The following is a 223317-nucleotide window of genomic DNA, read 5'->3' on the forward strand; positions in this document are numbered from 1 at the left end:
ATAGATCAGAACATCAGGGATGACAGCTGGGGTTCCTCATGTTAACCCAGGAAATAGATCAGAACATCAGGGATGACAGCTGGGGTTCCTCATGTTAACCCAGGAAATAGATCAGAACATCAGAGATGACAGCTGAGGTTCCTCATGTTAACCCAGGAAATAGATCAGAACATCAGAGATGACAGCTGAGGTTCCTCATGTTAACCCAGGAAATAGGTCAGCACATCAGGGATGACAGCTGGGGTTCCTCATGTTAACCCAGGAAATAGATCAGAACATCAGAGATGACCTCTGTGAGCAACATGTCTCTGCCGGGAGGAGATTTATCGACTTTCCTTCACATACACATGACTGCATCATTCAGTAGTCACTCTCTCTCTCTCTCTCTCTCTCTCTCTCTCTCTCTCACTCACTCACTCACTCACTCACTCACTCACTCACTCACTCACTCACTCACTCACTCACTCACTCACTCACTCACTCACTCACTCACTCACTCACTCACTCACTCACTCACTCACTCACTCACACTCACACACACACACACACACACACACACACACACACACACACACACACACACACACACACACACATCAATATCATTCCTTTCGGGGACAATGGGTGTTGTTTTAGGCCATTTGTAATGTGTTCCTACTGAATTGACGACATCTGATTATTTATACAGAGTTTTTGATTGAGTGAACATGCTGAGATTTCCCGCAGAGCAACTTGATGTTGGCAGTTGTGTAACTACCCAAAACACATCACTCAATAGCTAAAATAAACACTGGTTTAATTAAACATCTTGAGTCTACGGCTAATCTTGGATATCAGACAGCATAGTAGAACATTATGATAACAGGCAGCATAGTAGAACATTATGATAGCAGGCAGCATAGTAGAACATTATGATAGCAGGCAGCAAGGCAGGCAGCATAGTAGAACATTATGATAACAGGCAGCATAGTAAAACATTATGATAACAGGCAGCATAGTAAAACATTATGATAGCAGGCAGCATAGTAAAACATTATGATAGCAGGCAGCATAGTAAAACATTATGATAACAGGCAGCATAGTAGAACATTATGATAACAGGCAGCATAGTAAAACATTATGATAACAGGCAGCATAGTAAAACATTATGATAACAGCAGCATAGTAGAACATTATGATAACAGGCAGCATAGTAGAACATTATGATAACAGGCAGCATAGTAAAACATTATGATAGCAGGCAGCATAGTAAAACATTATGATAACAGGCAGCATAGCAGAACATTATGATAACAGGCAGTATAGTAGAACATTATGATAGCAGGCAGCATAGTAGAACATTATGATAGCAGGCAGCATAGTAAAACATTATGATAGCAGGCAGCATAGTAGAACATTATGATAGCAGGCAGCATAGTAGAACATTATGATAGCAGGCAGCATAGTAAAACATTATGATAGCAGGCAGCATAGTAGAACATTATGATAGCAGGCAGCATAGTAAAACATTATGATAGCAGGCAGCATAGTAAAACATTATGATAGCAGGCAGCATAGTAGAACATTATGATAACAGGCAGCATAGTAAAACATTATGATAGCAGGCAGCATAGTAGAACATTATGATAACAGGCAGCATAGTAAAACATTATGATAGCAGGCAGCATAGTAAAACATTATGATAGCAGGCAGCATAGTAGAACATTATGATAGCAGGCAGCATAGTAAAACATTATGATAACAGGCAGCATAGTAGAACATTATGATAACAGGCAGCATAGTAGAACATTATGATAACAGGCAGCATAGTAAAACATTATGATAGCAGGCAGCATAGTAGAACATTAAGATAACAGGCAGCATAGTAAAACATTATGATAGCAGGCAGCATAGTAGAACATTATGATAACAGGCAGCATAGCAGGCAGCATAGTAAAACATTATGATAACAGGCAGCATAGTAGAACATTATGATAACAGGCAGCATAGTAGAACATTATGATAACAGGCAGCATAGTAAAACATTATGATAGCAGGCAGCATAGTAAAACATTATGATAGCAGGCAGCATAGTAGAACATTATGATAACAGGCAGCATAGTAGAACATTATGATAACAGGCAGCATAGTAAAACATTATGATAACAGGCAGCATAGTAAAACATTATGATAACAGGTAGCATAGTAGAACATTATGATAGCAGGCATCATAGTAGAACATTATGATAACAGGCAGCATAGTAAAACATTATGATAACAGGCAGCATAGTAGAACATTATGATAGCAGGCAGCATAGTAAAACATTATGATAGCAGGCAGCATAGTAAAACATTATGATAGCAGGCAGCATAGTAAACATTATGATAGCAGGCAGCATAGTAAAACATTATGATAACAGGCAGCATAGTAAAACATTATGATAACAGGCAGCATAGTAGAACATTATGATAACAGGCAGCATAGGAAAACGTTATGATAGCAGGCAGCATAGTAGAACATTATGATAACAGGCAGCATAGTAGAACATTATGATAGCAGGCAGCATAGTAGAACATTATGATAACAGGCAGCATAGTAGAACATTATGATAGCAGGCAGCATAGTAGAACATTATGATAGCAGGCAGCATAGTAGAACATTATGATAACAGGCAGCATAGTAAAACATTATGATAGCAGGCAGCATAGTAGAACATTATGATAACAGGCAGCATAGTAAAACATTATGATAGCAGGCAGCATAGTAGAACATTATGATAACAGGCAGCATAGTAAAACATTATGATAGCAGGCAGCATAGTAAAACATTATGATAGCAGGCAGCATAGTAGAACATTATGATAGCAGGCAGCATAGTAAAACATTATGATAACAGGCAGCATAGTAGAACATTATGATAACAGGCAGCATAGTAGAACATTATGATAACAGGCAGCATAGTAAAACATTATGATAGCAGGCAGCATAGTAGAACATTAAGATAACAGGCAGCATAGTAAAACATTATGATAGCAGGCAGCATAGTAGAACATTATGATAACAGGCAGCATAGCAGGCAGCATAGTAAAACATTATGATAACAGGCAGCATAGTAGAACATTATGATAACAGGCAGCATAGTAAAACATTATGATAGCAGGCAGCATAGTAAAACATTATGATAACAGGCAGCATAGTAGAACATTATGATAACAGGCAGCATAGTAAAACATTATGATAACAGGCAGCATAGTAAAACATTATGATAACAGGTAGCATAGTAGAACATTATGATAGCAGGCATCATAGTAGAACATTATGATAACAGGCAGCATAGTAAACATTATGATAACAGGCAGCATAGTAGAACATTATGATAGCAGGCAGCATAGTAAAACATTATGATAGCAGGCAGCATAGTAAAACATTATGATAGCAGGCAGCATAGTAAAACATTATGATAGCAGGCAGCATAGTAAACATTATGATAGCAGGCAGCATAGTAAAACATTATGATAACAGGCAGCATAGTAAAACATTATGATAACAGGCAGCATAGTAGAACATTATGATAACAGGCAGCATAGGAAAACGTTATGATAGCAGGCAGCATAGTAGAACATTATGATAACAGGCAGCATAGTAGAACATTATGATAGCAGGCAGCATAGTAGAACATTATGATAACAGGCAGCATAGTAGAACATTATGATAGCAGGCAGCATAGTAGAACATTATGATAGCAGGCAGCATAGTAGAACATTATGATAACAGGCAGCATAGTAAAACATTATGATAACAGGCAGCATAGTAAAACATTATGATAACAGGCAGCATAGTAAAACATTATGATAACAGGCAGCATAGTAAAACATTATGATAACAGGCAGCATAGTAAAACATTATGATAACAGGCAGCATAGCAGAACATTATGATAGCAGGCAGCATAGTAAAACATTATGATAACAGGCAGCATAGTAAAACATTATGATAACAGGCAGCATAGTAAAACATTATGATAACAGGCAGCATAGTAAAACATTATGATAGCAGGCAGCATAGCAGGCAGCATAGTAAAACATTATGATAGCAGGCAGCATAGCAGGCAGCATAGTAAAACATTATGATAACAGGCAGCATAGCAGAACATTATGATAGCAGGCAGCATAGTAAAACATTATGATAACAGGCAGCATAGTAAAACATTATGATAACAGGCAGCATAGTAAAACATTATGATAGCAGGCAGCATTGTAGAACATTATGATAGCAGGCAGCATAGTAAAACATTATGATAGCAGGCAGCATAGTAAAACATTATGATAGCAGGCAGCATAGCAGGCAGCATAGTAGAACATTATGATAACAGGCAGCATAGTAGAACATTATGATAACAGGCAGCATAGTAGAACATTATGATAGCAGGCAGCATAGTAAAACATTATGATAGCAGGCAGCATAGTAGAACATTATGATAACAGGCAGCATAGTAGAACATTATGATAACAGGCAGCATAGTAAAACATTATGATAACAGGCAGCATAGTAAAACATTATGATAGCAGGCAGCATAGTAGAACATTATGATAACAGGCAGCATAGTAAAACATTATGATAGCAGGCAGCATAGTAGAACATTATGATAGCAGGCAGCATAGTAGAACATTATGATAGCAGGCAGCATAGTAGAACATTATGATAGCAGGCAGCATAGTAAAACATTATGATAGCAGGCAGCATAGTAAAACATTATGATAACAGGCAGCATAGTAAAACATTATGATAACAGGCAGCATAGTAGAACATTATGATAACAGGCAGCATAGTAAAACATTATGATAGCAGGCAGCATAGTAGAACATTATGATAACAGGCAGCATAGTAGAACATTATGATAGCAGGCAGCATAGTAAAACATTATGATAACAGGCAGCATAGCAGGCAGCATAGTAGAACATTATGATAACAGGCAGCATAGTAGAACATTATGATAACAGGCAGCATAGCAGGCAGCATACTAGGGCATTATGATAACAGGCAGCATAGTAAAACATTATGAGAACAGGGAGCATAGTAGAACATTATGATAGCAGGCAGCATAGTAGAACATTATGATAACAGGCAGCATAGTAGAACATTATGATAACAGGCAGCATAGTAGAACATTATGATAACAGGCAGCATAGTAAAACATTATGATAACAGGCAGCATAGTAAAACATTATGATAACAGGCAGCATAGTAAAACATTATGATAACAGGCAGCATAGTAAAACATTATGATAACAGGCAGCATAGTAGAACATTATGATAACAGGCAGCATAGTAGAACATTATGATAGCAGGCAGCATAGTAAAACATTATGATAACAGGCAGCATAGTAGAACATTATGATAACAGGCAGCATAGTAGAACATTATGATAACAGGCAGCATAGTAAAACATTATGATAACAGGCAGCATAGTAGAACATTATGATAACAGGCAGCATAGTAAAACATTATGATAACAGGCAGCATAGTAGAACATTATGATAACAGGCAGCATAGCAGGCAGCATAGCAGGCAGCATAGTTAAACATTATGATAGCAGGCAGCATAGCAGGCAGTATACTAGGGCATTCCCAGCAGGAAGAACTGGTGAAAATGACATCCTTGGACTACCAGAAAGAGTAGCTGGACCCACTCTCACTTCTGCCTCTATCCCTATGTCTAAGATAGTGACTGTCGTTGTGTGGACACTGCCAGGCTCCACACAGGCTGGTGTCTGTAGATGCTGGTGGATGTCTCCTAAATGGCTTCCTATTCCCTATGTTGTGCACTACGTTTGACCAGAGCCCTATGTTGCCCTGGTCAACAGTAGTGCACTATAAAGGGATTAGGGTGTCATTTGGGACCTCTATGGATGTTGCTAGGCTAGCTACAGGATGGTATCTGTGGATACTGCTAGGCTAGCTACAGGGTGGTCTCTTTGAATACTGCTAGGCTAGCTACAGGATGGTCTCTTTGAATACTGCTAGGCTAGCTACAGGATGGTCTCTGTGGATACTGCTAGGCTAGCTACAGGCTGTACACCTTCCTGATTCCTGACAACTCTCCTCCTCAGGGTTAGTTGGCGGAGGCTAACGCATTGCATTGAAGCCTTAGATACCTGACATTTGGCAAAATGTTGGTGCTCTTGAAAGGTTGCAGAGTGCAAGGTAGGCAGGGAGCTGTACTCCTCCTCCCTGTCAAATCAAATAACAGAATGGGAGGGACAAAGCAAACTGGGAGGGACAAAGCAAACTGGGAGGGACAAAGCAAACTGGGAGGGACAAAGCAAACTGGGAGGGACAAAGCAAACTGGGAGGGACAAAGCAAACTGGGAGGGACAAAGCAAACTGGGAGGGACAAATCAAACTGGGAGGGACAAAGCAAACTAGGAGGGACAAAGCAAACTGGGAGGGACAAAGCAAACTGGGAGGGACAAAGCAAACTGGGAGGGACAAAGCAAACTGGGAGGGACAAAGCAAACTGGGAGGGACAAAGCAAACTGGGAGGGACAAATCAAACTGGGAGGGACAAAGCAAACTGGGAGGGACAAATCAAACTGGGAGGGACAAAGCAAACTGGGAGGGACAAAGCAAACTGGGAGGGACAAATCAAACTGGGATTTCAACTTAACTAAATGACCAAAAATGTAAACTACATGGTTAAATCCTCTCCAACATAGACACCTCTTAAATAGACTGTCACGTTCTGACCTTAGTTCTTTTATTATGTCTTTGTTTTAAGTATGGTCAGGGCGTGAGTTGGGGTGGGTTGTCTATGTTCCATTTTCTGTTGTGTTTTGCGTTTGGCCTGGTATGGTTCTCAATCAGAGGCAGGTGTCGTTAGTTGTCTCTGATTGAGAATCATACTTGGGTAGCCTTTTTCCACTTGTGTTTCGTGGGTGTTTATTTTCTGTTCTGTGTTTGTATTTCACTGTTCAGTTCTGTTTTTGTTCTCGTGTTTTGTTGTTTTTGTTCGAGTATTCGTTTTCATTAAAAGAGATAATGAATACTTACCACGCTGCACCTTGGTCCTCCTCTCTTTCTCCCAACGACGAACGTTACATGGACTCAGAATGGTACTGATCCAATCAAGAGAGTTATAGCAGCAGACCTGCATGACAGTACAGTGACTCCCTGATCAATTTGTCGAGCGACTGATTGAGATGTATCTCTGTAAGCTTCTGTCAGCTGTGCATCTTTACTCCTAAAGGACTGGAAGCCAAAGCTTGTATATACAAACAGAATTACACGAGCATGACAAACCTTATACCCAAAAACCAGGAGAAATCATTACTACTAAAGCAGTGAAGAAAGTTAGACAAACAGTCATGTATACAAACAGCTTAACATCCAATGATGACAAACCGTATTATACCCAATAACCAGGAGAAATCATTACTACTAAAGTGGTGAAGAAAGGGGGAGAAGAGGGGAGAGGAAAGATGGGGGAGGGGAGACGACGAGGGAGAGGGGGGATGAGAGGAGGGGAGAGGAGGGGAGAGGAGGGGAGAAGAGGGGAGATGAGACGAGAGGAGGGGAGAAGAGGGGAGAGGAGAGATGGGGGAGATGACGAGGGAGAGGGGGGACGAGAGGAGGGGAGAAGAGGGGAGAAGAGGGAGAGGAGACGAGAGGAGGGGAGAAGAGGGGAGAGGAGATGAGAGGAGGGGAGACGGGAGTGAGGGGAGACAAGGGGGGAGAAGAGGGGAGAGGAGAGACGACGAGGGAGAGGGGGGACGAGAGGAGGGGAGAAGAGGGGATAAGAGGGAGAGGAGACGAGAGGAGGGGAGACGGGAGTGAGGAGAGACAAGGGGGGAGAAGAGGGGAGAGGAGAGATGGGGAGAAGAGGGAGAGGAGACGAGAGGAGGGGAGAAGAGGGGAGAGGAGATGAGAGGAGGGGAGACGGGAGTGAGGGGAGACAAGGGGGGAGAAGAGGGGAGAGGAGAGACGACGAGGGAGAGGGGGGACGAGAGGAGGGGAGAAGAGGGGATAAGAGGGAGAGGAGACGAGAGGAGGGGAGACGGGAGTGAGGAGAGACAAGGGGGGAGAAGAGGGGAGAGGAGAGATGGGGGAGGGGAGACGACGAGGGAGAGAGGGGACGAGAGGAGGGGAGACGGGAGTGAGGAGAGACAAGGGGGGAGAAGAGGGGAGAGGAGAGATGGGGGAGGGGAGACGACGAGGGAGAGAGGGGACGAGAGGAGGGGAGAAGACGAGGGAGAGAGGGGACGAGAGGAGGGGAGAAGAGGGAGAGGAGACGAGAGGAGGGGAGGGGAGAGGACCCTGATCAGCTTATTCTGGGTTAGCTGGAGCTTCCCCTTCATTCATTTAGATAAGACACACCCAAACCAGGAAGTACTAGCATAGTCAAAATGGCATTGAATGAGGGCAGTAGCTAGCGCTTTCATTGAGTCCGTATCAAGCAGCTTGGATTTTCTAGTCAAAAACTTGTCCTGGCATTAACCTTCCCTAGCACCTTATTGGTCATGCTCACACCTCCCAAGCTTCCATCAAGGATACATCCCAGGTAGCTAACAGAGGTTTTAGTAGTCAGCAACTCACACTGATTTCAGAGGACCTACTCAATATAGGTCTGGATCCCTAAGTGCAGAGATAGCTTATTATCTCCAAGCCATTTGCTAATGTTAGTAAGCTCTGTGATAAGTATTTCTCTCCAACTCAGTTTTACTTTTGTGAGACACCAGAAGTGTAGAGTCATCCGCATAAAGAAAAAGACAGCAAGAACAAGCATCTTTCATATCGTTAATATACAATAAAAAACAGCAGAGGCCCAAGCACGCTCCCCTGCGGAACGCCACAAATAATTGGTTTTGCCTGAGACAGGGAACCATTAACCTCTACTACTTGCTCCCTTCTTGATAAATAGGTACGATATGCGTAATACAAGGGCCAATTTGCTCAGCAGAATCTATTAGAAACCTTGCAGGAATAGTATCCAGGCCTGTGGCTTTGGGGCATTTAAACTCTGCCAGCGTACTGACTATTTTGGCTGTTGCTTCCTTTACAAAAGAGAAAGAGTTTGGCTGAACCCCTAACTCTACATAATACTTCTAGACTTGGTTGCTACCATACAAACCAGAACTGCTGGGCAGCTTGCTAACCAGATTGCTGGTTAGGCTAGCAGGCTGGTCAGGCTGGTCTAGCTGATACAATAGAAGGCTAGCAGGCTGGTCGGGCTGGTCTAGCTGATCCAATAGAAGGCTAGCAGGCTAGTTTGAATGAGGTGATACCATAGAAGGATAGCAGGCTGGTTTGAATGAGGTGATACCATAGAAGGCTAGCAGGCTGGTTTGAATGAGGTGATACCATAGAAGGCTAGCAGGCTGGTTTGAATGAGGTGATAACATAGAAGGCTAGCAGGCTGGTTTGAATGAGGTGATACCATAGAAGGCTAACAGGCTGGTCTGGCTGATACAATAGAAGTCTAGCAGGCTGGTTTGAATGAGGTGATAACATAGAAGGCTAGCAGGCTGGTTTGAATGAGGTGATACCATAGAAGGCTAACAGGCTGGTCTGGCTGATACAATAGAAGTCTAGCAGGCTGGTCTGGCTGAGGTGATACCATAGAAGGCTAGCAGGCTGGTTTGAATGTGATACCATAGAAGGCTAACAGGCTGGTCTGGCTGATCCAATAGAAGGCTAGCATGCTGGTCTGGCTGATCCAATAGAAGGCTAACAGGCTGGTCTGGCTGATACAATAGAAGTCTAGCAGGCTGGTCTGGCTGAGGTGATACCATAGAAGGCTAGCAGGCTGGTTTGAATGTGATACCATAGAAGGCTAACAGGCTGGTCTGGCTGATCCAATAGAAGGCTAGCATGCTGGTCTGATTGATACAATAGAAGGCCTGCAGGCTGGTCTGTCTAGCACTCACACACGGCACAGAGGGGAGTTGACCTGTCCACACACAATCTTCAGAGCCTCAACCCCATTACCCAGTGGGATATTGGTCTCTCTCACACAGAGCAGGCTCAACTAACCACTACCCTGACTGCTGCTCCAGGGAATACACAGGCTATTTGATTTTCTGAGGCCTCTCTCTTCCAGCCTGACACACACATTGAAACACGCAAACACATGAAGACACAGAGTCACACACACACATATGCAAACATGTACCGCACAATCATACGAACAGACAAAGGCTCAGTGGTGGAAAAAGTATTCAATTGTCCTACTTGAGTAAAAGTGAAGATACCTTAATAGAAAATGACTCAAGTAAAAGTGAAAGTCACCCAGTAAAATACTACTTGAGTAAATGTATAAAAGTACTTGGTTTTAAATATACTTAAGTATCAAAAGTAAAATATTAAATCATTTCAAGTTCCTTATATTAAGCAAACCAGACGGCACAAATTTTTATTTTATTGACAGATAGCCAGGGGAGCACTCCAACACTCAGACATCATTTACAAAAAAAGCATTTGTGTTTAGTGAGTCTGCCAGATCAGAGGCAGTGTAGGGATGGACCAGGGATGTTCTCTTGACAAGTGTGTAAATTGGACAATTTTCCTGTCAAATTGTAACAAGTACTTTTGGGTGTCAGAGGCACGGAGGTGAGTTGGTATTTATTTTATGGAGTAAAAAGTTATTTTCTTTAGGAGGTCAAGTAAAAGTAAAAGTTGCCAAAAATATAAATCGTAAAGTAAAGTACAGATACCCAAAAAAATGACTTAAGTAGTACTTTAAAGTATTTTTACTGAAGTACTTTACACAACTTCAAATGCTCATTGATGCACACACACACACACACACACACGCTCTCATACAGTGCATTCGGAAAGTATTCAGACCCCTTGACTTTCCCCACATTTTCTTACATTACAGCCTTATTCTAAAATGGATTGAATACTTTTTCCCCCCTTATCAATCTACACACAATACCTCATAATGACATCATAATACCCCATAATGACATCACAATACCTCATAATGACATCACAATACCCCATAATGACATCACAACACCCCATAATGACATCACAACACCCCATAATGACATCACAATACCCCATAACGACATCACAATACCCCATAATGACATCACAACACCCCATAATGACATCACAACACCCCATAACGACATCACAATACCCCATAATGACATCACAATACCCCATAATGACATCACAATACCCCATAATGACATCACAATACCCCATAATGACATCACAACACCCCATAATGACATCACAACACCCCATAATGACATCACAACACCCCATAATGACATCACAACACCCCATAATGACATCACAATACCCCATAATGACATCACAATACCCCATAATGACATCACAATACACCATAATGACATCACAATACCCCATAATGACATCACAATACCCCATAATGACATCACAATACCCCATAATGACATCACAACACCCCATAATGACATCACAATACCCCATAATGACATCACAATACCCCATAATGACATCACAATACCCCATAATGACATCACAATACCCCATAATGACATCACAATACCCCATAATGACATCACAATACACCATAATGACATCACAATACCCCATAATGACATCACAATACCCCATAATGACATCACAATACCCCATAATGACATCACAACACCCCATAATGACATCACAACACCCCATAATGACAACACAATACACCATAATGACATCACAATACCCCATAATGACATCACAATACCCCATAATGACATCATAATACCCCATAATGACATCACAATACCCCATAATGACATCACAACACCCCATAATGACATCACAACACCCCATAATGACATCACAACACCCCATAATGACATCACAATACCCCGTAATGACATCACAACACCCCATAATGACATCACAATACCCCATAATGACATCACAACACCCCATAATGACATCACAATACCCCATAATGACATCACAATACACCATAATGACAAAGCAAAAAACTGGTTGTAAAATACATATATATTTTTGCAAAAGTATTAAAAATAAAAAATACTTTAATACTACATGTTCATACAGTACCAGTCAAACGTTTGACACACCTACTCCTTCAAGGGTTTTTCTTAATTTTTTTACTATTTTCTACACTGTAGAATAATAGTGAAGTCATCAAAACTATGAAATAACACATATGGAATCATGCAGTAATCAAAAATGTGTTAAACAAATCCAAATATATTTTAGATTCTTCAAAGTAGCAACCCTTTGAGTTGTTGACAGCTTTGGACACTCTTGGCATTCTCTTTAACCAGCTTAATAAGGAATGTTGTTCCAACAGTCTTGAAGGAGTTCCCACATATGCTGAGCACTTGTTGGCTGCTTTTCCTTCACTCTGCGGTCCAACTCATCCCAAACCATCTGTCACGCCCTGGCCATAGAGAGGCTTTTATTCTCTAATTTGGTTAGGGTGTGGCTAGGGTGGGCATTCTAGTTTCTTTATTTCTATGTTTTCTATTTCTTTGTGTTTGGCTGGGTGTGGTTCTCAATCAGAGGCAGCTGTCTATCGTTGTCTCTGATTGAGAATCATACTTAGGCAGCTTTTTCTCCCACCTGTTTTTGTGGGTAGTTGTTTTCTGTTTTGTGTTTCTGCACCAGACAGAACTGTTTCGTTTTGTTCCACTGTGTTATTTTGTATCAGTGTTCAGTTTGAATAAATAATCATGAACACGTACCACCCTGCACTTTGGTCCTCTTCTTCAGACGAGCGTGACACCATCTCAGTTGGGTTGAGCTCGGTTGATTGCGGAGGCCAGGTCATCTAATGCAGCACTCCAACACACTCCTTCTTGGTCAAATAGCCCTTACACAACCTGGAGGTGTGTTGGGTCATTGTCCTCTTTGAAAAACAAATGATAGTCCCACAAAATGCAAACCAGATGGGATGGCGTATCACTTCAGAATGAGGTGGTAGCCATGCTGGTGAAGTGTGCTTTGAATACTAAATAAATCACAGACTGTGTCACCAGCAAAGCATTCCCACACCATCACACCTCCTCTTCCATGCTTCACGGTGGAAACCACACATGCAGAGATCATCCGTTCACCTCCTCTGCATCACACAAAGATACAGAGGCTGTAACCAAAAAATCTCAAATTTAAACTCATCAGAACGAAGGACAGATTTCCACCTGTCTAATGTACATTGCTCGTGTTTCTTGACCCCAAGCAAGTCTCTTCTTATTATTGGTGTCCTTTAGTAGTGGTTGAAGGTCGAGCCTCTTCGATGATGCTATGCCATGTTTTCAGAAAGGGTAGTAGACCGAGCTTCAATCAACATGGGAAGACTTGCAGCCAAAATGGTCATTTCTTTCTGTAGGGGTTCAGAAATGTCTCTGGTAAGCAGCATTAGGGACACTCTCCATTTAGTAGTGGTTGAAGGTCGAGCCTCTTCGATGATGCTATGCCATGTTTTCAGAAAGGGTAGTGGACCGAGCTTCAATCAACATGGGAAGACTTGCAGCCAAAATGGTAATTTATTTCTGTAGGGGTTCAGAAATGTCTCTGGTAAGCAGCATTAGGGACACTCTCTTTGTTTTTATGTAGGTCATTCAGCAGACACTCTTTTCCAGAGTGACTTACAGTCAGTGCATCTGAGGTAGATAAAAACACCACCTAGTAATTCACAGTAAAAGCTTACTCTTATTACCGTGTAGTGTTTTATCATGGTATATGATGTTGTGTTGCTGTAGGAACAGACCAGGGTCAGTGTTTTATTATGGTATATGATGTTGTGTTGCTGTGGTAACAGACCAGGGTCAGTGGCGTGTTGCTGTGGGAACAGACCAGGGTCAGTGTTTTATTATGGTATATGATGTTGTGTTGCTGTGGGAACAGACCAGGGTCAGTGTTTTATTATGGTGTATGATGTTGTGTTGCTGTGGGAACAGACCAGGGTCAGTGGCGTGTTGCTGTGGGAACAGACCAGGGTTAGTGTGGTGTTGCTGTGGGAACAGACCAGGGTTAGTGTGGTGTTGCTGTGGGAACAGACCAGGGTCAGAGTCGTGTTGCTGTGGGAACAGACCAGGGTTAGTGTCGTGTTGCTGTGGGAACAGACCAGGGTTAGTGTTGTGTTGCTGTGGGAACAGACCAGGGTTAGTGTGGTGTTGCTGTGGGAACAGACCAGGGTTAGTGCCGTGTTGCTGTGGGAACAGACCAGGGTTAGTGTGGTGTTGCTGTGGGAACAGACCAGGGTTAGTGTGGTGTTGCTGTGGGAACAGACCAGGGTTAGTGTGGTGTTGCTGTGGGAACAGACCAGGGTTAGTGTTGTGTTGCTGTGGGAACAGACCAGGATTAGTGTTGTGTTGCTGTGGGAACAGACCAGGGTTAGTGTGGTGTTGCTGTGGGAACAGACCAGGGTCAGTGGCGTGTTGCTGTGGGAACAGACCAGGGTTAGTGTGGTGTTGCTGTGGGAACAGACCAGGGTTAGTGTTGTGTTGCTGTGGGAACAAACCAGGGTCAGTGTTGTGTTGCTGTGGGAACAGACCAGGGTTAGTGTGGTGTTGCTGTGGGAACAGACCAGGGTTAGTGCCGTGTTGCTGTGGGAACAGACCAGGGTTAGTGTGGTGTTGCTGTGGGAACAGACCAGGGTTAGTGTGGTGTTGCTGTGGGAACAGACCAGGGTTAGTGTGGTGTTGCTGTGGGAACAGACCAGGGTTAGTGTGGTGTTGCTGTGGGAACAGACCAGGGTTAGTGTTGTGTTGCTGTGGGAACAGACCAGGGTTAGTGTTGTGTTGCTGTGGGAACAGACCAGGGTTAGTGTGGTGTTGCTGTGGGAACAGACCAGGGTCAGTGGCGTGTTGCTGTGGGAACAGACCAGGGTTAGTGTGGTGTTGCTGTGGGAACAGACCAGGGTTAGTGTTGTGTTGCTGTGGGAACAAACCAGGGTCAGTGTTGTGTTGCTGTGGGAACAGACCAGGGTTAGTGTGGTGTTGCTGTGGGAACAGACCAGGGTTAGTGTTGTGTTGCTGTGGGAACAAACCAGGGTCAGTGTTGTGTTGCTGTGGGAACAGACCAGGGTTAGTGTGGTGTTGCTGTGGGAACAGACCAGGGTTAGTGTTGTGTTGCTCTGGGAACAAACCAGGGTCAGTGTTGTGTTGCTGTGGGAACAGACCAGGGTCAGTGTGGTGTTGCTGTGGGAACAGACCAGGGTTAGTATTGTGTTGCTGTGGGAACAGACCAGGGTTAGTGTGGTGTTGCTGTGGGAACAGACCAGGGTTAGTGTTGTGTTGCTCTGGGAACAGACCAGGGTTAGTGTGGTGTTGCTGTGGGAACAGACCAGGGTCAGTGTTGTGTTGCTGTGGGAACAGACCAGGGGCAGTGTTGTGTTGCTGTGGGAACAGACCAGGGTTAGTGTTGTGTTGCTGTGGGAACAGACCAGGGTTAGTGTCGTGTTGCTGTGGGAACAGACGAGGGTCAGTGTTGTGTTGCTGTGGGAACAGACCAGGGTTAGTGTCGTGTTGCTGTGGGAACAGACCAGGGTTAGTGTTGTGTTGCTGTGGGAACAGACCAGGGTTAGTGTGGTGTTGCTGTGGGAACAGACCAGGGTTAGTGCCGTGTTGCTGTGGGAACAGACCAGGGTTAGTGTGGTGTTGCTGTGGGAACAGACCAGGGTTAGTGTGGTGTTGCTGTGGGAACAGACCAGGGTTAGTGTGGTGTTGCTGTGGGAACAGACCAGGGTTAGTGTTGTGTTGCTGTGGGAACAGACCAGGGTTAGTGTTGTGTTGCTGTGGGAACAGACCAGGGTTAGTGTGGTGTTGCTGTGGGAACAGACCAGGGTCAGTGGCGTGTTGCTGTGGGAACAGACCAGGGTTAGTGTGGTGTTGCTGTGGGAACAGACCAGGGTTAGTGTTGTGTTGCTGTGGGAACAAACCAGGGTCAGTGTTGTGTTGCTGTGGGAACAGACCAGGGTTAGTGTGGTGTTGCTGTGGGAACAGACCAGGGTTAGTGTTGTGTTGCTGTGGGAACAGACCAGGGTCAGTGTTGTGTTGCTGTGGGAACAGACCAGGGTTAGTGTGGTGTTGCTGTGGGAACAGACCAGGGTTAGTGTTGTGTTGCTCTGGGAACAAACCAGGGTCAGTGTTGTGTTGCTGTGGGAACAGACCAGGGTCAGTGTGGTGTTGCTGTGGGAACAGACCAGGGTTAGTATTGTGTTGCTGTGGGAACAGACCAGGGTTAGTGTGGTGTTGCTGTGGGAACAGACCAGGGTTAGTGTTGTGTTGCTCTGGGAACAGACCAGGGTTAGTGTGGTGTTGCTGTGGGAACAGACCAGGGTCAGTGTTGTGTTGCTGTGGGAACAGACCAGGGGCAGTGTTGTGTTGCTGTGGGAACAGACCAGGGTTAGTGTTGTGTTGCTGTGGGAACAGACCAGGGTTAGTGTCGTGTTGCTGTGGGAACAGACGAGGGTCAGTGTTGTGTTGCTGTGGGAACAGACCAGGGTTAGTGTCGTGTTGCTGTGGGAACAGACCAGGGTTAGTGTTGTGTTGCTGTGGGAACAGACCAGGGTTAGTGTGGTGTTGCTCTGGGAACAGACCAGGGTTAGTGTGGTGTTGCTGTGGGAACAGACCAGGGTTAGTGTTGTGTTGCTGTGGGAACAGACCAGGGTTAGTGTGGTGTTGCTGTGGGAACAGACCAGGGTCAGTGGCGTGTTGCTGTGGGAACAGACCAGGGTTAGTGTTGTGTTGCTGTGGGAACAGACCAGGGTTAGTGTTGTGTTGCTGTGGGAACAAACCAGGGTCAGTGTTGTGTTGCTGTGGGAACAGACCAGGGTTAGTGTGGTGTTGCTGTGGGAACAGACCAGGGTTAGTGTTGTGTTGCTGTGGGAACAGACCAGGGTTAGTGTGGTGTTGCTGTGGGAACAGACCAGGGTTAGTGTGGTGTTGCTGTGGGAACAGACCAGGGTTAGTGTGGTGTTGCTGTGGGAACAGACCAGGGTTAGTGTTGTGTTGCTGTGGGAACAGACCAGGGTTAGTGTTGTGTTGCTGTGGGAACAGACCAGGGTTAGTGTGGTGTTGCTGTGGGAACAGACCAGGGTCAGTGGCGTGTTGCTGTGGGAACAGACCAGGGTTAGTGTGGTGTTGCTGTGGGAACAGACCAGGGTTAGTGTTGTGTTGCTGTGGGAACAAACCAGGGTCAGTGTTGTGTTGCTGTGGGAACAGACCAGGGTTAGTGTGGTGTTGCTGTGGGAACAGACCAGGGTTAGTGTTGTGTTGCTGTGGGAACAGACCAGGGTCAGTGTTGTGTTGCTGTGGGAACAGACCAGGGTTAGTGTGGTGTTGCTGTGGGAACAGACCAGGGTTAGTGTTGTGTTGCTCTGGGAACAAACCAGGGTCAGTGTTGTGTTGCTGTGGAAACAGACCAGGGTCAGTGTGGTGTTGCTGTGGGAACAGACCAGGGTTAGTATTGTGTTGCTGTGGGAACAGACCAGGGTTAGTGTGGTGTTGCTGTGGGAACAGACCAGGGTTAGTGTTGTGTTGCTCTGGGAACAGACCAGGGTTAGTGTGGTGTTGCTGTGGGAACAGACCAGGGTCAGTGTTGTGTTGCTGTGGGAACAGACCAGGGGCAGTGTTGTGTTGCTGTGGGAACAGACCAGGGTTAGTGTTGTGTTGCTGTGGGAACAGACCAGGGTTAGTGTCTTGTTGCTGTGGGAACAGACGAGGGTCAGTGTTGTGTTGCTGTGGGAACAGACCAGGGTTAGTGTCGTGTTGCTGTGGGAACAGACCAGGGTTAGTGTTGTGTTGCTGTGGGAACAGACCAGGGTTAGTGTGGTGTTGCTCTGGGAACAGACCAGGGTTAGTGTGGTGTTGCTGTGGGAACAGACCAGGGTTAGTGTTGTGTTGCTGTGGGAACAGACCAGGGTTAGTGTGGTGTTGCTGTGGGAACAGACCAGGGTCAGTGGCGTGTTGCTGTGGGAACAGACCAGGGTTAGTGTGGTGTTGCTGTGGGAACAGACCAGGGTTAGTGTTGTGTTGCTGTGGGAACAAACCAGGGTCAGTGTTGTGTTGCTGTGGGAACAGACCAGGGTTAGTGTGGTGTTGCTGTGGGAACAGACCAGGGTTAGTGTTGTGTTGCTGTGGGAACAAACCAGGGTCAGTGTTGTGTTGCTGTGGGAACAGACCAGGGTTAGTGTGGTGTTGCTGTGGGAACAGACCAGGGTTAGTGTTGTGTTGCTCTGGGAACAAACCAGGGTCAGTGTTGTGTTGCTGTGGGAACAGACCAGGGTCAGTGTGGTGTTGCTGTGGGAACAGACCAGGGTTAGTATTGTGTTGCTGTGGGAACAGACCAGGGTTAGTGTGGTGTTGCTGTGGGAACAGACCAGGGTTAGTGTTGTGTTGCTCTGGGAACAGACCAGGGTTAGTGTGGTGTTGCTGTGGGAACAGACCAGGGTCAGTGTTGTGTTGCTGTGGGAACAGACCAGGGGCAGTGTTGTGTTGCTGTGGGAACAGACCAGGGTTAGTGTTGTGTTGCTGTGGGAACAGACCAGGGTTAGTGTCGTGTTGCTGTGGGAACAGACGAGGGTCAGTGTTGTGTTGCTGTGGGAACAGACCAGGGTTAGTGTCGTGTTGCTGTGGGAACAGACCAGGGTTAGTGTTGTGTTGCTGTGGGAACAGACCAGGGTTAGTGTGGTGTTGCTCTGGGAACAGACCAGGGTTAGTGTGGTGTTGCTGTGGGAACAGACCAGGGTTAGTGTTGTGTTGCTGTGGGAACAGACCAGGGTTAGTGTGGTGTTGCTGTGGGAACAGACCAGGGTCAGTGGCGTGTTGCTGTGGGAACAGACCAGGGTTAGTGTTGTGTTGCTGTGGGAACAGACCAGGGTTAGTGTTGTGTTGCTGTGGGAACAAACCAGGGTCAGTGTTGTGTTGCTGTGGGAACAGACCAGGGTTAGTGTGGTGTTGCTGTGGGAACAGACCAGGGTTAGTGTTGTGTTGCTGTGGGAACAGACCAGGGTTAGTGTGGTGTTGCTGTGGGAACAGACCAGGGTTAGTGTGGTGTTGCTGTGGGAACAGACCAGGGTTAGTGTGGTGTTGCTGTGGGAACAGACCAGGGTTAGTGTTGTGTTGCTGTGGGAACAGACCAGGGTTAGTGTTGTGTTGCTGTGGGAACAGACCAGGGTTAGTGTGGTGTTGCTGTGGGAACAGACCAGGGTCAGTGGCGTGTTGCTGTGGGAACAGACCAGGGTTAGTGTGGTGTTGCTGTGGGAACAGACCAGGGTTAGTGTTGTGTTGCTGTGGGAACAAACCAGGGTCAGTGTTGTGTTGCTGTGGGAACAGACCAGGGTTAGTGTGGTGTTGCTGTGGGAACAGACCAGGGTTAGTGTTGTGTTGCTGTGGGAACAGACCAGGGTCAGTGTTGTGTTGCTGTGGGAACAGACCAGGGTTAGTGTGGTGTTGCTGTGGGAACAGACCAGGGTTAGTGTTGTGTTGCTCTGGGAACAAACCAGGGTCAGTGTTGTGTTGCTGTGGGAACAGACCAGGGTCAGTGTGGTGTTGCTGTGGGAACAGACCAGGGTTAGTATTGTGTTGCTGTGGGAACAGACCAGGGTTAGTGTGGTGTTGCTGTGGGAACAGACCAGGGTTAGTGTTGTGTTGCTCTGGGAACAGACCAGGGTTAGTGTGGTGTTGCTGTGGGAACAGACCAGGGTCAGTGTTGTGTTGCTGTGGGAACAGACCAGGGGCAGTGTTGTGTTGCTGTGGGAACAGACCAGGGTTAGTGTTGTGTTGCTGTGGGAACAGACCAGGGTTAGTGTCTTGTTGCTGTGGGAACAGACGAGGGTCAGTGTTGTGTTGCTGTGGGAACAGACCAGGGTTAGTGTCGTGTTGCTGTGGGAACAGACCAGGGTTAGTGTTGTGTTGCTGTGGGAACAGACCAGGGTTAGTGTGGTGTTGCTCTGGGAACAGACCAGGGTTAGTGTGGTGTTGCTGTGGGAACAGACCAGGGTTAGTGTTGTGTTGCTGTGGGAACAGACCAGGGTTAGTGTGGTGTTGCTGTGGGAACAGACCAGGGTCAGTGGCGTGTTGCTGTGGGAACAGACCAGGGTTAGTGTGGTGTTGCTGTGGGAACAGACCAGGGTTAGTGTTGTGTTGCTGTGGGAACAAACCAGGGTCAGTGTTGTGTTGCTGTGGGAACAGACCAGGGTTAGTGTGGTGTTGCTGTGGGAACAGACCAGGGTTAGTGTTGTGTTGCTGTGGGAACAAACCAGGGTCAGTGTTGTGTTGCTGTGGGAACAGACCAGGGTTAGTGTGGTGTTGCTGTGGGAACAGACCAGGGTTAGTGTTGTGTTGCTCTGGGAACAAACCAGGGTCAGTGTTGTGTTGCTGTGGGAACAGACCAGGGTCAGTGTGGTGTTGCTGTGGGAACAGACCAGGGTTAGTATTGTGTTGCTGTGGGAACAGACCAGGGTTAGTGTGGTGTTGCTGTGGGAACAGACCAGGGTTAGTGTTGTGTTGCTCTGGGAACAGACCAGGGTTAGTGTGGTGTTGCTGTGGGAACAGACCAGGGTCAGTGTTGTGTTGCTGTGGGAACAGACCAGGGGCAGTGTTGTGTTGCTGTGGGAACAGACCAGGGTTAGTGTTGTGTTGCTGTGGGAACAGACCAGGGTTAGTGTCGTGTTGCTGTGGGAACAGACGAGGGTCAGTGTTGTGTTGCTGTGGGAACAGACCAGGGTTAGTGTCGTGTTGCTGTGGGAACAGACCAGGGTTAGTGTTGTGTTGCTGTGGGAACAGACCAGGGTTAGTGTGGTGTTGCTCTGGGAACAGACCAGGGTTAGTGTGGTGTTGCTGTGGGAACAGACCAGGGTTAGTGTTGTGTTGCTGTGGGAACAGACCAGGGTTTGTGTTGTGTTGCTGTGGGAACAGACCAGGGTTAGTGTGGTGTTGCTGTGGGAACAGACCAGGGTCAGTGTTGTGTTGCTGTGGGAACAGACCAGGGTTAGTGTGGTGTTGCTGTGGGAACAGACCAGGGTTAGTGTTGTGTTGCTGTGGGAACAAACCAGGGTCAGTGTTGTGTTGCTGTGGGAACAGACCAGGGTTAGTGTGGTGTTGCTGTGGGAACAGACCAGGGTTAGTGTTGTGTTGCTCTGGGAACAAACCAGGGTCAGTGTTGTGTTGCTGTGGGAACAGACCAGGGTCAGTGTGGTGTTGCTGTGGGAACAGACCAGGGTTAGTATTGTGTTGCTGTGGGAACAGACCAGGGTTAGTGTGGTGTTGCTGTGGGAACAGACCAGGGTTAGTGTTGTGTTGCTCTGGGAACAGACCAGGGTTAGTGTGGTGTTGCTGTGGGAACAGACCAGGGTCAGTGTTGTGTTGCTGTGGGAACAGACCAGGGGCAGTGTTGTGTTGCTGTGGGAACAGACCAGGGTTAGTGTTGTGTTGCTGTGGGAACAGACCAGGGTTAGTGTCGTGTTGCTGTGGGAACAGACGAGGGTCAGTGTTGTGTTGCTGTGGGAACAGACCAGGGTTAGTGTCGTGTTGCTGTGGGAACAGACCAGGGTTAGTGTTGTGTTGCTGTGGGAACAGACCAGGGTTAGTGTGGTGTTGCTCTGGGAACAGACCAGGGTTAGTGTGGTGTTGCTGTGGGAACAGACCAGGGTTAGTGTTGTGTTGCTGTGGGAACAGACCAGGGTTTGTGTTGTGTTGCTGTGGGAACAGACCAGGGTTAGTGTGGTGTTGCTGTGGGAACAGACCAGGGTCAGTGGCGTGTTGCTGTGGGAACAGACCAGGGTTAGTGTCGTGTTGCTGTGGGAACAGACCAGGGTTAGTGTTGTGTTGCTGTGGGAACAAACCAGGGTCAGTGTTGTGTTGCTGTGGGAACAGACCAAGGTTAGTGTGGTGTTGCTGTGGGAACAGACCAGGGTTAGTGTTGTGTTGCTCTGGGAACAAACCAGGGTCAGTGTTGTGTTGCTGTGGGAACAGACCAGGGTCAGTGTGGTGTTGCTGTGGGAACAGACCAGGGTTAGTATTGTGTTGCTGTGGGAACAGACCAGGGTTAGTGTGTGTTGCTGCGGGAACAGACCAGGGTTAGTGTTGTGTTGCTCTGGGAACAGACCAGGGTTAGTGTGGTGTTGCTGTGGGAACAGACCAGGGTCAGTGTTGTGTTGCTGTGGGAACAGACAAGGGGCAGTGTTGTGTTGCTGTGGGAACAGACCAGGGTTAGTGTTGTGTTGCTGTGGGAACAGACCAGGGTTAGTGTGGTGTTGCTGTGGGAACAGACCATGGTTAGTGCCGTGTTGCTGTGGGAACAGACCAGGGTTAGTGCCGTGTTGCTGTGGGAACAGACCAGGGTTAGTGTGGTGTTGCTGTGGGAACAGACCAGGGTTAGTGCCGTGTTGCTGTGGGAACAGACCAGGGTTAGTGTGGTGTTGCTGTGGGAACAGACCAGGGTTAGTGTCGTGTTGCTGTGGGAACAGACCAGGGTCAGTGTTGTGTTGCTGTGGGAACAGACCAGGGTTAGTGTTGTGTTGCTGTGGGAACAGACCAGGCTTAGTGTGGTGTTGCTGTGGGAACAGACCAGGGTTAGTGTCGTGTTGCTGTGGGAACAGACCAGGGTTAGTGTGGTGTTGCTGTGGGAACAGACTAGGGTTAGTGTTGTGTTGCTCTGGGAACAGACCAGGGTTAGTGTCGTGTTGCTGTGGGAACAGACGAGGGTCAGTGTTGTGTTGCTGTGGGAACAGACCAGGGTCAGTGTTGTGTTGCTGTGGGAACAGACCAGGGTTAGTGTGGTGTTGCTGTGGGAACAGACCAGGGTTAGTGTCGTGTTGCTGTGGGAACAGACCAGGGTTAGTGTGGTGTTGCTGTGGGAACAGACCAGGGTTAGTGTTGTGTTGCTCTGGGAACAGACCAGGGTTAGTGTCGTGTTGCTGTGGGAACAGACGAGGGTCAGTGTTGTGTTGCTGTGGGAACAGACCAGGTTTAGTGTGGTGTTGCTGTGGGAACAGACCAGGGTTAGTGTGGTGTTGCTGTGGGAACAGACCAGGGTTAGTGTTGTGTTGCTGTGGGAACAGACCAGGGGTAGTGTTGTGTTGCTGTGGGAACAGACCAGGGTCAGTGTTGTGTTGCTGTGGGAACAGACCAGGGTTAGTGTCGTGTTGCTGTGGGAACAGACCAGGGTTAGTGTGGTGTTGCTGTGGGAACAGACCAGGGTTAGTGTTGTGTTGCTGTGGGAACAGACCAGGGTCAGTGTTGTGTTGCTGTGGGAACAAACCAGGGTCAGTGTTGTGTTGCTCTGGGAACAGACCAGGTTTAGTGTGGTGTTGCTGTGGGAACAGACAAGGGTCAGTGTTTTGTTGCTGTGGGAACAGACCAGGGTCAGTGTTGTGTTGCTGTGGGAACAAACCAGGGTCAGTGTTGTGTTGCTGTGGGAACAGACCAGGGTTAGTGTGGTGTTGCTGTGGGAACAGACTAGGTTTAGTGTCGTGTTGCTGTGGGAACAGACCAGGGTTAGTGTGGTGTTGCTGTGGGAACAGACCAGGGTTAGTGTCGTGTTGCTGTGGGAACAGACCAGGGTCAGTGTTGTGTTGCTCTGGGAACAGACCAGGGTTAGTGTCGTGTTGCTGTGGGAACAGACCAGGGTTAGTGTTGTGTTGCTGTGGGAACAGACCAGGGTCAGTGTTGTGTTGCTGTGGGAACAGACCAGGGTTAGTGTCGTGTTGCTGTGGGAACAGACCAGGGTCAGTGTTGTGTTGCTCTGGGAACAGACCAGGGTTAGTGTTGTGTTGCTGTGGGAACAGACCAGGGTTAGTGTTGTGTTGCTGTGGGAACAGACCAGGGTCAGTGTTGTGTTGCTGTGGGAACAGACCAGGGTTAGTGTCGTGTTGCTGTGGGAACAGACCAGGGTCAGTGTTGTGTTGCTCTGGGAACAGACCAGGGTTAGTGTTGTGTTGCTGTGGGAACAGACCAGGGTTAGTGTGGTGTTGCTGTGGGAACAGACTAGGTTTAGTGTCGTGTTGCTTATAAAACTCCTGGCGCTCCACAGAGGCTGTGGGAACAGACCATGTTTAGTGTCGTGTTGCTATAGCAACACGGTCAGCGTTCCGCCTGTGGTCAGATGACACTTTAAATGAGACACTTTGCCTCAGTGGAAGTTAGGATCCACACATACGTAGTCAGAAAGATCTAGAATACTGTAAAGCCAAGATGAGAGCGCTGTTCAATAGCCAGACCGTGGCGACTGTACCTCCTTGTTGTCAGTTGACACATTTAAAAAAGACACCAGTTGGTTTGTTTGTTCCAGTGTTTCTCACAGTCGAACACCTCTAGAGAACAATATAATATGTATAGTCTTTAACGTCGATAAGACGTTATTAAATGTCTGGTTCAGAATTAGAGGCAGAAATGTAAGTTTTACTCTAAAAAGTTTGATTTCAGAGTTAGACTTGTAATTAGTCAGGTTAAGTCAAAATTAGCAAAAAAAAATGTTTGTTTACAATAAGGATGCGGTGAGACCTGAGGAGCATGAACCTTTCTCCACATGATGTCTCACACCCTATAGCACGTTGAAATGGACTGAATATAGTGGAATGTATACAGTACACTACCTGGAACAGTTTGCTTGTACTGCTTGTATTGATTGTGACATTATATAAGATGATTTAGTGTCTTCCATTCAAGTTCCCCCACCGGAATAAAAATTGTATTGATCTGTAGGAGGGACGGCGGTGCAGGGATTTAGAGAATGAGGGATACTTTATAACATCTTGGCTGACTCTCTGTGTCTTTGTAGAAGTGATAAAAACCAGTCAAAAACCTCATCTGAGGCCAAAATGGCCCCCTATTAGCTAGAGTATACAGTGTATTCCTTTTAGCTGTGACAGCGTGATGCTCAACTCCTCTGTTGTTTCGGTGTCCTGGCTACCAGGCTGTAACAGGGTGATGCTCAACTCCTCTGTTGTTTCGGTGTCCTGGCTACCAGGCTGTAACAGGGTGATGCTCAACTCCTCTGTTGTTTCGGTGCCCTGGCTACCAGGCTGTAACAGGGTGATGCTCAACTCCTCTGTTGTTTCGGTGTCCTGGCTACCAGGCTGGAACAGGGGGATGCTCAACTCCTCTGTTGTTTCGGTGCCCTGGCTACCAGGCTGTAACAGGGTGGTGCTCAACTCCTCTGTTGTTTCGGTGTCCTGGCTACCAGGCTGTAACAGCGTGATGCTCAACTCCTCTGTTGTTTCGGTGTCCTGGCTACCAGGCTGTAACAGGGTGATGCTCAACTCCTCTGTTGTTTCGGTGTCCTGGCTACCAGGCTGTAACAGGGTGATGCTCAACTCCTCTGTTGTTTCGGTGCCATGGCTACCAGGCTGTAACAGGGTGATGCTCAACTCCTCTGTTGTTTCGGTGCCCTGGCTACCAGGCTGTAACAGCGTGATGCTCAACTCCTCTGTTGTTTCGGTGTCCTGGTTACCAGGCTGTAACAGGGTGATGCTCAACTCCTCTGTTGTTTCTGTGTCCTGGCTACCAGGCTGTAACAGGGTGATGCTCAACTCCTCTGTAGTTTCGGTGTCCTGGCTACCAGGATGTAACAGGGTGATGCTCAACTCCTCTGTTGTTTCTGTGTCCTGGCTACCAGGCTGTAACAAGGTGATGCTCAACTCCTCTGTTGTTTCGGTGTCCTGGCTACCAGGCTATAACAGGGTGAAGCAAATCCGGTCACATACGCGATGACATCACCTGGTTTAAATGTTTCTAGAGACAATATCTCTCTCTTCATCACTCAATGCCTAGGTTAACCTCCAATGTACTCACATCCCACCATACCTCTGTCTGTACATTATGCCTTGAATCTATTCTTCCTCGCCCAGAAACCTGCTCCTTTTGCTCTCTGTTCCGAGTGTACTAGACGACCAGTTCTTATAGCCTTTAACTGTACCCTTATCCTACTCCTCCTCTTTTCCTCTGGAGATGTAGAGGTGAATCCAGGACCTGCAGTGCCTAGCTCCACTCCTATTCCCCAGGCGCTCTCATTTGTTGACTTCTGTAACCATAATAGCCTTGGTCTCATGTATGTTAACGTTAGAAGCCTCCTCATTAAGTTAGTTATATTCACTGCTTTAGCACACTCTGCCAACCCGGATGTTCTAGCTGTGTCTGAATCCTGGCTTAGGAAGACCACCAAAAACCCTGACATTTCCATCCCTAAATATAACATTTTCCGCCAAGGTAGAACTGCCAAAGAGGGCGGAGTTGCAATCTACTGCAGAGATAGCCTGCAGAGTTATGTCATACTATCCAGGTCTGTGCCCAAACAATTCGAGCTTCTTCTTCTAAAAATCCACCTTTCCAGAAACAAGTCTCTCACTGTTGCCGCTTGTTATAGACGCCCTTCAGCCCCCAGCTGTGCCCTGGACACCATATGTGAATTGATTGTCCCCCATCTATCTTCAGAGCTCGTACTGTTAGGTGACCTAAACTGGGGCATGCTTAACACCCTGGCCATCCTACAATCTAAGCTTGATGCCCTCAATCTCACACAAATTATCAATGAACCTACCAGGTACCTCCCCAAAGCCTTAAACACGGGCACCCTCATAGATATCATCCTAACCAACTTGCCCTCTAAATACACGTCTGCTGTCTTCAACCAAGACTTAAACGATATTAAACGATAAGAGACATTACTCTGCAGCCGTATTCATCAAACTGGCCAAGGCTTTCGACTCTGTCAATCACCACATTCTTATCGGCAGACTAAACATCCTTGATTTCTCAAATGACTGCCTCGCATGGTTCACCAACTACTTCTCTGACAGAGTTCAGTGTGTCAAATCGGAGGGCATGTTGTCCGGACCTCTGGCAGTCTCTATGGGGGTGCCACAGGGTTCAATTCTTGGACCGACTCTCTTCTCTGTATACATCAATGATGCCGCTCTTGCTGCTGGTGATTCTCTGATCCACCTCTACACAGACGACACCATTCTGTAGACTTCTGGCCCTTCTTTGGACACTGTGTTAAAACTTCTTGATTCTACTTGAGACGCATATGTCTCAAGTAGGCACCTGGAAATGCAAATGCGCTACGCTAAATGCTAAATGTACTCGTTAAAACTCAAACCTTGATCAAAATTCACAAGCAGGGTATTGAATTAAAGCTACACTCGTTGTGAACCTAGCCAACAAGTCAGATTTTTAAAATGCTTTTCGGCGAAAGCATGAGAAGCTATTATCTGATAGCATGCAACACCTTAAAATGCCTGAATGCGACGTAAACAAAGACTCTGCTTATCCGACGCAGCACAAAACGCAGAAATAAAATATAAAATATTCATTACCTTTGACGAGCTTCTTTCTTGGCACTCCTATATGCCCCATAAACATCACTATTGGGTCTTTTTTTCGTTTAAATCGGTCCATATATACCCAAAATAGCTTTCTATGGAAGCTGTGTCATTCAGAAAAATGACACAGGTCTTCATTTTTTTAAATTAAAAAAGTCGACGATAAACTTTCACAAAACACTTCGAAATCCTTTTGTAATCCAACTTTAGGTATTAGTAAACGTTTATAATCTATCAAAATGATTACAGGGCGATGTATATTCAATAGCTCCTCGTCTGCAAATCAATGGCTGCCAATGTCCACATTCTCAGCATCCTGGTGGAGACTGGAAGAAACGGAAGCCAGATAGTTGGATTTTCCAACAAAAAATTCAATTGAAAATGACGACAATGGCGACATCGTGTGGAATTTGTATGAATTGCATGCAGGTCGATATTAAATTTTGTCCCCTTTTAACAACCCATGGAAGTGACTTATGGAAATTATTTTTAGCTTTCAGAGAGCAGTTTTTCTTGCGTTTTTCAATGAAACACACGATCTGTTATAGTCACAGCCGTGATTTAACCAGTTTTAGAAACTTCAGAGTGTTTTCTATCCACACATACTAATCATATGCATATACTATATTCCTGGCATGAGTAGCAGGACGCTGAAAAGTTGCGCGATTTTTAACAGAATGTTCGAAAAAGGAGGGGGTAGAAGTAAGAGGTTTTAACTAACCTCCAGACCAGCTTCAATGCCATACAACTCTCCTTCCGTTGCCTCCAACTGCTCTTAAATGCAAGTAAAACTAAATGCATGCTCTTCAACCAATTGCTGCCCGCACCTGCCCGCCTGTCCAGCACCACTACTCTGGACGGTTCTGACTTAGAATATGTGGACAACTACAAATACCTAGGTGTCTGGTTAGACTGTAAACTCTCCTTCCAGACTCACATTAAACATCTCCAATCCAAAATTAAATCTAGAATTGGTTTCCTATTTCGCAAATAAAGCATCCTTCACTCATGCTGCCAAACATACCCTCGTAAAACTGACCATCATACCGATCCTCGACGATGTCATTTACAAAATAGCCTCCAACACTCTAATCAACAAATTGGATGCAGTCTATCACAGTGCCATCCGTTGTGTCACCAAAGCCCCATATACTTCCCACCATTGCTTCCTGTACGCTCTCGTTGGCTGGCCCTCACTACATACTCGTCGCCAAACCCACTGGCTCCAGGTCATCTACATGTTTCTACCAGGTAATGCCCCACCTTATCTCAGCTCACTGGTCACCATAGCAGCCCCCACCCGTAGCACGCGCTCCAGCAGGTATATCTCACTGGTCACCATAGCATCCCCCACCCGTAGCACTCGCTCCAGCAGGTATATCTCTCTAGTCACCATAGCAGCCCCCACCCATAGCATGCGCTCCAGCAGGTATATCTCACTGGTCACCATAGCAGCCCCCACCCGTAGCATGCGCTCCAGCAGGTCACTCACTAGTGACCCCCAAAGCCACTAGTCATCCCCAAAGCCACTAGTCACCCCCAAAGCCACTAGTCACCCCCAAACCACTAGTCACCCCCAAAGCCACTAGTCACCCCCAAAGCCAACTCCTCCTTTGGCCAGCTTTCCTTCCAGTCCTCTGCTGTTAATAACTGGAACAAACTGCAAAAATCACTGAAGCTGGAGACTCATATCTCCCTCACTAGCTTTAAGCACCAGCTGTCAGAGCAGCTCACAGATCGATGCACCTGTACATAGCCCATTGGTAAACAGCTCATCCAACTACCTCATCCCCATACTGTATTTATTTATTTTGCTCCTTTGCACCCCAGTATCTCTACTTGCACATTCATCTTCTGCACATCAATCACTCCAGTATTTCGTTGTATATTGTAATTACTTCGCCACCATGGCCTATTTATTGCCTTACCTCCCTTATCCTACCTCATTTGCACCCACTGTATATAGACTTTTTTCTACTGTATTATTGACTGTATGTTTGTTTATTCCATGTGTAACTGTGTTGTTGTATGTGTCGAACTGCTTTGCTTTATTCTTGGCCAGGTCGCAGGGTGGTGTGTATAGGTGACAGGGAAGTCAGGCGCAGGAGAATCAAACTGAATGTAATGGAGGTATTTAACAACGATAAACGAAACATAACTCCAACACTAAATGAAGAACACGTTTGAAAACCTAAATCATAAAGTTTACTGGCAGAGAGACAGGAACAGTCGTTCTTTCCACTGCTCGTTCTCTGTAACCCGTCCACAGTTCTCACAGGTCTTCATTTCTATACAGTGAATGTATTTACTACGTGTCGTCTCCAGCCTTCTGGGAGCTTCTGTGTGTTTATCTCGGAAAGGGGTTTTTGGGGTAAAAAGCAGGAGACACATTTCTGTCTCGTATCAATAAATCTCTCCAAAAGCAGAACTGAATCATGTGTGCACTAGCTATCTGGACTGTCAGAGTGGTGTGTTTAGGTGGCAGGGAGAATCAAACTGAGTGTAATGGAGTTATTTAATAACGATAAACAAAACATAACTCCAAACACTAAATGTAAACAAATAAACAAAGTGGGAACGAGGACACCGTCGCGCACCAATACAAACAACAACACAACACTGAAATAACAACCAATCTGACAAAGACATGAGGGGAAACAGAGGGTTAAATACACAACAGGTAATGAATGGGATTGAAAACAGGTGTGTAGGAAGACAAGACAAAACCAATGGAAAATGAAAAATGGATCAATGATGGCTAGAAGACCGGTGACGTCGACCGCCGAGCACCGCCCGAACAAGGAGAGGCTTCTACTTCGGCAGAAGTCGTGACAGCAGTTGACAATGAGAACTTGTTCTACCTGGTTAAATAAAGGTGAAATAACAAAATAAAAAATAGTACTGTGTGTGACTGTGTGAGAGTAAAGTCTGGCATCTTGCTCATCTCAATATCTACGGTGCTGCGTCATTTCGCTGAGTCTACCTTTGTGTTTCAGTGTGAGAATACAAGTCTCTTATGGTGAGATAAAGCTGTCAGAATGAGAACCAATGATCAAGACCACCTAGAAAATACCAAGAGGTCAAGGCACTGGTGTGGCGAATGTGAAGTTATCTTCATTATGCTGGCACGGTAACAACCTGATAATCCTCTGTGTGTGTGTGTGTGTGTGTGTGTGTGTGTGTGTGTGTGTGTGTGTGTGTGTGTGTGTGTGTGTGTGTGTGTGTGTGTACCTGCGTGCCTGCATATCAAGTGTGTTTGTGAACGGTCCATTGTCTTGCATCCCAGCCATAGCGATGTTGTTAACGTCTGCTGTCTGCTGTGAAGCCCTGACCTTCAGGAGCTCTCTGGTGAAGCAGAGGAAACAGCTTTCAGGCTACATTCATTAAGATGCACACAAATTAACACAGAGCTGGTACCGCAATGCTATGAGGCTGGATTTAGTATCGCCAAAGTATCGCCTTATAGCTCAATTGCTTAAAGGCAATCCCGTTCGTGGAGATTGTCATTCTCTGTAAACGCTGCTGCCATGTCGGCTCAATCTGAAATTACCTTTTCATTTTAATGGTTTGAATCCAGCCCTTAATGACTGACTGACTGCAGAGAGAGAGAGAGAGAAGGGGGGGACAGAGAGAGAGAGAGAGAGACAGAGAGAGAGCAGGAGGGGGACAGAGAGAGAGAGGAGGAGGGGGACAGAGAGAGAGAGAGAGAGAGAGAGAGAGAGACAGAGAGAGAGAAGGAGGGGGACAGAGAGAGAGAGAAGGAGGGGGACAGAGAGAGAGAGAGAGAGAGAGAGAGAGAGAGAGACAGAGAGAGAGAGAGAGAAGGAGGGGGACAGAGAGAGAGAGAGAGAGAGAGAGAGAGAGAGAGACAGAGAGAGAGAAGGGGGGGCAGAGAAACAGATTGAGACAGACAGACAGACAGACAGACAGACAGAGGAGGCAGTTACTATCGCCAAGTCCAGTCCTCTAGACCATTCGACTGAAGCACCTTGACCTCTCTGACCAATCGGAAGTCTCAGAAGGCCTTCAGAACCTGGCAAAGAGCCAAGGGCAGAATATCTCTGAACCCTATTCCCTATGTAGTGCCCTTCTTATGACCAGGGCCTATAGGGATTAGGCTGCCATTCGTGTCAGAGCTATTCAGTTCAGACTCAGAGATAAAAGAAGTCTAACCTCATAAATATCCCTAAAAAGGGATTCATTTAGATCAAGGACTATAGAAAAGAGATGGGAAATGAGTCTAACCTCATAAATATCCCCAAACAGGGATAAAGACTGTACTACACTAGTGTGTCTACCACAGGAGGTTGGTGGCACCTTCCTTTGGGGAGGACGAGGCTCGTGGTAAAACGACTGGAGCGGAATCAGTAGAATGGTTTATCAAATACATCAAACACGTGGTTTCCATGGTTTTCTAGGTTTCCATGGTTTCTAGGTTGTTTGATGCCATTCCATTTGCTCCGTTCCGGACATTATTAAGAGCCGTCCTCCCGACAGCAGCCTCCTGTGGTGTCTCTATTGCCTTTGTGGCACACCAGATGGCGCTGCAGTGGATAGTAGCCGTCTAACGGGCTCCTGACCAATTCTGCTATTTCTCTACTATTTAGTGTTTTTATTTATTCTGATCTTTCACTTGTTTTGGGGCAAATCTGACCATATCTCCATCCTCACGATTCCCGCTTATAAGTAAAAAAACCCAAACAGGAAGTACCAGTGACGTGCTCAAATACAGAAGCAGTCCGATGAAACGGAGGCGGAGCTACAGGACCGGTTCGCTAGACTGGAACATGTTCAGGGATTCATCCCGTAACATTGAGGAGTTTTACAACAGCAGTCACCGGCTTCATCTTCCCCACAGTGACCGTACGTGCATATCCCAACCAGAAGCCATGGATTACAGGCAACATACACACATCAAGGTACAGTGTTATACATGATCACATGGCAACTCCATTCCATCTCCAGTTACTCAAGCCAACAGCAAAATGACCTTTAAAAAAAAGAAGAAGATTAAACAACATCTCATGGAACGACGAGGACTGTGAGGGGACACACACCAACACTCTAACACAGGGTTTCCTGAACTTGGTCCTGGGACCTCCCATGGGGGGCACATTTTGTTTTTTTAGCATGAAACAGTTGATTCAAATAATCAACTCATCATCAAGCGTTGATATTTCAATCAGCTGTGTAGTGCTAGGGGGGTGGGAAACAAAATGTGTACCCGGGGGGGGGGGGCCAGGACCGAGCTTGTGAAACCCTGATCTAACACACATGATCTATTTAGTTGTATTGTTTGTATTATTATTTCAAAATGTTTTGTATTATTTTTTTAAATCGTTGTATGTTTACATTTGTGTGACGATCAGTGTATCAGTTGATACTTGTCATGTTTTGTGTTTTTTTGTGGACCCCAGGAAGAACAGCTGCTGCCTCAGAAAAAGCTCATGTGGATCCAAATAAACACATGAATAAACATATAAACTGAGCTACAGGCTGGAGCTACTAATCTGGACGCTTATGAGAAATTCCATCAAACAGGCAAAGCATCAATACATGGCTAAGATGGAATCCTACTGCACCGGCTCTGACGCGGCAGGGTGAAACAAAGGGAAGCCCAGCTGGGAGCTGCCCAGCCTACCAGACAAGCTAAACGCCTTCTATCCTCACTTCGAGGCAAGCAAACCTGAACCATGCATGAGAGCACCAGCTGTTCCTGACGACTGTGCGATCATGCTACAAGTAGACAATGTGAGTATGGCCTTTAAACAGGTTAAAATTCACAAGACAGACAGATTACCAGGATGCATACTCAGAGCATGCACTGACCTGCTGGCAAGTGTCTTCACTGACATGTTTAACCTCTCCCTGACCCAGTCTGTAATACCTACATGTTTCAAGCAGAGCACCGTAGTCCTCGTGCCCAAGAACGCCAAGGTAACCTGTCTAATTTACTATCACCCCATGCCACTCACATCTGTAGCCATGACAGACTTCGAAAGCATAGCTCACATCAAACACCATCCTCCCAGACACACTAGACCCACTCCGATTCGCATACCGCACCAACAGATCCACAGATGACGCAATCTCTATTGCACTCCGCACTGCCCTCTCGAGAATACCTGAATAAGAGGAACACCTACGCACGACAGCGAATCTTCCCGCGCATTAGACTGAGAGGATTTGTTCATTGGCCTTCAGATCCTCAAAACGTTGTACAGCTGCACCATCGAGAGCATCTTGACTGGCTGCATCAATGCTTGGTATGGCAACTGCTTGGCATCCGACCGCAAGGCGCTACACCACTGGACCTCTATACCAGGTGGTGTCAAAGGAAGACCCTAAAAATGGTCAAAGACTCCAGCCACCCAAGTCATAGACTGATCTCTCACGGCAAGCAGTGCGGATGCACCCAAGTCCCCGTGTATATAACCATGTTATTACCTCATACCTCATACCCCTGTACATGGACTCAGTACTGATACCCTGTGTATATAACCATGTTATTACCTCGTACCCCTGTACATGGACTCAGTATTGATACCCTGTGTATATAACCATGTTATTACCTCATACCCCTGTACATGGACTCAGTATTGATACCCTGTGTATATAGCCATGTTATTACCTCATACCCCTGTACATGGACTCAGTATTCATACCCTGTGTATATAGCCATGTTATTACCTCATACCCCTGTACATTGACCCAGTACTGGTACCCTGTGTGTATAGACAAGTTATTACCTCGTACTCCTGTTATCGTTGCTCATTGTGTTTAGTTTAGTTTATTAATTTGACCATTTAAAAAACAAGAACACATAAAACTTGAAAAAAGCCATTAGTAAAATCATGGAGGACAACACACAATAAAGTCTGGGACTGATTTCCATTGTGGTCCTCGAGACAAGATGGCTGGAAAAGATCCAACACAGTTAAAAAACAGTATGGCAGTGAATTAGAAATAGTATTTATTCCATGTGTTAATATCTTTCCATTTTTCTCTCTGCATTGTTGGGAAGGGCCCTTTTGGTAAGCGTTTCCCTGTTAGTCTACACACCTATTGTTTACGAAGCATGTGACCAAATACAATGCTATTAGATTATTTTGGCATCTCTAAAGTACACACGATGTAGACTCTATGAAAAGCCTCAGAAATACTCACCAACGACTCTCCAAGAGGAAGCATGAGGATTCAACAGGGATGAGGCTGCGTGAGGATTCAACAGGGATGAGGCTGCATTAGGATTCAACAGGGATGAGGCTGCATGAGGATTCAACAGGGATGAGGCTGCATGAGGATTCAACAGGGATGAGGCTGCATGAGGATTCAACAGGGATGAGGCTGCATGAGGATTCAACAGGGATGAGGCTGCATTAGGATTCAACAGGGATGAGGCTGCATGAGGATTCAACAGGGATGAGGCTGCATGAGGATTCAACAGGGATGAAGCTGCATGGTGATTCAACAGGGATGAGGCTGCATGGGGATTCAACAGGGATGAGGCTACGTGGGAATTAAACAGGGATGAGGCTGCATGGTGATTCAACAGGGATGAGGCTACATGAGGATTCAACAGGAATGAGGCTGCATGAGGATTCAACAGGGATGAGGCTGCATGAGGATTCAACAGGGATGAGGCTGCATTAGGATTCAACAGGGATGAGGCTGCATGAGGATTCAACAGGGATGAGGCTGCATGAGGATTCAACAGGGATGAGGCTGCATGAGGATTCAACAGGGATGAGGCTGCATGAGGATTCAACAGGGATGAGGCTGCATTAGGATTCAACAGGGATGAGGCTGCATGAGGATTCAACAGGGATGAGGCTGCATGAGGATTCAACCGGGATGAGGCTGCATGAGGATTCAACAGGGATGAGGCTGCATTAGGATTCAACAGGGATGAGGCTGCATTAGGATTCAACAGGGATGAGGCTGCATTAGGATTCAACAGGGATGAGGCTGCATGAGGATTCAACAGGGATGAAGCTGCATGGTGATTCAACAGGGATGAGGCTACATGAGGATTCAACAGGGATGAGGCTGCATTAGGATTCAACAGGGATTAGGCTGCATGAGGATTCAACAGGGATGAGGCTGCATGGGGATTCAACAGGGATGAGGCTACGTGGGGATTAAACAGGGATGAAGCTGCATGGTGATTCAACAGGGATGAGGCTACATGAGGATTCAACAGGGATGAGGCTGCATTAGGATTCAACAGGGATGAGGCTGCATGAGGATTCAACAGGGATGAGGCTGCATGAGGATTCAACAGGGATGAGGCTGCATGAGGATTCAACAGGGATGAGGCTGCATTAGGATTCAACAGGGATGAGGCTGCATTAGGATTCAACAGGGATGAGGCTGCATTAGGATTCAACAGGGATGAGGCTGCATGAGGATTCAACAGGGATGAAGCTGCATGGTGATTCAACAGGGATGAGGCTACATGAGGATTCAACAGGGATGAGGCTGCATGAGGATTCAACAGGGATGAGGCTGCATTAGGATTCAACAGGGATGAGGCTGCATGAGGATTCAACAGGGATGAGGCTGCATGAGGATTCAACAGGGATGAGGCTGCATTAGGATTCAACAGGGATGAGGCTGCATGAGGATTCAACAGGGATGAGGCTGCATTAGGATTCAACAGGGATGAGGCTGCATGAGGATTCAACAGGGATGAGGCTGCATTAGGATTCAACAGGGATGAGGCTGCATGAGGATTCAACAGGGATGAGGCTGCATTAGGATTCAACAGGGATGAGGCTGCATGAGGATTCAACAGGGATGAGGCTGCATGGGGATTCAACAGGGATGAGGCTACGTGGGGATTAAACAGGGATGAAGCTGCATGGTGATTCAACAGGGATGAGGCTACATGAGGATTCAACAGGAATGAGGCTGCATGAGGATTCAACAGGGATGAGGCTGCGTGAGGATTCAACAGGGATGAGGCTACGTGGGGATTCAACAGGGATGAGGCTATCAATGACTCCCAACAGGAATGAGGCTGCGTGAGGATTCAACAGGGATGAGGCTGCGTGAGGATTCAACAGGGATGAGGCTGCGTGAGGATTCAACAGGGATGAGGCTGCGTGAGGATTCAACAGGGATGAGGCTATCAATGACTCCCAACCAGATTCACGACAAAAACAATGGATACACAGTATGTTGCCCTACGTAATTGTACACAGCTGGTAGAATGTTTTTTTTCAAAACTGTAATGGCTGACCAGAGGCTCTTCCTCTAAGTATGAATTCAGGGGGATGAAGACAGATGAACTCAGGGGGATGAAGACAGATGAACTCAGGGGGATGAAGACAGACGAACTCAGGGGGATGAAGACAGATGAACTCAGGGGGATGAAGACAGATGAACTCAGGGGGATGAAGACAGACGAACTCAGGGGGATGAAGACAGACGAACTCAGGGGGATGAAGACAGACGAACTCAGGGGGATGAAGACAGATGAACTCAGGGGGATGAAGACAGACGAACTCAGGGGGATGAAGACAGATGAACTCAGGGGGATGAAGACAGACGAACTCAGGGGGATGAAGACAGACGAACTCAGGGGGATGAAGACAGACGAACTCAGGGGGATGAAGACAGACGAACTCAGGGGGATGAAGACAGACGAACTCAGGGGGATGAAGACAGACGAACTCAGGGGGATGAAGACAGACGAACTCAGGGGGATGAAGACAGATGAACTCAGGGGGATGAAGACAGACGAACTCAGGGGGATGAAGACAGATGAACTCAGGGGGATGAAGACAGACGAACTCAGGGGGATGAAGACAGATGAACTCAGGGGGATGAAGACAGACGAACTCAGGGGGATGAAGACAGACGAACTCAGGGGGATGAAGACAGATGAACTCAGGGGGATGAAGACAGACGAACTCAGGGGGATGAAGACAGATGAACTCAGGGGGATGAAGACAGACGAACTCAGGGGGATGAAGACAGATGAACTCAGGGGGATGAAGACAGACGCAACCAAGACATCTTTGTAAATGTGGAGCAGATTGTGTCGATCTGTAGAAAAACGTAATGATTTAATCCCTTTTTCTTTGTTGTTTTATTTACATTTTAAAAGGCAACAAAACAGTACAAAGGGGTGTGTAGACTTTCCCTTGGCTCTGTACACAGTGCACTTCCTTTTGACCTGAGCCCTGTGGGACCTGGTCGAAAATAGTGCACTATATAGGGAATATAGGGTGCCAATTGGGACACAACACCCTGGGAAGTAGATTGATGCATCAGCACACAGCAGCAGGACAGCCACTGACTGATGTTGATCAAGGCTCCGTCCCAAATTACACCCTATTCCCTACATAGTGCGCTACTGTCGACCGGGTCAATAGTAGCGCAGTATAGGAATAGGGACGCAGCCAATGTGGGGCACAGCCAAAATGAAGATCCTCACTGAGGCCTTAGCTGTGACTTGTGTCACCTCTCTCTGTCTCTCTCTCTCTCTCATTCCTTCCTCCTTCAATCAGTGTCTGGGACTGGGGGACCTTGGAGCCACTCATCCCACAACCCTCCCATTCATCTCATCATCCAGCCTTTCCATCAAAGGCTCAGAAATCTAGATGTAGTTTCTCTGACCGTGTTGGGTGGAGATTTGAGGAAACAACTTCCCTGACTAGAGACTCAGACTACCAGAGATTAAGAATATCTACTAAACGTATGTATCTAATCCATAATAGAAATAATTGATAAATATATTTAGATCCGTTTAAACAGGCAAGTCAGTTCCTCTTTGGGCTCGGTGTCCTGCTAACGTTCCACTACAACAACACCCGGTGAAATTTCAGAGCGCGAAATTCAAAATACGGAAAAATCGTAACGTGAAACATTCATGAAAATAGAAGTGTCATACATCATTCTTTAGCTTAGAGTCTTGGTAATCGAACCGCTTTGTCCGATTTACGATAGGATTTACGGCGAAAGCATAGCATTTGATTGTCTGAGGACAGCGCCCCCGAGTAAAATGATTTTCCAAACCAGCAGAGGCGGCACAGAAATCACAAACAGCAATAAAATAAATCACTTACCTTTGAAGATCTTCCTCTGTTTGCAATCACAAGGGTCCCAGCTACACAACAAATGGTTGTTTTGTTCGATAAAGTCCTCCTTTATATCCCAAAAAGTCAGTTTAGTTGGCGCGTTTGATTCAGTAATCCACCAGTTCAACTCGTTCAACATGCAGACAAAGGAATCCCAAAAGTTACCGGTAACCGTCGTCCAAACAAGTCAAACAACGTTTCTAATCAATCCTCAGGTACCCTGATATGTAAATAAACATTACAATTTAAGACGGAATGTAGTATGTTCAATACCGGAGATAGATAACAAAGTGCCCTCATTCACGCGCGACTAGAGTCCTAATGAGGGACACCTGGGATCAACTACAACTATTGTTCATTTTTCAAAAAACCTTGGATCAACACCAACTATTGTTCATTTTTCAAAAAACAGGCCTGAAACCTTTTATAAAGACTGTTGACATCCAGTGGAAGCCATAGGTACTGCAATATGGGTCCTTTGTGGTTGGAAATTCAATAGGCCAACAGAGGAATGGCCTGGGAGCTCAAAAAACACATTTTCCAGGATGGATTTTCCTCTGGGTTTTGCCTGCCATATCAGTTCTGTTATACTCACAGACATTATTTTAACAGTTCTAGAAACTTCAAAGTGATTTCTATCAATAGAACCAATTATATGTATATCCTAGCTTCTGGGCCTGAGTAACAGGCAGTTTACTTTGGGAATGTCAGACTATCCAAACTTCCGAACACTGCCCAAAGAGGTTTTTAAGAACAAATTCTTATTTACAATGACGGCCTACACCGGCCAAACCCGGAAAACGCTGGGCCAATTTGTGCACCACCCTATGGGACTTCCAATCACGTGATACAGCCTGGATTCAACCAGGGTGTCTAAAGTAACACCTCTAGCACTGAGATGCAGTGCCTTAGACCGATGCGCCAGTCGGCAGCCCTATATCTGAAGTGATTGATAAATATATAAAGATTGCCACAAAGTGTCAAAGGATATATGTATAATATAATAATAATATATAATAAATAATAATATCATAATAATATAAATACAGAAATACTTTAACTTCGGACACTTTTCCTTCTCCGTCAGAAAAAGCCTCTGAAAGCGTCACGTTTCATCATCTCATCAAAAAAGAGAAATCTGGTGATTTAGTTAAAAGTATTACTCTGTGATTATAAGACATTTTTACATTTGTAATTTCAGAAATGTCCATAATATTTCTGCAGTGATGGTGGAATGACAGTGTTTCACTGTGTTACTTACCCACCAGTGTTGTGATTGGCTGGGATATTTGCGGCTGTGTTATCTAGTGGTAAATCGGGTGAAGTATTTCTTACCCTCCAGTGTTGTGATTGGCTGGGATATTTGCGGCTGTGTTATCTAGTGGTAAATCGGGTCAAGTATTTCTTACCCACCAGTGTTGTGATTGGCTGTGATATTTGTGGCTGTGTTATCTAGTGGTAAATCGGGTCAAGTATTTCTTACCCTCCAGTGTTGTGATTGGCTGGGATATTTGCGGCTGTGTTATCTAGTGGTAAATCGGGTCAAGTATTTCTTACCCACCAGTGTTGTGATTGGCTGTGATATTTGTGGCTGTGTTATCTAGTGGTAAATCGGGTCAAGTATTTCTTACCCTCCAGTGTTGTGATTGGCTGGGATATGTGTGGCTGTGCTATCTAGTGGTAAATCGGGTCAAGCGTCCAAATGTAGAAATCGACCCTGTCATTTCCTGGATGCTAAAAATTCTACACTGTTGACTCAATTTCAGTTGATGTAAGTAAACAAACACTGAATAGTTTAGGGAATCCTTGTACCATCTAAATCGCTGTGAAATATATTTTCAATAATATAAATGATTGTTTTTCCAGTTGTATGAAGGTGGAAAACAGACTCTGCCACGTTATTGGAAAATGTGATGTGGGGAGGGGGAGATTTGTTTTGAATGTAGCCTAATGGTAATTGTGATTCAGCTAGCTTCCACATAGGGGGGGAAATCAGATAGAAGTTAAGTGTAGCCTCTCTCTCTCTCTCTCTCTCTCTCTCTCTCTCTGTCTCTCTCTCTCTCTCTCTCTCTCTGTCTGTCTGTCTGTCTCTCTCTCTCTCTCTCTCTGTCTCTCTGTCTCTCTGTCTCTCTGTCTCTGACTCTCTCATGCCCTCTCTCTCTCTGACTCTCTGTCTCTGTCTCTCTGTCTCTGACTCTCACGCTCTCACTCTCTGTCTCTCTCTGTCTCTGTCTCTCTCTCTGTCTCTCTCTGTCTCTCTCTGTGTCTCTCTCTCTCTGAGAATAAGCGGAAGGATTAGTGGGTAGCTCCTAAGGGATAAAATACACCCACCTGGGTAGACTGACACGGTGCAGCACGGTGACTTATCAAAGATTTGAACTTGGCTATGTTCCAAATATTTCATATATGGTGCACTACTTTTGACCAGGGCCCATTAGGGAATAGGGTATCATTTGGAGCCCAGTCCTTATCTTCAGGTATCTCCAGGTTATCTCTGATAACTGTAAAGTTAACTCTGTAATGCTGGATTCCCCAGAGCTTCTTTTTAATAGATTTTCATCAGGCATATTAATCTTCTCTCTCTCCCACTACTCTCTCCTCTTCTATCATCTCTAACCACTCAGCCCCTACCCAGATGGTCTCTCTCTCTCTCTCTCTCTCTCTCTCTCTCTCTCTCTCTCCTCTTCTATCCTCTCTCCGTTCTGCTAAATCCTTCTCCCTCCTGTCTCCTCACTCTACCTATTCGACCCAACTCTCCTCCCTTTCTGCACCCTATGACTGGCACCGTCCCCTCTCCTCCTGGTCTGCTCAGCCCTCCCCTTTCCTCCCGGTCTGCTCAGCCCTCCCCTCTCCTCCCGGTCTGCTCAGCCCTCCCCTTTCCTCCTGGTCTGCTCAGCCCTCCCCTCTCCTCCTGGTCTGCTCAGCCCTCCCCTTTCCTCCTGGTCTGCTCAGCCCTCCCCTCTCCTCCTGGTCTGCTCAGCCCTCCCCTCTCCTCCTGGTCTGCTCAGCCCTCCCCTCTCCTCCTGGTCTGCTCAGCCCTCCCCTTTCCTCCTGGTCTGCTCAGCATTCCCCTTTCCTCCTGGTCTGCTCAGCCCTCCCCTTTCCTCCTGGTCTGCTCAGCCCTCCCCTCTCCTCCTGGTCTGCTCAGCCCCCCCCCCCCCCCTTCCTCTCCTCCCGGTCCGCTCAGCCCTCCCCTCTCCTCCTGGTCTGCTCAGCTCTCCCCTCTCCTCCTGGTCTGCTCAGCCCCCCCCCCCTCTCCTCCCGGTCTGCTCAGCCCTCCCCTCTCCTCCTGGTCTGCTCAGCCCTCCCCTCTCCTCCTGGTATGCTCAGCTCTCCCCTCTCCTCCTGGTCTGCTCAGCCCCCCCCCCTCTCCTCCCGGTCTGCTCAGCCCTTCCCTTTCCTCCTGGTCTGCTCAGCCCTCCCCTCTCCTCCTGGTCTGCTCAGCCCCCCCCCCCCCCCCTCTCCTCCCTGGTCTGCTCAGCTCTCCCCTCTCCTCCTGGTCTGCTCAGCCCCCCCCCCTCTCCTCCCGGTCTGCTCAGCCCTCCCCTTTCCTCCCGGTCTGCTCAGCCCTCCCCTCTCCTCCTGGTCTGCTCAGCCCTCCCCTCTCCTCCTGGTCTGCTCAGCCCTCCCCTCTCCTCCTGGTCTGCTCAGCCCCCCCCCCCTCTCCTCCCGGTCTGCTCAGCCCTCCCCTTTCCTCCTGGTCTGCTCAGCCCTCCCCTTTCCTCCTGGTCTGCTCAACCCTCCCCTCCTGCTCCGTGGCTGAGTGGCTCATTGCCAGCTTACAGAACAGGTTGCTGCGGAAAGATGAGTGAAAATGGAGGACGGTCCGGAGGACCTATCATCTTTTCACTGCCTCCTATTCCTCTTTATCCGCTGCTTAAGCCACTTTCTGTCGCTCTCAATTTCAGGCTTCTGTCTCTAACTCTAGGAAACTATTTTCCACCTTCTCCTCCTTCCTTAATCCTCACTCTCTGCGGAGGACTTTTCTCCCCTCCTCAAGAAACCAACACTCGACCCCGCTGATGTAAAAAATATTAAAAAAAATAAACGACAGACCTGTATCCCTTCTTTCTTTTCTTTCCAAAACACTTGAGCCTTCTGTCTCTGATCAACTCTCTCACTATCTCTGTCAGAATGATCTTCGTGACCCTAACCTGTCAGGCTTCAAGACGGGTCACTCAATCTAGACAGTCGCTTCGATGTGTCATGGAGACTCTCTGCCAAAGCAGTTGACTCTCTCTCCTCTGTTCTCATCCTCCTAGATCTATTCGCTGCCATGGACACCGTGAACCATCAGATCCTCCTCTCTACCCTCTCAGGGCTGGGCGTCTCAGGCTCCGCCTCCTCTCTACCCTCTCAGGGCTGGGCGTCTCAGGCTCCGCCTCCTCTCCACCCTCTCACGGCTGGGCGTCTCAGGCTCCGCCTCCTCTCCACCCTCTCAGGGCTGGGCGTCTCAGGCTCCGCCTCCTCTCTACCCTCTCAGGGCTGGGAGTCTCAGGCTCCGCCTCCTCTCTACCCTCTCAGGGCTGGGCGTCTCAGGCTCCGCCTCCTCTCTACCCTCTCAGGGCTGGGAGTCTCAGGCTCCGCCTCCTCTCTACCCTCTCAGGGCTGGGAGTCTCAGGCTCCGCCTCCTCTCTACCCTCTCAGGGCTGGGCGTCTCAGGCTCCGCCTCCTCTCTACCCTCTCAGGGCTGGGCGTCTCAGGCTCCGCCTCCTCTCTACCCTCTCAGGGCTGGGAGTCTCAGGCTCCGCCTCCTCTCTACCCTCTCAGGGCTGGGAGTCTCAGGCTCCGCCTCCTCTCTACCCTCTCAGGGCTGGTCGTCTCAGGCTCTGCCTCCTCTCTACCCTCTCAGGGCTGGGAGTCTCAGGCTCCGCCTCCTCTCTACCCTCTCAGGGCTGGGCGTCTCAGGCTCCGCCTCCTCTCTACCCTCTCAGGGCTGGGCGTCTCAGGCTCCGCCTCCTCTATACCCTTTCAGGGCTGGGCGTCTCAGGCTCCGCCTCCTCTCTACCCTCTCAGGGCTGGGCGTCTCAGGCTCCGCCTCCTCTCTACCTTCTCAGGGCTGGGCGTCTCAGGCTCCGCCTCCTCTCTACCCTCTCAGGGCTGGGCGTCTCAGGCTCCGCCTCCTCTCTACCCTCTCAGGGCTGGGCGTCTCAGGCTCCGCCTCCTCTTTACCTTCTCAGGGCTGGGCGTCTCAGGCTCTGCACTCTCTTGGATCCTACCTGGCAGGCCGCTTCTACCAGGTGATGTGGAGAGGATCTGTGTCTGCACCACGTACCATCACTACTGGTGTCCCCCAGGGTTCAGTTCTAGGCCCTGTCCTCTTCTCTCTATAGACTCTATGGACCAAGTCACTCAGCTCTGTCATATCTTTACATGGTCTCTCCTATCATGTTGAGGAGGAGGAGGAGGACCTAGTCATGATGTTGTGGAGGAGGAGGACCTAGTCATGTTGTTGAGGAGGAGGAGGAGGACCTAGTCATGATGTTGAGGAGGAGAAGGAGGACAACCTAGTCATGATGTTGTGGAGGAGGAGGAGGAGGACCTAGTCATGATGTTGAGGAGGAGGAGGAGAAGGAGGACAACCTAGTCATGATGTTGAGGAGGAGGAGGAGGACCTAGTCATGATGTTGTTGTGGAGGAGGAGGACCTAGTCATGATGTTGAGGAGGAGGAGGAGAAGGAGGACAACCTAGTCATGATGTTGAGGAGGAGGAGGAGGACCTAGTCATGATGTTGTTGTGGAGGAGGAGGAGGAGGACCTAGTCATGATGTTGAGGAGGAGGAGAAGGAGGACAACCTAGCCATGATGTTGTTGTGGAGGAGGACCTAGTCATGATGTTGAGGAGAAGGAGGAGGACCTAGTCATGATGTTGTTGTGGAGGAGGAGGAGGAGGACCTAGTCATGATGTTGAGGAGGAGGAGGAGGAGGAGAAGGAGGACAACCTAGTCATGATGTTGTGGAGGAGGAGGAGGAGGACCTAGTCATGATGTTGAGGAGGAGGAGGAGGAGGAGGACAACCTAGTCATGTTGTTGTGGAGGAGGAGGAGGAGGAGGGGGACCTAGGCATGATGTTGAGGAGGAGGAGGAGGAGGACCTAGTCATGATGTTGAGGAGGAGGAGGAGAAGGAGGACAACCTAGTCATGATGTTGAGAAGGAGGAGGAGGACCTAGTCATGTTGTTGAGGAGGAGGAGGAGGACCTAGTCATGTTGAGGAGGAGGAGGAGGACAACCTAGTCATGATGTTGAGGAGGAGGAGGAGGAGGAGGACCTAGTCATGATGTTGAGGAGGAGGAGGAGGAGGAGGACCTAGTCATGTTGAGGAGGAGGAGGACAACCTAGTCATGATGTTGAGGAGGAGGAGGAGGACCTAGTCATGTTGAGGAGGAGGAGGAGGAGGACAACCTAGTCATGATGTTGAGGAGGAGGAGGAGGAGGAGGAGGAGGACCTAGTCATGTTGTTGAGGAAGAGGGAAGAGGACCTAGTCATGTTGAGGAGGAGGAGTAGGAGGAGGACAACCTAGTCATGTTGAGGAGGAGGAGGAGGAGGACAACCTAGTCATGTTGAGGAGGAGGAGGAGGACAACCTAGTCATGTTGAGGAGGAGGAGGAGGAGGAGGAGGACCTAGTCATGTTGTTGAGGAAGAGGGAAGAGGACCTAGTCATGTTGAGGAGGAGGAGTAGGAGGAGGACAACCTAGTCATGTTGAGGAGGAGGAGGAGGAGGACAACCTAGTCATGTTGAGGAGGAGGAGGAGGACAACCTAGTCATGTTGAGGAGGAGGAGGAGGAGGACAACCTAGTCATGTTGAGGAGGCGGAGGAGGACAACCTAGTCATGTTGAGGAGGCGGAGGAGGACAACCTAGTCATGTTGAGGAGGAAGAGGAGGAGGACAACCTAGTCATGTTGAGGAGGCGGAGGAGGACAACCTAGTCATGTTGAGGAGGAGGAGGAGGAGGAGGAGAAGGAGGACCTAGTCATTTTGAGGAGGAGGAGGAGGACAACCTAGTCATTATGTTGAGGAGGAGGAGGAGAAGGAGGACCTAGTCATGTTGAGGAGGAGGAGGAGGAGGAGAAGGAGGACCTAGTCATTTTGAGGAGGAGGAGGAGGAGGACAACCTAGTCATTATGTTGAGGAGGAGGAGGAGAAGGAGGACCTAGTCATGTTGAGGAGGAGGAGGAGGAGGAGGAGGAGGAGGAGAAGGAGGACCTAGTCATTTTGAGGAGGAGGAGGAGGAGGACAACCTAGTCATTATGTTGAGGAGGAGGAGGAGAAGGAGGACCTAGTCATGTTGTTGAGGAGGAGGAGGAGGAGGAGGACAACCTAGTCATGTTGTTGAGGAGGAGGAGGAGGACAATCTAGTCATGATGTTGAGGAGTAGGAGGAGGACAATCTAGTCATGTTGTTGTTGAGGAGGAGGACAATCTAGTCATGATGTTGAGGAGGACAATCTAGTCATGATGTTGAGGAGGAGGAGGACAATCTAGTCATGTTGTTGTTGAGGAGGATGAGGAGGAGGAGGAGGAGGAGGAGGAGGAGGAGGAGGAGGACAACCTAGTCATGATGTTGAGGAGGAGAACAACCCAGTCATGTTGTTGAGGAGGAGGAGGACAATCTAGTCATGATGTTGGGGAGGTGGAGTAGGACAATCTAGTCATGATGTTGAGGAGGAGGAGGACAACCTTCACCTGTCACTCTTCATTTCTAATCATTCAGATCAAATATTCCTAAGGTAAGGTAAACATGCATATAGTTAATGTAAATATTCATATAGTTAATGTAAATATTCATATAGTTAATGTAAATATTCATATAGTTAATGTAAATATTGTATCAGGAAGCGTAAACATTATGTCCTTCAGTTTGTGTCAGAGGTTTAAATCTCTCTGTCAGTGGCTGGGACATGACTCAATAACATACGGTGTCTTTCCGAACCAACAAACCAAGGAAAAGATGAGTTGGATGAATAACAATGGGAGAAACGTTGGCTGATTCATTAAATCAACATTTAACACCCATACTGTAAAGCACCTATAAATGTTCAGCCTGATTATTACAGTAGTTCATTACTAACGATTTGATAAATACCTGTGTGTGTAAATCACATGTAGATGATTCTACTGATACCTAGCTATCATCGCTGCCGTTAATTCATCTCAGATCACGCCATGCATTTTCAACTCCTCTCTTCACATTTCAAGACGCTGCAATTAGCCTGCCTCTGAGCAAGTACTGCTTTTCTAATGACAAAAAACTCCCACAATGCATCATTAGTACAGGCAGACCCATCAATTATACCTTTCTCGAGTCTAAAAAATAAAAATAATGACGTTATGAATTCCAATAAGGATTTCAGTCCAGAGGGCAACATAATGTTCCAAACTGTAGTGATGTTTAACCCTGAAGCTCTCAGCACTGATATCACAAATCAGAATAGAATTACACTAGCGGGTTTGTATCCCAAATGGCACCCTATTCCCTACGTAGTGCACAATGGGCCCTGGTCTAAAGTAGTGCACTATATAGGAAATAGGGCCCTGGTCTAAAGTAGTGCACTATGTAGGGAATAGGGCCCTGGTCTAAAGTAGTGCACTATATAGGGAATAGGGCCTGGTCTAAAGTAGTGCACTATATAGGGAATAGGGTTCCATTGGGTCCTGGTCTAAAGTAGTGCACTATATAGGGAATAGAGTGCCATTTGGGACTCAGGCGCTAATCTAAAGGGTCGTAGGGGAGTTTGACACGGTGCCTGTGGGAGAATGTTGATTGCAGGCTTATTGTTCGTTTTTCATTTCCACGTGCAGAGACAGTAATACAGTTTGAGAATGCAATTTGTCTGCTCTTCACTTATACCCCCCCCCCCCCCCAACCCTCTCTAGGCAATCGTAAATATTTTTGGAAGGAAGGAAGAGTAGGGAAAAAGAGAGAGAGAGAGCAGGGGGAGAGAGAGACGAAGAGAGGGGGTGGAGATGGGAGAGAGAGAGAGCAGGGGGAGAGAGAGACGAAGAGAGGGGGGTGGAGATGGGAGAGAGAGAGAGCAGGGGGAGAGAAAGACGAAGATAGGGGGGTGGAGATGGGAGAGAGAGAGAGAGAGAGCAGGGGGAGAGAGAGACGAAGAGAGGGGGGTGGAGATGGGAGAGAGAGAGAGCAGGGGGAGAGAAAGACGAAGATAGGGGGGTGGAGATGGGAGAGAGAGAGAGAGAGAGCAGGGGGAGAGAGAGATGAAGAGAGGGGGGTGGAGATGGGAGACAGAGAGAGAGAGAGAGGGGAGAGAGAGACGAAGAGAGGGGGGTGGAGATGGGAGAGAGAGAGAGAGAGAGAGCAGGGGGAGAGAGAGACGAAGAGGGGGGTGGAGATGGGAGAGAGGGGGGGTGGAAATGGGAGAGAGAGAGAGAGGGTGAAGAAGGGAGAGAGAGGGTGAAGAAGGGAGACAGAGCGAGATGGAGAGAGAGAGACAGAGAGAGGGAGGGAGGGAGAGATAGAAAACAGAGGGAGAGGACAGAGATGGAGAGAGAGAGAGAGAGAGAGAGCTGGAAGGAGGGAAGTTACCACTAATGAGAAGTGCTGTGTTAATATCCTTTTATTGAGGCATTACATCTTTTTATCAGTTATTACTCTGTTAAATCTCTCTCTCTACACCTTTATATCTCTCTCGCTCTCTACACCTCTATATCTCTCTCTCTACCTCTCAATTCAATTCAATTCAAGGGGCTTTATTGGCATGGGAACCATGTGTTAACATTGCCAAAGCAAGTGAGGAAGATAATATACAAAAGTGAAATAAACAATAAAAATGAACAGTAAACATTACACATACAGAAGTTTCAAAACAATAAAGACATTACAAATGTCATATTATATATATATATACAGCGTTGTAACAATGTACAAATAGTTAAAGTACACAAGGGAAAATAAATAAGCATAAATATGGGTTGTATTTACACTGGTGTGTGTTCTTCACTGGTTGCCCTTTTCTCGTGGCAACAGGTCACATATCTTGCTGCTGTGATGGCACACTGTGGAATTTCACCCAGTAGATATGGGAGTTTATCAAATTTGGATTTGTTTTCGAATTCTTTGTGGATCTGTGTAATCTGAGGGAAATATGTCTCTCTAATATGGTCATACATTGGGCAGGAGGTTAGGAAGTGCAGCTCAGTTTCCACCTCATTTTGTGGGCAGTGAGCACATAGCCTGTCTTCTCTTGAGAGCCATGTCTGCCTACGACGGCCTTTCTCAATAGCAAGGCTATGCTCACTGAGTCTGTACATAGTCAAAGCTTTCCTTAAGTTTGGGTCAGTCACAGTGGTCAGGTATTCTGCTGCTGTGTACTCTCTGTTTAGGGCCAAATAGCATTCTAGTTTGCTCTGTTTTTTTGTTAATTCTTTCCAATGTGTCAAGTAATTATCTTTTTGTTTTCTCATGATTTGGTTGGGTCTAATTGTGCTGTTGTCCTGGGGCTCTGTAGGGTGTGTTTGTGTTTGTGAACAGAGCCCCAGGACCAGCTTGCTTAGGGGACTCTTCTCCAGGTTCATCTCTCTGTAGGTGATGGCTTTGTTATGGAAGGTTTGGGAATCGCTTCCTTTTAGGTGGTTGTAGAATTTAAATCAAATCAAATCAAATTCATTTGTCACATACACATGGTTAGCAGATGTTAATGGGAGTGTAGCGAAATGCTTGTGCTTCTAGTTCCGACAATGCAGTAATAACCAACGAGTAATCTAACTAACAATTCCAAAACTACTACCTTATAGACACAAGTGTAAGGGGATAAAGAATATGTACATAAAGATATATGAATGAGTGATGGTACAGAACAGCATAGGCAAGATGCAGTAGATGGTATCGAGTACAATATATATGAGATGAGTAATGTAGGGTATGTAAACATTATATAAAGTGGCATTGTTTAAAGTGGCTAGTGATACATTTTTACATAAATTTTTAGATTAGAGTTGAGTCAGTGTCAGTGTCAGTGTGTTGGCAGCTGCCACTCAATGTTAGTGGTGGCTGTTTAACAGTCTGATGGCCTTGAGATAGAAGCTGTTTTTCAGTCTCTCGGTCCCAGCTTTGATGCACCTGTACTGACCTCGCCTTCTGGATGATAGCGGGGTGAACAGGCAGTGGCTCGGGTGGTTGTTGTCCTTGATGATCTTTTTGGCCTTCCTGTGACATCGGGTGGTGTAGGTGTCCTGGAGGGCAGGTAGTTTGCCCCCGGTGATGCGTTGTGCAGACCTCACTACCCTCTGGAGAGCCTTATGGTTGTGGGCAGAGCAGTTGCCGTACCAGGCGGTGATACAGCCCGACAGGATGCTCTCGATTGTGCATCTGTAAAAGTGTGTGAGTGTTTTTGGTGTAGAAGTTTGTGAGTGCTTTTGGTGACAAGCCTGAATTTCTTCAGCCTCCAGAGGTTGAAGAGGCGCTGCTGCGCCTTCTTCACGACGCTGTCTGTGTGGGTGGACCATTTCAGTTTGTCCGTGATGTGTACGCTGAGGAACTTAAAACTCTCCACCCTCTCCACTACTGTCCCGTCAATGCAAATAGGGGGGTGCTCCCTCTGCTGTTTCCTGAAGTCCACGATCATCTCCTTTGTTTTGTTGACGTTGAGTGTGAGGTTATTTTCCTGACACCACACCCTCTACCTCTCTCTCTACCTCTACCTCTCTCTCCCTACCTCTACCTCTCTCTCTACCTAGCTCTACCTCTCTCTCTACCTACCTCTCTACCTCTCTACCTCTACCTCTCTACCTTTACCTCTCTACCTTTACCTCTCTACCTTTACCTACATGTACCTCTACCTCTCTCTACCTCTACCTACCTTTACCTCTCTACTTCTATCTACCTCTCTCTCTACCTCTCTCTCTCTACCTCTCTACCTCTACCTCTCTACCTTTACCTCTACCTTTACCTCTACCTTTACCTCTACCTTTACCTCTCTACCTTTACCTACATGTACCTCTACCTCTCTCTACCTCTACCTACCTTTACCTCTCTACTTCTATCTACCTCTCTCTCTACTCCTCTACCTACCTTTACCTCTCTACATTTACCTCTCCCTCTCTCCCACCCTCTACCTCACCCTCTACCTCACTACCTCATTCTACCTCACTCTACCTCTCTACCTTTACCTCTCCCTCTCTACCTCTCTCCCTCCCTCTACCTCGCTCTCCCTCTCCCTCCCTCTCTACCTCGCTCTCCCTCTACCTCTCTCTACCTACCTCTCTACCTCCCTCTACCTCCCTCTACCTCGCTCTCCCTCTATCTCTCTACCCCTCTACCTCTCTCTACCTACCTCTCTACCTCTCTCCCTCCCTCTACCTCTCTACCTCGCTCTCCCTCTACCTCTCTCCCTCCCTCTACCTCTCTACCTCCCTCTCTACCTCTCCCTCCCTCTACCTCGCTCTCCCTCCCTCTACCTCTCTACCTCGCTCTCCCTCTACCTCTCTCCCTCTACCTCTCCCCCTCTCCCTCTCTACCTCTCTCCCTCCCTCTCCCTCTCTCCCTCCCTCTAACTCTCTCTACCTTTACCTCTCCCTCTCTATACCTCTCTCTCTCTCTCTGCTCTAACAAAGTCATTCAATGCAGGTTGGTAATTTGTATTTATTTCCTAATTGTTTTATTGTCATAGTTTCTCTGATCAGGAGAAGAAATCCCCATTCGCCAGGCTTCTCTTACATCCTGGTATATAGTACAGTTACTATAGGAGAGGTTAATCATGAAATGTCACTGCTCAGCCTCCCGTACTCAAACACTCCGTGTGTCTGGACATGTTCTGGACACAGGCGTAAGCTGATGGAGAAAGAAAGGTTGTTCATCTATATTCGCTCAACTCTCTTCTCTCTGAAGTAAATAGACCATTTTAATGCTCACAGCTTCCTGAAAGTAATTGACCAATTAAAATTGTTCTTTACTTAGTCATCAATATCGGAATCAGTGAAACTTTAAGAGGAAGCACAGCAGTTTTGTTCATGAATACTGGTGCATTAACGGTTTTTATAGATCAGTATTTCAGCTTGTTCCTTGCGCTGTGGTCTCTCTCAGGCCTGGGCTCTGGTCTCTCTCAGACCTGGGCTCTGGTCTCTCTCAGCCCTGGGCTCTGGTCTCTCTCAGCCCTGGGATCTGGTCTCTCTCAGCCCTGGGCTCTGGTCTCTCTCAGCCCTGGGCTCTGATCTCTCTCAGCCCTGGGCTCTGGTCTCTCTCAACCCTGGGCTCTGGTCTCTCTCAGCCCTGGCTCTCTCAGCCCTTGGCTCTGGTCTCTCTCAGCCCTGGGCTCTGGTCTCTCTCAGCTCTGGGCTCTGGTCTCTCTCAGCCCTGGGCTCTCTCAGCCCTGGGCTCTGGTCTCTCTCAGCCCTTGGCTCTGGTCTCTCTCAGCCCTTGGCTCTGGTCTCTCTCAGCCCTTGGCTCTGGTCTCTCTCAGCCCTTGGCTCTGGTCTCTCTCAGCCCTTGGCTAGCTAGCAGCAGCTGTCTTCTACGTCTCCACATCCTGCAGCACACCGTTATGACACCAAGCACTTCCGTAACAAAACTATTTATAAAGGCATTTACAAACCGTTTGCTCACCGTATGTTAATTATTACTCCCATGTCTGTAAGTGTTAATCTAGTTATTCACACATGTATATACACAGAGCATTTGGAAAGTATTCAGACCCCTTTCCACATCTTGTTACTTTACAGCATCATTCTAAAATGTGTTAAATACATGTATTTTCTCTTTCTCTCTATTTTCTCTTCTCTCATCTCTACACACAATATCTCATAATGGCAACAGTGAAAACAGGTTTTTAGACATTTTAGCAAATGTATAAAACATTAAACATCAGAAACACCTTATTTACATAAGTATTCAGACCCTTTTGTTATGAGACTCAAAATTTAGCTCAGGTGCATCCCGTTTCCATTGATCATCTTTGAGATGTTTCTACAACTTGATTGGAGTCCACTTGGTGGTAAATTCAATTGATTGGAGATGATTTGGAAAGGCACACACCTGTCTATATAAAGGTCCCACAGTTAACAGTGCATGTCAGAGGAAAAACCAAGACATGAGGTTGAAGGAATTGTCCGTAGATCTCTGAGACAGGATTGTGTCGATTCACAGATCTGGGGAAGGGTAACAAAAAATGGTCTGAGGAAACCATGATTGAACTGTTTGGCCTGAATGCCAAGGGTCACGTCTGGAGGAAACATGGCACCATCCCTACGATGAAGCATGGTGGTGTGGGGATGTTTTTCCGTGGCAGGGACTGGCTGAAGTCTCGAGGGTATTGCTCTGAGCGAGAGTACATTATACACACAGACTCCCTTTACTCCCTCGCCCTCCATTTGGCAAATCTGACCATAATTATATCCTCCTGATTCCTGCTTGCAAGCAAAAACTAAAGCAGGAAGCACCAGTGACTCGCTCAATATGGAAGTGGTCATATGGCCCGGCTGCTAAACTACAGGACTGTTTTGCGAGCATATACTGGAATATATTCCGGGATTCATCCAATGGCATTGAGTATACCACCTCAGTCATCGGCTTCATCAATAAGTGCATCGATGATGTCGTCCCCACAGTGACCGTACGTACATATCCCAACCAGAAGCCATGGATTACTGGCAACATCCGCATCGAGCTAAAGGCTAGAGCTACCGTTTTCAAGGAGCAAGACACTAATCCGGACACTTATAAGAAATCCCGCTATGCCCTCAGATGATCCATCAAACAGGCAAAGCGTCAATACAGGATTAAGATTAAATCCTACAACACCGGCTCTGACGCTCGTCGGATGTGGCAGGGCTTAAACTATTACGGACTACAAAGGTAAACCCAGCCGCGAGCTGTCCAGTGACGTGAGCCTACCAGACAAGTTAAATGCCTTTTATGCTCGCTTTGTGGCAAGCAACACTGAAGCATGCATGAGAGCACCAGCTGTTCCAGATGACTGTGTGATCACACTCTTTGTAGCTGATGTGAGCAAGGCCTTTAAACAGGTCAACATACACAAAGCCGCGGGGCCACACGGATTACCAGGACGTGCAATCAAAGCATGCGCGAACCAACTGGCAAGTGTCTTCACTGACATTTTCAACCTCTCCCTGACCAAGTCTGTAATACCTACATGTTTCAAGCAGACCACCATAGTCCCTGTGCCCAAGGAAGCGAAGGTAACCTGCCTAAATTATTACCGACCAGTAGCACTCACGTCAATTACCACGAAGGCTGGTCATGGCTCACATCAACACCATCATCCAGGACACCCTAGACCCAATTTGCATACCGCCCCAACAGATCCACAGACGATCCAATCTCAATCGCCTCCCCCCACTGCCCTTTCCCACCTGGACAAAAGGAACACCTATGTGAGAATGCTGTTCATTGACTACAGCTCAGCGTTCAATACCATAGTACCGTCAAAGCTCATCACTAAGCTAAGGACCGTGAGACTAAACACCTCCTACTATTTGCATTGACACCCCCCCCCCCCCCCCCCCCCACTGCTGCTACTCGCTGTTCATTATCTATGCATAGTCACTTTACCCCTTCCTACATGTAAAAATTACCTCGACCCCGCACAACCCCGCACATTGACTCGGTACAGGTAACCCCTGTATATAGTCTCCACATTAACTCGGTACAGGTAACCCCTGTATATAGCCTCCACATTGACTCGGTACCGGTAACCCCTGTATATAGTCTCCACATTGACTCGGTACAGGTACCCGCTGTATATAGCCTCCACATTGACTCGGTACAAGTACCCCCTGTATATAGCCTCCACATTAACTCGGTACAGGTACCCCCTGTATATAGCCTCCACATTGACTCTGTACTGGTACCTCCTGTATATAGCCTCCACATGGACTCTGTACTGGTACCTCCTGTATATAGCCTCCACATGGACTTTGTACTGGTACCTCCTGTATATAGCCTCCACATGGACTCTGTACAGGTACCCCCTGTATATAGCCTCCACATTAACTCGGTACAGGTAACCCCTGTATATAACCTCCACATTAACTCGGTACAGGTACCCCCTGTATATAGTCTCCACATTAACTCGGTACAGGTACCCCCTGTATATAGTCTCCACATTAACTCGGTACAGGTAACCCCTGTATATAACCTCCACATTAACTCGGTACAGGTAACCCCTGTATATAGCCTCCACATTAACTCGGTACAGGTACCCCCCCCCTGTATATAGCCTCCACATTGACTCGGTACAGGTACCCCCTGTATATAGCCTCCACATTAACTCGGTACAGGTAACCCCTGTATATAGCCTCCACATTAACTCGGTACAGGTAACCCTTGTATATAGCCTCCACATTGACTCGGTACAGGTAACCCTGTATATAACCTCCACATTAACTCGGTACAGGTAACCCCTGTATATAGCCTCCACATTAACTCGGTACAGGTACCCCCCCCCTGTATATAGCCTCCACATTGACTCGGTACAGGTACCCCCTGTATATAGCCTCCACATTAACTCGGTACAGGTAACCCCTGTATATAGCCTCCACATTAACTCGGTACAGGTAACCCTTGTATATAGCCTCCACATTGACTCGGTACAGGTAACCCTGTATATAGCCTCCACATTAACTCGGTACAGGTAACCCCTGTATATAGCCTCCACATTGACTCGGTACAGGTAACCCCTGTATATAGTCTCCACATTAACTCGGTACCGGTAACCCCTGTATATAGTCTCCACATTGACTCGGTACAGGTACCCGCTGTATATAGCCTCCACATTGACTCGGTACAAGTACCCCCTGTATATAGCCTCCACATTAACTCGGTACAGGTACCCCCTGTATATAGCCTCCACATTGACTCTGTACTGGTACCTCCTGTATATAGCCTCCACATGGACTCTGTACTGGTACCTCCTGTATATAGCCTCCACATGGACTTTGTACTGGTACCTCCTGTATATAGCCTCCACATTAACTCGGTACAGGTAACCCCTGTATATAACCTCCACATTAACTCGGTACAGGTACCCCCTGTATATAGTCTCCACATTAACTCGGTACAGGTACCCCCTGTATATAGTCTCCACATTAACTCGGTACAGGTAACCCCTGTATATAACCTCCACATTAACTCGGTACAGGTAACCCCTGTATATAGCCTCCACATTAACTCGGTACAGGTACCCCCCCCCTGTATATAGCCTCCACATTGACTCGGTACAGGTACCCCCTGTATATAGCCTCCACATTAACTCGGTACAGGTAACCCCTGTATATAGCCTCCACATTAACTCGGTACAGGTAACCCCTGTATATAGCCTCCACATTGACTCGGTACAGGTAACCCTGTATATAGCCTCCACATTAACTCGGTACAGGTAACCCCTGTATATAGCCTCCACATTGACTCGGTACAGGTAACCCCTGTATATAGCCTCTACATTAACTCGGTACAGGTACCCCCTGTATATAGCCTCCACATTGACTCGGTACAGGTAACCCCTGTATATAGCCTCTACATTAACTCTGTACAGGTACCCCCCCCCCTGTATAAAGCCTCGTCATTATTTTTTACTTTAGTTTATTTGGTCAATATTTTCTTAATTCTTCTTGAACTGCCCTGTTGGTTAAGGGCTTGTAAGTAAAGCATTTCACGATAAGGTCTACACTTGTTGTATTCGGCGCATTTGACGAATGAAGTTTGATTTGACATACACACAAAAGACTAGTCAGGATCAAGGCAAAGCTGAACGGAGCAAAGTACAGAGAGATCCTTGATGAAAACCTTCTCCAGAGCGCTCAGGACCTAAAACTGTGAGCGAAGGTTCACCTTCCAACAGGCCAATTACCTTAAGCACACAGCCAAGACAACGCAGGAGTGGCTTCGGGACAAGTCTCTGAATGTCGTTTGAGTGGCCCTGCCGGAGACCGGACTTGAATGGGGAAAAAAGGGGTCTGAATACTACACTGTATATCCTTAAACATCCAATGTTGTGTGCTTATTCTATTACCAGGTACTGCAGGAATGTCTACCAATGGCATGGTCACGCAATACATTTATAAGGTATTTATAAATTATAAATAGTTCTCACTATAGATTAGGGACTGCAAAAATACTTTACTATTGATTAGTAAATGGTTTATTAAGGAGAGAGTATTGATTAGTAAATGGTTCATTGAGGAGGGAGTATTGATTAGTAAATGGTTTATTAATGAGGGGGAATTGATTAGTAAATGGTTTATTGAGAGTATTGATTAGGAAATGGTTTATTGAGGAGGGAGTATTGATTAGTAAATGGTTTATTAATGAGAGAGTATTGATTAGTAAATGGTTTATTAAGGAGAGAGTATTGATTAGTAAATGGTTTATTAAGGAGAGAGTATTGACTAGTAAATGGTTTATTAATGAGGGAGTATTGATTAGTAAATGGTTTATTAAGGAGAGAGTATTGATTAGTAAATGGTTTATTAAGGAGAGAGTATTGATTAGTAAATGATTTATTAAGGAGAGAGTATTGATTAGTAAATGGTTTATTAAGGAGAGAGTATTGATTAGTAAATGGTTTATTAAGGAGAGAGTATTGATTAGTAAATGGTTTATTAAGGAGAGAGTATTGATTAGTAAATGGTTTCTTAAGGAGAGAGTATTGATTAGTAAATGGTTTATTAAGGAGAGAGTATTGATTAGTAAATGGTTTATTAATGAGCGAGTATTGATTAGTAAATGGTTTATTAATGAGCGAGTATTGATTAGTAAATGGTTTCTTAAGGAGAGAGTATTGATTAGTAAATGGTTCATTAATGAGCGAGTATTGATTAGTAAATGGTTTTCTAGTGTGGTGGTATTGATGTGGTAGCTGGTAGCCTAGTGGTTAGAGCATTGGGCCAGTAACCGAAAGGTTGCTGGATCGAATCCCCGAGCTGACAAGGTAAAAAATCTGTTGTTCTGCCCCTGAACAGGCAGTTAACCCACTGTTCCTAGGCCGTCATTGTAAAGAATAATTTGTTCTTAACTGACTTGCCTAGTTAAACAAAGGTTAAAAAAAATATTAGTAAATGGTTTGTTAATGAGGGAGTATTGATTAGTAAATGGTTTGAGGGAGTATTGATTAGTAAATTGTTTATTAAAGAGGGAGTATTGATTAGTAAATGGTTTGAGGGGGTATTGATTAGTAAATGGTTTATTAATGAGGGAGAATTGATTAGTAAATGGTTTATTAATGAGCAGGTATTGATTAGTAAATGGTTTGAGGGAGTATTGATTAGTAAATGGCTTATTAATGAGGGGGAATTGATTAGTAAATGGTTTGAGGGAGTATTGATTAGTAAATGGTTTATTGAGGGAGTATTGATTAGTAAATGGTTTGAGGGAGTATTGATTAGTAAATGGTTTATTGAGGGAGTATTGATTAGTAAATGGTTTGAATGAGTATTGATTAGTAAGTAAATGGTTTGAGGGAGTATTGATTAGTAAATGGTTTGAGGGAGTATTGATTAGTAAATGGTTTGAGGGAGTATTGATTAGTAAATGGTTTGAGGGAGTATTGATTAGTAAATGGTTTGAGGGAGTATTGATTAGTAAATGGTTTAATGAGGGAGTATTGATTAGTAAATGGTTTATTGATGGGGTATTGATTAGTAAATGGTTTGAGGGAGTATTGATTAGTAAATGGTTTGAGGGAGTATCGATTAGTAAATGGTTTGAGGGAGTATTGATTAGTAAATGGTTTGAGGGAGTATCGATTAGTAAATGGTTTGAGGGAGTATCAATTAGTAAATGGTTTGAGGGAGTATCGATTAGTAAATGGTTTGAGGGAGTATCGATTAGTAAATGGTTTGAGGGAGTATCGATTAGTAAATGGTTTGAGGGAGTATTGATTAGTAAATGGTTTGAGGGAGTATCGATTAGTAAATGGTTTGAGGGAGTATTGATTAGTAAATGGTTTGAGGGAGTATTGATTAGTAAATGGTTTGAGGGAGTATCGATTAGTAAATGGTTTGAGGGAGTATTGATTAGTAAATGGTTTGAGGGAGTATCGATTAGTAAATGGTTTGAGGGAGTATCGATTAGTAAATGGTTTGAGGGAGTATTGATTAGTAAATGGTTTGAGGGAGTATTGATTAGTAAATGGTTTGAGGGAGTATTGATTAGTAAATGGTTTGAGGGAGTATTGATTAGTAAATGGTTTAATGAGGGAGTATTGATTAGGAAATGGTTTATTGATGGGGTATTGATTAGTAAATGGTTTGAGGGAGTATTGATTAGTAAATGGTTTGAGGGAGTATTGATTAGTAAATGGTTTGAGGGAGTATTGATTAGTAAATGGTTTGAGGGAGTATCGATTAGTAAATGGTTTGAGGGAGTATTGATTAGTAAATGGTTTATTACAGTTAAATAAAGCGTAAACCTTTGTTACATTTCACCGTGGTTCTTTTCTTTACCTGTCATGGGGCTTCAAATATGTGAAACATTCCATGTAATTACTTCCCTCTAATTGGGGGTGAATGAAATGAATCATTCAAGCATGTTTATGTAACGTTGAACAAAACAAATATAAAACAATTTCCACGATTTTACAGAGTTACACTACAGTTCATAAGGATATAAGTTCATTTATAGAAATACATTTTTCCATAATTCATGGATGTCACATGACTGGATAGGGGAGGGCATAGGCCCACCCACTGGGGAGTCAGGCCCAGCCAATCAGAATTAGTTTTTTTTCCACACAAGAGCTTTATTACAGACAGAAACTCCTCCTCAGTTTCATCAGCTGACGATCGTGCAGGTGAAGAAGCCAGATGTGGAGGTCCTGGGCTGGCGTGTTTACACGTGGTCTGTAGTTGTGAGGTCGGTTGGACGTTCTGCCACATTCTATTACATGATGGGAGAAATCAACATTAAATTCTCTGGCAACAGCTCTGGTGGACCTCCCTGCAGTCAAGCATGCCAACTGCACGCTCCCTCAAAACTTGAGACACCTGTGGCAGTGTGTTGGGTGACAAAACTGCACATTTTAGAGTGTCCCCAGCACAAGGTGCACCTGTGTAACGATCATTCTGTTCAATCAGCATCCTGATATGCCACACCTGTCAAGTGGATGGATTATCTTGGCAAAGGAGAAATGCTCACTAACAGAGATGGGCACAACATTTGAGATAAATCATCTTTTTGTGCGTATGGAACATTTCTGAGATTCTTTTTTTTCAGCTAAATGAAACATGAGACCTTGACATGTTGTGTTTGTATTGTTATTCTGTCTCTTTTCCCAGTGAGGCGACACAATAATTAAATGTTCAAAATATCTGTCCCAAATGGCACCCTACTACCTACATAGTGCACACTACTTTTGACCAGGGCCTATAGGGAATAGGGAGCCGAAAAGTAGTGCACTTTAATACAGAATAGGGAGCCAAATGTAGTGTACTATATATGGAATAGAGAGCCAAAAGTAGTGCACTATATAGTGAATAGGGAGCCAAAAGTAGTGCACTATTATGGAATAGGGAGCCAAAAGTAGTGCACTATATAGGGAATAGTGTACCATTTGAGACACATTCATAGACTCCCACAATGAGTCTGGCTCTGTTTTTCATCAATGCTCTCTATGACACACACACAGACACACACACACACACACACACACACACACAGAGCTAATTCTTGGTACCTCCGACGCAAACTGTGTCCCAGTTAAATAGAGGCTCTGCATGCATCAGATAGCAGAGTAGCCAGAATAATGACCACGAGGAAGGCAGTAACCGATAGGGGCTAATAAGCATTCGGAAAGTCAACACAACCAATTAAACAAACCATGAAAGGCTGATACAAGGTGGAGTAGCAAATGGCACCCTATATAGTGCACTACATTTCACCGAGAGTAGTGCACTATAAGGGAATAGGGGACCTAAGTAGTGCACTAAGGGAATAGGAGACCTTTTGGAAAGCATAAAACCCTGAAAGTCAAACCAACTAACGAAACAAACCATGAAAGTGTAATTCAAGTCTGTTATAATTATGTTTGATAGAATTTAAAGAGCACATTTTTAAGAAGCAGTGATGAATTTGTTTATTGGGACTGATGAATTTTAATTCACGGAGAGTTTGATGCCTCAAGAAACTGAAATTATAACGACTTCTGTCTTTCCTGCTAAAGCCTGAACCACCACTAATCACCCACTGGCTCTATAGCCTGAACCACCACTAATCACCCACTGGCTCTATAGCCTGAACCACCACTAATCACCCACTGTCTCTATAGCCTGAACCACCACTAATCACCCACTGGCTCTATAGCCTGAACCACCACTAATCACCCACTGGCTCTATAGCCTGAACCACCACTAATCACCCCCTGTCTCTATAGCCTGAACCACCACTAATCACCCACTGGCTCTATAGACTGGACCACCACTAATCACCCACTGTCTCTATAGCCTGAACCACCACTAATCACCCACTGGCTCTATAGCCTGAACCACCACTAATCACCCACTGGCTCTATAGACTGAACTACCACTAATCACCCACTGTCTCTATAGCCTGAACCACCACTAATCACCCACTGGCTCTATAGCCTGAACCACCACTAATCACCCACTGGCTCTATAGACTGCCTGGCTGGCTGCCAGGGAGAGAATTAGACCAGCGCCTTGGCAAGAATTCACTCAGGATGCATCACATAAATGGCACCCTATTCCCTATATGATCTGGTCAAAAGTAGTGCGCGATGTAGGGAACAGGGTGCCATTTAGGATGCAGTCTCACTCACTCAGCCAGGCAGCTAAATGACACTAGGTGCCGGGGAAATAACTGGTACAGATCAGTATCCGTCATAGCAGTGGATAGAGAGTATAGATTTTCATCTGCACCGCCAGTCCACCACCTGGGACATCGAGATTCCTCCTCCGGTATAAAAATACGTCTTTCTAAGCTACCTGGATCCAGAAAGGATTTATTTGACTCTTCTTGGCAAGAATATAAATATCTTGTAAACTACGGTTGGAGAAGGAAGGTACTGTAGAGGTATATACTGTTACCAGCACCACCTAACCTTATATAGAGGTTCGGCAGAGAGAGAGGGAGAGAGAGGGAGAGGGAGACAGAGAGAGACAGAGAGAGAGGGAGAGAGAGGGAGAGAGACAGAGAGAGAGACAGAGACAGAGACAGGGAGAAAGAGACACAGAGACAAAGAGAAAGACAGAGACACAGAGACGGAGACAGGGAGACAGAGACACAGAGACGGAGACAGGGAGAAAGAGACACAGAGACAGGGAGCGATAGAGACAAAGAGAAAGACGGAGCGAGAGACAGACAGAGAAAGAGAGACACACAGAGACGGAGACAGAGAGAGCACCAATCACCATTCCTAAACTACTAACTGCCTTCTTCATCCTTGAAAATCTTATCTTTCATCTTCAAAGTATGGCAGTAGGTGAAGTTGGTAGCCTTGTACAGTGGGACATATCAGGCTCAATGTGTTGTGATGAGAGAGTGTACAGTAGGACATATCAGGCTCAATGTGTTGTGATGTTGAGAGAGTGCCCAGTAGGACATATCAGGCTCAATGTGTTGTGATGAGAGAGTGTACAGTGGGACATATCAGGCTCAATGTGTTGTGATGAGAGAGTGTACAGTAGGACATATCAGGCTCAATGTGTTGTGATGAGAGAGTGTACAGGGGGACATGTCAGGCTCAATGTGTTGTGATGTTGAGAGAGTGTACAGTGGGACATATCAGGCTCAATGTGTTGTGATGAGAGAGTGTACAGTGGGACATATCAGGCTCAATGTGTTGTGATGAGAGAGTGAACAGTGGGACATATCAGGCTCAATGTGTTGTGATGTTGAGAGAGTGCACAGTGGGACATATCAGGCTCAATGTGTTGTGTTGAGAGAGTGTACAGTGGGACATATCAGGCTCAATGTGTTGTGATGTTGAGAGTGAACAGTGGGACATATCAGGCTCAATGTGTTGTGATGTTAAAGACTGTTTGACATGGAACAAGCAAGGGGTTTATAAACTCACTTCATTTCCACTGAAACAATTGGACATAACAAATGAACGAATCACGTAAACCCTGCCACATAAGTGATCATATCGTCATGGTATATTTATCTTCAGAAGGCATGAACATCACCACCAAAGCATATATTCTCTATATGGAACTAGTCCGTGATATAAATGCTGGTAAGGAGTTTTTTTTTCTTTTTCCGGGGAAAATTCACTGATAAAGAAGTCCTGGATGGTTTGTTAACATTTGACAACAACAACAATAAGAAACAATCCCCAGGGGCTGATCATTTGGAGCCTGGTCTGCTCAAGTGTACAGCCATCTCCCCCATTATTACTGGCTCAGTAGCCCACGTTTTTTAATTAACATTGTTACCAGGAAGTATTTCAAAAGCATTGAAATGTACATATGTGTTGCCACTCCCTAAAAGGGGGATTCAAATGATCTTGACAACTATCGTCCCATTTCAAGGTGTCCCGGCTTCGGCCGAAGTTGGTCCCCCCCCCCTCACCTTATTCGGGCAGAGGTCGGAGGTCAACCTCACCGGTTTTCTAGTCACCACCGATCGATCCCATGTTTCATTTTTCGATTTGTTTCGTCTTCATTACACACACACCTGGTTTCCATTCCATAATCATTGTTCTCTATTTAACCCTCTGGTTTCCATTCCATAATCATTGTTGTCTATTTAACCCTCTGGTTTCCATTCCATAATCATTGTTCTCTATTTAACCCTCTGGTTTCCATCCCATAATCATTGTTCTCTATTTAACCCTCTGGTTTCCATTCCATAATCATTGTTCCCTATTTAACCCTCTGGTTTCCATTCCATAATCATTGTTCTCTATTTAACCCTCTGGTTTCCATTCCATAATCATTGTTCTCTATTTAACCCTCTGGTTTCCATTCCATAATCATTGTTCTCTATTTAACCCTCTGGTTTCCATTCCATAAACATTGTTCTCTATTTAACCCTCTGGTTTCCATTCCATAATCATTGTTCTCTGGTTTCCATTCCATAATCATTGTTCCCTATTTAACCCTCTGGTTTCCATTCCATAATCATTGTTCTCTGGTTTCCATTCCATAATCATTGTTCCCTATTTAACCCTCTGGTTACCATTCCATAATCATTGTTGCCTATTTAACCCTCTGGTTTCCATTCCATAATCATTGTTCTCTGGTTTCCATCCCATAATCATTGTTCTGTATTTAACCCTCTGGTTACCATTCCATAATCATTGTTCTCTATTTAACCCTCTGGTTTCCATTCCATAATCATTGTTCTCTATTTAACCCTCTGGTTTCCATCCCATAATCATTGTTGTCTATTTAACCCTCTGGTTTCCATTCCATAATCATTGTTGTCTATTTAACCGTCTGGTTTCCATTCCATAATCATTGTTCTCTGGTTTCCATTCCATAATCATTGTTCTCTGGTTTCCATTCCATAATCATTGTTGTCTATTTAACCATCTTCACTCCCTACTTCTGTCGTTGGTTCTTTAAAAAAAAAGTCTGTATTGTTCTCTATTTAACCCTCTGGTTTCCATTCCATAATCATTGTTGTCTATTTAACCGTCTGGTTTCCATTCCATAATCATTGTTCTCTGGTTTCCATTCCATAATCATTGTTCTCTGGTTTCCATTCCATAATCATTGTTCTCTATTTAACCCTCTGGTTTCCATTCCATAATCATTGTTCTCTATTTAACCCTCTGGTTTCCATCCCATAATCATTGTTCTCTATTTAACCCTCTGGTTACCATTCCATAATCATTGTTCTCTATTTAACCCTCTGGTTTCCATTCCATAATCATTGTTCTCTATTTAACCCTCTGGTTACCATTCCATAATCATTGTTCTCTATTTAACCCTCTGGTTTCCATTCCATAATCATTGTTCTCTATTTAACCCTCTGGTTTCCATCCCATAATCATTGTTGTCTATTTAACCCTCTGGTTTCCATTCCATAATCATTGTTGTCTATTTAACCGTCTGGTTTCCATTCCATAATCATTGTTCTCTGGTTTCCATTCCATAATCATTGTTCTCTGGTTTCCATTCCATAATCATTGTTGTCTATTTAACCGTCTGGTTTCCATTCCATAATCATTGTTCTCTATTTAACCCTCTGGTTTCCATTCCATAATCATTGTTCTCTATTTAACCCTCTGGTTTCCATTCCATAATCATTGTTGTCTATTTAACCGTCTGGTTTCCATTCCATAATCATTGTTCTCTGGTTTCCATTCCATAATCATTGTTCTCTGGTTTCCATTCCATAATCATTGTTCTCTATTTAACCCTCTGGTTTCCATTCCATAATCATTGTTCTCTATTTAACCCTCTGGTTTCCATCCCATAATCATTGTTCTCTATTTAACCCTCTGGTTTCCATTCCATAAACATTGTTCTCTATTTAACCCTCTGGTTTCCATTCCATAATCATTGTTCTCTATTTAACCCTCTGGTTTCCATTCCATAAACATTGTTCTCTATTTAACCCTCTGGTTTCCATTCCATAATCATTGTCCTCTATTTAACCGTCTGGTTACCATTCCATAATCATTGTTCTCTATTTAACCCTCTGGTTTCCATCCCATAATCATTGTTCTCTGGTTTCCATTCCATAATCATTGTTCTCTGGTTTCCATCCCATAATCATTGTTGTCTATTTAACCCTCTGGTTTCCATCCCATAATCATTGTTGTCTATTTAACCCTCTGGTTTCCATTCCATAATCATTGTTGTCTATTTAACCGTCTGGTTTCCATTCCATAATCATTGTTCTCTGGTTTCCATTCCATAATCATTGTTCTCTGGTTTCCATTCCATAATCATTGTTCTCTATTTAACCCTCTGGTTTCCATTCCATAATCATTGTTCTCTATTTAACCCTCTGGTTTCCATCCCATAATCATTGTTCTCTATTTAACCCTCTGGTTTCCATTCCATAAACATTGTTCTCTATTTAACCCTCTGGTTTCCATTCCATAATCATTGTTCTCTATTTAACCCTCTGGTTTCCATTCCATAAACATTGTTCTCTATTTAACCCTCTGGTTTCCATTCCATAATCATTGTCCTCTATTTAACCGTCTGGTTACCATTCCATAATCATTGTTCTCTATTTAACCCTCTGGTTTCCATCCCATAATCATTGTTCTCTGGTTTCCATTCCATAATCATTGTTCTCTGGTTTCCATCCCATAATCATTGTTGTCTATTTAACCCTCTGGTTTCCATCCCATAATCATTGTTGTCTATTTAACCCTCTGGTTTCCATAATAAAAGGTTAAATAAAAAAAAGACATGTTTATTTTTGTTTATTGTGTTGAATTATATTGTTTTATACACGTGTATGTTTTATTATTCTTTATTTATAGTAATGTGTACCAAGACTCTCTCGTAAAAGAGATGTTTTAATCTCAATATGACTCCCTGTTTAAATATAAAGGTTAAATAAAATGTACAAAAATAAGGACAGAAACACTGCAGGAGAAAATATCTCTATGGGGTCTTGACATTTACAAATCATCTCCAGACCAATTCCGTGGAACCAATCCTGGCAAAATTGGACGATGATGGATTTCAGAATGTTCCTCTCTGATTATGGATTTAGGTAATGTAGGTACCTGGACTGCCAGACAGCCCAAATACATAGGGACAAGCCTGTAAATGCTCTCTCACTCACATGTCCTTTACTATACGCACACACATCCATTACTATACGCAGACACACACACACACACACATCCATTACTACAAGCGCATGCACACACCCCCCCCACACACACACCCCCACACCTCCATTTCTATATGCACTACCAGAGGTCCTGAAGTGGAGGACATAGGGGACATGACTGATTTGAGCTCAAGAAAATTGTGTGAGAATTTATTCCTGCAAGTTTGAGCTAAGAGCTGTGAAAAGGCTGACACTATGAGAAAATGTCCAACTGAGCTGCTCTTGGACTGGACCGGTTCTGTCTGACTGGAGACTGAGGTGGCCTTGGACTGGACCGGTTCTGTCTGACTGGAGACTGAGGTGGCCTTGGACTGGATCGGTTCTGTCTGACTGGAGACTGAGCTGGCCTTGGACCGGACCGGTTCTGTCTGACTGGAGACTGGGGTGGACTGGACCGGTTCTGTCTGACAGGAGACTGAGCTGGCCTTGGACTAGACCGGTTCTGTCTGACTGGAGACTGAGCTGGCCTTGGACCGGTTCTGTCTGACTGGAGACTGAGGTGGACTGGACCGGTTCTGTCTGACTGGAGACTGAGGTGGACTGGACCGGTTCTGTCGATTGGAGACTGAGCTGGCCTTGGACCGGTTCTGTCTGACTGGAGACTGAGGTGGACTGGACCGGCTCTCTCTCTCAACAGGTAGATCAGTGGAACACTCTCCCAACAGGTAGATCAGTGGAACACTCTCCCAACAGGTAGATCAGTGGAACACTCTCCCAACAGGTAGATCGGTGGAACACTCTCCCAACAGGTAGATCGGTGGAACACTCTCCCAACAGGTAGATCGGTGGAACACTCTCCCAACAGGTAGATCGGTGGACACACTCTCTCAACAGGTAGATCGGTGGAACACTCTCCCAACAGGTAGATCGGTGGAACACTCTCCCAACAGGTAGATCGGTGGAACACTCTCCCAACAGGTAGATCGGTGGAACACTCTCCCAACAGGTAGATCGGTGGAACACTCTCCCAACAGGTAGATCGGTGGAACACTCTCCCAACAGGTAGATCGGTGGAACACTCGCAGATCCAGGCATTCTAGTTCATGTTTTTTACTCAGTAGAGGTTTGGTGAAGATTCAGTTTAAAAAAGGGCTTGTTTTGACAGGGAAATGTACTGCGGGGATACAGCAGGATACCACTTCCTGGTTGTATTGAAATGTACTGCGGGGATACAGCAGGATACCACTTCCTGGTTGTATTTAAAACAGTCATGGTGGTTGGTGGATGGTGGAGGTCTTGCTGTGGAGAGAGGATTAGGTATTTATATCAGTCCCAAATGACACCCTATTCCCTATGTAGTGCACTACTTTAGACCAGAGCCCAATGGAGAATACATATGGAAAAGGGAGCCATTTGGGATGCGCCCTATAAACCAGTCGTGTGGATACTGATTTCCTCAGCTACCGGCTGTGTGATACGGGTAAAGATGACAGGCCAGGGTTAGGGATGTAGCCTCGTGTGGATACTGATTTCCTCCTGCTACCGGCTGTGTGATACGGGTCAGATGACAGGCCAGGGTTAGGGATGCAGCCTCGTGTGGATACTGATTTCCTCCTGCTACCGGCTGTGTGATACGGGTCAGATGACAGGCCAGGGTTAGGGATGCAGCCTCGTGTGGATACTGATTTCCTCCTGCTACCGGCTGTGTGATACAGGTCAGATGAGAGGCCAGTTAATTGATTGGCTCGCATTCAATTAACGCATGGTAACGTTTTTGGGCTCCCGAGTGGCACAGCGGTCTAAGGCCCTGCATCTCAGTGTTAGAGGAGTCACTACAGACCCTGGTTCAGTGGTCTAAGGCCCTGCATCTCAGTGTTAGAGGAGTCCCTACAGACCCTGGTTCAGCGGTCTAAGGCACTGCATCTCAGTGTTAGAGGAGTCACTACAGACCCTGGTTCAGAGGTCTAAGGCACTGCATCTCAGTGTTAGAGGAGTCACTACAGACCCTGGTTCAGAGGTCTAAGGCCCTTTATCTCAGTGTTAGAGGAGTCACTACAGAAACTGGTTCAGCGGTCTAAGGCCCTTTATCTCAGTGGTAGAGGAGTCACTACAGACCCTGGTTCAGAGGTCTAAGGCCCTTTATCTCAGTGTTAGAGGAGTCACTACAGACCCTGGTTCAGCGGTCTAAGGCCCTTTATCTCAGTGGTAGAGGAGTCACTACAGACCCTGGTTCAGAGGTCTAAGGCCCTTTATCTCAGTGTTAGAGGAGTCACTACAGACCCTGGTTCAGCGGTCTAAGGCCCTTTATCTCAGTGTTAGAGGAGTCACTACAGACCTTGGTTCAGAGGTCTAAGACACTGCATCTCAGTGCTAGAGGCGTCACTACAGACCCTGGTTCAGTGATCTAAGGCACTGCATCTCAGTGGTAGAGGAGTCACTACAGACCCTGGTTCAGAGGTCTAAGGCACTGCATCTCAGTGGTAGAGGAGTCACTACAGACCCTGGTTCAGAGGTCTAAGGCACTGCATCTCAGTGGTAGAGGCGTCACTACAGACCCTGGTTCAGAGGTCTAAGGCACTGCATCTCAGTGTTAGAGGAGTCCCTACAGACCCTGGTTCAGAGGTCTAAGGCACTGCATCTCAGTGGTAGAGGAGTCACTACAGACCCTGGTTCAGCGGTCTAAGGCACTGCATCTCAGTGTTAGAGGAGTCACTACAGACCCTGGTTCAGAGGTCTAAGGCACTGCATCTCAGTGGTAGAGGAGTCACTACAGACCCTGGTTCAGCGGTCTAAGGCCCTTTATCTCAGTGTTAGAGGAGTCACTACAGACCTTGGTTCAGAGGTCTAAGACACTGCATCTCAGTGCTAGAGGCGTCACTACAGACCCTGGTTCAGTGATCTAAGGCACTGCATCTCAGTGGTAGAGGAGTCACTACAGACCCTGGTTCAGAGGTCTAAGGCACTGCATCTCAGTGGTAGAGGAGTCACTACAGACCCTGGTTCAGAGGTCTAAGGCACTGCATCTCAGTGGTAGAGGCGTCACTACAGACCCTGGTTCAGAGGTCTAAGGCACTGCATCTCAGTGTTAGAGGAGTCCCTACAGACCCTGGTTCAGAGGTCTAAGGCACTGCATCTCAGTGGTAGAGGAGTCACTACAGACCCTGGTTCAGCGGTCTAAGGCACTGCATCTCAGTGTTAGAGGAGTCACTACAGACCCTGGTTCAGCGGTCTAAGGCACTGCATCTCAGTGTTAGAGGGGTCACTACAGACCCTGGTTTGATTCCAGGCTGTATTACAACCGGCGGTGATTGGGAGTCCCATAGGGTGGCTCACAATTGGCCCAGCATCGTCTGGGTTAGGCCGTCAATTTAAATAAGAATTTGTTCTTAACTGACTTGCCTATTTAAATCAAGGTTACATAATTATATATTTTAAGTTAAAAAAAATATATATATATATATTTTTTAAGTCAATTGAACGGAGGACTCCCACGATAACAGCCAATTGAAACGGAGGACTCCCATGATAACAGCCAATTGAAACGGAGGACTCCCACGATAACAGCCAATTGAAACAGAGGACTCCCACGATAACAACCAATTGAAACAGAGGACTCCCACGATAACAGCCAATTGAAACGGAGGACTCCCACGATAACAGCCAATTGAAACGGAGGACTCCCACGATAACAGCCAATTGAAACGGAGGACTCCCACGATAACAGCCAATTGAAACGGAGGACTCCCACGATAACAGCCAATTGAAACAGAGGACTCCCACGATAACAGCCAATTGAAACGGAGGACTCCCACGATAACAGCCAATTGAAACGGAGGACTCCCACGATAACAGCCAATTGAAACGGAGGACTCCCACGATAACAGCCAATTGAAACAGAGGACTCCCACGATAACAGCCAATTGAAACGGAGGACTCCCACGATAACAGCCAATTGAAACGGAGGACTCCCACGATAACAGCCAATTGAAACGGAGGACTCCCACGATAACAGCCAATTGAAACAGAGGACTCCCACGATAACAGCCAATTGAAACGGAGGACTCCCACGATAACAGCCAATTGAAACGGAGGACTCCCACGATAACAGCCAATTGAAACGGAGGACTCCCACGATAACAGCCAATTGAAACGGAGGACTCCCACGATAACAGCCAATTGAAACAGAGGATTCCCATGATAACAGCCAATTGAAACGGAGGACTCCCATGATAACAGCCAATTGTGTATTTAGAGTGAGTGAGGTGAGTGAGGTGAGTGAGTGAGGTGAGTGAGGTGAGTGAGGTGAGTGAGGTGAGTGAGGTGAGTGAGGTGAGTGAGGTGAGTGAGAAAGTGAGTGAGTGAGTGAGTGAGTGAGTGAGTGAGTGAGTGAGGTGAGTGAGGTGAGTGAGGTGAGTGAGTGAGTGAGGTGAGTGAGAAAGTGAGTGAGTGAGTGAGTGAGTGAGTGAGTGAGGTGAGAGAGGAAGTGAGCGAGTGAGAAAGTGAGCGAGCGAGTGAGTGAGTGGGTGGAGTGGAGTGGAGTGAGTGAGGTGAGAGAGGAAGTGAGCGAGTGAGTGAGAAAGTGAGTGAGTGAGTGAGTAGTAGGTTACAGAAGTTAAAACAGTAGGATACATCAATCAACTAAGAAAGCAACAATAGCGGGTGCAATTCATCTCATTTAAGTGATGCTACATTCAATCAGTTTAAAATATATATATATATATTTGAAAAACATCCTACCAATTGTATATTGACAATCAGCCCCCGAACCTTCCAGATATTAAACTATATTTTATTTTCCAGTCCTGTTTTGAGGACTTGACAGATGAGTCTTTTCCCACCAGGTTGAGCTACTTGACATCTTGAACAGCCATCCAATGAGCCATCCAGTTGCCATGGTAATACCCAGGAAGAGGAGAGAAAGAGTAGAAAGTATCCTGGAATTGACAGCGAGGGAACCCTTCATTTGCATCCCAAATGGAACCCTAATCACTGTTATGAAGTGCACTACGTTTTGACCAGGGGCCAAAGGGCTTAATCAGAGACTGGGTGAAAGCGCTTGTTGGCCCTGGTCAAAACGTAGTGCACTTATAAAAGGGACCAGGGAGGCATTCAGGACGTAGGCTACCCCCTTGGTTTAATATGATTCAGCCGGCTGATTCTCTATTACCACAGACAGGATGGTCTGAGGAAAGAGCCAGCTGATTCTCTATTACCACAGACAGGATGGTCTGAGGAAAGAGCCAGCTGATTCTCTATTACCACAGACAGGATGGTCTGAGGAAAGAGCCAGCTGATTCTCTATTACCACGGACAGGATGGTCTGAGGAAAGAGCCAGCTGATTCTCTATTACCACAGACAGGATGGTCTGAGGGTGAACTGGGGAAAGTGCCAGCTGATTCTCTATTACCACAGACAGGATGGTCTGAGGGTGAACTGGGGAAAGAGCCAGCTGATTCTCTATTACCACGGACAGGATGGTCTGAGGAAAGAGCCAGCTGATTCTCTATTACCACGGACAGGATGGTCTGAGGAAAGAGCCAGCTGATTCTCTATTACCACGGACAGGATGGTCTGAGGAAAGAGCCAGCTGATTCTCTATTACCACGGACAGGATGGTCTGAGGAAAGAGCCAGCTGATTCTCTATTACCACAGACAGGATGGTCTGAGGGTGAACTGGGGAAAGAGCCAGCTGATTCTCTATTACCACAGACAGGATGGTCTGAGGAAAGAGCCAGCTGATTCTCTATTACCACGGACAGGATGGTCTGAGGGTGAACTGGGGAAAGAGCCAGCTGATTCTCTATTACCACAGACAGGATGGTCTGAGGGTGAACTGGGGAAAGAGACAGCTGATTCTCTATTACCACGGACAGGATGGTCTGAGGGTGAACTGGGGAAAGAGCCAGCTGATTCTCTATTACCACGGACAGGATGGTCTGAGGGTGAACTGGGGGAAAGAGCCAGCTTATTCTCTATTACCACGGACAGGATGGTCTGAGGAAAGAGCCAGCTGATTCTCTATTACCACGGACAGGATGGTCTGAGGGTGAACTGGGGAAAGAGCCAGCTGATTCTATATTACCACGGACAGGATGGTCTGAGGAAAGAGCCAGCTGATTCTCTATTACCACAGACAGGATGGTCTGAGGAAAGAGCCAGCTGATTCTCTATTACCAGAGACAGGATGGTCTGAGGGTGAACTGGGGGAAAAAGCCAGCTGATTCTCTATTACCACGGACAGGATGGTCTGAGGAAAGAGCCAGCTGATTCTCTATTACCACAGACAGGATGGTCTGAGGGTGAACTGGGGGAAAGAGCCAGCTGATTCTCTATTACCACAGACAGGATGGTCTGAGGGTGAACTGGGGAAAGAGCCAGCTGATTCTCTATTACCACGGACAGGATGGTCTGAGGGTGAACTGGGGAAAGAGCCAGCTGATTCTCTATTACCACAGACAGGATGGTCTGAGGAAAGAGCCAGCTGATTCTCTATTACCACAGACAGGATGGTCTGAGGGTGAACTGGGGAAAGAGCCAGCTGATTCTCTATTACCACGGACAGGATGGTCTGAGGGTGAACTGGGGAAAGAGCCAGCTGATTCTCTATTACCACAGACAGGATGGTCTGAGGAAAGAGCCAGCTGATTCTCTATTACCACAGACAGGATGGTCTGAGGAAAGAGCCAGGTGATTCTCTATTACCACGGACAGGATGGTCTGAGGGTGAACTGGGGGAAAGAGCCAGCTGATTCTCTATTACCACGGACAGGATGGTCTGAGGGTGAACTGGGGAAAGAGCCAGCTGATTCTCTATTACCACGGACAGGATGGTCTGAGGAAAGAGCCAGCTGATTCTCTATTACCACAGACAGGATGGTCTGAGGAAAGAGCCAGCTGATTCTCTATTACCACGGACAGGATGGTCTGAGGGTGAACTGGGGAAAGAGCCAGCTGATTCTATATTACCACGGACAGGATGGTCTGAGGAAAGAGCCAGCTGATTCTCTATTACCACAGACAGGATGGTCTGAGGAAAGAGCCAGCTGATTCTCTATTACCACAGACAGGATGGTCTGAGGGTGAACTGGGGAAAGAGCCAGCTGATTCTCTATTACCACAGACAGGATGGTCTGAGGGTGAACTGGGGAAAGAGCCAGCTGATTCTCTATTACCACGGACAGGATGGTCTGAGGAAAGAGCCAGCTGATTCTCTATTACCACAGACAGGATGGTCTGAGGGTGAACTGGGGAAAGAGCCAGCTGATTCTCTATTACCACGGACAGGATGGTCTGAGGGTGAACTGGGGAAAGAGCCAGCTGATTCTCTATTACCACAGACAGGATGGTCTGAGGAAAGAGCCAGCTGATTCTCTATTACCACAGACAGGATGGTCTGAGGGTGAACTGGGGAAAGAGCCAGCTGATTCTCTATTACCACGGACAGGATGGTCTGAGGGTGAACTGGGGAAAGAGCCAGCTGATTCTCTATTACCACAGACAGGATGGTCTGAGGAAAGAGCCAGCTGATTCTCTATTACCACAGACAGGATGGTCTGAGGAAAGAGCCAGGTGATTCTCTATTACCACGGACAGGATGGTCTGAGGGTGAACTGGGGGAAAGAGCCAGCTGATTCTCTATTACCACGGACAGGATGGTCTGAGGGTGAACTGGGGAAAGAGCCAGCTGATTCTCTATTACCACGGACAGGATGGTCTGAGGGTGAACTGGGGAAAGAGCCAGCTGATTCTCTATTACCACGGATAGGATGGTCTGAGGAAAGAGCCAGCTGATTCTCTATTACCACAGACAGGATGGTCTGAGGAAAGAGCCAGGTGATTCTCTATTACCACGGACAGGATGGTCTGAGGGTGAACTGGGGGAAAGAGCCAGCTGATTCTCTATTACCACGGACAGGATGGTCTGAGGGTGAACTGGGGAAAGAGCCAGCTGATTCTCTATTACCACGGACAGGATGGTCTGAGGAAAGAGCCAGCTGATTCTCTATTACCACAGACAGGATGGTCTGAGGAAAGAGCCAGCTGATTCTCTATTACCACGGACAGGATGGTCTGAGGGTGAACTGGGGAAAGAGCCAGCTGATTCTATATTACCACGGACAGGATGGTCTGAGGAAAGAGCCAGCTGATTCTCTATTACCACAGACAGGATGGTCTGAGGAAAGAGCCAGCTGATTCTCTATTACCACAGACAGGATGGTCTGAGGTTGAACTGGGGGAAAGAGCCAGCTGATTCTCTATTACCACAGACAGGATGGTCTGAGGGTGAACTGGGGAAAGAGCCAGCTGATTCTCTATTACCACGGACAGGATGGTCTGAGGAAAGAGCCAGCTGATTCTCTATTACCACAGACAGGATGGTCTGAGGGTGAACTGGGGAAAGAGCCAGCTGATTCTCTATTACCACGGACAGGATGGTCTGAGGGTGAACTGGGGAAAGAGCCAGCTGATTCTCTATTACCACAGACAGGATGGTCTGAGGAAAGAGCCAGCTGATTCTCTATTACCACAGACAGGATGGTCTGAGGGTGAACTGGGGAAAGAGCCAGCTGATTCTCTATTACCACGGACAGGATGGTCTGAGGGTGAACTGGGGAAAGAGCCAGCTGATTCTCTATTACCACAGACAGGATGGTCTGAGGAAAGAGCCAGCTGATTCTCTATTACCACGGATAGGATGGTCTGAGGAAAGAGCCAGCTGATTCTCTATTACCACGGACAGGATGGTCTGAGGAAAGAGCCAGCTGATTCTCTATTACCACAGACAGGATGGTCTGAGGAAAGAGCCAGCTGATTCTCTATTACCACAGACAGGATGGTCTGAGGGTGAACTGGGGAAAGAGCCAGCTGATTCTCTATTACCACAGACAGGGTGGTCTGAGGAAAGAGCCAGCTGATTCTCTATTACCACGGACAGGATGGTCTGAGGAAAGAGCCAGCTGATTCTCTATTACCACGGACAGGATGGTCTGAGGGTGAACTGGGGAAAGAGCCAGCTGATTCTCTTGTGTTTCAACACCGATGTCGTAGGTTACTACTACTACTACTACTAACTATACAGGCTTTACACTCTGATTAAATGACACCAAACTATACAGGCTTTACACTCTGATTAAATGACACCAAACTATACAGGCTTTACACTCTGATTAAATGACACCAAACTATACAGGCTTTACACTCTGATTAAATGACACCAAACTATACAGGCTTTACACTCTGATTGACACCAAACTATACAGGCTTTACACTCTGATTGACACCAAACTATACAGGCTTTACACTGATTGACACCAAACTATACAGGCTTTACACTCTGATTGACACCAAACTATACAGGCTTTACACTCTGATTAAATAACACCAAACTATACAGGCTTTACACTCTGATTAAATGACACTAAACTATACAGGCTTTACACTGATTGACACCAAACTATACAGGCTCTACTCTCTGATTGACACCAAACTATACAGGCTTTACACTCTGATTAAATAACACCAAACTATACAGGCTTTACACTCTGATTAAATGACACCAAACTAATATCCCTCTGACATATGGAGCTCCTGCTTCAGCGAGAGAGAAGGGGGAGAGAGAGCGAGGGGGACCGAGAAGGGGGGGGATAGAGAAATCCCGTAGTCTAATTAAATAGCCTATTGCCCCTACTGCTTGGGACAGCGATGCCCTGTTTGCTCAGCCAATCCTCATTCGACTTAGAAGAAAGACAAATATAGTAGGTGGCTCTTTGAAAAGGGTAGTCTACGCCAAAGGAATCACTCTGCTGAGCCTGGTCCCAGATTCTGTTTGTGTTGTCGTGACAACGACCACGGGAGTTGGCTTATTCAGCACAAACAGTCTGTATCAATCATCTTGGATCAGGTCACTCCTGTCTTTGTAATCTTATTGATTATGATCCAAGAGACTAAACTGACCCGAGAACAGCACTCCAACTGAGATGTCTGATACGGCTAGCCTATATGATGTTCATCTCAACTTTCAGGGGAAGGTTAAAATAATGTGCTTTCAGGGGAAAGCTTTTTAAAGGAATGTTCTTTCAGGGGAAGGTTAAAGTACTGTTTTCAGGGGAAGGTTAAAGGGGAAGGTTAAAGGAATGTTCTTTCAGGGGAAGGTTAAAGGGGAAGGTTAAAGGAATGTTCTTTCAGGGGAAGGTTAAAGGGGAAGGTTAAAGGGGAAGGTTGAAGGAATGTGCTTTCAGGGGAAGGTTAAAGGGGAAGGTTAAAGGAATGTTCTTTCAGGGGAAGGTTAAAGGGGAAGGTTAAAGGAATGTTCTTTCAGGGGAAGGTTAAAGGGGAAGGTTAAAGGAATGTTCTTTCAGGGGAAGGTTAAAGGGGAAGGTTAAAGGAATGTTCTTTCAGGGGAAAGTTAAAGGGGAAGGTTAAAATAATGTTCTTTCAGGGGAAGGTTAAAGGGATGTTCTTTCAGGGGAAAGTTAAAGGGGCAGTGGAGTCAAAAATGTGTTTCCCTTCTTTTGGGGGGGTGATATATTTCCACACAATGTGGTCCAAAAAAACACTGAAATTGTGACCATTATGATAATGCTCATTTTGTGTAAGAGCTGTTTTTAAAACAATGCCTGGAATTCCAGCTCGTTCAAGTGGGATGACGTTTTTTGGCCCACATCATGACATCACAATCTGATCAGATTATTCTGACCAATCTTTAATTTGCAAATGTATCCTCCTACTCTGACGGGGTAAACTTCTAGTCTAGACGATCCTCTCCGCCAATCAGGGCTGCGTATGCAAATATATTAACATATGTATCGATGCACCTACAACGATCAGACTGAGCATTTCAATGGCAAAAGGAGGCTCAGGGAAATAAATTATAAAAAATATACACCCTATTCCCTACACACACACACACACACACACACACACACACCAACAACCATACAGGACAACACACACACACCAACAACCATACAGGACAACATACACACACCAACAACTAAACAGGACAACACACACACACACACACACTCTCTCTAACCCTGTCACCATGCATACAGACTAAACAGTAAAAATAATGGATTCATATTTCAACATTTTGGAAAACAGTACACTGTGAAGTTGGTGATGAATTCAATAAGGCTTCAGACTGTATTGTTACTGTATAATGGCTGAATTCAATAAGGAATCAGACTGTATTGTTACTGTATAATGGCTGAATTCAATAAGGTTTCAGACTGTATTGTTACTGTATAATGGCTGAATTCAATGAGGCTTCAGACTGTATTGTTACTGTATAATGGCTGAATTCAATAAGGCTTCAGACTGTATTGTTACTGTATAATGGCTGAATTCAATGAGGCTTCAGACTGTATTGTTACTGTATAATGGCTGAATTCAATAAGGCTTCAGACAGTATTGTTACTGTATAATGGCTGAATTCAGACTGTATTGTTACTGTATAATGGCTGAATTCAATAAGGCTTCAGACAGTATTGTTACTGTATAATGGCTGAATTCAATAAGGCTTCAGACAGTATTGTTACTGTATAATGGCTGAATTCAATAAGGATTCAGACTGTATTGTTACTGTATAATGGCTGAATTCAATAAGGATTCAGACTGTATTGTTACTGTATAATGGCTGAATTCAGACTGTATTGTTATTGTCATGAGTGGATTCAATAAGGATTCAGACTGTATTGTTACTGTATAATGGCTGAATTCAATAAGGAATCAGACTGTATTGTTACTGTATAATGGCTGAATTCAGACTATTGTTACTGTCATGTGTGGATTCAATAAGGAATCAGACTGTATTGTTACTGTATAATGGCTGAATTCAGACTGTATTGTTATTGTCATGTGTGGATTCAATAAGGATTCAGACTGTATTGTTACTGTATAATGGCTGAATTCAATAAGGAATCAGACTGTATTGTTACTGTATAATGGCTGAATTCAGACTGTATTGTTACTGTCATGTGTGGATTCAATAAGGAATCAGACTGTATTGTTACTGTATAATGGCTGAATTCAGACTGTATTGTTACTGTCATGTGTGGATTCAATAAGGATTCAGACTGTATTGTTACTGTATAATGGCTGAATTCAATAAGGAATCAGACTGTATTGTTACTGTATAATGGCTGAATTCAGACTGTATTGTTACCGTCATGTGTGGATTCAATAAGGCTTCAGACTGTATTGTTAATATCAAATGTGGATTCAATAAGGATTCAGACTGTATTGTTACTACCATGTGTGGATTCAATAAGACTGTATTGTTACTGTATAATGGCTGAATTCAGACTGTATTGTTAATATCATGTGTGGATTCAATAAGGATTCAGACTGTATTGTTAATATCATGTGTGGATTCAATAAGGATTCAGACTGTATTGTTACTGTCATGTGTGGATTCAATAAGACTGTATTGTTAATATCAAGTGTGGATTCAATAAGACTGTATTGTTAATATCATGTGTGGATTCAATAAGGATTCAGACTGTATTGTTACTGTATAATGGCTGTATTGACTGTATTGTTAATATCATGTGTGGATTCAGTAAGACTGTATTCTTACTGTATAATAATGGCTGGTAGACTCCGATGTTTTACAACAGCAGAGTTTTTACCTGTTACGAAATGTATGAATAATGAATAAAATGATGTATACATTTAACGTAGAACTATAACCAACGGAATATTACCCTGTCACTGTATGTAAACTACATAACGTAGAACTATAACCAACAGAATACCTACCCTGTCACTGTATGAAACTACATTTAACGTAGAACTATAACCAACAGAATATTACCGTCACTATGAAACTACATTTAACGTAGAACTATAACCAACAGAATACTACCCTGTCACTATGAAACTACATTTAACGTAGAACTATAACCAACAGAATACCTACCCTGTCACTGTATGAAACTACATTTAACGTAGAACTATAACCAACAGAATACTACCCTGTCACTGTATGAAACCACAGTTAACGTAGAACTATAACCAACAGAATACTACCCTGTCACTGTATGAAACTACATTTAACGTAGAACTATAACCAACAGAATATTACCCTGTCACTATGAAACTACATTTAACGTAGAACTATAACCAACAGAATATTACCCTGTCACTATATGAAACTACATAACGTAGAACTATAACCAACAGAATATTACCCTGTCACTATATGAAACTACATAACGTAGAACTATAACCAACAGAATACTACCCTGTCACTGTATGAACCTTATTAGAATCATAACACTAAATCTAATGTGTGTAGTTTCGGTCCAGAATTAGAACAAGGACTGTCTGTTCCTTTTTAGTATGTAAGCAGGGTGCAAGTGTGAAATGCTGGACTACTGCGTTCCTTACAGGACATCCTGTCTCTACCGGGGGAGGGGAGAGACCTTGGGCTTGTGGTAGATTGTTTTAACAGGTGGCAGACAATGTGAGAAGGCTTGTGAACTAATGTTGCCGTTGTATCTGAGAGGAGGAGGGACATTTATGATGGAAATGTGAGGTCTATAGATAGACCAATGTACCGGACATGATAGGCAGAGCTCTCGAGAATAAACGTTGCTGACTAAGTAGACTGGAGTCTGTCTGTTTCGTTTTAATAAGAAACCTTACTAAGAATTAGTAATGGACAGAGTGTTTTAATTGAATTGGTTAATGAGAACAGAATTCTCGTGACATTACCTCGACATAAAACTACTGAAATGAAGAGCTGTCGTTGACGATCAGAACAGATTTGAAATCCCCGTGATGATTTGCTGGGCATTACACATGTATTGGATCCTCCTTTCGTGGGGGAGACAAATCAATTTTCTTAAAAAACACAGTGTTATTTGAACAAGACTAGATATCCAACGTGGCGTGATAAGAAAAACAACACAGCTACAAAGTGCAGGTACAGACAAAGTCTACCGTCTAACAATACTCGACAGGAAACTTAGTTAATGAATATTCTACAAACTGTGCCTGTCAGAATTCCTGTCAAGGTTTAAAGGAAAACCGTGAATTATGAGGAGAAGGTCTGTTTTCAATTACACATAGCTCAGCCAGCGGACTGGTAATTACTGTTAATCTCCTGCAGCTGCTCACACACACACACAGCGTTGTCACCACAACAGATAACATGTCCCACCTCCCCTGCTCTGCCTCAGCTGGTGGGTCGGTATATGCGTGTGTGTGTGTGTATATATATATATGTGTGTGTGTGTTGTATGTCGGCCTCTATCTGAGTTGTATTAACAACAGATAGTAATATTACAGTGGTTGGTGCTCTGGCAGTGCAGAGAGATAATTATTTAAAATGACCAACACGGCCTGACAGCCTCATTAAAACTGGAGTCAGTCCCCCCAAATGACCACCCTATTCCCTATATAGTGCACTGGTTTTAACCAGAACCCTATTGGGGGGGGGGGGGGGGTCCACTATATAGGGTGTTATGTGTTATGGGTCCACTATATAAGCTGTTATGTGATATGGGTCCACTATATAGGGTGCCGCCCCTGGGGTGGCAGGGTAGCCTAGTGGTTAGAGCTTTGGACTAGTAACCGGAAGGTTGCAAGTTCATATCCCCGAGCTGACAAGGTACAAATCTGTCGTTCTCACCAGTTAACCCACTGTTCCTAGACCAGTTAACCCACTGTTCCTAGACCAGTTAACCCACTATTCCTAGGCCGTCATTGAAAATAAGAATTTGTTCTTTACTGACATGCCTGGTTAAATAAAGGTAAAATAAAAATAAATTAAAATGTGGGCCACTCAGTTGCCTGGCAGTAAGGAGGTTATCATCTAAATTACACAAAATGATGCTTTACCTGTTCTCCCTGCCTGCTTCAGGGGTCCCGAGTCCTAAACAACACCCTGATTCATTATACATGGTGCACTACGTCAGATCACAGTCCTATGGCACGACACAGTCATGTCCTGTTGATTTGTAACCATCAGGACCCAGTGAGTGATGTGCTGGGTCATCAGTTAGCAACCCGTCACAGGAACAGGAAGTGGCTACAGCTTCATAAACACAAAGGACATCCCAGATCTATTATTTGACCCTGCTGGTCATTTATGAACATTTTAACATCTTGGCCATGTTGTAATCTCCACCTGGTACAGCACTTTGAGATATCAGCTGATGTAATAAGGGCTTTATAAATACATTTGATTTGGTTACAGGAAGGAAACGTCGGTGTTTATAGTGAGTCAGCGTTATTATATTGGACACGTACACTTCTGGTGGCCGTTTCCCCGGAAACAGACGATGCCTAGTATTGGACACGTACACTCCTGGTGGCCGTTTCCCCGGAAACAGACAATGCCTAGTATTGGACACGTACACTCCTGGTGGCCGTTTCCCCGGAAACAGACGATGCCTAGTATTGGACACGTACACTCCTGGTGGCCGTTTCCCCGGAAACAGACGATGCCTAGTATTGGACACGTACACTCCTAGTGGCCGTTTCCCCAGAAACAGACAATGCCTAGTATTGGACACGTACACTCCTGGTGGCCGTTTCCCCGGAAACAGACGATGCCTAGTATTGGACACTGGAGAATCTCCATTGAAAGTGTGTTTCGGTGCAGGACGAGGTTTAATCTATGTGAATAGACATAGAAAGTGTGTTTCGGTGCAGGACGAGGTTTAATCTTTGTGAATAGACATAGAAAGTGTGTTTCGGTGCAGGACGAGGTTTAATCTATGTGAATAGACATAGAAAGTGTGTTTCGGTGCAGGACGAGGTTTAATCTTTGTGAATAGACATAGAAAGTGTGTTTCGGTGCAGGAGGAGGTTTAATCTATGTGAATAGACATAGAAAGTGTGTTTCGGTGCAGGGCGAGGTTTAATCTATGTGAATAGACATAGAAAGTGTGTTTCGGTGCAGGAGGAGGTTTAATCTATGTGAATAGACATAGAAAGTGTGTTTCGGTGCAGGATGAGGTTTAATCTATGTGAATAGACATAGAAAGTGTGTTTCGGTGCAGGACGAGGTTTAATCTATGTGAATAGACATAGAAAGTGTGTTTCGGTGCAGGAGGAGGTTTAATCTATGTGAATAGACATAGAAAGTGTGTTTCGGTGCAGGAGGAGGTTTAATCTATGTGAATAGACATAGAAAGTGTGTTTCGGTGCAGGAGGAGGTTTAATCTTTGTGAATAGACATAGAAAGTGTGTTTCGGTGCAGGATGAGGTTTAATCTATGTGAATAGACATAGAAAGTGTGTTTCGGTGCAGGAGGAGGTTTAATCTATGTGAATAGACATAGAAAGTGTGTTTCGGTGCAGGACGAGGTTTAATCTATGTGAATAGACATAGAAAGTGTGTTTCGGTGCAGGAGGAGGTTTAATCTATGTGAATAGACATAGAAAGTGTGTTTCGGTGCAGGAGGAGGTTTAATCTATGTGAATAGACATAGAAAGTGTGTTTCGGTGCAGGAGGAGGTTTAATCTTTGTGAATAGACATAGAAAGTGTGTTTCGGTGCAGGATGAGGTTTAATCTATGTGAATAGACATAGAAAGTGTGTTTCGGTGCAGGACGAGGTTTAATCTATGTGAATAGACATAGAAAGTGTGTTTCGGTGCAGGAGGAGGTTTAATCTATGTGAATAGACATAGAAAGTGTGTTTCGGTGCAGGACGAGGTTTAATCTATGTGAATAGACATAGAAAGTGTGTTTCGGTGCAGGAGGAGGTTTAATCTATGTGAATAGACATAGAAAGTGTGTTTCGGTGCAGGACGAGGTTTAATCTATGTGAATAGACATAGAAAGTGTGTTTCGGTGCAGGAGGAGGTTTAATCTATGTGAATAGACATAGAAAGTGTGTTTCGGTGCAGGACGAGGTTTAATCTATGTGAATAGACATAGAAAGTGTGTTTCGGTGCAGGACGAGGTTTAATCTATGTGAATAGACATAGAAAGTGTGTTTCGGTGCAGGAGGAGGTTTAATCTATGTGAATAGACATAGAAAGTGTGTTTCGGTGCAGGATGAGGTTTAATCTATGTGAATAGACATAGAAAGTGCGTTTCGGTGCAGGACGAGGTTTAATCGTTGTGAATAGACATAGAAAGTGTGTTTCGGTGCAGGACGAGGTTTAATCTTTGTGAATAGACATAGAAAGTGTGTTTCGGTGCAGGAGGAGGTTTAATCTATGTGAATAGACATAGAAAGTGTGTTTCGGTGCAGGGCGAGGTTTAATCTATGTGAATAGACATAGAAAGTGTGTTTCGGTGCAGGAGGAGGTTTAATCTATGTGAATAGACATAGAAAGTGTGTTTCGGTGCAGGAGGAGGTTTAATCTATGTGAATAGACATAGAAAGTGTGTTTCGGTGCAGGACGAGGTTTAATCTATGTGAATAGACATAGAAAGTGTGTTTCGGTGCAGGACGAGGTTTAATCTATGTGAATAGACATAGAAAGTGTGTTTCGGTGCAGGAGGAGGTTTAATCTATGTGAATAGACATAGAAAGTGTGTTTCGGTGCAGGAGGAGGTTTAATCTATGTGAATAGACATAGAAAGTGTGTTTCGGTGCAGGACGAGGTTTAATCTATGTGAATAGACATAGAAAGAGCACAGAGGGGCAAAGCAATGTGAGGAGACGCAAAGATGTTTATTAAAAGTTACAATAATATTCAAATAACTCATCTTTTTGGAGAACGTGGAACATGTTCTCTTAATAATGAATAATAATGTTGGTCACATCGTTATTTTAATTTCTTAACAAATCTAACAGCATCACATCAATCCTCCAATCATAGGATGCATCCCAAAATTAGAACACAGGCCTGTATGGATCATTCTGATTGGGTGAAAGGGGGGTTCTCTCCTGTGTGTTTTAGTTCCTCCTCACGTCTTCTCCTTTAGCTGTTGTGTCCCTGAAGAGCCTCGGCCATGAAGAGTTTGCCGAGGTTCTGGGAGGTGAACTCCTTCACATTCTGGCAGTAATTATTAATCTGTCCTGTTTTGGCAGAAACACACAGACAAACACAGGAGTCTGAATAAACAGCAGGAAACACATTAGCAATGCTGGAGGTCAATCAGTTGCATGTTGTCAAGAAGGGAGACACCATCCGTGCCCAAAATGTCATGCTATCCCCTAATGTGGTGCACTAGTTCTAACCAGAGCCCTATGGGTGTGTCCCTATGGACCCTGGTCACAAGAAGTGCACTATATAGGGAATAGGGTGCTATTTTGGGATGAAGACAACCATCAAAGAGACAGCAGACAGGCAGGGATGTCAGAGGAAATCTACAATGCAGTAGATTGTGACATCATGGAGAGATGACAACAGAACAGATGGTTAGCTAGCTACCAGAGAGAGAACAGAACTGATGGGTAGCTACCAGAGAGAGAACAGAACTGATGGGTAGCTACCAGAGAGAGAACAGAACAGATGGGTGGGTAGATACCAGAGAGAGAACAGAACTGATGGGTAGCTAGCTACCAGGGAGAGAACAGAACAGATAGGTAGCTAGCTACCAGGGAGAGAACAGAACAGATAGGTAGCTAGCTACCAGGGAGAGAACAGAACAGATAGGTAGCTAGCTACCAGGGAGAGAACAGAACAGATAGGTAGCTAGCTACCAGGGAGAGAACAGAACAGATAGGTAGCTAGCTACCAGGGAGAGAACAGAACAGATAGGTAGCTAGCTACCAGGGAGAGAACAGAACAGATAGGTAGCTAGCTACCAGGGAGAGAACAGAACAGATAGGTAGCTAGCTACCAGGGAGAGAACAGAACAGATAGGTAGCTAGCTACCAGGGAGAGAACAGAACAGATAGGTAGCTAGCTACCAGGGAGAGAACAGAACAGATAGGTAGCTAGCTACCAGGGAGAGAACAGAACAGATAGGTAGCTAGCTACCAGGGAGAGAACAGAACAGATAGGTAGCTAGCTACCAGGGAGAGAACAGAACAGATAGGTAGCTAGCTACCAGGGAGAGAACAGAAAAGATAGGTAGCTAGCTACCAGGGAGAGAACAGAACAGATAGGTAGCTAGCTACCAGGGAGAGAACAGAACAGATAGGTAGCTAGCTACCAGGGAGAGAACAGAACAGATAGGTAGCTAGCTACCAGGGAGAGAACAGAACAGATAGGTAGCTAGCTACCAGAGAGAGAACAGAACAGATAGGTAGCTAGCTACCAGAGAGAGAACAGAACAGATAGGTAGCTAGCTACCAGGGAGAGAACAGAACAGATAGGTAGCTAGCTACCAGGGAGAGAACAGAACAGATAGGTAGCTAGCTACCAGGGAGAGAACAGAACAGATAGGTAGCTAGCTACCAGGGAGAGAACAGAACAGATAGGTAGCTAGCTACCAGGGAGAGAACAGAACAGATAGGTAGCTAGCTACCAGGGAGAGAACAGAACAGATAGGTAGCTAGCTACCAGGGAGAGAACAGAACAGATAGGTAGCTAGCTACCAGGGAGAGAACAGAACAGATAGGTAGCTAGCTACCAGGGAGAGAACAGAACAGATAGGTAGCTAGCTACCAGGGAGAGAACAGAACAGATAGGTAGCTAGCTACCAGGGAGAGAACAGAACAGATAGGTAGCTAGCTACCAGGGAGAGAACAGAACAGATAGGTAGCTAGCTACCAGGGAGAGAACAGAACAGATAGGTAGCTACCAGGGAGAGAACAGAACTGATAGCTGCTAGGAGGGAGGGTGCGGGGGTACCTGCGATGAGGAGAGTGTCCATGCGAGGAGGGGGCTGTGGTGGTTTGAACATCTTGGAGACATCTTCCTCTGGTAGAGGAGTCTCTCCTCTGGTCTGTCTCTGAGCATTCTCCTGCTGGCGTCGCTGAATATACTGCAGAGAGAGAGAGAGGGGAGGGGGAGAGGAGGAGAGAGGGGAGGGGAGAGGAGGAGAGAGGGGAGGGGAGAGGAGGAGAGAGGGGAGGGGAGAGGAGGAGAGAGGGAGAGGAGAGAGAGAGAGGAGGGGAGAGGAGGGGAGAGGAGGAGAGAGGGAGAGGAGCGAGGGGGAGAGGAGAGAGGGAGAGGGGAGAGGGGGAGAGGAGAGAGGGAGAGGGGAGAGGGGGAGAGGAGCGAGGGGGAGAGGAGCGAGGGGAGAGGGGAGAGGGGGAGAGGAGCGAGGGGAGAGGGGAGAGGAGGAGAGAGGGGAGGGGAGAGGGGAGAGGGGGAGAGGAGCGAGGGGGAGAGGAGAGGGGGAGAGGAGCGAGGGGGAGAGGAGAGGGGGAGAGGAGCGAGGTGGAGAGGAGCGAGGGGAGAGGGGAGAGGAGGAGAGAGGGGAGGGGAGAGGAGGAGAGAGGGGAGAGGGGAGGGGGGAGAGGGGAGGGGAGAGGAGGAGAGAGGGGGAGAGGGGAGGGGAGGAGAGGAGGAGAGAGGGGAGGGGAGAGGAGGAGAGAGGGAGAGGAGAGAGGAGGAGAGGAGAGAGGGGGAGAGAGGGGAGGGGAGAGGAGGAGAGAGGGGAGGGGAGAGGAGGAGAGAGGGAGAGGAGCGAGAGAGGAGAAAGGGAGAGAGCGAGCAAGGGAGAAGTGAGTGAGAACAGCTATAAAATCCGACAGACAGGGAGTGATGTGTGTTGGTAAATGACAGTGTAAATCAGCGTGTCAGAACCTAAAGGCCTTTTTAATTTGGGGAGGCAGAGCAGAGGACAGGTTGGTGGAGGGGCGTAGATGGTAGGAAACTACCGGCACCTGGATACACATACAAAGCCTGTCAAGCCTGCCAGAAACCAACATCACAATATTCTTGTATAACTAGGCTGACACGAGAAATGACTCCGAGGCCGACACGAGAAATGACTCCGAGGCCGACACGAGAAATGACTCCGAGGCCGACACGAGAAATGACTCCGAGGCCGACACGAGAAATGACTCCGAGGCCGACACGAGAAATGACTCCGAGGCCGACACGAGAAATGACTCCCAGGCCGACACGAGAAATGACTCCCAGGCCGACACGAGAAATGACTCCCAGGCAGACACGAGAAATGACTCCGAGGCCGACACGAGAAATGACTCCGAGGCCGACACGAGAAATGACTCCGAGGCCGACACGAGAAATGACTCCGAGGCCGACACGAGAAATGACTCCGAGGCCGACACGAGAAATGACTCCGAGGCCGACACGAGAAATGACTCCCAGGCCGACACGAGAAACGACTCCGGAGGCCGACACGAGAAACGACTCCGGAGGCCGACACGAGAAACGACTCCGGAGGCCGACACGAGAAACGACTCCGGAGGCCGACACGAGAAACGACTCCGGAGGCCGACACGAGAAACGACTCCGGAGGCCGACACGAGAAACGACTCCGGAGGCCGACACGAGAAACGACTCCGGAGGCCGACACGAGAAACGACTCCGAGGCCGACACGAGAAACGACTCCGAGGCCGACACGAGAAACGACTCCGAGGCCGACACGAGAAACGACTCCGGAGGCCGACACGAGAAACGACTCCGGAGGCCGACACGAGAAACGACTCCGGAGCCCGACACGAGAAACGACTCCGGAGCCCGACACGAGAAACGACTCCGGAGCCCGACACGAGAAACGACTCCGGAGCCCGACACGAGAAACGACTCCCGAGGCCGACACGAGAAACGACTCCCGAGGCCGACACGAGAAACGACTCCCGAGGCCGACACGAGAAACGACTCCGGAGGCCGACACGAGAAACGACTCCGGAGGCCGACACGAGAAACGACTCCGGAGGCCGACACGAGAAACGACTCCGGAGGCCGACACGAGAAACGACTCCGAGGCTGATATGAGAAAATGACTCCGAGGCTGATACGAGAAATGCAAACTGGTATTTAGCGTTCCATCTCAAAATATTATATAGTACCAAGCCTCTGTCTCCCTGGTATAGTGGATACATCAATATTATATAGTACCAAGCCTCTGTCTCCCTGGTATAGTGGATACATCAATATTATATAGTACCAAGCCTCTGTCTCCCTGGTATAGTGGATACATCAATATTATATAGTACCAGGCCTCTGTCTCCCTGGTATAGTGGATACATCAATATTATATAGTACCAAGCCTCTGTCTCCCTGGTATAGTGGATACATCAATATTATATAGTACCAGGCCTCTGTCTCCCTGGTATTGTGGATCTGGTTAGCAGCTTCCCTGCAGGACAAGTCCTAAATACTACCCAATCTCTTAAATAGTGCACTACTTTAGATGAAAACCCAATGGTCTCTCTCCCTCTCCCTCCCCTCCCTTCCTCTCTGGAGGAGAGGACTCCCTGTTGACAGGGTCTAACCCTAATTCTATTACGCCCCTCTAACACAATCACTGTCCAGGAAGTAGATTATCTCATTATCAACTACAGTGTGTTGATTACATTTTCCCATCATGATAATAGAATGTGTGTGTGTGTCTCTCTGTGGGTGTGTGTGTCTCTCTGTGTCTCTGTGTGTGTCTCTCTCTCTCTGTGGGTGTGTGTGTGTGTGTCTCTGTGGGTGTGTGTGTGTGTGTGTGTGTGTGTGTGTCTCTGTGGGTGTGTGTGTGTGTGTGTGTGTGTGTGTGTGTGTGTGTGTGTGTGTGTGTGTGTGTGTGTGTCTCTCTCTCTCTCTGTGGGTGGGTGTGTGTGTGGGTGTCTCTCTGTGTGTGTGTGTGTGTGTGTGTGTGTGTCTCTCTGTGTGTGTGTGTGTGTGTGTGTGTTACCTGGTGTTTCTGCTGCTGTTGCTTGCTGAGGTTACGGCTGTAGGTGTTATACTTGACAATGTCCTGACTCATATCATCCACTCTGTCCATCAGGAGCTGCAGAGACTTCTCCAGGTGGTTACTGAGGGGAGATGAATTACACATTAGATGACATTCTCCAGGTGGTTACTGAGGGGAGATGAATTACACATTAGATTACATTCTCCAGGTGGTTACTGAGGGGAGATGAACTACACATTAGATTACATTCTCCAGGTGGTTACTGAGGGGAGATGAACTACACATTAGATGACATTCTCCAGTTGGTTACTGAGGGGAGATGAACTACACATTAGATGACATTCTCCAGGTGGTTACTGAGGGGAGATGAACTACACACTACAGATGCTAGGAACAGACAGTGGCGTCTGTCGTCCGAGGGGGGACAGGTTCACTCAGCTGTCCATAGCTCTGGTGTTTCCTCTCTCTCTCTCTCTCTCTCTCTCTCTCGGTCTCACACAGCCAAGGCCGCGGGACCAGACGGATTACCAGGACGGGTACTCAAGGCATAACGCTGACCCGCCGGGAAGTGCCTTCACTGACATGTTCAACCTCTCCCTGACCCCGTCTGTAAATCCTGAAGCTGGGCGACAGAAGAGGAAATAACTTATCCCGGCCATGAAAGCTGCCAGAGACATTGCTTACATCCACTATGACAGGCTCATTGTCCCCCCCCCCCCCCCCCTCCTAAAAGTCTGGAAGGGATGGGAGAGCCTATGGGTTCGTAGATTCAACCCCCGCAGCACAACACACACCAACTAACTGACGGCTGAATGTATATTTCTATTCTTCTTGCTTTCTTTGTTCTTCTCCATATTAATGTCTGTCTATGAGAAGCTGCCCAGGAAAGGGCTGAAAACGGCCCATATTATGTCTGTCTATGAGAAGCTGCCCAGGAAAGGGCTGAAAACTGCCCATATTATGTCTGTCTATGAGAAGCTGCCCAGGAAAGGGCTGAAAACGGCCCATATTATGTCTGTCTACGAGAAGCTGCCCAGGAAAGGGCTGAACACGGCCCATATTAATATATATAATAGCCTTAGAAATAAGGGTCAGGAAATCAATAACTTGCTAACATCCGATAACATTTATAGAATTAGCCTTTTCTGAGAATCACTTTGATAATTCCTTTGATGATACAGCAGTAGCAATACAAGGATATAACATCTACAGAAGAGACAGGAATGCTTATGGGGGAGGTGTTGCTGTATATATTCAGAGCCATATTCCCCGTAATGCTTAGAGAAGATCTTATGTCAAGTGTTAATGAAGTGTTGTGGTTGCAGGTTCATTTGGCACATCTAAAGCCTTTTATTGTGGGGTGTTGCTATAGGACACCAAGTGCCAACAGTCAGTATCTAAATAATGTGTGAAATGCTTCATAGTGGATGTGATGTAAACAGAGAGGTCTACTTTCTCAGGGGACCTTGAATATGGACTGGTTTTCATCAAGCTGCCCGCTCAACAGGAAGCTTCTTACTCTAACCAGTGTCTGTAATCTGGTTCAGGTTATTAATCAACCTACCAGGGTGTTTACAAACACTACAGGAACAAGATCATCCACGTGTATCGATCACATTGCTACTAATACTGTAGAACTCTGTTCTAAAGCTGTATCTGAACCCATTGGATACAGTGATCACAGTATAGTGGCTATATACAGGAAGGACAAAGCTCCAACAGCTGGGCCTAAAATAGTACATAAGAGATCATACAAAACATTTAACTGTGACTCTTATGTGGATGATGTTAAACATATTTGTTGATGTGATTAATAAGGAGCATCCAGACGCTACTCTTATTGAAAATATTAAAATAGCTTTTTTTCAATTATTGATAAACATGCACCTGTTAAGAAACTGACTGTCGGCACTGTTAAAGGCTCCGTGGATCGATGAGGAAACTGACTGTTAGAACTGTTAAAGGCTCTGTGGATCGATGAGGAAATGAAGAAACTGACTGTCAGAACTGTTAAGGCTCTGTGGATTGATGAGGAAATGAAGAAACTGACTGTTAGAACTGTTAAGGCTCCGTGGATCGATGAGGAAACTGACTGTCAGAACTGTTAAGGCTCCGTGGATCGATGAGGAAATAAAAAAACTGACTCTCAGAACTGTTAAGGCTCCGTGGATCGATGAGGAAATGAGGAAACTGACTGTTAGAACTGTTAAGGCTCCGTGGATCGATGAGGAAACTGACTGTCAGAACTGTTAAGGCTCCGTGGATCGATGAGGAAATGAAGAAACTGACTGTCAGAACTGTTAAGGCTCCGTGGATCGATGAGGAAACTGACTGTTAGAACTGTTAAGGCTCCGTGGATCGATGAGGAAATGAAGAAACTGACTCTCAGAACTGTTAAGGCTCCGTGGATCGATGAGGATACTGACTGTCAGAACTGTTAAGGCTCCGTGGATCGATGAGGAAATGAAGAAACTGACTGTCAGAACTGTTAAAGGCTCTGTGGATCGATGAGGAAATGAAGAAACTGACTGTTAGAACTGTTAAGGCTCCGTGGATCGATGAGGAAACTGACTGTCAGAACTGTTAAGGCTCCGTGGATCGATGAGGAAATAAAGAAACTGACTCTCAGAACTGTTAAGGCACCGTGGATCGATGAGGAAATGAGGAAACTGACTGTTAGAACTGTTAAGGCTCCGTGGATCGATGAGGAAACTGACTGTCAGAACTGTTAAGGCTCCGTGGATCGATGAGGAAATGAAGAAACTGACTGTCAGAACTGTTAAGGCTCCGTGGATCGATGAGGAAACACTGTCAGAACTGTTAAGGCTCCGTGGATCGATGAGGAAATGAAGAAACTGACTGTTAGAACTGTTAAGGCTCCGTGGATCGATGAGGATACTGACTGTCAGAACTGTTAAGGCTCCATGGATCGATGAGGAAATGAAGAAACTGACTGTTAGAACTGTTAAAGGCTCCATGGATCGATGAGGAAATGAAGAAACTGACTGTCAGAACTGTTAAAGGCTCCGTGGATCGATGAGGAAATGAGGAAACTGACTGTTAGAACTGTTAAAGGCTCCGTGGATCGATGAGGAAACTGACTGTCAGAACTGTTAAAGGCTCCGTGGATCGATGAGGAAATGAAGAAACTGACTGTCAGAACTGTTAAGGCTCTGTGGATCGATGAGGAAATGAAGAAACTGACTGTCAGAACTGTTAAAGGCTCCGTGGATCGATGAGGAAATGAAGAAACTGACTGTCAGAACTGTTAAAGGCTCCGTGGATCGATGAGGAAATGAAGAAACTGACTGTCAGAACTGTTAAGGCTCCGTGGATCGATGAGGAAATGAAGAAACTGACTGTCAGAACTGTTAAGGCTCCGTGGATCGATGAGGAAATGAAGAAACTGACTGTCAGAACTGTTAAGGCTCCATGGATTGATGAGGAAATGAAGAAACTGTATTGGTTGAAAGAGATGGGACAACAGGAAGTGGCTAATAAGTCTGTCTGTACATCTGACTGGCCGACTTCCTGCGAAGTGAGAAATGATACGGCTCGACTCATCAACAACAGGAAGTGGCTAATAAGTCTGTCTGTACATCTGACTGGCCGACTTCCTGCGAAGTGAGAAATGATACGGCTCGACTCATCAACAACAGGAAGTGGCTAATAAGTCTGTCTGTACATCTGACTGGCCGACTTCCTGCGAAGTGAGAAATGATACGGCTCGACTCATCAACAAAAGGAAGTGGCTAATAAGTCTGGCTGTACATCTGACTGGCCGACTTCCTGCGAAGTGAGAAATGATACGACTCATCAACAACAGGAAGTGGCTAATAAGTCTGGCTGTACATCTGACTGGCCGACTTCCTGCGAAGTGAGAAATGATACGACTCATCAACAACAGGAAGTGGCTAATAAGTCTGGCTGTACATCTGACTGGACTTCCTGCGAAGTGAGAAATGATACGACTCGACGCATCAACAACAGAAGAAGAAACTGTATGATGAAGATCAACAATATAAAACGTACTTTAAATGGAATTATGGGTAGAAAAGACTGATTCTACTCCGTCTCTCAGCGAATCAGATGGCTTATTCATCACAGAACCATTTGATGTTGCCAATTAGGTTCGTGATTATTTCATTGCCAAAGTGGGAAAGTTTAGGAGGGGGAAAAATGCCAGTGAGCAATTGTGCTCATGCATAAAACAACTACTAATGAAAAGGAAAAGCATTGGAATTTTATAAAGTTAGCGAGGGAGATGTGGAACAATCAATCAATAATGAACAACCTTCCTGGCATTGACAACTTAGAAGGGAAGCTAGTGAAGATGGTAACTGACTCTATAGCCACTCCTAATCGGTCATTATCTTTAATCTGAATCTAGAGGGGAGTCTGTCTTCCGTCTAGGCCTGACGACAGTCATTCCGCTCCCCAAGAGCGGCAAAGGGGCCTTTAAAAATGGCTCTAACGGCAAAACCTTTCAGCTTGTTGCCAGCTCTTAGAAAACTGTTTGGGTGGAGAGAAGAGAAAAAAAAGTGTTTCGACCAAATACAATGCTATTTCTCTGTAAACAAATGAACAACAGTCTTTCAGCATGCTTATAAAAGAAGGGTACTCAACATGTACTGCACTGACAAGTGGACTGATGATTGGTTGAAAGAATAAGGAGATTGCTTGATGACAGCTTTGCACACTCTTGGCATTCTCTCAACCAGCTTCATGAGATGAGTCACCTGGAATGCATTTCAATTAACAGGTGTGCCTTGTTAAAAGTTAAATTTGTGCCATTTCCTTCCGTCTTAATGAGTTTGAGCCAATCAGTTGTGTGTGTGTGTGTGGGGGGGGGGGGGGGATATACAGAAGATAGCCCTGTTTGGTAACAGACCAAGTCCATATTATGGCAAGAAAAGCTCAAATAAGCAAAGAGATACGACAGTCCATTACTTTAAAAGACATGAAGGTCAGTCAATACGGAGAATTTAAAGAAAGTTTCTTCCAAGTTACAGTCGCATAAACTATCAAGCGCTATGATGAAACTGGCTCTCATGAGGACCGCCACAGAGACAGGAAGACCCAGAGTTCCCTCTGCTGCAGAGGATAAATTCATTAGAGTTTACTGCACTTCAGATTTCAGCCCAAATAAATGCTTCACAAAGTTCCAGTAACAGACACATCTCAACATCAACTGTTCAGAGGAGACTCGTGAATCGGTCTTTCATGGTCGAATTGCTGCAAAGAAACCACTACTAAAGGACACCAATAATAAGAAGAGACTCGCTTGGGCCAAGATACAGGAGCAATGGACATTAGACCGGTAGAAATCTGTCCTTTGGTCTGATGAGTCCAAATTTAAGATTTTTGGTTCCAACCGCTGTGTCTTTGAGAGACGAAGAGGAGGTGAACGGAGGATCTCCTCATGTATGGTACACACACACACACCCCCGTTCATAAGTTTGGGGTCACTTAGACGTGTCCTCGTTTTTGAAAGAAAAGCTAATATTTTGTCCATTAAAATACCATTAAATTGATCAGAAATACAGTGTAGATATTGTTAATGTTGTAAATGACTATTGTAGCTGGAAACGGCTGATTTTTATGGAATATCTAGATAGGCGTACAGAGGCCCTTTATCAGCAACCATCCCTCCTGTGTTCCAATGGCACGTTGCATTAGATAATCCAAGTTTATAATTTTAAAAGGCTAATTGGTCATTAGAAACCCCCTTTTCAGATGTGCTAAAATAATAGCAAACTGTTCTGATTAAAGAAGCAATAAAACTGGCCTTCTTTAGACTAGTTGAGTATCTGGAGCATCAGCATTTGTGGGTTCGATTACAGGCTCAAAATGGCTAGAATCAAAGACCTTTCTTCTGAAACTCGTCAGTCTATTATTTTTCTGAGAAATGAAGGCTATTCCATGCTTGAAATAGCTAAGAAACTGAAAATCTCGTACAACGCTGTGTACGACTACCTTCACAGAACAGCTCAAACTGGCTCTAACCAGAATAGAAAGAGGAGTGGGAGGCCCCGGCGCCCAACTGAGCAAGAAGACAAGTACATTAGAGCGTCTAGTTTGTGAAACAGATGCCTCACAAGTCCTCAACTGGCAGCTTCATTAAATAGTACCCGCAAAGCACCAGTCTCAACGTCAACAGTGAAGAGGCGACTCCGGGATGCTGGCCTTCTAGGCAGAGTTGCTCTGTCCAGTGTCTGTGTTCTTATGACCATCTTAATCTTTTCTTTTTATTGGCCAGTCTGAGATAAGGATTTTTCTTTGAAACTCTGCCTAGAAGGTCAGCACCCCCTGAGTCGCCTCTTCACTGTTGACGTTGAGACTGGACAGAGGAACTCTGCCTAGAAGGTCAGCACCCCCGGAGTCGCCTCTTCACTGTTGACGTTGAGACTGGACAGAGGAACTCTGCCTAGAAGGTCAGCGCCCCCTGAGTCGCCTCTTCACTGTTGACGTTGAGACTGGACAGAGGAACTCTGCCTAGAAGGTCAGCACCCCCTGAGTCGCCTCTTCACTGTTGACGTTGAGACTGGTGTTTTGCGGGTACTATTTAATGAAGCTGCCAGTTGAGGACTTGTGAGGCATCTGTTTCACAAACTAGACGCTCTAATGTACTTGTCTTCTTGCTCAGTTGTGCACCGAGTCAGTCCACCTTGTGAATGAATGGAAGAATCTCTCTACAGATCTCTCTCTCTACACTGATCTCCTTCACCTCAGAACAGAGTGTTTTGTATTAAAAAAAATATTATATTCACATCTCTTATAACCTGCACTCAATTAACCTTCCCTCTCACGCCCCTGCTCCATGTTCACAACCCTTTCAGAGAGGGCTGGGGCACAGGAGAGGACCTGCTGAAACCCCTTTCAGAGAGGGCTGGGGTACAGGAGAGGGCCTGCTGAAACCCTTTCAGAGAGGGCTGGGGCACAGGAGAGGGCCTGTTGAAACCCTTTCAGAGAGGGCTGGGGCACAGGAGAGGACCTGCTGAAAACCCTTTCAGAGAGGGCCTGGAGAAAAACATGATGTTTTAGTGCTTCTGAATGGAAGGGACCAACACTATGGACTAATACCACAACACTATGGACTAATACCACAACACTATGGACTAATACCACAACACTATGGACTATTACAACACTATGGACTAATACCACAACACTATGGACTAATACCACAACACTATGGACTAACACCACAACACTATGGACTAACACCACAACACTATGGACTAACACCACAACACTATGGACTAATACCACAACACTATAGACTATTACAACACTATGGACTAATACCACAACACTATGGACTAATACCACAACACTATGGACTAATACCACAACACTATGGACTAACACCACAACACTACGGACTAACACCACAACACTATGGACTAACACCACAACACTATGGACTAACACCACAACACTATGGACTAACACCACAACACTATGGACTAACACCACAACACTATGGACTAACACCACAACACTATGGACTAACACCACAACACTATGGACTAATTAAACACTATGGACTAATACCACAACACTATGGACTAATACCACAACACTATGGACTAATACCACAACACTATGGACTAATACCACAACACTATGGACTAACACCACAACACTATGGACTAACACCACAACACTATGGACTAACACCACAACACTATGGACTAATACCACAACACTATGGACTAATACCACAACACTATGGACTAATACCACAACACTATGGACTAATACCACAACACTATGGACTAATACCACAACACTATGGACTAATACCACAACACTATGGACTAATACCACAACACTATAGACTAATACCACAACACTATGGACTAACACCACAACACTATAGACTATTACAACACTATGGACTAATACCACAACACTATAGACTATTACAACACTATGGACTAATACCACAACACTATAGACTATTACAACACTATGGACTAACACCACAACACTATGGACTAACACCACAACACTATGGACTAATACCACAACACTATGGACTAATACCACAACACTATGGACTAATACCACAACACTATAGACTAATACCACAACACTATAGACTAATACCACAACACTATGGACTAACACCACAACACTATGGACTAATACCACAACACTATGGACTAATACCACAACACTATGGACTAATACCACAACACTATAGACTATTACAACACTATGGACTAACACCACAACACTATGGACTAACACCACAACACTATGGACTAATACCACAACACTATGGACTAATACCACAACACTATAGACTAATACCACAACACTATAGACTAATACCACAACACTATAGACTAATACCACAACACTATGGACTAATACCACAACACTATAGACTATTACAACACTATGGACTAATACCACAACACTATAGACTATTACAACACTATGGACTAACACCACAACACTATGGACTAATACCACAACACTATGGACTAATACCACAACACTATGGACTAATACCACAACACTATGGACTAATACCACAACACTATGGACTAATACCACAACACTATAGACTAATACCACAACACTATGGACTAATACCACAACACTATAGACTAATACCACAACACTATGGACTAATACCACAACACTATGGACTAATACCACAACACTATTGACTAATACCACAACACTACTAAGGGACTAATACCACAACACTATGGACTAATACCACAACACTATGGACTAATACCACAACACTATAGACTAACACCACAACACTATGGACTAATACCACAACAACACTATGGACTAATACCACAACAACACTATGGACTAATACCACAACACTATGGACTAATACCACAACACTATGGACTATTACAACACTATAGACTAATACCACAACACTATAGACTAATACCACAACACTATGGACTAATACCACAACACTATGGACTAATACCACAACACTATGGACTAATACCACAACACTATGGACTAATACCACAACACTATGGACTAATACCACAACACTATGGACTAATACCACAACACTATAGACTAACACCACAACACTATGGACTAACACCACAACACTATGGACTAATACCACAACACTATGGACTAATACCACAACACTACTAAGGGACTAATACCACAACACTATGGACTAATACCACAACACTATGGACTAATACCACAACACTATAGACTAACACCACAACACTATGGACTAATACCACAACAACACTATGGACTAATACCACAACACTATGGACTAATACCACAACACTATGGACTATTACAACACTATAGACTAATACCACAACACTATAGACTAATACCACAACACTATAGACTAATACCACAACACTATAGACTAATACCACAACACTATAGACTAATACCACAACACTATGGACTAATACCACACTATGGACTAATACCACACTATGGACTAATACAACAACACTGGACTAATGCCACACTATGGACTAATACAACAACACTGGACTAATGCCACACTATGGACTAATACAACAACACTGGACTAATACCACACTATGGACTAATACCACACTAGGGGACTAATACCACAACACTATGGACTAATGCCACACTATGGACTAATACCACACTATGGACTAATACCACAACACTACTAAGGGACTAATACCACAACACTATGGACTAATACAACACAAGAGATCCTCTCTTCTAATAGGCCGACCTGCCAACAGGAATGAGATATAATATGGTATAAATAATGGCAAGGACATGTCACGATGACTGTTAGTGACACCTGGTTTTTAGAAGGAACAAAACACTGTTCTCAGAATATGACGATGACAAATGTGGCCGATGTGAAAACGACACAGTGGAAACGACATCAAATCTATTACCTGTTAAGATGTGAAGCATCTCTGTCCACACGGACAGAAGGACCAAGCAACGCACGAGGCAATCTGACAACTTCAGAAAACCCATTTGGCCAGACATTTCATGGCTAGAATCCGCAGCAGGGCCCCACGGGGGGAGGACAGAGAGAGTGAGTTCAGAACTATTCATACTCCTTCACATATTCTACATGCTGTTGTGCTACAGCCTGAATTCAAAATGGATTCCGTTTATTTAAAACAGAATGTCGCCCAACTTCACACAATACCCCCATAATGACAAAGTGAAAACATGTTTTTAGAATTTTTTTTGAAAATGAAATATTTAATTTCTATAAGTATTCTCTCACACACACACACACACACACACACACACACACACACACACACACTTTGTAAAAAGCACTCTAGGCAGTGATTACAGCTGAGGGTTTTTCTGTGGATGTCTCTAAGAGCTTCCCACACCTGGAGTGTGCAAAACAACATTATCTTTTTTTTATTTTAATGATTCAAGCTCTGTCAAATTGGTTGTTGATCATTGCCATAGTTGTTCAAGTAGATTTAAATCTAAACTGTAACTCGGCATCTCAGGAATAGTCACTGTCTTGTTGGTAAGCAACTCCAGTGTAGCTTTGGCCTCGTGTCTTAGGTTATTGTCCTGTTGAAATGTGAATTCATCTCAATCGCACTGACAACTTAGAAGGGAAAGCTAGTGAAGATGGTAACTGACTCTATAGCCACTCCTAATCGGTCGTTATCTTTAATCTGAATCTAGAGGGGAGTCTGTCTTCCGTCTAGGCCTGACGGAAAAACATCTCTCAAATTTGTTTAGATCCCTGGTAGTGAGCATTTCTCCTGTGCCAAGATAATCAATTCACCTGACAGGTGTGGCATATCAAGAAAGTGATTAAACAGCATGATCATTACACAGGTGCACCTTGTGCTGGGGCCACTCTAAAATGTTAAAAATGCGCAGTTTTGTCACACAACGACACACGGATGTCTCAAGTTGAGGGAACACGTGCAGTTGGTTTGCTGACTGCAAGGAATGTCCACCAGAGCTGTTGCCAGAGAATTGTATGTGTCAGGAAGACCAGCCGTTCATAACTCACTCAGTCTTCTGCATGTTTAATGAGGGACCACTGTTAATCCGTTGGTAATCAATAATGAAGTGAATACCTAGGATTCATTCAAAATGGCTCCCTATTCCCTATATAGGTCTCTCTGCTCAAAAGTAGTGTGCTATATAGGGTATAGGGTGCCATCTATATAGGGCTCTCTGGTCAAAAGTAGTGCTCTATATAGGGAAAAGGGTGCCATTTGGGATACAAACTGCTCTAAATGGATCAAAGCGCCTCAGAGGAATCTCCATTATCACAGTCACAGAGGGAGTAGTGAGGGGAAATGGCTTTTTATAACACAGAGAGAGGGAGTAGTGAGGGGAAATGGCTTTTTATAACACAGAGAGAGAGGGAGTAGTGAGGGGAAATGGCTTTTATAACACAGAGAGGGAGGGAGTAGTGAGGGGAAATGGCTTTTATAACACAGAGAGGGAGTAATGAGGGGAAATGGCTTTTATAACACAGAGAGGGAGGGAGTAGTGAGGGGAAATGGCTTTTTATAACACAGAGAGGGAGGGAGTAGTGAGGGGAAATGGCTTTTATAACACAGAGAGGGAGGGAGTAGTGAGGGGAAATGGCTTTTATAACACAGAGAGAGAGGGAGTAGTGAGGGGAAATGGCTTTTTATAACACAGAGAGGGAGGGAGTAGTGAGGGGAAATGGCTTTTATAACACAGAGAGAGGGAGTAGTGAGGGGAAATGGCTTTTATAACACAGAGAGAGAGGGAGTAGTGAGGGGAAATGGCTTTTATAACACAGAGAGGGAGGGAGTAGTGAGGGGAAATTGCTTTTTATAACACAGAGAGGGAGTAGTGAGGGGAAATGGCTTTTATAACACAGAGAGGGAGGGAGTAGTGAGGGGAAATGGCTTTTTATAACACAGAGAGGGAGGGAGTAGTGAGGGGAAATGGCTTTTATAACACAGAGAGGGAGGGAGTAGTGAGGGGAAATGGCTTTTATAACACAGAGAGAGAGGGAGTAGTGAGGGGAAATGGCTTTTATAACACAGAGAGGGAGTAATGAGGGGAAATGGCTTTTATAACACAGAGAGGGAGTAGTGAGGGGAAATGGCTTTTTATAACACAGAGAGGGAGGGAGTAGTGAGGGGAAATGGCTTTTATAACACAGAGAGAGAGGGAGTAGTGAGGGGAAATGGCTTTTATAACACAGAGAGAGAGGGAGTAGTGAGGGGAAATGGCTTTTATAACACAGAGAGGGAGTAATGAGGGGAAATGGCTTTTATAACACAGAGAGGGAGTAGTGAGGGGAAATGGCTTTTTATAACACAGGGAGGGAGTAGTGAGGGGAAATGGCTTTTATAACACAGAGAGAGAGGGAGTAGTGAGGGGAAATGGCTTTTATAACACAGAGAGGGAGGGAGTAGTGAGGGGAAATGGCTTTTTATAACACAGAGAGGGAGTAATGAGGGGAAATGGCTTTTTATAACACAGAGAGGGAGTAATGAGGGGAAATGGCTTTTATAACACAGAGAGGGAGTAGTGAGGGGAAATGCTTTTATAACACAGTGCCTAGGAGGAGGAGGTAGGAAAGCAGTCCATTTGGTGTTCAGTAAGTGGACTAAGACAGACATGGTTGGTAGTTTATCTACAAAGTGCGTAGGGGGTAGCGCGTAGGGGGTAGCGCGTAGGGGGTAGCGCGTAGGGGGTAGTACCAGTGTTATCCATTAGTGCCAGGTGTCGGCTAAAAATACATTTTCAGCCGGCTACATTTTCCACTTAAATCAACCAGGCTACTTTCCAATTGGCTCGTCAGAATAAAGGTCTGCCTCGTTAGTATGAACGATGTGCATCTTCTAGCCATCTAGCGACAGGACAGGCAGCTGTCAGTCACAAAATGAGCCACAACAGGGAAACACATCTGGTTTGTCAGCCTGCTGTCTGTCCTGCCTCTCAGAACCTGGGCGTGTTCCTGCTGTCTGTCCTGCCTCTCAGAACCTGGGTGTGTCTGCTGTCTGTCCTGCCTCTCAGAACCTGGGCGTGTTCCTGCTGTCTGTCCTGCCTCTCAGAACCTGGGCGTGTTCCTGCTGTCTGTCCTGCCTCTCAGAACCTGGGCGTGTTCCTGCTGTCTGTCCTGCCTCTCAGAACCTGGGTGTGTGGGCTCTGTGGTTGAAGTCAGATTTCTTCACACGTAGGGAGAGAGCATGATGCTTCATCGTCTCTGAGTGGATTACACCCCCCCCCCCCACATAACGAGGTAAGGATTAGCCCCCCCCCCACATAACGAGGTAAGGATTAGCCCCCCCCCCCCCCCCCCCCACATAACGAGGTAAGGATTAGCCCCCCCCCCCACATAACGAGGTAAGGATTAGCCCCCCCCCCCACATAACGAGGTAAGGATTAGCCCCCCCCCCACATAACGAGGTAAGGATTAGCCCCCCCCCCCCCCCCCCACATAACGAGGTAAGCATTAGCCCCCCCCCCCCCCCCCACATAACGAGGTAAGGATTAGCCCCCCCACATAACGAGGTAAGGATTAGTCCGTCCCCCCCACATAACGAGGTAAGGATTAGCCCCCCCCAACGAGGTAAGGATTAGTCCGTCCTCCACACATAACGAGGTAAGGATTAGCCCCCCCCCCCCCCCATAATGAGGTAAGGATTACCCCCCCCCCCCCACATAACGAGGTAAGGATTAGCCCCCCCCCACATAACGAGGTAAGGATTAGCCCCCCCCCGCCCCCCCCACATGAGGTAAGGATTAGCACCCCCCCACACACACACACACATAAAGAGGTAACGATTAGTCCGTCCTCCCCACATAACGAGGTAAGGATTAGCCCCCCCCCAACATAAGGAGGTAAGGATTAGCCCCCCCCCCCAACACCCCACATAAGGAGGTAAGGATTAGCCCCCCCCCCAACCCCCCACATAAGGAGGTAAGGATAAGCCCCCCCCCCCCCCCCAACGAGGTAAGGATTAGTCCGTCCTCCACACATAACGAGGTAAGGATTAGGCCCCCCCCATAATGAGGTAAGGATTAGCCCCCCCCACATAACGAGGTAAGGATTAGCCCCCCCCTCACATAACGAGGTAAGGATTAGCCCCCCCCCCCCCCCACAACGAGGTAAGGATTAGTCCGTCCTCCCCACATAACGAGGTAAGGATTAGCGCCCCCCCCCCAACCCCCCACATAAGGAGGTAAGGATTAGCCCCCCCCCCCACATAAGGAGGTAAGGATTAGCCCCCCCCAACCCCCCACATAACAAGGTAAGGATTAGCCCCCCCTCAACCCCCCACATAAGGAGGTAAGGATTAGCCCCCCCTCAACCCCCCACATAAAAAGGTAAGGATTAGCCCCCCAACCCCCCACATAAGGAGGTAAGGATAAGCCCCCCCCCCCCCCCAACGAGGTAAGGATTAGTCCGTCCTCCACACATAACGAGGTAAGGATTAGGCCCCCCCCCATAATGAGGTAAGGATTAGCCCCCCCCACATAACGAGGTAAGGATTAGCCCCCCCCTCACATAACGAGGTAAGGATTAGCCCCCCCTCAACCCCCCACATAAGGAGGTAAGGATTAGCCCCCCCTCAACCCCCCACATAAAAAGGTAAGGATTAGCCCCCCAACCCCCCACATAAGGAGGTAAGGATTAGCCCCCCCCAACATAACGAGGTAAGGATTAGCCCCCCCCCCCCCCACATAAGGAGGTAAGGATTAGTCCCCCCCAACCCCCCACATAATGAGGTAAGGATTAGCCCCCCCAACCCCCCACATGAGGTAAGGATTAGCCCCCCCAACCCCCCACATGAGGTAAGGATTAGCCCCCCCCACATAACGAGGTAATGATTAGTCCCCCCAAACCCCCCACATGAGGTAAGGATTAGCCCCCCCCCAACCCCCCACATAAGGAGGTAAGGATTAGCCCCCCCCCACATAACGAGGTAAGGACTATCCCCCCCACATAACGAGGTAAGGATTAGCCCCCCCACATAACGAGGTAAGGATTAGGCCCCCCCACTTAAGGAGGTAAGGATTAGCCCCCCCACATAACGAGGTAAGGATTAGCCCCCCCCCCCCCCCACATAACGAGGTAAGGATTAGCCCCTCCCCCCACATAACGAGGTAAGGATTAGCCCCCCACCCCAAATAACGAGGTAAGGATTAGTCCAGATCCATTTAGGATATTGTTTTCCTTTCCGTGTTTCACATGCAGCCATGACGTGTTGGTTCGATGGCTATTTACTGTGCTTTAATAGACAAACAGCTTGGGGGGGGGCTAATCGTTACCTCGTTATGTGGGGGGTTGGGGGGGGGATAATCCTTACCTCGTTATGTGGGGGGTTGGGGGGGGCTAATCCTTACCTCGTTATGTGGGGGGTTGGGGCTAATCCTTACCTCGTTATGTCCCCCACATAACGAGGTAAGGATTAGCCCCTCCCCCCACATAACGAGGTAAGGATTAGCCCCTCCCCCCACATAACGAGGTAAGGATTAGCCCCCCCCCCCACATAACGAGGTAAGGATCAGTCCAGATCCATTTACACATGCAGCCATGACGTGTTGGTTCGATGGCGATTTACTGTGCTTTAATAGACGAACAGCAAGCTTGCCTCGTTCATTAAAAGGTGTCAAACTGACCGAATAAAGCCGATGTCATGTCCTTGTCGATCATAAATCAGACAACGTATTTACAGTATATGTCCGTGGTATCACAGCGGGACAAGTAACTAAAGATCTTGTTTTGTATTTTTTTCCATATGAAGTCCACCAGGACTTGCCAGACAGTGACGTTAAAAGGTGAGTGACTGGTCGGTAGCCTACCGATTGGCATCGGTGAGAGACACTTTAATTTGGCTCCCTTGTTTTTCATACCGGGGAGGCTTTTTGGTGAATCTCTGCAGATAAATGAATGAAAACATTCTATATAGTTGGTGTATCCTCCTCGGTGCAGGAACAATGGGTTCGTGGAGAGAGAGAGAGAGAGCTCTTTCATTAAATCGAGTGTAGAGGAGGGGTCCATTTGGGATTCAGATGTGGAGTAAGACGGACCTGGTTGGTTAGATAATAGACACAATGAGACAGCCGGAGCACAGCACCACCCCGTGACCAGCCCCCCCATAACGAGGTAAGGATCAGCCCCCCCCCCCCCACGAGGTACGGATCAGTCCGCCCCCCACATAACGAGGTAAGGATTAGCCCCCCCCCGACCTACCTAGGGTAGACAGCTCCCACATCAACCCCTAGCCCCTACCTTCTAGGGCACTAGGGTAGACAGCTCCCACATCAACCCCTAGCCCCTACCTTGTAGGGCACTAGGGTAGACAGCTCCCACATCAACCCCTAGCCCCTACCTTCTAGGGCACTAGGGTAGACAGCACCCACATCAACCCCTAGCCCCTACCTTCTAGGGCACTAGGGTAGACAGATCCCACATCAACCCCGAGCCCCTACCTTCTAGGGCACTAGGGCAGACAGATCCCACATCAACCCCTAGCCCCTACCTTCTATGGCACTAGGGTAGACAGCTCCCACATCAACCCCTACCTTCTAGGGCACTAGGGTAGACAGCACCCACATCAACCCCTACCTTCTAGGGCACTAGGGTAGACAGCACCCACATCAACCCCTAGCCCCTACCTTCTAAGGCACTAGGGTAGACAGATCCCACATCAACCCCTAGCCCCTACCTTCTAGAGCACTAGGGTAGACAGATCCCACATCAACCCCTAGCCCCTACCTTCTAGGGCACTAGGGTAGACAGCTCCCACATCAACCCCTAGCCCCTAACTTCTAGGGCACTAGGATAGACAGCTCCCACATCAACCCCTAGCCCCTACCTTCTAGGGCACTAGGGTAGACAGCTCCCACATCAACCCATAGCCCGTACCTTCTAGGGCACTAGGGTAGACAGCCCCCACATCAACCCATAGCCCCTACCTTCTAGGGCACTAGGGTAGACAGCCCCCACATCAACCCATAGCCCCTAGGGCACTAGGGTAGACAGCCCCCACATCAACCCCTAGCCCCTACCTTCTAAGGGTAGACAGCACCAAGTCACATACCTGCTGGAGAGGTTGAGCAGTTCGTGTTTGTCGGCCACAGTACACTTCTCCTCCAGTTCCCACATCAGAACGTTGATCAGGTGGGAGTTCTTGATCACGATGGGAACCTCCTCAAACATGTGCTCAAAACCAATCAGGGCCTTCTTCAATCTGAGGAGGAGGGAGAGAAAATAATCAGTTCAATTCAATTCATAGTCATTGATTCAACCCAGTTCAACTCAGTCAATGATTCAACCCAGTTCAACTCAGTCAATGATTCAACCCAGTTCAACTCAAAGTCAATGATTCAACCCAGTTCAACTCAAAGTCAATGATTCAACCCAGTTCAATTCAAAGTCAATGATTCAACCCAGTTCAATTCAAAGTCAATGATTCAACCCAGTTCAATTCAAAGTCAATGATTCAACCCAGTTCAATTCAAAGTCAATGATTCAACCCAGTTCAATTCAAAGTCAATGATTCAACCCAGTTCAATTCAAAGTCAATGATTCAACCCAGTTCAATTCAAAGTCAATGATTCAACCCAGTTCAATTCAAAGTCAATGATTCAACCCAGTTCAATTCAAAGTCAATGATATTCAACCCAGTTCAATTCAAAGTCAATGATTCAACCCAGTTCAATTCAATTTGATTGCCAGCTCTACAAAATGTAGTTGAACTAATTTGCCATGTGTGTTTATAAAACTGGATCATATTGACAACAGTCGTGGTAAACTGAGGGTAGAGACAACATAACAGACAGAGTCTAGTCTAAAACTGGATCATATTGACAACAGCCGTGGTAAACTGAGGGTAGAGACAACATAACAGACAGAGTCTAGTCTAAAACTGGATCATATTGACAACATAGCAGACAGTAGAGTCTAGTCTAAAACTGGATCATATTGACAACATAGCAGACAGTAGAGTCTAAAACTGGATCATATTGACAACATAGCAGACAGTAGAGTCTAGTCTAAAACTGGATCATATTGACAACATAGCAGACAGTAGAGTCTAGTCTAAAACTGGATCATATTGACAACATAGCAGACAGTAGAGTCTAAAACTGGATCATATTGACAACATAGCAGACAGTAGAGTCTAGTCTAAAACTGGATCATATTGACAACATAGCAGACAGTAGAGTCTAGTCTAAAACTGGATCATATTGACAACATAGCAGACAGTAGAGTCTAGTCTAAAACTGGATCATATTGACAACAGTCGTTGTAAACTGACAGAGACAACAGACAGTAGTGTCTAATTCAGTGCAGTCTCTCTTCCTGTAGAGTCTAGTCTAATTCAGTGCAGTCTCTCTCTTCCTGTAGAGTCTAGTCTAATTCGGTGCAGTCTCTCTCTTCCTGTAGAGTCTAGTCTAATTCAGTGCAGTCTCTCACTTCCTGTAGAGTCTGGGTCTAAGTCAGTGCAGTCTCTCTCTTCCTGTAGAGTCTAGTCTAATTCAGTGCAGTCTCTCTCTTCCTGTAGAGTCTAATTCAGTGCCGTCTCTCTCTTCCTGTAGAGTCTAATTCAGGGCCGTCTCTCTCTTCCTGTAGAGTCTAGTCTAATTCAGTGCAGTCTCTCTCTTCCTGTAGAGTCTAGTCTAATTCAGTGCCGTCTCTCTCTTCCTGTAGAGTCTAGTCTAATTCAGTGCAGTCTCTCACTTCCTGTAGAGTCTAGTCTAATTCAGTGCAGTCTCTCACTTCCTGTAGAGTCTGGGTCTAAGTCAGTGCAGTCTCTCTCTTCCTGTAGAGTCTAGTCTACTTCAGTGCAGTCTCTCTCTTCCTGTAGAGTCTAGTCTACTTCAGTGCAGTCTCTCTCTTCCTGTAGAGTCTAGTCTAATTCAGTGCAGTCTCTCTCTTCCTGTAGAGTCTAGTCGTCTAATTCAGTGCAGTCTCTCTCTTCCTGTAGAGTCTAGTCGTCTAATTCAGTGCAGTCTCTCACTTCCTGTAGAGTCTAGTCTAATTCAGTGCAGTCTCTCTCTTCCTGTAGAGTCTAGTCTACTTCAGTGCAGTCTCTCTCTTCCTGTAGAGTCTAGTCTAATTCAGTGCCGTCTCTCTCTTCCTGTAGAGTCTAGTCTAATTCAGTGCCGTCTCTCTCTTCCTGTAGAGTCTGGGTCTAATTCAGTGCCGTCTCTCTCTTCCTGTAGAGTCTAGTCTAATTCAGTGCAGTCTCTCTCTTCCTGTAAAGTCTAGTCTACTTCAGTGCAGTCTCTCTCTTCCTGTAGAGTCTAGTCTAATTCAGTGCAGTCTCTCTCTTCCTGTAGAGTCTAGTCTACTTCAGTGCAGTCTCTCTCTTCCTGTAGAGTCTAGTCTAATTCAGTGCAGTCTCTCACTTCCTGTAGAGTCTGGGTCTAAGTCAGTGCAGTCTCTCTCTTCCTGTAGAGTCTAGTCTAATTCAGTGCAGTCTCTCTCTTCCTGTAGAGTCTAATTCAGTGCCGTCTCTCTCTTCCTGTAGAGTCTAATTCAGGGCCGTCTCTCTCTTCCTGTAGAGTCTAGTCCAATTCAGTGCAGTCTCTCTCTTCCTGTAGAGTCTAGTCTACTTCAGTGCAGTCTCTCTCTTCCTGTAGAGTCGAGTCTAATTCAGTGCAGTCTCTCTCTTCCTGTAGAGTCTAGTCTAATTCAGTGCAGTCTCTCACTTCCTGTAGAGTCTGGGTCTAAGTCAGTGCAGTCTCTCTCTTCCTGTAGAGTCTAGTCTACTTCAGTGCAGTCTCTCTCTTCCTGTAGAGTCTAGTCTACTTCAGTGCAGTCTCTCTCTTCCTGTAGAGTCTAGTCTACTTCAGTGCAGTCTCTCTCTTCCTGTAGAGTCTAGTCTAATTCAGTGCAGTCTCTCTCTTCCTGTAGAGTCTAGTCTACTTCAGTGCAGTCTCTCTCTTCCTGTAGAGTCTAGTCTACTTCAGTGCAGTCTCTCTCTTCCTGTAGAGTCTAGTCTACTTCAGTGCAATCTCTCTCTTCCTGTAGAGTCTGGGTCTAAGTCAGTGCAGTCTCTCTCTTCCTGTAGAGTCTAGTCTAATTCAGTGCCGTCTCTCTCTTCCTGTAGAGTCTACTTCAGTGCAGTCTCTCTCTTCCTGCCTTTCATTTAAAAGATAACAAAAACAGCAGCTTATAAAACATCAAATACAGCCACATGGAAAGAACCCATCATAGAAAACTGAAGCCCTCCTTCGAAATTATATATTATTCAGATTGTCCTCATAATAACGGTGGTGAAATGAGGCTTCGCCAGCCAAGCAATAGAGCTGCTATTGTCCTCCTGGTCTTTCAATCAGCAGCGTATTGAGACACACTGATGAGGACCCGGTGCATTAGAAACTAACAGGGTTCCCTAGTCATTATCACAACATAGCCAAACATTATCACAAAACAGACACCACCAAAAAAAAGAGCATTTCTCATTGGACAAATTCAGGTGGTGTCTCGTTGCCTATAATGAACACGACCCAGCGAAACGAATAAAAAGCTTGACAACGAACTGGACAGAGAGTCAGGTGGAGTCAGTGGCTAAGCAATGAACTGGACAGAGAGTCAGGTGGAGTCAGTGGCTCGGCAACGAACTGGACAGAGAGTCAGGTGGAGTCAGTGGCTCGGCAACGAACTGGACAGAGAGTCAGGTGGAGTCAGTGGCTCGGCAACGAACTGGACAGAGAGTCAGGTGGAGTCAGTGGCTCGGCAACGAACTGGACAGAGAGTCAGGTGGAGTCAGTGGCTAAGCAATGAACTGGACAGAGAGTCAGATGGAGTCAGTGGCTCGGCAACGAACTGGACAGAGAGTCAGGTGGAGTCAGTGGCTCTGCAACGAACTGGACAGAGAGTCAGGTGGAGTCAGTAGCTCGGCAACGAACTGGACAGAGTCAGGTGGAGTCAGTGGCTAAGCAACGAACTGGACAGAGTCAGGTGGAGTCAGTGGCTCGGCAACGAACTGGACAGAGAGTCAGGTGGAGTCAGTAGCTCGGCAACGAACTGGACAGAGTCAGGTGGAGTCAGTGGCTAAGCAACGAACTGGACAGAGAGTCAGGTGGAGTCAGTGGCTCGGCAACGAACTGGACAGAGAGTCAGGTGGAGTCAGGTGGAGTCAGATCGAGTCAGTGGCGAAGCAAACAGCCAATAAATGAGCAACTGACCTCAGAGGAAATAACTACTAGGTAGATGGGTAGGTAGGTAGAGGGTGGGTGGGTGGGTAGGTAGGGTTGGTGGTTAAGTGGGTAGGTAGGGTTGGTGGTTAGGTAGGTAGAGTTGGTGGGTAGGTAGGTGTGTAGGGGTGGGTAAGTAGAGGTCGGCATGACCGATTCAACAAATTGGTAATTGGCCTTTTTGGACGCTGATTATGGCCGATTATGTTGCTCCACGAGGAGACTGTGTGGCAGGCTGACCACACCTGTCACACCTGACCACACCTGTCCACACCTGTTACACATGACCACACCTGTTACACCTGACCACACCTGTTACACCTGACCACACCTGTTACACCTGACCACACCTGTTACACCTGACCACACCTGTTACACCTGACCACACCTGTTACACCTGACCACACCTGTTACACCTGACCACACCTGTTACACCTGACCACACCTGTCCACACCTGTTACACATGACCACACCTGTTACACCTGACCACACCTGTTACACCTGACCACACCTGTTACACCTGACCACACCTGTTACACCTGACCACACCTGTTACACCTGTTACGCCAGTGAAGCAAGGAGCCATGGTAAGGTGCTAGCTAGTTAACTACACATGGTTGATGATATTACTAGGTTAACTAACTTGTCCTGCCTACCTACCCTCTACCTACCCTTACCTACATACCTACCCCCTACCTACCCTTACCTACCTACCTAACCTCTACCTACCTACCCTTACCTACCTACCTACCCCCTACCTATCCTTACCTACCTACCTAACCTCTACCTACCCTTACCTACCCTTACCTACCTACCTACCTACCCCCTACCTACCCTTACCTACCTACCTACCTACCTACCCTTACCTACCTACCTACCTACCTACCCTTGCCTACCTCCCTACCTACCTACCCTGACCTACCTTTATCTACCTACCTACCCTTATCTACCTACCTACCCTTACCTAAAAGCTGTGCCTGTTAATTTATCATCGGATCACAGCCTACTTCAACTTCGCCAAACGGGGGACGATTTAACAAAAGAGCATTCGCGAAAAAAGCACAATCGTTGCACCAATGTACCGAACCATAAACATCAATGACTTTCTTAAAATCAATACACAAGTAGATAAAAAAAAAAAAGCCTATTTAGTTAAAAGAAACGCATGTTAGCAGGCAATATTAACTAGGGGAATTGTGTCACTTCTCTTGCGCTCAGTGCAAGCAGAGTCAGGGTATATGCAGCAGTTTGGGCCGTCTGGCTCGTTGGGAACTGTGTGAAGGACCATTTCTTCCTAACAAAGACCGTAATTAATTTGCCAGAATTGGACGTAATTATGACATAACATTGAAGGTTGAGCAATGTAACAGCAATATTTCGACTGATGGATGCCACCCGTTAGATAAAATACAGAACGGTTCCGTACCTCAATGAAAGAATAAACGCTTTGTTTTTGGAAATGATCGTTTCAGGATTTAACCATATTAAATGACCTAAGGCTCGTAATTTCTGTGTTTATTACATTATAATGAAGTCTATGATTTGATAGGTAGGTAGGTAAGGGTAGGTAGGTAGGGTAGGGTAGGGAAGGGTAGGTAGGTAGGTAGGTAAGGGTAGGTAGGTAGGTAGGTAGGTAGGTAGGTAGGTAAGGGTAGGTAGGTGGATAGGTAAGGGTAGGTAGGTAGGTAAGTAAGGGTAGGTAGGGGGTAGGTAGGTAGGTAGGGGGTAGGTAGGTAGGGTAGGGAGGGGGTAGGTAGGTAGGTAAGGGTAGGTAGGTGGATAGGTAAGGGTAGGTAGGTGGATAGGTAAGGGTAGGTAGGGGGTAGGTAGGTAGAGGGTAGGTAAGGGTAGGGAGGGGGTAGGTAGGTAGGTAAGGGTAGGTAGGGGGTAGGTAGGGGATAGGTAAGGGTAGGGAGTGGGTATGTAAGGGTAGGTAGGGGGTAGGTAGGGGGTAGGTAGGTAGGTAAGTAAGGGTAGGTAGGGGGTAGGTAGGTAGCGGGTAGGTAAGGGTAGGGAGGGGGTAGGTAGGTAGGTAAGGGTAGGTAGGTAGGTAGGTAGGGGGTAGGTAAGGGTAGGTAGGGGGTAGGTAAGGGTAGGTAGGGGGTAGGTAGGGTAGGTAGGTAGGTAATGGTAGGTAGGTAGGTAGTTAGGTAAGGGTAGGTAGGTAGGTAGGTAAGGGTAGGTAAGGGTAGGTAGGGGGTAGGTAGGGGGTAGGTAAGGGTAGGTAGGTAAGGGTAGGTAGGGGGTAGGTAAGGGTAGGTGGGTAGGGGGTAGATAGGTGGTAGGTAGGTAGGGGGTAGGTAGGGGGTAGGTAGGTAGGGGGTAGGTAAGGGTAGGTAGGTAGGTAGGTAAGGGTAGGTAGGGAGTAGGTAGGTAGGTAAGGGTAGGTAAGGGTAGGTAGGTAGGTAGATAGGTAGATAAGGGTAGGTAGGTAGGTAGGTAAGGGTAGGTAGGGGGTAGGTAGGTAGGTAGGTAAGGGTAGGTAGGGAGTAGGTAGGTAGGTAAGGGTAGGTAAGGGTAGGTAGGTAGGTAGATGGGTAGATAAGGGTAGGTAGGTAGGTAGGTAGGGGGTAGGTAGGTAAGGGTAGGTAGGTGGATAGGTAAGGGTAGGTAGGTAGGTAAGTAAGGGTAGGTAGGGGGTAGGTAGGTAGGTAAGGGTAGGTAGGTGGATAGGTAAGGGTAGGTAGGTGGATAGGTAAGGGTAGGTAGGTGGATAGGTAAGGGTAGGTAGGGGGTAGGTAGGTAGAGGGTAGGTAAGGGTAGGGAGGGGGTAGGTAGGTAGGTAAGGGTAGGTAGGGGGTAGGTAGGGGATAGGTAAGGGTAGGGAGTGGGTAGGTAAGGGTAGGGAGTGGGTAGGTAAGGGTAGGTAGGGGGTAGGTAGGGGGTAGGTAGGTAGGTAGGTAAGTAAGGGTAGGTAAGTAAGGGTAGGTAGGGGGTAGGTAGGTAGAGGGTAGGTAAGGGTAGGGAGGGGGTAGGTAGGTAGGTAAGGGTAGGTAGGTAGGTAGGTAGGGGGTAGGTAAGGGTAGGTAGGGGGTAGGTAAGGGTAGGTAGGTAGGTAATGGTAGGTAGGTAGGTAGGTAGTTAGGTAAGGGTAGGTAGGTAGATAGGTAGGTAGGTAAGGGTAGGTAAGGGTAGGTAGGGGGTAGGTAAGGGTAGGTAGGTAAGGGTAGGTAGGGGGTAGGTAAGGGTAGGTAGGTAGGCAGGGGGTAGGTAGGTGGTAGGTAGGTAGGGGGTAGGTAGGGGGTAGGTAGGTAGGTAGGAGGTAGGTAAGGGTAGGTAGGGGGTAGGTAGGTAGGTAAGGGTAGGTAGGTAGGTAGATAGGTAGATAAGGGTAGGTAGGTAGGTAGGTAAGGGTAGGTAGGGAGTAGGTAGGTAGGTAAGGGTAGGTAGATAGGTAGATAAGGGTAGGTAGGTAGGTAGGTAAGGGTAGGTAGGTAGGTAAGGGTAGGTAGGTAGGTAGGGGGTAGGTAGGTAGGTAGGTAGGGGGTAGGTAGGTAGGTAGGTAAGGGTAGGGTTAGGTAGGTAGGTAGGGGGTAGGTAGGTAGGTAGGTAGGTAGGTAGGTAGGGGGTAGGTAGGTAGGTAGGTAGGTAGGTAAGGGTAGGTAGGTAGGTAGGGGGTAGGTAGGTAGGTAGGGGGTAGGTAGGTAGGTAGGTAAGGGTAGGGTTAGGTAGGTAGGTAGGGGGTAGGTAGGTAGGTAGGTAGGTAGGTAGGTAGGTAAGGGTAGGTGTGGGTGTGAACATGAAGAAACTAACTAAAGAATAAGGAGAAATCCAACCCAAAGCCAACAGTTCCTAATATTGACCCATGTGCTCCTATTTTAAAATCCAAACGCAGTTTATTTTCTGGTCAATTTAATACCAGTCTGTTGGGATTCCTTCTTTTCATAAACTCAGCTTGTGGGAACTCAAGATCTATTTGAAAACGTCTCTCTCATTACGCTTCATTCAGATGCAATTTAAAATCAATGGCCAGCAGCCTGAGGGTCAAAACCAGCCAGGCGGAGGATCAACACGGCAGTATAGCTGTTTGACAGCCCCAACACACACACACTAGTTATAAACCCCTATCATCGCATCACTAAGAGCCTCTGATGAGGCGCTCCCTGCTCATGGGGAAAATAACATCAGGCATTGGAATCTTTTGAAGGGAGTTTCACAAAGCACAGCATTAATGCTGAATTCTTATCAGGAAAGGTGCAGTTGGTATTTGTGTCTCTGTGGTGTGTGTGTGTGTGTGTGTGTGTGTGTGGTATTGATGGCCTTTGGCAATTCTCATCCAGCTTCTGAAGTGGAGCCTGGTGCCTGTGCATGAGTGTGTCTCTGCGTGTGTGTGTTTATGTGTCTCCGCGTGTGTGTGTGTGTGTGGTGTGTGTGTGGTGTGTGTGTGTGGTGTGTGTGTGTGTCTCCGCGTGTGTGTGTGTGTGGTGTGTGGTTGGTGTGTGTGTGTGTGTGTGGTGTGTGTGTGTGTGTGTGGTGTGTGTGTGTGGGGTTGGTGTGTGTGTGTGTGTGTGTGTGTCTCACCCCTCGGCTGAGAAGTCCTTCTCCTTGCAGATCTCCATCAGTTTGGGTGTTAACCTGTAAGCCTTCAGGGACAGGGAGCCCTGGGCGGTCTTAATGGGATCTAGTGGGAGAGGGGAGAGTGGGGGAGGGGGAGAGTGGGAGAGGGGAGGGTGGGGGAGGGGGAGAGTGGCAGGGGGAGAGAGGGAGGGGGAGCAAACGAAGGAGAGGGGGGCACGGGGAGGGGGGAGAGAGAGCAAACGAAGGAGAGGGGGGCAGGGGGAGAGCGGGGCAGGGGGGTGAGAGCAAACGAAGGAGTGAGGGGCAGGGGGGAGAGAGAGCAAACGAAGGAGAGAGGGGCAGGGGGGGAGAGAGAGCAAACGAAGGAGAGAGGGGGGCAGGGGGGAGAAGGGGAGAGCAAACGAAGGAGAGGGGCAGGGGGAGAGGGGCAGGGGAGAGCAAACGAAGGAGAGAGGGACAGGGGGGAGAGGGGCAGGGGAGAGAGCAAACGAAGGAGAGAGGGGCAGGGGGGAGAGGGGCAGGGGGGAGAGCAAACGAAGGAGAGAGGGGCAGGGGGGGAGAGGGGGAGAGAGCAAGCAAGAAAGCAGGGGAGAGAAAGCGAGGGAGAGAAAGCGAGGGAGAGAAAGCGGGGGAGAGAAAGCGGGGGAGAGAAAGCGGGGGAGAGAAAGCGAGGGAGAGAAACATATGTTAAGATTAAAACAAAAGGTCAAACATTCTATTAAGTGGTTCACTTATAATATGGGACAACACACCATAAGACCTAACACATACACCATGTATAGAACCTAGAGAGAAACAACGTGTATAGAATCTAGAGAGAAACACCGTGTATAGAATCTAGAGAGAGGAGAGAAACACCATGTATAGAATCTAGAGAGAAACACCATGTATAGAATCTAGAGAGAAACACCATGTATAGAATCTAGAGAGAAACACCATGTATAGAATCTAGAGAGAAACACCATGTATAGAATCTAGAGAGAAACACCATGTATAGAATCTAGAGAGAAACACCATGTATAGAATCTAGAGAGAAACACCATGTATAGAATCTAGAGAGAAACACCGTGTATAGAATCTAGAGAGACACACCGTGTATAGAATCTAGAGAGAGGAGAGAAACACCATGTATAGAATCTAGAGAGAAACACCATGTATAGAATCTAGAGAGAAACACCATGTATAGAATCTAGAGAGAGGAGAGAAACACCATGTATAGAATCTAGAGAGAAACACCATGTATAGAATCTAGAGAGAAACACCATGTATAGAATCTAGAGAGAAACACCTTGTATAGAATCTAGAGAGAAACACCGTGTATAGAATCTAGAGAAAAACACCATGTATAGAATCTAGAGAGAAACACCATGTATAGAATCTAGAGAGAAACACCGTGTATAGAATCTAGAGAGAGGAGAGAAACACCATGTATAGAATCTAGAGAGAAACACCATGTATAGAATCTAGAGAGAAACACCATGTATAGAATCTAGAGAGAAACACCATGTATAGAATCTAGAGAGAGGAGAGAAACACCATGTATAGAATCTAGAGAGAAACACCGTGTATAGAATCTAGAGAGAGGAGAGAAACACCATGTATAGAATCTAGAGAGAAACACTGTGTATAGAATCTAGAGAGAAACACTGTGTATAGAATCTGGAGAGAAACACCGTGTATAGAATCTGGAGAGAAACACCGTGTATAGAATCTGGAGAGAAACACCGTGTATAGAATCTGGAGAGAAACACTGTGTATAGAATCTAGAGAGAAACACCGTGTATAGAATCTAGAGAGAAACACCATGTATAGAATCTAGAGAGAAACACCATGTATAGAATCTAGAGAGAAACACCATGTACAGAATCTAGAGAGAAACACCATGTACAGAATCTAGAGAGAAACACCATGTATAGAATCTAGAGAGAAACACCATGTATAGAATCTAGAGAGAAACACCATGTATAGAATCTAGAGAGAAACACCATGTATAGAATCTAGAGAGAAACACCGTGTATAGAATCTAGAGAGGAGAGAGAAACACTGTGTATAGAATCTAGAGAGAAACACCGTGTATAGCATCTAGAGAGAAACACCATGTATAGCATCTAGAGAGAAACACCATGTATAGAATCTAGAGAGAAACACCGTGTATAGAATCTAGAGAGGAGAGAGAAACACCGTGTATAGAATCTAGAGAGAAACACCGTGTATAGCATCTAGAGAGAAACACCATGTATAGCATCTAGAGAGAAACACCATGTATAGAATCTAGAGAGAAACACCATGTATAGAATCTAGAGAGAAACACCATGTATAGAATCTAGAGAGAAACACCATGTATAGAATCTAGAGAGAGGAGAGAGACGCCATGTATAGAATCGAGAGAGAGGAGAGAAACACCATGTATAGAATCTAGAGAGAAACACCGTGTATAGAATCTAGAGAGAAACACTGTGTATAGAATCTAGAGAGAAACACTGTGTATAGAATCTAGAGAGAAACACCGTGTATAGAATCTAGAGAGAAACACCGTGTATAGAATCTAGAGAGAAACACCATGTATAGAATCTAGAGAAAAACACCATGTATAGAATCTAGAGAGAAACACCGTGTATAGAATCTAGAGAGAAACACAGTGTATAGAATCAAGAGAGAAACACCGTGTATAGAATCTAGAGAGAAACACCATGTATAGAATCTAGAGAGAAACACCATGTATAGAATCTAGAGAGAAACACCGTGTATAGAATCTAGAGAGAAACACCGTGTATAGAATCTAGAGAGAAACACCGTGTATAGAATCTAGAGAGAGGAGAGAAACACCATGTATAGAATCTAGAGAGAAACACCATGTATAGAATCTAGAGAGAAACACCATGTATAGAATCTAGAGAGAAACACCATGTATAGAATCTAGAGAGAAACACCATGTATAGAATCTAGAGAGAAACACCGTGTATAGAATCTAGAGAGAGGAGAGAAACACCATGTATAGAATCTAGAGAGAAACACCATGTATAGAATCTAGAGAGAAACACCATGTATAGAATCTAGAGAGAAACACCATGTATAGAATCTAGAGAGAAACACCATGTATAGAATCTAGAGAGAAACACCGTGTATAGAATCTAGAGAGAAACACCGTGTATAGAATCTAGAGAGAAACACCATGTATAGAATCTAGAGAGAAACACCATGTATAGAATCTAGAGAGAAACACCATGTATAGAATCTAGAGAGAAACACCATGTATAGAATCTAGAGAGAAACACCATGTATAGAATCTAGAGAGAAACACCATGTATAGAATCTGGAGAGAAACACCATGTATAGAATCTAGAGAGAAACACCATGTATAGAATCTAGAGAGGAGAGAAACACCATGTATAGAATCTGGAGAGAAACACCATGTATAGAATCTAGAGAGAAACACCATGTATAGAATCTAGAGAGAAACACCATGTATAGAATCTAGAGAGAAACACCATGTATAGAATCTAGAGAGAAACACCATGTATAGAATCTAGAGAGAAACACCATGTATAGAATCTAGAGAGAAACACCATGTATAGAATCTAGAGAGAAACACCATGTATAGAACCTAGAGAGAAACACCGTGTATAGAATCTAGAGAGGAGAGAAACACCATGTATAGAATCTAGAGAGAGACACCATGTATATAATCTAGAGAGAGGAGAGAGACACCATGTATAGAATCTAGAGAGAAACACCATGTATAGAATCTAGAGAGAAACACCATGTATAGAATCTAGAGAGAGGAGAGAAACACCATGTATAGAATCTAGAGAGAAACACCATGTATAGAATCTAGAGAGAAACACCATGTATAGAATCTAGAGAGAAACACCATGTATAGAATCTAGAGAGAAACACCATGTATAGAATCTAGAGAGAAACACCATGTATAGAATCTAGAGAGAAACACCATGTATAGAATCTAGAGAGAAACACCGTGTATAGAATCTAGAGAGGAGAGAAACACCATGTATAGAATCTAGAGAGAGACACCATGTATATAATCTAGAGAGAGGAGAGAGACACCATGTATAGAATCTAGAGAGAAACACCATGTATAGAATCTAGAGAGAAACACCATGTATAGAATCTAGAGAGAGGAGAGAAACACCATGTATAGAATCTAGAGAGAAACACCATGTATAGAATCTAGAGAGAAACACCATGTATAGAATCTAGAGAGAAACACCATGTATAGAATCTAGAGAGAAACACCATGTATAGAATCTAGAGAGAAACACCATGTATAGAATCTAGAGAGAAACACCATGTATAGAATCTAGAGAGAAACACCGTGTATAGAATCTAGAGAGAAACACCGTGTATAGAATCTAGAGAGAAACACCATGTACATCTCATTCCAAATTCATGGGCATTAATATGGAGTTGGTCCTCTCTTTGCTGCTATAACAGCCTCCACTCTTCTGGGAAGGTTTCCCACTAGATGTTGGAACATTGCTGCTATAACAGCCTCCACTCTTCTGGGAAGGCTTTCCACTAGATGTAGGAACATTGCTGCTATATCAGCCTCCACTCTTCTGGAAAGGCTTTCCACTAGATGGTGGACTTGCTTCCATTCAGCCACAACAGCATTAGTGAGGTTGAGCACTGATGTTGGGCGATTAGGCCTGGCTCATAGTCTGCGTTCCAATTCATCCCAAAGGTGTTCGATGGGGTTGAGGTCAGGGCTCTGTGCAGGCCAGTGAAGTTCTTCTACACTGATCTTGACAATCCATTTCTGTATAGATCTCGCTTTGTGCACTGGGGGCATTGTCATGCTGAAACAGGAAAGGGCTTTCCCCAAACTGTTGCCACAAAGTTGGAAGCACAGAATCAACTTGAATGCCATTTTATGCTGTAGCGTTAAGATTTCCGTTCACTGGAACTAAGGGACCCAAACCATGAAAAACAGCCCCAGACCATTATTCCTCCTCCACCAAAGTTTACAGTTGGAATCCGCCAAACCTAGATTCGCCAGACTACCAGATGGAGAAGCTTGATTCATCACTCCAGAGAATGTGTTTTATATGGCGGCAAACTTAACATCACTCTAGCCAACGCTTGGCATTGGGCATGGTGATCTTAGGCTTGTGTGCGGCTGCTCTGCCATGGAAACCCGTTTCACGAAGCTCCCGACGAACAATTCGTGCCGACTTTGCTTCCAGTTTGGAACTCAGAAGTGAGTGTTGCAGCCGAGGACAGACAAGTTTTTACACGGTATGTGTATCAGCGGTCCCGTTCTGTGAGCTTGTGTGGCCTACCACTTCGCAGCTGAGACGTTGTTGCTCCTAGACGATTCCACTTCACAATAACAGCACTTACAGTTGACCGGGGGCTGCTCTAGCAGGGCAGAAATATGACTGACTTGTTGGAAAGGCGGTATCCTATGATGCTGCCACGTTGAAAGTCACTGAGCTCTTCAGTAAGGCCATTCTACTGCCAATGTTTGTCTATGGAGATCGCATGGATGTGTGCTGGGATTTTACACACCTGTCAGCAACAGGCGAGGCTGAAATAGCTGAATCCACTCATTTAAAAAGTGGTATCCACATACTTTTATATATTTATAGTGTATGTAAAAATAGCCTACATAAAGCCAACAAATAAAAACATTGCAGCCTGCAGGTAGAACATATCTTGATAAATTACATTGGCTACGCATGCCGTGTCTGCAAGGAAGGTGAAACATTGTATCGACTATCAACTTGGTCCAGACTGAAGCTGGTGCTAACTTGCAACATTGTATCGACTATCAACTTGGTCCAGACTGAAGCTGGTGCTAACTTGCAACATTGTATCGACTATCAACTTGGTCCAGACTGAAGCTGGTGCTAACTTGCAACATTGTATCGACTATCAACTTGGTCCAGACTGAAGCTGGCGCTAACTTGCAACATTGTATCGACTATCAACTTGGTCCAGACTGAAGCTGGTGCTAACTTGCAACATTGTATCAGCTATCAACTTGGTCCAGACTGAAGCTGGTGCTAACTTGCAACATTGTATAAAATATTCTGGAACCTCAGAGTTTCCTGCGCCAGTGGAGCTCCTGACAGACAACCGACAGACAACCAAAGGCTATTTGCGCAAGGAGATCAGAAGTAAATCAGCTATTTTATGACGTTTCCACCATTTCCCTCCCCCTTTCAATCCGATTGGTTAAGGGAGAGAGCTGGAAATATTTTTCCAAATTGACAATAGTTCCTTTCTCCTTGGATGTAAAAACAGACTTTGGTTCACGTCCTGTTTGAAGTGAAGAAAACATTTATTTGAGAAGCTTCACAGCTCATTAGTGGTGGCGAGTTAAGACTATCAGAAATAGTATCAGATCCCCAAAAATATAGGTCTGTAACAGTTTGGGTCTAGAGTTTCTCTCACTTTGAAGAGGGGGATGACCGCGGCAGCTTTCCAACCTTTGGGGATCTCAGACGATACGAAAGAGAGGTTGAACAGGCTAGTAATAGGGGTTGCAACAATTTCGGCAGATAACTTTAGAGGGTCCAGATTGTCTAGCCCGGCTGATTTGTAGGGGTCCAGATTGTCTAGCCCGGCTGATTTGTAGGGGTCCTGATTTTGCAACTCTTTCAGAACATCAGCTATCTGGAATTGGGTGAAGGAGAAATGGGGAGTTTGGGGCAAGTTGCTGTGGGGGGTGCAGGGCTGTTGACCAGGGTAGGGGTAGCCAGGTGGAAAGCATGGCCATTGAAATGATCCAATTTTTGTGGATTTATCAGTGCTGACAGTGTTTAACAGTCTCAGTGCAGTGGCAGCAGGGAGGAGGTGCTCTTATTCTCCATGGACTTTACAGTGTCCCAGAACTTTTTGGAGTTTGTGGTTCAGGACGCAAATTTCTGTTTGAAAAAGCTAGCCTTCGCTTTCCTAACTGCCTGTGGATATTGGTTTCTAATTTCCCTGAAAAGTTGCATATCGCGGGAGCTATTCGATGCTAACGCAGAACGCCACAGGATGTTTTTGTACTGGTCAAGGGCAGTCAGGTCTGGAGTGAACCAATGGCTATATCTGTTCCTGGTTCACATTGTTTTTGAATGGGGCGTGCTGATTTAAGATGGTGAGAAAAGCACTTAAAGAATAACCAGGCATCCACTACTGACGGGATGAGGTCAATATCCTTCCAGGATACCCCGGCCAGGTCGATTAGAAAGGCCTGCACGCTGAAGTGTTTTAGGGAGCGTTTGACAGTGATGAGGGGTGGTCGTTTGACCGCAGACCCATTATGGATGCAGGCAATGAGGCAGTGATCGCTGAGATCTTGGTTGAAGACAGCAGAGGTGTATTTAGAGGGCACGTTGGTTAGGATGATATCTATGAAGGTGCCCGTGTTTACAGATTTGGGTTTGTACCTGGTAGAGTCATTGATATTTTGTGTGAGATTGAGGGCATCAAGCTTAGATTGTAGGACGGCCGAAGGCGTTAAGCATGCCCCAGTTTGGGTCACCTAACAGTACGAGCTCTGAAGATAGATGGGGGCAATCAATTCACATATGGTGTCCAGGGCACAGCTGGGGGCTGAGGGGGTCTATAACAAGCGGCAATGGAGAGAGACTTGTTTCTGGAAAGGTGGATTTTTAGAAGAAGCTCGAATTGTTTGGGCCTGGAGAATATGACAGAACTCTGCAGGCTCTCTCTGCAGTAGATTACAACGCCGCCCCCCTATCTTGTCGGAAAATGTTATAGTTGGGGATGGAATTCTCAGGATTTTTGTTGGCCTTCCTAAACCAGGATTCAGACACGGCTAGGACATCCGGGTTGGCAGAGTGAGCTAAAGCAGTGAATAAAACAAACTTAGGGAGGAGGTTTCTAATGTTAACATGCATGAAACCAATGCTTTTACGGTTACAGAAGTCAATAAATGAGAGCGCCTGGGGAATGAGAGTGGAGCTAGGCGCTGCAGGGCCTGGATTAACCTCCACATCACCAGAGGAACAGAGGAGGAGTAGGATAAGGGTACGGGCTAAAGGCTATAAAAACTTGTCTAGTGCTTTCGGAACAGAGAGTGAAAGGAGCAGGTTTCTGGGCACGGAAGAATAGATTCAAGGCGTAGTGTACAGACAAAGGGATGGTAGGATGTGAATACAGTAGAGGTAAACCTAGGCATTGAGAGAGGTGATGAGGTGACGATGAGAGAGGTTTTGTCTCTAGAGACATCATTTAAACCAGGTGAGGTCACCGCATGTGTGGGAGGTGAAACAAAAGCGCCAGCTAAGGCATATTGAGCAGGGCTGGAGGCTCTACAGTGAAACAAAAGGGCTAGCTAAGGCATATTGAGCAGGGCTGGAGGCTCTACAGTGAAACAAAAGGGCCAGCTAAGGCATATTGAGCAGGGCTGGAGGCTCTACAGTGAAACTAAAGGGCCAGCTAAGGCATATTGAGCAGGGCTGGAGGCTCTACAGTGAAACAAAAGGGCCAGCTAAGGCATATTGAGCAGGGCTGGAGGCTCTACAGTGAAACTAAAGGGCCAGCTAAGGCATATTGAGCAGGGCTGGAGGCTCTACAGTGAAACTAAAGGGCCAGCTAAGGCATATTGAGCAGGGCTGGAGGCTCTACAGTGAAACTAAAGGGCCAGCTAAGGCATATTGAGCAGGGCTGGAGGCTCTACAGTGAAACTAAAGGGCCAGCTAAGGCATATTGAGCAGGGCTGGAGGCTCTACAGTGAAACTAAAGGGCCAGCTAAGGCATATTGAGCAGGGATGGAGGCTCTACAGTGAAATAAGACAAATCACTAACCAAAACAGCAATGGACAAGGCATATTGAGCAGGGCTGGAGGCTCTACGGTGAAATAAGGCAATAATCACTAACAAAGACAGCAGTGGACAAGGCATATTGACATTTGGGAGAGGCATGCGTAGCCGAGTGATCATTGGGACCAGTGGGTAGCTAGGCGGGCTGGAGACATGGCTATTCAGACAGCTAGCGGGCCGGGGCTTGCAGACTAGCAGAAGGGCCTAAGGGGGACGTTGCAACGGGAGAGTCTGTTGTAGCCCCCCTTGGACGGTTACGTCGGCAGACCAGTCGTGATGGATTGGCAGGGCTCCGTGTCGGCAGTAAAAAGGTCCAGGCCAATTGGCAAAATAGTTATTGTAGCCCAAGAAATTGGCTGATGGACCTCTTCAGTTAACAGTCCGATATGCTCTAGATAGCTAGCGGGCTGCGGCTAGCAGATGGGCCTTTAGGGGAAGTCGCGACGGAGGACATGTAGTCTACACGCCATAGAAATACAATGGAATTTACACAGAATACAACAATTCCCAGAGTACATTTCACTTCCCAGGGTGTAATGCTCTGCCCAGGGCTGCCGGCTGGCTATTTGGCTACTGCTAGCAAGCACAGACAAACATGAAGCAGTCTACATACAGTATGTTTCTGTTAAGTTATGAGTGTATTTCACATTACTTTTGGGTTGTGTAATCATATTATAAACGCTAACATGTGACGCACGCCTATCAGACGAGCTAAATGCCTTTTATGCTAGCTTCGAGGCAAGCAACATTGAAGCATGCATGAGAGCACCAGCTGTTCCGGATGACTGTGTGATCACGCTCTCCGTAGCAAGACCTTATTAAACAGGTCAACATTCACAAAGCCATAGGGGCCAGACGGATTACCAGGACGTGGTCTCAAAGCATGTGCGAACCAACTGGCAAGTGTCTTCACTGACATTTTCAACCTCTCCCTGACTGAGTCTGCAATACCAACATGTTTCAAAACAGACCACCATAGTCCCTGTGCACAAGAAAGCGAAGGTCGCCTGCCTAAATGATAATGGAATTTATATGTTTAAAGTAATGACTAAAGTATTCCACCCTGAAACCATATATATTGTGTATGAAATGTGTTGGAGTCATAATTCAATAGGCCATTGTGTTACTATTTCTCAATATGAGCTGGGTATAGTTGAGGCATTCAAGGCCAACTGAACTGGCTAGGCTTGCAGAAGATAATGAGAAACTATGTCTTAGTATTGTGGAAAAATACAGCCCACCTAAAGAGAGGTGGAGTTTCTACTGATGTGAGTTTGTGTGTGTGTGTGTGTGTGTGTGTGTGTGTGTGATAAAAACTCTCTGATATAAAGTATTGATCTAATGCAGACTGGGACTTTGTCTAGTTCCTCTATTAACCAGGGCCTTTGGTCAATTGGTCAAAGCTATAGTGATTATTATCATCAATGGGATTGACAATTCTCGTGACACTAAATGACAAGCACAACGTAGCAGTCGCGTCGGTAGCCGTGAAGGGCTTTGAAAAGGTCGTGGCTCACAAACTCCAGCATGCTGGAAACTCCAGACTCCAATTCGCATACAACAAATCTACAAGGTGACGCAAGTCTCAATCGCCTCTCCACACTGGCCCCTTTCCCCCACCTGAACAAACAGGAACACTTATGTGAGAACGCTGTTCATTGACTACAGCTCAGCGTTCAACACCAAATCAAATGTATTTATATAGCCCTTCGTACATCAGCTGATATCTCAAAGTGCTGTACAGAAACTCAGCCTAAAACCCCAAACAGCAAGCAATGCAGGTGTAGAAGCACAGTGGTGCCCACAAAGCTCATCACTAAGCTAAGGACCCTGGGACTAAACACCTGTTATGTAATTGTTATGTGTTACTTTTTGATTTTATTTCATTATTTTCACTTCCGTTTATTTAGTATATATTTTCTTAACTCTATTGCATTATTATTATTACTACTGCATTATTGGTTAAGGGCTTGTAAGTAAGCATTTAACAGTAAGGTACCTGTTGTATTCAGCATTTAACAGTAAGGTCTACTACACCTGTTGTATTCAGCATTTAACAGTAAGGTCTACTACACCTGTTGTATTCAGCATTTAACAGTAAGGTCTACTACACCTGTTGTATTCAGCATTTAACAGTAAGGTCTACTACACCTGTTGTATTCAGCATTTAACAGTAAGGTCTACTACACCTGTTGTATTCAGCATTTCTACTGTGAGGTCTACTACACCTGTTGTATTCAGCATTTCTACTGTGAGGTCTACTACACCTGTTGTATTCAGCATTTAACAGTAAGGTCTACTACACCTGTTGTATTCAGCATTTCACTGTAAGGTCTACTACACCTATTGTATTCAGTATTTCACTGTAAGGTCTACTACACCTGTTGTATTCAGCATTTCACTGTAAGGTCTACTACACCTGCTGTATTCAGCATTTCACGGTAAGGTACCTGTTGTAGTCAGCATTTCACGGTAAGGTACCTGTTGTAGTCAGCATTTCACGGTAAGGTACCTGTTGCATTCAGCATTTCACGGTAAGGTACCTGTTGTATTCAGCATTTCACAGTAAGGTTTGACTTGATGAATGTCGTACTGTATATCTGTTCATTGTCATTGTCACTCAAAAACAATTCTAATTTAGTAGAATAAACGACAACATTACAATGCAAATGTCGCGTGTGTGTGTGAAAATAGCTAAACCTTCGTTGTTTCGGTGGGCCGGACCCTCGTCTGCTCTGTAAGCAAAGTATTCCCCTGGGTTGGAGTCCGGAACCAGTTCTGTCAACTGGAGTTATGATGTTTTAGTTTGAAGAAGCTGTGGGAACTCTCTCTTCTAGCTTGCACAAGTAACCTGGCTATAGCTCACTACTGCCCCCTAGAGAACATTCAGACAAATTACTAGGCTCCGTCCTCTCATTCCTTATATGATATGAGATGCATTTGACAGAAGTACCGAAAGATGGCACCCTATACAGATGGCACCCTATACCTTATATAGATGGCACCCTATACAGATGGCACCCTATACAGATGGCACCCTATACAGATGGCACCCTATTCCCTATATAGATGGCACCCTATTCCCTATATAGATGGCACCCTATTCCCTATATAGATGGCACCCTATATAGATGGCACCCTATACCCATGGCACCCTATACCCTATATAGCACACTACTTTTGACCAGAGAGCCCTATATAGGGAATAGGGTGCCATTTTGAATGAATCCTAGGTATTCACTTCATTATTGATTGCCAACGGATTAACAGTGGTCCCTCATTAAACATGCAGAAGACTGAGTGAGTTATAAACGGCTGGTCTTCCTGACACATAGTCAGGGAACATCAGACTCTCCTGTCACGTTCACGTGTTCAACTGAGGAGCATGTCCCCACAGAGCGCTTGGTAACAAAAAGAGTAGTGCACTACTATATAGGGAATAAGGTAACCATTTGGGACAGAGGTCACCCTGAAGATGTCTTGAGGACAGGGGACTAATGGAGGAAGACCTGTCAGAGCAATATCATGAGGATGTCACCAACCAAATCAATCAAATGTATTTATAAAGCCCTTCTTATATCAGCTGTTATCTCAAAGTGCTGTACAGAAACCCAGCCTAAAACCCCCAAACAGCAAGCAATGCAGGTGTAGAAGCACGGTGGCTAGGAAAAACTCCCTAGAAAGGCCAAAACCTAGGAAGAAACCTAGAGAGGAACCAGGCTATGAGGGGTGGCCAGTCCTCTTCTGGCTGTGCCAGGTGGAGATTATAAACCCAGAGAGGAACCAGGCTATGAGGGGTGGCCAGTCCTCTTCTGGCTGTGCCAGGTGGAGATTATAAACCTAGAGAGGAACCAGGCTATGAGGGGTGGAGATTATAAACCTATAGAGGAACCAGGCTATGAGGGGTGGCCAGTCCTCTTCTGGCTGTGCCAGGTGGAGATTATAAACCTAGAGAGGAACCAGGCTATGAGGGGTGGAGATTATAAACCTAGAGAGGAACCAGGCTATGAGGGGTGGACCAGTCCTCTTCTGGCTGTGCCGGGTGGAGATTATAACAGAACCAAGATGCTCAAGTCGTTCTCATATTCACACCACCATGAAGACTTCCTGAAACACAGCTACTGACAGAGGCAGCAGAGGACATGGCCTGGGTCATGTGATCAATCATCAAACCTCATTTATGTCCCTCAGGAAGTATTATATAGTATAGTATATATATATCACATCCGTTTCTGACTTTTTACACATTTTGTTAAGGTACCCTCTTGATTTTAAAATAGATAAAAATGTCGATTTTTGTTGTTGTTGTCGTCATTGGCCTTCCAACAATAACCCTTAATGTCAAAGATGAATGATGTTTTCTACACATTTTGCTGCAAAACTATATTTTTTATATTTGAGATTCTTCAAAGTAGCAACCCTTTGGCAGCTTTGCACACTCTTGGCATTCTCTCAACCAGCTTCATGAGGTAGTCACCTGGAATGCATTTCAATTAACAGGTGTGCCTTGTTAAAAGTTCATTTGTGCACTTTCTTTCCTTCTTAAAGTGTTTGAGCCAATCAGTTGTGTTGTGACAAGGTAGGAGTGATATACAGAAGATAGCCCTATTTGGTAACAGACCAAGTCCATATTAGGGCAAGAACAGCTCAAATACGCAAAGAGAAATGACAGTCCATCATTACTTTCAGACATGAAGTTCAGTCAATCTGGAAAATGTCAACAACTTTGAAAGTTTCTTCAAGTGCAGTCGCATAAACCTTCAAACTCTATGATGAAACTGGCTCTCATGAGGACCGCCCAGAGTTACCTCTGCTGCAGAGGATGAGTTCATTAGAGTTACCTGCACCTCAGATTGCAGCCCAAATAAATGCTTCACAGAGTTCCAGTAACAGCCACATCTCAACATCAACTGTTCAGAGGAGACTGTGTGAAATCAGGCCTTCATGGTCTAAATGCTGCAACAACAACAAAACAACTATTTTGTGGGTTCCCGAGTGGCACGGTGGTCTAAACCACTGCATCGCCGAAGCGCCGGTGATGCCGCGCAGACATTAAACCCCCACCTACGCCGGGGCGCAGAGAATTTTGGGAAGTCCCGGTTCACCGGACACCCCCAGTCCCCTTCGGTAGCGGCCTATTTTGTGGGTTCCCGAGTGGCACGGTGGTCTAAATGCTGCAACAACAACAAAACAACTATTTTGTGGGTTCCCGAGTGGCACGGTGGTCTAAACCACTGCATCTCGGTGGTTTGATCTTGGGCTTTGTCACAACAGGCCGTTGGTCGGGAATCCCATGGGGCTGCGCACAATTGGCCCAGCGCTGTCCGGGTTAGGCCGGCATTGTAAAATTAGAATTTGTTCTTAACTGACTAGTTAAACATTTTTTTTTTAAAGGACACCAATAATAAGAAGAGACTTGCTTGGGGCAAGAAACACGAGAAATGGACATTAGACCGGTGGAAATCTGTCCTTCGGTCTGATGAGTTCAAATTTGAGATATCTTGGTTCCAACCTCCGTATCTTTGTGTGATGCAGAGTAGGTGAATGGATGATCTCTGCATGTGTGATTTCCACCGTGAAGCATGGAGGAGGAGGTGTGATGGTGTGGGGGTGCTTCGCTGGTGACACAGTCTGTGTCACTTCACCAGCATGGCTACCACCTCATTCTGAAGTGATACGCCATCCCATCTGGTTTGCATTTTGTGGGACTATCATTTGTTTTTCAAAGAGGACAATGACCCAACACACCTCCATGCTGTGTAAGGGCTATTTGACCAAGAAGGAGAGTGATGGAGTGCTGCATCAGATGACCTGGCCTCCACAATCACCCGACCTCAACCCAACTGAGAAGGTTTGGGATGAGTTGGACCACATAGTGAAGGAAAAGCAGCCAACAAGTGCTCAGCATATGTAGGAACTCCTTCAAGACTGTTGGAAAATAATTCCAGGTGAAGCTGGTTGAGAGAATGTCAAGCGTGTGCAAAGCTACTTTGAAGAATCTCAAATCTAAAATATACTTTTGATTTGTTGAACACTTTTTCTCTCGTTACATGATTCCATAAGTGCTATTTCATAGTTTTGATGTCTTCACTATTATTCTAAAATGTAGAAAATAGTAAAAAATAAAGAAAAACCTTTGAATGAGTAGGTGTGTCCAAACTTTCGACTGCTACTGTATCTTTTTTTAAACTTTCTTCGGGCCTTGCGGTCCGTATTGACCTGGCTCCGGTCCGCCAGTAGAGTATGTCGGGACTGGGGGGGGTTTAGGGTAAAAGGAGCCGTAAATGAACCTAAAGCACCGGCAACATCCTAGAGGAGAACCTGGCTCAGTCTGCTTTCTAACAGACAACTGGTGAGATGAATTCACCTTCCAATAACCTAAAACACAGACAACACCCTAGAGGAGAACCTGTCTCAGTCAACACCCTAGAGGAGAACCTGTCTCAGTCAACACCCTAGAGGAGAACCTGTCTCAGTCAACACCCTAGAGGAGAACCTGTCTCAGTCAACACCCTAGAGGAGAACCTGTCTCAGTCAACACCCTAGAGGAGAACCTGGCTCAGTCAACACCCTAGAGGAGAACCTGGCTCAGTCTGCTTTCTAACAGACACTGGTGAGACGAATTCACCTTCCTAAAACACAGGCAACGTCCTAGAGGAGAACCTGGCTCAGTCTGCTTTCTAACAGACACTGCTGAGATGAATTCACCTTCAACATCCTAGAGGAGAACCTGTCTCAGTCTGCTTTCCAACAGACACTGGTGAGATGAATTCCCCTTCCAATAACCTAAAACACAGGCAACATCCTAGAGGAGAACCTGGCTCAGTCTGCTTTCCAACAGACACTGGTGAGATGAATTCACCTTCCTAAAACACAGACAACACCCTAGAGGAGAACTTGGCTCAGTCTGCTTTCCAACAGACACTGGTGAGATGAATTCACCTTCCTAAAACACAGGCAACACCCTAGAGGAGAACCTGTCTCAGTCTGCTTTCTAACAGACAACTGGTGAGATGAATTCACCTTCCAATAACCTAAAACACAAAGCCAAATATACACAGGAGTTGGGAGATGAATAGATAGAATCACATCTGTAAAACACACCGTGGCCAAACTGCATGTGACCTTCACTGGGTAAAAAAAGAGAGAGAGAGAGATAAGGGGAATCTGCTCCTGTGTGTTCTGAAAATCAGACTAGATCTTGGCTATAGAGAGAGACAGTGGAAATCATGTAATGTATTGTTGTACATTACACTGGAGTGATCCATCTTCCAAATCTGACAGAAATATTTTATGAGGATCATTGACACAAAAAAAACACACAAACACAATTAAATACATTTTAAATCTGACTTTGTAACAACAAAATGTGGAAAGGGGTAAAAAGGGGGTGTGAATACTTTCAGAAGGCACTTTTAGGTGACATTACACTTTTATTTAACCTTCAGTTAAGATAAATTCTTATTTTCAATGACGGCCTAGGAACAGTGGGTTAACTGGTCTAGGAACAGTGGGTTAACTGGTCTAGGAACAGTGGGTTAACTGGTCTAGGAACAGTGGGTTAACTGGTCTAGGAACAGTGGGTTAACTGGTCTAGGAACAGTGGGTTAACTGGTCTAGGAACAGTGGGTTAACTGCCTGTTCAGGGGGCAGAACGACAGATTTGTACCTTGTCAGCTCGAGGGTTTGAACTTGCAACCTTCCGGTTACTAGTCCAACGCTATAACCACTAGGCTACCCTGCCGCCTCTACACTCTAACCACTAGGATACCCTGCCGCCTCTACACTCTAAACACTAGGCTACCCTGCCACCCCTACACTCTAAACACTAGGCTACCCTGCCACCCCTACACTCTAACCACTAGGCTACCCTGCCACCTCTACACTCTAACCTGCCTCCTCTACACTCTAACCACTAGGCTACCCTGCCTCCTCTACACTCTAACCACTAGGCTACCCTGCCGTCTCTACACTCTAACCACTAGGCTACCCTGCCTCCTCTACACTCTAACCACTAGGCTACCCTGCCGCCTCTACACTCTAACCACTAGGCTACCCTGCCGCCTCTACACTCTAACCACTAGGCTACCCTGCCGCCTCTACACTCTAACCACTAGGCTACCCTGCCGCCTCTACACTCTAACCACTAGGCTACCCTGCCTCCTCTACACTCTAACCACTAGGCTACCCTGCCTCCTCTACACTCTAACCACTAGGCTACCCTGCCGCCTCTACACTCTAACCACTAGGCTACCCTGCCTCCTCTACACTAACCACTAGACTACCTGCCACCTCTACACTCTAACCACTAGGCTACCCTGCCGCCTCTACACTCTAACCACTAGGCTACCCTACCTCCTCTACACTCTAACCACTAGGCTACCCTGCCTCCTCTACACTCTAACCACTAGGCTACCCTGCCTCCTCTACACTCTAACCACTAGGCTACCCTGCCACCTCTACACTCTAACCACTAGACTACCTGCCACCTCTACACTCTAACCACTAGGCTACCCTACCTCCTCTACACTCTAACCACTAGGCTACCCTGCCTCCTCTATACTCTAACCACTAGGCTACCCTGCCACCTCTACACTCTAACCACTAGGCTACCCTGCCACCTCTACACTCTAACCACTAGGCTACCCTGCCGCCTCTACACTCTAACCACTAGGCTACCTGCCGCCTCTACACTCTAACCACTAAGCTACCCTGCCTCCTCTATACTCTAACCACTAGGCTACCCTGCCGCCTCTACACTCTAACCACTAGGCTACCCTGCCTCCTCTATACTCTAACCACTAGGCTACCTGCCGCCCCAGGGCTGAGAAACCCTGTCAAAAAACAGTTCAGTCTAAAAGTTGTTTTTTTTGTACCAATGAAAGCTTGAGCATATTACTAAACCCTGATCCCATTTAGAGAGGACATCATCTGGACACGTCACTCTCTGTTCTCATCATTAAAACACCCACACACATTTATTACAAACAAACAACATGAATGTTTCTGTTCTCCGTCTACAGCGGTTGTGTCCAGCTCCTGTCAGCGCCGGGTTAGATCTGTCGTCCCTGTTGTCACCCAACATAGAAAATCAACTACCATCATGTGCAAAAGGTGTTTTATCTTCTCACTACTAGCCTCGAAGACTATCACCTAGCAGCACCTTAACAGCAGAGACAGGAGTATCACTACCACCTAGCAGCACCTTAACAGCAGAGACAGGAGTATCACTACCACCTAGCAGCACCTTAACAGCAGAGACAGGAGTATCACTACCACCTAGCAGCACCTTAACAACAGAGACAGGAGTATCACTACCACCTAGCAGCACCTTAACAGCAGAGACAGTAGCATCACTACCACCTAGCAGCACCTTAACAGCAGAGACAGGAGTATCACTACCACCTAGCAGCACCTTAACAGCAGAGACAGTAGCATCACTACCACCTAGCAGCACTACCACCTAGCAGCACCTTAACAGCAGAGACAGGAGTATCACTACCACCTAGCAGCACCTTAACAGCAGAGACAGGAGTATCACTACCACCTAGCAGCACTACCACCTAGCAGCACCTTAACAGCAGAGACAGGAGTATCACTACCACCTAGCAGCACCTTAACAACAGAGACAGGAGTATCACTACCACCTAGCAGCACCTTAACAACAGAGACAGGAGTATCACTACCACCTAGCAGCACCTTAACAGCAGAGACAGGAGTATCACTATCACCTAGCAGCACCTTAACAGCAGAGACAGGAGTATCACTACCACCTAGCAGCACCTTAACAGCAGAGACAGGAGTATCACTACCACCTAGCAGCACCTTAACAGCAGAGACAGTAGCATCACTACCACCTAGCAGCACCTTAACAGCAGAGACAGTAGCATCACTACCACCTAGCAGCACCTTAACAACAGAGACAGGAGTATCACTACCACCTAGCAGCACCTTAACAGCAGAGACAGGAGTATCACTACCACCTAGCAGCACCTTAACAGCAGAGACAGTAGTATCATTACCACCTAGCAGCACTACCACCTAGCAGCACCTTAACAGCAAAGACAGTAGTATCGTGTCAGGGTGGATATGTGAGGTGTGTGTCAGCTATATAACTTTAGTTTCCATCCAATCTCCACTTACTGTAGGTGAGCATGGCTCACACCTTAGCAGCCTTGTCAGGTGTGTGTGTGTGTGTGTCAGACGGATGACTTACCGTAGATGAGCACGACAGACTCCTCGATGGCGTGCTGGTAACTGAACTGAGAGTCCAGCAGGGCCCGGCTGACAAATGATCCATAATAGGTTGACTGGTACCAGCCCACATGAAGATGGTCAATGTTGACATGACGAAGAGACCGCATCATCTCCATCTGATACTGGACTAGAGGGGGAGAGGGGGAGGAGAGAGAGAGGGGGGGGGGGAGAGGGGGAGGAGAGAGAGAGGGGAGAGAGAGGGTGGGGGGGAGGAGAGAGGGTGGGGGGGGAGAGAGGGTGGGGGGAGAAGGAGAGGTGGGGAGAGGGGGAGGAGAGAGGGTGGGGGAGGGGGAGGAGAGAGGGTGGGGGGGAGAAGGAGAGAGGGAGGAGAGAGGGTGGGGGAGGAGAGAGGGTGGGGGAGGAGAGAAGGAGAGGTAGAGAGAGAGAGGGAAGGAAGGAAGGAGGAGAGAGGACAGGCAGAGGGAGGAGGAGACTTTTACTTTTTCCATTCATCAGGTAGGTTATAAATACATGACAGCAGACTGAATCAACCATCTCCCTCTCTGCTGGGGAATCAACCATCTCCCTCTCTGCTGGGGAATCAGCCATATTCCTCCCCTGGCCTCCCACTGACAGACAGAATAGAGTAGAGGAAGACCGGAGACAGACAGCACCGGGAGGTTAACGAGGACAGACAGCACATTTACACATCACTCCGAGTGTGACTGTTTGTGTGTGTGTGTACCATCCCAGTCAATCACAGGACGCAGTCAGAGTCAGACACACACCAGTCTGGCTATTAAGTAACAGAGAGAGAGAGAGAGAGAGATGGAGAGAAATTGATTCATCCGTGCACCCTAACATCAGGCTGTGTACACTAACATCAGGCTGTGTACCCTAACATCAGGCTGTACACCCTAACATCAGGCTGTGCACCCTAACATCAGGCTGTGTACACGAACATCAGGTTGTGTACCCTAAGTGTACCCTAACATCAGGCTGTGTACCCTAACATCAGGCTGTGTACCCTAACATCAGGCTGTGTACCCTAAAATCAGGCTGTGTACACTAACATCAAGCTGTGTACCCTAACATCAGGCTGTGTACCCTAACATCAGGCTGTGTACCCTAACATCAGGCTGTGTACCCTAACATCAGGCTGTGTACCCTAACATCAGGCTGTGCACCCTAACATCAGGATGTGTACACTAACATCAGGTTGTGTACCCTAAGTGTACTCTAACATCAGGCTGTGTACCCTAACATCAGGCTGTGTACCCTAACATCAGGCTGTGTACCCTAACATCAGGCTGTGTACCCTAACATCAGGCTGTGTACCCTAACATCAGGCTGTGTACCCTAACATCAGGCTGTGTACCCTAACATCAGGCTGTGTACCCTAACATCAGGATGTGTACGCTAACATCAGGATGTGTACGCTAACATCAGGATGTGTACGCTAACATCAGGCTGTGTACGCTAACATCAGGCTGTGCACGCTAACATCAGGCTGTGCACGCTAACATCAGGCTGTGCACGCTAACATCAGGCTGTGCACGCTAACATCAGGTTGTGCACGCTAACATCAGGTTGTGTACGCTAACATCAGGCTGTGTACGCTAACATCAGGCTGTGTACACTAACATCAGGCTGTGTACACTAACATCAGGCTGTGTACACTAGTGAAACACAGTCTACAGTCTTTTATAAACATTGTTCAGGCAGACTCGTACTTCTGGACTCAAACACTCTTTCAGAACAAATAAACATGTTTCTAAACTAACTGTCGCTATCCTCTCCAATGCATCTTAATGTAGATTTCTCTCACGTTTGGTAAGTAGGTCACAATTTCTGCTGAACACACGAGAACGAAACAAGTGGAAGAGAATCGGTGAGAGAAAAATCCAAGTATGAAGTGAGTCACATATCAACGAGACACACGTCCCAAATCGTCCCCTATTCCGTCCACAGGGCTAGTGTTAACAGTAGTGTACGAGACTCGTCCCCTATTCCGTCCACAGGGCTAGTGTTAACAGTAGTGTACGAGAGACGTTCCAAATCGTCCCCTATTCCGTCCACGGGGCTAGTGTTAACAGTAGTGTACGAGAGACATTCCAAATCGTCCCCTATTCCGTCCACAGGGCTAGTGTTAACAGTAGTGTACGAGACACGTTCCAAATCGTCCCCTATTCCGTCCACAGGGCTAGTGTTAACAGTAGTGTACGAGACACGTTCCAAATCGTCCCCTATTCCGTCCACAGGGCTAGTGTTAACAGTAGTGTACGAGACACGTTCCAAATCGTCCCCTATTCCGTCCACAGGGCTAGTGTTAACAGTAGTGTACGAGACACGTTCCAAATCGTCCCCTATTCCGTCCACAGGGCTAGTGTTAACAGTAGTGTACGAGACACGTTCCAAGTCGTCCCCTATTCCGTCCACAGGGCTAGTGTTAACAGTAGTGTACGAGACACGTTCCAAATCGTCCCCTATTCCGTCCACAGGGCTAGTGTTAACAGTAGTGTACGAGACACGTTCCAAGTCGTCCCCTATTCAGCCCACAGGGCTAGTGTTAACAGTAGTGTACGAGACTCGTCCCCTATTCCGTCCACAGGGCTAGTGTTAACAGTAGTGTACGAGACACGTTCCAAATCGTCCCCTATTCCGTCCACGGGGCTAGTGTTAACAGTAGTGTACTATATAGGGAATAGGGTGCAGGTCAAGGACCGTCACTCTAGCTGAAGCTCAGAGTCCGGTCGGTTTCCAGGTGCTGTCTGTTTCCCGGCTTGAAATGATCCTCGTACTGCACATCTCTGAACCACAACACACACACACACTCCAATCCAACCAGAGATATAATACTGTGGTCTAGAAGCTTCCTTATCCCAGAGAAAAGCCAATTCTATTATATAAATCACGGAGACAATGTGACCCAGCCACATTCACCTCTCCTCTCCTAGCACACGTCCCCAAAACAACACCCTATTCCCTATATAGTGCACTACTTTAGACCAGGGCCCTATTCCCTATATAGTATACTACTTTAGACCAGAGCCCTATTCCCTATATAGTGCACTACTTTAGACCAGGGCCCTATTCCCTATATAGTGCACTACTTTAGACCAGGGCCCTATTCCCTATATAGTGCACTACTTTAGACCAGGGCCCTATTCCCTACATAGTGCACGACTTTAGACCAGGGCCCTATTCCCTACATAGTGCACTACTTTAGACCAGGGCCCTATTCCCTATATAGAGCACTACTTTAGACCAGGGCCCTATTCCCTACGTAGTGCACTACTTTAGACCAGGGCCCTATTCCCTATATAGTGCACTACTTTAGACCAGGGCCCTATTCCCTATATAGTGCACTACTTTAGACCAGAGCACTATTCCCTATATAGTGCACAACTATAGACCAGGGCCCTATTCCCTATATAGTGCACTACTTTAGACCAGGGCTATATAGTGCACTATTCGCTATATAGTGCACTACTTCCCTATATAGAGCACTACTATAGACCAGGGCCCTATTCCCTATATAGAGCACTACTTTAGACCAGGGCCCTATTCCCTACGTAGTGCACTACTTAGACCAGGGCCCTATTCCCTATATAGTGCACTACTATAGACCAGGGCCCTATTCCCTATATAGTGCACTACTATAGACCAGGGCCCTATGGAACCCTATATAGTACACTACTATAGACCAGGGCCCTATTCCCTATATAGTGCACTACTATAGACCAGGGCCCTATGGAACCCTATATAGTACACTACTATAGACCAGGGCCCTATTCCCTATATAGTGCACTACTATAGACCAGGGCCCTATGGAACCCTATATAGTACACTACTATAGACCAGGGCCCTATTCCCTATATAGTGCACTACTATAGACCAGGGCCCTATGGAACCCTATATAGCGCACTACTATAGACCAGGGCCCTATGGAACCCTATATAGTACACTACTATAGACCAGGGCCCTATTCCCTATATAGTGCACTACTATAGACCAGGGCCCTATGGAACCCTATATAGCGCACTACTATAGACCAGGGCCCTATGGAACCCTATATAGTGCACTACTATAGACCAGGGCCCTATGGAACCCTATATAGTACACTACTATAGACCAGGGCCCTATGGAACCCTATATAGCGCACTACTATAGACCAGGGCCCTATGGAACCCTATATAGTACACTACTATAGACCAGGGCCCTATGGAACCCTATATAGCGCACTACTATAGACCAGGGCCCTATGGAACCCTATATAGTACACTACTATAGACCAGGGCCCTATGGAACCCTATATAGCTTACTACTATAGACAAGGGCCCTATGGAACCCTATATAGTGCACTACTATAGACCAGGGCCCTATGGAACCCTATATAGCGCACTACTATAGACCAGGGCCCTATGGAACCCTATATAGCGCACTACTATAGACCAGGGCCCTATGGAACCCTATATAGCGCACTACTATAGACCAGGGCCCTATGGAACCATATATAGGGCACTACTATAGACCAGGGCCCTATGGAACCCTATATAGTGCACTACTATAGACCAGGGCCCTATGGAACCCTATATAGCGCACTACTATAGACCAGGGCCCTATGGAACCCTATATAGTGCACTACTATAGACCAGGGCCCTATGGAACCCTATATAGTGCACTACTATAGACCAGGGCCCTATGGAACCCTATATAGTGCACTACTATAGACCAGGGCCCTATTCCCTATATAGTGCACTACTATAGACCAGGGCCCTATGGAACCCTATATAGTGCACTACTATAGACCAGGGCCCTATGGAACCCTATATAGGGCACTACTATAGACCAGGGCCCTATGGAACCCTATATAGCGCACTACTATAGACCAGGGCCCTATGGAACCCTATATAGTGCACTACTATAGACCAGGGCCCTATGGAACCCTATATAGCGCACTACTATAGACCAGGGCCCTATGGAACCCTATATAGCGCACTACTATAGACCAGGGCCCTATGGAACCCTATATAGCGCACTACTATAGACCAGGGCCCTATGGAACCCTATATAGCGCACTACTATAGACCAGGGCCCTATGGAACCCTATATAGTGCACTACTATAGACCAGGGCCCTATGGAACCCTATATAGTGCACTACTTTAGACCAGGGCCCTATTCCCTATATAGTGCACTACTATAGACCAGGGCCCTATTCCCTATATAGTGCACTACTATAGACCAGGGCCCTATGGAACCCTATATAGCGCACTACTATAGACCAGGGCCCTATGGAACCCTATATAGCGCACTACTATAGACCAGGGCCCTATGGAACCCTATATAGCGCACTACTATAGACCAGGGCCCTATGGAACCCTATATAGCGCACTACTATAGACCAGGGCCCTATGGAACCCTATATAGTGCACTACTATAGACCAGGGCCCTATTCCCTATATAGTGCACTACTATAGACCAGGGCCCTATGGAACCCTATATAGTGCACTACTATAGACCAGGGCCCTATTCCCTATATAGTGCACTACTATAGACCAGGGCCCTATTCCCTATATAGTGCACTACTATAGACCAGGGCCCTATTCCCTATATAGTGCACTACTATAGACCAGGGCCCTATTCCCTATATAGTGCACTACTATAGACCAGGGCCCTATTCCCTATATAGTGCACTACTATAGACCAGGGCCCTATTCCCTATATAGTGCACTACTATAGACCAGGGCCCTATTCCCTATATAGTGCACTACTATAGACCAGGGCCCTATTCCCTATATAGTGCACTACTATAGACCAGGGCCCTATGGAACCCTATATAGTGCACTACTATAGACCAGGGCCCTATTCCCTATATAGTGCACTACTATAGACCAGGGCCCTATTCCCTATATAGTGCACTACTATAGACCAGGGCCCTATGGAAGCCTATATAGTGCACTACTATAGACCAGGGCCCTATGGAACCCTATATAGTGCACTACTATAGACCAGGGCCCTATGGAACCCTATATAGTGCACTACTATAGACCAGGGCCCTATGGAACCATATATAGTGCACTACTATAGACCAGAGTCCTATGGAACCCTATATAGTGCACTACTATAGACCAGGGCCCTATGGAACCCTATATAGTGCACTACTATAGACCAGGGCCCTATGGAACCCTATATAGTGCACTACTATAGACCAGGGCCCTATGGAACCCTATATAGTGCACTACTATAGACCAGGGCCCTATGGAACCCTATATAGTGCACTACTATAGACCAGGGCCCTATGGAACCCTATATAGTGCACTACTATAGACCAGGGCCCTATGGAACCCTATATAGTGCACTACTATAGACCAGGGCCCTATGGAACCCTATATAGTGCACTACTATAGACCAGGGTCCTATGGAACCCTATATAGTGCACTACTATAGACCAGGGCCCTATGGAACCCTATATAGTGCACTACTATAGACCAGGGCCCTATGGAACCCTATATAGTGCACTACTATAGACCAGGGTCCTATGGAACCCTATATAGTGCACTACTATAGACCAGGGCCCTATGGAACCCTATATAGTGCACTACTATAGACCAGGGCCCTATGGAACCCTATATAGTGCACTACTATAGACCAGGGCCCTATTCCCTATATAGTGCACTACTATAGACCAGGGCCCTATGGAACCCTATATAGTACACTACTATAGACCAGGGCCCTATGGAACCCTATATAGTGCACTACTATAGACCAGGGCCCTATGGAACCCTATATAGTGCACTACTATAGACCAGGGCCCTATGGAACCCTATATAGTGCACTACTATAGACCAGGGCCCTATGGAACCCTATATAGTGCACTACTATAGACCAGGGCCCTATGGAACCCTATATAGTGCACTACTATAGACCAGGGCCCTATGGAACCCTATATAGTGCACTACTATAGACCAGGGCCCTATGGAACCCTATATAGTGCACTAGTTTTAAACAAAAGTAGTACCCCTATAAAAAAGAGAGGGAGGGAATAGTCTGCCATTTGGGGCGCATCTGAACAATTCTTCAGTCATTTCTTTAGACCAGTTGGTTCTGCTATCAATCAGTCAGTCGGGGGAGATGGGGGGAGATGGGGAATGAGTTCACTGTTGATATCCCATTTGCTTTGGTGATTGTGTTGTGTGTCTGTCTGCAAGGGCCCAAAAGCAAGGGCCTCCTACACCCCCCCACCCTTCTATGTCCCTACGGTTCCTACCATGCATACGAATGAGACACCTTGATCATGTGATCTAAGGGGGATATTTCAAAAAACACAACTAATTGTTAAGACTGTCTGTCTGTTCAGATCCTCATCGTACATATGGAGCAGGTGAATGGTCTGTTCAGATCCTCATCGTACGTATGGAGCAGGTGAATGGTCTGTTCAGATCCTCATCGTACGTATGGAGCAGGTGAATGGTCTGTTCAGATCCTCATCGTACCGTACATATGGAGCAGGTGAATGGTCTGTTCAGATCCTCATCGTACCGTACATATGGAGCAGGTGAATGGTCTGTTCAGATCCTCATCGTACCGTACGTATGGAGCAGGTGAATGGTCTGTTCAGATCCTCATCGTACCGTACATATGGAGCAGGTGAATGGTCTGTTCAGATCCTCATCGTACCGTACGTATGGAGCAGGTGAATGGTCTGTTCAGATCCTCATCGTACCGTACATATGGAGCAGGTGAATGGTCTGTTCAGATCCTCATCGTACATATGGAGCAGGTGAATGGTCTGTTCAGATCCTCATCGTACCCGTACATATGGAGCAGGTGAATGGTCTGTTCAGATCCTCATCGTACCGTACATACGGAGCAGGTGAATGGTCTGTTCAGATCCTCATCGTACATATGGAGCAGGTGAATGGTCTGTTCAGATCCTCATCGTACCGTACATATGGAGCAGGTGAATGGTCTGTTCAGATCCTCATCATTATTTTCCAACAATGCAGTTCAAGAAATAGAGTTAAATATTTACTAAATAAACGTTTTTTTTTGTATCTACTCTAAAACAAAAACTAACACTATATGTACATAACAATAACGAGGCTATATACAGGGGGTATCGGTACCGAGTCAATGTGCAGGGGTACAGGGGGTACCGGTACAGAGTCAGTGTGCGGGGGTACAGGGGGTACAGGGGGGTACAGGGGGGTACAGGGGGTACAGGGGGGTACAAGGGGGTACAGGGGGTACAGGGGGGTACAGGGGGGTACAGGGGACTATGTAATAAACAACGAGTAGCAGCAGTGTATAAACAAAGATATATTCATCATCATCATCATCATCATCATCATCATCACTACAGACCATGACAACAGGAAGTCTGATTCTCAAACCACCTCTTTCTAACCAGGAACCTGCTGCTGAGACCAGGGGGCTGAGACCAGGGGGCTGAGACCAGGGGGCTGAGACCAGGGGAATGAGACCAAGGGATGAGACCGGGGGATGAGACCAGGGGGATGAGACCAGGGGGCTGAGACCAGGGGGCTGAGACCAGGGGGCTGAGACCAGGGGGCTGAGACCAGGGGAATGAGACCAGGGGAATGAGACCAGGGGAATGAGACCAGGGGAATGAGACCAGGGGAATGAGACCAGGGGAATGAGACCAGGGGAATGAGACCAAGGGATGAGACCAGGGGGATGAGACCAGGGGGATGAGACCAGGGGAATGAGACCAGGGGATGAGACCAGGGGGATGAGACCAGGGGGCTGAGACCAGGGGGCTGAGACCAGGGGAATGAGACCAGGGGAATGAGACCAGGGGAATGAGACCAGGGGAATGAGACCAGGGGAATGAGACCAGGGGAATGAGACCAGGGGAATGAGACCAAGGGATGAGACCAGGGGGCTGAGACCAGGGGGCTGAGACCAGGGGGATGAGACCAGGGGGCTGAGACCAGGGGGCTGAGACCAGGGGGATGAGACTAGGGGGATGAGACCAGGGGGATGAGACTAGGGGGATGAGACCAGGGGCTGAGACCAGGGGGCTGAGACCAGGGGGCTGAGACCAGGGGGCTGAGACCAGGGGGCTGAGACCAGGGGGCTGAGACCAGGGGGCTGAGACCAGGGGGATGAGACCAGGGGGATGAGACCAGGGGGATGAGACCAGGGGGATGAGACCAGGGGATGAGACCAGGGGCTGAGACCTGGGGCTGAGACCAGGGGATGAGACCAGGGATGAGACCCGGGCTGTGACCAGGGCGTCTGCTTTAGGTATTATTCATACTAAATGTTGTCAGTCCCTCTATGGTAATATACCAAATGACACAGTATTCCCTAGACCAGGCACTCGCTTTGAGTTAGACCCCTGTGGGTTTTCCTATAGGTCCTGGTCAACAGTAGTGTTGAGTCAGACCCCTGTGGGGTTTCCAATAGGTCCTGGTCAACAGTAGCGGTCCTGGTCAACAGTAATTGAGTCAGACCCCTGTGGGTTTTCCTATAGGTCCTGGTCAACAGTAGTGGTCCTGGTCAACAGTAGTGTTGAGTCAGACCCTTGTGGGTTTTCCTATAGGTCCTGGTCAACAGTAGTGTTGAGTCAGACCCTTGTGGGTTTTCCTATAGGTCCTGGTCAACAGTAATTGAGTCAGACCCCTGTGGGTTTTCCTATAGGTCCTGGTCAACAGTAGTGGTCCTGGTCAACAGTAGTGTTGAGTCAGACCCCTGTGGGTTTTCCTATAGGTCAAGGTCAACAGTAGTGTTGAGTCAGACCCCTGTGGGTTTTCCTATAGGTCCTGGTCAACAGTAGTGTTGAGTCAGACCCCTGTGGGTTTTCCTATAGGTCCTGGTCAACAGTAATTGAGTCAGACCCCTGTGGGTTTTCCTGTAGGTCCTGGTCAACAGTGTGTGCGTTTCCGTATCTGTGTGTGTGTGTGTGTGTTTGTGTGTGTTTCCGTATCTGTGTGTGTGTGTGTTTCGGTATCTGTGTGCGTGTTTCCGTATCTGTGTGTGTGTGTGTTTCGGTATCTGTGTGCGTGCATGTGTGTGTGTGTGTCTCAGCACCCCTGCAGCAGACAGGGTGGCAGCTCTCCACAGAGCCTTGCTTAACTAAGATTAATTACAGCCAATCAGAGGAACCAGGTGGAACAGAGGAGAACAGGTGAGAGGAGCCACTGAGTCCATTAGAAACGGAGTGGGGGGAAATTAACCCTCGCCTCACCAACAACTCCCTGTTCCTTTACTTCCAGCAGGACACACATTTATCACCGTGCTACAGACATGTGGATGCTGCAGAACAGCAGCTCCCCCTGGCTCTCTAGCTCTCTCTCTCTGCCAATCTCTCCAGCTCTCTCTCCGCCAGTCTCTCCAGCTCTCTCTCCCCCAGTCTCTCCAGCTCTCTCTCTCCCCCGTCTCTCCAGCTCTCTCTCTCCCCCGTCTCTCTAGCTCTCTCTCTCCCCCCGTCTCTCTAGCTCTCTCTCTCCAGCTCTCTCGCTCTCTCCCCGTCTCTCCAGCTCTCTCGCTCTCTCTCTCCCCGTCTCTCCAGCTCTCTCTCTCCCCCCGTCTCTAGCTCTCCCTCCCCCCGTCTCTAGCTCTCCCTCCCCCCGTCTCTAGCTCTCTCTCACCCCCCCAGTCTCTAGCTCTCTCTCCCCCCCAGTCTCTAGCTCTCTCTCCCCCCCAGTCTCTCCAGCTCTCTCTCTCCCCCCCGTCTCTAGCTCTCTCTCCCCCCCGTCTCTAGCTCTCTCTCCCCCCCGTCTCTAGCTCTCTCTCCCCCCCGTCTCTAGCTCTCTCTCCCCCCCGTCTCTAGCTCTCTCTCCCCCCCGTCTCTAGCTCTCTCTCTCCCCCGTCTCTAGCTCTCTCCCCCCCCGTCTCTAGCTCTCTCTCTCCCCCCGTCTCTAGCTCTCTCTCCCCCCCGTCTCTAGCTCTCTCTCCCCCCCGTCTCTAGCTCGCCCTCTCCCCCCGTCTCTAGCTCTCTCTCCCCCCCGTCTCTAGCTCGCCCTCTCCCCCCCGTCTCTAGCTCGCTCTCTCCCCCCCGTCTCTAGCTCGCTCTCTCCCCCCCGTCTCTAGCTCGCTCTCTCCCCCCCGTCTCTAGCTCGCTCTCTCCCCCCCCGTCTCTAGCTCGCTCTCTCCCCCCCCGTCTCTAGCTCGCTCTCTCCCCCCCCGTCTCTAGCTCGCTCTCTCCCCCCCGTCTCTAGCTCGCTCTCTCCCCCCCGTCTCTAGCTCGCTCTCTCCCCCCCGTCTCTAGCTCGCTCTCTCCCCCCCGTCTCTAGCTCGCTCTCTCCCCCCCCGTCTCTAGCTCGCTCTCTCCCCCCCCGTCTCTAGCTCGCTCTCTCCCCCCCCGTCTCTAGCTCGCTCTCTCCCCCCCGTCTCTAGCTCTCTCCCCCCGTCTCTAGCTCTCTCCCCCCGTCTCTAGCTCTCTCCCCCCCGTCTCTAGCTCTCTCCCCCCGTCTCTAGCTCTCTCCCCCCCGTCCCTAGCTCTCCCCCCCGTCCCTAGCTAGCTCCCCCCCGTCCCTAGCTAGCTCTCTAGCTCTCCCCCGTCCCTAGCTAGCTCTCTCCCCCCCGTCCCTAGCTAGCTCTCTCCCCCCCGTCCCTAGCTAGCTCTCTAGCTCTCCCCCGTCCCTAGCTATCTCTCTCCCCCCCGTCCCTAGCTATCTCTCTCCCCCCGTCCCTAGCTAGCTCTCTCCCCCCCGTCCCTAGCTAGCTCTCTCCCCCCCGTCCCTAGCTAGCTCTCTCCCCCCCTCTCTCTCTCCCCCCGTCCCTAGCTATCTCTCTCCCCCCCGTCCCTAGCTATCTCTCTCCCCCCCGTCCCTAGCTATCTCTCTCCCCCCCGTCCCTAGCTATCTCTCTCCCCCCGTCCCTAGCTATCTCTCTCCCCCCGTCCCTAGCTATCTCTCTCCCCCCCGTCCCTAGCTATCTCTCTCCCCCCCGTCCCTAGCTATCTCTCTCCCCCCCGTCCCTAGCTATCTCTCCCCCCCGTCCCTAGCTATCTCTCTCCCCCCGTCCCTAGCTATCTCTCTCCCCCCCGTCCCTAGCTATCTCTCTCCCCCCCGTCCCTAGCTATCTCTCTCCCCCCCGTCCCTAGCTATCTCTCTCCCCCCCGTCCCTAGCTATCTCTCTCCCCCCCGTCCCTAGCTATCTCTCTCCCCCCGTCCCTAGCTATCTCTCTCCCCCCCGTCCCTAGCTATCTCTCTCCCCCCCGTCCCTAGCTATCTCTCTCCCCCCCGTCCCTAGCTATCTCTCTCCCCCCCGTCCCTAGCCATCTCTCTCCCCCCCGTCCCTAGCCATCTCTCTCCCCCCCGTCCCTAGCTAGCTCTCTCCCCCCCGTCCCTAGCTAGCTCTCTCCCCCCCGTCCCTAGCTAGCTCTCTCCCCCCCGTCCCTAGCTAGCTCTCTCCCCCCGTCCCTAGCTAGCTCTCTCCCCCCGTCCCTAGCTAGCTCTCTCCCCCCCGTCCCTAGCTAGCTCTCTCCCCCCCGTCCCTAGCTAGCTCTCTCCCCCCCGTCCCTAGCTAGCTCTCTCTAGCTCCCCCCGTCCCTAGCTAGCTCTCTCCCCCCCGTCCCTAGCTAGCTCTCTCCCCCCCGTCCCTAGCTAGCTCTCTCCCCCCCGTCCCTAGCTAGCTCTCTCCCCCCCGTCCCTAGCTATCTCTCTCCCCCCCGTCCCTAGCTATCTCTCTCCCCCCCGTCCCTAGCTAGCTCTCTCCCCCCCGTCCCTAGCTAGCTCTCTCCCCCCCGTCCCTAGCTAGCTCTCTCCCCCCCGTCTCTAGCTCGCTCTCTCCCCCCCGTCTCTAGCTCGCTCTCTCCCCCCCGTCTCTAGCTCGCTCTCTCCCCCCCCGTCTCTAGCTCGCTCTCTCCCCCCCCGTCTCTAGCTCGCTCTCTCCCCCCCGTCTCTAGCTCTCTCCCCCCGTCTCTAGCTCTCTCTCCCCGTCTCTAGCTCTCTCTCCCCCCCAGTCTCTAGCTCTCTCTCCCCCCTGTCTCTAGCTCTCTCTCCCCCCTGTCTCTAGCTCTCTCTCCCCCCCCCCGTCTCTAGCTCTCACTCCCCCCCGTCTCTAGCTATCTCTCCCCCCCGTCTCTAGCTATCTCTCCCCCCCGTCTCTAGCTCTCTCCCCCTCGTCTCTAGCTCTCTCTCCCCGTCCCTAGCTCTCTCTCCCTGTCCCTAGCTCTCTGACCGACGGTGTCCTTGTGATGGTGTTAGTCCTTTCTCTTTCTGTCTATTGAAGAACAGAATTCCTTTATTGAATAAAGACTCCACAATATGAGTATGACTAACATGTAGTGGGTTGGTCATATTACACAAGCTGCACCGGCAAGCAGCCACCCTAAGGCCCGGCAGACACCCTGGGGCCCGGCAGACACCCTGGGGCCCGGCAGACACCCTGGGGCCCGGCAGACACCCTGGGGCCCGGCAGACACACTAGGGCCCGGCAGACACACTAGGGCCCGGCAGACACACTAGGGCCCGGCAGACACCCTGGGGCCCGGCAGACACACTAGGGCCCGGCAGACACACTAGGGCCCGGCAGACACACTAGGGCCCGGCAGACACCCTGGGGCCCGGCAGACACACTAGGGCCCGGCAGACACACTAGGGCCCGGCAGACACACTAGGGCCCGGCAGACACACTAGGGCCCGGCAGACACACTAGGGCCCGGCAGACACACTAGGGCCCGGCAGACACCTACTTTACGGATTACATTTCAAACAGGAAACAGCAAGCCACCTGTGTGTTCAAATACGTTTTGTTTTTGCTTGAGCCTGGAGAGGCAGAAAGACCTGGTTCCCAGTTCAGAAACTATTCTATTTGGTCCATGACGCCAGGACAATCAAGCACAGCTAAAATATTTGAAATGATTTCAAATAATACTTGAACCCAGGTCTGGTAACCAGCCTCAGAAGTGGGTCGGGTTGGCCGGCTTGGGACCGTTCAGGACACTCTGGTGCCATGCGGCTGGGCCGGTGGGCCAATACAAAATAGCAGTTTCTTCCTCAAGTTGACTTCTTTTGAAGGACACTGACAAATGATTTGAATTAGCGAAGCTCAGAGAGAGAAAACAAGACTGAATCAATGATCTAATGGATGTGTAACTCGGAAGGAAGGAAGGAAGGAAGGAAGATACATTACGAAAGGAGAATTAAGTTAATGCATATTGGATACTGAATGTTGGGAGAGAAAGGAGAGAGAGAGAAAGGAGAGATAATGGGTAGAACAGTTGAAGAGATCATGTCTGAGCAAACTAATCCCTTGACCTAAAATAAACACCCTGAAAAGAGAGAGAGGTGTGTGCTTGTTCTTCTGTGCATCCGGGGGCGTGTGTGTGAGGGTGTGTGTGTGTGTGTGTGTGTCTCCAGTCCCCACAATTACTGCAGCAGAGAGAGATGGAGGGAGAAAGGAGAGAGAGAGATGGAGGGAGAGATGGAGGGAGAGGGCAAACCTCTGAACCAGCAGTCAGCAGTGATCTAATCAAGGCGGTTACATTCAGTTATTATTCATGTTTCCCTGCCAGACTCATCTGTCCTGGATTATAGCTGTCAACTACACTGAACCCTCACACTATACTGTAGAGGCTAGATAGAACCCCCACATTATACTGTAGAGGCTAGATAGAGCCCTCACACTATACTGTAGAGGCTAGATAGAACCCCCACATTATACTGTAGATGCCAGATAGAACCCTCACACTATACTGTAGAGGCTAGATAGAACCCTCACACTATACTGTAGAGGCTAGATAGAACCCTCACACTATACTGTAGAGGCTAGATAGAACCCTCACACTATACTGTAGAGGCTAGATAGAACCCCCACATTATACTGTAGATGCTAGATAGAATCCTCACACTATACTGTAGAGGCTAGATAGAACCCTCACACTATACTGTAGAGGCTAGATAGAACCCTCACACTATACTGTAGAGGCTAGATAGAACCCTCACACTATACTGTAGAGGCTAGATAGAACCCCCACATTATACTGTAGATGCTAGATAGAATCCTCACACTATACTGTAGAGCACATATGTCAGAGTCAAGGCCCGCGGGCCACATCCGGCCCGCAAGAAGGTTTTTTACGGCCCCTGGGATGATCTTGATTTATTATTAGAACCGGCCCGCAGCAAGCCGGCAGCCCGCAGATCTTTTACACGCACCAATACTACATTTCCCACAATGCAAAGGTGACGCACCGAGCAGTAGGCTGCTTCATTTCAATATTTATTGGCACAGCAGTCGTCAGCATCACAGTAAAATTAACTTTCAGATACCCATCAAAAATGGCAAAACGGAAGGTGGATACTGAGAACCGGGGGTTTCAAACAAGGTGGGAGTCGGAGTATATGTTCACGAAGGTAGCTGGAAAACCTGTGTGTCTTCTGTGTGGAGAAAGTGTGGCGGTACTGAAAGAGTATAATCTGAGACGACATTATGAAACGAAACACGCGGACACACACGCGGACGCAACTGTCAAGGCCAGTTTTATTTTGGCAGAAGAGATCGCTAAATCAGCCCGGCCATTTACGGAGGGGGATTTCATCAAAAACTGCATGATTAAAGTTTGTGACGAAGTTTGCCCAGAAAAAAGGCAACTCTTTTTAAATGTGAGTCTGAGCAGAAACACCATTGCCGAGAGAGTAGACCAGTTGTCCATCAATCTAAAAGAGCAGCTTGTGAAAAAGGGAAAAGATTTTATTGCATATTCCTTGGCTGTGGATGAGAGCACCGACATTTCTGACATTGCCCAGTTGTCAATTTTCATCCGCGGAGTGGACTCCAACCTAAGCGTGACAGAGGAGTTTTTGGCTTTACGTCCTATGCATGGCACAACTACGGGGCATGATTTGTATGAAGAGGTGTCAAGATGTGTAAATGAGATGGAGCTGCCTTGGGAAAAACTCGTGGGTTTGACAACCGACGGAGCACCTGCGATGTGTGGACACAGGAGCGGACTGGTGGCGAAGATACGGGAAAAGATGCAAGAGGAAAACGCGACAGGTGAGCTGACAGCTTATCATTGTATCATACACCAGGAAGCGTTGTGCGGTAAAGCCTTGAAAATGGAGCATGTAATGAGCATCATCACGCGCACAGTTAACTTTATCAGAGCCAAAGGTTTGAATCACCGCCAGTTCAAGGCATTTCTGACGGAGTTAGAAACGGAGCATGGTGATTTGCCTTATCACACAGAGGTGCGATGGCTAAGCCAGGGAAAGGTGCTTCAAAGATGTTTCGAGCTTCGTGAGGAGATTTGTCTGTTCTTGGACAGCAAAGGGAAAGACACAACACAACTCCGAGACGAAATGTTTCTGTGTGAAATGGCTTTTCTGTGTGACATTACGAGTCATCTGAATGCAATAAACTTGCAGCTGCAGGGTCGGGATCGTGTCATCTCTGATATGTACAGTACAGTGAAGGCATTTAAAACCAAACTGACTCTGTGGGAGACGCAGATGCGGAAAGAAAATTTGAGCCACTTTCCCAGCTGCCAGACCATGAAAGAGAAGCTCTCTACCAGTGCGTTCCCGAGCACACAGTTGGCTGATAAAATAGGTATGCTTGCCGCTGACTTTCGACGCCGATTTGCTGACTTTGAAGCACAAAAAAGCAGGTTGGAACTGCTCGGTAACCCATTTGCTGTTGACGTGGAAAGCTCACCACCAAACCTCCAAATGGAGTTGATTGACCTCCAATGCAATGATGCACTGAGGGCAAAATATGCGGCAGTGGGTGCTGCGGAGTTCGCCCGTTTCCTCCCCGGCACAATGCCCCAGCTGCGCATCCAGGCTGCTCAAACGTTGTCTATGTTTGGCAGCACATACCTGTGTGAACAACTGTTTTCTTTGATGAACCTGAACAAAACATCACACAGAAGTCGACTTACTGCTGAACACCTCCACTCAATTCTGAGGATTTCTTCAGCTCAGAGCCTTACCCCGAACATTGATGAACTTGTGGAAAAGATGGGACACCACCAAGTATCACCCTCAACCTCAAACAAAGTGAACATTACTGTGCAATCACATATTTAGAGTTTTTACTCAGTTCAAGTTTAAAAGTTAAAATTTAATATTTGTTTTCACTGCATGTTACTTCTCCTTAAACAAAGTGTTGTTTTTGATTAATAGATTTTTGCACTTTATTTTTTTGTATTTCAATCCAATTATATTTTAAAAATATTTCAGTTGAGTGGATGATAGAAAATTGCTATTATTGTTTTTTCTTTGAAGTAAATTTAGCCCACTTTTGCTAAAATAGAAAATATAGTCTACTGATGGTGCCTTGAATACCGGTTTCTTTCATTTAATGTTCATGTTATGGGGATATTTATATAAAGGAAATTTGTCTTTTGTGTCTGTTGAAAATTAAAGATTACTGACAGAGCCATAAGAAAATATTGCTTTATTTATCTGATCATATTGTAATATATTTGTTAGGTTTTCAGTAGGTTCAATTAGGTTCACTAGACTATATGCGTCATTTAAAAAATTTTCAATGAACATTCGAACAGTCCGGCCCTCGTCTTGTAGCTGATTTTTTTATTTGGCCCTCCGTCCATTTGACTTTGACACCCCTGCTGTAGAGGCTAGATAGAACCCTCACACTATACTGTAGAGGCTAGATAGAACCCTCACACTATACTGTAGAGGCTAGATAGAACCCTCACGCTATACTGTAGAGGCTAGATAGAACCCTCACGCTATACTGTAGAGGCTAGATAGAACCCTCACACTATACTGTAGAGGCTAGATAGAACCCTCACGCTATGCTGTAGAGGCTAGATAGAACCCTCACGCTATACTGTAGAGGCTAGATAGAACCTTCACGCTATACTGTAGAGGCTAGATAGAACCCTCACATTATACTGTAGAGGCTAGATAGAGACGGCCCGTTGGAGCCGGGGACAGAGAGGAGACGGCCCGTTGGAGCCGGGGACAGAGAGGAGACGGCCCGTTGGAGCCGGGGACAGAGAGGAGACGGCCCCTTGGAGCCGGGGACAGAGAGGAGACGGCCCCTTGGAGCCGGGGACAGAGAGGAGACGGCCCCTTGGAGCCGGGGACAGAGAGGAGACGGCCCCTTGGAGCCGGGGACAGAGAGGAGACGGCCCGTTGGAGCCGGGGACAGAGAGGAGACGGCCCGTTGGAGCCGGGGACAGAGAGGAGACGGCCCGTTGGAGCCGGGGACAGAGCAGTGTTTCTCCTCATATTAAAAACAACTTGATCCAGAACACCGATCCTGTTCCATGGAACAGTAGACGGGGCCCCTCCGTGTTAAGGGCTACAGAGGAGACGGGCCTCCTCTCCTCCACTCTGGGTTCCTCCGTGTTAAGGACTACAGAGGAGACGGGGCCCCTCCATAAGAGCAGGGTTCCTCCGTTAAGTATTCCTCTCCATAATTACAGCTCCCCCAAATAAATACTGCCCTTGTTTTGGGGTGGCTTCACTGCAGTGCCATAAACTACATTTGGGCATTTAAGTGCATTCATTTGGCCAATTAAAACAAATGCCAAAATGATAATTCACTCTGCCTGTTCCCTCCATCTCACCATTTTCCTCTCTCTCCCAGTCTCTATCTTTCTCTCACACTTTCCGTCTCCCCCTCTCTTAGTCCCCCCGTCGCTCTCTTTACTCAAATCTGGTTAAAATATTTCCGTTCCTTAATTAAACCTCTGTAGAGATTACAGAGAGGGTAGGTTGGGTGGAACACTGTGGAACTGGGTTCCCTGGCTGGGTTCCCAGTCTCTCTCTCTGCCCCACCTCCCTCCCCATAACCCAGTCTCTCTCTCGCTCTGCCCCATCTCCCTCCCCATAACCCAGTCTCTCTCTCGCTCTGCCCCATCTCCCTCCCCATAACCCAGTCTCTCTCTCGCTCTGCCCCATCTCCCTCCCCATAACCCAGTCTCTCTCTCGCTCTGCCCCATCTCCCTCCCCATAACCCAGTCTCTCTCTCTCTCTCTCTCTCTCTCTCTCTCTCTCTCTCTCTCTCTCTCTCTCTCTCTCTCTCTCTCTCTCTCTCTCTCTCTCTCTCTCTCTCTCTCTCTCTCTCTCTCTCTCTCTCTCTCTCTCTCTCTCTCTCTCTCTCTCTCTCTCTCTCTCTCTCTCTCTCTCTCTCTCTCTCTCTCTCTCTCTCTCTCTCTCTCTCTCTCTCTCTCTCTCTCTCTCTCTCTCTCTCTCTCTCTCTCTCTTTAAAAAAAAAAGTACTCTCATTGTCCTTCAAGAGCTGCTGAATGTCCTCTACTTTACATTTGGGTAAAGTTGTCAGGAATGTGCAACCCTGATTCTCCTTGCTGGTGGTCTCTGAGGACCCGTCTCCATCTACCCATCTGAGCCCAGTCTTATTCCAGTCACTCTTCACGTCTGAAACGTTTATACAATACCAAATCTGGAGATTATACAGAGGGTGGGTATTTTTTTTTTTTTTTTTTTATTTTACCTTTATTTAGCCAGGCAAGTCAGTTAAGAACAAATTCTTATTTTCAATGACGGCCTGGGAACAGTGGGTTAACTGCCTGTTCAGGGGCAGAACGACAGATTTGTACCTTGTCAGCTCGGGGGTTTGAACTCGCAACCTTCCGGTTACTAGTCCAACGCTCTAACCACTAGGCTACCCTGCCGCCCCAACAGGTATACCCTGTCTGAGTACACAGAGTGTCCCAAATGGCACCCTATTCCCCATGTAGTGCACTACTTTAGACCAGAGCCTTATTCCCTATATAGTGCACTACTTTAGACCAGGGCCATATTCCCTATATAGTGCACTACTTTAGACCAGAGCCCTATTCCCTATATAGTGCACTACTTTAGACCAGCACCCTATTCCCCATGTAGTGCACTACTTTAGACCAGGGCCCTATTCCCTATGTAGTGCACTACTTTAGACCAACGCCCATAGAGAAACTCAGAGGGCCACTGGTCAAAAGTAGTGCACTACAGGCAGTCTGTGTGTTTACTGTGTGACACTAACTAGGCAGAGAGACGTGTCCCTGCTAAACCAACAAGAGGGAATCCACGTCAAAAACAGATTCGATATTAGCTACACAATTCCTAAACACACACACACACACACAGTCCCCTTTAAATAGAACTGGTGTCAGTTGCCTTTAGTACTGGGTGATACGGGCAAAATGCGATATCACAGAATAAACTAGACAAATTGACGGTATTTTACAGTATGTTATGTTTTTAAGATTTTAAAGTCTAAATTTGCTTTATAAGAAGTGTACGACCTTAGAATGTATGTGTTGCCACTAAGTGATGTCATTAGAATGTATGTGTTGCCACTAAGTGATGTCATTAGAATGTATGTGTTGCCACTAAGTGATGTCAATTAGAATGTATGTGTTGCCACTAAGTGATGTCATTAGAATGTATGTGTTGCCACTAAGTGATGTCATTAGAATGTATGTGTTGCCACTAAGTGATGTCATTAGAATGTATGTGTTGCCACTAAGTGATGTCATTAGAATGTATGTGTTGCCACTAAGTGATGTCATTAGAATGTATGTGTTGCCACTAAGTGATGTCATTAGAATGTATGTGTTGCCACTAAGTGATGTCATTAGAATGTATGTGTTGCCACTAAGTGATGTCATTAGAATGTATGTGTTGCCACTAAGTGATGTCATTAGAATGTATGTGTTGCCACTAAGTGATGTCATTAGAATGTATGTGTTGCCACTAAGTGATGTCAATTAGTCTCTCTCCATTCTGATTGGTTTATACAGTCCAATTCATCTTTCACCCGCCAAAAATATATATTTTTGTTGCATTTTTCATCCCTCTCTGCATTTCCTGCTCTCTTTTGAGATCATTTCCACACTGCCACGTAGGGCTGCACGATATGGGCAAACTATCAAAACCGAACTTTGAACCAAATGTTGCAATAACGATTCGACTTGTGATTTTGATCAAAACACTTTGGGTATACTGTTGGAAGTCATGGAAATATAAATGATTATTCTAATTCTATAGTCAGAATATAAATAACAGTGGGCACTTTGAATACAGTGTAGTTTGACATGACAACGAATGAAAATGCCAGGGAAGAGTTATTGTGACAGGGTAGGAACCAAAGTGTTGATAAGTGTTTCCTAGGGGACCCTATAATCAGTGTTCTCTCTTAGCTACTTCATGTATAGTCAGAATATAAATACCAGTGGGCACTTTGAATACAGTGTTTGATGTGATTTTGATTGTATTCTCTTTTAGTCCCTGTTGGGACTAACCTTCCAAGAGTCCTTAAACATTAAAATACAAATTTATAACAAACACATTTCCACATATAAAACACACTATTACAGACATACATAATATACTAACATAATAACCCAATAAATACTCAATCTAAAAAAAAATATTGATTCTTCATCTACTATAGTCCTCCAGTATTATATATAAATAGTTTTAAAATAAATGTTTAAATGTATATATTGAAAGGTTTCTAGTTTGCTCAGTTCATTTATTGCATTTCTTTATTGCTCTAAATCTAAATGTTATTTTGCCCATTTCTTTTTTCTGTCTGGACAACGCAGAGATGGTGGACAATCTATTCCTAGTATTTACTGAATGTCTGTCTCTTAACCAATCTATTCCTAGTATTTACTGAATGTCTGTCTCTTAACCAATCTATTCCTAGTATTTACGGAATGTCTGTCTCTTAACCAATCTATTCCTAGTATTTACTGAATGTCTGTCTCTTAACCAATCTATTCCTAGTATTTACTGAATGTCTGTCTCTTAACCAATCTATTCCTAGTATTTACTGAATGTCTGTCTCTTAACCAATCTATTCCTAGTATTTACTGAATGTCTGTCTCTTAACCAATCTATTCCTAGTATTTACTGAATGTCTGTCTCTTAACCAATCTATTCCTAGTATTTACTGAATGTCTGTCTCTTAACCAATCTATTCCTAGTATTTACTGAATGTCTGTCTCTTAACCAATCTATTCCTAGTATTTACTGAATGTCTGTCTCTTAACCAATCTATTCCTAGTATTTACTGAATGTCTGTCTCTTAACCAATCTATTCCTAGTATTTACTGAATGTCTGTCTCTTAACCAATCTATTCCTAGTATTTACTGAATGTCTGTCTCTTAACCAATCTATTCCTAGTATTTACTGAATGTCTGTCTCTTAACCAATCTATTCCTAGTATTTACTGAATGTCTGTCTCTTAACCAATCTATTCCTAGTATTTACTGAATGTCTGTCTCTTAACCAATCTATTCCTAGTATTTACTGAATGTCTGTCTCTTAACCAATCTATTCCTAGTATTTACTGAATGTCTGTCTCTTAACCAACCTATTCCTAGTATTTACTGAATGTCTGTCTCTTAACCAATCTATTCCTAGTATTTACTGAATGTCTGTCTCTTAACCAATCTATTCCTAGTATTTACTGAATGTCTGTCTCTGAACCAATCTATTCCTAGTATTTACTGAATGTCTGTCTCTTAACCAATCTATTCCTAGTATTTACTGAATGTCTGTCTCTGAACCAATCTATTCCTAGTATTTACTGAATGTCTGTCTCTTAACCAATCTATTCCTAGTATTTACTGAATGTCTGTCTCTGAACCAATCTATTCCTAGTATTTACTGAATGTCTGTCTCTTAACCAATCTATTCCTAGTATTTACTGAATGTCTGTCTCTGAACCAATCTATTCCTAGTATTTACTGAATGTCTGTCTCTTAACCAATCTATTCCTAGTATTTACTGAATGTCTGTCTCTTAACCAATCTATTCCTAGTATTTACTGAATGTCTGTCTCTTAACCAATCTATTCCTAGTATTTACTGAATGTCTGTCTCTTAACCAATCTATTCCTAGTATTTACTGAATGTCTGTCTCTTAACCAATCTATTCCTAGTATTTACTGAATGTCTGTCTCTTAACCAATCTATTCCTAGTATTTACTGAATGTCTGTCTCTTAACCAATCTATTCCTAGTATTTACTGAATGTCTGTCTCTTAACCAATCTATTCCTAGTATTTACTGAATGTCTGTCTCTTAACCAATCTATTCCTAGTATTTACTGAATGTCTGTCTCTAACCAATCTATTCCTAGTATTTACTGAATGTCTGTCTCTTAACCAATCTATTCCTAGTATTTACTGAATGTCTGTCTCTTAACCAATCTATTCCTAGTATTTACTGAATGTCTGTCTCTTAACCAATCTATTCCTAGTATTTACTGAATGTCTGTCTCTTAACCAATCTATTCCTAGTATTTACTGAATGTCTGTCTCTTAACCAATCTATTCCTAGTATTTACTGAATGTCTGTCTCTTAACCAATCTATTCCTAGTATTTACTGAATGTCTGTCTCTTAACCAATCTATTCCTAGTATTTACGGAATGTCTGTCTCTTAACCAATCTATTCCTAGTATTTACTGAATGTCTGTCTCTAACCAATCTATTCCTAGTATTTACTGAATGTCTGTCTCTTAACCAATCTATTCCTAGTATTTACTGAATGTCTGTCTCTTAACCAATCTATTCCTAGTATTTACTGAATGTCTGTCTCTTAACCAATCTATTCCTAGTATTTACTGAATGTCTGTCTCTTAACCAATCTATTCCTAGTATTTACTGAATGTCTGTCTCTTAACCAATCTATTCCTAGTATTTACTGAATGTCTGTCTCTTAACCAATCTATTCCTAGTATTTACTGAATGTCTGTCTCTTAACCAATCTATTCCTAGTATTTACTGAATGTCTGTCTCTTACCCAATCTATTCCTAGTATTTACTGAATGTCTGTCTCTTAACCAATCTATTCCTAGTATTTACTGAATGTCTGTCTCTTACCAATCTATTCCTAGTATTTACTGAATGTCTGTCTCTTAACCAATCTATTCCTAGTATTTACTGAATGTCTGTCTCTTAACCAATCTATTCCTAGTATTTACTGAATGTCTGTCTCTTAACCAATCTATTCCTAGTATTTACTGAATGTCTGTCTCTTAACCAATCTATTCCTAGTATTTACTGAATGTCTGTCTCTTAACCAATCTATTCCTAGTATTTACTGAATGTCTGTCTCTTAACCAATCTATTCCTAGTATTTACTGAATGTCTGTCTCTTAACCAATCTATTCCTAGTATTTACTGAATGTCTGTCTCTTAACCAATCTATTCCTAGTATTTACTGAATGTCTGTCTCTTAACCAATCTATTCCTAGTATTTACTGAATGTCTGTCTCTTAACCAATCTATTCCTAGTATTTACTGAATGTCTGTCTCTTAACCAATCTATTCCTAGTATTTACTGAATGTCTGTCTCTTAACCAATCTATTCCTAGTATTTACTGAATGTCTGTCTCTTAACCAATCTATTCCTAGTATTTACTGAATGTCTGTCTCTTAACCAATCTATTCCTAGTATTTACTGAATGTCTGTCTCTTAACCAATCTATTCCTAGTATTTACTGAATGTCTGTCTCTTAACCAATCTATTCCTAGTATTTACTGAATGTCTGTCTCTTAACCAATCTATTCCTAGTATTTACTGAATGTCTGTCTCTTAACCAATCTATTCCTAGTATTTACTGAATGTCTGTCTCTTAACCAATCTATTCCTAGTATTTACTGAATGTCTGTCTCTTAACCAATCTATTCCTAGTATTTACTGAATGTCTGTCTCTTAACCAATCTATTCCTAGTATTTACTGAATGTCTGTCTCTTAACCAATCTATTCCTAGTATTTACTGAATGTCTGTCTCTTAACCAATCTATTCCTAGTATTTACTGAATGTCTGTCTCTTAACCAATCTATTCCTAGTATTTACTGAATGTCTGTCTCTTAACCAATCTATTCCTAGTATTTACTGAATGTCTGTCTCTTAACCAATCTATTCCTAGTATTTACTGAATGTCTGTCTCTTAACCAATCTATTCCTAGTATTTACTGAATGTCTGTCTCTTAACCAATCTATTCCTAGTATTTACTGAATGTCTGTCTCTTAACCAATCTATTCCTAGTATTTACTGAATGTCTGTCTCTTAACCAATCTATTCCTAGTATTTACTGAATGTCTGTCTCTTAACCAATCTATTCCTAGTATTTACTGAATGTCTGTCTCTTAACCAATCTATTCCTAGTATTTACTGAATGTCTGTCTCTTAACCAATCTATTCCTAGTATTTACTGAATGTCTGTCTCTTAACCAATCTATTCCTAGTATTTACTGAATGTCTGTCTCTTAACCAATCTATTCCTAGTATTTACTGAATGTCTGTCTCTTACCCAATCTATTCCTAGTATTTACTGAATGTCTGTCTCTTAACCAATCTATTCCTAGTATTTACTGAAACCAATCTATTCCTAGTATTTACTGAATGTCTGTCTCTTAACCAATCTATTCCTAGTATTTACTGAATGTCTGTCTCTTAACCAATCTATTCCTAGTATTTACTGAATGTCTGTCTCTTAACCAATCTATTCCTAGTATTTACTGAATGTCTGTCTCTTAACCAATCTATTCCTAGTATTTACTGAATGTCTGTCTCTTAACCAATCTATTCCTAGTATTTACTGAATGTCTGTCTCTTAACCAATCTATTCCTAGTATTTACTGAATGTCTGTCTCTTAACCAATCTATTCCTAGTATTTACTGAATGTCTGTCTCTTAACCAATCTATTCCTAGTATTTACTGAATGTCTGTCTCTTAACCAATCTATTCCTAGTATTTACTGAATGTCTGTCTCTTAACCAATCTATTCCTAGTATTTACTGAATGTCTGTCTCTTATCTATTCCTAGTATTTACTGAATCTATTCCTAGTATTTACTGAATGTCTGTCTCTTAACCAATCTATTCCTAGTATTTACTGAATGTCTGTCTCTTAACCAATCTATTCCTAGTATTTACTGAATGTCTGTCTCTTAACCAATCTATTCCTAGTATTTACTGAATGTCTGTCTCTTAACCAATCTATTCCTAGTATTTACTGAATGTCTGTCTCTTAACCAATCTATTCCTAGTATTTACTGAATGTCTGTCTCTTAACCAATCTATTCCTAGTATTTACTGAATGTCTGTCTCTTAACCAATCTATTCCTAGTATTTACTGAATGTCTGTCTCTTAACCAATCTATTCCTAGTATTTACTGAATGTCTGTCTCTTAACCAATCTATTCCTAGTATTTACTGAATGTCTGTCTCTTAACCAATCTATTCCTAGTATTTACTGAATGTCTGTCTCTTAACCAATCTATTCCTAGTATTTACTGAATGTCTGTCTCTTAACCAATCTATTCCTAGTATTTACTGAATGTCTGTCTCTTACCAACTGAATACTGTTGTGAATAGAACTTGGCCGTTTTAAACAATGTATATTATGAAATAAAATAAGCATGTTTTTTTCAATTATCTTGTCGATTGATGACCAACCAAGAACACTACGCATGACTGCAACAGAAGAACCATATCTCCACCTTAAAACAACCCATGACTGCAACAGGAGAACCACATCTCCACCTTAAAACAATCCATGACTGCAACAGGAGAACCACATCTCCACCTTAAAACAATCCATGACTGCAACAGGAGAACCACATCTCCACCTTAAAACAATCCATGACTGCAACAGGAGAACCACATCTCCACCTTAAAACAATCCATGACTGCAACAGGAGAACCACATCTCCACCTTAAAACAATCCATGACTGCAACAGGAGAACCACATCTCCACCTTAAAACAATCCTTACTGCTTTGTTCTGTGCATTCTGCAGCCTCCTAACTTCACTTGATGATGCATTTCCCCCAGACCACCGAACAGTAGTTCACCTGACCCTCAGTTAATGCCTGTGTTATTTGCTGAATAGTTTTTCCTGGTAAATATTTAGCTATCCTTCTGATTATGCGTGCTGTTTTAATTTTTTGTTTAGTTATTTGAGACAACCATGATACGCAGTTGTCTCGCTGAACTCCCAATAGTTTGGTTTCTGACATTTCTTCAATTTGTACTCCTCCCATACTTAATTGTATCCCATGCTGTTTTGGCCTTTTCCTAGTAGAACAGACCAACATAACTTTGGTTTTCTTGGTGTTTAAAACAAGTTTGTTTTGGCAAACCCACCCCCTAATATTCTCCAAATCTCCTTGTAAAGCTTGCTGTACCTGTTGAACCGATTGTCTTGCTGCAAATATAGTAGCATCATCTGCAAATATAGTAGCTTGAGTTTCAGCTAAGGCATAGGGAAGGTCGTTGGTATATATTAGATAGAGAAGGGGTCCAAGGCAGCTGCCCTGCGGTATTCCACAGTTTAACAAGGGGAAGAAAATGAACCATTGATATAGGTGGACTGTTTCCGGTCAGTTAGATATGACTGTACCCAATTCAATGCTGCCTCCTTAAAAACATAATGCATTAAATTTTGTCAAAATTATTTCATGATCCACTAAATCAAAATGCTGCACTGAAATCTAAAAATAGTACACCCACAAACTTGCCATTATCCATAGCATTGAGCCACTGGTCAGTCATGTCAACCAATGCAGTGGTAGTGGAATGGTTTTTGCGATAAGCATGCTGATTGGCTGTAATCAGATCATTCTTTTCCATGTACTCCCACATTTGTCTACTCACAATACCCTCCAATATCTTACCGAGTGTAGGGAGTAGACTAATTGGTCGAATATTGGAAGGAGTAATGGGTTCTTTGCAGTCTTTCAGAATAGGATGCTTCCATACATTTTGCAAACATCCCCTTTTCCAGTGACCAATGAAATATGCATCTCAGTGGAACTGCAATCTGGGGAGCAGCACAGCGAAGTAAAACATTATCCGTAAGACCATAACCTGTAGATTTACCATCAGGTAATGACTTCAATAGGTTTAACACCTCCTCCACTGACACCGTTTGCAGACTAAAAATAACAGATCTTGTTGCTCATAATATGATCATCAATCCATTGGACAATAGCTTGTTTGGAAGAATTTAACATTGTTGCTCAGTAAATTAATTTTCTTTGTAATAAAATAAATCAGCAAAATGATTGGTTTTATTATTCTCCTGTCAACCTCCACACTAGATGGGCATGATGAGACAGATGTACCAAGTAAGCCCTTAACTGTGTTCCATACCTTTTACCAATAATTTTTTACAATCAATAAAAGCATTGTTGTAAAATATTTTTTTTCCTCCTTTCGATTCAATTGAACTGCATAATTACGTAATGTTCTATAATTATGTTCGTCAATTTCTAATTTCGACTTGGCTGCTAAGACTTTTGCCATATTTCTTTGAGAGAAAAAAAGCCTCGCCCAGTTCATCATCAATCCATGGAGATGGACGAGCACCAACTGTACTCTTTCTTACTGGTGCATGATGGTCCATTACCTCAGTGAGCAAATTAATAAAACATTCTGTAGCGTGATTTAAATCATCCTCTAGATAAATCAGCTCCCAGGGTACAGCAGCCAAATCATTTAGAAATAACTCATGATTAAATGTTTTAACATGTCTCTTAACCACAATCCTAGGTTTTTTTTTGTTGGGGGGGGGGGGGGGGGTAACCTTGGTTGTTCATGGTTATGGTCACAATATTATGGTCTGTCCAGCCCACTGGCATTGATCTGGCTTTTAAGCATTGCAATGGTAAATTACAGAAAATCAGATGAATGCACGTGTCTGAACGATGACCCAACTTAATTGATGATCTAGTAGTATCATTAACCATTTGTTTCAAACAGTTCTTGGCATATCTTCTTGGCATATCTTCTTGGCATATCTTCTTGGCATATCTTCTTGGCATATCTTCTTGGCATATCTCATCAATGTTGTTCTATTTTAATTATCACAGATCCTTACAATTTATATTAAAATCACCCAAGATAAATACATCTCTGTTGCCATCCATGGCTTGGACAAACCCAGTACATCCAGATAGCAAACAAATCAAAACCTTATTTTTAACCAAATGTTGCAATAACGATTTGACTTGTGATTTTGATCAAAACACTTTGGGTGAAATGTTGGAATCATGGAAATATAAATGATTATTCTAATTCTATAGTCAGGATATAAATAACAGTGGGGACTTTGAATACAGTGTTGTTTGACATGACAACGAATGAAAATGCCAGGGAGGAGTTATTGTGACAGGGTAGGAACCAAAGTGTTGATAAGTGTTTCCTAGGGGACCCTATAATCTTTGGCTACATTAAATGTTCTCTCTTAGCTACTTCAAGTCGCTAACATATTCATGCTTCTTGTATTCCTCTTTGATTTAGAAGATACTGTTGAGCAAACAACATGGTGATTTAGGTTTACACCATCACTGGTATTATCAGGCTGTATAGCTAACTACGTTTGCTCTGACTCGGTACATTTATTCGCTAGCTACCTAGCGATTAGCATTAGCGGCTAACAAGATTTAGGTCCCAACTTGCTAAGAAAAAAGACAAACTAGCTGTTTGCAGATGTAAGAAACACAAACTAATAGTGTCACTATAGAACACTAGTGGATTTATATTAAGAAGCAAAGTGAAAACAGCATCGTTGTCATCAACATTGTTACATGCGCTGCATTGACCCGACTGAACTTAAGTGTCTCGTGGTCGAAGGGACAACAAATGATTGATTCGGGTTGGGCCGGCTCGGGTTCATGATGTGTGCAACGTTGTAGCCTGTAGACCAACTCGTAGCCATTGCTGTGGTGAGAGAGAGAGAGAGAAGTACGCCTCAATCTCTCACAGAACCAGATGATATTTCAATGATCTCTCTCCTCCCTCGCTCCGCTCTGATAGATACGAGCCTGCACCTCTCATCTCTCTAGAGTTGAACTTCATTTATTTCCTGATAGAGTGATAGCCATGGGAAGGAAGGGACCCTCAGCATTTACTTCCTGATAGAGTCATAGCCATGGGAAGGAAGGGTCCTTCGTCATTTACTTCCTGATAGAGTCATAGCCATGGGAAGGAAGGGTCCTTCGTCATTTACTTCCTGATAGAGTCATAGCCATGGGAAGGAAGGGACCCTCAGCATTTATTTCCTGATAGAGTCATAGCAATGGGAAGGAAGGGACCCTCAGCATTTACTTCCTGATAGAGTCATAGCCATGGAAGGAAGGGTCCTTCAGCATTAACTTCCTGATAGAATAATAGCCAGAGGAAGGAAGGGTCCTTCATAATTTACTTCCTGATAGAGTCATAGTCATGGGAAGGAAGGGTCCTTCATCATTTACTTCCTGATAGAGTTATAGCAATGGGAAGGAAGGGTCCTTCATCATTTACTTCCTGATAGAGTCATAGCCATGGGAAGGAAGGGTCCTTCGTCATTTACTTCCTGATAGAGTCACAGCCATGGGAAGGGTCCCGGTGGAGCGAACACAACCCTGATAAACTGAAATACATTTGGCCAAAGTCACAGAAATCCCTGCTGTCTGTTCAGAAATAAATGAAAGAATTCAGAATACTACACTAGGAGTGGGTCTATAATTTAGCCACGGAGGATCGATAGCTTATTTATTTTTTTAATAGCCTAGCTGTGGATTGTGTATAGTCCAATCACAAGGCATCGCCTACAGTCTGTAACGCTTAACAAATCTGTCAGTGAACAGCATTGCAGCAACAACAACAAAACAACAGGCCTTTAGCAATATTTAAAATAGAAATGGCGGGACAGCACAGTTTGGAGAGCTGCTGAGACAAAGCCTGTATGTAGTCTACAAAAAATATATTTTATTAAACTTCCAAATAGACCTATTGACTCGAACAGTGTTGTTTACCAAACTAAAACAAGAGAGAGCCGGGCTTCAGGCACGAGCCCATTGGCCATCACCTGTGAGCGAGCTGCACATCATTGGGTGAGTGGGTGAAACTGGAAAGCTTATTCAGGACTATAACATCCTCATATTGTACCATGTGTCTCTCTTCCACACACCTCGACTATTGATGGATTCAAGACCAGGTCGTTTTTTAATGATCTCACATTCTCCATTTGTCAGTGTCAAAGCAGCCAATCATTTGAGTATACATTTTAAAAATCTGTTAATTCTCCAGTCATGTATAATTACATAGAATTACATTAAATGAGTTTATAATTTATTTATTTTTAAAGTCTAATTGTTCCCAGACCCAAAAACAAATCTTCAAGCGCCTCTACTGCCCTATACCACTTTAGCCTGTTTCCCTGCTGTCTGTTAATTTACATTTGTTTTGTACACTACAGGGCACCACTATTCTGTTGGGGTCATGGGTCACTGTCGTGCAGAGACTGGGCTTATTAGAACACATGACTGACCAATCAGCTGTGAGGAGCTGAGAGCTCTTATCACCCCAACAGTTGATATTCAGCAGATACATAAAACACAGCATTCATCAACAGCTTCTAGAATTTATCTGGTTTTAAACTTTTATATATGGATAGGCCTAGACTACAGAACAGCATTATTACAATATTAATTTAGGACTTTACCAACAAACGGTTTAAATAATGTACAGGTGTTGACAAGTGGCTCCATACCGTAGGCCTGACTAAACCTTTCTTTGCTAATAATGACATCACCGTGTCTGATATGAAAAAGACTGAAAAGCAGGTGGAATTGATGGGCTGGTCTGGTGGAGGCGTGACCTACTGAGACGGGTCTGGTGGAGGCGTGGCCTACTGAGACGGGTCTGTTGGAGGCGTGACCTACTGAGACGGGTCTGGTGGAGGCGTGACCTACTGAGACAGGTCTGGTGGAGGCGTGGCCTACCGAGACGGGTCTGGTGGAGGCGTGGCCTACCGAGACGGGTCTGGTGGAGGCGTGGCCTACCGAGACGGGTCTGGTGGAGGCGTGGCCTACTGAGACGGGTCTGGTGGAGGCGTGGCCTACTGAGACAGGTCTGGTGGAGGCGTGGCCTACTGAGACGTAGTCGACAGTGAGGGTTTATGGCAGGGGAAACGGACCTAAAAAAAAAAAAGGGAACCGGGCCACGGAAATCCCAGGATCTCCTGCAGGGGAACCCCATAGGGGGACTTATTAACGAAGGGGAGAGGCAGAGGACAAATCCTACCATCTGGGTGACAGCTATACACTCACTAGTAGTCACTACCATACAGCCATTCCTCCCTAGACAGCTACAGACAGCCCTACCAGATCTCAGAGTCCCTGTTCTCCATTCACTACTACAGACCTACTAGATATCTCAGTTACTGTTCTCCATTCACTACTACAGACAGACTTACTAGATCTCAGAGTCAGTTCTCCATTCACTACTACAGACAGACCTACTAGATATCTCAGTTACTGTTCTCCATTCACTACTACAGACCTACTAGATATCTCAGTTACTGTTCTCCATTCACTACTACAGACAGACCTACTAGATCTCAGAGTCAGTTCTCCATTCACTACTACAGACAGACCTACTAGATATCTCAGTTACTGTTCTCCATTCACTACTACAGACCTATTAGATATCTCAGTCACTGTTCTCCATTCACTACTACAGACAGACCTATTAGATATCTCAGTCACTGTTCTCCATTCACTACTACAGACCTACTAGATATCTCAGTTACTGTTCTCCATTCACTACTACAGACCTACTAGATCTCAGTTACTGTTCTCCATTCACTACTACAGACCTACTAGATATCCCAGTTACTGTTCTCCATTCACTACTACAGACCTACTAGATCTCAGTCACTGTTCTCCATTCACTACTACAGACAGACCTACTAGATATCTCAGTTACTGTTCTCCATTCACTACTACAGACAGACCTATTAGATATCTCAGTTACTGTTCTCCATTCACTACTACAGACAGACCTACTAGATATCTCAGAGTCACTGTTCTCCATTCACTACTACAAACAGACCTCTGATTGGCTCACTAACATACATCCAGACCTCTGATACTAACGACCTTTAGCAACCTCTCATGCTCGAGGTTATTACCCAGAATTCAGTACCGTAGCTTGTTAGTGAGAGAAATGAGGGACATGATTGGAGAGACCTTTCCCTTCCTCGGGTCAGACTCTGCCTGTCAGTCAGTTTGACTGTGTGCCACACAAGATGCCCGGAGAAACAGGGTTTGATACAGAAAGCAGCAGGGGCTGCGGTCAGAAGAATGATCTCTGATGAGGTACTGACTGACACACAGGAGACATAATGAGAAACACTGAACATTCAGAGTACACACACACACACACACACACTGAAGGACACACACACACACACACACACACACACACACACACTGAAGGACACACACACACACACAGAATAGCAGTAGGTTTTCCAATTCGAAGCACAAACCCGGTGTTCTCACGTACCTTCGTCAAAGTCGGCGTCGTCCTCGGTGTGTTGGGGGAAGGGGAAACAGTTGGTGATCTCTAACCTGTCCTCCACTACCAGGCCCAGTAGTACACCCTGAACCACCTCACTACCCTGACCCTCCTCCTGGTAATGCTTGATCATCTTCAGGACCACCTGTAGAGAGAGAGAGGTGGGGAGATGGAGAGAGAGAGAGAGATGGGGAGAGAGATAATTTCAGAAAAAGGGCAAGACAAAGTATTTGTCAGAAACTGGACCAAGCCAGACACTATAGAGGATTATTGGTCTCTACTGGACTCAGGGAATAATCCTGACTGTAAGGACACGTTATCCCCAGTCTTGGTCTCCACTAGACTCAGGGAATAATCCTGACTGTAAGGACACGTTATCCCCAGTCTTGGTCTCAGGGAATAATCCTGACTGTAAGGACACGTTATCCCCAGTCTTGGACTCAGGGAATAATCCTGACTGTAAGGACACGTTATCCCCAGTCTTGGTCTCAGGGAATAATCCTGACTGTAAGGACACGTTATCCCCAGTCTTGGACTCAGGGAATAATCCTGACTGTAAGGACACGTTATCCCCAGTCTTGGTCTCCACTAGACTCAGGGAATAATCCTGACTGTAAGGACACGTTATCCCCAGTCTTGGTCTCCACTAGACTCAGGGAATAATCCTGACTGTAAGGAAACGTTATCCCCAGTCTTGGTCTCCACTAGACTCAGGGAATAATCCTGACTGTAAGGAAACGTTATCCCCAGTCTTGGTCTCCACTAGACTCAGGGAATAATCCTGACTGTAAGGACATGTTATCCCCAGTCTTGGTCTCCACTAGACTCAGGGAATAATCCTGACTGTAAATAGCCCACCTGTAAATAGCCCGCCCGTAAATAGCCCACCTGTAAATAGCCCACCCGTAAATAGCCCACCCGTAAATAGCCCACCCGTAAATAGCCCACCCGTAAATAGCCCACCCGTAAATAGCCCACCCGTAAATAGCCCACCCGTAAATAGCCCACCCGTAAATAGCCCACCTGTAAATAGCCCACCTGTAAATAGCCCACCTGTAAATAGCCCACCCGTAAATAGCCCACCTGTAAATAGCCCACCCGTAAATAGCCCACCTGTAAATAGCCCACCCGTAAATAGCCCACCCGTAAATAGCCCACCTGTAAATAGCCCACCTGTAAATAGCCCACCCGTAAATAGCCCATCTGTAAATAGCCCATCTGACTACCTCATCCCCATAGTGTTACTTGTATTTTTTTGCTTTGCTCCTATGCACCCCAGTATCTCTACTTGCACATTCATCACTCCAGTGTTTAATTGCTAAATTATAAATTACTTCACCACTACGGCCTATTTATTGCCTCACCTCCCTAATCTCACCTCATTTCCACTCACTGTATATAGATTTTATGTCTACTGTATTATTGACTGTGTGTTTGTTTATTCCATGTGTAACTCTGTTGTTGTTGTTGGTTGTGTGTCGCTGCTTTGCTTTATTCTTGGCCAGGTCGCAGTCGTAAATGAGAACTTGTTCTCAACTAGCCTTGCTTGGTTATATAAAAGTGAAATAAACATAAATCTAAAAATAGACACCATGGAGGGATGACGGGTCAGAGGCCTTTAGCGCTCGTGTTGTTCTAGAGAGAACACACCGGAGATGAGGAGGATACGTGGAAGATAAAGAAGGACAACAGGGTGAATAAAACAAGAGTAACAAGCTGAAAAACAACAAGTCACAAGAGTTCTTCATAAATCACATTGATAGGAGCAGAAGCAGGTCAAGACCAACAGACAATCTCACACTGCTGGAACAGAGGAGAGGTTGAGGAACCCTATTGGTTATTAATACCAGGGAGCCAATGTGGAGCCATGGGGAATAACAGACCAGGGAACCATGTGGAACCATGGGAAATAACAGACCAGGGAACCATGGGAAATAACAGACCAGGGAGCCATGTGGAACCATGGGGAATAACAGACCAGGGAGCCATGGGGAACAATGGGAAATAACAGACCAGGGAGCCATGTGGAATAACAGACCAGGGAGCCATGTGGAATAACAGACCAGGGAGCCATGTGGAATAACAGACCAGGGAGCCATGTGGAATAACAGACCAGGGAGCCATGTGGAATAACAGACCAGGGAGCCATGTGGAATAACAGACCAGGGAGCCATGTGGAATAACAGACCAGGGAGCCATGTGGAATAACAGACCAGGGAACCATGTGAAATAACAGACCAGGGAGCCATGTGGAATAACAGACCAGGGAGCCATGTGGAATAACAGACCAGGGAGCCATGGGAAATAACAGACCAGGGAGCCATGTGGAATAACAGACCAGGGAACCATGGGAAATAACAGACTAGGGAGCCATGTGGAATAACAGACCAGGGAACCATGGGAAATAACAGACCAGGGAGCCATGTGGAATAACAGACCAGGGGCCCATGTGGAATAACAGACCAGGGAGCCATGTGGAACCATGGGGAATAACAGACCAGGGAACCATGGGGAACAGACCAGGGAGCCAAGTGGAACCATGGGAAATAACAGACCAGGGAGCCATGGGAAATAACAGACCAGGGAACCATGGGAAATAACAGACCAGGGAACCATGTGGAACCATGGGGAATAACAGACCAGGGAACCATGGGGAATAACAGACCAGGGAGCCATGGGAAATAACAGACCAGGGAACCATGGGGAATAACAGACCAGGGAGCCAATGTGGAACCATGGGAAATAACAGACCAGGGAGCCATGTGGAACCATGGGAAATAACAGACCATAGATCAACAGATCCTAACAGATCCTTAGAACAACGTTAGTCTGAATAACAGACCGGGGGGGGGGGGTCCTTAGTACAACGTTAGTCTGAATAACAGACCGGGGGAGGGGGGTCCTTAGAACAACGTTAGTCTGAATAACAGACCGGGAGGGGGGGGTCCTTAGAACAACGTTAGTCTGAATAACAGACCGGGAGGGGGGGGTCCTTAGAACAGCGTTAGTCTGAATAACAGACCAGGAGGGGGGGGGGGTCCTTAGAACAACGTTAGTCTGAATAACAGACCAGGAGGGGGGGGGGGTCCTTAGAACAACGTTAGTCTGAATAACAGACCTGTCAGAAAGGTCCAGGTCAACGAGCCCATGGCAGCCAACGTGTTTTATAGCTTGGTTCTCTAAAACGTCTGATGTAGTTGTAATGTTGGGAGTCTCTGAAATATCACATGAACACACACACACACACAGCGAAATATGTAGAATCGCAGGAAAGGGGCTTTAAAAATTGCAACAAAAATAACATCTACACTCGATGGTAAAAAAAATACACTTTGCCGGAAATCAAAGTTATAAAAGTGTATAATGTGCTCTCCACCAACAAGAGGTGTCTGAATAGAAAACCCTCTGCATATATTAAAATATTCATGAGGTCATTCTGCCAGGAGACAGAAAACCCTCTGCATATATTAAAATATTCATGAGGTCATTCTGCCAGGTGACAGAAAACCCTCTGCATATATTAAAATATTCATGAGGTCATTCTGCCAGGTGACAGAAAACCCACTGCATATATTAAAATATTCACGAGGTCATTCTGCCAGGTGACAGAAAACCCTCTGCATATATTAAAATATTCACGAGGTCATTCTGCCAGGTGACAGAAAACCCTCTGCATATATTAAAATATTCACGAGGTCATTCTGCCAGGTGACAGAAAACCCTCTGCATATATTAAAATATTCACGAGGTCATTCTGCCAGGTGACAGAAAACCCTCTGCATATATTAAAATATTCACGAGGTCATTCTGCCAGGTGACAGAAAACCCTCTGCATATATTAAAATATTCACGAGGTCATTCTGCCAGGTGACAGAAAACCCTCTGCCTATATTAAAATATTCACGAGGTCATTCTGCCAGGTGACAGAAAACCCACTGCATATATTAAAATATTCATGAGGTCATTCTGCCAGGTGACAGAAAACCCTCTGCATATATTAAAATATTCATGAGGTCATTCTGCCAGGTGACAGAAAACCCTCTGCATATATTAAAATATTCACGAGGTCATTCTGCCAGGTGACAGAAAACCCTCTGCCTATATTAAAATATTCACGAGGTCATTCTGCCAGGTGACAGAAAACCCTCTGCATATATTAATATATTCACGAGGTCATTCTGCCAGGTGACAGAAAACCCACTGCATATATTAAAATATTCACGAGGTTATTCTGCCAGGTGACAGAAAACCCACTGCATATATTAAAATATTCACGAGGTCATTCTGCCAGGTGACAGAAAACCCACTGCATATATTAAAATATTCATGAGGTCATTCTGCCAGGTGACAGAAAACCCTCTGCATATATTAAAATATTCATGAGGTCATTCTGCCAGGTGACAGAAAACCCTCTGCATATATTAAAATATTCATGAGGTCATTCTGCCAGGTGAACATTGGCTACTTCGTACTTAACATTTAATTGAGAAGGTTTTTTTGGGGGGAACTTTTAATCTACCAGAAGGCTTTTCATTAGCATCATCGCTAACGGCTACGTTAAGTGGTAAGACTCGGGACGCGGCATTTATTTTCAATACATTTACTTGATTCCCAAGTTCAATACATTTGTTTTATATTGTTGAAAAAAAGTCTGGATTCCGTCCACGTTTTATAGGGACAGAACGGACACCTTTTAAAGGCCTATTCCCCCTCTATCACTGCTGCAAACGTCCTTCTTTCCTCTCTCAAAGCCACCGGGTCAGATTAAAGTCTGTCAATACTCACGTATTCTAAACCTTCACCCAGCCTTCCATCACGTCTCGTATTCTAAACCTTCACCCAGCCTTCCATCACGTCACGTATTCTAAACCTTCACCCAGCCACACCAATCCTTCCATCACGTCTCGTATTCTAAACCTTCACCCAGCCACACCAATCCTTCCATCACGTCTCGTATTCTAAACCTTCACCCAGCCTTCCATCACGTCTCGTATTCTAAACCTTCACCCAGCCTTCCATCACGTCACGTATTCTAAACCTTCACCCAGCCACACCAATCCTTCCATCACGTCTCGTATTCTAAACCTTCACCCAGCCACACCAATCCTTCCATCACGTCACGTATTCTAAACCTTCACCCAGCCACACCAATCCTTCCATCACGTCACGTATTCTAAACCTTCACCCAGCCACACCAATCCTTCCATCACATCACGTATTCTAAACCTTCACCCAGCCACACCAATCCTTTCATCACGTCTCGTATTCTAAACCTTCACCCAGCCACACCAATCCTTCCATCACGTCTCGTATTCTAAACCTTCACCCAGCCACACCAATCCTTCCATCACGTCTCGTATTCTAAACCTTCACCCAGCCACACCAATCCTTCCATCACGTCTCGTATTCTAAACCTTCACCCAGCCTTCCATCACGTCTCGTATTCTAAACCTTCACCCAGCCACACCAATCCTTCCATCACGTCTCGTATTCTAAACCTTCACCCAGCCACACCAATCCTTCCATCACGTCTCGTATTCTAAACCTTCACCCAGCCTTCCATCACGTCTCGTATTCTAAACCTTCACCCAGCCTTCCATCACGTCACGTATTCTAAACCTTCACCCAGCCACACCAATCCTTTCATCACGTCTCGTATTCTAAACCTTCACCCAGCCACACCAATCCTTCCATCACGTCTCGTATTCTAAACCTTCACCCAGCCACACCAATCCTTCCATCACGTCTCGTATTCTAAACCTTCACCCAGCCACACCAATCCTTCCATCACGTCACGTATTCTAAACCTTCACCCAGCCACACCAATCCTTCCATCACGTCTCGTATTCTAAACCTTCACCCAGCCACACCAATCCTTCCATCACGTCTCGTATTCTAAACCTTCACCCAGCCACACCAATCCTTCCATCACGTCTCGTATTCTAAACCTTCACCCAGCCACACCAATCCTTCCATCACGTCTCGTATTCTAAACCTTCACCCAGCCACACCAATCCTTCCACCACGTCTCGTATTCTAAACCTTCACCCAGCCACACCAATCCTTCCATCACGTCTCGTATTCTAAACCTTCACCCAGCCTTCCATCACGTCTCGTATTCTAAACCTTCACCCAGCCACACCAATCCTTCCATCACGTCTCGTATTCTAAACCTTCACCCAGCCACACCAATCCTTCCATCACGTCTCGTATTCTAAACCTTCACCCAGCCACACCAATCCTTCCATCACGTCTCGTATTCTAAACCTTCACCCAGCCTTCCATCACGTCACGTATTCTAAACCTTCACCCAGCCACACCAATCCTTCCATCACGTCTCGTATTCTAAACCTTCACCCAGCCACACCAATCCTTCCATCACGTCTCGTATTCTAAACCTTCACCCAGCCTTCCATCACGTCTCGTATTCTAAACCTTCACCAATCCTTCCATCACGTCACGTATTCTAAACCTTCACCCAGCCACACCAATCCTTCCATCACGTCTCGTATTCTAAACCTTCACCCAGCCACACCAATCCTTCCATCACGTCTCGTATTCTAAACCTTCACCCAGCCACACCAATCCTTCCATCACGTCTCGTATTCTAAACCTTCACCCAGCCACACCAATCCTTCCATCACGTCTCGTATTCTAAACCTTCACCCAGCCACACCAATCCTTCCATCACGTCTCGTATTCTAAACCTTCACCCAGCCACACCAATCCTTCCATCACGTCTCGTATTCTAAACCTTCACCCAGCCACACCAATCCTTCCATCACGTCTCGTATTCTAAACCTTCACCCAGCCACACCAATCCTTCCATCACGTCTCGTATTCTAAACCTTCACCCAGCCACACCAATCCTTCCATCACGTCTCGTATTCTAAACCTTCACCCAGCCACACCAATCCTTCCATCACGTCTCGTATTCTAAACCTTCACCCAGCCAAACCAATCCTTCCATCACGTCGCGTATTCTAAACCTTCACCCAGCCACACCAATCCTTCCATCACGTCTCGTATTCTAAACCTTCACCCAGCCACACCAATCCTTCCATCACGTCACGTATTCTAAACCTTCACCCAGCCACACCAATCCTTCCATCACGTCGCGTATTCTAAACCTTCACCCAGCCACACCAATCCTTCCATCACGTCACGTATTCTAAACCTTCACCCAGCCACACCAATCCTTCCACCACGTCACGTATTCTAAACCTTCACCCAGCCACACCAATCCTTCCATCACGTCTCGTATTCTAAACCTTCACCCAGCCACACCAATCCTTCCATCACGTCACGTATTCTAAACCTTCACCCAGCCACACCAATCCTTCCATCACGTCTCGTATTCTAAACCTTCACCCAGCCTTCCATCACGTCTCAAAAACTAAAATAATGGAGCGTCACAACAGAGCTGGAACCGCGACAGATCGATCGTCCCACATCTCCTGAAGGACTGCGGGTTAAAAATCAGCTAGTAGTGGCTTTGTGACGATATCCAGGCTTCATATAAATACCATCAGCTAGTAGTGGCTTTGTGACGATATCCAGGCTTCATATAAATACCATCAGCTAGTAGTGGCTTTGTGACGATATCCAGGCTTCATATAAATACCATCAGCTAGTAGTGGCTTTGTGACGATATCCAGGCTTCATATAAATACCATCAGCTAGTAGTGGCTTTGTGACGATATCCAGGCTTCATATAAATACCATCAGGTAGTAGTGGCTTTGTGACGATATCCAGGCTTCATATAAATACCATCAGGTAGTAGTGGCTTTGTGACGATATCCAGGCTTCATATAAATACCATCAGCTAGTAGTGGCTTTGTGACGATATCCAGGCTTCATATAAATACCATCAGGTAGTAGTGGCTTTGTGACGATATCCAGGCTTCATATAAATACCATCAGCTAGTAGTGGCTTTGTGACGATATCCAGGCTTCATATAAATACCATCAGCTAGTAGTGGCTTTGTGACGATATCCAGGCTTCATATAAATACCATCAGCTAGTAGTGGCTTTGTGACGATATCCAGGCTTCATATAAATACCATCAGGTAGTAGTGGCTTTGTGACGATATCCAGGCTTCATATAAATACCATCAGCTAGTAGTGGCTTTGTGACGATATCCAGGCTTCATATAAATACCATCAGGTAGTAGTGGCTTTGTGACGATATCCAGGCTTCATATAAATACCATCAGGTAGTAGTGGCTTTGTGACGATATCCAGGCTTCATATAAATACCATCAGCGAGTAGTGGCTTTGTGACGATATCCAGGCTTCATATAAATACCATCAGCTAGTAGTGGCTTTGTGACGATATCCAGGCTTCATATAAATACCATCAGGTAGTAGTGGCTTTGTGACGATATCCAGGCTTCATATAAATACCATCAGGTAGTAGTGGCTTTGTGACGATATCCAGGCTTCATATAAATACCATCAGCTAGTAGTGGCTTTGTGACGATATCCAGGCTTCATATAAATACCATCAGCTAGTAGTGGCTTTGTGACGATATCCAGGCTTCATATAAATACCATCAGCTAGTAGTGGCTTTGTGACGATATCCAGGCTTCATATAAATACCATCAGCTAGTAGTGGCTTTGTGACGATATCCAGGCTTCATATAAATACCATCAGCTAGTAGTGGCTTTGTGACGATATCCAGGCTTCATATAAATACCATCAGCTAGTAGTGGCTTTGTGACGATATCCAGGCTTCATATAAATACCATCAGCTAGTAGTGGCTTTGTGACGATATCCAGGCTTCATATAAATACCATCAGCTAGTAGTGGCTTTGTGACGATATCCAGGCTTCATATAAATACCATCAGCTAGTAGTGGCTTTGTGACGATATTCAGGCTTCATATAAATACCATCAGCTAGTAGTGGCTTTGTGACGATATCCAGGCTTCATATAAATACCATCAGCTAGTAGTGGCTTTGTGACGATATCCAGGCTTCATATAAATACCATCAGGTAGTAGTGGCTTTGTGACGATATCCAGGCTTCATATAAATACCATCAGCTAGTAGTGGCTTTGTGACGATATCCAGGCTTCATATAAATACCATCAGGTAGTAGTGGCTTTGTGACGATATCCAGGCTTCATATAAATACCATCAGCTAGTAGTGGCTTTGTGACGATATCCAGGCTTCATATAAATACCATCAGGTAGTAGTGGCTTTGTGACGATATCCAGGCTTCATATAAATACCATCAGCTAGTAGTGGCTTTGTGACGATATCCAGGCTTCATATAAATACCATCAGCTAGTAGTGGCTTTGTGACGATATCCAGGCTTCATATAAATACCATCAGCTAGTAGTGGCTTTGTGACGATATCCAGGCTTCATATAAATACCATCAGCTAGTAGTGGCTTTGTGACGATATCCAGGCTTCATATAAATACCATCAGCTAGTAGTGGCTTTGTGACGATATCCAGGCTTCATATAAATACCATCAGCTAGTAGTGGCTTTGTGACGATATCCAGGCTTCATATAAATACCATCAGCTAGTAGTGGCTTTGTGACGATATCCAGGCTTCATATAAATACCATCAGCTAGTAGTGGCTTTGTGACGATATCCAGGCTTCATATAAATACCATCAGCTAGTAGTGGCTTTGTGACGATATCCAGGCTTCATATAAATACCATCAGGTAGTAGTGGCTTTGTGACGATATCCAGGCTTCATATAAATACCATCAGCTAGTAGTGGCTTTGTGACGATATCCAGGCTTCATATAAATACCATCAGCTAGTAGTGGCTTTGTGACAATATCCAGGCTTCATATAAATACCATCAGCTAGTAGTGGCTTTGTGACGATATCCAGGCTTCATATAAATACCATCAGGTAGTAGTGGCTTTGTGACGATATCCAGGCTTCATATAAATACCATCAGCTAGTAGTGGCTTTGTGACGATATCCAGGCTTCATATAAATACCATCAGGTAGTAGTGGCTTTGTGACGATATCCAGGCTTCATATAAATACCATCAGCTAGTAGTGGCTTTGTGACGATATCCAGGCTTCATATAAATACCATCAGCTAGTAGTGGCTTTGTGACGATATCCAGGCTTCATATAAATACCATCAGCTAGTAGTGGCTTTGTGACGATATCCAGGCTTCATATAAATACCATCAGGTAGTAGTGGCTTTGTGACGATATCCAGGCTTCATATAAATACCATCAGCTAGTAGTGGCTTTGTGACGATATCCAGGCTTCATATAAATACCATCAGGTAGTAGTGGCTTTGTGACGATATCCAGGCTTCATATAAATACCATCAGCTAGTAGTGGCTTTGTGACGATATCCAGGCTTCATATAAATACCATCAGGTAGTAGTGGCTTTGTGACGATATCCAGGCTTCATATAAATACCATCAGCTAGTAGTGGCTTTGTGACGATATCCAGGCTTCATATAAATACCATCAGCTAGTAGTGGCTTTGTGACGATATCCAGGCTTCATATAAATACCATCAGGTATTGCAAGTAAAGCCTGTTGGACTTTATTAGGTAGGTTTCTCTTCTACCTCAGATCGATCTTGCTCAACAGCTGGTGGCAGCAAACTTCATGTGGAGAAGATTGATATGTGTGTGGGCACTAAAATTGTAAAAATCAAAACAGGTTTAAAATTGAATCACGCAACAAACAAAACAAAAATAATGAAATCGTAGGTGAAAACCCTGCTGACTTCCATCCTCAATTCCTCAATTTCATTAAATCATGAGCCCCACAGACACAATAACACATCCTGAAGGTGAAGTCAACACGATGTCAGAAATAAAACGTGAGCTTTGAGTCGCCTGGATGTGAGTGACTCAGGATCTACGATGTGGAATGTTTGAACCTGCCAAGCATCGGAAGTAGCTGACTGAGGCCTCCACCCCGATGACCTGTTAACCTGGTGTAACGCTCAATAGAACTGTTGGTAGGGCTGGCAAGGGCCGGGCCTCGGTGGGCCCCCGTGGAGGGCCGGGCCTCCGTGCGACCCCCCGTGGAGGGCCGGGCCTCCGTGCGACCCCCCGTGGAGGGCCGGGCCTCCGTGCGACCCCCCGTGGAGGGTCGGGCCTCCGTGCGACCCCCCGTGGAGGGCCGGGCCTCGGTGGGCCTCCGTGGAGGGCCGGGCCTCGGTGGGACCCCGTGTAGGGCCGGGCCACATGACCGCCGTGTAGGGCGGTCATGACCTAAAAATCATAACTAAATTTTTTCAGACTGATGGGTGATTCACAATATACACTACCAGTGAATGAGAATGCCAAGAGTGCGCAAAGCTGTCATCATGGCAAAGGGTGGCTACTTTGAAGAATCTAAAATATATTTTGTCATAGTTTTCATGTCTTCACTATTATTCTACAAAGTATAAAATGGTTTTAACAAATAAAGAAAAGCCCTTGAGTCGGTGTCCAAACTTGACTGGCACCATTTATCTGTACTGAACAAAGGTCTGTATATATTGAAGAGATGCACACCTCCGCCCCTAACAATGGGAGTCGTTGACCCAAAGGAGGGAAGACAGGCGACAAGCTTAGGTCCAGAAATAAGCCCATAGAAACACATTGGCCTTATTGTGGACAGATTTTAGCCAGAGTAAAACCTCTCGCATCGCCTCTTCCTCTAAGGTTTAAGCACACATCAAGCCCCTCCCCCCCGGCCTCTCACGCCAAGCCCCTCCCCCCCGGCCTCTCACGCCAAGCCCCTCCCCCCCTGGCCTCTCACGCCAAGCCCCTCCCCCCCTGGCCTCTCACGCCAAGCCCCTCCCCCCCTGGCCTCTCACGCCAAGCCCCTCCCCCCCTGGCCTCTCACGCCAAGCCCCTGGCCCCCCCCCCCCCCCCTGGCCTCTCACGCCAAGCCCCCCCCCCCTGGCCCCTCACGCCAAGCCCCTCCCCCTGGCCCCTCACGCCAAGCCCCTCCCCCTGGCCTCACACGCCAAGCCCCTCCCCCTGGCCTCATCTTCCTGTCTGACAAGCGGTTTCAACTCGCTATCTACATTGAGGTTTGGTCCAACAGAAATGGGACATATTGACACCGAAACACATTTAGACATTATTTTACTGTGATAGACAAGTTAACCTTTCTACTGATAACCTTTATGTCTCAATTCCTCAAACCTGCAGTTCAGAGCAGACACTACGAAAACAAGAGTATCAATGAACATTGATTTATGCTGTTTGTCACAACTACAAAAAAAATGACATTTTCATAGACTTGAAAGCCAGATCAGTGACTATTGCAACAACAATAAAAAATGCTGGTTAAACTCATCGTATGACTCCAAGCTGATCAATAGAGAATGACCAATATATGGGGCTGACATCTGCCCTTCTCCGTTGGCTTTGCCGATAGTCCCTCTACATAGAAAAACCTCAGCCACGCCAGCCGCCAATCACCGTCTAATGTTATGTCTTTATAACAACAGCACTTTCTCCCGTGTCATTACGGTCGCTGTCCGCGGTTCTGAAACATCATTTTCAGTGCACTGTGGAATTGGCACCTTTCCCTATGTTGCTATGTGCATAATAACTGAATGAAACCAGCATATTGAGATGGAGAACAATGAGACGGAGGCAGTGGAGACGAGGAAACAGCCCTCGTCTTCGCCTAATTGTCTGAGAAAATTGAGGAGAGAGAGGAAACTCCAATGTAATTAGGTCTATAAATCAATGGCCTAACTGTTAATTTTTTGCCTAAGTGTTCATCTTTACACTGCTGCTACTCTCTGTTATCATCTAGTCACTTTAATAACTCATGTACATATTACCTCGACTAACCGGTGCCCCCACATATTGACTCTATACTGGTACCCCCCCCTGTATATAGTCTCTATACTGGTACCCCCCCCCCCTGTATATAGTCTCTATACTGGTACCCCCCCCCCCCCCCCCTGTATATAATCTCTATACTGGTACCCCCCCCCTGTATATAGTCTCTATACTGGTACCCCCCCCCTGTATATAATCTCTATACTGGTACCCCCCCTTGTATATAGTCTCTATACTGGTACCCCCCCCCCCCCTGTATATAGTCTCTATACTGGTACCCCCCCCCCCCCCTGTATATAGTCTCTATACTGGTACCCCCCCCCCCCCTGTATATAGTCTCTATACTGGTACCCCCCTGTATATAGTCTCTATACAACAGGTGTAGTAGACCTTACAGTGAAATGCTGAATACAACAGGTGTAGTAGACCTCACAGTGAAATGCTGAATACAACAGGTGTAGTAGACCTTACAGTGAAATGCTGAATACAACAGGTGTAGTAGACCTTACAGTGAAATGCTGAATACAACTGGTGTAGGTAGTTCACCTTACAGTGAAATGCTGAATACAACAGGTAAAGTAGACCTTACAGTGAAATGCTGAATTACAACAGGTGTAGTAGACCTTACAGTGAAATGCTGAATACAACAGGTGTAGTAGACCTCACAGTGAAATGCTGAATACAACAGGTGTAGTAGACCTCACAGTGAAATGCTGAATACAACAGGTGTAGTAGACCTCACAGTGAAATGCTGACTTACGAGCCCCTTAACCAACAAATCAGTTTTTAAAAATAAAATACCGATAAGAATAAGAAATAAAAGTAACAAGTAATTAAAGAGCAGCAGTAAAATAACAATAGCGGGACTATATACAGGGGGTACCAGTATAGAGACTATATAGTCTCTATACTGGTACCCCCCCCTGTATATAGTCTATATACTGGTACTGGTATACTGGTAAACATTTCACTGTGAGGTCTACTACACCTGTTGTTTTCAGCATTTCACTGTAAGGTCTACTACACCTGTTGTATTCAGCATTTCACTGTGAGGTCTACTACACCTGTTGTATTCAGCATTTCACTGTAAGGTCTACTACACCTGTTGTATTCAGCATTTCACTGTGAGGTCTACTACACCTGTTGTATTCAGCATTTCCCTGTAAGGTCTACTACACCTGTTGTATTCAGCATTTCACTGTAAGGTCTACTACACCTGTTGTATTCTGCATTTCACTGTAAGGTCTACTACACCTGTTGTATTCAGCATTTCACTGTAAGGTCTACTACACCTGTTGTATTCAGCATTTCACTGTGAGGTCTACTACACCTGTTGTATTCAGCATTTCACTGTAAGGTCTACTACACCTGTTGTATTCAGCATTTCACTGTGAGGTCTACTACACCTGTTGTATTCAGCATTTCCCTGTAAGGTCTACTACACCTGTTGTATTCAGCATTTCACTGTAAGGTCTACTACACCTGTTGTATTCTGCATAAGGTCTACTACACCTGTTGTATTCAGCATTTCACTGTAAGGTCTACTACACCTGTTGTAGTCAGCATTTCACTGTAAGGTCTACTACACCTGTTGTATTCTGCATAAGGTCTACTACACCTGTTGTATTCAGCATTCCACTGTAAGGTCTACTACACCTGTTGTATTCAGCATTTCACTGTAAGGTCTACTACACCTGTTGTAGTCAGCATTTCACTGTAAGGTCTACTACACCTGTTGTATTCAGCATTTCACCGTAAGGTCTACTACACCTGTTGTATTCAGCATTTCACTGTAAGGTCTACTACATCAGTTGTATTCGGTGCATGTGACTAATAACATTAGATGTGTGGCTTTATAAATGATCCATATGCATCTACAGAAATAAAACAGATCCTGCTTCTGTTTGAACAGGACATCCTGGCCATCCTAACTCTAGATCTCTTGACTTAGCATGATGCAATGGAATAGCAACTAGCTGGCTGGCTCCAAGTACCCCCGAATAGGTGAATAGTTTAGCTACACTGGGAATAACTGTCCTTCACAATGATCCAATCTAGCACCAGGCAGGCAGCAACCACAGGTGGGTCAGATGTTTTACTCAACCAGGCAAGTCGGTTAATTCTTATTTACGAATGACAGCCTACCACTGGCCAAAACCTCCATTAACCCGGGACGACGTTGGGCCAAATTGTGCGTTGCCTTATGGGACTTCCGATCACAGCCGGCTGTGATACAGCCCGGGATCGAACCAGGGCCTGTAGTGACGCCTCTAACACCGAGTTGCAGTGCCTTAGACCACTGAGCCACTCGGAAGCCCCAAAATGAATGAATGCGGTGTATTTCACAGACAAACACAGGCTGAATCCTGAATGACACCCTATTCCCTATATAGTGCACTACTTTAGACCAGGGCCCTATTCCCTATATAGTGCACTACTTTAGACCAGGGCCCTATTCCCTATATAGTGCACTACTTTAGACCAGGGCCCTATTCCCTATATAGTGCACTACTTTAGACCAGGGCCCTATTCCCTATATAGTGCACTACTTTAGACCAGGGCCCTATTCCCTATATAGTGCACTACTTTAGACCAGGGCCCTATTCCCTATATAGTGCACTACTATAGACCAGGGCCCTATTCCCTATATAGTGCACTACTTTAGAACAGAGCCCTATTCCCTATATAGAGCACTACTTTAGACCAGAGCCCTATTCCCTATATAGAGCACTACTTTAGACCAGGGCCCTATGACACCCTATTCCCTATATAGTGCACTACTTTAGACCAGGGCCCTATTCCCTATATAGAGCACTACTTTAGACCAGGGCCCTATTCCCTATATAGTGCACTACTTTAGACCAGCGGTGAACTATATAAGAGAATAGGGTGCTATTTGAGATGCGAGCAGACAATTATTTCCCCAAAATGAGTCCATATTTCTTCATAACAAATCTCCTTGTATCTAACCAGCCAAGCACTTATTAAACCATACACAGTAGACTCTTATTTGAACCTTTTAGTCCTCTAGTCTGGCTGTTGATTTATAACGAGGAGATCAAATCGTGTTCTAGCAGCAGCTGCCCGGTCAAGTTCCTCTACTCTCCTCTGATTAAAACGTGAAGCATAAAAAAACTACTTCTTTATTTTTTCTACTGCAGATTGATTATATTTCACTAGCAGTAAAACAATGTCGCCCTCTGTTGGCAAAACGGAGGTAGTGCAGGAGAAAAGGTCAATGTAGCCTAGATGCAAATCTGTTATTTCTGTTTTTCCAGTTCATTTGTGAGCTTTTTTTGTTTGTTTCAGTCCTGTGTTTTGTACTGTGGACACAGTAGGGGCCACTTCTGGCACTGACTGTCAGTCCTGTGTTTTGTTTGACGCCTGAACATGAATGTGCCTCAAATTGACAAGACATGGCAACATCTCTCTTTTAACTGTGTCTACGCTCCCAGTTAGTGAACTGTGTCTACGCTCCCAGTTAGTGAACTGTGTCTACGCTCCCAGTTAGTGAACTGTGTCTACGCTCCCAGTTAGTGAACTGTGTCTACGCTCCCAGTTAGTGAACTGTGTCTACGCTCCCAGTTAGTGAACTGTGTCTACGCTCCCAGTTAGTGAACTGTGTCTACGCTCCCAGTTAGTGAACTGTGTCTACGCTCCCAGTTAGTGAACTGTGTCTACGCTCCCAGTTATTGAACTGTGTCTACGCTCCCAGTTATTGCTACAGACTAACTACTAGTGGTGTAAAGTACTTATTAAGTTTTTGGGGGGTATCTGTAATTAACTATTTATATTTTTGACAACTTTAGGTTTTACTCCACTACATTCTTAAATAAAATAATGTACTTTTTACATTTTCCCTGAAACCCAAAATTATTCGTTACATTTTGAATGTTTAGCAGGACAGGAAATGGTCTAATTTACGCACTTATCAAAAGAGCATCCCTGGACATCCCTACTGCCTCTGATCTGGAGGACTCACTAAACAGAGAACATCCCTGGTCATCCCTACTGTCTCTGATCTGGAGGACTCACTAAACACAGAACATCCCTGGTCATCCCTACTGCCTCTGATCTGGAGGACTCACTAAACAGAGAACATCCCTGGTCATCCCTACTGCCTCTGATCTGGAGGACTCACTAAACAGAGAACATCCCTGGTCATCCCTACTGCCTCTGATCTGGAGGACTCACTAAACACAGAACATCCCTGGTCATCCCTACTGCCTCTGATCTGGAGGACTCACTAAACACAGAACATCCCTGGTCATCCCTACTGCCTCTGATCTGGAGGACTCACTAAACAGAGAACATCCCTGGTCATCCCTACTGCCTCTGATCTGGAGGACTCACTAAACAGAGAACATCCCTGGTCATCCCTACTGCCTCTGATCTGGAGGACTCACTAAACAGAGAACATCCCTGGTCATCCCTACTGTCTCTGATCTGGAGGACTCACTAAACACAGAACATCCCTGGTCATCCCTACTGCCTCTGATCTGGAGGACTCACTAAACAGAGAACATCCCTGGTCATCCCTACTGCCTCTGATCTGGAGGACTCACTAAACAGAGAACATCCCTGGTCATCCCTACTGCCTCTGATCTGGAGGACTCACTAAACAGAGAACATCCCTGGTCATCCCTACTGTCTCTGATCTGGCGGACTCACTAAACAGAGAACATCCCTGGTCATCCCTACTGCCTCTGATCTGGAGGACTCACTAAACAGAGAACATCCCTGGTCATCCCTACTGCCTCTGATCTGGAGGACTCACTAAACAGAGAACATCCCTGGTCATCCCTACTGCCTCTGATCTGGAGGACTCACTAAACAGAGAACATCCCTGGTCATCTCTACTGCCTCTGATCTGGAGGACTCACTAAACAGAGAACATCCCTGGTCATCCCTACTGTCTCTGATCCGGAGGACTCACTAAACAGAGAACATCCCTGGTCATCCCTACTGCCTCTGATCTGGAGGACTCACTAAACAGAGAACATCCCTGGTCATCCCTACTGCCTCTGATCTGGAGGACTCACTAAACAGAGAACATCCCTGGTCATCCCTACTGCCTCTGATCTGGAGGACTCACTAAACAGAGAACATCCCTGGTCATCCCTACTGCCTCTGATCTGGAGGACTCACTAAACAGAGAACATCCCTGGTCCATCCCTACTGCCTCTGATCTGGAGGACTCACTAAACAGAGAACATCCCTGGTCATCCCTACTGCCTCTGATCTGGAGGACTCACTAAACAGAGAACATCCCTGGTCATCCCTACTGCCTCTGATCTGGAGGACTCACTAAACACAAACGCTTCGTTTGTAAACTATGTCTGAGAGTTGAACTGTGACCCTGGCTATCTGTAAATGTAAAAAAACAAGAACATTGCGTCGTCTGGTTCTCTTAATATAAGACATTTTAAATGTATACTTTAACTGTTGATACTTGGGTACATTTTAAACCAAATACTTTAAGACTTTTACTCTTGTAGTATTTTACTAGGTGACTTTTACTTGAGTCATTTTCTTTTAAGAGGTCTACATTTACTCAAGTATGAAAACGGGGTACTTTTGTCCACCCCTGTTAAACTACATAGTCTGAGATGGATTTTCAGCCGTATGGCAGGAGTGACGTCACTACCCTTTTCTACATGAAAAAAAAAAGTATTTTAGTTTAGTTTATTAATTCGACCATTAAAAAAAAAAAAAAAAACAAGCACACGTAAAACTTAAAAGCCTTATACATGCACAAAATCGAGGTTAACGGGATTATTTCCATTGTGGTCCTCTTGAGACTGACAAGGTACAAATCTGTCGTTCTGCCCCTGAACAGGCAGTTAACCCACTGTTCCCAGGCCGTCATTGAAAATAAGAATTTGTTCTTAACTGACTTGCCTAGTTAAATAAAGGTAAAATAAAAAAATAAAAAAAATATTAAAAAAAAGACAATATGGCTAGAGAAGATCCAACACTGTATGGCAGTACTAACCACATTTAACGTTAGCAACAAGACCCTGGTGTTAATGTCTTGTAAATCGGGCTTTTTATTGTCACAACAACAACAAATGGTACAGACAGCGATACTATCCAACCACATTTAACAGTTAGGACACATTTCATGCATCCCGCTTGTGCCCGCCATGATGCTAAAGCTAACTAGCATAGCCACACTTTCCAGCCAGTCTATCCGGGTCCCACAGCCTCCAAAAACGGACAGAAATAACCTCGTATTTAACTCACCAGCCCCTCGATCTGAATCTGTTTCACGGGTGAATCTAAAGTTGCTCCCGGAGACGTGGAAGCCATCGGGGCGGTTGGTGTCGACGGTGTTTCCTTGCGAGTAGCCATTCTGAAACACGCCGAAAAAAAGAGGGAGGAAAGAGAGGGTGGGACATAGTGCACCGGCTTTCTACGCTTGGGGTAAATGGTTACATAATAAATAGTTCCGAGTGTAGAGCCATTATTCAGAGACTGGATACAGTCATATCTACATACAGTAAGTAAGTAGTTCAAACACGATGTTATTGCTTTATTGCTGCCATCACATAATTCATTTCACGAGGAAAAGATCTTCAACCTCTGTCCTTTCTATACTTTTTAACAGTAAATTGTCTTGTGCCTTTCACGAGCCTTTTGGGGCCCAAAGCAACATTTAGTTTCCCCCACCCCCAGCGATCAAAACATTTTAGCAGCCTCCCCCTTTGACAGCGGTTAGGAAAAAAATACGTTTTAGAGTTAATTTCCTGCAATTGTACACATTTTGCCATGGGGCATAGAGAAGATGTTGCCGTTTTACATGTAAGCTTTTTATTTAACGAGGCCAGTCAGTTAAGAACAAATTCTTATTTACAATGACGGCCTACTCCGAACGACGCTGGGCCAATTGTACTCCGCCTTTGGGACTCCCAATCACGGCCGGATGGGATTCAGCCTGGATTCGAACCAGGGACTGTAATGACGCCTCTTGCACTGAGATGCAGTGCCTTAGACACTGCATAATAATGACGTCGAAGGAGATGGTTGCCGTTTCACGATCCCGTAACCAATATGTATGTTTTTATTTGTCGCTTATTTTGTACATAATGTTTCTGACGCGGTGTCTTATGACCGAAAGGAGCTTCTTGATATCAGGGCAGCGATTACTCACCTCGTACTGGAGGAATTCTTCAATGTGCCAGAATGACACAACTAGATGGAGGGGTTGCTATAAGAGACAGATTGGATGAGTGGAATAATGTGTCAACGTGTGGTCCCACTGTGGTCTCCACCTCTTTAGAGGGCTTTGCCTCTACTGTTATGAAGAGAGAGAGAGACACACAGAGAGAGAGAGAGAGAGAGGGAGGGAAGGAAGGAATTAAGGAAAGATGAAAGGAAGGAGGAGAGGAAGAGAGGAAAAGGGGCTGAATGGATTTAAAATGTATTTATTTTTTGCGTTATTTGTAACTTATTTTGTACATAATGTTTCTGACGCGGTGTCTTATGACCGAAAAGAGCTTCTTGATATCAGGGCAGCGATTACTCACCCCGTACCGGAGGAATTCTTCAACGAGTCGGACGGAAACGATGACGTCATCCCCAACAGGGCACTCATCCCCGTATTTCGCAGGAGGAAAAGACGGAGATATCGTGGACGACGGTCCGGGTGCCTTGTAAGGATCCGTCTCAAAGAGGGTGATCTACATTTACCATCGGTCCTATTAGCCAACGTAGAATCAAATTAGAATCAAATAGACGAGCATGTATAACCTACCAACAGGACATTAAAAACTTGTCTCAGGATGGTAAGTTGGTGGTTGAAGATATCCCTCTAGTGGTGTGGGGGCTGTGCTTTGGCAAAGTGGGTGGGGTTATATCCTGCCTGTTTGGCCCTGTCCGGGGGTATCATCGGATGGGGCCACAGTGTCTCCTGACCTCTCCTGTCTCAACCTCCAGTATTTATGCTGCAGTAGTTTATGTGTCGGGGGGCTAGGGTCAGTCTGTTATATCTGGAGTACTTCTCCTGTCTTATCCGGTGTCCTGTGTGAATTTAAGTATGCTCTAATTCTCTCTCTCCTTTTCTCTCTTTCTCTCTCGGAGGACCTGAGCCCTAGGACCATGCCTCAGGACTACCTGGCATGATGACTCCTTGCTGTCTCCAGTCCACCTGGTCGTGCTGCTGCTCCAGTTTCAACTGTTCTGCCTGCGGCTATGGACGTGTTCACCGGACGTGCTACCTGTCCCAGACCTGCTGTTTTCAACTCTCTAGAGACAGCAGGAGCGGTAAAGATACTCTAATGATCAGCTATGAAAAGCCAACTGACATTTACTCCTGAAGTGCTGACCTGTTGCACCCTCGACAACTACTGTGATTATTATTATCTGACCATGCTGGTCATCTATGAACATTTGAACATCTTGGCCATGTTCTGTTATAATCTCCACCCGGCACAGCCAGAAGAGGACTGGCCACCCCTCATAGCCTGGTTCCTCTCTAGGTTTATAATCTCCACCCGGCACAGCCAGAAGAGGACTGGCCACCCATCATAGCCTGGTTCCTCTCTAGGTTTATAATCTCCACCCGGCACAGCCAGAAGAGGACTGGCCACCCCTCATAGCCTGGTTCCTCTCTAGGTTTATAATCTCCACCCGGCACAGCCAGAAGAGGACTGGCCACCCCTCAGAGCCTGGTTCCTCTCTAGGTTTCTTCCTAGGTTTTGACCTTTCTAGGGAGTTTTTCCTAGCCACCGTGCTTCTACACCTGCATTGCTTGCTGTTTGGGGGGTTTTAGGCTGGGTTTCTGTACAGCACTTTGAGATATCAGCTGATGTAATAAGGGCTATATAAATACATTTGATTGATTGATTCTACAGTTTATCATGAGATACTCTACCTCAGGCGAGCAAAAACTTAGACACTTCCTTAGATAGCGTGCACCAGCTGTTGTTTACATATATGCATAGTCCACCACTTTGAGATATCAGCTGATGTGAGAAGGGCTATATAAATAAATTTGACTGATATCTTATGTTTCACAGAGTCGCGGCTGAACAACATGATTAACATACAGCTGGCGGGTTTTAAACTTTTTCGTCGGGAGTCACGAGTGTCAACTGGTGTTGTATTCTAAACAGCAGGATTATTAAAGGTATACCTCGAGATTTTGGCAATGAAGTCCTTTATCTTCTTCCCCACAGTCAGATTAACTCGTGGATACCATTTTTTATGTCTCAGACTGTGTCCAGAATGAAGGAAGCATGCTAGCTGTTCCCATAGACTTCCATTCAATGCGCTAACGCTAGTTAGCAACTTTCCTTTTTTTTCTTTAAATTGAGCACGGGACAAATCCATTTTGATTTGATTTCAAACTGCAGACATAAAAATGATATCCACGAATTCATTGGACTCTGAGGAAGTATGTAAAAAGGTTTCATTGCCAAAATATTTAAGCATCCCTTTAAGTTAGCCTCAACTTGTCAAGTCAGTTATTTTAAGTCCACATTTCTCTAAAATATTAAATCATTTCAAGTCATTTTGAACAGTCCGCTGGGCCAAGTCATTTTGAACAGTCAGCTGGGCCAAGTCATTTTGAACAGTCCGCTGGGCCAAGTCATTTTGAACAGTCAGCTGGGCCAAGTCATTTTGAACAGTCAGCTGGACCAAGTCATTTTGAACAGTCAGCTGGGCCAAGTCATTTTGAACAGTCAGCTGGACCAAGCCATTTTGAACAGCTGGACCAAGTCATTTTGAACAGTCCGCTGGGCCAAGTCATTTTGAACAGTCAGCTGGACCAAGTCATTTTGAACAGTCAGCTGGGCCAAGTCATTGATCTTGCTTTCGGGAACAGATGCTTGATGTCATTTCACCAGACTGAACGGTTCAGAGTGTGTAAACCAAGTAATTAAAACACTTTTATTTCAAATTCTTTACAGAAGTATCACAACAGCTAGTTAACCATAAGACTTAAAAACATGGGATCGTCAACTTTCATTGAAACATGTACAAGCGTCTAGTTTCTTTATGCAACAACAACAACAAAATAGCCGTGGAGGTACAAAACGCAACGGGAATAAATGGGCATTATTATACACCTAAACAATACAATTCAATGCTAGTCGTAATATAGCCAATTTATCAACAGAAATAACCTGTAAAAACAAAAAAAAATGATTTTTTTTTTTTTTTAATATGAAAACCAGGATTTTATGTCAAGTGCAATTAGGAAGAACTCGAGGTGAAGAGCACTTATTCCATTTCTCTCATGATATAACAGTGCCTGTAAACAGCATGTATGTAAGCATACAAGACAAATGTTCTTACACAATTTTTTTTGGGGGGAATTCTTGATTGGAGACTAAAATTTGATGAATCTTTTTATGAATTTGACAGTTACAGAGCAGTGGGACATGTATTGTTCCAACACCCCCCCCCCCCCCCCACCCCCCACCCCCCCAAAACAAACAACTAGTGTGGTCGGAAAGCTTTACAAAATGAAAAAAAAAAGGAACTTGACAGGAAATATAAATATACTGTTTTAATGCATTTCTCACTTAAAAAAAACAACAATACTGCATGATTCAGTTGGTGGTAGATACAGTACAATCCTTTTCAAAGTTAGCATTTAGGACCCCCCCCCCCCCCAACAAAAAAATGGCAAAAAAAAACCTAAAACATACATAAAAATAGTGAAAAAGACATTTCCAAATGGCACCATATTCCCTATATAGTGCACTACTTTTGCCCAGAACCCTAGGAGGCTCTGGTCAAAAGTAGGGCGCTGTATAGGAACCAGTGCCATTTGGACCTCAGGCAGTGTCTAAACCAGGTGGAATCTTGGTCCGGCTGTAGCGACGATGTCACTGTAAGGCTCGGTCTGGTTGAGCTCGATGGCCTGCTGTTTCTTCAGGACCAGGAAACTGTAGAACTTGGCGGCCGCCTGCTTCTTGTTGTTGTCTCGGCACAGCTCCAACAAGCTGACCTGCTCGGCTCCCGTCTTGGCCATGACTCGCTGTAGAGAGGAGAGAACAGAGAGACCGTCACCTTACTGATCAATGGTCTGTTCAACCAGATAACAGACCGACCCAGGAGGTCGTCCAACCAGCTAGACAACAGACCGACCAGATATCATCAGATGTAGACATCAGATATCATCAGATATCATCAGATGTAGACATCAGCTATCATCAGATGTAGACATCAGCTATCATCAGATGTAGACATCAGCTATCATCAGATGTAGACATCCGATATTCTCCAACGACCTGTTTTCCAGTACAGCAATTTTCCACATGGAAATGTAATATTCTGTACCTCTAATTTCCAACAGAACATTAGCATAGTTTGTTTGTTTGTTTACTTGAAGAAGTGAACAACAAGAGGTTTGTTTACCTGAAGGCCATGCAGCATCTGCTGGGTCCTCTTGTTCCACCTCTTCTCCTCCTGGTCCTGAGTTGGATCACCCTCCTCCTCCTGAAAACACACACACACTCTCTCTGAAAACGTGCAGGACCTCAAGGTGGCTGGACACAGTCCATTCATCTCCAAAGGTATCATAGATGTGTATAACGCACAAATGGAACTTTTCCATCAGGCCAGTTGAGGTCACATTGTTGACGTGTTTATCAAGCTACGGTTCAAGTTGACCCCAAGTGTGACGACATAAAAAAATATAAACATTCTTTACACATCTTCTGATCTTAACTTCTAATCAGTTATGTCACTCCATCTCCCCCCAGTCTCTATCCCCCCAGGTCTCTACCCCCCTCCCCAACCCCCCAGGTCTCTACCCCCCCAGTCTCTACCATCCAGGTGTCTACCCCCCCAGTCTCTACCCTCCTCCCCAACCCCCCCAGGTCTCTACCCACCCCCCCAGTCTCTACCCTCCTCCCCAACCTCCCAGGTCTCTACCCACCCCCCCAGTCTCTACCCTCCTCCCCAACCCCCCAGGTCTCTACCCACCCCCCCAGTCTCTACCCTCCTCCCCAACCCCCCAGGTCTCCACCCTCCTCCCCAGTCTCCACCCTCCTCCCCAACCCACCCAGGTCTCTACCCTCCTCCTCAACCCCCCCAGGTCTCTACCCTCCTCCCCAGTCTCCACCCTAACCCCCCAGGTCTCCACCCTCCTCCCCAACCCCCTAGGGGTCTACCCTCCTCCCCAGGTCTCCACCCTCCTCCCCAACCCCCCAGGTCTCCACCCTCCTCCCCAACCCCCCAGGTCTCTACCCTCCTCCCCAACCCCCCAGGTCTCTACCCTCCTCCCCAGGTCTCTACCCTCCTCCCCAGGTCTCTACCCTCCTCCCCAGGTCTCTACCCTCCTCCCCAGGTCTCTACCCTCCTCACCAGGTCTCTACCCTCCTCACCAGGTCTCTACCCACCCCACCAACCCCCCAGGTCTCTACCCACCCCACCAACCCCCCAGGTCTCTACCCACCCCCAGGTCTCTACCCTCCTCCCCAACACCCCAGGTCTCTACCCCCAACCCCACAGGTCTCTACACTCCTCCCCAACCCCCCAGGTCTCTACCCTCCTCCCCAACCCCCCAGGTCTCTACCCTCCACCCCAGGTCTCTACCCTCCTCCCCAACACCCCAGGTCTCTACCCCCAACCCCACAGGTCTCTACCCTCCTCCCCAACCCCACAGGTCTCTACCCCCCCCCCCCCCCAGGTCTCTACCCTCCTCCCCCCAGGTCTCTACCCTCCTCCCCAACCCCTCAGGTCTCTACCCCCCACCCCCCAGGTCTCTACCCTCCTCCCCAACCCCCCAGGTCTCTACCCTCCTCCCCAACCCCCCAGGTCTCTACCCACCCCAACAACCCCCAAGGTCTCTACCCACCCCCAGGTCTCTACCCTCCTCCCCAACCCCTCAGGTCTCTACCCTCCTCCCCAACCCCCCAGGTCGCTACCCTCCTCCCCAACCCCCCAGGTCTCTACCCTCCTCCCCAACCCCCCAGGTCTCTACCCTCCTCCCCAACCCCCCAGGTCTCTACCCTCCTCCCCAACCCCCCAGGTCTCTACCCACCCCAACAACCCCCAAGGTCTCTACCCACCCCCAGGTCTCTACCCTCCTCCCCAACCCCTCAGGTCTCTACCCCCCACCCCCCAGGTCTCTACTCTCCTCCCCAACCCCCCAGGTCTCTACCCTTCTCTACCCTCCTCCCCAGGTCTCTACCCTCCTCCCCAGGTCTCTACCCGCCTCCCCAGGTCTCTACCCTCCGCCCCAGGTCTCTACCCGCCTCCCCAACCCCCCAGGTCTCTACCCACCCCACCAACCCCCCAGGTCTCTACCCACCCCCAGGTCTCTACCCTCCTCCCCAACACCCTAGGTCTCCACCCTCCTCCCCAACCCCCCAGGTCTCTACCCTTCTCTACCCTCCTCCCCAGGTCTCTACCCTCCTCCCCAGGTCTCTACCCTCCGCCCCAGGTCTCTACCCTCCGCCCCAGGTCTCTACCCGCCTCCCCAGGTCTCTACCCGCCTCCCCAGGTCTCTACCCTCCTCCCCAACCCCCCAGGTCTCTACCCACCCCACCAACCCCCCAGGTCTCTACCCTCCTCCCCAACCCCCCAGGTCTCTACCCTGCTCCCCAACCCCCCAGGTCTCTACCCTGCTCCCCAACCCCCCAGGTCTCTACCCACCCCCAGGTCTCTACACTCCTCCCCAACCCCCCAGGTCTCTACCCACCCCACCAACCCCCCAGGTCTCTACCCTCCTCCCCAACCCCTCAGGTCTCTACCCCCCACCCCCCAGGTCTCTACCCCCCACCCCCCAGGTCTCTACCCTCCACCCCCCAGGTCTCTACCCTCCACCCCCCAGGTCTCTACCCTCCACCCCCCCAGGTCTCTACCCTCCTCCCCAACCCCCCCAGGTCTCTACCCTCCTCCCCAACCCCCCCAGGTCTCTACCCTCCTCCCCAACCCCCCCAGGTCTCTACCCTCCTCCCCAACCCCCCAGGTCTCTACCCACCCCAACAACCCCCAAGGTCTCTACCCTCCTCCCCAACCCCCCAGGTCTCCACCCTCCTCCCCACCCCCCCAAGTCTCCTCCCCACCCCCCCGTATAAACCCTCCCTGATGGTAAGTTGCCACCACTCACCTCCTCATCACTGTCATCCTTGTCCTTCTTCTCCTTGTCCAGCAGGTCCAGCTCAGGCACCAGCTGTGTGAGGTTGAGGCTCTCCTCTGGGGGCAGGTCTACCTGGGCCATGGAGAGGACCGACTGATCAGCCTGAGCTAACGAGAGGACTGAGAGATCAGCCTGAGGCTCCTGGGCTCCCATCTAAAAGGACGAGACGAGAGAGGGTTGTTGGATACACACACCAGAACAAGTCAGAGGGAAGACAAAACATCAACCATTTCATTACTGGTTGTTGAATACCTTTATTTACACCTTGCTGTCATTACTGGTTGTTGACACCCTGCTGTCATTACTGGTTGTTGTATACCTTTATTTACACCTTTCTGTCATTACTGGTTGTTGACACCCTGCTGTCATTACTGGTTGTTGAATACCTTTATTTACACCTTTCTGTCATTACTGGTTGTTGACACCTTGCCGTCATTACTGGTTGTTGACACCTTGCCGTCATTACTGGTTGTTGACACCCTGCTGTCATTACTGGTTGTTGAATACCTTTATTTACACCTTGCTGTCATTACTGGTTGTTGTATACCTTTATTTACACCTTTCTGTCATTACTGGTTGTTGACACCTTGCTGTCATTACTGGTTGTTGACACCTTGCTGTCATTACTGGTTGTTGACACCTTGCTGTCATTACTGGTTGTTGACACCTTGCCGTCATTACTGGTTGTTGACACCTTGCTGTCATTACTGGTTGTTGACACCTTGCCGTCATTACTGGTTGTTGACACCTTGCCGTCATTACTGGTTGTTGACACCTTGCCGTCATTACTGGTTGTTGACACCCTGCTGTCATTACTGGTTGTTGTATACCTTTATTTACACCTTGCTGTCATTACTGGTTGTTGACACCTTGCTGTCATTACTGGGGGGGGGTTTACGCACATCGTTTAACATTATGTCAATTTAGCAGATGCTCTGATTCAGAGACTTTACTAGGTGCATCTGACTACAGTAGGTAAGACAACTAGTCACAGGAAATGGACAAAACATGAATGATTCCATTGGTGGCTGGTTGGGGGGGGGGGGGGGGCTGATACCCCAGTCTCCTGAATGAAAGCAGCAGTACTCACAGGCAGGCCAGCCTCCTTGTGTTTGAGTCCGTGTGGGGTGGACGGTGGTGGCATGACAGTCTCATCCAGGGTGGTCCTACTTCCCTCCATGGCTGAGGCCTGCAGCATACTGGGTTCCTCCATGATGGTCTGGTCTGAGGAGAGAGAGACACAGGGTTGGTTTGATAATGACAGGTCTGGTCTGAGGAGAGAGAGACACAGGGTTGGTTTGATAATGACAGGTCTGGTCTGAGAGAGAGAGCGAGAGAGAGAGAGACACAGGGTTGGTTTGATAATGACAGGTCTGGTCTGAGGAGAGAGAGAGAGACAGGGTTGGTTTGATAATGACAGGTCTGGTCTGAGAGAGAGAGAGAGAGAGAGACAGGGTTGGTTTGATAATGACAGGTCTGGTCTGAGGAGAGAGAGAGAGAGAGAGAGAGAGAGACACACAGGGTTGGTTTGATAATGACAGGTCTGGTCTGAGGAGAGAGAGAGAGAGACACAGGGTTGGTTTGATAATGACAGGTCTGGTCTGAGGAGAGAGAGAGACAGGGTTGGTTTGATAATGACAAGCCTGGTATGAGGAGAGAGAGAGAAAGACACGGTTGGTTTGATAATGACAGGTCTGGTCTGAGGAGAGAGAGAGACAGGGTTGGTTTGATAATGACAAGCCTGGTATGAGGAGAGAGAGCGAAAGACAGGGTTGGTTTGATAATGACAGGTCTGGTCTGAGGAGAGAGAGAGAGAGACAGGGTTGGTTTGATAATGACAGGTCTGGTCTGAGGAGAGAGAGAGACACACAGGGTTGGTTTGATAATGACAGGTCTGGTCTGAGGAGAGAGAGAGAGAGAGACACAGGGTTGGTTTGATAATGACAGGTCTGGTCTGGTCTGAGAGAGAGAGACAGGGTTGGTTTGATAATGACAGGTCTGGTCTGAGGAGAGAGAGAGACACAGGGTTGGTTTGATAATGACAGGTCTGGTCTGGTCTGAGAGAGAGAGACAGGGTTGGTTTGATAATGACAGGTCTGGTCTGAGAGAGAGAGACAGGGTTGGTTTGATAATGACAGGTCTGGTCTGAGGAGAGAGACACAGGGTTGGTTTGATAATGACAGGTCTGGTCTGAGAGAGAGAGACAGGGTTGGTTTGATAATGACAGGTCTGGTCTGAGGAGAGAGACGGAGAAAACCTTCTCTAGGGTTAGTATATGAGGGGTGAGACAGGGAGAAAACCTCCTCTGGGGTTAGTATATGAGGGGTGAGACAGCCTCCTCTCTGGGGTTAGTATATGAGGGATGGGACAGCCTCCTCTCTGGGGTTAGTATATGAGGGATGGGACAGCCTCCTCTCTGGGGTTAGTATATGAGGGGTGAGACAGGGAGACAGCCTCCTCTCTGGGGTTGGTATATGAGGGGTGAGACAGGGAGAAAGCCTCCTCTCTGGGGTTAGTATATGAGGGGTGGGACAACCTCCTCTCTGGGGTTAGTATATGAGGGGTGAGACAGCCTCCTCTCTGGGGTTAGTATATGAGGGGTGGGACAGCCTCCTCTCTGGGGTTAGTATATGAGGGGTGAGACAGCCTCCTCTCTGGGGTTAGTATATGAGGGGTGGGACAGCCTCCTCTCTGGGGTTAGTATATGAGGGGTGAGACAGCCTCCTCTCTGGGGTTAGTATATGAGGGGTGAGACAGCCTCCTCTCTGGGGTTAGTATATGAGGGGTGAGACAGCCTCCTCTCTGGGGTTAGTATATGAGGGGTGAGACAGCCTCCTCTCTGGGGTTAGTATATGAGGGGTGAGACAGCCTCCTCTCTGGGGTTAGTATATGAGGGGTGAGACAGGGAGAAAGCCTGCTCTGGGGTTAGTATATGAGGGGTGGGACAGCCTCCTCTCTGGGGTTAGTATATGAGGGGTGAGACAGCCTCCTCTCTGGGGTTAGTATATGAGGGGTGGGACAGCCTCCTCTCTGGGGTTAGTATATGAGGGATGGGACAGCCTCCTCTCTGGGGTTAGTATATGAGGGGTGGGACAGCCTCCTCTCTGGGGTTAGTATATGAGGGGTGAGACAGCCTCCTCTCTGGGGTTAGTATATGAGGGGTGAGACAGCCTCCTCTCTGGGGTTAGTATATGAGGGGTGAGACAGCCTCCTCTCTGGGGTTAGTATATCAGGGGTGGGAGGCTGAAGGAAACTTACCAATAACGTCCCTGCCAGACAGAGCCTCCTCTCTGGGCACCTCGGGGTTCTCCAGGTCCTTCAGGAACTCATCCAGACTATCAGCCTCTCCTCCCTTCCTCCTCTTCCTCATCTCATCGGGCACCAGAGGAGTCAGGCAGCGCGTGAACATCTGACAACACAGGACATATTTCAGTTAAAACCCATTCAACTTCAGGTGTCCCAGAGGGACAGTTAATGAGATCTCCGACACGTTCACCCCCTCCAGACTAAAGCTGCGTGCCCACCCCCTCCAGACTAAAGCTGCGTGCTCACCCCCTCCAGACTAAAGCTGCGTGCTCCCCCCCTCCAGACTAAAGCTGCGTGCTCACCCCCTGAGGACTAAAGCTGCGTGCTCACCCCCTCCAGACTAAAGCTGCGTGCCCACCCCCTCCAGACTAAAGCTGCGTGCCCACCCCCTCCAGACTAAAGCTGCGTGCCCACCCCCTCCAGACTAAAGCTGCGTGTCCACCCCCTCCAGACTAAAGCTGCGTGTCCACCCCCTCCAGACTAAAGCTGCGTGTCCACCCCCTCCAGACTAAAGCTGCGTGTCCACCCCCTCCAGACTAAAGCTGCGTGTCCACCCCCTCCAGACTAAAGCTGCGTGTCCACCCCCTCCAGACTATAGCTGCGTGTCCACCCCCTCCAGACAAGCTGATTCAGAAGTCTAGACTCGTCTATATCTAGTGAGATACAAGCTGAAAGGTAAATGGTTTCATGCATCTTAGTCGGTAACTGCAACTTCAAAAGGCCATTGTTCACGTCTGTGTGTGTGTGTGTGTGTTCACGTCTGTGTGTGTGTTCACGTCTGTGTGTGTGTGTGTGCACGTCTGTGTGTGTGTGTGTGCACGTCTGTGTCTTGATCTCCTCCTGTCTCTTACCTTCAGCAGTTTGCTGTTCCAGAGCGGCTGTGCGGGGAGAGAGAAGAGTTTCTCCACTCCTCCGGTCTCTTTCCACATCATCAGCTTCTTGGTGGGAGGGGCCAGGTCCAACGTGGTCACGATGTCCGAGTAGTCGCTGAGCTGGGCGCGGATCGACTTACTGTCCAGCTCCTTCAGGTTGTCGACAATCAGCTTCCTCTTCCTCTTCGCCTTGGTCTCTTTCACTGGACAGAGAAGTGTGGATGTCATTCTCTGACACTAGACAGAAGTGTGGATGTCATTCTCGTTCACTAGACAGAAGTGTGGATGTCATTTTCCCACAAAAACCCCTATTTCTTTAACATTAGTTTTGTTTCGCCACAGAGCGAGACGTTTGATAGGTTAGCTGAAACGTTGGCAGAATAAAGAAGGTGATTCTTCGCCAGCAGGGGGCAGGTGTTTATTTCCGGGTTTCGTACGCAGACTGGAGTCATTCTAAGAAAAAGAGATTCTTCAAAAGCTCAAGTCCCCGTGGTGTCAATGTTCAACAATATCAATCAACTCTGTGGCGGCATTTCATTCCAGAGGCAACTCAAGTTATTCTCTTAGTTCCAGACAAGCGGAGACAACTCAAGTTATTCTCTTAGTTCCCGACAAGCGGAGACAACTCAAGTTATTCTCTTAGTTCCAGACAAGCGGAGACAACTCAAGTTATTCTCTTAGTTCCCGACAAGCTGAGACAACTGAAGTGTTTTTCATTGTGTTTTTACAGAACTAGAGATTAAAAGTTCCCAACACCGCTTTGCTGGGAAGAAGGATTTGTTTGCATATTTTTGATACTGAAATGTAAATCGGATATTCAACCAAAACCTAATATTAAATAAAGGGAACCAGAGTTTAGAAATAAATAAAATATATATATATTTTTTTACACTAACAAAGTTATTCAACACCCAATTCCCCAGTGAAAAAGTAATTGCCTCCTTTACAACTCAATAAAACTTCAAATTTGAACCCTTTTCAACCAAACACTGCATTCCACAGTAAGAAACGTATACCAACAGTCAAGCGTGGTGGTGGTAGTGTGATGATTTTGGGGAGGCTTTGCTGCCTCAGGACCTGGACGACTTGCCTTAATAGAAAGAACCATGAATTAATTATCCTCCGTACCAGAGAGTTCTAGAATGTCTCTGTACCAGAGAGTTCTAGAATGTCACTGTACCAGAGAGTTCTAAAATGTCACTGTACCAGAGAGTTCTAGAATGTCACTGTACCAGAGAGTTCTAGAATGTCACTGTACCAGAGAGTTCTAGAATGTCACTGTACCAGAGAGTTCTAGAATGTCACTGTACCAGAGAGTTCTAGAATGTCACTGTACCAGAGAGTTCTAGAATGTCACTGTACCAGAGAGTTCTAGAATGTCACTGTACCAGAGAGTTCTAGAATGTCACTGTACCAGAGAGTTCTAGAATGTCACTGTACCAGAGAGTTCTAGAATGTCAGGCCATCCGTCTGTGAGTTGATTTGACGTTTTGGAATGGCCTCGTCACAGTCCAGACCTAATCCCAATTTGAGAAGTTGTGGCAGGACTTGAAACGAGCAGTTCCATGATTGAAAATCCACAAATGTGGCTTAGTTAAAGGGGTTCTGCATGGAAGAACGGGCCAGAATTACTCCACAGAGATGTGAGAGACTGATCAACAACCACAGGAAGTCATTGCTGCTAAAAAGGTGGCACAACCAGTTAGAGTGTAAGAGGGGGGGAATGACCTTTATTGCATAAATGTGTTATTAATAAAATAAGTATACCCTTTCCTTGTTATTTGTGAACTCAGGTTCCCCTTCATCTAATATTTCGTTTTGGTTGAAGATCTGATAATTCAGTATCAGAAATATGCACACAAAAATAATTTTTAATTTTTAAAAATCAGAAAAGGGGGCAAATACTTTTTCACAGCGTTGTATTTATAGCAGATTTACATTTTAACAGTCAATGAAAGTGTTTCTGGTTGTGTCTCTACACTATTCTGACAGAGTCGAGCTGCTCACCAGTGATGTCGATAGGCTCCAAGGCAAAAGCCTCCTCCTCATTGTGGACCAGAGTGGTCTGTTCCGTCTGGTCCTGCATGGCCGGCAGGGGCTCGACTGGGCCGGAGTCGGGACTGTCTGGACCCGCTGTGGGACAACAACACATCTTAATGCACACAGGAGGAGTGATGACAGCAGTAATTCTCTTCTAGGTCGTTTTAACGGTGTCATGGTTAAATCAATAATAACAAGCTTCTAGGTCATTTTAATGGTGTCATGGTTAAGTCGATAATAAGAAGTTTCTAGGTCGTTTTAATGGTGTCAAGGTTAAGTCGACAATAACAAGCTTCTAGGTCGTTTTAATGGTGAATTGTTATCGATTAACCAAACACACAAGCTTGTGATCCGGGTAGTGTTCAGTAGGGAGAAAACGTTTGAGAAACAGGGAGGTTACAACCTGAACTTGTCAAATGAGAACACAGGTGTTTTGTTTTTCTGCTGGGAAACGTATTTGCTACGGTACGCCCTAATGAACAACACACTGACACGTTATCCCAGAAAGAGAGACAGATCAACAGATTTTAAAATGACCACATCGGTCTGGGTAATGAACAACACACTGACACGTTATCCCAGAAAGAGAGAAAGATCAACAGGTTTTAAAATGACCACATCGGTCTGGGTAATGAACGCACGTGACTGTAGGTTGTCGAAGTCGTCCTCATCGTCTCCATGGTCTGGGGGAATCACGCTCTCTGTGATGGCTGGAGGGTCGTCAAATATACCACCCCCATCCTCCTGGGACAGTAGTTTATCCACTGGACAAACGAGACAACACACGGTTCAGGCTCCGGGACAAACCATTTGGGGGGGGGGTGTGTGTGACTGCCGTCATCACATCACTCTGAATTTAGAATAGTACTATATTAATCCTTCACACAAACACACAGCTTAGAGCAGAGACAGTCAACACTATGGGGCGGTATCCCAGCATTCCCCTCCCTCCCTAAGAACACAGAGACAGTCAACACTATGGGGCGGTATCCCAGCATTCCCCTCCCTCCCTAAGAGCACAGAGACAGTCAACACTATGGGGCGGTATCCCAGCATTCCCCTCCCTCCCTAAGAACACAGAGACAGTCAACACTATGGGGTGGTATCCCAGCATTCCCCTCCCTCCCTACCCAACATTCCCCTCCCTAAGAGCACAGATACAGTCAACACTATGGGGCGGTATCCCAGCATTCCCCTCCCTCCCTAAGAGCACAGAGACAGTCAACACTAAGAGCGGTTTCCCAGCATCCCCCCCCCCACCTCCTAACACCCCCCAGCATTCCCCCCCTCCTCCTACCCAGCATCACCCCCCCAGCATTCCCCTCCCTACCCAGCATCCCCCTCCCTCCCTACCCTACCCCGCCAGCACCCCCCCCCTACCCTACCCCGCCAGCACCCCCTCCCTACCCAGCATTCCCCTCCCTCCCAGCATCCCCCCCCCCCCTCCCTACCCAGCATTCCTCCTTCGTTGTTCTCCATGGTGTCTCCAAAGTCATCGTACTCCAGGTGGTTGGACTTGTCCGGCAGGTGAGCAGGCCCAGGCTCTGCCTCCAGCAGCAGATTGGAGGCTGTCGCTCCATGGATGATGTCCTCTTCAAAGCCTCCCTCTACCCTCATCATCTCACGGTCATCCATGCCAAAGTCAGCTGGGAGCGCGGGAGGGACACAGAGGGTTGTTACAATTACATGGAAAGCCAATGGCAAAGAGATGGGATGTAAGGTAATATTCATGAGAAGGTCTGATTCTAACTCACCTAAGTAATCTAGTTAGCATTATGAGAATGTCAACAGCTAAGTAACCTAGTTAGCATAATAAGAATATGTCTCCAGCTAGGTAATCTAGTTAGCATTGAGAATGTGTCTCCAGCTAAGTAATCTAGTTAGCATAATGAGAATATGTCTCCAGCTAGGTAACCTAGTTAGCATTATGAGAATGTGTCTCCAGCTAGGTAATCTAGTTAGCATTATGAGAATGTGTCTCCAGCTAGGTAATCTAGTTAGCATTATGAGAATGTGTCTCCAGCTAGGTAATCTAGTTAGCATTATGAGAATGTGTCTCCAGCTAAGTAATCTAGTTAGCATTATGAGAATGTGTCTCCAGCTAAGTAATCTAGTTAGCATTATGAGAATGTGTCTCCAGCTAAGTAATCTAGTTAGCATTATGAGAATATGTCTCCAGCTAAGTAATCTAGTTAGCATTATGAGAATGTGTCTCCAGCTAGGTAATCTAGTTATTCTCATTATGCTATGTCTCCAGCTAGGTAATCTAGTTAGCATTATGAGAATGTGTCTCCAGCTAGGTAATCTAGTTAGCATTATGAGAATATGTCTCCCGCTAGGTAATCTAGTTAGCATTATGAGAATGTCTCCCGCTAGGTAATCTAGTTAGCATTATGAGAATGTCTCCCGCTAGGTAATCTAGTTAGCATTATGAGAATGTCTCCCGCTAGGTAATCTAGTTAGCATTGAGAATGTGTCTCCAGCTAGGTAATCTAGTTAGCATTGAGAATGTATCTCCAGCTAGGTAATCTAGTTAGCATTATGAGAATGTGTCTCCAGCTAGGTAATCTAGTTAGCATTATGAGAATGTCTCCCGCTAGGTAACCTAGTTAGCATTATGAGAATGTCTCCCGCTAGGTAATCTAGTTAGCATTGAGAATGTATGACTTAGTTTTAGATTTGCATATTCATGAACCAGTTTGGTTTTTACAGGGGAAATGCAACGTTGTGTATTATGAACATGACTTGCTGTTGCATATTCAGTAGCGATCCAAAACCCGGGTAAAGAGATTCTCAGGTACTTTGTATACTTTTCAGCCAGTAGTTCTGAAAGTAGCACACGAGCCAAAAGCGGCCCACAAAAATTTGCATAATACATCACAAACGTGCTGATATGTGCACAACGTCGTTGCTCTCTCTCTCTCTCTCCCTCTGCTGTGTCCACTGGGCCGTTGAGCCCGCCCTGGATAACGCTGGGCAGGCCTCTGGCTAGCTGTCACTCAAATGGGAGGAGCTGAAGCTCATTGGCTAGAACTAAAATTGTTAGGGGGCTGGCCCACATGGGGGAGATGTAAGGTAAATTTGGCATGGCACAGTTTAAAAAAAAATAAAAACATTTAAAAGTTGCTTTGAAACTTGGGATTTCACAGCTAATTGAGGTATGAGTAATTCTGCTCATAGATTATGCAAAATGGGAGGAGCTGAAGCTCATTGGCTAGAACTGAAATTGCTAGGTGGCTGACTGGCCCACGTGGGGGAGATGTAAACTCCACATTGACATCAAGCCAAAGACGGGAGGTTAAATAAATATACACACTTTCTTGGTCGCCAAAAATACCGGAGCACGTCGAACAAAAGCCAGGAATATTGACAGACAGCTCCTTACCAAAGTCATTGTCCTGCATGAGGCTGAGGTTCCCCACCTCCTCCCTCATGGTGATCTCCTCCACTCTGCTCTGGTTCAGGGTGAACTGCTGGGCGACGTCTATGTCGCTGTGGAAACAACCGGAAGTGTCAACGTTTCAACTCAGTTCGTTATAGCGCTGCATAATCACCCGTTCCTTATGTCAGATAGCAGAGTACAATCTGTATTTGGTTAGGAAGGGACAGGGGTCTCCTAAAATTAGGAGAATACTTGTTAGGTGATTTGCATCCTCATTAGTTGCCTGTTACAAAAGCAACAGTCCTCTTCCTGGGAGGGCTGTGTAGGGTTGTATTGGGAGGGAACTTCCTCCATAGACACACATATACACACACATACATACACACACACACACACATACATACATACATACATATATACACACACACACACATATATATGTATGACTTACTCAAGGTCAGGTAAGGGTTGGTCAAAGTCGTGGAAATCCTCCGGCAGGGTGATAGCGTTGTAGGCAGCCTCTCTGTTCTCCTCTGGCAGATCCACCACACCTGGGGGGCAGCCAGACAGAGTGGTGAGCAAATAAACAAACACAAAAATCAGTAAGACTAGGATCACCAGCCGCTCAAACTTCTGATCTCTTCAAGTTTAGTCCTAGTCAAGTACCTGGTCTGAAAGCCACGTTGATTAACCTTATTCCTAGTCCCATAAGACCCTAGCTACATACCTGGTTTGAAAGCCATCTTGATTAAGTTTATTTCCTAGTCCCATAATAAGAGCCAAGCTACGCACCTGGTCTGAAAGCCATCTTGATCTTGATGAAGGCTTCATTACAGTCAGCCAGGAGGTACTTGGCCTTCCTGTTGTAGATCCTCACCACACCGAGCAGGAGGTGACCCGAGGTCCTCAGCGCCATCTTCACCTAGGGGGAGGAGACAGAACCATGGGTGTATTCAGTGTGGTGAAATGTTCTGAACGCTGTTGAAACAGAATGAAGAGAGACGATATGATTCCCTATTCTATCTGACAATCATTTCTGGTCTACAAGAATAGACTTCTAGTTTGAACGTTGCGTAATGTGCCCTCCTGAACAGGTCCCATGAATCACATCAGGGAGGGGACGTCATAGGTAACATTACATCATCATCGTCGGCTGAAGAACAGTCGACCGCAAGCATTACCCAGTAGCTGTGGTCACTACCAAGGTATGTTACTTGATGTGGGTAACATGCATGCATGCAACATGCTGCCTCAGTCAATCGGCCTGGTTCTAATCTGGTCACTACCTAGTTCCATCATTAGACCCATACCTACTTCTTCCACACGTAGATCTGAAACCATAGGATTGGTCAATGCGGAAATAAGGTTAGCCAATGAGACGTCTAATGAACGGCCAAGGGATGAGACTGACTTCTCAGACTGGGTCTTCATTGTGTAAGGGCATTCAACAGAGACATGAATCATGATATCTGCGAGCCAGGTCTCCGCTTACCTTGGGGCAGATAATGCTCTCCACACTGCTCTCTAGGTTACATTCAAACACATGAGCCTTGGTCAGCTTCTTGTCCCAGTGGGCCGCTAGCCAGATCTTGGCCAGAGGCCCACGTTTGGACAGGACAAAGTGGGCGTAGAACATTGCCCCGGTTGGTTGCTAGCTCTTGAAGAACCGGGGGTAAGAGCACCTGGAATAGAGAAAGACGTATTTGAAAGCTTTATGGTATGTGATGGTATGTGAAATAGCAACTTTCTCAAAATGTTTAGGTAGCTAAGCTTTTGGGAAGAAAATTCTACATGCAAAATAGACGGTAGTTGTAGCTAATATCAACTAATATCAACAAATGAAATGTGTAGTTTTGGATTGAAAATAAGACTCATTCACGACTCTTTTGACTTTTTGGATGATAGGAGACCAATAATCAGAAATATCTGCCTTGCAATCTAATAAATAACTTAAGGTAGCTAATTATTGTACTGGTTGAAACGGGATTTATATAGTTAGCAGCTCATATTCAAGTACTGGTGGACTTGCGAGTTAAAAGTTGTCCGGAAAAAAAAAATCTGCTACTTGGGGCTTTGATTGAACATGGCTAGGCTAGCATGCTAACCTGCTAGCTCACGTTAACTATTCAGTTAGCAAGAGAGCTAGTTAGCTAGCTTGAAATCCTAGCAACAATTTCGGAAAATATATCAAAGTAAACAAAATAAGAAGATAAGCATGATAATACATCATCATAACTGATCATAATAGTGGGATGCATCATTTCACGCTAACTAGCGACGGTGCTGAGCGTGCGTGCATTAACTGCAAACACTTTTTCCCCCCGGTAGCGGTTAGCAGGCGCGCTAGTTGGTAGGAGGGCCCCGGTACAGAAAGCATCGGCGTGCACGCTAATTTCTCATCACAAAACTCACAAATCATTTTTTTTTTCATAAAGTTAAATATATTTAACTTACCGATTGTACCCCCCCTTTCAAAATAAATATCAATGATTATGCAATTACTCCCAGCGATTGTCTCTTCCTGTTGTACTCATGAAAAGAGTCAAGATGGCGCCAGTAGACTTCCTCCCGCTCAGTGTCCTTTTAAAATCAGCAGGATGTTTACAGCCCGAAACATGGCGAAGGGAGGAGTCTGCTCGTGTTGACAGTCAGCTGCAAATGGCAAATGCATTGACCAATGAAAGCGGGCGAGATTGTTTAAATTCGATTATTGCAAAAATAAAATATGCAATCTGATTAATTCAAGTGTGTTTGTTGTGTACGAAATGGGCATGCACTATCTACTGTAAAATCGCTCTGGATAACAGACAAAAAAATGTATGTGTGTGAAAGATAGAGAAGGACGAGATGCTTTGCTCCTGAGCCAGACTTTAAAATGTACGGATTCGATTAGCCAAGGGGCACCAGTCTATGGCCCGTGACTTGAACGGGCAAAAGTAAATGTAATAAATGTTTATAAATTTCTCATGCGCCGACCGTGAAATGCTTATGTACAAGCCCTTTCCCAACAATGCAGGGTTAAAAAGTAAAAACAATGAGCAAAAAAGGTAACAGTAACACAATAAAATAACAATAATTAGACTATATACAAGGAGTACAGAGTCACGGTGCAGGGGTACCAGGTAGTAATGAGACTATATACAAGGAGTAGAGTCACTGTGCAGTGATACCAGGTAGTAATGAGACTATATACAAGGAGTACCAGTCACTGTGCAGGGGTACCAGGTAGTAATGAGACTATATACAAGGAGTACAGAGTCACTGTGCAGGGGTACCAGGTAGTAATGAGACTATATACAAGGAGTAGAGTCACGGTGCAGGGGTACCAGGTAGTAATGAGACTATATACAAGGAGTACCAGGACAGAGTCACTGTGCAGGGGTCTGAGGTAGTTGTGGAAATATGTACAACTAGGTAGGGGTAAAAGTGACTAGGCAATCAGGATAGATAATGAACAGAGTAGCAGCAGCATATGAGAGTGTGAAAGAGTGTCTATGTGAGGGTGTGTGTATGTGGCATCAATATGCGTGTGTGTGTGTGTGTGTGTGTGTGTGTGTTGGAGTGTCAGAGCGTGGCGCTTGCAACACCAGGGTTGTGGGTTCGATTCCTACCGAGGACAATTATAAAGATGTATGCATTCAATACTGTAAAACGCTAATACGTTTGTTTCATCACAAAAAAGTAATAGTGGATCCCAGCCTCCCCACACACCTGGTTATTGATACAGTAATAGTGGATCCCAGCCTCCCCACACACCTGGTTATTGATACAGTAATAGTGGATCCCAGCCTCCCCACACACCTGGTTATTGATACAGTAATAGTGGATCCCAGCCTCCCCACACACCTGGTTATTGATACAGTAATAGTGGATCCCAGCCTCCCCACACACCTGGTTATTGATACAGTAGTAGTGGATCCCAGCCTCCCCACACACCTGGTTATTGATACAGTAATAGTGGATCCCAGCCTCCCCACACACCTGGTTATTGATACAGTAATAGTGGATCCCAGCCTCCCTACACACCTGGTTATTGATACAGTAATAGTGGATCCCAGCCTCCCCACACACCTGGTTATTGATACAGTAATAGTGGATCCCAGCCTCCCCACACACCTGGTTATTGATACAGTAATAATGGATCCCAGCCTCCCCACACACCTGGTTATTGATACAGTAATAGTGGATCCCAGCCTCCCCACACACCTGGTTATTGATACATTAATAGTGGATCCCAGCCTCTCCACACACCTGGTTATTGGTACAGTAATAGTGGATCCCAGCCTCCCCACACACCTGGTTATTGATACAGTAATAGTGGATCCCAGCCTCCCCACACACCTGGTTATTGATACAGTAATAGTGGATCCCAGCCTCTCCACACACCTGGTTATTGATACAGTAATAGTGGATCCCAGCCTCCCCACACACCTGGTTATTGATACAGTAATAGTGGATCCCAGCCTCCCCACACACCTGGTTATTGATACAGTAATAGTGGATCCCAGCCTCCCCACACACCTGGTTATTGATACAGTAATAGTGGATCCCAGCCTCCCCACACACCTGGTTATTGATACAGTAATAGTGGATCCCAGCCTCCCCACACACCTGGTTATTGATACAGTAATAGTGGATCCCAGCCTCCCCACACACCTGGTTATTGATACAGTAATAGTGGATCCCAGCCTCCTACACACCTGGTTATTGATACAGTAATAGTGGATCCCAGCCTCCCCACACACCTGGTTATTGATACAGTAATAGTGGATCCCAGCCTCCTACACACCTGGTTATTGATACAGTAATAGTGGATCCCAGCCTCCCCACACACCTGGTTATTGATACAGTAATAGTGGATCTCAGCCTCTCCACACACCTGGTTATTGATACAATAATAGTGGATCCCAGCCTCCCCACACACCTGGTTATTGATACAGTAATAGTGGATCCCAGCCTCTCCACACACCTGGTTATTGATACAGTAATAGTGGATCCCAGCCTCTCCACACACCTGGTTATTGATACAGTAATAGTGGATCCCAGCCTCCCCACACACCTGGTTATTGATACAGTAATAGTGGATCCCAGCCTCCCCACACACCTGGTTATTGATACAGTAATAGTGGATCCCAGCCTCCCCACACACCTGGTTATTGATACAGTAATAGTGGATCCCAGCCTCCCCACACACCTGGTTATTGATACAGTAATAGTGGATCCCAGCCTCCCCACACACCTGGTTATTGATACAGTAATAGTGGATCCCAGCCTCCTACACACCTGGTTATTGATACAGTAATAGTGGATCCCAGCCTCCCTACACACCTGGTTATTGATACAGTAATAGTGGATCTAAGCCTCCTACACACCTGGTTATTGATACAGTAATAGTGGATCCCAGCCTCCCCACACACCTGGTTATTGATACAGTAACAGTGGATCCCAGCCTCCCCACACACCTGGTTATTGGATACAGTAATAGTGGATCCCAGCCTCCTACACACCTGGTTATTGATACAGTAATAGTGGATCCAAGCCTCCTACACACCTGGTTATTGATACAGTAATAGTGGATCCCAGCCTCCCCACACACCTGGTTATTGATACAGTAATAGTGGATCCCAGCCTCCCCACACACCTGGTTATTGATACAGTAATAGTGGATCCCAGCCTCCCCACACACCTGGTTATTGATACAGTAATAGTGGATCCCAGCCTCCCCACACACCTGGTTATTGATACAGTAATAGTGGATCCCAGCCTCCCCACACACCTGGTTATTGATACAGTAATAGTGGATCCCAGCCTCCCCACACACCTGGTTATTGATACAGTAATAGTGGATCCCAGCCTCCCCACACACCTGGTTATTGATACAGTAATAGTGGATCCCAGCCTCCCCACACACCTGGTTATTGATACAGTAATAGTGGATCCCAGCCTCCTACACACCTGGTTATTGATACAGTAATAGTGGATCCCAGCCTCCCCACACACCTGGTTATTGATACAGTAATAGTGGATCCCAGCCTCCTACACACCTGGTTATTGATACAGTAATAGTGGATCCCAGCCTCCCCACACACCTGGTTATTGATACAGTAATAGTGGATCTCAGCCTCTCCACACACCTGGTTATTGATACAATAATAGTGGATCCCAGCCTCCCCACACACCTGGTTATTGATACAGTAATAGTGGATCCCAGCCTCTCCACACACCTGGTTATTGATACAGTAATAGTGGATCCCAGCCTCTCCACACACCTGGTTATTGATACAGTAATAGTGGATCCCAGCCTCCCCACACACCTGGTTATTGATACAGTAATAGTGGATCCCAGCCTCCCCACACACCTGGTTATTGATACAGTAATAGTGGATCCCAGCCTCCCCACACACCTGGTTATTGATACAGTAATAGTGGATCCCAGCCTCCCCACACACCTGGTTATTGATACAGTAATAGTGGATCCCAGCCTCCCCACACCTGGTTATTGATACAGTAATAGTGGATCCCAGCCTCCTACACACCTGGTTATTGATACAGTAATAGTGGATCCCAGCCTCCCTACACACCTGGTTATTGATACAGTAATAGTGGATCTAAGCCTCCTACACACCTGGTTATTGATACAGTAATAGTGGATCCCAGCCTCCCCACACACCTGGTTATTGATACAGTAACAGTGGATCCCAGCCTCCCCACACACCTGGTTATTGATACAGTAATAGTGGATCCCAGCCTCCTACACACCTGGTTATTGATACAGTAATAGTGGATCCAAGCCTCCTACACACCTGGTTATTGATACAGTAATAGTGGATCCCAGCCTCCCCACACACCTGGTTATTGATACAGTAATAGTGGATCCCAGCCTCCCTACACACCTGGTTATTGATACAGTAATAGTGGATCTAAGCCTCCTACACACCTGGTTATTGATACAGTAATAGTGGATCCCAGCCTCCCCACACACCTGGTTATTGATACAGTAATAGTGGATCCCAGCCTCCCCACACACCTGGTTATTGATACAGTAATAGTGGATCCCAGCCTCCTACACACCTGGTTATTGATACAGTAATAGTGGATCCAAGCCTCCTACACACCTGGTTATTGATACAGTAATAGTGGATCCCAGCCTCCCCACACACCTGGTTATTGATACAGTAATAGTGGATCCCAGCCTCCCCACACACCTGGTTATTGATACAGTAATAGTGGATCCCAGCCTCCCCACACACCTGGTTATTGATACAGTAATAGTGGATCCCAGCCTCCCCACACACCTGGTTATTGATACAGTAATATTGGATCCAAGCCTCCCCACAAACCTGGTTATTGATACAGTAAAAGTGGATCCAAGCCTCCTACACACCTGGTTATTGATACAGTAATAGTGGATCCCAGCCTCCCCACACACCTGGTTATTGATACAGTAATAGTGGATCCAAGCCTCCTACACACCTGGTTTTTGATACAGTAATAGTGGATCCGAGCCTCCCCACACACCTGGTTATTGATACAGTAATAGTGGATCCCAGCCTCCCCACACACCTGGTTATTGATACAGTAATAGTGGATCCCAGCCTCTCCACACACCTGGTTATTGATACAGTAATAGTGGATCCCAGCCTCCCCACACACCTGGTTATTGATACAGTAATAGTGGATCCCAGCCTCCCCACACACCTGGTTATTGATACAGTAATAGTGGATCCAAGCCTCCTACACACCTGGTTATTGATACAGTAATAGTGGATCCCAGCCTCCCCACACACCTGGTTATTGATACAGTAATAGTGGATCCCAGCCTCCCTACACACCTGGTTATTGATACAGTAATAGTGGATCCCAGCCTCCCTAAACACCTGGTTATTGATACAGTAATAGTGGATCCCAGCCTCCCTACACACCTGGTTATTGATACAGTAATAGTGGATCCCAGCCTCCCCACACACCTGGTTATTGATACAGTAATAGTGGATCCAAGCCTCCTACACACCTGGTTATTGATACAGTAATAGTGGATCCAAGCCTCCCTACACACCTGGTTATTGATACAGTAATAGTGGATCCAAGCCTCCTACACACCTGGTTATTGATACAGTAATAGTGGATCCAAGCCTCCCTACACACCTGGTTATTGATACAGTAATAGTGGATCCCAGCCTCCCCACACACCTGGTTATTGATACAGTAATAGTGGATCCCAGCCTCCCCACACACCTGGTTATTGATACAGTAATAGTGGATCCCAGCCTCCCCACACACCTGGTTATTGATACAGTAATAGTGGATCCCAGCCTCCCCACACACCTGGTTATTGATACAGTAATAGTGGATCCCAGCCTCCCCACACACCTGGTTATTGATACAGTAATAGTGGATCCCAGCCTCCTACACACCTGGTTATTGATACAGTAATAGTGGATCCCAGCCTCCCTACACACCTGGTTATTGATACAGTAATAGTGTTATTGATACAGTAATAGTGGATCTAAGCCTCCTACACACCTGGTTATTGATACAGTAATAGTGGATCCCAGCCTCCCCACACACCTGGTTATTGATACAGTAACAGTGGATCCCAGCCTCCCCACACACCTGGTTATTGATACAGTAATAGTGGATCCCAGCCTCCTACACACCTGGTTATTGATACAGTAATAGTGGATCCAAGCCTCCTACACACCTGGTTATTGATACAGTAATAGTGGATCCCAGCCTCCCCACACACCTGGTTATTGATACAGTAATAGTGGATCCCAGCCTCCCCACACACCTGGTTATTGATACAGTAATAGTGGATCCCAGCCTCCCCACACACCTGGTTATTGATACAGTAATAGTGGATCCCAGCCTCCCCACACACCTGGTTATTGATACAGTAATAGTGGATCCCAGCCTCCCCACACACCTGGTTATTGATACAGTAATAGTGGATCCCAGCCTCCCCACACACCTGGTTATTGATACAGTAATAGTGGATCCCAGCCTCCCCACACACCTGGTTATTGATACAGTAATAGTGGATCCCAGCCTCCCCACACACCTGGTTATTGATACAGTAATAGTGGATCCCAGCCTCCTACACACCTGGTTATTGATACAGTAATAGTGGATCCCAGCCTCCCCACACACCTGGTTATTGATACAGTAATAGTGGATCCCAGCCTCCTACACACCTGGTTATTGATACAGTAATAGTGGATCCCAGCCTCCCCACACACCTGGTTATTGATACAGTAATAGTGGATCTCAGCCTCTCCACACACCTGGTTATTGATACAATAATAGTGGATCCCAGCCTCCCCACACACCTGGTTATTGATACAGTAATAGTGGATCCCAGCCTCTCCACACACCTGGTTATTGATACAGTAATAGTGGATCCCAGCCTCTCCACACACCTGGTTATTGATACAGTAATAGTGGATCCCAGCCTCCCCACACACCTGGTTATTGATACAGTAATAGTGGATCCCAGCCTCCCCACACACCTGGTTATTGATACAGTAATAGTGGATCCCAGCCTCCCCACACACCTGGTTATTGATACAGTAATAGTGGATCCCAGCCTCCCCACACACCTGGTTATTGATACAGTAATAGTGGATCCCAGCCTCCCCACACCTGGTTATTGATACAGTAATAGTGGATCCCAGCCTCCTACACACCTGGTTATTGATACAGTAATAGTGGATCCCAGCCTCCCTACACACCTGGTTATTGATACAGTAATAGTGGATCTAAGCCTCCTACACACCTGGTTATTGATACAGTAATAGTGGATCCCAGCCTCCCCACACACCTGGTTATTGATACAGTAACAGTGGATCCCAGCCTCCCCACACACCTGGTTATTGATACAGTAATAGTGGATCCCAGCCTCCTACACACCTGGTTATTGATACAGTAATAGTGGATCCAAGCCTCCTACACACCTGGTTATTGATACAGTAATAGTGGATCCCAGCCTCCCCACACACCTGGTTATTGATACAGTAATAGTGGATCCCAGCCTCCCTACACACCTGGTTATTGATACAGTAATAGTGGATCTAAGCCTCCTACACACCTGGTTATTGATACAGTAATAGTGGATCCCAGCCTCCCCACACACCTGGTTATTGATACAGTAATAGTGGATCCCAGCCTCCCCACACACCTGGTTATTGATACAGTAATAGTGGATCCCAGCCTCCTACACACCTGGTTATTGATACAGTAATAGTGGATCCAAGCCTCCTACACACCTGGTTATTGATACAGTAATAGTGGATCCCAGCCTCCCCACACACCTGGTTATTGATACAGTAATAGTGGATCCCAGCCTCCCCACACACCTGGTTATTGATACAGTAATAGTGGATCCCAGCCTCCCCACACACCTGGTTATTGATACAGTAATAGTGGATCCCAGCCTCCCCACACACCTGGTTATTGATACAGTAATATTGGATCCAAGCCTCCCCACAAACCTGGTTATTGATACAGTAAAAGTGGATCCAAGCCTCCTACACACCTGGTTATTGATACAGTAATAGTGGATCCCAGCCTCCCCACACACCTGGTTATTGATACAGTAATAGTGGATCCAAGCCTCCTACACACCTGGTTTTTGATACAGTAATAGTGGATCCGAGCCTCCCCACACACCTGGTTATTGATACAGTAATAGTGGATCCCAGCCTCCCCACACACCTGGTTATTGATACAGTAATAGTGGATCCCAGCCTCTCCACACACCTGGTTATTGATACAGTAATAGTGGATCCCAGCCTCCCCACACACCTGGTTATTGATACAGTAATAGTGGATCCCAGCCTCCCCACACACCTGGTTATTGATACAGTAATAGTGGATCCAAGCCTCCTACACACCTGGTTATTGATACAGTAATAGTGGATCCCAGCCTCCCCACACACCTGGTTATTGATACAGTAATAGTGGATCCCAGCCTCCCTACACACCTGGTTATTGATACAGTAATAGTGGATCCCAGCCTCCCTAAACACCTGGTTATTGATACAGTAATAGTGGATCCCAGCCTCCCTACACACCTGGTTATTGATACAGTAATAGTGGATCCCAGCCTCCCCACACACCTGGTTATTGATACAGTAATAGTGGATCCAAGCCTCCTACACACCTGGTTATTGATACAGTAATAGTGGATCCAAGCCTCCCTACACACCTGGTTATTGATACAGTAATAGTGGATCCAAGCCTCCTACACACCTGGTTATTGATACAGTAATAGTGGATCCAAGCCTCCCTACACACCTGGTTATTGATACAGTAATAGTGGATCCCAGCCTCCCCACACACCTGGTTATTGATACAGTAATAGTGGATCCCAGCCTCCCTACACACCTGGTTATTGATACAGTAATAGTGGATCCCAGCCTCCCCACACACCTGGTTATTGATACAGTAATAGTGGATCCAAGCCTCCTACACACCTGGTTATTGATACAGTAATAGTGGATCCAAGCCTCCCCACACACCTGGTTATTGATACAGTAATAGTGGATCCCAGCCTCCCCACACACCTGGTTATTGATACAGTAATAGTGGATCCCAGCCTCCCCACACACCTGGTTATTGATACAGTAATAGTGGATCCCAGCCTCCTACACGCCTGGTTATTGATACAGTAATAGTGGATCCAAGCCTCCTACACACCTGGTTATTGATACTGTAATAGTGGATCCCAGCCTCCCCACACACCTGGTTATTGATACAGTAATAGTGGATCCCAGCCTCCCCACACACCTGGTTATTGATACAGTAATAGTGGATCCAAGCCTCCCCACACACCTGGTTATTGATACAGTAATAGTGGATCCAAGCCTCCCCACACACCTGGTTATTGATACAGTAATAGTGGATCCCAGCCTCCCTACACACTTGGTTTTGATACAGTAATAGTGGATCCAAGCCTCCTACACACCTGGTTATTGATACAGTAATAGTGGATCCCAGCCTCCCCACACACCTGGTTATTGATACAGTAATAGTGGATCCAAGCCTCCCCACACACCTGGTTATTGATACAGTAATAGTGGATCCCAGCCTCCCCACACACCTGGTTATTGATACAGTAATAGTGGATCCCAGCCTCCTACACACCTGGTTATTGATACAGTAATAGTGGATCCCAGCCTCCCCACACACCTGGTTATTGATACAGTAATAGTGGATCCCAGCCTCCTACACACCTGGTTATTGATACAGTAATAGTGGATCCCAGCCTCCCCACACACCTGGTTATTGATACAGTAATAGTGGATCTCAGCCTCTCCACACACCTGGTTATTGATACAATAATAGTGGATCCCAGCCTCCCCACACACCTGGTTATTGATACAGTAATAGTGGATCCCAGCCTCTCCACACACCTGGTTATTGATACAGTAATAGTGGATCCCAGCCTCTCCACACACCTGGTTATTGATACAGTAATAGTGGATCCCAGCCTCCCCACACACCTGGTTATTGATACAGTAATAGTAGATCCCAGCCTCCCCACACACCTGGTTATTGATACAGTAATAGTGGATCCCAGCCTCCCCACACACCTGGTTATTGATACAGTAATAGTGGATCCCAGCCTCCCCACACACCTGGTTATTGATACAGTAATAGTGGATCCCAGCCTCCCCACACCTGGTTATTGATACAGTAATAGTGGATCCCAGCCTCCTACACACCTGGTTATTGATACAGTAATAGTGGATCCCAGCCTCCCTACACACCTGGTTATTGATACAGTAATAGTGGATCTAAGCCTCCTACACACCTGGTTATTGATACAGTAATAGTGGATCCCAGCCTCCCCACACACCTGGTTATTGATACAGTAACAGTGGATCCCAGCCTCCCCACACACCTGGTTATTGATACAGTAATAGTGGATCCCAGCCTCCTACACACCTGGTTATTGATACAGTAATAGTGGATCCAAGCCTCCCTACACACCTGGTTATTGATACAGTAATAGTGGATCCCAGCCTCCCCACACACCTGGTTATTGATACAGTAATAGTGGATCCCAGCCTCCCTACACACCTGGTTATTGATACAGTAATAGTGGATCTAAGCCTCCTACACACCTGGTTATTGATACAGTAATAGTGGATCCCAGCCTCCCCACACACCTGGTTATTGATACAGTAATAGTGGATCCCAGCCTCCCCACACACCTGGTTATTGATACAGTAATAGTGGATCCCAGCCTCCTACACACCTGGTTATTGATACAGTAATAGTGGATCCAAGCCTCCTACACACCTGGTTATTGATACAGTAATAGTGGATCCCAGCCTCCCCACACACCTGGTTATTGATACAGTAATAGTGGATCCCAGCCTCCCCACACACCTGGTTATTGATACAGTAATAGTGGATCCCAGCCTCCCCACACACCTGGTTATTGATACAGTAATAGTGGATCCCAGCCTCCCCACACACCTGGTTATTGATACAGTAATATTGGATCCAAGCCTCCCCACAAACCTGGTTATTGATACAGTAAAAGTGGATCCAAGCCTCCTACACACCTGGTTATTGATACAGTAATAGTGGATCCCAGCCTCCCCACACACCTGGTTATTGATACAGTAATAGTGGATCCAAGCCTCCTACACACCTGGTTTTTGATACAGTAATAGTGGATCCGAGCCTCCCCACACACCTGGTTATTGATACAGTAATAGTGGATCCCAGCCTCCCCACACACCTGGTTATTGATACAGTAATAGTGGATCCCAGCCTCTCCACACACCTGGTTATTGATACAGTAATAGTGGATCCCAGCCTCCCCACACACCTGGTTATTGATACAGTAATAGTGGATCCCAGCCTCCCCACACACCTGGTTATTGATACAGTAATAGTGGATCCAAGCCTCCTACACACCTGGTTATTGATACAGTAATAGTGGATCCCAGCCTCCCCACACACCTGGTTATTGATACAGTAATAGTGGATCCCAGCCTCCCTACACACCTGGTTATTGATACAGTAATAGTGGATCCCAGCCTCCCTAAACACCTGGTTATTGATACAGTAATAGTGGATCCCAGCCTCCCTACACACCTGGTTATTGATACAGTAATAGTGGATCCCAGCCTCCCCACACACCTGGTTATTGATACAGTAATAGTGGATCCAAGCCTCCTACACACCTGGTTATTGATACAGTAATAGTGGATCCAAGCCTCCCTACACACCTGGTTATTGATACAGTAATAGTGGATCCAAGCCTCCTACACACCTGGTTATTGATACAGTAATAGTGGATCCAAGCCTCCCTACACACCTGGTTATTGATACAGTAATAGTGGATCCCAGCCTCCCCACACACCTGGTTATTGATACAGTAATAGTGGATCCCAGCCTCCCTACACACCTGGTTATTGATACAGTAATAGTGGATCCCAGCCTCCCCACACACCTGGTTATTGATACAGTAATAGTGGATCCAAGCCTCCTACACACCTGGTTATTGATACAGTAATAGTGGATCCAAGCCTCCCCACACACCTGGTTATTGATACAGTAATAGTGGATCCCAGCCTCCCCACACACCTGGTTATTGATACAGTAATAGTGGATCCCAGCCTCCCCACACACCTGGTTATTGATACAGTAATAGTGGATCCCAGCCTCCTACACGCCTGGTTATTGATACAGTAATAGTGGATCCAAGCCTCCTACACGCCTGGTTATTGATACAGTAATAGTGGATCCCAGCCTCCCCACACACCTGGTTATTGATACAGTAATAGTGGATCCCAGCCTCCCCACACACCTGGTTATTGATACAGTAATAGTGGATCCCAGCCTCCCCACACACCTGGTTATTGATACAGTAATAGTGGATCCAAGCCTCCCCACACACCTGGTTATTGATACAGTAATAGTGGATCCAAGCCTCCCCACACACCTGGTTATTGATACAGTAATAGTGGATCCCAGCCTCCCTACACACTTGGTTTTGATACAGTAATAGTGGATCCAAGCCTCCTACACACCTGGTTATTGATACAGTAATAGTGGATCCCAGCCTCCCCACACACCTGGTTATTGATACAGTAATAGTGGATCCAAGCCTCCTACACACCTGGTTATTGATACAGTAATAGTGGATCCCAGCCTCCCCACACACCTGGTTATTGATACAGTAATAGTGGATCCCAGCCTCCCCACACACCTGGTTATTGATACAGTAATAGTGGATCCTAGCCTCCCCACACACCTGGTTATTGATACAGTAATAGTGGATCCCAGCCTCCCCACACACCTGGTTATTGATACAGTAATAGTGGATCCCAGCCTCCCCACACACCTGGTTATTGATACAGTAATAGTGGATCCAAGCCTCCTACACACCTGGTTATTGATACAGTAATAGTGGATCCCAGCCTCCCCACACACCTGGTTATTGATACAGTAATAGTGGATCCCAGCCTCCCCACACACCTGGTTATTGATACAGTAATAGTGGATCCCAGCCTCCCCACACACCTGGTTATTGATACAGCAATAGTGGATCCCAGCCTCCCCACACACCTGGTTATTGATACAGTAATAGTGGATCCCAGCCTCCCCACACACCTGGTTATTGATACAGTAATAGTGGATCCCAGCCTCTCCACACACCTGGTTATTGATACAGTAATAGTGGATCCCAGCCTCCCCACACACCTGGTTATTGATACAGTAATAGTGGATCCCAGCCTCCCTACACACCTGGTTATTGATACAGTAATAGTGGATCCCAGCCTCCCCACACACCTGGTTATTGATACAGTAATAGTGGATCCCAGCCTCCCCACACACCTGGTTATTGATACAGTAATAGTGGATCCCAGCCTCTCCACACACCTGGTTATTGATACAGTAATAGTGGATCCCAGCCTCCCCACACACCTGGTTATTGATACAGTAATAGTGGATCCCAGCCTCCCCACACACCTGGTTATTGATACAGCAATAGTGGATCCCAGCCTCTCCACACACCTGGTTATTGATACAGCAATAGTGGATCCCAGCCTCCCCACACACCTGGTTATTGATACAGCAATAGTGGATCCCAGCCTCCCCACACACCTGGTTATTGATACAGTAATAGTGGATCCCAGCCTCTCCACACACCTGGTTATTGATACAGTAATAGTGGATCCCAGCCTCCTACACACCTGGTTATTGATACAGTAATAGTGGATCCCAGCCTCCCCACACACCTGGTTATTGATACAGTAATAGTGGATCCCAGCCTCCCCACACACCTGGTTATTGATACAGTAATAGTGGATCCCAGCCTCCTACACACCTGGTTATTGATACAGTAATAGTGGATCCCAGCCTCCCCACACACCTGGTTATTGATACAGTAATAGTGGATCCCAGCCTCCTACACACCTGGTTATTGATACAGTAATAGTGGATCCCAGCCTCCCCACACACCTGGTTATTGATACAGTAATAGTGGATCTCAGCCTCTCCACACACCTGGTTATTGATACAGTAATAGTGGATCCCAGCCTCCCCACACACCTGGTTATTGATACAGTAATAGTGGATCCCAGCCTCTCCACACACCTGGTTATTGATACAGTAATAGTGGATCCCAGCCTCTCCACACACCTGGTTATTGATACAGTAATAGTGGATCCCAGCCTCCCCACACACCTGGTTATTGATACAGTAATAGTGGATCCCAGCCTCCCCACACACCTGGTTATTGATACAGTAATAGTGGATCCCAGCCTCCCCACACACCTGGTTATTGATACAGTAATAGTGGATCCCAGCCTCCCCACACACCTGGTTATTGATACAGTAATAGTGGATCCCAGCCTCCCCACACACCTGGTTATTGATACAGTAATAGTGGATCCCAGCCTCCTACACACCTGGTTATTGATACAGTAATAGTGGATCCCAGCCTCCCCACACACCTGGTTATTGATACAGTAATAGTGGATCTCAGCCTCTCCACACACCTGGTTATTGATACAGTAATAGTGGATCCCAGCCTCCCCACACACCTGGTTATTGATACAGTAATAGTGGATCCCAGCCTCTCCACACACCTGGTTATTGATACAGTAATAGTGGATCCCAGCCTCTCCACACACCTGGTTATTGATACAGTAATAGTGGATCCCAGCCTCCCCACACACCTGGTTATTGATACAGTAATAGTGGATCCCAGCCTCCCCACACACCTGGTTATTGATACAGTAATAGTGGATCCCAGCCTCCCCACACACCTGGTTATTGATACAGTAATAGTGGATCCCAGCCTCCCCACACACCTGGTTATTGATACAGTAATAGTGGATCCCAGCCTCCCCACACACCTGGTTATTGATACAGTAATAGTGGATCCCAGCCTCCTACACACCTGGTTATTGATACAGTAATAGTGGATCCCAGCCTCCCTACACACCTGGTTATTGATACAGTAATAGTGGATCTAAGCCTCCTACACACCTGGTTATTGATACAGTAATAGTGGATCCCAGCCTCCCCACACACCTGGTTATTGATACAGTAATAGTGGATCCCAGCCTCCCCACACACCTGGTTATTGATACAGTAATAGTGGATCCCAGCCTCCTACACACCTGGTTATTGATACAGTAATAGTGGATCCAAGCCTCCTACACACCTGGTTATTGATACAGTAATAGTGGATCCCAGCCTCCCCACACACCTGGTTATTGATACAGTAATAGTGGATCCCAGCCTCCCTACACACCTGGTTATTGATACAGTAATAGTGGATCTAAGCCTCCTACACACCTGGTTATTGATACAGTAATAGTGGATCCCAGCCTCCCCACACACCTGGTTATTGATACAGTAATAGTGGATCCCAGCCTCCCCACACACCTGGTTATTGATACAGTAATAGTGGATCCCAGCCTCCTACACACCTGGTTATTGATACAGTAATAGTGGATCCAAGCCTCCTACACACCTGGTTATTGATACAGTAATAGTGGATCCCAGCCTCCCCACACACCTGGTTATTGATACAGTAATAGTGGATCCCAGCCTCCCCACACACCTGGTTATTGATACAGTAATAGTGGATCCCAGCCTCCCCACACACCTGGTTATTGATACAGTAATAGTGGATCCCAGCCTCCCCACACACCTGGTTATTGATACAGTAATATTGGATCCAAGCCTCCCCACACACCTGGTTATTGATACAGTAATAGTGGATCCAAGCCTCCCCACACACCTGGTTATTGATACAGTAATAGTGGATCCCAGCCTCCCCACACACCTGGTTATTGATACAGTAATAGTGGATCCAAGCCTCCTACACACCTGGTTATTGATACAGTAATAGTGGATCCCAGCCTCCCCACACACCTGGTTATTGATACAGTAATAGTGGATCCAAGCCTCCTACACACCTGGTTTTTGATACAGTAATAGTGGATCCGAGCCTCCCCACACACCTGGTTATTGATACAGTAATAGTGGATCCCAGCCTCCCCACACACCTGGTTATTGATACAGTAATAGTGGATCCCAGCCTCTCCACACACCTGGTTATTGATACAGTAATAGTGGATCCCAGCCTCCCCACACACCTGGTTATTGATACAGTAATAGTGGATCCCAGCCTCCCGACACACCTGGTTATTGATACAGTAATAGTGGATCCAAGCCTCCTACACACCTGGTTATTGATACAGTAATAGTGGATCCCAGCCTCCCCACACACCTGGTTATTGATACAGTAATAGTGGATCCCAGCCTCCCTACACACCTGGTTATTGATACAGTAATAGTGGATCCCAGCCTCCCTAAACACCTGGTTATTGATACAGTAATAGTGGATCCCAGCCTCCCTACACACCTGGTTATTGATACAGTAATAGTGGATCCCAGCCTCCCCACACACCTGGTTATTGATACAGTAATAGTGGATCCAAGCCTCCTACACACCTGGTTATTGATACAGTAATAGTGGATCCAAGCCTCCCTACACACCTGGTTATTGATACAGTAATAGTGGATCCAAGCCTCCTACACACCTGGTTATTGATACAGTAATAGTGGATCCAAGCCTCCCTACACACCTGGTTATTGATACAGTAATAGTGGATCCCAGCCTCCCCACACACCTGGTTATTGATACAGTAATAGTGGATCCCAGCCTCCCTACACACCTGGTTATTGATACAGTAATAGTGGATCCCAGCCTCCCCACACACCTGGTTATTGATACAGTAATAGTGGATCCAAGCCTCCTACACACCTGGTTATTGATACAGTAATAGTGGATCCAAGCCTCCCCACACACCTGGTTATTGATACAGTAATAGTGGATCCCAGCCTCCCCACACACCTGGTTATTGATACAGTAATAGTGGATCCCAGCCTCCCCACACACCTGGTTATTGATACAGTAATAGTGGATCCCAGCCTCCTACACGCCTGGTTATTGATACAGTAATAGTGGATCCAAGCCTCCTACACACCTGGTTATTGATACAGTAATAGTGGATCCCAGCCTCCCCACACACCTGGTTATTGATACAGTAATAGTGGATCCCAGCCTCCCCACACACCTGGTTATTGATACAGTAATAGTGGATCCAAGCCTCCCCACACACCTGGTTATTGATACAGTAATAGTGGATCCAAGCCTCCCCACACACCTGGTTATTGATACAGTAATAGTGGATCCCAGCCTCCCCACACACCTGGTTATTGATACAGTAATAGTGGATCCAAGCCTCCTACACACCTGGTTATTGATACAGTAATAGTGGATCCCAGCCTCCCCACACACCTGGTTATTGATACAGTAATAGTGGATCCAAGCCTCCTACACACCTGGTTATTGATACAGTAATAGTGGATCCCAGCCTCCCCACACACCTGGTTATTGATACAGTAATAGTGGATCCCAGCCTCCCCACACACCTGGTTATTGATACAGTAATAGTGGATCCTAGCCTCCCCACACACCTGGTTATTGATACAGTAATAGTGGATCCCAGCCTCCCCACACACCTGGTTATTGATACAGTAATAGTGGATCCCAGCCTCCCCACACACCTGGTTATTGATACAGTAATAGTGGATCCAAGCCTCCTACAC

The 223317-nt window shown here is 46.1% G+C and overlaps 2 protein-coding genes across 2 annotated transcripts; both read right to left on the bottom strand.

Annotated features, from left to right (window-relative positions):
- Positions 1–83657: 83657 nt before the first annotated feature.
- On the bottom strand, positions 83658–186073 carry LOC139405207 (eukaryotic translation initiation factor 3 subunit H). The gene is made up of 8 exons (XM_071147636.1): positions 185709–186073; positions 166650–166806; positions 133407–133574; positions 114395–114494; positions 105765–105914; positions 88714–88834; positions 85748–85880; positions 83658–84024 (listed from the first exon to the last, which is right to left on the bottom strand). Exons 1-8 carry the CDS (start codon positions 185814–185816, stop codon positions 83927–83929), a joined length of 1035 nt encoding a protein of 344 aa, XP_071003737.1. The 5' UTR covers positions 185817–186073; the 3' UTR covers positions 83658–83926.
- A 3266-nt stretch (positions 186074–189339) lies between these two features.
- LOC139405209 (double-strand-break repair protein rad21 homolog A-like) lies at positions 189340–205735 on the bottom strand. Its single transcript, XM_071147638.1, has 14 exons — positions 205618–205735; positions 204656–204845; positions 203956–204085; positions 203615–203714; positions 203167–203273; positions 201233–201427; positions 200423–200545; positions 199749–199874; positions 197721–197944; positions 196822–196972; positions 194654–194787; positions 193534–193716; positions 190833–190913; positions 189340–190452 (listed from the first exon to the last, which is right to left on the bottom strand). The coding sequence occupies exons 2-14, from the start codon at positions 204797–204799 to the stop codon at positions 190261–190263; spliced, it is 1890 nt and encodes a 629-aa protein (XP_071003739.1). The 5' UTR covers positions 204800–204845; positions 205618–205735; the 3' UTR covers positions 189340–190260.
- Positions 205736–223317: the final 17582 nt, after the last annotated feature.

The sequence above is a fragment of the Oncorhynchus clarkii genome, unplaced genomic scaffold (assembly GCF_045791955.1).
Source record: "Oncorhynchus clarkii lewisi isolate Uvic-CL-2024 unplaced genomic scaffold, UVic_Ocla_1.0 unplaced_contig_6320_pilon_pilon, whole genome shotgun sequence".
NCBI lineage: Eukaryota > Metazoa > Chordata > Actinopteri > Salmoniformes > Salmonidae > Oncorhynchus > Oncorhynchus clarkii.

Excerpts from the sequence above, each read along its gene's own strand:
- LOC139405207 (XM_071147636.1), bottom strand. The coding sequence starts at position 185,816 with ATGGCTACTCGCAAGGAAACACCGTCGACACCAACCGCCCCGATGGCT. Across the intron at positions 88,835-105,764 it reads CTGCTCAACCTCTCCAGCAG|TAACCACCTGGAGAAGTCTC; the intron begins GTATGTGACTTG and ends ATCTCCCCTCAG. Across the intron at positions 85,881-88,713 it reads AACAGCAGCAGAAACACCAG|TATATTCAGCGACGCCAGCA; the intron begins GTAACACACACA and ends CTCTCTCTGCAG.
- LOC139405209 (XM_071147638.1), bottom strand. The coding sequence starts at position 204,799 with ATGTTCTACGCCCACTTTGTCCTGTCCAAACGTGGGCCTCTGGCCAAG. Across the intron at positions 197,945-199,748 it reads GGAGCCTATCGACATCACTG|TGAAAGAGACCAAGGCGAAG; the intron begins GTGAGCAGCTCG and ends TTCTCTGTCCAG. Across the intron at positions 196,973-197,720 it reads GGAACAGCAAACTGCTGAAG|ATGTTCACGCGCTGCCTGAC; the intron begins GTAAGAGACAGG and ends CTGTGTTGTCAG.